At 47.8% G+C, this 288,358-nt stretch overlaps 4 protein-coding genes and 1 long non-coding RNA gene across 8 annotated transcripts in view; 2 read left to right on the forward strand and 3 right to left on the reverse strand.

Annotated features, from left to right (window-relative positions):
- The first annotated feature begins 17,724 nt into the window (after positions 1-17,724).
- On the forward strand, positions 17,725-114,105 carry LOC146059391 (galactosylgalactosylxylosylprotein 3-beta-glucuronosyltransferase 1-like). Its single transcript, XM_083171576.1, has 6 exons — positions 17,725-18,371; positions 95,585-95,732; positions 102,778-103,310; positions 106,028-106,324; positions 110,358-110,463; positions 112,678-114,105. Exons 2-5 carry the CDS (start codon positions 95,603-95,605, stop codon positions 110,442-110,444), a joined length of 1,047 nt encoding a protein of 348 aa, XP_083027702.1. The 5' UTR covers positions 17,725-18,371; positions 95,585-95,602; the 3' UTR covers positions 110,445-110,463; positions 112,678-114,105.
- Positions 104,143-138,293, reverse strand: LOC146059393 (uncharacterized). Its single transcript, XR_014470227.1, has 3 exons — positions 138,062-138,293; positions 106,742-106,873; positions 104,143-104,641 (listed from the first exon to the last, which is right to left on the reverse strand). It is a non-coding gene; the product is annotated as an uncharacterized LOC146059393 (long non-coding RNA).
- Positions 130,408-182,039, forward strand: LOC146059389 (beta-1,4-galactosyltransferase 3-like). Of its 3 annotated transcripts, none has more exons than XM_083171572.1 (7): positions 130,408-130,659; positions 148,227-148,637; positions 154,511-154,746; positions 175,219-175,409; positions 177,505-177,627; positions 177,907-178,011; positions 178,631-182,039. In XM_083171572.1, the coding sequence occupies exons 2-7, from the start codon at positions 148,361-148,363 to the stop codon at positions 178,800-178,802; spliced, it is 1,104 nt and encodes a 367-aa protein (XP_083027698.1). In that variant the 5' UTR covers positions 130,408-130,659; positions 148,227-148,360; the 3' UTR covers positions 178,803-182,039. The 3 variants fall into 3 exon arrangements, with proteins under 3 accessions (XP_083027698.1, XP_083027699.1, XP_083027697.1); XM_083171573.1 differs by lacking the exon at positions 130,408-130,659 and adding an exon at positions 134,689-134,798; XM_083171571.1 differs by lacking the exon at positions 130,408-130,659 and adding an exon at positions 138,247-138,422.
- Positions 182,040-186,870: 4,831 nt separating this feature from the next.
- LOC146059392 (beta-1,4-galactosyltransferase 4-like) lies at positions 186,871-216,811 on the reverse strand. The gene is made up of 6 exons (XM_083171577.1): positions 216,571-216,811; positions 203,733-203,965; positions 197,432-197,619; positions 196,192-196,314; positions 195,928-196,032; positions 186,871-187,035 (listed from the first exon to the last, which is right to left on the reverse strand). Exons 1-6 carry the CDS (start codon positions 216,809-216,811, stop codon positions 186,900-186,902), a joined length of 1,026 nt encoding a protein of 341 aa, XP_083027703.1. The 3' UTR covers positions 186,871-186,899.
- A 42,442-nt stretch (positions 216,812-259,253) lies between these two features.
- Positions 259,254-288,358, reverse strand: part of LOC146059390 (beta-1,4-galactosyltransferase 4-like) — an 80,605-nt gene continuing 51,500 nt past the window's right edge. For both annotated transcript variants that reach the window (XM_083171574.1, XM_083171575.1), the window contains exons 3-7: positions 277,093-277,325; positions 276,120-276,307; positions 275,288-275,410; positions 261,222-261,326; positions 259,254-259,696 (exon numbers count right to left, since the gene is read on the reverse strand). In XM_083171574.1, coding sequence (XP_083027700.1) covers positions 259,561-259,696; positions 261,222-261,326; positions 275,288-275,410; positions 276,120-276,307; positions 277,093-277,325 — 785 coding nt within the window. In that variant the 3' untranslated portion in view covers positions 259,254-259,560. The remainder of the gene's footprint in view (positions 259,697-261,221; positions 261,327-275,287; positions 275,411-276,119; positions 276,308-277,092; positions 277,326-288,358) is intronic.

The following is a 288,358-nucleotide window of genomic DNA, read 5'->3' on the forward strand; positions in this document are numbered from 1 at the left end:
AGAAGATGAAAAGGGTTTATATATGCTGAATAACATGTATCTGCAGTAAATGAGTATAAAAAAAGACTACGTGTACACTGCCCATTATCCCCATACTGAGAATATATATAAGGCAAAAACATTTCTCAGTCTCTCTGTCCTTGACTGTTCGCCTCCTTTCCTTATGGCAATAGAAATAAGCCTTTGATGTCAGTGCCTTTGTGGTGCTGAAACACTGCGCATTGTACTGTGCTTCTATTATAGCCTCGCTGCTAGAACGGGATTGTCATGTATTGCAGGAATTAACTGCATTTACATAAACTCACAGAGATATAAAGACCTTAATGTACTCACCAGGAATTATCTTCTGCACAATACACCGACAATACATCAGTCAGCTTACGTTCTCTACGTTTATTACTAACCTTCGGGTATGGGTGAAAACCGGACCAGGACAAAACCCCCGGACTGCTTGACCGGACATCAAACTCTGCAGGGGGTGTCCTGTCCAGGGGTGTCCTGTCCGGGGGGCTGCCTGTCACACCTGTCACCAGGGAGAGGAGGTCTGGGCATGTAGCAAAAACCGGACGGTCCGGACCACCCGGGGAGGCTGTAATCTCCCCTCCCCCATGTCCCTGGTGATAGCTATCAAAGGGACCCCCCGGACAAGACACCCCCAGACAGGACACCCCCCGATCTGGACCCTACAAGCTCCGGACTGCAGATTTTGATGTCCTGTCCGGCGGTCCGGAGTGTAGTCCAGGTCCGGTTTTTACATAGTCCCCTAACCTTCCTTTATTTATACTAAAGCTGGGTACACAAATATACAATCCCTGTTTTTTGCAACCATTCAGCCAACCGGAAGCTGCTGGACAAGAGACTGGCTACTGAGGCGAGACACCTTCTCTCATATGCCGTTAGTACAGGAGATACGGGAGAAAAACCTCGATGACTTCCGGAATTATCTACGTATGGATGATCCGACCTTCATGGAGCTGCTGGGACTGGTCACCCCTTTAATCGAAAAACAGGACACCTATTTTAGGTGGCCTATTTCAGCGGAGCGGAGACTGGTGGCAACACTACGTTTCCTGGCTACTTGGAGGACCCTTGCGGATCTGAGGTACAGCACCGCTATATCCTCTCAAGCTCTGGGACTAATAATACCTGAGACCTGTGATGCCATCATTCAAGTTCTAAAGGAGCAATACGTGAAGGTAAATATATGCTCAGCAGCGGTAGTCGCTCCGTAGTCGCTCTGCCGGCTGACTAAAGTGTAGTCGCTTCCCACCCGTATCTGGCCGTAGTCGCTCTGCCGGCTGACTAAAGTGTAGTCGCTTACCACCCGTATCTGGCCGTAGTCATTCTGCCGGCTGACTAAAGTGTAGTCGCTTACATCCCGTATCTGGCCATAGTGACTCTGCCGGCTGACTAAAGTGTAGTCACTTACCACCTGTATCTGGCCGTAGTCACTCTGCCGGCTGACTAAAGTGTAGTCGCTTACCACCCGTATCTGGCCGTAGTCATTCTGCCGGCTGACTAAAGTGTAGTCGCTTACATCCCATATCTGGCCATAGTGACTCTGCCGGCTGACTAAAGTGTAGTCGCTTATCACCCGTATTTGGCCGTAGTCATTCTGCCGGCTGACTAAAGTGTAGTTGCTTACATCCCGTATCTGGCCATAGTCACTCTGCCGGCTGACTAAAGTGTAGTCGCTTATCACTCTGCCGGATTGATTTTATTGATTGAACACCAAATATTTTTTTGAAGTAAAATGGTTTATTATAAACTTAGCAAACCTGTAAACTTTTAGAATATAAATATAAAAACTGTATAGTAAATAGAGAAACCAAAACTACACATTTTACATTTGATGGTAGGTGGTGGTATCCTGAGGATACTGCTCCTGGTCCATCGCAGTATGGGAGGGGGATGGGATTTCCCCAAAACCATGAAAGGGACCGCTGGATGAACCTGCTGCCGGTTGCTGAAATGGTTGAGCAGATTTGTGCGCAAACTGGGGATAGTGGGGATAATGACAAGAGTGATAAGTTTGGTGGTGTTGTGGGACTGGGGCAGGGTTGATGGGTTGGAATGACATAGGGGGGTCATCTGTGATCCGGCTTTGTCAGGTTGTGGGTCTAGGCGTAGAGGAGGGGTGAAGGCAGCTGTGGGGGCACATCCAGTGTGGGTGAACACTCCTCTTCCGCTATTTAGAGAAGGCTGTAAAACATAATATAACAGCGAAATCACTGTTTGTTTTGTAAAACCACTTTAATTCTATATTTCAGTTACTTACGACTACTGAGGAGTGGCAAGCTATTGCCCAAGATTTCAAGGATCTTTGGAATTTCCCCAATTGTGGTGGTGCCATTGATGGAAAGCATATCCGCATCATGCCCCCTGCTAATAGTGGCTCTTTTTTCTATAACTATAAGGGCTTTTTTAGCACTGTTTTAATGGCTATTGCCAATGCCAGATATGAATTTATCTTTGTGGACATTGGCAAAAATGGCAGGGTGTCTGTTGGTGGCGCTTTGGAAAAGACCTGTTTCCATGACAAACTGAAAAACAATGAACTTAATTTACCAGAGCGCACACAGAATGTGCATGGGTTGAACTTTGTTTTTGTGGCCGACGAGGCGTTTGCATTGAACTCCAATGTGGTAAAACCCTACCCACAAAGGTCACTGAATAGAGAACGCAGAATTTTCAACTACCGCCTGTCACGAGCTAGCATACCTCCCAACTGTCACGATTACAGCGGGACAGTCCCGATTTTCGGGTACTGTCCCGCTGTCCCACCCGCGGCAGGCATTGTCCCGCTGCGGGGGGTGGCAGTTGGGAGACCCCCCAATCTAATAGAATAGACGCTGTGCGCATGCGCACAGCGTCTATTCTCGTATGAAAATGAGGTTGCTGCTAATTAGCATAAGCCACGCCCTCATTTGCATATGCCCCGCCCCCTTTTCGGGCGCTAGTGTCCCTAATTCTTCTACTGAGACGTTGGGAGGTATGAGCTAGGCGAGTGGTTGAAAATACCTTTGGCATACTTAGCAATAAGTTTAGGATTTTTCATAGTGCCATAAATCTGCGGCTAGATAAGATAGACAAGGTCGTTATGACCTGTGTGCTGCACAACTATCTACGCAGAAAAACACAGTCTGCACATCCCAATGTTTCAACCATGGATGACAGTGAAACAGTTGAGGAGCCAGTAGGATTAACATGTTTGGAGAGCAATCAAAACACAAGAAATCCTACTATGCATGCTAAATTGACAAGAGAAGAGTACTTGCAGTACTTTAATGGTGTAGGCGCAGTGGATTGGCAGGATGACATGATCTGCTAATTGACCATTGGCTCTTTCTTTCTATGTACCTACCTTCCCAACGATTACAATTGCTCGGTGTATCTCCCAACCTCTATTACCAATCTCTTCACCCCCAATGTATTGTTTTATTTTCCTTTTGTTTAGTAACATATCTGCTGTTTATTGTTCTTAATGTGATTATATTGTATTAAAATTCTCAATAAATAAAAACTTAATTATGAAAAAAAAAGAGACCAGAGATTCCCCTACACATTGTTGTGGTACAATGTGGGAGACACAGGGTAAGGAGACTTTACTACATTGCGGGAGCACACGGAGAGGACAGGCTGAGGGTGGGCATGTTGAGAGGCACAGGCTGGGGGGTGGGCACATAAAGAGGCACAAGCTGGGCACGTTTAGAGGCACGGGCTGAGGTGGGGGGGGGGAGTTGAGAGGCACAGGCTGGAGGTGGGCACGTCGAGAGGCACTGGCAGGGTGTGGCCACCATTGGGAGGCACAGGCTGGAGGCAGGGCACCATTGGGAGGAGGGCACATCGAGATCGGTCGCCAGCTCTGGTCCCAGCAGCCGACATGCCACTATATTGGACCGAATGGTCAGCGGCTGGGTCTCCTAGTTTTCAAGCATGTTTAAAAACCAGGTGACACGACAGACGACCATGATCGGGCGTGTGGAATGGGGGGGGGGGGCAGAGGGTACACTGGACATGTCAAGTGTCGGCAAACCGGTTGGTTGAGAGTCGGATTACCCAAGGATTGGACAAGTATATACCAGGTGATCTCTCTCCAGACTTTGATAAATCTCCTCTTATAACACAAGGAGGTAAAACGACTGGTTTAAGGTCAAATAAAGGACGGTGGGATTTGACAAAGATTAATACTGAGCCTCCTTAATACAATTTTCATGGCAATTTCCTCTATTCCTTCCCAGTGTAGTAACAGGTAAATGTCTTCTTCTACTTCTAATACCCCATTCACACCAGAAAATAGAGGGACTTATCCAGGAAAATGGCCCCTGAATCATGCAGGGACATTCCCGGGTTGGCCCCCTTCACACCAGCCTAGTCCCTGCATTTTCTGGTGTCAAAATCAGCAGCTATCCCGGTCCCCGCAGACTGCTGCATATTGGACCTGCGTCAATGGAAGCACCTGGGATACACACCGCCCAGCCTCTGCCTATATATAACGGGGACATCGCGCCGCAGAGACCCCATCAGCGAGGATTCCCGCTGTCCCCTGCGCCGTTCAGGCGTACGTCCATCTCCCGGGAGGCAGAGACCGCGGCTTTCACAGCGGCGGAAAGCGACAGCAAGCTGGGATGCTGGGTAAGTACTTTTTACACCGGCCTGTATTCCGGGCCAGTCCCGGGAGCAACCCTGCTAGCTGGCAGGGTTGAAATCCTGGCACATCGGTGCTGGGATTTGGGCTGGGAGCCTTTCACACCAGCGCTAGTCCTGGATTGTTCCCGAGGCCAACCCGGGAATTTAGGCTGTGTGAAAGGGGTATTATTTATTTAGCACCTTCTAGAAGATAATAGATAGTATCTGATTGGTTGCCTATAGCAACATCCTATTTGAAATAAAACTCGCATCTTAGTCAATTTTCCCCTTAGAGTCTAACCTAATTCCCCTACACTAACCCTCTCTCCATAACTCATCCTTCCCGATAGTCTAGCCCTAACTATTTCCCCTAAACCCTAAACCCTCCTAAGGCCTAAAGCTAACCCCACCCTCCAGCCTAAAGCGAAAAGACCCCGGCCAGCGTACGACAGTGTCAGCATCAGTGATGTTTGGATTCTGGGGCCCGATGGCCGGCATGCTAAACGCATCTCCTCACAGTGCATGACCAGGATATCTTCTGGGTCTCAGGCAGTCAGATAAAATGTTGGTCGTTCTGACAGGCCTGTTATCTGAGCATGTTGGCCCAGCATTAGGGGCACAGTCCTTGCTGCCCAGTGATAACGCAGCAGTAATAATAGTTAGTTTACAGCTCCGCTGGACCATTCTCTGCAGACGCAGCCATAAGACGGGCATCTAGCTTGCAAGCACGCAGTGCGGCTAAAATTACAGATTCAGTTCAGTTCTTACTAAAAAAAAAAAATACATCCAAGGTATGTAGTTATTTAGAAAAAAAGGCTCAAGTCAAATGATTCTTATTTCCATTTTATTGCCTTACTGAGGATAATCATTGTAAAAGTACAGTACCCCAAAGCCAAAACATAGAGTACACAGCAGGGATAGCATTCTTATGGCTGACCCCTTTAGGTAGTTAGGGGCCTATGAATTGATAATCGCAGGACAGCCCATATCACAATGGATATTATTGAAAATATCCCGTAATGTACTGTGGGTAACATGCAGTAGCAATAAGGCGCCTATTAAATTATAATGATTGACATTTAGCACTAACTTAACTCTATATTACCCCTAGAAATAAAGAGGAAGTGGAATCCTCGGACTCCCCCTAATATACCCCTGCAAAAAAACTACCGCCCCTTAGGTACCTAATTGGCTAATCCACCTATCAATCAAATACCTAGTATCTTGGGTAATCTATCCAGCCACAAAACTTTATTAACCAATCACTAAATTCACAGGCTCTTAAATGCACTCATGCCTATGCAGCCCTCGCTTAATCTAATGATGGTTTGTCTTACTTAGATCCTGACCACATCAGAGAGGCCTTTCCCATAGGCCCCTCCAAGGGAATACCTATGGCGTAATGCCCTGGTTAACATTGCTAATGCTATTGCTATACTCTTCTTCTCTGGTGCCTCCACCCAAGCCTCTACTCCTTTGGTCTTGGAAGTGCCCCACAAGGTATATCTATGCTGGTAAACACAGAGCCATATCAAGACTACCCTCACAAATTATCTTCTAATACATGTTGAAACATCCCTGTCCCCCCTTGCAAATTAATACGTTTACGAACCAACAGTCTGCAATGTGAAAATGGGTATGGGTCATTGGTTCAACCAAATTAAGGTGGACATACATTGGGTTGACTGTTGGCCGGCCTTAGGTCATCACATGAAAGAGGTCCACACGGCTAAGGTCAACAGGGTCAAAAGGTCATTATGTAGACAATGGGAAGGTCAACAGTCAAAGGTTTGACATGGGTTTCCCTGGAATAAGGGTGGGTATACATTAGGCCGACGGGTAATTGGAATGAATGTCCGGGCAGTTTTCCTGCACCCTGGACCATCCCTGGTTGACGATACACATTACCCTGATGTAATGAATTATAGAACAATACTTTTTTTACGTCCTTCGTTACTGTGCATTGAGTAGCAATATCTACCGGTTGACCATGCAGCACAAAGTTCCCCAGTGTGGGCTTACGGGACTGAGTTTATCACTGTGACGCCTGCAATGGTGCCTACTGGATCCAGTAAGTAAGATCTGTACCTCGGAACACTCTGCTATGAACCTTCTAATCCTCCACACATTGATTATATCTTGAGGAGTCCAGGATTTGCTCTCCTTCATATAGCTCTTGGCACTGAGATGGCAGAAGGAGGACAACATCCCATCTTCAGTAGAACTCCCATCTTAGTAAATTGGCCCCATAGAATCTAGAATGGCCCAATAAATCTAACAAAATCAAAGTCACTTTCAACCGTAGATCTAGTCAGAATCTCTCTCCCAGATGGAACAAAAGGACTATTCCTTCTTCAGAGAAGAGTTTGTAATGAGACAAGGCCTTCTATAAACTCCTCTTCACCAGTGGAGGAACTTCTGGGTGGTTAGCCCAGGTGCAAAACTATAACCATCCACCCCAAGTTCTTAACATGAAACACGACAGTGAGTGACATCGGGAGGCAGAGGGTGACAGGGTAAAACAGTGGGTGACAGGGGCAGCAGTGGGTCCCTTGCTGAACGTGCTGCACCAATGCTCTTCACCTTATTTCAAGTTCCAACAAAATGTGTCACATATTCATGATCTGCTGGAGAATGGAAGCCATTCTGAATTTAGAAGGGAAAATAGTCTATAGTATCATGGCAAAGGTTATCATCTTGATTGTCTGAGATATACATCATTATACATTTCTCAATGGCTTGGGATGGAGCTTTAGAAAGTTGGTCCACCACTACACAGATTGCATTGAACCCTTCACAGGAGAGTAATTCAGGGATAGGTGTCAATGTGTGTCCTCAGAAACTTCTGCGTATCCAGGGTCTTTTTTACTCTTGCATGACCATTGAAGCAAGACGCATTGGGCTCATTGGAGTCATTTCAGTGAAAATCTGCTGATTTTCTAAGAGGTATTATGATTTTATTGTTCACTGAAAGGAAACAAGACAACGTCGTATCAGCATGGATATTTTAATTTCAAGGAAGATAGTGTTATGAATGCCACCAGGTGGTACTAGGTGGCGCTGTTGAATGTAAGGGCAGTACGGATGGTGTAATGGTTAGCATTACTGCCTCACAGCACTGAGGTCATGGGTTCTATCCCCACCATGTGTTATATATACGGGGCAGTACGGACGGTGTAATGGTTAGCATTACTGCCTCACAGCACTGAGGTCATGGGTTCTATCCCCACCATGTGTTATATATACGGGGCAGTACGGATGGTGTAATGGTTAGTATTACTGCCTCACAGCACTGAGGTCATGGGTCCTATCTCCACCATGTGTTGTATATACGGGGCAGTACGGATGGTGTAATGGTTACATTACTGCCTCACAGCACTGAGGTCATGGGTTCTATCCCCACCATGTGTTATATATACGGGGCAGTACGGATGGTGTAATGGTTAGCATTACTGCCTCACAGCACTGAGGTCATGGGTTCTATCCCCACCATGTGTTATATATACGGGGCAGTACGGATGGTGTAATGGTTAGCATTACTGCCTCACAGCGCTGAGGTCATGGGTTCTATCCCCACCACCATGTGTTATATATACGGGGCAGTACGGATGGTGTAATGGTTAGCATTACTGCCTCACAGCACTGAGGTCATGGGTTCTATCCCCACCATGTGTTATATATACGGGGCAGTACGGACGGTGTAATGGTTACATTACTGCCTCACAGTGCTGAGGTCACGGGTTCTATCCCCACCATGTGTTATATATACGGGGCAGTACGGACGGTGTAATGGTTACATTACTGCCTCACAGCGCTGAGGTCATGGGTTCTATCCCCACCATGTGTTATATATACGGGGCAGTACGGACGGTGTAATGGTTACATTACTGCCTCACAGTGCTGAGGTCACGGGTTCTATCCCCACCATGTGTTATATATACGGGGCAGTACGGATGGTGTAATGGTTACATTACTGCCTCACAGTGCTGAGGTCACGGGTTCTATCCCCACCATGTGTTATATATACGGGGCAGTACGGACGGTGTAATGGTTACATTACTGCCTCACAGCACTGAGGTCATGGGTTCAATTCCCCCCAATGGCCCTAACTGTGTGGAGTTTACATATTCTCCTCATATTCACACTGGGGTAACCAGAACTCTTCCAACTCCTACACTGTGAAAGCCGTAGTAATTTGGGATTATCAGATGGTGCACTAAGTGATGCAGTACTGAATGGAATTTAAGGAAATAGGGTTCACTTTTTTGGGGGGTTCTGGCTACTCAGAAACACCCCTGCATTCATCAGTGGAGGGTTTAGGTGATCTGGAACCATAAAACTTTAGGCACGCTGTTGCAGAAACCCTGAGTCAGCACCCAATGCCCTCCCCCCCCCCCCCCAAAAAAAAAAGAAAATGGTACATTGCGTATACATCAGACACAGTAGGGCTGCATACAAGTGAATAATGGTCCCTCCCCCACACTCCTCCCTCCCCTGCCCCCTATTTCTCCTTTGTCTCTCTACCTCCCACCTATTTCCTCCCTCTCCCTCTCTGACGGTCTCCACCTGGCGCTGCCGCTCTCTCTCTCCTTGACACCCTCTCTCTCACTCCCTGCCCCCCCTTCTCTCTGACACCTTCTCCCTCTTTCACTCCCTGACACCCTCTCACTCTGACACCTTTTCCCCGTCTCTACCTAAAACTATCTCCCACTTGCTCCCCTCTTTCTATCTCCCTCCCTCACATTTTGTCTCTCATTACTGCTACTCCGTCTCTCTTGCTACATTTTCTCTAATTCCCTCTTTTTTCCCATAAAGCCCTCTCTCTCTCTTACTGACCACCACTTTGTATCTTTCCCACACCTCTCTCTTTTTCTCTCTTTCCCCGACCCCCTCTTTGTCTCTCACTCCCCTCATTCTTTTGCTGTCTCCCCTAAAGAGCATTGGTGGGCTCCTTTACAAATTGTGGCATAATATGTAATAATGAGCATTATGGTGTGTGGCATTATGTGTAATGGGCATTGCAGAGTGTGGCATAAGGTGTAATGGGAATTATGGTGTACATTTTCAGGGTGCACTGGCCTTATTTGTAGTGTATGTGTGTGTGTGCGGGGGAGTTCATTCTGAATCCCATATACATAAAAAAGTCACCTTCTATTTAGTTTGAATTGATGCCCTTGGATGGAATACAAAGACACTCTTGCAATATGCATAGGTATAACAATACACAAGATGTAATACAGAGATACTCTTCCAATATGCACAAGTGCAATAGTACACAGATGGAAAACTCCATAAAAGTAGCTGTTGCTAATAGCCAGGGACACAGTACTAGGACACAGACTGGAAAGGCTCGAACTTCCTCAGGAGCACAGGATACCAGTCCAACAGCACAGACCAGGATCAGGTAACAAGACTCTATAACCGGCATTGAGTCCAGGGCAAGCTGGGTGATATAGGAAGCAACCTCCAATAAGAACCACCAGAAATGACAAGCCCCTTAATCACTGCAGGTAGACAGCCGGACACACGGGCAGAGTGCAGATGGCCTAATTATATGACAGGTTTGTACACAGACCAAACACACAGGAGTAATGGAGGTGGAGGGGGGATAATGTGATGTCAGCCCGGCACTTCATCACTGACCCATGAATCGGCAACTGCGGGGAGACGATGACAGGGCACCCTGCGATGCCAGCGCTGATGGCAGGACCTCAGGACCCGGTTCTGCCTGCAGGACACCCCGGTACCTGGCGCTGCCTGCAGGACCCGGCGCTGATGACAGGGGACCCAGCGCTGCCTGCAGGACCCGGCGCTAGTGACAGGGGACCCAGCGCTGCCTGCAGGACCTGGCGCTGGTGACAGGGGACCCAGCGCTGCCTGCAGGACCCGGCGCTCATGACAGGACACCCCGGGACCCAGCGCTGCCTGCAGGACACCCTCTAAAAGGTGACTGCGAGTGACAACAGTAGGCGGACACTGCTGGTCAGTGTCCGCCTACTTATCTGGCAGTTGGAGGACAGTTCCCCCACACATCAGGGCGATCAGCTGGGAAAAATCAAACAGGTTTGATTTTTCCCAGCTAGTTGGAACGACCGTTATGGGCCGTTTATCAGCGTTTTTGCCCGTGTGGGAGCAAACGGTTGATAATCATTTGCTCCCACACACTAGAAAGATTATCATTCCAACCAGCCAAAAGTTGGCTGGTTGGAACGACATCTGTCTGATGTGTGGCCAGCATTTTGGTCTGCAGTAACACAGACCCACCAGAGGCAGCTTGTAACAAATATGGGATGACAAGATTGAAATGACCAAAGAGCAATGACCAACTATCCTGATTATAGTGCAAACTGAGCTTTTTGGAAATACAGTAGATTCTTATGGTCGGTAAAGACCATCAAATTTTTCACTCCTTCTAATAGGTGCTGCCATTCGTGTGAGGCAAATTCTATTGCTAGCAATTCCTTGTCCCCACAAGGTACAGTAGTTCTTCTCAGGAGCTGAGAATTTGCTGGAACAGGAACCACGGGAATCGTGCGATCGGAGCAACAATTGATGAATAAGTTCTGGCGAACTTTCTGCAAATATGGCAGAATCCTAGGATTCCTTCAATCGCTTTTAACACAGTACGACTGGGACAATTTTCATAGGCGAGCAACTACTCAAGATCCATTCGATGCTGGTTCCAGACATAGGGCCTAATTCTGGCTGGCTCCGTAAGCAACAAAAATTGCTGCTTACCAAGCGCTGAAACGCCGCCATGCCGAACACCGACCCGCTCCCGCCACCGAATCCCTTCGGTACCATGCGAGGGGATATGTTCGGTAATGCAGCATGCCTCCACTGCAGGAGAAATCATTCAACTGCCGCCGGCCAATGAATATTTCTCCTGCCTCCTCCTGTGATGCCAGCCACCCGCCCCCGGCAGGTATCACCTCACCTGCATTCGCATGGGGACACTCAGCGTTTTCATTGGGGCACCCATAAAACACTGGTCGTTCCGATGGGCTAGCCCCGATTCTGCCCCCAGCCCTCCCTCCGCGCAATGGACAGCCCGCTGAGTGTGTAACTCATTGAAGCCATACATTGCTGGGGTCTCAACATACGCAAATACGCTTTGCACATAATCAGACCCCCCACCATCGGTATGGGGCCGAATTCGCACCGTTCTGATCCAACATGAATCATCCCCATAATGGGGTGCACTCTCCTCCTGATTGAGGAATCATTTCTCCATCTTACAATAATGTTGGTCCACCCAGAGTTAGCTCAAGATTTCCCTTAAGGTCGATACACACTGATCGGTTTTCACCCATTTTAGTGGTATTCCCAGAGGTGGATGACTTACTGTAGCAGAAGCTATGGAAAGCCGTCCAGTCCGGTAATACCAGCAGATTAGCGGCCAGGCCAGCGATGATGCGGGAGCGCACATCATCGCTCATCCCTGCCCCGTACACACGAAGCGGCTTTCGAGCTTGAAGCAGCGAAGACCAGTAAACGGAGCGACTTACAGCTCAAAGTCACTCAGTGCGTAAGCACCTGCAATAACGGGAACTATCATTGGAAGAGTTCAAAATTCCATCTAAGATGGTTTTATATACAGCAGTCTGCAGATTATAAAACTTTCCCGAATCTTTAAAAGGTGTCTATATAGATGAACATGTCCCACTGACATAAACAGAATAATATGGGATAGTTAATAGTTCAATTAGCGCAGCAAGCACGTTTCATATCTCCACCGTGGGAGACGAAGATGGTGAAATCACACGTTCACTGGACCCGTCTGTCAGAAAATAATATATTTTGTTAATATTAAATGTGTTTAGAATTATTATTACCAGCCTCCTTGTATTAAATTAGTGCTTAGTTCATTAATTAATTGCAACCATGGAGTGGGCGGAGGTGTGCGCATTCCCGAAAGAAGGCGCACCTTATACTCTGTTTAACCCCTCATTGCACATAGACTACTGACACCCTGAATCTCCCCTCATTACAACATAACTCTGATACACTGAATCAGGGCAGCCGAGAGGTATGCTGGGCCCCGGTATAATTTGGGGGCATGGCCTATTTGCGGGAGGTGTGGCCACCTCCCGCGATTAAGCCACGCCGGAAAAAGTTTAGGTGGGTTAAAACACACTTTAGAGTCGAGGGGGGAGTGTTATTGTCGTCGTCCCCTCAGCAGCAGCACATAAAAGTACCTACAGCATGTGCTGTGCTGAAAGCAGGCTCAGCATGAGCTCTCCCGCTGCCAGTAAGATGCTCATGCTGAGCCTGCTGTCAGCACAGCACATGCTGTACATGTGTGCTGCTGCCCGGGAGAGACAGAGGGGGAAGAGGGGGTAGGAACAGCACCCCCGGCGGGCCCCTCCAGCAAGCCTGGGCCCGGGTAATTAGTACCCGTCCCCCCTCCTCTCTCGACAGCCCTGCCCTGAATCTCCCCTCATTACACACATACCTCTCACTGCACACCAACACCTGATATTCTGATTCTCCCCTCACTGCACACAGACCCCTGATACCCTGATTCTCCCCTCATTACACACATACCTCTCACTGCAAACCAACACCTGATATTCTGATTCTCCCCTCATTACGCACAGACCCCTGAAACCCTGATTCTCCCCTCATTGTACACAGACCCCTGATACCCTGATTCTCCTCTAAGTACACACAGACCTCTAATACTCTGATTCTCCCCTCACTGCACACAGATATCTGATACCCTGATTCTCCCCTCATTACGCACAGACCCCTGATACCCTGATTCTCCCCTCATTGTACACAGACCCCTGATACTCTGATTCTCCCCTCATTGCACACAGACCCCTGATACCCTGATTCTCCCCTCATTGTACACAGACCCCAGATACCCTGATTCTCTCCTCTTATTGTACACAGACCCCTGATACCCTGATTCTCCCCTCATTGTACACAGACCCCTGATACCCTGATTCCCCCCTCATTGCACACAGACCCCTGATACCCTGATTCTCCTCTCAGTACACACAGACCCCTGATACCCTGATTCTCCTCTCACTACACACAGACCTCTAATACCCTGATTCTCCTCTCATTGCACACAGACCCCTGATACTCTGATTCTCCTCTCAGTACACACAAACCTCTAATACCCTGATTCTCCCCTCATTGCACACAGACCCCTGATACCCTGATTCTCCCCTCATTGCACACAGACCCCTGATACCCTGATTCTCCCCACATTGCACACAGACCCCTGATACCCTGATTCTCCTCTCATTGCACACAGACCCCTGATACTCTGATTCTCCTCTCAGTACACACAGACCTCTAATACTCTGATTCTCCTCTCACTACACACAGACCTCTAATACCCTGATTCTCCTCTCATTGCACACAGACCCCTGATACTCTGATTCTCCTCTCAGTACACACAGACCTCTAATACCCTGATTCTCCTCTCATTGCAAACAGACCCCTGGTACTGATTCTCCTCTCACTACACACAGACCTAAAATACCCTGATTCTCTCCTCACTACACACAGACCCTTGATTCTCCTCTAATTGAACACAGACCCCTGATACCTTGATTCTCCCCTCATTGCACACAGACCCCCGATACCCTGATTCTCCCCTCATTGTACACAGACCCCTTATACCCTGATTCTCCCCACATTGCACACAGACCCCTGATTCCCTGATTCTCCCCTCATTGCACACAGACCCCTGATACCCTGATTCTCCCCTCATTGCGCACAGACCACTGATACCCTGATTCTCCCCACATTGCGCACAGACCCCTAAAACCCTGATTCTCCTCTCATTGCACACAGACCCGATACCCTGATTCTCCCCTCATTGCACACAGACCCCTGATACCCTGATTCACCCCTCATTGCACACAGACCCCTGATACCCTGATTCTCCCCACATTGCACACAGACCCCTGATACTCTGATTTGCCCCTCATTGCACACAGACCCCTGATACCCCGATTCTCCCCACATTGCACACAGACCCCTGATACCCTGATTCTCCCCACATTGCACACAGACCCCTGATACCTTGATTCCCCCCTCATTGCACACAGACCCCTGATACCCTGATTCTCCCCTCATTGCACACAGACCCCTGATACCCTGATTCTCCCCTCATTGTACACAGACCCCTTATACCCTGATTCTCCCCACATTGCACACAGACCCCTGATTCCCTGATTCTTCCTACATTGCACACAGACCCCAGATACCCTGATTCTCCTCTCACTACACACAGACCCCTGATTCTCCCCTCATTGCACACAGACCCCTGATACCCTGATTCCCCCCTCATTGCACATAGTCCCCTGATACCCTGATTCCCCCCTCATTGCACACAGACCCCTGATACCCTGATTCCCCCCTCATTGCGCACAGTCCCCTGATACCCTGATTCCCCCCTCATTGCGCACAGACCCCTGATACCCTGATTCTCCTCTCATTGCACACAGACCCGATACCCTGATTCTCCCCTCATTGCACACAGACCCCTGATACCCTGATTCACCCCTCATTGCACACAGACCCCTGATACCCTGATTCTCCCCACATTGCACACAGACCCCTGATACTCTGATTTGCCCCTCATTGCACACAGACCCCTGATACCCCGATTCTCCCCACATTGCACACAGACCCCTGATACCCTGATTATCCCCACATTGCACACAGACCCCTTATACCTTGATTCCCCCCTCATTGCACACAGACCCCTGATACCCTGATTCTCCCCTCATTGCACACAGACCCCTGATACCCTGATTCTCCCCTCATTGTACACAGACCCCTGATACCCTGATTCTCCCCTCATTGCACACAGACCCCTGATACCCTGATTCTCCTCACATTGCACACAGACCCCTGATACCCTGATTCTCCTCACATTGCGCACAGACCCGATACCCTGATTCTCCCCTCATTGCACAAAGACCCCTGATACCCTGATTCTCCCCACTTTGCACACAGACCCCTGATACCCTGATTCTTTCCTTACTTCACACAGACCCCTGATAACCTGATTCTCCCCTCATTGCACACAGACCCCTGATACCCTGATTCTCCCCACATTGCACACAGACCCCTGATACTCTGATTCTCCCCTCATTGCACGCAGACCCCTGATACTCTGATTCTCCCCTCATTGCACACAAACCCCTGATACCCTGATTCTCCCCTCATTGCACACAGACCCCTGATACCCTGATTCTCCCCTCATTGCACACAGACCCCTGATACCCTGATTCTCCCCACATTGCACACAGACCCCTGATACCCTGATTCTCCCCTCAATGCACACAGACCCCTGATACCCTGATTCTCCGCTCATTGCACACAGACCCCTGATACCCTGATTCTCTCCTTACTTTACACAGACCCCTGATACCCTGATTCTCCCCACATTGCACACAGACCCCTGATACTCTGATTCTCCCCTCATTGCACGCAGACCCCTGATCTTCTGATTCTCCCCTCATTGCACGCAAACCCCTGATACCCTGATTCTCCCCTCATTGCACACAGAACCCTGATACACTGATTCTCCCCTCATTGCACACAGACCCCTGATACCCTGATTCTCCCCACATTGCACACAGACCCCTGATACCCTGATTCTCCCCTCAATGCACACAGACCCCTGATACCCTGATTCTCCGCTCATTGCACACAGACCCCTGATACTCTTCTTCTCCCCTCATTGCACACAGACCCCTGATACCCTGATTCTCTCCTTACTTCACACAGACCCCTGATACCCTGATTCTCCCCACATTGCACACAGACCCCTGATACTCTGATTCTCCCCTCATTGCACGCAGACCCCTGATCTTCTGATTCTCCCCTCATTGCACGCAAACCCCTGATACCCTGATTCTCCCCTCATTGCACACAGAACCCTGATACACTGATTCTCCCCTCATTGCACACAGACCCCTGATGCCCTGATTCTCCCCACATTGCACACAGACCCCTGATACCCTGATTCTCCCCTCAATGCACACAGACTCCTGATACCCTGATTCTCTACTCATTGCACACAGACCCCTGATACCCTGATTCTCCGCTAATTGCACACAGACCTCTGATTCTCCCCTCATTGCACACAGACCCCTGATACCCTGATTCTCTCCTTACTTCACACAGACCCCTGATACTCCCCATATTGCACACAGACCCCTGATACCTTCATTATCCTCTCATTGCACACAGACCCCTGATACCCTAATTCTCCTCTCATTGCACACAGACCCCTGATACCCTGATTCTCCCCTCATTGCACACAGACCCCTGATACCCTGATTCTCCTCACATTGCACACAGACCCCATATACCCTAATTCACCTCTCATTGCACACAGACCCCTGATACCCTGATTCTCCTCTCATTGCACACAGACCCCTGATACTCTGATTCTCTCCTCATTGTACACAGACCCCTGATACCCTAATTCTCCTCTCACTACACACAGACCCCTGATTCTCCCCTCATTGCACACAGACCCCTGATACCCTGATTCCCCCCTCATTGCACACAGTCCCCTGATACCCTGATTCCCCCCTCATTGCACACAGACCCCTGATACCCTGATTCCCCCCTCATTGCACACAGTCCCCTGATACCCTGATTCTCCTCTCACTACACACAGACCCCTGATTCTCCCCTCATTGCACACAGACCCCTGATATTTTGAATCTCCCCTCATTGCACACAGACCCCTGATACCCTGATTCTCCCCTCATTGCACACACACTCCTGATACCCTGATTCTCCCCTCATTGCAAACAGACCCCTGATACCCTGATTCTCCCCTCATTGCACACAGACACCTGATACCCTGATTCTCCCCTCATTGCTCATAGACCCCTGATACCCTGATTCTCCCCTCATTGCACACAGACCCCTGATACCCTGATTCTCCCCTCCTTCGATTGTTCTCCATGCACCCAGGCTTGAGATGTATGTGACTCTCTTTCCGCTTTGTATGCTCATACATACTGTGGCATTCCTTCACTGCCTCCATCCTGCACAGATGCAGCATTCCGCTGCTTACAGTGAGGCAGGAGACGCTGTGGGAACAGAAGCAGCTGGTGCGAATGCATTTGCTTGGAGGGTGAGTTAGGGATGCAGGCACTATGATGAATGCCTCTCATTCAGACAGACTTTGATCAATGCTCCAATCGGCTGCCTCTCACAGAAATCTCTGACTTTTCTCTTGAGGTGCCTGATATCCACTCTTCCCATTCCTCCCTGTCACTGCACGCTCCCCCCCAGCCAATCACAGCCCGGCTCATCCTAATTTCCTCTAAATACCTCCCCGCCATTCAGATTTAAATGCAAGGATATGCATTGTTCTTGCAGCCTCCATCCCTGTCTCAGACATGAAACCAGCTGAGGAGGAAAAGAAACAGTTACACTCATTTGCTTTTCCTAGTCTTTGCCTGTCTGTTAAGGTGGTGCAGTGATCGGACTCGTGCTGATCACTTACCCATGACCAGAAATCTCAGGATACCTTAAGACGAGGTCTCTTTTCCGCACAGCCTGTCTCAGCTGCATTGCTAGGTCTGGAATAGGGGATGCTGTGGCCAGTGACTTGGGAAGAATCCCCGGCTACCTGCTTGTGGAAGGGACCACTAGAGGACTGATCAGTCTGCACAGCTGCCAGCTATCTCCCCACGTTATCGCCTGTGTCTCGCACTGAAGAAGATGGACCAGCCTCTGTCATCCAGGTACCCAGCACATTGCATCTGTGTTGAGAGAGTGGGTAGAGTGCAAGCTCTGCAGGGAAGGTGGATATTGTGCTGAATACTAACTGCCTAGTATATTGCATACAGGAAAACAATATGTATATTATAATAACAGTAAGCAGAGGTGTCAGAACTGTATAACGGTATATAATGGGAATAATTGGCTGACAATAGATACAGCAGGGATACTGTGTCTCATATATATGGGCAGATTGTTCTACCTGGTCAGATGCAGGTACAGCCAGCACAGACCCCCTATGGTAAGGCCACATACAGAATGTTGCACTTACTGTGCCTGTGCACCTGTCCAACGTCATGTCATGGACCCCCTAATGTCCCCCTCATATTAATATAAATATCACTATCATTTATTTCTAAGGCGCCATAAGGGTTCCGTAGCGCCGTACATGAGAGAATAAAAGCAACTTTCCCTGACTTAAGCTGATATTTAGCTGCTTATTTACCTATTACGACGAGGAGAGATAAAGCGAGGTCACCCTGATCCTGGGTCTGATTTGTAGATCTTTAATTTCTTTGGTTTTTCTGTCCATTGAGTTTTCTCGTTGAGCAATGCACTGGCACCCTTTGAAGTCCAAGGTGGACTCATAGAACCCTGAGAAGGTTCTATTTGCACGCGGAAGAAGCCCAGTTGTTTGTGGTTATCCTGGTTTAATGATCAGACCCAGATCGCACAGATGCCGCATCCCAGCACAATTCTTGGGTAAATGTATTAAGCCTGGAGACTTGATAAAGTGGAAGGTGGTAACGCAGCAGCCAATCAGCCCCTAACTGCCATTACAGTCTGGGTTTAAAATGGCAGTTGGGGGCCAGCTGGCTGAAGCATTATCACCGGTCACCATATCACTTCTCCAGGCTTAGTACATATGTACCTCTGTGCATTCCACTAAACATAAACAGACGCTACAAACTTCACAACCGCGAGATAAAAGTGCGTCCAGTCATACACGGGGATGGGGGAGGTGCAAATGGGTAAACTTCATTCCACAGTCCAACTTGCTAGCACCTTACTACCCAAAGCACCATCTTTTATTATTTTGCCCGTTACAGTTTTTTATCATAAAATATTGCTAGGTTTAGCCTTATTTATGTTTGAAATGAATCATGGGAGTGCGGTGACATTTTTAATGATGGGTGGTGAAACGCGATTCTCCACATTGGTACAAGGTGCAAGCCCATCATGGTTCCCATAACTCTCTCAGAGAATCCAGTAGACTTCCCAGTGATGCAGGCGGCTATGGGATGAGGCGATTCATTGCAAATGGTGCCATCATAGCACCGCCCCTGCTGCTAATCGTAGTATTTTGCAGTGGGGGTGGGACTGGGAGAAGGCAGACACTGGACAAGGGGTGGCAATGCTACCTGCCACCCCTCCTCCACCGCAGCCTTAAGCCACACTTCCTAGTAAAAAGTGGGCATACTCATATAAATTATGGCAACGTGCAATATCCTCTGGCACTTGTCCGACAAGAGGTAAGTAAACTATTCTGCGCCAGTATACCGCCTATACTTTACTGTATTGATAGACCGCAGCGATAAGTAATTTCTATTCTTGAAATAAGTGGGGACAGGAAATTGTTTTATAGAGGCCAATCAGTTCTTCCCATCACAGATATATAGTCCTACAACACAAATCCCCTACAGTAATGACATGTTAAAGAATGAGCTTGTACTGGATGCAGTCCTAAGGTTGACAACACCAATGCTGACATCCATAGTATCGATGCCACATCTGTAATGATTAAGGTGTGATTCCAGATTCCTCTATCTCATGTGATTACATACAGAACCATGTGAAAAGGTCGTATAAGTTTTTCATGGTTTTTTTGCGTCAATGTGTACACCTGAGGACGCGGACCCACCAATTAGCCCATACCGTCGCATGACTTGCTTCTCTCACCAAGCCTCCGGCATGGTGCCTCACTCCGGTACAGCGGTGCTCAATACACTTCATGTTCCCAGTTGGAGTCCAATTTTTTTTTTTTTTTTATTGGGAAAAGCTCATGTCAACTTTTTCATGTGATGGCTATTGGTGCGTCAACTTTTTTTGTCAATGCCGATACTGCGCACATCGTACTTTTGTCAAAAATCAACCTTCTGGTGTGGACCTATTGGCTGTCTACTTTCCAATACTGATGCGTAGAACATTGCCTATCGGCCTCCTGTGCCTCCATATTAGTAAATTGGGATATGGTCACTAGGTCGACAGGAGGAAGGTCGACATGCATTGGGTTGACCACCGAAGGTCAACATGCATCAAGGTCGACAAACCTGAAGGTCTACATGGGGTTAGGTCAACAGGGCAGAGGCAGAACTCTGGGAGGCAATGGAGTCATCTGCCGCCGGGCTCCTGCTCTCAAGGGGGCACCTCTCCACCACTGCCAGTTTAAATCCATTAATTGAAAGCCATCAAAAATCGCTTCTGTGGCTGAGTTCTGAAATATATGTGTGTGTTCTCCCTGTCTTTCTGTATAGAAACATAGAAACATAGAAACATAGAATTTGACGGCAGATAAGAACCATTTGGCCCATCTAGTCTGCCCCTTTTTTACCCTTCAGGTAAACTCAACCCTTTTTAATCCTTATTTCTTTGTAAGGTATACATACAGTATATAATATATATTTCAAAACAGACAATATATATTTTGAATAACGTTGTGTGTGTGTGTGGGGGCACCAATATTCATCTTGCCGCCGGGCAACTGGGAGAAACTTACGCCACTGCAACAGGGTCATTAGTTTGACACTTGCATCAGGTCGATAGTCAGAAGGTCTGAAGGACAAGTCAGAACCAATTTCCTTTGAACTCCCCCAGCAGCTCCCGGGATTTATCATGTGTAGAAAGGGCTCCCAGGGAGCTGCCAGGGGGGTTTCAAGGGAATGCACCTCCAAGACTCCCTATTAATCCTCCACTGCCGCTGGCAGTCGGAGAAAGAGCCCGGCAGGGAGTAGGCGGCGGTAGCGGTAGGCGCGCAGGAGATTTCAAAACTCCTGTACAAATCAATCGGCGGTCCCTGATTGGCTGAGAGAGCCTCTACAGGGGGAGGATTGGGGGGCTCTCGGAGGCGCATAGCGCTGCTGACGCTGCTGCCTGTTATACTGACATGATAGGCACAGCAGCCGCCAGCAGAGGATACAGAGCGGGGAGGGCGCCTCTCCTGCCTGGTGCTTCCCCGCTCTGCAGACTATGAGGTGAATTCAATGCTCTGACGTCGAGTTATCGACGGCAAGAAGTGCTGATAACTCGCCGTCAGTGTATTCAACACTTCCCCTGTGGCGAAGTTCACTCACTGTTTCCACCTCTCCTGTTCCCTGAGGCGGAAACGGCGAGCGCGGCCATTAAATGACAAGGCTCATCACAAAATGCAGCAGACTCGCCGCACTTGCCGCAAACCTCGCTGTTTAAGGGGATCCTTGCCATCACACTCGGCGAGGATTTGGCCCAAACATTGAATAGAGTGAGGGGGTATCCCGGGGGGGCGTGGCTTATTTTCGGTGAGGGAAAGCCATTCTTGCCGGACAAACCCTCTCGCCGGCGGCATTGAATACTGCTCTATAGGTGTGTGCCAGCCCTGATCGGATCCGATACATCACGGGTCACTGCCGCTGAGGATTAAGTGTTAAGAGAGGATAAGTGTATTCACCCAGCTCCTGATGGGATTGTGCTCATTGCGATGCCGGTGTTGGTCTTCTGACATACAGTATATATATATATATATGAGTGCAATGTGTGAGAGGGACGCTCAGCATGCATCCATAACAAGCATATATATATATATATATGATTCAGGGTTTGCACAGACTCTGCTGTGTTAATGCTGTTTCTGTTACACCGCTGGATAAGTGGCATCTACTGAATACAATTGCCAGGCAGGAGCCCATTACTACCAGCAGGTGTGTGCCCCATGCATAAATGTACCGCGCTGTGCGGACGCCGCTGCACTCCAGCATCACACGGCCCCGAACATCATCACATTCTACTCTACTATAATAAATATCATGAATAAAGAACAGAAACCGGGGACGTCTGTGAGAACTGCCGCTGGTGACATAATAACGCACAGGAAGGAAGAAATGCCTGAAATGACATTGATTTAGTGAGTGGTCATATGAAACGTTTCTGCCACAACTGTCAGATAAGGGATCTTATTATCAGATAACATATTGTAGTATCAAGGGAAGGATTATAGTATGAGATAGGGGATTACAGCATCATAGAAGGAGTATGAGATAGGGGATTACAGCATCATATATCATATCATATAGGGGATACTGTAATCCTTTATCTGATACTAAAATATCTCATCTGATAATAAAATCCTATATTTGAAACTCATGGCAGAGGTGATTATATGACCCTGTATACTGTATGTGATTATATGGGTATGGGTAATAACCGGACACAGACAAGACCCTGGACCGCCGGGCCGGACATCAAAATCTGCAGTCCGGAGCTGGTAGTGTCCGGTCAGGGGGTGTCCTGTCCGGGGGGCTGCCTGTGACAGCTGTCACCAGGGAGAGGAGGGGGAGAATAAAGCCTTCCTGCATGGTCCGGGCATGTAGCAAAAACCGGAACGGTCCGGACCACACGGGGAGGCTGTAATCTCCCCTTCCCCGTGTCCTTGCTGAAAGCTGTCACAGGCATCCCCCCGGACTAGACACCCTCCGGATCGGACACTACAAGCTCCGGCCTGAAGATTTTGATGTCCGGTCTGGCGGTCCGGGATCTTGTCCGGGTCTGGTTTTTACAAAGTCCCTGATTATAGTGCCAGATAAGGGATGGGATATGGTCATCAGGGTTTAGGTCGACATCTGAAATAGGTTGACATAGCTAAAGTTGACAGGGTTGGAAGGTCAACACAAGCATTATATCGACAGTCAAAGGTTTACATGAGTTTTTCACTTTTTTTAGCCGACATGTGCCGACAGGCGGTATTTCATGCCCTACTATCCACTAAGGCATGATGGGAGAATAAAATAATGTGCCCGAAGCATGGCGAGCACAGCGCGGCACCGTGCCCGAAGTGCAGGGACGCGGTACACTTTGACAATATCCATGTCGACTATGTCAACATATGGGACAGAAAAATGTGAAAAAACTCATGTCGATATTTTGACTGTGGACCATCCCCTTGTCGACCTTCATCCCTGTCAACCGTAGCCATGTCAACCTATTTCAGATATCGACCTTAGCCCTGTTGACCTTCAGTAGTTGACACAATGCATGTTGACCCATTACTCATACCCATAAGAGATTATGATGTCATACAAGGGATTATAGTTTCTTTAATGTATAATAATGTCAGATAAGGAATTATCAGGCCAGATTCAATGGGGGAAAATGTACAGTCCTAAGATGGGAGTTCTGTTGAAGATGTGACATTGCCCATAGCAACCAATCTGATTCTATCTATGATCTTAAGGTGTCAAATAAACAGAAGTAGAATCTGATTGGTTGCTATTTGCAACATCCCATGTTCAATACAACTCCCATCTTAGTAAATTTACCCCCATGAGAGTTGGTTTTGCAGCTCCATAAAGTCGCTCCAACATCGGATGCTAGAATGTCTGACTTTGATAGGAAACTCGCCCAGTGTAACGGCGTGCGACTTTTACACTTCTAACCTTGAAAATGCAAAACATGCTTTGATGTATTACAATAGCTCATGCAATGTACATGTAATGGTTCAACTTCTCCTGATAATTGCATGTTATGCCACCATGACGCTAACTAGACGCACAAGCAGCTTCTGCTGATTAAACTTATAAATAGCATGCCTATATACTGTATGTAATTGTGATGTTATCTGTTCTGATACAGTTTTGTTACGTTACTTGTTATACAGTTCCAGACGCAAATAGAAACCAGCCACTTATCACTGTACTGTATGTGACGTATGTACATAACAAATTATATTGCACTGTTTGGCTGAAAACACTGTATCAGAACGTATTTTATGCAGCAATTACATACAAATCAATACACTATGGGGGTTATTTTAGTTCACTCTTTCTGACAAAATCCTTCTTAGATGGACAAAACCATGTGCACTGCAGGTGGGGGGGATTTAAAATGTGCAGAGAGAATTAGATTTGGGAGAGTTATTTTGTTTCTGTGCAGGGGAAATACTGGCTGCTTTATTTTTACACTGCAATATAGATCTCACTTTGAAGTAAAACTCCACCCAAATCTAATTCTCTCTGCACATGTTACATCTGCCCCACCTGCAGTTCACATGGTTTTGTCCATCTAAGAAGGATTTTGTCAGAAAGAGTGAACTAGAATAAGGCCCATACTTTATCAACCTGTTTTGTGTCCGAGTTACAAACTTGGCTCCCATTACATTGCGCTATATTTTACCATGGGCAAATTATCTGGATGCGACTTTTAACGGGGTTGAAATCTTCCCAGTTTGATGGAACTCGGACAATATTACATGGGCAGACTTTGAAAATAGTCTGTTTTTTTTTTGTGTGTAAAAATTGGACATTTCACAAATTCGGACCAAAATCATCTCTTATTATACAGTATCCGGCCCATAGTGTCAGATAAGGGATTATATCATATAAGGGATTAAAGTGCCAGATAATGAATTTTAGTGTCAGATAAGGGATTTTATTATCAGACTAGGTGATTCATCGCGCCCTACGGGCGCTCTTCACACCGGCGTAAGGGGCTGCGCCCCCTTAATTTGTGAACATTTGTATATGAGAAAGATGGTTAGAATTGTATGAAGATGCCCTGTATTGCAACTTGTGTTATAGGTGAAATGTGTTAAATAGAGAGCATATGATGTGGAAGGGGGTGTGCAGAGCCGGCGCTACCGGCTCAGCAGCTTCTGCAAAGCAGGTAGGCGCCGGACTGAATAGGCGCTCTGTCAGTTGTAAACAGCCGACCACCCTGTGCCCCGTCCCCTGTACTCTACACCTCGGCTTGCTTCAATCAGTACATAGAAGCTGCAGAGAATCCTGACCTCCGTCCGGCAGTGCTAGCAGCTCCCCCTCATCCAGGCACAGGCAGTGCTAGCAGCTCCCCCTCATCCAGGCACAGGCAGTGCTAGCAGCTCCTCTTCCATCCAGGCAGTGCTAGCAGCTCCCCCTCATCCAGGCACAGGCAGTGCTAGCAGCTCCCCCTCATCCAGGCACAGGCAGTGCTAGCAGCTCCTCTTCCATCCAGGCAGTGCTAGCAGCTCCCCCTCATCCAGGCACAGGCAGTGCTAGCAGCTCCCCCTCATCCAGGCACAGGCAGTGCTAGCAGCTCCTCTTCCATCCAGGCAGTGCTAGCAGCTCCCCCTCATCCAGGCACAGGCAGTGCTAGCAGCTCCCCCTCATCCAGGCACAGGCAGTGCTAGCAGCTCCTCTTCCATCCAGGCAGTGCTAGCAGCTCCCCCTCATCCAGGCACAGGCAGTGCTAGCAGCTCCTCTTCCATCAAGGCAGTGCTAGCAGCTCGTTTATTAAGCACAGGCAGTGCTAGCAGCTCCTCTTCCATCCAGACAGTGATAGCAGCTCCACCTCCGTCCAGGGTAGGCAGGGGCAGTGAGAAGTTATCAGAACTACCCATGTGGCTTTGGCAGCTTGTGTTGCCGATAATGTCACTGCAGCATTTCCCTCCTGATAGGCACAAACTGCAAGTAAGTCAGACACTTGCCTGCACGTTCTACTGTATAAAGTAGTAATGTTTGCCTGCACAGGAGAAAGTCTCTACTGGCATTGTTATTCAGCAATGGACATAATTTAGGAAGTGAAGTACTTTTATCACTATTTTTCTATTCCTTATGTATTTTTTGCAATACAGGTATGTCCCCACCTATGTTTCAAAGATATGGTCTTTACTTTATTGTACTTTTTTAAACTTACTGTAGTATTTTTTTGTCTTTTTTCTCTCTTTTGATCCACCATGTCCCTCTCACCATGTCTCTCTCTCTCTCCCCCCACATCTCTCTCCATATCTCTTTCCATTTATCTCTATTTGGGCCAGATTCTCTAAGCTTCAAAAGTGATAAAATGGAGAGTGATAAACAGCCAGCCAATCAGCACTTGCCTGACATTTTTCAAAACAGTCTGTGACATGGAAGGTAGGAGCTGATTGGCTGGCTGTTTATCACTCTCCATTTTATCACTTTTGAAGCTTAGAGAATCTGGTCCCAGTCTCTCTCTCCATGTCTTTATCTGCCCTATGTCTCGCTCTCTCCTATGTGTCTCTCTCTCCAGACATTCCTCTCTCCACCACAACTCTTCGGTGCACGTCCATTTATGAGTTAAGGTGGGGAGGGCGCAAAATTATAGTTTGCAGGAGGGCGTCGAACACCCTAGCACCGGCCCTGGGGGTGTGTATTGTTTTGTTTAATTAAAAAGCGGTTACAGAGTAAGATGTACATTGATAGTGTGGAGAGTACAGTGACATTTGTGGGTGGGGGGGGGGGGGGGCTGTGTGTGCATGTTGTTTAGGTGTGTGTGTGCAATAGTATAGTAGGGTGTTTTTGAGTCGGCAGCTTCCCACTGGCGGAGGTCACGACACAGGAAAACAGGAGGCTGGGTAGTGAAAGGGGTGTGTGGGCATAAGGGGGACTAAAGAGGAGGGTGGGAGACACAGTGCAGCTTCTGCCAGAGGGTGAGGGTCCAGTGTGGCAGTACAGGAGTACAGGATGGTGGCCCTGAGTCAGTGTCTCCTCCTACTGGGTGGGAGTTCGGGTGCATGAGAGCAGGAGGCTGGGCTATGAGGCATGATAGGGGTATGTGGGCAACACAGCGTCAGCGACTCCCCAGTGGTGGAAGTTACGGTTCAGGAGAGCAGGAAGCTGGGTAGTGATAGGGGTGTGTGAGTATACGGGGGACTAAAGAGGGGCTTAGAGGTGCCGTGAATTGCGGGAGGGGGGTTGGGGTGCCGTGAATCAAGGGAGGGGAGGGGGCGCAGGTGTCCGCAAATCGCGGGAGAGGGCGGGGGGTCCGCAAAGCGCGGGAGGGGGCGTGAATCGCGCTAGGGGGGGTTACGAATTGCGGGAGGGGGGGTGCGCGGGGGTGACGTGAATCGTGGGAGGGGGGCGTGAATCGCGGGAGGGGGGGTGCGCGGGGGGTCCGCGATTTGCGGGAGGGGGGGCACGGGGCGCGATGAATCAACCTAGTCGGTTATATATTCTTGTAGAAGGATGGTAGGATGTTGCGGTCATTCAGAATGCATTTACATAAACAGTAATAGTAGCAGTAAAATATCTGAATTAAAGCACCTACAGTAAAACAGAACAGGTGTTATATATTATACAAAGAATTGGTTGATGATGTGTAGGTTGACGTGCACATAGTTGTCACTGGAAAAAAAATTGCCACAAGAAAAAATCAACACAGAAAGGTAAACACATGTAAATGTTGACATAAGTGTGACACCTCATTGGTGTCCATGTCGACACATGAGAATGAATATGAAAACATTCAAAAAAAGAAAAATAAATTTTCAAAAAACTCATGTCAACCTTTTTCATTGTCGACCATAGCCGTGTCAGTGTTTTGCATGTGCCATTTAATCCTGGGGTTGCCGTGAATCATGCGCGGGGGGGAGGGGAGGAGGTGAGGGGTGTCCGCGAATCACGGGAGGAGCGGTCGTGGGTGGATGCCGTGAATTGCGGGAGGGGGGGTCGCGGGGGGTGTGGGTGCTGCGAATCGTGGGAGGGGGGGGCGCGGGGGGTTGCAGTGAATCGTGGGAGGGTGGGTCGCGGGGGCGGGGGGTTGCCGCAATGACAGGAGGGGGGTCAGGGGGGGGAATCGCGGTAGTGTGGTACCGCGAACCGCGGGAGGGGGGACCCAGGGGGTTGGCACGAATCATGGGAGGGGGGGGTCGCAGGGTGCGGCGAATCGCAGGAGGGGGGGTGTCACGGGGTGGGGCCACGAATCGCGGGAATCGCTGGGGGTGCCGCAAATTGTGGGGGGTGTGCTGCGAATCGTGGGAGGGTGCTGCAAATCGCCACAAGAAAAAATCAACACAGAAAGGTCAACACATGTAAATGTTGACATAAGTGTGGCACTTCATTGTTGTCCATGTCGACACATGAGAATGAATATGAAAACATTCAAAAAGTGAAAAATAAATCTTCAACAGCTCATGTCAACCTTTTTCATTGTCGACCATAGCCATGTCAGTGTTTTGCATGTGCCAATCAATCGTGGGGTTGCCGTGAATGGGGGGGAGGGAGGTGGGGGTCGTCTGCGAATTGCGCGGGGGGGGGGGTCACGGGGGGGTGCCGCGAATTGCGGGAGAGGGGGTCGAGGGGGGTGGGTGACGCGAATCGCGGGAGGGGGGTCGTGTGGGGGGTACCGCGAATCACGGGAGGGAGTCGCTGGGGTGCCGCAAATCGCCACAAGAAAAAATCAACACAGAAAGGTCAACACATGTAAATGTTGACATAAGTGTGGCACTTCATTGGTGTCCATGTCGACACATGAGAATGAATATGAAAACATTGAAAAAGTGAAAAATAAATCTTGTAAACCGTTTTCATTGTCGACCATAGCCATGTCAGTGTTTTGCCTGTGCCATTTAATCGTTGGGATGCCGTGAATGGGGGGGGGGGGGGGGAGGTGCATACCCAACATGACCCTCTCCAGGAGGGACACATTGATCTGTTTCTGGACTTTCTTCTTAATTTATGGATTACCATCACCTGTGCTTAAACACCTTTCTTATCAATTACCCTGTTTGAAATGACAGGTGATGACAATCATAAATTAAGATGGAAGTCCACAAACAGAGCATTCTGTCCCTCCTGGAGAGGGTCATGTTGGGAGGTATGGAGGTGTGGGGCGCTCACCTGGTGTGTAGCTGTGTCTTTGCTGTGTAACATGGAGAGGCAGAGGGTGTCTGGCACTGTCTGTGGGCTCACTGGGCTGGTTCTCTGTCATGTGAGTCAGTCATGTGAGTCAGAGGCTCCACCCAGGGTTACATCTCCAGACACACTTTGAGTGACAGATGTAGCCAAATATATAAGAGATAAGAAATATTGGCATCAGTTTAGGGATTAAAGCATCAGATAAAACATGTTACTATTAGTTACTAATTTACTATTTTAGTTTTTGATAAGCAGTGTAAAGGGGCCTACATCGGGATTACCTACCTTTAAAGTCTCCTCTCTAGGAGAAGCCATGATTTGCATCTTTAACCCCGCCCCTTCCCCCAGAAAGCTACTAAATTAACGCTGCAGCAGGGAAAATGCGTGTGTGTGTGGGGGGGGGGGGGGGGGGGGCACCGATATCCGGGAGGGTTGCCCACCTTTCCGGGGGTTAGTAGGAGGACCCGATTTTCAGTGAGAATATGGATATTAATCGCCAGGTGATAGCGGCGTGCGTGCCGGCGTACCGCTATCGCAATGCCCCTACGCCCCGTGTGTAGGCCCCATAAGTACCCTATAAGATTCACCTATCAGAGAGCGGGCTTGTTATGAATAGATAAGGGATTGTAGTATTAGATAAGGGGATTAGGTACCCGATATAGATTCTCCTACCAGATAACATGTACTTTAGTGTCCGATAATGGAGTTTACTGTCAAACAAGGGCGTTTGGTGACAGACGAAGGCTTGCCAGTATTAGATGAGAGGTTTTAGTAACAGATAAAGGATTATAAAGTCAGAAGAGAGACGTTTAGTATGATACAGGGGATTACAGTGTCAAATAACGGATTTGTATCCAGAGAGAGTTTGGATGTAAGATCTGATGAAGCTTCTCATTACTGCATGTAACGACTCCTGCAAGACCCCCGATTGCTGCACTTTGTATTCTCAGGTGATTCGATGCAAATCGGGTTCGTTACAGGCTGCGAAAACTGCGCAACCGACTTTGTTACCTTTTTTTTTTTTTTTTTATAATAATTGTCTCGTTTCTAGGCTTCATTGCTTTGTAGTCCACATTCTGGATGAGCTGAGAGCAGCCACCTGTCGTTATGTGACAGCAGGCCACACATGTAATATCGCTGGGTGTCCGGGGAAATACACGGCCATATGCTCCAGGTTTTCCTGGCACTGAGACGGCATTGGATTAGAAACCTTACATATGCAGTATCCGTATTACAATATGAAATCACCTGCAGCTTAGATAACAAAGCAGAGCCCCCCCCCCCACCCCACACACACACACATGCGCTCCCCACCCCCCTCTCTCCTACCTATACTAGTCATTAACCTCTGACCACCTCAGGTTCATTTATTGCTCCCTCGTCACTCATCTCCTGATATACTCTGTGCTGCTGAGGATCCTGCTTTTCCCACTATATAACTCTCAGCCTGTGGCTTCCTGCTACCTCCATCCCCTACTCACATCATGTCACTGCCCCTGTCACATGCAGCCCTGTCCTCACTGACACATCACTCATCTCCTGATACACTCTGTGCTGCTGGGGATCCTGCTCCTCCCACTATATAACTCCCAGTCTGTGGCTTCCTGCTGCCTCCATTCCCCTACTCACATCATGGCCCTGCCCCTGTCACATGCAGCCCTGTCCTCACTGACACATCACTCATCTCCTGATACACTCTGTGCTGCTGGGGATCCTGCTCCTCCCACTATATAACTCTCAGTCTGTGGCTTCCTGCTGCCTCCATTCCCCCCCTCACATCATGTCCCTGCCCTTGTCACATGCAGTCCTCACTGACACATCACTCATATCCTGATATACTCTGTGCTGCTGGGGACCCTGCTCCTCCTACTATATAACTCTCAGTCTGTGGCTTCCTGCTGCCTCTATTCCCCTTCTAACATCATGTCCCTGCCCCTGTCACATGCAGCCCTATACAACAAGCACACCAGTGGACAGAATACTGCCTCCCACCAAACGGGCACATTAGTTTGTTATGATCCTTCCAATGATGTGATTGGCTTCTATAAGGATATTTCGCATAAATACCTTGTTGGTTGGACACCAGCGTATACGCGCATGTTAGTCCGGTTAGAGCAACAGTCCTCTGCGACATGTTCCCAATGGATTAGACCATGGGTCTTCAAACGGTGGCCCTCCAGATGTTGTGAAACTACAAATCCCAGCATGCCTTGCCACCGTTTTAACACTCCCTTATAGCAAAACTGTGGCAAGGCATGCTGGGATTTGTAGTTTCACAACATCTGGAGGGCCACAGTTTGAAGACGCATGGATTAGAGACCCTGGGAATAGCACCGGACAGCAGTGCATTTGTCCAGTATTAGAATTCCCCCATCACTGGCCCACGCTGCACGCTCATGCTGCAAACAGGGCATCAATGATTCATTCAAATTAAAAAGTGCTTCTCACGTCTGATGTATTATGCATTAGTATTGATTGTAAAACAGTAGTTAGACTTTTAACTTTCCCCCTAACGGGAGGCCGAGGCTCTAATTCACCACCTCACACCCCCGTTCTCCTAGCAGGACCCCGTCCAGTCTTTCTCACAACACAGGTGCTAAAAGCTTTTCCCATATGAGACCTGGCTTCCAGTCCATAATGGGCTGAGTAACAGCAGCAGAGCAGGGGGAAGACCATATAAATACCGTTCTCGTGTCTCATACTAACCTCATGTTGTGAATATGATTCATGGTTAAAGGGACAGCTGTATTCTATGTCAACACTAATGCGTCAACAGGTTGTAAACATTGACAAACTATTGTCACAAGGTCAACAAGAAAAAATGTCAGGCTTAATAATTCGGACATGTTCCTAATGTTGACATTTAACATGTCGACATTGGAATGCCAAGCAGGGCCGGATTAAGCCTTCGGGGGGCCCGGGGTCACTTTAGACAGGGGGGCCCCCTCCCACTTGTCATTACTGGCCGCAAACTGCACGGGAGAATATTACACTGTCAAAACACAGAGTAAAGGCAGTATAAAATTGGGTAACTGCAGAGGGGGTGAATTAATATAAACATATATAGATATATATATCTATATATCTATATATATATATATATATATATATCTAGAAAGGGATGGAAGGAAGCGCTATATAGTGCAGAATTACTTTGATACAAAATGAATTTATTTCAAGATAATAAAACAGAGCTGGTGATACAATGCTCGTACCATTAATTTCCACTCTGTGGGCTAAAAATACCACATGGTTTTAGATAATAAACCCGGTCTCCCGGTCACCGTCTATCCACGTTGCTGCCTCCTGGCAGGGTCCGCTTTGTCTCGCTCGCGTACTCAGCGCTCCACGATTCAAGCGGTTCCCCTCTCCTTCTCTGCAGCGGGACTAAGACTTGGTGTGATAGTTTGGCGTCAGGTAAGACACACCCAGACGCGTTTCGCCTGTGGCTTCGTCAGTGGGCCCACTGACGAAGCCACAGGCGAAACGCGTCTGGGTGTGTCTTACCTGACGCCAAACTATCACACCAAGTCTTAGTCCCGCTGCAGAGAAGGAGAGGGGAACCGCTTGAATCGTGGAGCGCTGAGTACGCGAGCGAGACAAAGCGGACCCTGCCAGGAGGCAGCAACGTGGATAGACGGTGACCGGGAGACCGGGTTTATTATCTAAAACCATGTGGTATTTTTAGCCCACAGAGTGGAAATTAATGGTACGAGCATTGTATCACCAGCTCTGTTTTATTATCTTGAAATAAATTCATTTTGTATCAAAGTAATTCTGCACTATATAGCGCTTCCTTCCATCCCTTTCTAGATACAAATTGGGGTACTTATGTAGTATCTGGGCTGCCGATTTCTAAATCGGGTACATCGCATCGCATCGCATGCGACCATCGGATGCGATGCGATGCGATGCGATGACCCGATTTTTCCATAGGAATCAATGTTAAAATGGACTGAGTCCATTTTAACATGGAATTCAATGGGAAAAAGGGGTCCTTTTCATACCCCTACTATCCAAGTGGGCATGGAGTTGGATATAAACCTGTGGCGAGCGTAGCGAGCCACCGAGCCCGAAGCGTGGCGAGCGTAGCGAGCCCCGCGAGGGGACACAGAATACCGTCCCCTCGCGGGGCTCGCTTCGCTCGCCACGCTTCGGGCTCGGTGGCTCGCTGCGCTCGCCACAGGTTTATATCCAACTCCATGCCCACTTGGATAGTAGGGGTATGAAAAGGACCCCTTTTTCCCATTGAATTCCATGTTAAGATGGACTCAGTCCATTTTAACATTGATTCCTATGGAAAAATCGGGTCATCGCATCCGATGGTCGCATGCGATGCGATGCGATGCGATGCGATATCGCATCGCATCGCATCTGATTGTATGCCTTAACTTAAGGCATACAATCAAAAAATCGGCAGCCCAGATACTACATAAGTACCCAAATTGGTTCTGTTTGGATCCCAGGACCCCATCCCGGTTGGAAGCTGCGGTCTATTACACTAATGACCTAGTGCCTGCTACATAATTGGGACAATCTGGTCTGGAGAACTGATTGTAGACAAAAGTACTGGTTACTTTGGACTTGGTGTAAGGAAACCCAGGCTAACAAGCTAGCGCTCCCCCAAATACCTTTTGCAAAATATATATATATATATATATATAGATATATAGATAGATATATATATATAGATATATAAAATACCACATGAAAAGCCTGTGTTTGTCTCTCTGTACCTTACACTATAGGAGCCCTGACAGGCTCAGCGCTGCCTCTAATTAAAAACCCTCCCATGACGAGGCTGCTGCTGCTGTCCTCCATGGGCTTGAGAAGCATATGATGAGCTCCACCAAGCAGAGCTCATCAGAAGCCTCTCAGCCTCTGACCTCTTGTGCAAAGTCTCATGGGACTTAGTCAACTCCCATTATTACATTGGATTTGACACTGCTTGTAATAAACAGGTCACCCGCTCATTATGCTGTTTCCATGCTAAGCCCCAGTATTTAGCTACTAGCAGCATATAAGACGTGGCCTATGTTAGATGCCCCGGCCTCTCCAGCTATGAGAGAGAAGGCCACCTAGACTGCAGTACTGTGGTGCGGCTGCTGCAGGGCAACACCCCAGAGACCCTGCAGATTCCATGTGCATACAATAATGCGATAAATCGCATGCCCCATGTGACCTGAAATCGGGTGATGTAATGAGGGCTGGGCCATCCGGGGCTATATTAACTGACAGATCGCATATCGCATTGCGGTAAATCGCACGTGTCTAAAACCACATGCGATGCGATAAATATTATGTGCAGCAGATAATATCCAGCGCGGCCGCACATCGCGTCGTGGGGACACATGTTGGGTGAGATTTAATAGGATGAGAGATTCAGAAAGTGAGAGATTTGGTGAGAAATCTCCAGGTTTTTTTAATGCGGCAATCATATTCACTTCAAAATCAAACTGGTTTTGCAGTGTAAATAAATGATTGCCGCTTTAAAATTACTGGAGATTTCTCACCAAATCTCTCACTTTCTGAATCTCTCATCCTATTAAATCTCACCCTCAATGTTCATACAATAATGCAATTTATCACACCAAATGCTGTTGAAATGAAATGATTGTATGCAATATCGCCCTAGTGTATGGGCACCATAACAAATAAGACCTGGCGAATGCTGTTAATAATGTTAGCACATAGCCTATAAGCGCCTGCAAATAAAAAAATGAACGTCGGTATAATTCAATAAAAAAAAAAAAAACTTAATTAATAAGGATGTAGTCAGTAATTGGAAGTCACACGTATGTGATCTTGTGCATCGGAACGGGCCGTACACATATAAAGTTTTTGACGTTACGCCTTTGAAGAAATCCTTGCAAGAGCGTTCAAAAAGAAATGCGCCAGTTGTTTGCTCCCCGGTGGAATCCGCTAATGACACAATTAACTTATATCGCCGTAAGTTTACTCATTTCAAGAGACTGCATCCCTAATTAATGTGATTGCCGTGACAGCCACTAAGCTGGTCTTAGAGTAACGCTCCAATGAGCATTGATTCCAGGCGGCTGATGGGGACCTGCAGCCTGATGACGGTACACATTTCTGATGACCTTGGAGAGTTACAGGCCGGCCGTGACCTCTAATCGATCGCAGACCACCCGGCAGCAACTTCATTCCATCCACTTGTGATTATTGAACAATCTTTTATGAGGTCGCTCGGTCGCCTTCAGCCACGTCCGCTTGCAGAGGTCACTGTGTGTGTGATGGTTTTATGACACCCGAACGACTGTATCCCCCCCCCCTTTACGTACACTTAATAACCAGATACAGAATAATATATTATATTCACCTAGTCCCCAGTTCTATTCTATATACTACAGCTACAATTGTTTCACTTTTAATGTAGACCTAAATTATTAAAATTTATACCCATCTCTCAACCAGAATAACCCCCTATATACACCAGAATAACCCCCTATATACAGTATACACTAGAGAGATGGGTATAAATCTTAATAACTTAGGTCTACATTAAAAGTTAAAGATTCAGACCTGACCACTAAAGTCTGAATTCACCCCCGATCCTGATGGCGCGGGTTTGCGCATGTGCAAACCCGGGAGCAAACGCCTTCATGAGTTTCATACTCGCCAGGGCGTTTGCTCTATGGTGGATGGGAAGAGGGTAGACGCAGGACGCCAATGACTCTGGGCGTTACACCCCCAGCGATTCTCCAGGCGGAAGAAGTCTCTAGCCATCCAGTGCACATAGAAATACACAATACAGGGTGAGTATCCCTTATCCAAAATGCCTGGGACACATCAAACACATGACATTCGCAGAAACATATATTTTATTTGTGCATAAAACAAGGTTTGTGTACTATCTCAGGTACTGAATTTGAAGTAATCATTTTCTTGCACATATTTAGTGCCCGTTACATACCATGTCCCCAGTAGTGCCAGTTACATATCATGTCCCCATTAGTGCCAGTTACATATCATGTCCCCAGTAGTGCGAGTTACATATTATCTCTTATATATTTAGCCAGATCCGTCACTCAAAAGCAGTGTAGGTAATGGTGGGCGGGGTTCCACGGGTGATTGACAGGCCCATCCACCGTTATCCACAATGCAGAACCTGCATTACAAGTTCTACACATCCTATGTCCTACACAAATCTCCTGCCCCTTACTCTCCCACCACTCCCCATGGGCGAGATGTACTAAAGGGAAAATGCGGTAAAACCCCCGTTTTACCGCATTTTCCTATGTACTATTACCCGACCGCACCGTCACCGCAGTGTAGGGTATCGCCACCTTTGGGGGGCGATACCCTATAGAAGCCTATGGGCTTCTTTTCGCCGCCCGACGCCTCCGCTGAAAAACCCGCCGACCCCCCTCTCCCCCTCCCTCTCTTACCTGGTCCAGGTCCTCCTGGACCCGGAAGGTAACACCTTCCTCCCCCTAGTGACGCAGCCGGACGTCCTTCCGGCTGCAGGGGGGAGGAAGAGGCGCCGGGGACAGCTTGCATAGCTGTCCCCGGCGTGAGGGATGCAGAAGGGGGCAGAGAGGTGACGGAGACACACCACATTCCAGGTATCGCGGGGGGCCTCCGTCACTGCATTGCGATGCCAGCCGCATATGTTAGTACATATGCGGCGGCATCGCGGCGGGGGGGCCGCGATGGGCGGCGATGTATTTTAATACATCCCGCCCCATGTCTGGCCAAATACCACCCAAACCTCGCCCCACGGCTGAACACCACCCCCTCCACCCGAGCACACTGACTGTGACCCAGGATGCCTTTGCTGCAGTGGCTCATCTGTACTCTCTCCTCCTGCCAGCTCCTTCCTCCCTGGCCAGACATCCACAGTGAGCACTTCTGTACTCAGCGTACAGCCCCTGCTGAAGGTGTCATGGCACCCCCCACATGGGGGGGGGGGATGCCCGCGATTTTCGGGAGGGGGGGTCGCGGGTGGGGGGAGGGGGGGGCATGTGTGTCACGGGTGGGGTGCCCGCAAATTTCGGAGTGGGGGGAGGGGTGCCCGTGAATTAGGGGGCGTGTGTCGCGGGTGGGGGGAGGGGTGCCTGCGAATTTCAGGAGGGGGGGTCACGGGTAGGGGGAGGGGTGCCCGCGAATTGGGGGGGTGTGGGGGAGGGGTGCCCGCAAATTTCAGGAGGGGGGGTCACGGGTGGGGGGAGGGGTGCCCGTGAATTGGGGTGTGTGTCGCTGGTGGGGGGAGGGGTGCCTGCGAATTTCGGGAGGGGGGTCTCGGGTGGGGGGAGGGGTGCCCACGAAAGGGATTCTCTCTCTCTGCGATCCCTCTCTCTCTGCGATCCCTCTCTCTCTCTGCGATCCCTCTCTCTCTCTCTGCGATCCCTTTCTCTCTCTCTGCGATCCCTCTCTCTGCGATCCCTCTCTCTCTCTCTCTGCGATCCCTCTCTCTCTCTCTCTCTCTGCGATCCCTCTCTCTCTCTGCGATCCCTCTCTCTCTATCTCTCTGCGATACCACTCTATCTCTCTCTGCGACCCCTCTCTCTCTTTCTGCGATCCCTCTCTCTGCGACCCCTCTCTCTCTCTCTCTCTCTCTCTCTCTCTCTGCGATCCCTTTCTATCTCTCTCTGCGATCTCTATCTCAATTACACTAGATCTCACACTCACATATATTTCTACTTCTAATGGGGCGTAGCCCCTCACGACGGTGTGAAGAGCGCCCGGAGGGCTCGATGAATCACCTAGTGTCCCCATAAGTACCAATTACATATCATGTCCTCGGTAGTGTCAGTTACATATCATGTCCCCAGTAGTGCCAGTTACATATCATGCCCCAGTAGTGTCAGTTACATATCATGTCCCCAGTAGTGCGAGTTACATATCATGTCTCCAGTAGTGCCAGTTACATACCATGTCCCCAGTAGTGCCAGTTACATATCATGCCCCAGTAGTGTCAGTTACATATCATGTCCCCAGTAGTGCGAGTTACATATCATGTCTCCAGTAGTGCCAGTTACATACCATGTCCCCAGTAGTGCCAGTTACATATCACGTCCCCAGTAGTGCCAGTTACATATCATGTCCCCAGTAGTGCCAGTTACATATCATGTCCCCAATAGTGCCAGTTACATATCATGTCCCCAGTAGTGCCAGTTATATATCATGTCCCTATTAGTACCCATTACATATCATGTCCTCAGTAGTGCCAGTTATATATCATGTCTCCAGTAGTCAGAGTTACATATCATGTCCCCAGTAGTGCCAGTTACATATCATGTCCCCAGTGGTGCCAGTTACATACCATGTCCCTAGTAGTGCCAGTTACATATCATGTCCCCAATAGTGCCAGTTACATATCATGTCCCCAGTAGTGCCAGTTACATATCATGTCCCCATTACATATCATGTCCTCAGTAGTGCCAGTTATATATCATGTACCCAGTAGTCAGAGTTCCATATCATGTCCCCAGTAGTGCCAGTTACATATCATGCCCTCAGTAGTGCCAGTTACATATCATGTCCCCAGTAGTGCCAGTTACATATCATGCCCTCAGTAGTGCCAGTTACATATCATGTCCCCAGTAGTGCCAGTTACATATCATGCCCTCAGTAGTGCCAGTTACATATCATGTCCCCAGTAGTGCCAGTTACATATCATGTCCCCAGTAGTGCCAGTTATATATCATGACCCCAGTAGTGCCAGTTACATATCATGTCCCCAGTAGTGCCAGTTACATATCATGACCCCATTCATGCCAGTTAAATACCATGTCTCCAGTAGTGCCAGTTACATACCATGTCCCCAGTAGTGCCAGTTACATATCATGTCCCCAGTAGTGTCAGTTACATATCATGTCCCCAGTAGTGCGAGTTACATATCATGTCTCCAGTAGTGCCAGTTACATACCATGTCCCCAGTAGTGCCAGTTACATATCATGTCCCCAGTAGTGCCAGTTACATACCATGTCCCCAGTAGTGCCAGTTACATATCACGTCCCCAGTAGTGCCAGTTACATATCATGTCCCCAGTAGTGCCAGTTACATATCATGTCCCCAAGAGTGCCAGTTACATATCATGTCCCCAGTAGTGCCAGTTATATATCATGTCCCTATTAGTACCCATTACATATCATGCCCCAGTAGTGTCAGTTACATATCATGTCCCCAGTAGTGCGAGTTACATATCATGTCTCCAGTAGTGCCAGTTACATACCATGTCCCCAGTAGTGCCAGTTACATATCACGTCCCCAGTAGTGCCAGTTACATATCATGTCCCCAGTAGTGCCAGTTACATATCATGTCCCCAATAGTGCCAGTTACATATCATGTCCCCAGTAGTGCCAGTTATATATCATGTTCCTATTAGTACCCATTACATATCATGTCCTCAGTAGTGCCAGTTATATATCATGTCTCCAGTAGTCAGAGTTACATATCATGTCCCCAGTAGTGCCAGTTACATATCATGTCCCCAGTGGTGCCAGTTACATACCATGTCCCTAGTAGTGCCAGTTACATATCATGTCCCCAATAGTGCCAGTTACATATCATGTCCCCAGTAGTGCCAGTTACATATCATGTCCCCATTACATATCATGTCCTCAGTAGTGCCAGTTATATATCATGTACCCAGTAGTCAGAGTTCCATATCATGTCCCCAGTAGTGCCAGTTACATATCATGCCCTCAGTAGTGCCAGTTACATATCATGTCCCCAGTAGTGCCAGTTACATATCATGCCCTCAGTAGTGCCAGTTACATATCATGTCCCCAGTAGTGCCAGTTACATATCATGCCCTCAGTAGTGCCAGTTACATATCATGTCCCCAGTAGTGCCAGTTACATATCATGTCCCCAGTAGTGCCAGTTATATATCATGACCCCAGTAGTGCCAGTTACATATCATGTCCCCAGTAGTGCCAGTTACATATCATGACCCCATTCATGCCAGTTAAATACCATGTCTCCAGTAGTGCCAGTTACATACCATGTCCCCAGTAGTGCCAGTTACATATCATGTCCCCAGTAGTGTCAGTTACATATCATGTCCCCAGTAGTGCGAGTTACATATCATGTCTCCAGTAGTGCCAGTTACATACCATGTCCCCAGTAGTGCCAGTTACATATCATGTCCCCAGTAGTGCCAGTTACATACCATGTCCCCAGTAGTGCCAGTTACATATCACGTCCCCAGTAGTGCCAGTTACATATCATGTCCCCAGTAGTGCCAGTTACATATCATGTCCCCAAGAGTGCCAGTTACATATCATGTCCCCAGTAGTGCCAGTTATATATCATGTCCCTATTAGTAGCCATTACATATCATGTCCTCAGTAGTGCCAGTTATATATCATGTCTCCAGTAGTCAGAGTTACATATCATGTCCCCAGTAGTACCAGTTACATATCATGTCCCCAGTGGTGCCAGTTACATACCATGTCCCTAGTAGTGCCAGTTACATATCATGTCCCTAGTAGTGCCAGTTACATATCATGTCCCCAATAGTGCCAGTTACATATCATGTCCCCAGTAGTGCCAGTTACATATCATGTCCCCATTACATATCATGTCCTCAGTAGTGCCAGTTATATATCATGTACCCAGTAGTCAGAGTTCCATATCATGTCCCCAGTAGTGCCAGTTACATATCATGCCCTCAGTAGTGCCAGTTACATATCATGTCCCCAGTAGTGCCAGTTACATATCATGCCCTCAGTAGTGCCAGTTACATATCATGTCCCCAGTAGTGCCAGTTACATATCATGTCCCCAGTAGTGCCAGTTATATATCATGACCCCAGTAGTGCCAGTTATATATCATGACCCCAGTAGTGCCAGTTACATATCATGTCCCCAGTAGTGCCAATTACATATCATGACCCCATTCATGCCAGTTACATACCATGTCCCAGTAGTGTCAGTTACATATCATGTCCCCAGTAGTGCCAGTATCTGGTTTTTGGAATGATATGGTTTTTTAATAACTGATATTTGGATAAGGGATACTCAACCTGTATAGGATATATGAGGGGTGGCCTTAGACTACCTTACTACACCTCACAACATTAGTTTGGTCGATGGGAATCCAGCACCCTGAAATTTTGGGGCATGACCTAGCAGCCAGGGGGGTGTAGCCTATAAATTGTGTTAGTCTCATGAGGCCACGCCCCCATTTTCACTTCTGAGGGGGTATGGCCAGATGAAAGCTGCTGGCCATGCCCCCTCTGTCTTTGGGAATGGACACTGTGTATCTATACACCGGTGCATTGCTTAGCAGAGCCGTTGGTAGCAGGAGGGACTTTCGGCCCCGGGCAGAATGACAGGTAGGAGCTGATTGGCTGTTGTCTACACTTCATTTCTTTCTGAAGCTTGATACATCTGTGATAGGATAATTGGGAGATCAGAAACCTGAGAGGGAACAGAGCGAAGACAATAGAGAATAAGGTTAAGGAAGAGATTAATATTCTATTTTCCTAGTCAAAGACCAAACGAAGACAAACTGTACATAATATAGAAAACTCATGTATGTGACAATACATTAATATTCTCATTTATGCTCAAGCAGGCGAATTTCTTTTAGTTTATTTAGTTCTCTGATTTACATTTTAGGGGTCGAGAAGGAAATGTTTTCCCCTGTGAGGCTGCATAGTCCACGGTCTCATTATACTCTTGTTTTCCCTTCCTCTGGATCAATATAGTTATACTCTCCGAAAGGATCATTTGATGTATCCTTACCATGTAACTATGGGCCTGATTCAGGGGTGGGCGGAGTTCATACAGCAGCTGCGTCCTTAAATGCAGCTGCTGTATGAAACTGCAAACGCTATAGGAGGAGTCATGTGAAAATAGAGGACGCCTCCTAACGGTTTCTGTGAGTCCCTGCTGCCTGTTGGGGTATTGAATATCTGACACTAGCTCAGTACACTTGCGGCAAATGTTCGCATACAATGTTGTAACTAGTGATTTTGGTGCATTGGTGCCCCGCCCCACATTTTAAAAAGGAGTGGTCCTGTGGGGAAGGGGCATGACCACACAACAGTGCCCTGATTTACAATTATAACACATAGTAGTGTCCCTTATTTACATTATACCCACATTTCAATGCCCTTTGCACATTGAGCCTACATAGCAATGTTCTTTCCACATTATACCCACACAGCCATTCCCTTTACACATTACACCCACACAACACATATAGGGACTCCGAAATGAGCCCGTCCCTGCGATGTGCTGATCCGGTAGCCAGGGGGGGTCTGCAAATGCCCAGTTAGTGCTGACCCCAGCCGTAGCCCTGCTGCCCGATGTTGATATATCAGGCAGCTTTGCATCCCCCATAGAAACGTATGGGGGATGCGGCCGGCGGCGCTGCAGGAGGGATCGCAGCAGGGATCGGAGATTCCTGCTGCGGTCCCTCCTGATACATTTGGGGAATATTTAAGTTTTGCGGACAACCCCCGAAAACTAGTGTTTTTAGCAGCAAATATTGATTAATAACTGCGGCCCCAAGGCTCAAAGGGGGAGATTCTCTAAAACAGAAATCCGGTAAAAACCTCGTTATCGGGGGTTTTACCGCATTTTGAAATGCAGCAAAACACGGCGGATTTTCACTGCGGGGGAATCGCCAGCAAAATACCCCATAGAAGCCTATGGGCTCCTTAATGCGACCCACACCGCCCCGCACCGACCACCGCCGACTCGCACTGACCCCCCCTCACCTGTGTCCAGGCAGCACAGCGCTGTGCTGGCCGGAATTGTGACCTCCTCCTCACTGCACTGAAAATCATCTTCCGGGTGGAGGGAGGAGGAGAGCCCACCCCCCCTGCAGCAGCAGCAAAATTAGCTGGGTAAGGGAGGGAAGGGGGAGCCGCCGGGACCCGCCGCGCATCGCTGGCTCACCGCAAAAGAGCTGTCTTTTGCCATAATTATCGCATATTTTAGAGCAAATGCGATAATTATGTTAGCGGTAGCCGGCGATGTGCGGCGGTAAGGGGGTGCGGATGTTAGAGCATCTCCCCCTGAGTGAGATAGGGAAGCCGGCGTGGTATGACGGCCCCACAGTGGGGCGAGCGTCAAGAAGCCCCCTTGCACTTTGGTGCATAATACGTAGGCAACTGCTCCCACAGTGCATCTGTGGTGCTTTGTGCCAAGCACCACCTGCACCACCCCGGTTATGGCCCTGTTAGTATATGATCCCTGTTGATCTAGTTATGCTATGGCCGTGTTAGTACTGTCCAAACCCATCTTACAGGCAGAACAGCTGCATTAACTGCGCCCTGCTTACTCCCAAAATGCACAAATAAATCACAAGATAATACTTTCTCTTTCAATGGTCCTGGTGACACAGCTCAACACTGGGATGTAGGAGGGTCCGAAGGAGCCAGGCACCTATCCTAAAGTTTTAGAGGGTAGGCTCCTCCCCTACTGCATCCCTGGACTCTTCAGTTCGTGTTAGGTGCCCACTGGAGTGGGTGCTATTCTAAAGGGCTGCAGGAGCAGCCGAAGAATTAGAGTAGTTAGGGGATTTTTATTATTTTATTAACTTTTACCCTAGCTAGGTAGGCACAGTGTGAGGATTCTCATAGTGAATCCTCACACTGCTTGCGCAGCAGGAGCTGACAGAAGCGCGTCCTGTCAGCTCACTGTGCACAGGGGAGACACTGTCTGGTCCCCCTGTGCAGCGCTTATAGCCTTTTCTAAAAGGCTGCCTGGGCTCCGGAGTACCCTGAAACCGGCTCCACGCTTAGGTGGGGATCATGGGGGACAGGCGCTCCGTGATGGCGGCGGCCATTTTATGCGGAGCTTACACGCTGAGCTCCTAGATGAGAGGACAGCAGCGTTGTGACAGGCATGTTCCAAGTGATCCCCATTTGAGGGGGAGACACTGGAACTAGGAAATCCTACCTAAGGAGCGGCTTGCTGGGGGTGGTTGGCGCCAAAAGGTCACGGACCCCGCAGCAGCAGGGACCTGTGGTCTCTTCCTTCACTCTGACTTTGGCGCCTTTCAGAACGCTTGCAGCGGAGCTGAGCTGGCTTACTGATCCTGGCAGAGTGACTTGGATTTCCTGGGCATCGCTTCCCCGCAGTTGAAACCAACAGACAGATAAGTGATTGGGTGCATTGCCTCTGTATAAACACTTGTACATTGTTTGCACTGTGTATACTGATAGATATACATTTATCACTTGCGTCATGTCTGAGCATCAGGCTGTGGTTTTGGGGGAGGGAGCCCTTAATGCACTGAGCGCGTGCAATGTTTGCACACAAAAATTTGTCCCTGAGCAGATGGCCAAGGGGGGCTTATGTATTACTTGCGCTGATGTGAGACCCATGGGCAGTGATCCCCATAGGGCAGAGCATATGGAACCTGCGTGGGCCAGGGCCCTAGGCAGGTCAGTAAACGCTTTGGTGCAGCTTTTGGACAGGCAGAGTGATGGGCTGGTAGAATCACAGAGACCTATGCCATCATCTCAGCAGTCGTCTGGCTCCTTGCCTCTTACCCAGGCAGATCCTGCACTTATCCAGGTGATGCAGGATACTGCAAAAGGGATTAACAGGTTCAGTGAAATGCTGGACAAAATGGATGATGTGGCAGGGACCCCTAGAAGGTCTTATGCCTTAACTACTGTGGTAGATGAAGAGGAAGGAGAGTATACTGACATCCCCTGGGATCAGGGTGATGATTTGGAAGAGAACTCTGCTGCTGGTATAGAGGATCTCATTATAGCTGTGAAGCAGGCTTTAAAGCTGACTGTGGAGGATAAGACTCCTGTTAAAGGTGTTTTTAAGCGACAGCGGAAGGAGGCTGTTACTTTTCCTTCAGATGAGGGGTTACAGGAATTGTTAGAAGGGGCTTGGAAAACTCCTGATAAGAGGCTTCAGATGCCTAAGCGATTCCTTAGTCTGTACCCCATGCCAGAGTCTCATGCGGAGCTCTGGGAAAAGGTCCCAGTTGTGGACGCTTCAGTGGCACGTTTGTCCAAGGCTACTGTATTACCAGTACAGGGCGGTGCAGCTTTTAAAGATTCTGTGGATAAAAAGCTGGAGGGAAACCTCAAGGCTATCTTTGAAGGGGTGGGGTTTACCTTACGACCCCTTATTGCTTCAGCCTGGGTTTCTAAGGCCATGATAGAGTGGGCTGGTGAATTATGCACCATGCTGCAGGCTGACCCGGGTGCATTACTGCTGGCAGAAAAGATTAAGGCAGCAGCAGAATATGCAGTTAAAGCAGAGGAGGAAGCTATTAAAATGGCAACCAGAGTGTCCACAGTCTCCATTAATGCCAGGAGAGTGCTTTGGCTAAAAGCCTGGGAAGCAGACAATGAGTCCAAGAAGGCTCTGGAAACATTAGCCTTCAAAGGAAAGGTACTCTTTGGTACCGAATTAGAGGAGATTATAAAACAGGCCACAGGCGGCAAAAGTACATTCCTGCCGGCCTCCTCAGCAAAGCAGACGTCCAGATTTTCTGCTTTTAAGCCGTCCTTTCGGCCCTCCCCTAGAGGTGGTGCGTCCTTTCGAGGACAGTCTTTCAGGGGAAGGTTTCAGCCCTCTAGAGGCAAGACACAAAAGTCAAAATTTGGCTCTTTTCACAAGAAGCCTGCCAATAAAGGAGAGGATAAACCCTCTGCATGACTGTCAGGGGCTTTGCCCGACAGTGACAGAAGTGGGCGGGCGTCTCACGCTCTTCAGGGACGCTTGGGCTTCTCTAGACCAGGATGCCTGGGTGCTAGACATCATAACACAGGGTTACAAAATCCCTTTCAGAGGGCCACCTCCGAAGAGGTTCATTCCCACATCCTTACCAAAGGAGGCACGGCTGCGTACAGCTCTTGTGAGAGCAGCGCACTCCCTTTTGAAAAAAGGGGTGGTGACACTAGTCCCCAAGACAGAGTGGAAGAAAGGCTTTTACTCCACGCTGTTCCTGGTGCCCAAACCAGACGGGTCTTTCAGACCAATACTAAATTTGAAGTCTCTAAATGTTCATTTATGGGTAGACCATTTCAAAATGGAGTCTCTACGGTCAGTACTCCTGAGTCTGGACCAGGGAGAATTTTTGGCGTCCATGGATGTCCAGGACGCATATTTGCACGTTCCTATACACCCGGAACATCAGACCTTGTTGAGGTTTGCCATAGGAGACCTGCATTTACAATTCCGGGCGTTACCCTTTGGGCTAGCAACCGCGCCAAGGGTATTCACAAAGATAATGTCAGTAATGGCGGCGGTGCTGAGGCTCAGGGGAATCACAGTAATACCCTATTTGGACGATCTCCTGTTCAAAGCAGAGTCAGCAGCCATGCTGCAGAGTCACTTGGCGGAGGCCATCAGTTTTTTGCAGGCTCACGGCTGGATTTTAAATTTGCAAAAATCTCAGTTGGTACCGTCACAAAGGCTCCAATTCTTGGGAGTCATACTGGACACCCATCTTCATCGGGTATTCCTCCCGGAGGTAAAGGCCAGGGATCTGGTCACCCTAGTCCAGGAGATTCTCAGGGCTCAGAGCATTTCAGTATGGAGGTGCCTCAAGCTCCTGGGGAAGATGGTGGCGTCATTCGAGACGCTTCAATTTGCCAGGTTCCACTCTCGGAGGTTCCAATGGAACATTTTGTCAGCTTGGTCAGGAAACACTTTGACCATGAAATCCGAGATGATAGTGCTGTCTTCGGACACCCGAGAATCTTTGAAATGGTGGACAGAAGTAGATTCCCTTCAGTGGGGTCGGTCATTACAGACCTGGGACTGGTTGATAGTAACTACCGACGCCAGTCTCAGGGGCTGGGGGGCAATAGTCCTGGATCTCAGGCTTCAGGGCCTGTGGACGGCAGAGGAATCAGCGTTACCAATCAACATCTTGGAGCTGAGAGCTGTCTGGAAAGTCATTTCCTTGGCGGGAGACAGGTTACAGAACCTCCCTTTGAGGATTCAGACCGACAATGCCACAGCTGTGGCGTATCTGAATCACCAGGGAGGTACACGCAGCAGATTGGCCATGTGGGAGGTATCCAGAATCTTCCTATGGGCGGAACAGAATGTTCCAGCTGTATCGGCTATATTCATCCCAGGAATAGAGAATATAGAAGCCGACTTCCTGAGCAGGGAGGAGCTCAAGGAAGGGGAATGGAGCTTACACCCTCAGGTGTTTCACCAAATCACTTCGATGTGGGGAACTCCGGATGTGGACCTGATGGCATCCAGGATCAACCGTCAAGTGCCCAGGTTCTATGCCAGAACAAGGGATCCACTAGCGGAGGCAGTGGATGCCATGACTATTCACTGGCAGGGAGATCTCCTTTATGCATTCCCACCAGTACCAATGTTACCGAGACTTCTGAAGAAAATACAGGGGCAGAAGGTTCCAGTGATCTTAGTGGCCCCAGATTGGCCAAGGAGATCCTGGTACTCGAGGCTTCAGAGGTTGTCTGTGGACTCATGGCGTCTACCTCTGAGACCAGACCTTCTAAGACAAGGCCCTTTCAATCACCTGGATTCAGATCGATTGATTTTGACGGCCTGGCTATTGAAACCACCATTTTGAAAAGAAAAGGGTTTTCTGAGGCAGTAGTACAGACTATGATAAAAGCCAGAAAAGCTGTATCTTCGGCAAATTATTATAGAGTCTGGAAGACTTACATTCGATGGTGTGAGAGAAGAAAGGCTCATACATCTCATTTTAAGCTATCAAGAATGATGGAATTCTTACAAGATGGTTTTTCATCGGGCCTAAGCCTTCAGTCACTGAAGGTGCAGATTTCGGCCTTGTCCATCTATTTCCAGAAAAAGATAGCCATTTTGCCGGAAATTCAAACCTTTTTACAAGGAGTATCCAGGTTGAAACCTCCATACAAGCAACCAGTAGCACCTTGGGATCTATCACTGGTTTTGGAATGCCTTCAAAAGGCACCTTTTGAACCTTTAAGGTCGGCTGACTTTAAGTTTCTTACGTGGAAGCTAGTGTTTTTGTTAGCAGTAGCATCTGCTAAAAGAGTTTCAGAATTGGGAGCTTTGTCATGTAAATCTCCTTTCTTAATTTTTCATGATGACAGGGCTGTTTTAAGAACAGTGCCTCAGTTTTTACCGAAGGTGGTATCTACCTTCCATTTAAATCAGGAGATAGTTCTACCTGTGTTTCAACCCCCAGAGGGTTCTAAGAAAAGGGACAAGTTGAGAACTTTGGATGTTGTGCGTGCCTTACGCATATATGTGGACAGAGTGAAGAGTGTCAGGAAGACTGACACATTGTTGGTATTGTATGACGTACACAAGATTGGTTGGCCTGCATCTAAGCAGACTATTGCTAGGTGGTTGCGGTCTGTGATAGCCTTTGCATACACCAAAGTGGGTAGACCAGTACCGGCCAAAATAAATGCGCATACCACCAGGTCAGTTGCCACCTCTTGGGCGGTTCGACATGGGGCCACAGCTGAGCAGGTTTGCAGAGCTGCCACTTGGTCATCTGTTCACACATTTGCCAAATTCTATAGATTCCATGAGTTCGCGTCGGAGGACGCATCATTCGGGCGAGCAGTGCTGAGAGCTGCAGACCTGAGCGTACCCTCCCAAAGGACCGGCTCTGGAACGTCCCAGTGTTGAGCTGTGTCACCAGGACCATTGAAAGAGAAAAAGGGATTTTTGTAAGAACTTACCGTTCGAATCCCTTTCTCTGATATGGTCCTGGTGACACAGCGATCCCTCCCTTACGCTCAGTAAGTATGCCAGAAGTTTCATGATGTTCATGTTAAAATGGTTAAAAGTTAACAGTTTTCTGTTATAAAATGTGCATATAATATGTGCAGGCGTTTGTACTGAGTTAATGTATTCCAGTGGCTTTGAAAGATGAACTGAAGAGTCCAGGGATGCAGTAGGGGAGGAGCCTACCCTCTAAAACTTTAGGATAGGTGCCTGGCTCCTTCGGACCCTCCTACATCCCAGTGTTGAGCTGTGTCACCAGGACCATATCAGAGAAAGGGATTCGAACGGTAAGTTCTTACAAAAATCCCTTTATATGGCGTAAAGAATACATTCCCCCCCCCCCGCCTTGTAGTGTGCACAGTCTCCACCTAATTGATAAAGCTGATTGCTCCAGAAGCAGACACTGTTGTAATGAAAGAGACCAGGTTCCCCTTATCCGCTGCGCACCTTTACATTATAATGTATGCCGTGCGCGCAACCACTCAGCCTCCAGCAGCCAGAGTCAATGGGCCATTTGATTGAAAAAGACACTTGAATTAAGAAATGTATAAGGGCTGTGTGACTGTATCTGCGCCAGAGATGGATTTTCTTTCCATCAGTGAGACAGGTCTTAAACAATGCGCTTCTCTCTGATAATAGATCTGCCAGGATATTCTGCAGTATTGAGCTGAACTTCGCTTGGTAAGTCGGAAACGTCATCCGCTGCAAAATTCCTGCCTTCAGGGTCTTTCACAAAACTGCTGCTACAATGAGACCCTTTACTGTTTGTCTTTTTTATGGGTAAGTGCGTGGTTTAGCGCATCAAGACGTCCCATTAAAACCGCCCACTACATTTTGCACTTGTTTGGGTGTTCTGCTTTCAGGGACATATGGTCTGATTCAGAGTCACACATTTACTCCAACGCATTCCTCCCTCTGCAGGTAAAAGCAGTTATTATCTTCATCGGGGGTCATCCGTGCCAGTCATGTCCTTGGTACAAGTGAATGAAAGCGCCTGGATTTCTGCATACCCCTCCCTCTGAATCTCCCACTCTTTCGCCAGCTTGGCCACGACTTACTGATTCCCATTGGTGGCCAGTTTCGCACATGTGGTTCCGTAGGGCTTTAAATGACCCATAATGAGCCTAAGTTGCGTAAGCAGGCTCGAGCGCAGGTACAGTATCTATAATATGGAATCCACATGGCAAGTGGCATAGGTTCATACCAGGTGCCCAGAGGTGAAATAGAAGGTGGCGCCCCCCCCCCAGTGACTCCCCTTGAATATGTGCTGACGTCCCAGTGACTCGCCACTGGTACATCTGGGAGAATAAAGGTTCCTTATTCCAGTGGCGTAACTATACATTTTGCTCCCCCCTGCCAAAAAGTTTGTGGGGGGGAGCGGGTCGAGCGGGTGCCGGTGCCCACACAGACCCTGCTGCTGCTTGCTCCCCCAAGCGGCTGCTGGGGCTGCCTTACAGTAGTTACGCCACTGCCTTATTCCTTTATTTTTGGGTGATGGCTGCAAATGATAATAATAGAGACTGGAGTTTTTTTTTTTTTTACTGATAATACAGCTCGGAGGGAGATGAAATTGTAAGAGATGAAGTAGCAGCCAATCAAGCTTTTGGTAACCCCCCCCCCTAAATTTTTTATTATAACATTTATTTTAGTGCATTTCCTTAAAACAACCTCGGTACTTGTGTATTATCACGGCGTCCGTCGCATCGCATACCACTAATTAAGGTATGCGATGGCCCCGATTTGAGGCTTTTCCTGGGATGAGTGTACAATTTTAATATCGCGTTATAATGGCATACGATGAGATGCGACGCGATTTCAATGTTAAATGCCCACCCAGACCCGATAATTTATTGTATCCCCACCCTGATGGGTAATGACAATGTTAAATGCCCCACCCATTGTTAACGCCACCCCACTATCAAGGCCAACCCGAAGTGTGACGAGCGCAGCGAGCCCGCGAGGGGCGGCGGTACGCGTCCTGCAACCTTTTCATACCCCCACTATCCACGTCGGCGTGGAGTTGATTGTATATAGTGTGGCGAGCGCAGCGAGCCACCGAGCCCGAAGCGTGGCGAGTATTGCGTGTCCCCTCGCGGGGCTCGCTGCACTCGCCACGCTTCGGGTTGGCGTTGATAGTGGGGTGGCATTTGAACATAGTCATTACCCATCAGGGTGGGTGTACAATGTAAAATCGGGTCTGGGGGGGCATTTAACATAGGAATAAGGCATCTGGGTGCCTGTACAATTAAAAATCGGTTATAATCGCGTCTCATCGCATCGCATGCGATCATATGGCATGGCATGCGATGCGATTTTGTGGTTGTACAATAGTAGTAGTAGTAGTACGTTTATTTATAAGGCGCCGCAAAGTGTCCGCAGCGCCGTACATAGCAAACAAAAACAAATGACAAGGTAACGTACAGGGTGCGTTGAAAAATACAGTATAAATAGGGGTATAGCTGGTAGAAATAAAATCAGCATCAGTTCAGAAGTAGGTGTCAAAATTGTCGAGGAGACTGAAGATGAAGTAGAGGAAGGGAAGAACAGGACAGGAGCACAGGTGAGGTAAAGAGGTAGGGTGAGTACGTGAGGCAGGAGGACCCTACTCATAAGAGTTAACATACTAAAAATAGGTGGGTGGACGAACGAAAAACAACAGGATAAGTAGGAAAGGAGGGGAACGGAGGCAGGATAGGAGGATCAAAAGAGGTTAGGAGGAGGTATAGGCTAGTCGAAAAAAGTGGGTTTTGAGGGAGCGCTTGAAGGAGGTAAGGGAATCAGAAAGCCTGATGGGTGGCGGGAGGTTGTTCCAGTGCAGGGGGGCAGCGCGAGAGAAGTCTTGGACACGGGAGTGGGAGGAGGTGATTAGGTGAGAGGTCAGTCGGCGGTCAGCGATGGAGCGAAGAGGACGGGAGGGAGTGTGGATAGAGATTAGTGAAGAGAGGTAGGGAGCTGTGGAGGAGGAGAGAGCCTTTTAGGTGGTGGTGAGGAGTTTAAAGAGAACTCGGAAAGGAATGGGGAGCCAGTGAAGAGATAGACAGAGGGGGGAGGCGGAGGTAGAGCGGCGGGAGAGGAAGATGAGCCTAGCAGCAGCGTTAAGAATGGTTTGGAGAGGTGCGAGGCGGGTGAGAGGTAGCCCAGAGAGAAGGATGTTGCAGTAGTCAAGGCGGGAGATGACAAGAGAGTGAATGAGAATTTTGGTCGCGTCAGTGGAGAGGAATGGTCTGATGCGTGAGATGTTGCGTAGGTGAAAGCGGCAAGACTGTGAGAGAGCACGAATGTGGGGGGTGAAAGAGAGGGAGGAGTCAATGATGACACGAGGCAGCGCGTTTGGTCGGTGGAGGTGATCTCGGTTTCACCAATGCTGATGGAGATAGTGGGAGAAGAGGGGATGTTCGGGGGATGGAAGATTAGAAGTTCAGTTTTAGCCATGTTTAGTTTCAGGAAGCGTTGGGTCATCCAGGCTGAGATGGCCGTGAGGCATTCGGAGACCTTGGACAGGAGTGATGGGGATAGGTCGGGGGAGGAGAGATAGATTAGGGTATCATCAGCATAAAGGTGGCAATGAAAACCATAGGAGCTGATGAGGGTGCCCAGAGAGGTGGTGTAGAGGGAGAAGAGGAGAGGGCCAAGGACTGACCCTTGGGGAACACCGACTGGCTGCGGGGTAGTAGGTAGAGGAGGAGCTCGGAGTGGAGACGGAGAAGGAGCGATCGGAGAGGTATGAGGTGAACCAGGAGAAGACCGTGCCAGTGATGCCAAAGGAGCGGAGGGTGTTGAGCAGGATAGGGTGGTCAACAGTGTCAAAGGCTGCCGACAGATCAAGCTGGATGAGGATAGAGAAGAGGCCTTTGGATTTAGCCGATAGTAAATCGTTAGTGACTTTGGTCAGGGCAGTTTCAGTGGAATGTAAAGGAAGGAACCCGGATTGGAGGGGGTCTAGAATGGAGTTAGCAGTAAGGTGGCTTAGGAGACGATTATTGGTCAGACGTTCTAGGAGCTTGGAGGCAAAAGGGAGGAGGGAGATGGGCCTGTAGTTGGATGGAGAGTTGGGGTCCAGATTTGTTTTTTTGAGAATTGGGGAGACAAGGAGGAGGAAGGGAATATCCCAGAGGATAGGGAAAGATTAAAGAGGTGAGCCAGGTGAGAGCAGACTGACGGACTGAGACGACGGATAATATTGGAGGGGATAGGATCGAGCGGGCAGGTGGAGGGAGAAGCGGATTGAAGGATAGAGTGGACTTCAGCAGCAGTGGTGGGCTAAAATGAGGACAGGGGATGGAAGGAGGGGAGTGGAGATGTAGGAGGGGAGGAGGGAGAGGGTGAGGTCATGGCAGCAGTGATGGCAGTCCTGAGAGAGGAGATTTTGGTTGAAAAGTAGGTAGCAAAATCAGCGGCTACGATGGAGGACGGAAGAGCTGGAGGAGGGGGGGAGAGCAAGGAATTGAAGGTGGCAAAGAGCCTGCGGGGATTGGATGATTGGGAAAGGATGAGGGACTTAAAGTAGGATTCCTTGGCCAGAGCAAGGGCAGAGCTGAAGGAGGAAAGAATGAATTTGAAATGGAGATAATCCGCAAGGGAGCGTGATTTCTTCCAGAAGCGCTCAGCAGTGCGAGAGCACTTTTTAAGGAATCGGGTGATAGGCGAGTGCCACGGTTGGGGGTTGGAGCATCGAAGGGGGATAGAGGAGGGAGGGCAGGCAGAGTCCAATGCCGAAGATAGGGTGTCATTATAGAGGGAGGTGGCGAGGTTCGGGCAGGACATGAGGGCGATTGGGGCGAGAAGAGGACACAGCGTGTTTGAGAAGGCAGCAAGATCAAGTGTGTTGACGTTATGCCGTGAGACAATGCGCTTGGGAGGGGGGTGGGAGAGGGGGAAGCAGTGAGGGAGAAGGAGATGAGGTGATGGTCAGAAAGAGGAAAAGCCGAGATAGTGTAGTCAGTAAGGGAACAAGAGAGAGAGAAGACGAGATTGAGGGAGTGTCCTTGGATGTGGGTGGGAGAGGTAGTCCACTGAGATAGGCCAAGAGAGGAGCAGAGAGAGAGGAGTTTGGAGGTGCCAGGATCAGCGGGGTTATACAAGGGGATGTTAAAGTCACCAAGAATGACAGATGGCAGGTCAGAGGAGAGGAAGTGTGGAAGCCAGGCGGCGAAGTTGTCAAGAAATTGGGAGATAGGGCCAGGGGGGCGGTAGATTGCAGCGACACGGAGGTGGTAGGGGTAGTATAGACGGATAGAGTGAGACTCAAAGGAGGAGAAAAGGAGAGAGGGTTCAGGGTGAATGACACTGTAGGTGCATGAGGCTGAGAGGAGAAAACCCACGCCGCCACCTTGGCGACCGTCAGGCCTGGGAGTGTGAGAGAAAGAGAGGCCACCGTGGGAGAGAGCAGCTGGAGAGACAGAATCAGAGGTGGAGAGCCAGGTCTCGGTGATAGCAAGGAGGTGGAATGCTCTAGAGATGAATAGGTCATGGATGGCAGGGAGTTTGTTGCAGATGGATCTGGCGTTCCATAGTGCACAGGAAAGAGGGGGGGTGGGTTGTGTATTTATGTGGATAAGGTTTTTGGGATTGCAAAAGCGAGGGGGGGTCGTTGGGAGGGTGGGGGTGCGGGGGCGAGTGGTCAGGATAGGTATGGGATGGGAGGGGGGAGGAGCGGTTGGAGAAAGTGAAGTTGAGAGATTAACAGCCATGAGGACCAGAGGTGAGAGGGTAGGTTAGTGAAAGCAGACAGAGGGATTTGGGGGGACAGACGGCGTCTGTAGTAGATTTGCGAGGATGTGGTAGAAAACAGAGTGAGAGAGAAGGTAACAGGCAAGGAACTACTGTCAGAGAGGAGACAAGTGGGTAAAATCAGGTTGATTGAGTAATCCAATTAAGTATGAAACAACAAGTGAGAGGATGAAGGGAACAGAGAAGGTCAGAAGTGAGGCAAATGTGAGCAGGCGTGAAGAGGGAAACAGAGTGCAATAAATGTGTGGCAAAGATCAGAGAAAATAATAGTGAATGAGTAAAATGAAATACAATGTTAGAATAAATATAGATAAAATGAATTAAATGTCAAAATTGAGCAACAGGTTACAATAGGATAGAAAGAAGATGAATATATTACAATAAAATAGAATATGAAGATTTAGACTGTGTTCAAACTCACCTTTTTCAGTATTCTAACTCACCTGCTTCAGTTTCCAACTCACAAGCCACTTAAGTAATCAAGCTTCACTTTAGTCTGCAAGCTTCCCTCTCAATGAGCACGCTCCCAGATGAGTTATGTCCCTCCTTATATAGTAAGTCAGGCCCCTGTTACACTCCGCTCCTCCCCCTAATCTTCCTTGACACCTAGATTTAGCTCCTCCTCCTAGTATCTGTTCACACCTAGTAACAATACACTATACAGATACAGGCACAACCAAAATCACACTCAGATTTCTCCCTCAGAATTACAGTCTCTATATAGAAAGACAGATAAAGAATACAAGACAGACAGAATGCAAGATAACTCACCTGCTTCAGTTTCCAACTCACAAGTCACTTAAGTAATCAAGCTTCACTTTAGTCTGCAAGCTTCCCTCTCAATGAGCACGCGATGGAAATCGGGGGCGCCGTGATAATACACAAGTACCACAACTTCTACTCTCCTTTCTATAACACACAACAGCAGAGCTGTAGCTCACTATATAGAGACTGTGATCTGTTATCTCACATTTTGAGACTGCAAAGGGGGTTTGTGAGTCTGCCATGCTGCAAATCTCTTTAAAATGAGTGGAGAGAGATCTTTCCTAGTTCAGAAGCTCCCTTTCTTGGGGGCCTTTGACAGCTGGAGCCCAGTGCTCACTGCCTCCAATGTTTCTGGCAGTTAAGCCACGGCACTTGGTGATATAATAAAAGTTTGAATAAGGCCAAAATTGACCAAAGTCAATCATTCCTAAAAAGGTTACAATTCGGCATTACTCAAGGTGCGCAGTGTAATGAAATTGTTTATCATAATAAACTGGACATTATAGTTGCAAATCACCAGAACTGAATTTCCCCTTCAGTCAGGTAACGTTAATGAACCACCTTCTAAGTGCAAGATTCATGGTCATTACATTGAGTTATATGTTGCTTTTCGGTTTCAGGCATTAAAGTGTAAGCTCTTGGAACCTAATGAATTTCTGCACGCTGCCGAATCAACACAAAAGTAACGTGTCTTGCCAGTCTGATAAGAGCGTAGGGATATTCTGTGCAGGGAAGTGCTGCCAAGCGCTGGAAAATTGCTGATAAAACACTAATTATCTTGAGTAATTAATTGCATGACTCCTGTCACACGACTTGTTTGTGCGCCGTTAGATAAAGCTGATGTCTTTTTCAATATATCGCACAGCGGGGGGGAAACGTAATATGGCATCTCCTTATCAAATGTTGGGAATCGGAAGACACTGGGATGTAACAGGGATAACGAGGGCTGACGACGGCTTTTCTTACGATGCTGCCGCTGCAAGTGTTATGTGATTTACTCTGTTCAAACACAATTCTCTGCCGCTTTACGTAGTAAATTAAAACGACGTTTCCAGTTTTGTTACTGTGAAGAAAAGAGGTTAAACAGTGACTGACGAAGTGTACATATATAATAAGCGGCTAGGAATGTACGGCCCAGAGCGGGAACGTTCACCGTACAAAATCCTTCCACTAGGCTACTGAATGAGGCCCAAATGGCACTGAAGGCCTTAGATTACTCTAACCTGTCTATGTGTTCTAACTGACCAGTGGAGAGGACAAAGGGGCCCCAACCCAGGATTTGGCATCTCCTTCTACCAGTGGAGGGCCCAGGTTCAGACATATCTTTTGAACGCCCCTCCACCTCCCAACACAAGTTTACTTTGTGCCACATGGAAGTAGGTGACAGGGAGAGGCAGTGGGTGAAAGTTTAAGGCAGAGGGAGGTAAAGATTGACATAGAGAGGCAGAGGGTGACAGTGGGAAGCAGGGGGAGGCAGTGGGTGACAGGGAGAGGGTTACAGAAACTGTGGGTCACAGGGGTACGAGAACTAGGTCCTGTGTTTTGTGGAGAACAGGGGTTAAGTACCATGTTGGGGGCAGGAACACAGCGGAAAAAGGTCTGTGGTTTGGCCAAGGGATAACAGTGCTAATCTCGGCAGCAGCGGGCCCTTAAGGCCCCCATACACTAGACGATTTTGGTCAGATTTCAGCCAGATCAGTCGGATCTGGCCGAAATCGGACCAAAAGCGGCTAGTTTTGATGTCCTCTCAGATCCGATGCGCGGTCCCGTGCACATCGGATCTGCGTCGGGTGGTCGGACCTGCTGCACGTCCGACCACCCGACTTGGGACCTAGTGGGGCGGCGCGGCGGTAGAGGGAGCAGGGGGGGCTGGGGACGCTGCAGGGGATACACAGCGGGATAGAGCCGGGCAGGGGGAGCCGGCGGGAGCTGTCAGTACGGAATTGAAAAAAAAGCCCATACAATGAATGGGCGGCCTGTGATTGGCTGAGCGCTCTCTCAGCCAGTCAGCAATTGGCTGAGAGAGCGCTCAGCCAATCACAGGCTGCCCATTCATTGTATAGGCTTTTTTTTTTCTAGCACTGACAGCTCCCGGCTCTATGCCGCCTGTGTCCCCCGCAGCGTCCCCAGCCCCCCCTGCTCCCACCAGCAGCCCTGCTCTGTAGCCCCCCCCCCCCCCTGCTCCCCGGGTTTTTTACATGTGATAAATCGAGACGATTTATCACATGTAAAAAATGGCACATCAAGTGCCAATCTAATCAAGCTCCCCCGGGGAGCAGCCGGGAAAGCTCAGGGGAAAGTCGGGGGCGACTTGTCCTAAGGACAAGTCGCCCTAGTGTATGGGGGCCTTTAGTCATCAGGGGCCCCAGTGCAATGCACCTGCTGCACCAATGGTAGTTCCACTCTTGTTTGCTTCCTTCAGATATGTAATGTCTGCTATCAGCTATAGTAACTGTGACTACAATTCCCCCAATTAGATAACCAGCGACTGGTGACTTTCTGATGTCTTCACTGCCCCTGTTACATGAGCCCTGCCCTCAATGACACACCCCACATCTCCTGAATACTCTGTGCTGCTGGGGACCCTGCTCCTCCCACTATATAACTCTCAGTCTGTGGCTTCCTGCTGCCCCCATTCCCTCCTCACATTCTGTCCAGTGGCGTGCGGTGGGGTGAGGCACAGCCTTTCCTGTCATACTAGTGTATATGCCGGCATGTTGAATTGATAAAGTATGTCAAAAATACAAATAATTTATAAAAAATGTTTTATTTTTATTATTCTAATCATTTTTATAGTCAAACCTGAGGCAGTGCCTCACCTGGCTACCTTTTCTGTGCATCTCTTATCAAAACTCAGCGAATCTCCAGCAGTATGTACTGCTGCACATGTGTATAATGCCGGCATGTACCCCATGGCTCATATATGTGTTCATATCTGGCTCTGGTACTTGCCAGGGACGCTTGAGCCATTTACCTCACCGCACGTCCCTGATTCTGTCACATACCCTCCAACTGTACCGATTTACCCGGTACAGTACCATTTTTTAACAGCCTGTACCGGATAAATTCCTCAGTACCGACTGTACCGTTTTTTCAGCCTTCAGCCGCAGCACCTCTCAGTCTCAGACGAGGAGGTCGTGGGGACGCTGGGAGGTGTAGTTTCCGACCACCGGCAATTCCCCAGGGAGCTTGAGGGGGACGTGACAAACGAAACAAACACTACCGAGGTGCACCAAGGGGGACACGGCGGGCCCGCCTCCTCCTGCTCGGGGATAGACTCTTGAGAACGTCATGCATGAAGGAGAAGACCAGCGCTGGGCGTGGGGCAGGGCAGGTAAGGTGATTATTTTCCACTCGCACACACAGGTATTGAAAGTATGGGCACGCCCCCGTTCCCATGACCACGCCCCTCTCCGATTTTTTTTCCCAGTTTTTTTTCCACCGATTTCTGACGCTAACATGTTGGAGGGTATGCTGTCACTGCCCCTGTCACATGTCACTGCCCCTGTCACATGTCCTCACTGACACATCCCTCATCTCCTGATATACTCTGTGCTGCTGGGGGACCCTGCTCCTTACACTATATAACTCTCAGTCTGTGGCTTCCTGCTGCCTCCATTCCCCTCCTCACATCATGTCACTGCCCCTGTCACATGCAGCCTTGTCCTCACTGACACATCACTCATCTCCTGATATACTTTGTGCTGCTGGGGACCCTGCTCCTCCCACTATGTAACTCTTAGTCTGTGGCATCCTGCTGCCTCCATTCCCCTCCTCACATCATGTCACTGCCCCTGTCACATGCAGCCCTGTCCTCACTGACACATCACTCATCTGATATACTCTGTGCTGCTGGGGACCCTGCTCCTCCCACTATATAACTCTCAGTCTGTGGCTTCCTGCTGCCTCCATTCCCCTCATGTCATGTCACTGCCCCATGTCACATGTAGCCCTGTCCTCACTGACACATCCCTCATCTCCTGATATACTCTGTGCTGCTGGGGACCCTGCTCCTCCCATTATATAACTCTCAGTCTGTGGCTTCCTGCTGCCTCCATTCCCCTCCTCACATCATGACACTCCCCCTGTCACATGCAGCCCTGTCCTCACTGACACATCACTCATCTGATATACTCTGTGCTGCTGGGGACCCTGCTCCTCCCACTATATAACTCTCAGTCTGTGGCTTCCTGCTGCCTCCATTCCCCTCATGTCATGTCACTGCCCCATGTCACATGTAGCCCTGTCCTCACTGACACATCACTCATCTCCTGATATACTCTGTGCTGCTGGGGACCCTACTCCTCCCACTATATAACTATCAGTCTGTGGCTTCCTGCTGCCCCCATTCCCCTCCTCACATCATGTGACTGCCCCTGTCACATGCAGCCCTGTCCTCACTGACACATCACTCATCTCCTGATATACTCTGTGCTGCTGGGGACCCTGCTCCTCCCACTATATAACTCTCAGTCTGTGGCTTCCTGCTGCCCCCATTCCCCTCCTCACATCATGTCACTGCCCCTGTCACATGCAGCCCTGTCCTCACTGACACATCCCTCATCTCCTGATATACTCTGTGCTGCTGGGGACCCTGCTCCTCCCACTATATAACTCTCAGTCTGTGGCTTCCTGCTGCCTCCATTCCCCTCCTCACATCATGTCACTGCCCCTGTCATATGCAGCCCTGTCCTCACTGACACATCCCCCGTCTCCTGATATACTCTGTGCTGCTGGGGATCCTGCTCCTCCCACTATATAACTCTCAGTCTGTGGCTTCCTGCTGCTTCCATTCCCCTCCTCACATCATGTCACTGCTCCTGTCACATGCAGCCCTGTCCTCACTGACACATCCCTCATCTCCTAATATACTCTGTGCTGCTGGGGACCCTGTTCCTCCCACTATATAACTCTCAGTCTGTGGCTTCCTGCTGCCCCCATTCCCCTCCTCACATCATGTCACTGCCCCTGTCATATGCAGCCCTGTCCTCACTGACACATCCCCCGTCTCCTGATATACTCTGTGCTGCTGGGGATCCTGCTCCTCCCACTATATAACTCTCAGTCTGTGGCTTCCTGCTGCTTCCATTCCCCTCCTCACATCATGTCACTGCTCCTGTCACATGCAGCCCTGTCCTCACTGACACATCCCTCATCTCCTAATATACTCTGTGCTGCTGGGGACCCTGTTCCTCCCACTATATAACTCTCAGTCTGTGGCTTCCTGCTGCTTCCATTCCCCTCCTCACATCATGTCACATGCAGCCCTGTCCTCACTGACACATCACTCCTCTCCTGATATACTCTGTGCTGCTGGTAATTTTGCTCCTTCCTTTTGTCATGTTAAGCTCTTTGCTTTTGTGAGGTGATACAGAAGTTCTCTTTCAGATCAGAGCCCATGATTTAGCCATTAATTCTCGTTTATTAAGACAAACGTCCCCGCAAAGGGGGCTAGTAATGACTCAATAGGCATCTGGGGGAATAAGTCTTTTCTGCTTAGTGTCTAAAGTGCGGCAGACGTGACTCTGATGGAGGTACGGTACCACTCCTGGGTGCAGTACAGTCTGTGCAATTAACTGAAGACATCAAGAACATAGCAATCCCACACATTAGCCTAAAATTCCCTTTCTCCGGGAGCTGAGGGGGCGTTCTGCAGCACATGTAATGTAATTTCTCCCAGCGCTAGTTCTTCAAGCAAAGAAAAATAATCTCTTTCTGAGGATCATTATTTCCCATGTCCCCATCTGAGGAAATGACTGGATTCCTCACTCTTCAATCAGTTCTAATGAATATGTCTCGGAGGACAAGAGGGCAGAAGATAAATGAAATGATAAAGTAGTCCACGTTGTAGGTTGGTACAGGTGTATTCCATTACCCACACAGAGGAAGTGTAGGAGGAAGCTCACAGCAAGTGGCCTGTGTGCCACAGAGTCTTCCTCCTGTGGGGACTATAGAGAGAGAGCTGGTGACAGATTGCAGGAGTCTGGTACAGGGGAGGGGGGTTACTTACCTTTCTTTACCCCTCCTCTACCTCCATGTCAGTCACATGGAGGGACACCTGACCTCTGTGTGTCACATTGATCTTCCGCTTGTGGCCACTATGAGCCTGATTCAGAGGTGGGATGCAGCCGGTTCTCACCGGTTCTGCAGAACCGATACCTAATATACTTTCGGTTCTGCAGAACCATTTGCTAAGGACTGCCGTGGACGCTTTAAGCATCTGTGACAGCCAGACAGAGAGCTGCGTGCTGCCCGGCTGTATACACAAAGCAGGTCCGTGGCTATTTTTGAATGCTACTGCTGGACCACGAGCCAATAGAAGCTCGCGGTCCGGCAGCCAATAAGGAGCAGCAGTGGTGGCTCATTATTGGCTGCCGGGCCATGAGCTCCTATTAGCTTGCGGTCCAGCGGGAGAATTCAATATAGCTGCGGACCTCCTTTCAGTATACAGCCGGGCAGCACGCAGCTCTCTGCCCGGCTGTCACAGCACCTTGTGAACGTCCACGACAGTAAGATGCGGCGGCATTTCACTCCACCTTGACAACGAGCAATTTACTCCCCATCGACAACCAGCGTGTATTTTCCCTTGGCAACGAGCATGAAGCCCCCATGGCATCCAGCATGAAGCCCCTGGCATCCAGCATGAAGCCCCTGGCATCCAGCAAGACACCCCCTAGCAATGAGCCTGTAGGTAAGTGGCACTTATGCTTCAAATATGTAATGGGCATCATGGTGTGCGGCATAATGTGTAGCTGGCATCACAGTGTGTAGCACAATGTGTAATGGGTATACGGTGTGTGGCCTTATGGGTAATTGGCATTATGGCGTGCGGCTTTATGCGCAATGGGCATTAGGACATAGAACCTGTTGTTAATTTATTTGAATCCCACCACTGCCTTACAGTACCCATACTCTACATGCCTGTCAGTCACAGATGCATTCCTAAAATCTGCTATTTTGTCAGTCTTATGAGCTTGCAGTCAGCCCCTGTTTTATACAGGAGCGTCTCCAACGGTCCCTGCAGAGTTCTATGTAATGGTAAGTAGCAGGCGAGGACCTGCGGCTTTAATCTGCAGTCAGATTAGGGTGCAGGAGGGTTCCCACTCCATAAGATAATTGGTATTTTCTTCCCTCTTGAAGAGTGCGGCTGGCTGGCTGCAGCTCACTTACTGGATACAATATTCCCTTTGATGCTGTAACAGTCTGATCAATAAGTGCGGCGAGTGGCAGAGATTTCCACATCCTGTCACAGCGGGAGACCAGCTCAGGAAAGAAGGTTTGTTAGAATCAGTGAGAAGATACATTATCAAAGGATTGTTTAAAGCCCCGAGAACCGAGAACTTGTTTTAACGTTGAGATATAATCTCAGATATAATGTTCGGATATGATTTTGTGTATAACGCTCGGATATTAAGTAAGATACAGTATCCGAAATGCTTGCAGCGTCTTTACCCTGAATGGGGTATCTGCTGCCAGGGCTGCCTTTAGAAATTGGGGGCTCAGGATTTACAAAATAGGCAGGGCCTCCCCTTCTTGTACCTTTGGTGTGCCGGATGAGACCTCCGGTGTCTGCAGCACTGGCTGTACTACTCAGGGCTGGCTCTACCATTAGGCAGCTTTGGGCAGCTGCCTAGGGCGCCGGGATCCGGGGGGGCACCACCAAGTCTGCCTATAATAAGGTTAAGGATGTCTATGGGGATCCTTGTTGTACTTAATGCAGATGGCTGCCGTGGAACATCTAAGACCTCACCTCCATACTTTCCCTTGAGGCAGACTTCCCTACTTTACTGCCCCCTCCTCCTTGCACTCTGTTGTGGGTGGCAAAAGTTGTTGTTTTAGGCCTGATTTGTGTCACTGAAATACAAGATATGTATTACCAGCTTCCTACAGGCGGCCATTGGAGCTGATAGTACTGCACACACCCAAAGAGCACTGGCCACACCCACATGGCATTAGCCACACCCACGCAGTACTAGTCACACCTCCTCCAATAGGCCCTTAGTTATATTTAGTCACAGGCCCATGTGATTCTAGCACTGTAGTAGGGATGGCCATCGGTGGGCTCAACATCAATGGTACCATTCATGGCTGGAAACTATTTGCAAGGGAACCATCGATGGTTTCACTAACCAATGGACATCCCTGCTTTTTTATTGTCTACTCAAGCCAATCAGACCGTAGGGGTGGGGCTTAAAAGGAATTGGGGGTGGGGTGCGCAGAGCTATGCTCCATGTCCCAGCACCTTGTAAAAAATAAAAAAAATACTATTGTGTTGATATTAAAACATTGATGGTCAATGGGCATCGTTACCTTGTGGATGATAGACTCAGCAGTGCCTCCAGCAGGCAGGAATAGGAACTTCTCTTTATCCATAACTATATACAATGGGAGGGCACTGCAGCCCAGCAGGGGCACATTACGGTGTTAGAGAGGGCATTCGCGCAGTGGGTGGGGGGCGGCAGGCGGTGTTTACCTATTCGCTAGGCTGCGAACATTGGGTCTGAATCAGACCCATTATCTCTTTTTAAGGCTTAATGCATCTACCCCATTATGAGGACTAATAACTTCCTTATAATCAACGTATGCCGAGGGGGATTCATGCCGCCATATACTCCGAGGCTGCATGAGTGTCAGTACCAGGGCCCAAAACTAAATATGCCCAAGAAACATGGAAAAGGGTCCTGATTCTGGTTGGATTGCAAAAGCAAACTGCTTCTTTAATGGACAAAACCATGCTGCACTGCAGGTGGGGCAGATGTAACATGTGCAGAGAGAGCTAGTTTTGGGTGGGGTTTGTTGAAACTGAAATCTAAATTGTAGTGTAAGAATAAAGCAGCCAGTATGTACCCTGCACAGAAACAAACCAACCAGAATCCCCCCCCTAATTCTCAAAATTTGCGTCTATATTTTATATTTCCACCACATTCCCTCTCCATGGCATTATGAGGCTGATCCAGTTCCGTTATTAGTCACTTGCTAACGATTGAACTAATATTAGTACCGTATGTAATAAATGGTGACGCCAACTGATATGGATCGTCCCGGTTTAAACTACGATCGTTATTCTATCAGTTTCACCTGAAAATAAAAAATAAATCTATTTTTTTAAATTGCTGCTTGTTTTTATAGAACCACGAACGTTATTGACGCAGCCGGTAATGAGCCTGAATTATGTGCAAGCTCTGCGCTACGCCATTACCAATAACAAATAAAGCAATACCGCGGTTCACGAGGTCACGCTGATGTCTTGTAATTAAATCCTAATGAAATAACGCCGGAGCTGGAAGGGGTTGTAGGAGAGATTACTCAGTAATAATCACCTAATATTCAGGCGGATCGCTGCTTAATAAAGGCGTACTGCTGTTAGGCAATAAACCTGCCTGGACGCATTATTTACACCACAAAACGGCAGAGCAACACTTGTTTACGGCTGGCGGTAAATCTCGGGGAAACTCATTTTTGTGTTACCTCTAAGATCTGCATTAATCATCCTGTCCGCTCCGTGCTCTATCTATGCAGCTATCAATTTAGCCTGCTCGGGCCGAGTCTCTAATCAAGTGGGTGGCAGATGTGTTGTGTCTTGTGTATCAGCCTAGTGACCCTTTATAATCCATATTTCTTACGCACACCTCTTTTTCTCTTTGATCTGTGGGGGATGGTGACTGCCTGGGGCTTAGCGGACACGCCTGCCACCTTCTGTCTGCAAATTCTACCTCTTCTCTGGCAAAGTCCCAGGTCAGACCCGGAGAAGATACTGTTTCGACTACAGCTCCGACCCGGGATTATCACCGCCATTCCCTGCAGTCTCTCCTCCGTTGACATTTGGAGATGGGCACGGTTCAATGCACCCACAGTAAAAAGGGAGTCAATGCATCAATAGGGCCAAAAGGTCGACAGTAAAAAGTTGCATTTGCCTAAGGTCAAAAGGTTCACATTTGTGTGTCGACAATTGTCTTGTTGACCTGTTGATCGTGTCGATCTTGTGTAGCTGTCGGCCTTGGACACAGTTGACTTTTTATCTGTCGACATTTTGACCATGAGGACCTTAGACAGTCAACATCGACAACTTAGACAAAGTCAATATCGACATTTTCTATATTGACCATTTGCATATTGTCCTTTTGAACGTGTCGACCTTCGAAAAAGTCAACCCTTTTACTCAACTTATTGCATGTTCACCTATTGATTCTTTATGTAGACACTGTCTACCCAGTGTCTGGATCCCCTTGGAGATGTCATCATCTCCAAAGGCCAAGAAATCCAGCTCTGCCCGTGCTGTAAACAGGAACTGTAAAGGCGGATGATTTGGATTGCTGTGCCGTGGATTTAGATTGTAGTGGCGTGGATTCGGATTGCAGTGGCGTGGATTTGGATTGCAGTGGCGTGGATTTGGATTGCAGTGGCGTGGATTTGGATGGCAGTGGCGTGGATTTGGATTGCATTGGCGTGGATTTGGATTGCATTGGCGTGCCTGAGCCCATTTGGCAAAAAAAATCCAGCAACTTTTCTGATCGCAAACCGTTACAGCCAATACCGTTTTTGTCTAGGACATTGTGGGGGGCTTGTATATGTCAGCTAAAAATGCTGCCTGATTCCCCGTTAGCCTCTCTCACCGAGAGGATTATACATTTTCAAGGTTAATTCAATTGAAAAAAAAAAAGGTAAAACGAGCAGGACATCGTATCCTGCTGTATATAAGCTCAAGCAGCCCTGGATTCCAAAATTAGCAGTGAAATGCATTGGTATTTTATCATGACCTCAATAATATTTGTCATTTAAACTGTTCTATAGAATTTAAGTGTTAGAATTTAAGTGCCAGCTTCATTGGCCGCAGTGCTAAGCAACAGGCTCTCTGCCTGATGGCTCCGAACAAACTGTGGGCCAAACTGGATGAGATATGGACGCTTGAAATGATTATGGGACCAGCACAGGCAAAGCGTTCATAACTAACAAAAAAAAAGTTCTTGAAGAGTGTACACTGTCACAACAAAGAGAAAAACTACAGTCATAATTTAAAACACAGCGCCACCTATTGTCCCTCCAGTATAGCTTCTAAAGGCATGCTCATCCTACAGCTGCTTGCTTTCTCTCTTCTGTAAGGGGGTTCTGGGTACACAGAAACCCCTCCTGTGTGTGCTATTGTTACCAGGGTCGCTGCAGCACAGGAGAGATGCATCTACTAGGGCTAGGCAATCCTCAGTATAACAACTCGTAGAGTTCTCTCACCTCACAGCTGATATAGACAGCAATTATGATTCTTTATAATAACCATGCAAATTCACTAAAGGTTGTTCAGTTTGATATTTAAAATTATTAGCTGTGAGACAATGAGGGATCTCCAAGGCCAAATAACACGATTCTATTACAAGATCCCCGTTACGTCTAATGACTCAGAATAAAATCAGGACGCAGTATGGCGTGTTAAGTGGAACGGGATCTTCAGCTGCATTACTGCCAGGAAAGTTCATGTTTGGTGAAAAAATTGAGGCAAAATGTTTTAAAATAAATGACATACTGTAGATATTTCAGAATACATTAGGAAGCCAGAGATTGGAAATTTCAGTCACGATGCGCTGCAAACCAATTTCCTCAAACTGGAAGAATTAGATGCATTCAGATCAAGGATTGTTCCATATATAAGGAAATGCTACCGGAATAAGCCTGTTATATCATTATACTCCTGTTCCATGTGATGAGTGGGAAAGTGTACAGTGCTGTTTATTCATTTGTTTGAGCTCATTTTCATTCATCGTCTCCCCTGTAAAATCCCCTTTGTAAGCACGTCAATTTCTATGCTTGTGCATAATATTCCGTTTATCTATTTCATGGTCAGGAGAGGTGTTGGTCCTTGATAATCAGGCTAAATTGAATTTTTAGGAATTTTCGAGTCTTTATAGAAATAGCGTTTTACATTATATCTTCTTTTTATTTCATTATCAGCAGTGATAATAAATGAAAAAGAAATGCTTTTTTTTCCAGTACAATTTATTTTATTTTATTTAAACTTTATTCCTGGTTTCAACCGAGCAAAGATTTGCTGTGCGGAACATTTGACCCCTTTTTACCGCATTAGGGGTCGAATTTCGAAAAATCTCTGCCTAGTGGGTGGCAGCAAATAACTGTCACAGTTTACAGACCGTCTTGCAGATACACATGTTCCAGGTCAGCCAGCAGGTGCATAGAGAAAGTTCACCGTCACAGTTTCCAGAGCACAATGGTGATGCATTGTAAATGGCCGGTGTATGTTTTGCTACAGAACTCTGAAAGGAAGCAACCAATTACAATGCCAATATTTTTCTGCAAATCTAAGGCCCCTAAATTCGGTATATGATGTGCCCTGCTCGGGCAACGGCATCATAATAAGCAATGACACTGAATGTTCAAACCTGTTCTGTACGCACAGGGTGTGGCCTTACCTGCCATGATTTGTCCACACTCCTGAAAAGGCCCAGTCCAGCTCTCTATGGCCTTGCCCAAAATCATATTCTAGCTATCATTTTATAGAGTTTACTTTATACATGATACAGTAATCCAAACATTCTCTCCCAAAATGTCCGTGAGAGTCCTGAACTTTCCAGGGATCCTACAGGCTACAGGAAGAATACTGTGGGTGCCCCCCCCCCCGCATCTCACCCACTTCTTTGTACCACGGGCAGGTTTGAGGCTAGAATGCGGGATGTGTGGGTCTGTGAGTCCAGGACAGGGCCAATATGGTTGGATTCTATGAGAATTCCATCATTTTGGCCCCTGTCCCCTCGTCCTGTACCTGCGATTTGCAGATTACATTAATCACAGGAACATTAGAGAGACAGAAGAAAATGAATAGAAAGCTCCCCAGTAACAGACAGACAGGGACCCCCAGACTGTGTCAGGTCACCTGGAGAACCAGAGGACAGAAGTGGAGCTTGCTCTGCACAGACGAGTGACAACATTACACTGTGCTGCCTCTGTGCTGTCTCCTTCTGTCTTATGAATGGGCCCCGTCGCACTGGAAAACACAGAAGCATTGTCTTTAATGTTGAAATGAAAGGGTCTCGATGCAAATAAAATGGATCAGGGAACTGCTGGCGGCTGGCACGTTGCTGCCACCTCCAGAGCCAAAAGGGAGAAATACAGCAAATATACTGCTCGCTGGAAGGGTTTCAGGAGACGTTTCCTAGAAGCGTTGGCAGTACAGTAATAACTACAGAGGTGAATATCTCAGTCTAAATAGACAGACTCACAGAATTTGGGCAATTGTTCAATTATTATTATAATTAACTGAAATGAGGAGCAAAAATCGACCAATATGTCCCATCACCTACCCTGGTATCCCAATACGGAGAATCTAGTCAGGGGTTCTGCGCCAATGTTCTGATGGCAGTCGGGTGCTGTTCTAATAGTGTTCTCACCATTATACTACAAATTAAAATGTTAAGTTAACATTACTCACCCCATTGTGGCCCAGTCATGGCACCAATTGATAAAAAAAAGAACATTATGGGAATATTAGGCCCGCTGTAGTGTGTCCAGCTTGTAAGGAGACTCATTATGTACCCATATTGGTCTTCAGCTGCCAGCTATTATCACTAGGCAGCCCAGTACCACTCAGTGTGGAATTATCACCAAGGGCCTTATTCGAGTTCACTCTTTCAGACAAAATCCTTCTTAAATGGACAAAACCATGTGCACTGCAGGGGGGCAGATGTAACTTGTGCAGATCTAATTAGATTTGGGTGGGGTTTTACTTCAAAGTGAGATCTATATTGCAGTGTTAAAATAAAGCGGCCAGTATTTACCCTGCAAAGAATCACCAAAAAAATCACCAAATCTATTTCTATCTGCACATGTTACATCTGCCCCCCTGCAGTGCACATGGTTTTGTCCATCTAAGAAGGATTTTGTCAGAAAGAGTGAACTCGAATAAGGCCCCAGTCTTAATAAATAGAGTCATAAATCCTGCATGTAAGTCCCAGTAATAATGTCTATGTCAGGGGTGACCAAACCTGTCCTCGAGATCTACCAACAGTTCATGTATATCAGGCAACCTGTGGATCTAAAGTAGGAATGAATGCAGCATGTGTGACAATGTGACAGCTAGTAATGACTACACCTGTGCACCAGCTAGATTGTCTGGGAAATGTGACAGTAATGACTGCACCTGTGGACCAGCTAGGTGGTCTGGGAAATGTGACAGTTAATAATGACTACAGCTGTGCACCAGCTACGTGGTCTGGGGAATGTGACAGTATTGACTGCACCTGTGCACCAGCTAGGTTGTCTGGGAAATGTGACAGTAATGACTGTACCTGTGGACCAGCTAGGTGGTCTGGGAAATGTGACAGTTAATAATGACTACAACTGTGCACCAGCTAGGTGGTCTGGGAGATGTGACAGTAATGACTGCACCTGTTCACCAGCTAGGTGGTCTGGGAAATGTGACAGTAATGACTGCACCTGTGCACCAGCTAGGTGGTCTGGGAAATGTGAACGTTAGTAATGACTACACCTGTGCACCAGCTAGGTGGTCTGTGAAATGTGACAGTTAGTAATGACTAAACCTGTGCACCAGCTAGGTTGTCTGGGAAATGTGACAGTAATGACTGTACCTGTGGACCAGCTAGGTGGTCTGGGAAATGTGACAGTTAATAATGACTACAACTGTGCACCAGCTAGGTGGTCTGGGAGATGTGACAGTAATGACTGCACCTGTTCACCAGCTAGGTGGTCTGGGAAATGTGACAGTAATGACTGCACCTGTGCACCAGCTAGGTGGTCTGGGAAATGTGAACGTTAGTAATGACTACACCTGTGCACCAGCTAGGTGGTCTGTGAAATGTGACAGTTAGTAATGACTAAACCTGTGCACCAGCTAGGTGGTCTGGGAAATGTGACAGTTAGTAATGACTGCACCTGGGCACCAAGCTAGGTGGTCTGGAAGATGTTACAGTTAGTAATGACTGCACCAGTGCACCAGCTAGGTGGTCTGAGAAATGTGACAGTTAGTAATGACTGCACCTGTGCACCAAGCTAGGTGGTCTGGGAGATGTTACAGTTAGTAATGACTGCACCTGTGCACCAAGCTAGGTGGTCTGGGAGATGTTACAGTTAGTAATGACTGCACCTGTGCACCAAGCTAGGTGGTATGGGAGATGTTACAGTTAGTAATGACTGCACCTGTGCTCCAAGCTAGGTGGTATGGGAGATGTTACAGTTAGTAATGACTGCACCTGTGCACCAGCTAGGTGGTCTGTGAAATGTGACAGTAATGACCTCGCCTGTGGTTTGGAAAACAGGGCCTGTTTCTTAGATCTCGAGGGCAACATCCCATCCCATCAATAGAACTCTCATCTTAGTTGATGTAGCCGTATGTGTGTCCTTTTTCCCCATAATTAAAAAACGAATTTGTTTTTGTTTAAAGTTTTTACCATACATTAGTTGTGTTATGTGCACAATTTGACAAATTGCTTATTTATATTTTTCTAATTAGGAAATTTGGTGCAATATTGAGTTTATGGATGATGAAAGAGAAAAACAACTTTAATTATTATTTAATTATATTATCTTTTCTCACTGGGATTGTTGCCAATGTTCTGACGCTTCTCATGAACTCAGGATTGTTGTTACTTTCCCCGCACTGGCTGCTGAGCTGTGATATTTCCTGATGGGAGATGAGACAGGGTCCTGGAGTGCCACTTGTTGTGTGTGGGGTGAATGCAGCCACGGGTCCTGGAGTGCCACTTGTTGTGTGTGGGGTGAATGCAGCCACGGGTCCTGGAGTGCCACTTGTTGTGTGCATGATGAATGCAGCCACGGGTCCTGGAGTGCCACTTGTTGGGTGTGGGGTGAATGCAGCCACAGGTCCTGGAGTGCCACTTGTTGTGTGTGGGGTGAATGCAGCCATGGGTCCTGGAGTGCCACTTGTTGTGTGTGGGGTGAATGCAGCCACAGATCCTGGAGTGCCACTTGTTGTGTGTGGGGTGAATGCAGCCACGGGTCCTGGAGTGCCACTTGTTGTGTGTGGGGTGAATGCAGCCACAGATCCTGGAGTGCCACTTGTTGTGTGTGGGGTGAATGCAGCCACGGGTCCTGGAGTGCCACTTGTTGTGTGTGGGGTGAATGCAGCCACAGATCCTGGAGTGCCACTTGTTGTGTGTGGGGTGAATGTAGCCACGGGTCCTGGAGTGCCACTTGTTGTGTGTATGATGAATGCAGCCACGGGTCCTGGAGTGCCACTTGTTGTGTGTGGGGTGAATGCAGCCATGGGTCCTGGAGTGCCACTTGATGTGTGTGGGGTGAATGCAGCCATGGGTCCTGGAGTGCCACTTGTTGTGTGTGGGGTGAATGCAGCCACAGGTCCTGGAGTGCCACTTGTTGTGTGTGGGGTGAATGCAGCCACAGGTCCTGGAGTGCCACTTGTTGTGTATATGATGAATGCAGCCACGGGTCCTCGAGTGCCACTTGTTGTGTGTGGGGTGAATGCAGCCACGGGTCCTCGAGTGCCACTTGTTGTGTGAATGATGAATGCAGCCACGGGTCCTGGAGTGCCACTTGTTGTGTGTGGAGTGAATGCAGCCACGGGTCCTGGAGTGCCACTTGTTGTGTGTGATGAATGCAGCCACGGGTCCTGGAGTGCCACTTGTTGTGTGTGGGGTGAATGCAGCCACGGGTCCTGGAGTGCCACTTGTTGTGTGTGATGAATGCAGCCACGGGTCCTGGAGTGCCACTTGTTGTGTGTGATGAATGCAGCCACGGGTCCTGGAGTGCCACTTGTTGTGTGTGTGATGAATGCAGCCACGGGTCCTGGAGTGCCACTTGTGTGTGGGGTGAATGCAGCCACGGGTCCTGGAGTGCCACTTGTTGTGTGTGGGGTGAATGCAGCCACGGGTCCTGGAGTGCCACTTGTGTGTGGGGTGAATGCAGCCACAGGTCCTGGAGTACCACTTGTTGTGTGTGGGGTGAATGCAGCCACGGGTCCTGGAGTGCCACTTGTTGTGTGTGGGGTGAATGCAGCCATGGGTCCTGGAGTGCCACTTGTTGTGTGTGGGGTGAATGCAGCCATGGGTCCTGGAGTGCCACTTGTTGTGTGTGGGGTGAATGCAGCCACGGGTCCTGGAGTACCACTTGTTGTGTGTGGGGTGAATGCAGCCACGGGTCCTGGAGTGCCACTTGTGTGTGGGGTGAATGCAGCCACGGGTCCTGGAGTGCCACTTGTTGTGTGTGATGAATGCAGCCACGGGTCCTGGAGTGCCACTTGTTGTGTGTGATGAATGCAGCCACGGGTCCTGGAGTGCCACTTGTTGTGTGTATAATGAATGCAGCCACGGGTCCTGGAGTGCCACTTGTTGTGTGCATGATGAATGCAGCCACGGGTCCTGGAGTGCCACTTGTGTGTGTGGGGTGAATGCAGCAACGGGTCCTGGAGTGCCACTTGTTGTGTGTGGGGTGAATGCAGCCACGGGTCCTGGAGTGCCACTTGTGTGTGTGTGTGTGTGTGGGGTGAATGCAGCCACGGGTCCTGGAGTGCCACTTGTTATTTGTCAGTTGTTTGTGGGTTAATGCAGCCACGGGTCCTCGAGTGCCACTTGTGTGTGTGGGGGGTCCTCGAGTGAAACTTGTGTGTTTGTGGGGTATAAGCAGCCACGGGTCCTCAAGTGACACTTGTGTGTTGGGTGAATGCAGCCACAGGCTCTCGATTGCCACTTGTGTGTGTGGGGGGGGGGTGAATGCAGCCATGGGTCCTTGAGTGCCACTTGTGTGTGGTATGTGTGTGATGAATGCAGTGTGTGGGGTGAATGCAGCCACAGGCTCTCGAGTGCCACGTGTGTGTGTGTGTGTGTGATGAATACAGCCACGGGTCCTCGAGTGCCACTTTGTGTGTGATGAATGCAGCCACGGGTCCTCGAGTGCCACTTGTTGTGTGTGTGGGGTGAATGCAGCCACGGGATCTAAAGTGCAATTGCGTGTTGGGTTAATACAACTACAGGTCCTCCAGTGTCACTTGTGTGGTGTATATAAGCAGCCATGGTAACAGCAACACTCTATGCTTATTAATCATTTTCCACATCAATAATAACATGAGATCCAATTCAACTATAGCTAATAGCGTCAGTAGAAAATCAGTTATTGCTGCAAAGTATAAATGGAATGTTGTCAGAGCACCTAAGCAACGCGCTCCTGGCTGGTGGTAAAACTGGCCACATGGAGGGTGTGCAAATGGTGATAACGTACAGGGCCTTGGGATGGCGCCAGTTCTGCTCCCCCACATCTGGCTAGAACGGTACCTGGAATGGCAGCCTGCTACCAATAGTGCTGCTCCAGTGCTGCTTGGAGCACCAAGGAACCTCTCCATTTCCACCCCCAGCGGCCCCACCCCTCATGTGACATCACATATTTGGGGGGGTGGCTGGCACAGGGCGACAGTAAGTAGTATTCCTCATTAATATATGCAATTGATACAAAAAAATTGCCATTTTGTATATTTAACCACATTTGTGCCAAGTGAGTGTGAACATGTACCCTCTATGGCCCGCTTCACTCACCGCGCTTCGGTCAAGGTCCTCTCGACCATGTCGACCTTTTGTATATGTCGACCATATATGTTTTGTACATGTCGACCATATTCTTAGTCATAGTCCATGTGGAGGGTAAATGATGAAGAAGTTGAAAAAGATTTTGTGTCCACCATATGCGTGTGTTGACTATTGTCATGTAGACCATTTCTAACCTGTCGACCTTGTGACTAGGGATGGCCATCGGTGCAGTCGCCATCGGTGGTTGCCAAGGATGGCGATTTTGCACCCAGCCATCGATAGTCAGAAACGATGTGATGGATAACCATTGATAGTTTTAGCTATCGATGGTTATACATCACCTTTGACTGAATGGTCCCCCGACCAATCAAAATATAGGGACGGGGCTTGCAGGTATCGGGGGGCGGAGCTATGCTCCATGTCCCGGCTTTTCGAAGAAAAAAAACAAGGTGGTTATACGCAGCAGGCTGCTGCATTAGCAGTGAACCTCGCCATTTGGGGGGGTCCTCACCGTCCTCTGACGAGTGGGTTAAATGGTGAGTATAGCTTGTTTTCACCAATCCTTGCCATAAAATCCCCCTCTCCGGCCGCATTGAATACACCTAAATGTGTAATAAATGCTAAATAAGCCTGACAGCATTTATTACTGTTGCTGTTTTGGCTCCATTGGTGAAGGCAGACAATCATAAAATTTTTGCACCCCCCCCCCCCCCCCCTGCCAAAAAAATTCTGGTGCCCAAAGGCGTTTCTATAATGGGTACAGTGTGCACATGGGCCCTGGGTCCAAAGGGTCCACACCGCACACACTGCACCCCTACAATATACTTAACCCTCACAAGTCGCGCGGCAGCATCTCAGCACCTGAGACTCAAATCACTCAAAAGATGGCCGCCCTTTTCAAGGGATTTTGTGCATGCGCATTGTATATGTCTCCAGGAACAAGGTGCGGGCACCATGTTCCTGGAGACCTGTGCATAATTCTTCCTCGATGTGTAGCATCTTGGACTCCTTTCTGGGCTTCTTCCGGAGAGGCAACCAATAAAAGTAGGCCAGTATATCACCGGCGCAGCGGCATTCCCAGCTCTTTAGGGCAGTGTTATATGCTTGGCGCTTCCCTGAATGATTCTAGAGGTCCAATAGGTCATCTAGCATCAGTCTTCTCCAAGGCAGCGGCCATTGTTGGAGAGATATTTTCAGCAGATTCCATTCACTGCCAGACCACAGGAAATCTGCATAGAACAATACATATATAGCATTTATTTGACTATACAGTGTGTTAATATAACAATTTCTCCAGGATACAGAAACATGTTTAGCGACAAAGCTGTAAACTGAATGAAAATAAGCACAATTTGTTTATCTGGCTCCCTGACAGCTGGCGACCAGTCTGATCAACACACTGGTGCATCCTTCCACAACACTTATGGTTCATGCAAGAATGACAAAAGGAACGGGCTGAGAGGGAGGACGGATACTAGATAGGAAGAGGCTGTTACTGACTCTCTCAGATACGTGCCAGGTACAGCTGGCTCATTCAGGGGATGTGGGGGGATGTATCAAACTTTCTGAAGTGGACATTTAGGGAGAAGTTGCCTAGAGCAAAGTATCACTTTCTAGCATCATCTATCGAGTAAATTCTGTAATATGAGAGGTAGAAGCTGGATGGTTGCTATCGGAAATGTCTTCACTTTAGAAGGTTTGATGCTTCTCCTTGGAGAGTTTGTATGTGCCCCGAGTGAATTTCCCCCAGTACAGAACGTGACGGTATCATAATGTGCGGGTGTCAGTGTCCTGTAAGAACAAAACACGGTACTTGTGTATTATCTGGGCGCCCGATTTTATCATTGCATGCCACTACTTAAGGCATGCGATGCGATTTTTCATTGTAAAGACCAGATTTTTAATTGTATAGTCACCCATGGGTGATTTCATACCCCCACTATCCAACTACGCATTGATTTGATTTTATATAGTGTAGCAAGCGCAGCGAGCCACCGAGCCCGAAGTGTGGCGAGCGGACGCAGAATACATGTAAAGTAATCCGTGTCCGCTCGCCACACTTCAGGCTCGGTGGCTCACTGCGCTCGCCACACTATATAAAATCAAATCCATGCGTAGTTGGATAGTGGGGGTATGAAATCACCCATGGGTGACTATACAATTAAAAATTGGGTCTTTACAATGAAAAATGGCATGGCATGAATTGTATGCGATGCGATGCAATGAAAAATCGGGAGCCCAGATATTACATAAGTACCCAAAACACATTATTTAGTTCACATTTAGTGCAATGCATAACATCCCTGGCTGTTTGCAGGGTGATTGACACCCTGCGACCACTTGGGGGTGGTAACCCAGCGTTTTCTGGGAGTGTCCCAGAAAATGTAGGCATTCCCCGGCGGCAAGGAGGGAGCGATGCTGATGTCAGCAGTGGTCTCTTTCTGCCGCTGGCCATTGTGGCACCAATTAAGTCCTCGCTTATTCACCGATGTGAACACCATTCTATGCAAATGCTTTTCCCTCATGTGCACGGCTGGGAATGAATTTGCAGCTGTGCACAAGGGTGGGAATTCCTGTGTGCAGGATGAGGTTATCATCAAGTCTCTGGTGATTGGCTGAGCAGTTAGTTAAATCAGGGTGCATCCCTAGACTGTCCATTTCATTTTTAAATTTTAAAAAACTGTACACAATTTCTGGGCTCCAAAGATTTGCAGCATAGCGATCTTGTCTGAATCTGGCCGAATATGGTAGGTTCACATTAATTTGCATTGTTATTAAGCTATAATAGGAGTGTAAACTTGACTGTGTTGTGATGTGGGACTAAGTAGATACCTCATTTCTCCGACAACATCATTGTTTCCCCATTACACCTACCCAGCAAACTAAAGTAAAGCATATTTCTACGATTTTTGAAGTCTTTAGGTTTCATAGAAATATAAATTTTCAATTAAAAGAGATAACATATGGTTCGGATCTTTGTTCTCGGTTTGAAGTCTGATTATGCCTTTTGGTAGATGTCTCTGTACCACCTGCTGTGTTTAGTGCTAGTATCACATGTCCAAGTAATCAAACGCTATTGCTTACCTGTCACTGTTCTGTTAATTGCTTTACCTGGTCACGGGATTCCAGAATTGAATGCACATTTTAAGAAAACTACACAGGATCATCTCAGGGCTTCCGGAGGGTCATTTATTTATTTTTTTCTAATAATTTTTTATTTTATTGAAGCATCATAAGTCAAGACAATACAAACAGAATGTGTACATAGTCTGATAAAAATTCTGCATAACAAGTTTTGTCAAATAAAAGGGTGTATCATAACAAAAGTATGTTGTGAGAGCAGTCTTATGCAAAAAAGAATCATAGGAAGGGTCTGAGTCCGCCGCACCACAACACCACTACAACCAGTATCATCACATATGGATGAAATGAGTGCCAAATCAACTGATAGTCAATGAGATCCTGTGCACAGATTTGTGTTTCATACCAGTGTTTTGAAAACATTTCCCAACCTGTTCCTTCAGTGACAGAGGACGGGATATTGTAACATCCGCAGCCCATTATCGCGCCCCTTCGCCTGGCCACCGCATTTTTAATAACGGCATATGCTGTAACATATGCGGTTATTAACGCAAGGGAAAGCTCTTGCGATAAGAGCTGTCCCTTGCGATACGGTGCGGGCACTGGACTTCCGGGTCTGTGACGGATCCCTCAAACAGCGCTGCGGTAAGAAGCCCATAGGCTTCTGAAGGGAATCGTCAGCTTATGCTGGCGATTCCCTCCGCAGCGCTGCCACTACCATACAGCTTACAGAAATGCGGTAAAAACCCCGATAACGGGATTTTTACCACATCGAAAACATTTTCAGTAAACTTTTCTTTTTGTAAGGATGCTTCAAGCCATTCCATCCTAAAGATATGAAATATCCGGAGGGTAATTTAAACTTCCTATTTAACGATGTCAACAGAATAATAACACAACCTCAAAAGAACATAACTTGCAATAAGCCATAATACAACCATATTCTTCACTTCCAAAATCTTCCGTCCTCCTTCAGAAAGATCTGCTGTACAGCTGGTATACGGACTGATTCAGAGATGGAAAAGGAGCGACAACAAAAAAAGCAAGCACTGAAACTTTGCACCTTGGCAAAGCCATAATGCATAATGGGGCAGATGTATTAAGCCTTAACAAGAGATAAATGCAAGGGTGATAAGGAGAGATAAACGTCCAGCCAATCAGCTCCTTACTGACTTTTTTCAAATACAGCATGTAACAAGGCAGTTAGCAGGTGATTGGCTGGACGTTTATCTCTCCTGATCGCCCTTGGATTTATCTCTTGTTAAAGCTTAATACATCTGCCCCACTGAGTGGGTAGAAGGGGGGGGGGGTATTTATACAGAAGGGTGGGTCCAAATGAAACTATAAATAAAGTTGTTTAAGCAATAGCAGCCAGCAATTACCCTGCTACATATTTGCCTACTTTTGAAAAATAGTTTCAGGGAGATTATAGTTGGAAATAGAATTATGCAAAGCGCCCCAATGAGGGGGGCGTGTCATGCTCCACCCAAAGGGCATGTCTTGTTCCATATATGGAGAGATTGTGAAAAGAGATTGTGAACATGGCACCTAGAAGCATGGGTGTGTACTGCTACATCTGAGAGGAATCTTTTATAATGACTTATATCCAAATGTAGATGAGCCCCAAAGCAGTTAGTAAGAGCTACTATACTTGGTAAAGTGCTGGGAAATGGCGCTGATGATTTATCTCTCATTCCTTTTTTCCACAAAAATGTAACAGTGTAATGTGGGCTAGGTGACATGAGGGAGATTGCTAGACTAATGAGGGAGAGAGGGAGATTGCTGCTATGTCAGGGAGTCTCCTGCAGAATGCAGGAGGGGAGGTAACTATGATGTAACAGTGTAATGTGGGCTAGGTGACATGAGGGAGATTGCTAGACTAATGAGGGAAAGAGGGAGATTGCTGCTATTTCAGGGAGTCTCCTGTAGAATACAGGAGGGCAGGTAACTATGATGTAACAGTGTAATGTGGGCTAGGTGACATGAGGGAGATTGCTAGACTAATGAGGGAGAGAGGGAGATTGCTGCTATGGGAGTCTCCTGTAGAATACAGGAGGGTAGGTAACTATCCCCTGCTACAGTAGCCAAGCAATAACAGTAAATGCACCTCTTTCATTGCAACACTGCCAATATTTGCTTTATACAGGTGCACTCCGTATAAATGGGCAATTTTTCCACAGTACGATATTTAGGAGACTATATGTTGTTTTCTAGAGCAGGGTTGGAACAAGAGGTGGCTCGGTAATTGGGAAATGAAATAAGCAAGTGGGAGAGACAGATGGAGCTGTTCCTTTATCTGGATAGAAATTGGAGGAGAGTTGTGTCTGGCGGGTGGGTATAAGCGCAGAGAACAAACAAGCATGAATAATACATGGGGTGTAGATGCAGAGGTCATGCTCATGAATAATTGAGACGTTGTCTCAAATCCTTCACGGCCCTCGCTGGGCTCCTCATTGGTCTCCGGGAATCTGCATGACTTAAGTCATTTGGTTCCTGGTGATTGCAGCACAGCAGGGAGCCTGAGAGCGGCACCAGAACCAAATCAGAAGCGAATGAATAAAAACACGCCGGTCCATCGCCTCGCGTATTCTCCCCGCAAACTCATCCGCTGTTCCCTATTGTTTCTTTATTATTTGTCGGAATACCTGAGGCCAAGTGTAATGCAGAAGTGATTAGGAATGTATGGTGTGGACAAAGGAGGGTGCGGACTGTTAGTAATGGGACTCAGCCAAGGTCAGGACTGCTGCTTAAGGACAGTGATTATTCATTTGCAGGTGCACAAAAGAGAGAGAGAAGGAAAGGCTGGAAGGGAAACAAAGTAAGAAATGAAATAATAGAAGGACAGGAAGCAAAGAAAACAAAGGAAAGAATGGAAGGGAAGGGAGGGGAAGGGAAGATAGGAAGGAAAGGAATGAAGAACGGGAGGGGAAGGAAAGGAAAGACTGTAGAAGCCAGCTTGTCTGGCTGAAAACAGCATAAACTCACCTGGCTATTGGCAGGAATCCTTAGCTCACACACTGGATCTGGGCCCGGGGGTTCGGCTTATCTTGATTGACGGGCCGGCTGATTTGAATGACGGTCCAGGATAGGCTGCTTGAGGTCAGAGGTGGAGATTGATGGGGTGATGTTCTTGCTTCCAGAAGATTCTGCCTCTTGCTTCAGGAAACGTTGGACTGTTGAGTACAGAGATTCTTTTGATTAGCTAGACACTGACTTTATTGCTGTATTTTCATTTAATAAACTCCTTTTTCACCCATCTATATCTCTCTAGATAATAAACCTCTTATTTCTGTCACCTTTTCTTTCTTTTCTAACTGTTTCTATCCCACTCTATTTTCTAATGTCTGCCAGACCCAAGCGTTCTGTGGGGGCTCCCACCAGATAAGTCAGCCTTGATGAGGCTGATGTTAGGGCCAGGGCCAGGCCTCCTGTGCGCGGCGATGTAAGGGGCTTGTCCCCTTCGCCGCGCAGGAGAAATGTGTGCAACAAAGAATCTCCCCCCCTCCCAAGTTTTTGCCCAAAATTTCTGGCGCTGTTGCAGGAGATCAATCTGGATGATGAGACGCCTGCCACGGGGGTTAGAGCCAGGGCTAGGCCTCCCAGCGGAGGTGGTGAGCGGGGACTTTCCCCCTCAACAAGGCGGCGGATTGCTGCTCCTCCCGCGGGTTCGCCTAAACAAGCGCCCGCTTCAGGTATCCCTGTCAGGCCTATCCCTGGGCGTCGCGGGGTTAATGGGCCTCAAGCATACCTCGGTACAGGGCTGCTGGAGGGTGGACCCCGCGATTAGAGTGGCCGGGTCGGAGCTCTGGAGCACAGTCAGGGGAGCCGGAGCGGACGGTCGGGTCTCCTGTTCCCGTCCGCGTCATGAGCGGGCACCGCAGGCATCACGCGGCGGCGCCCGGCATTACTAGTTGTATTGATCGCGTGCAGGAGGAGGATATCGGGACTTGCGCCGGGGCGCCTCCTGCACGCGCGCCAAGGAGAGCTGCAGTCCCGTGCTGCCCGCCAATATCAAAACTTGGGGGGTTTCAGTGCCAATGAGCACCGTAGGCAATGCTGCGGCGGCGACCGTTTGAAGGGGCCGCCGTAGGGGTCCTGGTAGTACTAGGAATGGTGCCACAGGCATTGATAAGCCTGTGGCGCCATCTGGTGGTGTTAAGGGTGCTGCAGGCTGTAGTCAGCCTGTGACACCAGGCTATGGGGAAAAGGGGTGCTGCTGGTGAAAATCAGTCTGCAGCGCCACCTAGCGATAGAGGAGACATTTTACTTAGAAATACAAGATGATTGACAGCATTAGGAGTAAGCTGTCTCTGGAGGAAAGGGAATTACTGGGCCTTGAAACCATTATGTGGAGTGACCAATTTAGTGGTGACTCCACTGGGGGAATCACAGTCCAGGGATTGCAGTGTATCAGGCGATAAGTCACCCAGTTATGGACGACGGGCCGAGGATCAAGTGTCGCTCATTAGTCAGGTGAGGGGCTCAACACCAATCGTGCGGGGCACCGAGCTTTAAAATAGCACAACTGAAGGCAATTCGGCCGTTGCTAGCGTCATTGCGGGTCCGGCCGTGGATAACGCAAAAAGCAGGTGCAGGGATAGAAGGAGATTGGCCAGAGTCAGGGCCCAGTCAGGCGTTTCCGCTGCAACTCAGTCCGTGGTTCGGCCTGGTAGATGTAACCACTGGTCCAGGTGGGCAGGGAGGTTTCAGTGTCATCAACCACCGTAGCTTCATTATCCGAAATTATAGCCAGGGTCATTGCGCCGGCTTTAAATGTGACAGAAACAGGGCATTCGGTTCATTCAACGGATGCGGCATCACATAGTGATTCCAATGGGCCTGTGCATGTTACTAACCATTTACCATCAGGTCGGGGATCGTCTCAGAGAAACATGAAAAGAGCATCAGGAATCCGTCAAGGGGGCAACAATGGTTCGACTTTGGGTGAGTCTTCTAACGATCTCGATTGGGCCAGCGATAGTTTGATGGGTCAAATAATGACAGATCAGGGGGTTCGACGTCGTCAGCTTTAGGGAACCGAGCTTAGTCCTGCAAATCCGGGTAAAGAAGGCGCAGGCATAGGAATTATGATTCCTCACTGGCGTCCACTTCATCGGAAGATATGTCATCTTCCGATGGGGGCGTGCGCCATTCAAAGAGGAAATAGGCGTATGACTTATCGGTCACATAGCTCGGGCTCCTCTAATGTATCGGTGGAATCCGATACAGTACATTGCGCAAACACCGCTGTGGAGTAGGGTTTGCGGCCTAGGGCTCGGGATAGGATTCGAAAAGGCCGTTATGTGGATATTTATTTATTTATTTTTCTTTAATAAGCAAGGATAGGCATGCCCTCCTGGCGGCTAGGAAGTGCTGCTCATTTAATAATGGGCAGTGCAGCCTGGGAAACCGGTGTCGTTTTCGGCACCTTTGTCTCAGATGCGGAGGTCCACACGCAATCAAGGTTTGCACAAAACCGCCAACTAGGGGGGGAGGTGGGACTCAGTCCACGACAAAACAAAGCCACGGTCCAGCGGCACCTGTCGTTGGATAGAGCCCCAACTCCAATAGTATTGGTCAGGATGTTACCATGGCTGGAACGGTATCCGGACAGAGATCGAGCAAAATTTTTGCAGTCCGGATTTTCAGAAGGTTTCCAATTACCTGTTTCCGCTTCGATTAATGCGAGAACTAGGGGAAACTTACGCTCCGACATGGAATATCCTGACATAATATCACAAAAAAAAAGTTAAAGCCGAGGTAAAACTAGGTTGCATGGCAGGCCCATTTTCAACACCACCAGTGGAGGGACTAATCTTGTCCCCTATTGGGGTGGTTCCCAAGAAGGTTAAAGGGAAATTCGGGCTGATTCAACATCTTTCTTGTCCTAGAGGGTCGTCTGTCAATGACGCCATCGATGTCGATTTGTGCACTGTTAATTATTTTTTATTTGAGGACGCTATAGACATTATTCGAAAGATGAGTCCTGGTGCCCTCATGTGCAAATTGGATGTTGAATCAGCTTTTAGATTATTACCTTTAAATAAGAACGCATTTCAATACATGGGATTTAAATCGAATGGGGGTTTTTACATAGATTAATGTTTGCCCATGGGTTGCTCTATTTCATGCGCTTATTTTGAGAGCTTTAGCACATTTTTGCAGTGGTGCCTACAGGAAGTGACGGGAGCTGACAGCATTACTCATTATTTGGATGACTTTCTTCTAGTGGGTCCTCCAAGTTCTGACCTGTGCTTTAAGTTACTAGAAACAGCGCTGGATTTATTTAGGGATTTCGGGGTTCCCGTGGCAGGGGAAATAACCGAGGGACCTACTACGAATTTGGTGTACCTTGGAATTGAAATTGATTCCGAGCTGGGTCTGTGTAAACTTCCTCTGGATAAGGTACGCCGCCTACATGACGAAATACTTTATGCCATCGCGGCTGATAAGTTAACACTTAGACAGGCCCAATCTCTATTGGGCCTGTTTAATTTCGCATGTAGAGTTATACTCATGGGCAAAATATTTTGTTGAAAACTTCAGCGAGCGTTCGTCGGGATTCGCAAACCCCACCATTTTCTACATCTATCTTCAGAAATAAAGAGGGATTTGAAAGTGTGGGAAATGTTTCTGGATAATTTTAACGGCACATGCATATGGCAAGCTTCAGCCGTTGCAAATGCGGAGTTGGAATTATATACAGATGCTGCAGGATCTTTCAGATTCGGCGAATTCTATGCGGGACGTTGGTGTGCAGATGCCTGGCCCGAATCTTGGGCACGAGACGGCATGACTAGGAATATGCTATTATTGGAAATATTTCCAATAATGGTCGCCTTAGAGCTTTGGGGCGCAGAATTGGGAGACAGGGAGGTTGTCTTTTGGTAGGATAACCTAGGGGTAGTACAATCCATTACGCAACTGAAGTCAACCTCTCTCCCAGTTTTGGGTATTTTAGCATGGATAGTGATGATGTGTTTGGCAAACAACATTACGTTGCGAGGCAAGCACGTCCCAGGCGTGCTTAACGAAGTAGCGGATGAATTGTCCCGTTTCGAATGGGTAAGATTCAGGCAACTTGCGCCTTTAGCACAGAAGCATGGTGAACAGTGTCCATCTTTTTTATGGCAGGTGCCTCTGGAGGGGTAGAGGAGCTGGCCCTGCGGTCGTTAACGCAGGCGACTTTCATAGCTTATCTGGCCTCATGGGAGCGCTGGAGCGAGTTCATGCTTGAACAGGGTGGCACAGGTAAGAGCTCTAAGCGTCTTATTATTGCCTTCGTATGGAGCCTGTACTTGGAGGGTAAGTCCAGAAGTTTTACGGGACGATCTCTGGCAGGCATATCATTCTTTTGCGTCTTGGTGGGAAGAGAGACATCACCAAGTCTTTTATCCTTTCCAGGATACTAAAAGGATGGGCCAGAACCAGGCCGGTTTTGCCCGACAGGCGACGGCCGATTGATGCCGGCCTGTTGCGTCGAATTTCGAGGTCCCTAAGAGTAATTTGCTCTAACGATTACGGGGTTCGACTTTTCAGGCTGGCCTTTGCCATGGCTTTCCATGGGGCGTTCAGAGTAGGCGAACTGGTGTCCGCAACCAGGGCATCTCCCTCGCCTATGCTGTTCTGCCATGTCGACGTGCACCACGACGGTTTGTGGTGCAAGATACAGCGCTCAAAGACCGATGTAGCAGGCAGGGGTCAGTGGGTCCATTTGGGTCGGAGTGGCGACCGCCGGATCTGTCCGGTGGCGGCGGCTCTGGCTTACGTGGAGTTGCGACCCCAATTGCCCGGGGCCTGGCTGATGCACATCGACGGGTCCCCCCTTACTAACTCCCAGTTTAGGTCGGTTTTTCAGGCGCTGTATATTGCATCAGGGTCTTTCTCCAGCCGACTTTGGGACACACTCTTTCCGTATCGGCGCCGCTTCGGCAGCCGCTGTGGCGGGTTGGTCTCAGGTCGACATACGAGCACTCGGAAGATGGCGGTCTGGTGCATTTAAGCGATACATCAGGCAGACATAGTCCAGTGAGCCCATTTGAGGAGTAGCCGCTCGCCCAAACGCGCTTTAGTGTTTGGGGGGCCTTGAGGAATTTTTTGTGTTATCACCAGTCTTAACTTAGGCTCTAGCCAACTGGTGGAAGATTTGTGTTTTTTGCCTCAAGTCAAATCGGGTGACCCACCCCCCCCCCCCCCTTTTCCCATAGAACGTGAAACAACAGATATGATTATACTTAATTCAAGTGGGTCAAATAATCAATTAGTCTTAAATAGATCACCCAAATCACAGTACTATTAGTTATCAACAGTTTAATATAGAACTCCAAAATCACCTTTAAGGGAATCTCCCGGGCCCCCCTTTAAAATGTTGCCAGATGTTGGCCTTCATTTCAATTTTCTAACAGTATCTATCATTTCGACTTACAGGTCAACGCTTGGACACCTATATGATTTGGATGGTGGGGCATTCACTTATGGGTACTTATGTAGTATCTGGGCTGCCGATTTTTTGATTGTATGCCTTAAGTTAAGGCATACAATCAGATGCGATGCGATGCGATATCGCATCGCATCGCATCGCATACGATGCGATGCGATGCGATGACCCGATTTTTCCATAGGATTCAATGTTAAAATGGACTGAGTCCATTTTAACATGAAATTCAATGGGAAAAAGGGGTCCTTTTCATACCCCTACTATCCAAGTGGGCATGGAGTTGGATATAAACCTGTGGCGAGCGTAGCGAGCCACCGAGCCCGAAGCGTGGCGAGCGAAGCGAGCCCCGCGAGGGGCCGGTATTCTGTGTCCCCTCGCGGGGCTCGCTACGCTCGCCACGCTTCGGGCTCGGTGGCTCGCTACGCTCGCCACAGGTTTATATCCAACTCCATGCCCACTTGGATAGTAGGGGTATGAAAAGGACCCCTTTTTCCCATTGAATTCCATGTTAAAATGGACTCAGTCCATTTTAACATTGAATCCTATGGAAAAATCGGGTCCATCGCATCGCATCGCATCGCATCGCATGCGATTTGGTCGGGTGCGATGCGATGCGATGGACCCGATTTCAAAATCGGCAGCCCAGTTACTACATAAGTACCCACTTATGTATTGGTTGTCCCTGTCCCAGGTAACCACGGATACGGAACGTTTCCCGGAAACGCGATTTATCCGTTGGCTGGGGCGTAGAGGTATGAGGTGGTCCGCGTTGAGGGGTCTTTTGGATGAGTCGGTTGGGTCATTTGGTTACCCACTTCTTGTCATCATTCTCCTGGGGGGCAACGACCTAACGCATAAGTCCGGTCTCAATATATGAATTGAGATTAGGAATTTATTGCTGGATCTGATCAGAGAATGGCGTTTTTGCCTTTTCTTTTGGTCAGAGATTATACCTAGAAGGGTTTGGAGAGATGCACTCAATCCGGGTGCCATCGATTTGGTACGGAGGCGGATAAATTCTGTAGTCGGCAGGGCGATAGTATCGGAGGGCGGAGTGGTCGTCAGGCACGAGGCCATATCCTTTAGAAACGAGACCCTGTACAGGCCGGATGGGGTGCATCTCTCTATAGTCGGCATGGACTTGTTTTCTCAGAATTTGATAGACGCATTGAGAAGTTTAGAGGTTTAGTTGAGGGAATTTTTGTCACTAGGTTGGTGGTGGGTCAGTTCAAGTTTGAACTGATATGGCGGAAAGAACGGTAGTTTAAATGAGAGCTGTATCTACACTTAGCTGGTGGTTGATGTCGAGATGTGGGCATCACCGATCCAGGTGGGCCCACATCTGGACCTTAACGATCATCTACTTCGGATAGGGTAAATTGTTGCGGACATTTGTAAGTTAGGGCAGGTGGCCCAATTTTTTGAGGACTCGGGCAGAGTGGTGAGCTCTGCCTTAGTGATATTGCGAGGTCAGGGGCAGAAGCAGAAGGTCAACCCCCTGACCTTAAGGGCAATTGGCCCCCTTGTTGAAAAGTCCGCTTACAAATTGTGCCGTTGTCTTGGACGCTGGCAGGTGGCCGGTCCTTGGCAATTAAGGGCAGGAGACCCTTAGATCCGGAGTTTGTTATTTTTATTACTTTGTTATTTTCCAGCAATGTTATTTATCTTGCATGCCGTTCTTTGCCCGCCACCTTAGTTAGAGCAGGGACATAAATTTGAGTTAGATTCAAATAGGCCGCCCCTGCTCAAAATAAATAAGCCGTCCCCTTTAAGCCCATTCAGTTGTACGCGTCTTTATTTCTTAGATAAGTAGCGTGAGTGTGGATGAATGCCTATGTCTGTGTGGAGTTTAAGACTGTAGAAGCCAGCTTGTCTGGCTGAAAACAGCATAAACTCACCTGGCTATTGGCAGGAATCCTTAGCTCACACACTGGATCTGGGCCCGGGGGTTCGGCTTATCTTGATTGACGGGCCGGCTGATTTGAATGACGGTCCAGGATAGGCTGCTTGAGGTCAGAGGTGGAGATTGATGGGGTGATGTTCTTGCTTCCAGAAGATTCTGCCTCTTGCTTCAGGAAACGTTGCCCTCCCTCCCGCCCCAATTGTTGGTTAGAATTAGTTTTGAGAAGTCGAGCGCATTTATTCGTTTAGTTGTTGTCGGCTTATTTTTGTCTTGGCGGAAAGAACGGTAGTTTAAATGAGAGCTGTATCTACACTTAGCTGGTGGTTGATGTCGAGATGTGGGCATCACCGATCCAGGTGGGCCCACATCTGGACCTTAACGATCATCTACTTCGGATAGGGTAAATTGTTGCGGACATTTGTAAGTTAGGGCAGGTGGCCCAATTTTTTGAGGACTCGGGCAGAGTGGTGAGCTCTGCCTTAGTGATATTGCGAGGTCAGGGGCAGAAGGTCAACCCCCTGACCTTAAGGGCAATTGGCCCCCTTGTTGAAAAGTCCGCTTACAAATTGTGCCGTTGTCTTGGACGCTGGCAGGTGGCCGGTCCTTGGCAATTAAGGGCAGGAGACCCTTAGATCCGGAGTTTGTTATTTTTATTACTTTGTTATTTTCCAGCAATGTTATTTATCTTGCATGCCGTTCTTTGCCCGCCACCTTAGTTAGAGCAGGGACATAAATTTGAGTTAGATTCAAATAGGCCGCCCCTGCTCAAAATAAATAAGCCGTCCCCTTTAAGCCCATTCAGTTGTACGCGTCTTTATTTCTTAGATAAGTAGCGTGAGTGTGGATGAATGCCTATGTCTGTGTGGAGTTTATGAAATGATGGAAGGAAGTGAGGGAAGGGAATGAAAGGAATAAAAGAAAGGAAGTGAGGGAGAGGAAGGAATTGAGGGGAAAGAAATGAAGAAAGGGAGGTGAAGCAAAGGAATGAAAGTGAGGGAGGGAGGGGAAGGAAAGGAAGACAGGAAGTGAGGGGAGGGGAGGGGAGGGATGGAGGGAGGGGAAGGAAAGGAAGACAGGAAGTGAGGGGAGGGGAGGGATGGAGGGAGGGGAAGGAAGACAGGAAGTGAGGGGAGGGATGGAGGGAGGGGAAGGAAATGTAGGAAGGGATGGGAAGGAAAGGAATGAATGGAGGGGAATGAAAGGAATGGAGGTATTGGTAGGGGAAGGAAGGAAGATAGTGGAATGAAGGAATGAAAGGAAGAACAGGAAACCACAAGCGCAGAATATTACAATTCTGCCCTAGTACCGAAAAGCAGATCGATAAAGAGATAGATAGATAAAGTGTGTAACTGTACAAGGAAGGGCAGGAAATCCAGAGTATAGCTGTCAGTGTACAATGGGCGGTATTCAATGAGGCTGATTCGCCAGGTTTTTATGGCGATTTTGTGCTGTAAGGCGAATTTCTGACTAAAACGGTGAATCACCCTATTCAATGACCAGATGGCAAATACATTTCAAGGGTTTTTTCGCCATGATTCACCGAGTAGCAATCGCTATCTTTTTATGGTGAAGTGGAATGTGAACTTTTAAAATAAAGGGGCAGATTTATTAAGCTTGGAGAAGAGATAAACTGGAGATAAATCGGAGAAAAGGTAAAAGAAGATAAAGCACCAGCCAATCAGCTGTGTTTGAAAAAGACAGCTGGCAGCTGATTGGCTGGTGCTTTATCTCCTTTTAGCTTTTCTCCGATTTATCTCCAGTTTATCTCTTCTCCAAGCTTAATAAATCTGCCCCAAAGTGTTTTGTTTTTTACATTTGGTGTCAAAAAATCAGGAATTTTATTCTGAGGAGGGGCATGCTATTTTTATGCATGTGCTGTAAGCACATGAATATATATTTAATTAAAAATATATATATATATATATATTTTTTTTTTTACACTGACCAGCCAGCAGGGGGCGCCGGAGCCGAGCCGCTCATTAGATATTCATATATTCACTGCACCCGATCGTTACATATGCATGATCGGGTGTAGTGAATATACCCGGCCCCCTGCTGGCACCCCTGGGGGGCAGCCTGTGCTGCCTGGCTCCCGGGGAGCCCACCTCCCCCCACAAACGTTCTGGGGCAGGCAGGGAGACTTCCATCTCCCTGCCTGCCACCGTCCTCAGGCTCCCTGCGGTGTACGCCGCAGGAGCTCAAATTCGCCGGTCAGGGGCAGCGAGCCCCTGACTCGTTGAATACCGGAGCCGGCGAGGCTCCGGAACTCAGCAAGCAGTGGCGAATGTGCAGCGAATCCTAAACAGGATTCGCTGCACGTCGCCGGTATTCACATTGAATACCGCCCAATGACAAGATAAAATAGGGATCCTGCAGCACAACATTGTAGGAGATCATTTTACAGAGCAACTCCCATACTTTCTGGGGGAGGGGGGTGGGATGGGGGGTTGTCAAGATGATATTATTCAGATCTGCAGTTATATATTGATGAACGCAATGCACTATTGTGGATGGAATGTGGTCAGAGGATTATTTTTAGCAAGTTGATAATAGAAACTGCAATGAGGTTCTGACAACTTTACACTTTAAGGGGTTGATTCAGGAACGCTGGCGGCGTTCCGAATTCGGACCCTGCCCCGATGGTCAGGGTTGGACATTTCTGCGCATGTGCAAACCACGGCAGCAAACGGCTTTTGTGAGTTACACACTCGCCCAGCACCTGTAATATAAAAAAATTGTGGCACTACATGTGCCTCCGCCTGGTACAGCTGCAGATATCGGCGGTAGGAGCCAGAGGAGGGGCCCAGGACTGTGTAATGTCTCTGTGTTTGACATTACAAATATTGGGATGGCTACTTGCACCCAGCGGAGTTATTCGGAAGGCTTTGCCTCTGGTCACATTCTCCTCTATATGGCAACTGAAACCGCGCTGAAAACTTTCCAGAAAACTACCCAGAATTGATAAATTGCAGGATATTACTGTACATTCGCTCAGAGGTCTTTCCTGGCTTTTACACTGAAGCAGACGCCCCCACAGCTTCTGTCGTACAGCCGGGGACTGGCTCTGCTGCGCTGACACAAGCTCACCCACCAGCACAGTGTGATTATTATATAATATACACCGTATAAAGATGTCCTATACCCCTTCTCCACCGACTTACAAATCCCAGGTTTTTGCACGTGAAGGCGGGGTTTTTGGGTGACATCACTGAATGATGCCATTAGTTTGTATGCACTATGGGGGTTATTAAGTGACTCTCAAGTCACTTTGATTTGCATACACTCTCGGTGATGCCAGCTGTCCACTCCGGCATCGACGTCAATGCACGATCACCATGGGAGTGCCCATGAAACGCTGGGCGTTCCCAAGGGCGCGACTATCCGCCGCAGCATTGGGTGCGTGCACCCAGCGAACAATCTGCTTGCAGTTCCCGCACACACCCGGCATATGCACTTGCGCAAAAATGTGGCTGCGCATGCGCATTTGGCAAACATCGGTCCCCGTTCGAAGGAATGCTGGCTGTGAGCTGACCAGAATAAGGTCCTATATCGTTTCCCCGGGAGCTCCGGCGATATCGTTAACAATTTCGCCTCATTGAGCGTATCATATAATGGGCCTAATTCAGCATTATCGTTCATCGGAGAAGTTGCAGTTGACTGAGAGCCCCGTGCAATTCTGCAAATCCTGGTACATCAAAGAGACTTTCCAGTCTGTGCAAATGTGAGTCGGTCTAAAGCTGCCACTAATCTGTGAATGAGACGGCCTGGAAGGTGTACGGTCAGAGACGCACCTTAAAATTTCCTGGGGATGCATATGGTTTTTTCTGACACACCCAGAAAACTCCAAACGCCGGCTTCCTGTCACTCAAAGTGCGGCTGCATTGCATTTACCATTCATTCGCATTTACAGGCGTTAATTCCCCTTGTGCATGTGCAATGTGAACAGTACAAATACGCAGCCGTTCCGAATTCCCTCATTAATGATCCATGCTGAAATAGACCTGCTGGGTATCCAGCCATAGCACCGTCACAAAGCACAGACTGACGTGGTCGCTGTTTGGGTCATGATATCAGTGAAGGGGAATCTGTCTAACAGCTGAAATAATAATGATCAGAACTGAAAATAAAGGGGGTGATTCAGGTTGGCTTGCTTACAAGCGGATTCGGTCCGGGGACCGATGTTGCGGGTCTGCGCATGCATTTGGGCAGAAAATAGGCATGTTCAGACCCGATGTGCGGACGCCTTCAGTGAGTAGTACACTCGCCAGGCCTTTGCACGGGCAGGTAGAGGTGCGGAGAGTGGCCTGGGGTAGAACAACCAGCTTTTTATGGGTGTCGGGGCGGGCGGCTGACATCATGGCCATCTCCGGGCCAGATTCAAGTCAGATGAGACCGACTATTATCTGCGAGCAGGCGAAAAATCATTCAATGTTCGACGACCATGGAATTATTTTTGTTCCCCAAATAAGAATGGATGTGTCACGTGCCGTGGCGGACATTCGTACGGCGGCGGGGGGCGGGCAGCGTTTCAGCACTCGGTAAGCAGCTAATTCCGCTGGTTACCGAGCCAACCTGAATCACCTCCAAAATACACATCTGTGAGTTACTGTATTAGACATAACGACTTAATTGCCATTTAGAATGTTATTGACTGTGGGGGACAATAAGTATATAACAGGTGAGTCAGGCCTTGCAGGGAAGACGCTGATTCCGGCACATAACGACTGGACTAATTATACGGCTGAGGCTGAACTAATCAGATTACAATCATGCGGAAACATTTGTGGAAACGACATTGAAAGACCTGAGGAACGAGATCTGCGGTGATGGGATTAGCGGTACAGCTGTGCGCTGGTTCACACATTACGTTTACAGATGGCGGCGGGTTCCATGCCAGTGACCAAGGGCGAGGCGGCACTGCAAATGCAGATTGTTAATCAGTTGTACAGTCTGTGTGTAATGGAATAAGCATGCATCACTGACACTAGCATTGTGTGCAATTACTGCAGATTAATGACCTGGGGTACCAGGCTCACAAACCCCCGACCTCACCCATATCGCTCTGCCATCACCATTCTGTTTTAGCTCATTGGCTGGTACTTTGGGGTCTATGAGTAAGTCTTGGAGAGAGATATAGTGGGTAGAGATAGAGTACCAGCCAACTAGCACCCATGACCAACTGTCATTTTTAAACACAGTCTGTAACATGGCAGTTAGGAGCTGATTGGCTGGTAATGTATCTCCATCCACTTTTATTAATATATACCCAATTTTAATAAACGTAGAAAATAAATGTCATTGAAAAACACCTACATGTACATCTGTCCAACACTAAGATTCATAACTAGACATGTTATTTACTGTATAGCTCCTGTATCTGGAAAAGTTGAGGTAGAGAGATCGGGAGAGAGCGAGACAGACAGAAAGGGTGAGGTAGAGCGATGGGGAGAGAGTGGAGATAGAAGAGAAAGGGAGAGGTAGAAGCAGAAAGGGAGAGGTCGAGAGAAGTGGAGAGAGAGGGAGATCAGGAGAGAGAGGCAGAAAGGGAAAGGTAGAGAGAAGGGGAGAGTGAGGTAGAAGGAGAAAGGAAGAGGTAGAGAGATAGGGAGAGAGACAGAAAAGGAGAGGTAGAGAGAGAGGGGAGGCAGAAACGGAGGGGTATTGAGATAGAGAGGGAGAGGCAGAAAGGGAGAGGAAGAGAGAACAAAGAAGGGGAGAGTGAGGGAGAGAGAAGATAGAGGGGAAGAGGCAGAAAGGGGAGGTAGAGAGAAGAGAGATCAGGAGGGAGGAGGAGACAGATATGGGCAGAAAGACAAAAGGGGAGAGAGGAGAGAGAGAAGTAGGGAGAGGGAGAGAGAAGTAAAAGGGGTTTAGAGAGTGGAGGGAGAGAGAGAGAAGAGAGAGGGTAAGGGAGAGAGAGAGAAGGAGGGATGGAGAGGGAGAACAAGAGAGAGAGCTAAAGAAAAGGATAGGGAGGGAGAGAGAACATTAAGAATTTAAGCTCTCACAAGCAGGGCCCTCTTTCCTTCTCTTACTTAAACCATCTTTGATGGCACCAAATCCTGCAGGTTTCTGCCAGTGTCCTCTGCTAATGCAGCTGTGGTTATGTCCCCTGTAGGTGTCCTCTATTGTACTCAGCTGTGATAGGGCCTACACGTGTAGCTATGTGTGCAGATGAGCGTTCTGAGCAGTCCTAGATCGCATATAATGCTAAGATCGCTCAGCACACAGCGCTGCACAGCAATGTGCCAGCGCTGTGTGCTGAGCGCTCTGTCAGGGCCAGTGTTCTCCAGTAAGAACACTGGCCCTGACCGTTTAATATCCAATGTGCTGGTTAATAATCGCTGGGAAATAGCGACACGCACGGCCCCCCCATACACACAGCGATGTGAGGCCATTTTCTGAGCAATGCCATTAAATTAAGTAACAGGGGGAGATGTAGCAAGGGGTGTTGCCCATAGCAACCACTGAGAACCTAGTTTCATTTTACAGACTGATAAGGGAGATATCACTTCTCTTTACTAACAATTATCTGTAAAACCTGAGACCCCCAAACGGTACCCAACACATTACGGTATAATGAAAAATATTATATCAAATGTTCTGCGTTCCCTGAATAGAACTTGGCCTGGTTTATAATATACGAGTCAAAAAGTGTAATATCAAAAAAGTATTTTTTTTTTTTGTTTTTTTTTAAATGCCCATATTCTGCTGATATGACAATTCTATATCCCACCCTATACACCACACTCATATATTAAAGTCAAGTACAGAAATGAGCTGAGACCAAATCTAATTACTACCAAGCAGAGTGTAACTGCATTTCCCAGAAGCGATTCCCAGGACTGACCAGAAATGTTATAGAGAGATGCAAACTTTTAATGAAAAATGAACCCAGTACAAGGATTTGTATCACAGTCCCCTTACTACTAAGCAAAATGATATACAGTACCTGAGACTACCAAATGTCTGCATTCTACAGTGACAGCCTAGTATACGGAATACACGATATCCCGGCAGCCAGCATGCCGGCAGTCATAAGACTGACCCCGGGATCTCCATACGTATGGAGATCGCCCCCCCCCCCTAACAGGGGCTCCAACATACCGTAAACCCTCTCCTTAGGGATGGCCATCGGTGAAGATGGTTTCCATCGATGGCAATTCTGCACCCAGCCATCGATAGTAGTAAACTATTTGATGGAAAACCATCAATAGTTTTAGCTATCGATGGCCATCCATTATATATGACTGAATTGCCTGTAGGCCAATCAGAACTCGGGGGCGGTGCTTCCAGGTGTCGGGGGTGGAGCTATGCTCCATGTCCCGACACCTTGGGAAAAAAAAGACACATCGGTTCACCTTTGACATCGGTTTAGGGAAACCATCTGGTTCTCCCACATCGATGGCAAAAGTATTCAACATTGGCCATAATCCATTGATGATTTCAAATCATCAATGGTCGATGGCCATCCCTACATCTCCCTTGCAGCAGTTTCCCTCACTGCAGCCTTACCCTAACCCCGTAGCCAGGGCCGGTGCCACCACTAGGCAGCTTTCGGCATTTGCCTGGGGCGCTGGCCACTGGAGGGTGCAGATGGAAGCAGGTATTCTGGTGCTGATATCCTGATGTTCCGGTACCAGTAATCTGACGGTGTTGGTATACTGAACATTAGCATCCTGGCCGCATCCCTAGCATACATTGTAAAGTCTCTTGAATACCCATTGGAATGTGAGAAAAAAAAATAATTTAAAAAAATCTAAACCTTTAGGCCAGGCATGTCCAAACTATGGCCTTCCAGCTGTTGTGAAACTACAAGTCCCATCATGCCTTGCCACAGTTTTGCTATTAGGGAATGCTGAAAGTATGGCACGGCATGCTGGGATATGTAGTTTTCCAACAGCTGGAGGGCCATAGTTTGGACATGCCTGCTTTAGACATCTCAGATGATTGACTTGCAGCCTTCTAGTTAACACAATGGGTCTTTACTGATTATCCTGGTACTCTTCAACTCTGACTTTTTTTAAAGGGACAACCGTTTACAAGACATGGTTTTGCCTTGCATATGATTGCTCCTTTAAAAAAACTCCTCATGTCGACCTATTCAAGTCAATAGAGGAGTTTTTTATATATCAAATATTGTTACCTCAAGTCAAGAGGATATCTCTGGAGATCCCAGTTAGGGGAGGTAAGTGGATAATCACATAACAGAAAGATTCAATCAATGCCATGAATAACATCCCATTTCCCCCCCACCCAGGTAAAGAAATGAACTGGAATGGACCATCGCAACAGCATGCCGAGGAGACGGAACCTTCTCACGACGCTGCTCATTGTCCTTCCATGGGCACTACTCCTAACACTGTGGCATCAGCACCCAACCAGCCGCTACCTCACCCTTTTGAGAAGTAAGCCGCCAGCGACACAATGCTGTAACCTAATGAGATTTATTGCAGGAGACAGTCATCGGTCCTGGTGCGCGCTATGGGCCAGATTCGGAGCCCAGCGAGCAGGTAAACGCTGCCTCACACCACCCCGCCCGAGTGTAGTTATGCCCATGCGCGTTGTGCGATAATCGGCAGTGCTGCGGATTGTGAATTGGACCCTATGTACAGCCACCCATACAAACACATCTTTGCCTGGCGACTTGTATATCATTTGCGGAGCTGGTTATAAGACGTTGCTGGTTTCCTACTTTTTATGTGCGCTGCGTATTAGATAACGAGATAAATTACTTCTAACCTGAGTATGAACCATAGACTCCGGCACGGGACGTCTGTCAGCGTTTGCCGCACTAATGAGACAGCCGCTGTGTCAATAATGAGACGTTCTTCAAAAAAGTAAAGCCCACACTCTGCAAATCAAGGTAACGGGGTTTTGTTTTAACCCCTACAGATATTCTGAGGTAAATTTACTAAAGCTTCTAAAAAAAAAAAAGGATGTTGCCCATAGCAACCAGGTGCGATCTATTTTCTAGGATGCAATAGAGAAATGATAGACAGAATCTGTTTGGTCGATCAATATACTGAACATGCGTATGCCGCAATGGGGGTGCGCGACACCCGCTCGTGGAGAAATACTAATACTTTTTTCCTTCGCTGGCTGCTCACAAGATGATTGACAGGAAGTAGGCACCTGGGGGTGGTATACCGGCCGTTTAGTGGGAGTGTACAGAAAAATGCGGAAAGTGCCTAAACGTTTTAGGGGAGGATGTGTGACGTCAGCTTTAGGTTGGATATGCCTGTATTCATTGCAGCTGCCTGGTAAGTCCAGGGCTACTCTGTGCCGGCGATGACTGGTGCCCGGTGGGAAATATCATTCAATAATGAGCCTGTTACGATGGGTTATAGACATTTTCACTCAGCTGCGCGGTCTACGCTAGGCGTACAATTGCATTCACATAGCATACACATTAATTCACAAGCCAGATTGGGGGATGGCTGGAGCTATCTACCAATCAGAGTGCAGCATTCTCTACCTGCCCCCAGTCTGCAGCCAGACAGTGAAAGGGTATCAGCATTCTCATTGGTGGATAGCTGGAGCCAATCAGAGAACAGACCGTCATTAGTTGCATGGAAGCAATTAGTTAAATACAGCCTTATTAATGTCACGATGACCTCGTCCACCCCAGAGAATGCTTCAGTAAAGTTAGTAAGCGTGATACAGGGATCAGCTAAAAGTGCCGACTGCAGACTTAAATATATATATTATATATAAATGACCGTCTGTAATATCAACTTTTTACTAATACCTTTTGTCAGATCAAAGGATAATATGGGCTGTTTCCATGTGGTTTCTCCGATACCTGCTGTAGGAACAGTTGTGGACTCGGAGTCCATCATTGGTCCGGCTTGCAACCTTAATGACCAACTCCGACACTTGGCAATTAATGAGTCGATTAAAAATCCAATTACCTTTAACTCCTCTCCACCCACTAATCTTCTAATCAATGAAAAGGTCACTTAAAGGACATTCGCAGGTATAAATAAGTGTCTTCCATTAAATCTGTTAGATGAAGATGATCTATAATTAGTTGGAAAACGGACAGTATGGGTGACATTTAATGGGATGCGATTTTTAGTAAGGTTCTGAAATCGCACATTATCTCATTTCCCGAAATCGCAATTAAAAAAAAAAAAAAATCGACTATTTAATGGAATTCTGATTTGCGGGTGAAAAGTGTGATATGATGAGACCTGAAAGTATGCGGTATTTAGTAAAAAAAAAAGGGGGGTCCCCCCTTCCTGATCATAACCAGCCCTGGGCTCATTGAGCCGGACCTGGTTCCAAAAATAGTGCAATTCTTATCCTATTAAATTGGCGATTTGGAAAAACTTGCGAATTCGGACATTTTTTGCCAAAAAATTGCAAAAGTGGAGGGGTGACATTTAATGAGATGCAATTTTTTGTAAGGTTCTAAAATCACACATTATCGCATTTTCCGAAATCGGGAATTTAAAAAAAATCAACTATTTAATGAGATGCGGCAACAAAAAGTGCGATATGGTGCAATTTTCAGTCATGAAAATGTGCAAATTTTAGTCATGAAAATGTGCAAATTTGAGGACATGTTCAATTTTTAGGACAAATGTAATGTGCATTTTATTTATTTTAAATGGTGTGGGGTCCCCCCTCCTGAGAATAACCAGCCCCAGGTTCAAAGAGCCGGTCCTGTTTTCAAAAAATCATGGGGCAAACCGACTAGTGGTCCCCTGGATTTTTTTAAACCAGCACCAGGCTCAAGGGCTGGTCCCGGTTCCCAAAATAAAGGGGACAAAACGAGTAGGGGTCCCCCGTATTTCAAGAACAAGCACCGAGCCCAACCAGCCAGCAGGGTCATACCACAACCGGGGGAAGACGTTTTATAATGCCAAAGCATTTACCCCCTGACCCGCCAGCCTAGGCATTGATCCGGGGGAAGTGGGGACCCCCCAAAGAAGGGTCCCCCCTCCTTCAGAATTTTCCTGCCCTGCCCAGACTGAACCCTGGGGCTGTCCCCGATGCCCCTGGGGCGGTGGACTTTGGGCTGATGAATGTGAAAAAATAGAATAGTTCCACACCATTACAAATAGTGAAATAAAAACACACACAATAAAAGTATAACTTTATTACTGTCAAAGGCCATCCATACAGATATGTACCTAGTTTGTCACGGAGGTAGGTATCCTCAATCCACCATTCCTGAAGAAACTCCATATGGGGTACCTGTGGAAGGAAACCATACTCACAGGGGTCCTCCAGTGTAGGTCACGTCTTCATCAGTCCAAGTAGGCATCCAGGGGACTTGCCCCAACTCCCCTATTTCTAAAGTTGATAGATATGTATTAGAGCTAGGAATCGCACTTCCCAAATCTATATATCTCCATACCTTTTGCATCTCCCCCACCTGCAGCGCAACATGGTTTGATCCAGGTGCAATGATACATGCTGTTTTTTCTTTGAATCAGCCCCTTTCTTGTATATATATATGGAAGGAAGCCCATGGGGGCCAGTAGCCACCTGTCAGTTTCTCAGATCTGTGCTGAATTGAAGCTTCTCCCAGAATGCCTAGCAATAAGATTGCAGATTCCATCTATCTCGGCAGTAATTTGGCCTTCACAATCACTATACGGAAACCTTGAATAATTGTTTCCGGAAACTTTCCATATATTGCAGAATTGTTTGATTGCACTAATCTCTGCCAGCGGTGCGCCATCACTAACCAGCCAATGATATTAGCCAGATGGATGTTCTCAGCTTTCCTGATTAAATATAAAAGCGGGTGACCTTTCTATGTACCAGAAAAAAACGAAGCTCGCCCATCAGTCAGTAATTCCTATATAATCATTATCCCTCACCTCTGAGTTACTAACCTTTATCAGCAGAATTATTCTGTGCCTAAAGTATGTTCTTTGTATCAAAACTTTTCCTTTTTATGAAATACTTGTGGCTTATTAACTGTTCACTGTCCTTTTAAAAAATGCTATTGCGCAGCTTATGCGCAGCGTCCCTCCCTGTGGTGCGTTCCTTTGCCATGTTTAATACAATAGATTGGTGAATGTTCAATTCGTTGGCGGACAGTGATCCCCAGGAAAGTCCATTAAGTGGCTGCAGAGAATGCCTTAGTTCCCAAGATGCATCTGTGCAAGCAGCACGCAAATCAGCAATGCGAACGGCATGGAATCTGCAAAAACCGCCAACCAAAAAATGTCTGCTGCCTTCTAGGAGACCGAGGATAGAAGGATTAATAGACCGCTAGCATCTGTCAGGGGAAGGGAGAGCGCCCATCGCTATCCAGTAGTGCAGATTCCGGGAGCAATGGTGTGCTCTGAGCAGTAACCCCCTGTCAAAAACAAGCATCTAACCCATTCTGGCAACGAGCATGTAACCCCCTAGCAATGAAAATGTAACCCCCTGACTACAAGAAAGAAACCCCTTGCCAACAAGCAAGTAACCCCTGGCAAAGAGCATGTAACCCCTCCTGTCAAAGAGCATGTAACCCCCCTAGCAACGAGCATGTAACCTCCTGGCAACAAGCAAGTAACCCCTGGCAATGAGCATGTAAGCCCTCCTGGCAACAAGCATATAACCTCCTGACCATGAGCAAGAAAACTCCAGGCAACAAGCAAGAAACCTCTGGCAATAAGCAATTACCCTCTGGCAACGAACACATAACCCCTTGCAACAAGCGTGTAACCCCTGGCAATGAGCAAGTAAACACCCCCCCCCCCCAGCAACAAGCATGTAACCCCTAGCAAATGAGCATGTAACCCACTGGCAATGAGCATGTAACCCCCTGACAATGAGCAAGAAACTCCCTTGCAACAAGCAAGACACCCCTAGCAATAAGCAAGAAACCCCTGGCAACAAGTGTGTAAAGCCGTGGCAATGAGCATGTAGAAAAAAAATATGTATTTAATGTATGGGGTGCACTTCTGTATTAGCCTAGGGCAGCTGGAACCCTTAATCAGGCCCCAGCTTGGCCCAGACTCCACCCACCGAACATCTTACACTCCAAATTTTGAGTTTAACCATGGCAACATTCCCACAAAACTTTCCAATAAGCTAAATTCCTATTGGAGGGAACATTGGAATGAATATTACAGATCAGTTGAGTTTACAGTCAACTACTGACTGCACTGAGGCACAGAGCACTAGGCATAGTTGCAAATCCCCAGCAATTTGATTGGATAAATGCTAGTTCGCTTTTCTGGCTGAGCACTGGGCATCCTTCACAGGACAAGATCTTTTCTTCTGAATTATTTTTCATTTTAAGTAGGTTTTATCAGCGCTGTGAATAATGACAGCTCACAGGTGACAGCTGCAGATATTCCAAGGAAATCTTCCAGTTACAGGGGAAACGGGTTTAAAGAATCTGACAAAAAAAAAGAAAAGAAAAAATACTAATTCATCTCATACTGAACTGTAGCCTCTTTGCTAAGAGAATAACTGAAAAGGTATTGGTATTATATGTACCAAATGAAGTGTAGGCGAAGAGAGAAAAAAGTGCTCATTATTTGGGTACTTCTTTACTTTCACGGCGCCGCGCGTCAGAGTCCCCTTGCGGGGCTCGCTTCGCTCGCCCACGCTGCGTGCTCGGTGGCTCGCTACGCTCGCCACTCTAATTAAAATCAACTCCATGCCAACATGGATAGTGGAGGTATGAACTATCCATGTTGGCATGGCGTTAACTTCGTTTATTTTACTTAGTTTGTGGCGAGCGTAACCCGGAAGTACGCGTGGCGCCGTGAAAGTAAAGAAGTACTATTATTTGTCTATATTCTAAGTTATTACTTATACCGGTTATATAAAATCACCTTTTGCCACATTCTCTTTGTGTGCAAAGGATGGGATTCTGGAGAGCTGCAGAAGTGGTTGTTCACTAGCTGCAGTCATGCTGAACAATGGCTGCAGAGGCACTTCCTGTATAACAAACACATACCTCCCAACTTTGAAACAGTCGTGGCCTAATTCGGGGGGCGTGGCCTATACTCGCGGCTCTCCCGCAAGGCCACGCCCCCATTTTGCCGCTATGGGGGCATGACCCAGAGGCTCTGTGAGCCTCTAGCCATGCCCCCAGCCCCCTGGCTACGGGAATAGACGCTGTGCGCATGCGCACAGCGTTTATTCCCCGCTGCTTAGCAGCCTACAGGGGGGACTCCCAACAGCCCCCCCTCACCGCGGGACACTGCCGGCCGCGGGAGGGACAGCGGGACAGGCCCTGATAATCGGGACTGTCCCGCTGTAATCGGGACTGTTGGGAGGTATGTAAACACTTCCTGTATAGCAAACACTTCCTGTATAGCAAACACTTCCTGTATAGCAAACACTTCCTTTCTAATAAACTCTCTTAGTGTGTCTGGTTTTCCATACATCCTGCTTGCTACCCAATGTTCTTTACCAACACCTTTCCCAAACATTTTCCATCCACATCTTCCCACTGTGTGTTCCACAAGCCGCACTATAGTGACTGAGTGATCTGAAATTTGCGACAGTGCACAAATTTGTTCAAATGTGATTCTCTGTGTAACTATCAACAAACATTACTGTGTCTTTAGGACATTGTACAGATAAAAGAGCAAAGAAGACAATGGCTGAATTCGACTCACAGTTCTTAATAAGCGGATAGAACAACCCAATTGTGTCACAATATTCTAATAGATAAAGGGCGCCCCATGGTAGGAGCCAATCATATCCCAGAAATTTCTTATCCTGGGATGTCAGGAACTACTCCCCTGCTTGAGATAGATAAATATCACAATGTAGTCAGGGGCATCCAGTGGCGCCAAGAGGGGGAGAGGATTTTTTACCCCAGCCCAGGTCACATGGAGGGGCCCGATTGCCGCTCCCCCATTGCAGGGAAATGGGCAGTACCGGAGGGAGAGGACAGGCTGGTGTGCGATCACACCCCCACCCGCACTAGTTGGGTAATTTTTCTCATGAGGCGTGGCCACGCCCCTACATTTTGTCATCATCCGGCCAAACTGTCGGCACCCCTGGGGCCGTCTATCTACTTTTAAGAGCACTTTCTGACATTTACTGTACAATTATTTGCTATAAACCCATTGGGTATGGTATATTAGTTGTCTAGGTCAACAACAACACAAGTCAACACAAACAAAAACACTTTTTTGAGTCAGTGTCGACACTTAAGAATGTGGACCCCCAATTAGTGCACTGCGTCCCACTGAATAATAAACTGAGAAGGCTCCAAAAATAAAAAAAAAAATGAAATCCCCAAAAACTTACATCGACCTTTCCTTTTGCCGATCATAGCCATATCAGCATTTTGCTTGTGTCTGCATTTTAACCATGTCGGCCATATTTCTGTTGACTATATGGTATCAACAACCCAGATACCGAAGCCATTGCCCTCTGCTAATACAGTCATTCTAGTTATCTGACTGACCAGGATTGTTACACCTTAATGAGTTGATGTAAACTTACTGAATCTGTCTCTTTCCTTTGTTATAGAGGAGACAGGTGACAACTCTACTGTGAAACCAATTCTCAGCAACGTGACACAGAGTAAAGAGGATTCCCTCCAGTGTGTCCCCCACCACGCCACCCGTGAAACCCCAGTGGTTGTCAGGACGTATGTTTACTCTCGGCCCCCACCTTGGAATGACGACATTCCCGTTATCTATGTGATTACACCTACCTACACCCGGCCGGTCCAGAAGGCAGAGCTCGTCCGGTTGGCCAACACTTTTCTCCACGTGGTAAATTTGCACTGGATCGTGGTGGAAGACTGTCCCAGAAAAACCAAACTGGTGGCAAATCTCCTGGAGACAGCAGGGCTCAACTTCACTCACCTGAATGTAGAGAGCCCCCACAACCTAAAAGGGGGAACATCGAGAGTTCCCACTAACAACCCACGGGGAACCATGCAGAGAAATCTTGGCCTTCGGTGGTTACGGGACAACATCAATGCTTCCAGCCCTCCGGAAGGAGTGGTGTACTTTGCTGATGATGATAACACATACAGCCTGGAGCTGTTTGAGGAGGTAAGCAGGGACTTAACTGGGGCAGTGCACAAGAAGGGACATAACTGGAGGGGGTGCATGGAAATTTGGGGGAGATGGACCAAGCAGTGAAAAGAGTGGAGAAGTGGGTCAGTGGAGAAGTTGCCCATTGCAACTAATACCGCTTTCAGACCGCACTCCGAGCACGGCTTATTGCCGTGTTCGCGGGGCCTAAACACGGGTCATGGTGCGGTCTGAAAAGGCCACCACGGGTCGAGCAACACGGGTGTTCAACCCTGGTAATGACCAGGGTTGAACACGGCTATGACCCGTGTCAAGTGCAGTGTGAACGGGTGCCTGTGTCGAGCGACCCGTGTCCCGTTCACAGTATGGAGGAGGCAGCACTGTCAGCTCCAAGTACTGCCTCCTCCCGAGCCCCCGATGACGCGCCGCCACCCAGCACCGCCCCATGTGACGTCACCGACTCGGCAATATGCCGTGTCGGTGTCAGAATTTTCAGACCGCATTGCCGTGTTGCTCTGGGGATGGGACCCGTGTCCTAATCCCGTGTGCGACACGGCATTTGCGGTCTGAAAGTAGTATAATAGGGTTCTACCTCTTACAGAATGCACTTGATAAACGCTACTGATTGGTTGCTATGAGCTACTACTCCTCTGGTCCCCTTCGCCAATTTCTCCACTGCCTGATACATCCCTCTTTTGCTTAAAGTTGAGAGCGAGAAGATCGTTTTTTATTTCTTATTACTTTATTTTTGCCGTAGGCGTCAACATTTTTGGATTACTGCTCTGGCGTTGTCTTTTACCAAGGACTAAAATATATTCCAATCTCTTCAGAGCTGATTGTCTTTCAGATTTTATAAATATCTTAATTTACCCCTGTAATTGGCTTTCCAAAACATGCTTAATCACCTTTAATGGCGAAATCTCTATTTTACGTCCAATGCAAAAATCAATGTGTTTTTCTCGTTACTTAAATTGTGATTTAATCATGAGTTTTAATAGGCAATAGACCTCATTTTGTAGCAGTACAGTCATTGCGGTGGTGGATAACCTGCCACTGACTCGTTATTCACATGGATGGCCTTCCGAGCGCACCCAAGGCTTTGGGGGGGGGCTCAATGGAAATATTTAGCTTTGTGTTCGGATTAGCTGAACAAAAAGTGTTTAAGGGCAAAGTTTAGATTTAGAGCGTGGAAGAAAAGGTGACTGTTATTAATAGGATTTTCCATCCACCAAGAGACTGCTATAACGATGCAGTGTAATCTCGTAACCCAAATAACTTAGATCCTGCATACGGCTTGATTCATTAGCAGCAGCTTCTTAAGAGGGTTCATTATAGCTGTAAGGAGGAACCTGGTGGAGATACAGAGACACAATGATTAATATCTCTCATTAACATATCAAGCATCTTGTGCATTAACTCTATGTAATCTACCTCGTCACAATGACTTGTATCTAGGGCACTTCACCACCGCTATCCACCAAAGGATGCAGCATTTTCCTGCCGATGATTAAATGAGTTCCGCACAAAATAAATTAACTTTCAGAACAGAGTGTCTTAGGAGATTAGTTTGGTGATCTTGAGGTAGGTAGCGACTGGATCACTTTATTTCTCTCTATGGTTTGAGACAACTACCACCCCACTACCACCACCCCCACATCCGCACCACCACCTCTTCAGAGTGCAATGTAAGATTATTATTTTTTACAAAAACTTGGGCTCCCCAATATCTTTAGAGTGGGCATAAGCCATGAATATTTCCAGATAGTGCCATTCCCGGAAAATGGAAGGAACAAGGATCTTATATGGATCCTCCATAACTGCTTATAGATGTAGGGGTGGCTCCAGAGCGGGGGCTGCAGCACAGTTGAAAAATTAAATAGGGGAGGCACAGCAACTTCCACCAACTGCCATTCCAGACTGAACAGCCCCGGTTCTTGAGCCACCATGGGACAGATGTCTTTTCATGACGATTGGCCACTCTTTTAGATAAGTAGACCACTTTTACAGATGAGGCCTACATGGTTAGGATGGCAGTTGTAAAAGTACTAGAGATATGTATGCTTTTAAGTAACATCTCATCTTAAATTGTCCATTTGACCAACTGCAGTGGTAAAGGCTGGACCATGTTTTGTAATGGTGGTAAGGAACAATGGTTAGCAAACATGAACAAGAAAAGGTGAAGTGACCACGTGGGAAGGCCTCTGGTGGTTGCCTGTACATGTAAAGGATATATATATATATATATATATATAAAAATAAAAAAGGTGCGGGCTTGGTAGGTGTCCTCTTATGCAAGCTTTAGGGATAACAGGATCAGCATTTGAAGTAGGGAAAGTTTCTATAAAGCAGTCACCTATTCACTGGTCATACAGTAACATGCATCTACATGTATGAGAAATCGAGAATAAAAATATACAATGTCCTTTAAACACTAAAATTATTTTAAAGGTTTGGTTGAAATCTAAACCCAAAAAGATTCATTACTGTTTGGATCTCCCCAAGAAATAAGTTTTTATTTCAGCTCGTAGAGGTGCAGAATGGGGTCAATTCACCTTAGAGAGCTCTATGTCCTGGCTCCAAGGTTCAGAGGCTTTGGCCACCTCGGCATCTCAACCAACGCTCCCATTGTCTGGCAGCGGACCTATACAATACATTAATTAGTACTCATTTAAGTTTATTATGCACTAATAAGATGTTGAGGGTTTTTCGGTAATGCTCCATTATTTCATTCACAGATGAGATACACAAGAACGGTTTCAGTGTGGCCGGTGGCTTTTGTGGGTGGTTTGAGGTATGAATCTCCTAGAGTCAGCCCGATGGGCAAAGTGGTCGGCTGGAAGACTGTGTTTGACCCCAACAGGCCTTTTGCCATTGATATGGCAGGTTTCGCCATCAGCCTTCGGTTAATCCTTGAAAGACCGTATGCCAACTTCAAGCTGGAAGGAGTGAAGGGGGGATACCAAGAGACAAGCCTGCTGAAAGATCTCGCCACTATGGATGGGCTGGAAGCCAAAGCCGCCAACTGCACTAAGGTTAGCTTGGAACTTATCACTTACACCTCAGATGTATCACAGGGATATTCATAGAGGAGATGGTGTGTTGTGAGGGTATCAGTACTTATTTTAGCTAGTCACTGAAAGCATGTGACATCATCTGTGACATTTCCTATCTCAATCTACAGAAATGTCATCATATGACATCACCAACACACGTACTGTAATTCTGGCTGTAGTCACAATGTTGAATCACAATGTAGACAGTAGTGATGTCAACATCACAATGTTGACAGTTGTGATGTCATCATTGTTTAAATGTACATATAGTAAGATTTATTTTATTTTGGTATTTTGTGCTAATCCATACAACAGGCTTTATCTAAGCTATAGTACAGTACATTGAGCACTGAATAAAATGTGTCACTAAGGATTTGGTTAATAAAAAAAAATCACCTTGTATACTCAGCCTGACCAGAGGCATCACTACTGGGGGGTTGTCATCCTTCTAGGGGGTGACACAAAAATACTGTCTCCTCTGCAGTGACTGGGAGAAACCCAGTATCTTCGGGAATGCTGGGACCACCCCTGTAGTAGTAATTGGTATGGTATTAGCCATTGTTCCATAATAACATTATTGGTGGGGTGCATTCCATGATAGCTTAATTCAAGTAACACATTGCATTTCAATCTAAACCCTAAAAACTATGAAGTGAGTTTTATGACAAATTATACTTGATAGACTCCAGTCCTAGGCCCCCTTTCTGCCTGGGCCTGGAGTCCGGGGACCGAATTTTAGGGTCTGTGAATGGGTATCATTGAATATTCGCATGCGCAGACCCAATGTGCGTACACCTTCGGTGACTATTATAGTCGCACACAGCGGGGCAGGTAGTGGGCGGCCAGGGGGCTGTCGCGTTGGGGACGCGCAGCACTTCCTGGGCGTGCCCACAAAAAAGGTGGGTGCGCCCAGAAAAATGCTGGGCGTCCCCATGCATACACAGGCGTGGCGAAGCCTGTATGGGGCTGGTGGTTGGCATCACATGATGTCAGTGCCCGCCCCATTTTTTGGCCATTTTCGGCCCAGAGAAAAGTTTAAGAAGTTCAGGCTGACTTTTATCTGCGAGTGTGCCTAAAATCATTCGATGGTCAGTGACCATTGAATGATTTTTCGCCCATACACAGGTATGCAAATAGTTGTGTAAAGGTACACATCCAATTGCATGCCAACAGGGATATTCATGCAGTGGCAGGGGGTGGGCATTCCATCGTCCGGTGGGCGGGGTTTACCCATTCGTTAACCTTAGCAAGCAGACCTGAATCAGGCCCATTGTAGAGATGCAACTGAAACTTGCACAATTTATTTGCTCACCTAACTCCTCTGTCATTTCTAATATCCATATAATTTAAAGAATGTGCCGCACGGGTCTATATATACTGCAAATACTTCTGCAGCTGAAGCATAACTTAGTGATGAGTTTTTATTATATAAGTTTTTAAATGTCTTTTTTTTTTCTCACGTTGAATATAATAATAGCACCAATATCTGAAGGAACGCACTTTGCTAAACATTCCGTTTGTCATTTCCTCCCACACCAGTTCTCAGGGATGGAGAGTGAGAGCGGGTCCTGGCTTCTAGAGCCATCTGGACAGTAACAGTAGGGATTGCATCTGGTCGGTAACAGAACAGTTGGGAACGCACTCGGCCGGTCTGCTTGTTAAATGGTATAATGACAAGAAATGAAGACACATGAAATTCAAAACAATTCCAATAAATGCACAGAAACTAGAGACGTTTTCAAATAATGTCTGAAGTATTCCTTCATGGTTATAGTCCTTTATATTGGCGGTATCTTCGTATTCTCTTCATGGCCTCTTGTTGTAGCTACAGAGGCCATCTTCCGCAGCTTGATAAGTCATACAGCCACAGGGGTTACACCGTCCAATGGGGTTGGAGATGATCCGATATATCGCCCTGGTATGCAGCTCGGATCAGTAATGCAGCAGGAGGCGTGACACCCCCTCCCGCTGTATTACCATATTAGAACTATCGCTGATGCTTCCATGTAAAGTGCTGCAATAGCACATATCCGTCCACATCTGAATCAGGCCCATTGTCCATGTAGTGCTGTAACAAAGCGGATAAAGTTCTGTATATGCTAAGTTTAGAAACGTAATTGTTAAACTGAATTTTGCATTCCACTATCCACTTAGTATTTCCTTTTCTAGAGCGATTACTGCTGTCACAGTAAAGAATCCTTACAACTCTGATGGACCTTCCATTGGGTATGGCCTTATAACATGGGATTTATTCAGGCCATTGTAACTCTGCTCCCTATCATTGTGTGGGCTCCGGCCCCGAGGTTGATGTTGTTCCCCCTCAGTACAATAAAAAATGTGATCATTTGACATTCACATGGGCATTCAAAGAGTGGTGCCATCATTCAGAAGATACTTGACATGTAGTCACGACATATAATGATTGTACATAGTAGAGTAGGGACCTACATCCGTTATTTAGCGATACGTGTAACCTATGCGTTTAAGCCATTAGAGTTTCCCTTGGCCTCATATCCTTCCCTCTGCTTAACAATTGCAACAAATGCCAAATTGAGGTACACCTTTACCCCCACCTTCATCATCACCATCGTCGTCACTGTAATTTGCCAGGATTCTCAGAAAGCTACATTTCATTAGTTACAGAGACAGGAGAGCGGAGGTGGCGGAACCAATGATTTCACAGCTGGGGAGGCAAAGTTTTTTTTTAAGATAAAAGATATCCCCTCACAGATAAGGATGACCCAAGGGATCTTCTCCATGACCCATCAACGATGATGACATTATAAAAAATCCTTCAAACCTAGACTATCAATGAAAGCAAAATCCTACATTGTATAAATCTATGAACTCCTTTGCTCACCCTGTCATGTGAACCTGTCAACTAGATCTGAAGCTCTCTCACTAGCTGAGGAGATTACAGTGATGGGGATTTTCCCAGCTAGAGGAAGCCATGACTGTTCGGGAAAGCTCCAGGCCCAGGTGGTGTCAATGATGCTTGCTGCCAAAGTTCCACATTTTCTGATTCCTCGTCTGCAAACTGCGTTCAATGCAAATCTCATTGTTACACATAGCTAGGACCCTCACCCCTGTATCACCCTATTTCATGGGCACATAATGATGTCAAGCTATTCTCCAATATTTTGGTGGCTTCATTGAGCCAGGCACCGCTTCACAATGAGAAGATTGCTCCATCCCGGGATAGTAGTTGGTTGCAAATGGAAACATTAGTGGAGTAAATGACTCATCTTCTATTTCTGACTCTGTTATCTGGTTCTAGAACTTTTTTAAATTTCATATTTCTAATCATCATGGTACAGGTCTTGCTCATAAAATGTCAGCCCATGCGTGCGCATGCCATCTATTCACTGATCACCGGCAGCTCTGTTGAGACCTTTCCAATTGCTGTGATCTGGACAGTTGGGATGTATGCAGCTATGGGCCCCATAGCAGCTGCACTCCCTAGTGGCCCCTCTGTCAGGGTGCCGTCGGCTGGGATTCCTATGTCGATATATTGACCGTAGAGATCACGACCATTGGTCAGTCATACCACACCTACTGTAGATTTTATGTACTGTATATAATTTGTTTACACCTTTTAAATGGACCAGGTGTATGAGATTCCCCTAAATTCCCCTATTTACCAAGTTTGAGTGGCTTTCAGCTCAAAGCAGCCCAGTGTGTACGGCCCGGCGATGGGCGGTGATGCGCACTCCCGCATCATCGCCGGGAAAGCCGTTCATCTGCTGGTATTACCGCAGATGAGCGGCTTTGTGGACGGCTTTGCATAGAGCTGCGCTACGCAATGCCGTCTGCCCCCCACTGACAGCGCCGGGCAGAGGGAAAGCCGCTCAGTGTGTATGGACCTTTAGTCTCAACCCCATGCATCTCTCCACCCATCTCTGGAAACCCCCTTTCAAATCCTGTGTTTTCCCCTGGCACTCCCTACACCTATGGAAGTTGTGCCATTGTATACTGTGTATACTATATACTGATGAATTTTTGCTTGTTACAGGTTTTGGTCTGGCACACGAGGACTGAGAGACCGACACTAGTGAATGAGGGTAAACGCGGATTCACAGACATGAACACAGAAGTGTAGGATCGGAGCCATTTGTCGTGTAAGTGCTATGACTTTTGTGTGAGCTATTATTATAAGTTATCAGTCCAGCCATGAATAGCTGCCCCCAAATCCCTATTCTTCACAACACAGCCTGTAACATGACAGCTAGGATCTGATTGGATGGTGCTTTCTCGCTCTCTCTTAGCAATGCTGCTATATTTACAACGTTACGCTTATCTGCATAATAGTTTGTTGTTTCACAACTCTTGGCATTATGCCACACGGGGGCAGAGCCTAATGATATGAAGGTTGGCCCCGCCTTCACAGTATACAGCGGCACCATGCCCCTGGGAACTCTCCCAGTAAGCACAGGGATGTCTTCTGCTTCAGCCAAATGCACTTTGTACAGAAAGAGACTTTTTTTTTCAACTTTCTTATTGGCATGTTGGCCAACTATCCTGCCAGAAGCAGGGCCGCCAACAGGGGGGTGCTGTGGGTACAGGATGGGCCTCGGCCTCTGGAAGGGCCCAGACAGCTCATTTTGCCCACCGCAACCCCCCACAACTGCTTCCGCTGTGCTACTTGCTTCTTCAATGCAGGACGCCGGCGGCCAATTAAAATGCTGCACCCACTTTTGAGCAATCAGAGTTTGTGTACAGTTAGCCAATCAGAGCGGCTTCCGGTACATAAGCTTTGATTGGCACACCAGCTGGTGCTGCATTTTAATTGGCCGCCGGTGTCTTGCATTAAAGAAGCTTGTGCTTTGGGACTTGTAGCAGGAGTCAGGCGGTAAGTGAAGGGGGGGACCCAGACTGAAAATCAGTCCCTGGCCCCAAAATTCCTAGTGGCAGCCCTGGCCAGAAGACATGCAAAAGTGGGTACAGAGCCGGATTGCCCATTAGGCAAATGGAGTAGGTAATACACTATAAAATAGTACTTTATCTAGTTCCTTAATCTGGTTCTAAGGGACTGTTATTAATAGGAAGGAGAGATGGAAAGGCCGACATGTTTTACAGGGTCACTGTACATCAGTGGCGTAGCTACATTTTGGGCGCCCCCCCCCCCCCCCCCTGTCGCCACCCCGCCAAGCACCCCTACCCCGCCGCCCATGCAAACCCCCCCTCAATCCCCCACAGCCTTACCTATCGCGCTGGTCCCGGCGGCTCCGTTATTCTGCTGAGGACCACCAGAAAATGGCCGCCCCCATACAGCAGACAGTTTCAGAGAACTGTGTGCTATATGGGGGCGGCCATTTTGTGGTGGTCCTCAGCAGAAGAACGGAGCCGCCGGGACCAGCGCGATAGGTAAGTCTGCGGGTGATTGAGGGGGGGTTTAACTATAGCACCGCAGCCCCCTTCGCCCCCACATGCATAGCGCCCCCCCCCCCCCCCCCACGGTGGCGGGGGCTGCGGTGCTATAGTTACGCCGCTGCTGTACATAGCCATAGCTCCCAACTGTCCTAATAATTACGAGATAGCTAAATCAAAGATCTCTGTGACACAGAGGGCCAGATGTATCAAGTTTTAAAAAGTGATAAACTGTAGAGAGATAAACAACCAGCCAATCAGCTCCTAAATGTTATTTTTCAAACCCAGCCTGCTACATGACAGGTGTGAGCTGATTGGCTGGCTGTTTATCACTCTACATTTTAGCATTTTTTTTTAAGACGGATACATCTGGCCCAGAGTCTGTGTCAGCTATCTGGTTGATAGATGTGTCTAGGTCAACAGTCAAAATGTTGACCACTATTGGTTGATAGGCAGAAGTTCGATACACGAAAAAGGTTGACATGCATTAGATTGACATGGTCAAAGGTCGAAACAAGCAAAAGGTTGACATGGAATTAAGTCGACTTATAAAATGGCAAGCAAAGTGAGCTATGTGAGGGTACGAGTCACACTAATTGGGGGTCATCACATGTCGGCCTTTACACTTTGATTATGTTGACCAAATTCGGGGACAATTATTGACTCCACATAGAGACACTGTAAACCTTTGAACCCACACCCATCTCAGCAGCGGGGTACAGGAATTAGCGCCATCTGAAGATGACGATGGTTCCTGCTGAATTTAGGTATTTTTACTACATCATCGCTCAATTTGCAAATTCACTAATTAGCGATCAACTCTGAATCAGGCCCAGTGTCCAATTAGCGGGATTGATTAGATAAATAGATAGATAGATAGATAGATAGATAGATAGATATGTTCTTCTTGGACCATCTATGTTCTTTATGTAGATAAATAAAGTGCGATTTTGTCACTTTTGCAGATAGAGACGACGCAACGTGACTTGTACAGGAAAAAGGACACACTGTGAAGACGCCACTTACAGCGTTTCCCTGACAAACGGAACATTCCGGAATGAACACACAGCTGCCCACTCTTCTATAAAGGAACAGAGACCGTCCCACTGCTGCTAATCAGAATAAGACGCATTAAACATTATGAGCCGGCTGACAGGAGCGGAATATCAGATAGATCCTCTGTTCCCGCTTCCACCCTGGCAAAACATATGTTGATTCATCTTCCGCCATATGGGTCTGTGTACCAAAGCTAATTAAAATGTTCTCACCAGTTGACGTGCCATCAAATCTGAGACAGTCGCGACTCCAGCTTCCGTGTGACTGACAGGATCCTCATTTATTTCTTCTCTCTCGTTTAAATAAGGGCTTATGCCACATCTGACATAACAGATTCCGCTGACTGTAATTAAGAACACAAAAGGGGCACACAGGTAATAAAGCTTCTGTTGTTATTTATGCGGAGTGCTGACTTCATTCCCGCTATGCCTCCCAGTAACCGCTCAATGGGAAGATTCGGATTTTACTCGCGGTTTTCAAACTGACTGAATTACGAAAGGCCGAACCGCACATTTTGGGACCGCTCCACTTGATGAGAGTAAATGGTTTCTTTACATAATGCGTAATTTATTATATATTGCTATAATGGAGGAAATTTACTGTATATTATATCTGTACCTATTCGGGGGGGGGTTTTGTATCTATTTATTTAACTAAAGGTCGCCTACACTTGTACAGTAGCGGTTACTTTTCTGACGCTACAAGTGCGAGAATGCACTGCTGCACCATTGCATGCTGGCATTGTTAAGGCAATATGGGCCTAATCCAGACCTGATCACAGGACAAATTTGTTCTCAAAATTGGCAAAACCATGCTGTTCTGCAGGTGGGGCAGATGCAACATGTGCAAAGAGAGTTAGATTTGGGTGAGTTATTCTGGTTCTGGCTGCTTTATTTTTACACTGGATTTTAGATTTCCGTTTGAACACACCCCACCCAAAACTGTCTCTGCACCTTTTACATCTGCCCCCCTGCAGTGCAGCACAGTTTTGCTGATTTTGAGAACAAATTTGTCCTGCGAGCAAGTCTGAAATTGTCCCAATATTTCAGAATCATGACCAATCACTGTACCTTGGCCCAGAGGTACCTAGATCAGTGAGCGTCTGCACAGGGTGGAGAGTACAATAACGGACCCTGGTACTGTGGGGGCATGGCTGTGCCCCATGGCGAATATATAGCACATGAGCGTGGTTTGAAGGGGGCGGGGGGGCTGTGAGTTTCTGGAAGGCCCCTGCTTACACATTGATAAGTCAAACTTTGGTTCAGCCAACAAACTGGCTGCCTGCACATTGTTGGTACACTTTTGAAGTTTCAACATTAAAATGGATTTAAATCACATTTTGAAACATGTTTTGGTATTTTTAAACTTTATCTAAGTGGAATTTGCTCATATGTCAGTGTGATGAGTGGGTGACATTACATATATACTAGTCTTAAGTTTATGCTTATGCAATTCTTGTTTCACATTCCATTTCCAACCACAGCAGGGCAGGAGCTGCTGCAGCAGCCAGAGCAAGTCTCCAACTACCCACCTTCCCTTCCCAACCACAGCAGGGCAGGAGCTGCTGCAGCAGCCAGAGCAGGTCTCCAACTATCCACCTTCCCTTCCCAACCACAGCAGGGCAGAAGCTGCTGCAGCAGCCAGAGCAGGTCTCCAACTATCCACCTCCCCTTCCCAATCACAGCAGGGCAGAAGCTGCTGCAGCAGCCAGAGCAAGTCTCCAACTATCCACCTTCCCAACCCCAGCAGGGCATAAGCTGCTGCAGCAGCTAGAGCAAGTCTCCAATTATTTACCTACCCTTCCCAACCCCAGCAGGGCAGAAGCTGCTGCAGCAACCAGAGCAAGTCTCCAACTATCCACCTACCTGTCCCAACCACAGCAGGGCAGAAGCTGCTGCAGCAGGTACAGAAGATCCCAAAAACCGCCAATGACTAAGCAATCAATGAAAAGAAAACATAACTCACATGGATTTCACAACGATATCTACAGTGTTCGATTCACAGCCCACTCTGCCGATGAGTCGCTTATTAATTTCAGTATGTCAAAATTTTTGTAAAGGGAAAATGTTTTTGTCTAATGGCCCCTTATCGGCCTTTAAGGGTCCACTTAAGGGAGTCTGTTAATTGTGTATTATTCAGAAAGTCATAAGCTTTCCAATTATATATCACAATGCATGAAAACAACAGAAATAGCATGGACCCTTATGACATAGTTTGATTAAAGTTAAACCCATCTTCAAACTTAGAACGTCCCGATGATAAGGTAGTGCATACCCTCTAACATTTTGCAAATAAAACCTGGTATAGGGGTGTGGCCAACATTACCCAGATCCAGCAGCGGCTCCTACACTGAGTGAAGGCAGCACTCAGGTCTGTGATGATAAACCCGGATGTGGGGAGTGTAATGAACGCACGACCCCCGGCAGCAGATAAATGCGAGGCACATATGCGGCTCCTTCCCTCACCTCCTTATAGCTCCGCCTCCAGCCGCACGCCATGGCCATTGTACAGAAAATTAATGTGCAGACAGGGTGGGTCCGTGGTGCGGCCGCGTGATGTCATGACAGCTGCTAAATAATGAAGGGGAGTTGCCCGCAAAGCCCTCCATCTCCTGTGAACCGCCCCTCGACGGGGGGACGGGGGGGGGGGGGGGTCTGAGGGTCAAATGATGCGACCAAGTCATTTTAAGTAAAATTACGCTGTCACTTTAGCCATGCCCACAAACAGGTCAGACATTCCGTGGTTTCGCCCCCGAACCAGCCTTTTTCGCTCCCGGCAATGGTCCAGCCCCCCTGCCTCACTGAGCTGGCTCTCCTGGAAAGGGCAGCCAAAAAGTCGGCAAGTATGAATTGTATGATTAAATAAATATTGGGTAAAACAAACAACGTGTGCTTTAATAATTATTGCAATTAATGGAGAGGAGAGAGGGGGAGGATACGGCAGCGGGGAGCAGCTGAGGGATGGGGGTGGCAATGGGTGCAGATGAAACAAGTAGAAGTACAGGCGGCCGCCGCCCTCAGCAGCACTGGCAGCAGCCACCTTTAGCCAGCAGCACTGACAGCGGCCGGACTGTGGCTGCTGGGACAACTCGGTCACCTGACACCCGGCAGCCAAGAGATCCCGCTGCTGCCGCTCTCCGCCTGTAAAGTTCCGCAGCCCGGGCACCGGGAGATCAAAGGGCGCCGGAGCGGGCGAGCAGGGCAGGGGTGCCGGCGGCACAGTTTGTGGTGCACGGCTCCGGCGCCCTTTGATCTCCCGGTGCCCGGAGCTTGTGCTCCGCCCTCCCTACGCCCCTGACAGTCAGTATCCCCACATCAGCTGCCGGTGCTCTGACAGGGGGGCGAGTGCAAAGAAGATCCTTGCAGGCTTGCTGCGCCGGCCACGCTCACAGGCTTGCCACAGGTTCTATTCTCCCTTTAGGGAGAATAGCCCCTGTGTGTCGGAATCCCCCCCATCGGAGCACCGGCAGTCAGGATTCCGACACTGGGATACTGACTGTCGGGATCCCCACTATCGGAGCGTCATCCAGCACCCATCGCAGTACCTCAGTCATTACTTGCTGCCTGAGCAAATGGGGACATCACGGCCTGTTTTTGCATGTTGACCATAAATATTACACAGCTTTATTTATACATTGCAATTCTAATTTCCGTTTCAAAATACACCACCCAAATCTAACTCTCTCTGCCCGTTACATCTGCCCCACCTGCAGCGCAGCATGATGTTGCCTAGTTGCATTAGGCACAAACATGTGTTTCGCAGGTCCCGTTGTTTGCGGCGCTGTAATTTCCATAGGACTGCACTATGTATGAGACACAGGTTTTGTATATAATATAGAGGTTGTGAGAGATTTACTCATAGCTGTCTACCCTCCTGCATTCTGCAGGAGACTCCCTGACATATCAGCAATCTCCCTCTCTCCCTCATTAGTCTAGCAATCTCCCCCATGTCACCTAGCCCACATTACACTGTTACATCATAGTTACATCCCCCTCCTGCATTCTGCAGGAGACTCCCTGACATAGCAGCAATCTCCCTCTCTCCCTCATTAGTCTAGCAATCTCCCTCATGTCACCTAGCCCACATTACAGTGTTACATCATAGTTACCTCCCCTCCTGCATTCTGCAGGAGACTCCCTGATATAGCAGCAATCTCACTATCTCCCTCATTAGTCTAGCAATCTCCCTCATTTCACCTAGCCCACATTACACTGTTACATCATAGTTACCTCCCCTCCTGTATTCTGCAGGAAACTCCCTGACATAGCAGCAATCTCCCTCTCTCCCTCATTAGTCTAGCAATCTCCCCCATGTCACCTAGCCCACATTACACTGTTACATCATAGTTACATCCCCTCCTGCATTCTGCAGGAGACTCCCTGACATAGCAGCAATCTCCCTCTCTCCCTCATTAGTCTAGCAATCTCCCTCATGTCACCTAGCCCACATTACATTGTTACATCATAGTTACCTACCCTCCTGTATTCTGCAGGAGACTCCCTGACATAGCAGCAATCTCACTATCTCCCTCATTAGTCTAGCAATCTCCCTCATGTCACCTAGCGCACATTACACTGTTACATCATAGTTACCTCCCCTCCTGCATTCTGCAGGAGACTCCCTGACATAGCAGCAATCTCCCTCTCTCCCTCATTAGTCTAGCAATCTCCCCCATGTCACCTAGCCCACATTACACTGTTACATCATAGTTACCTCCCCTCCTACATTCTGCAGGAGACTCCCTGATATAGCAGCAATCTCCCTCTCTCCCTCATTAGTCTAGCAATCTCCCCCATGTCATTTAGTCCACATTACACTGTTACATCATAGTTACCTCCCCTCCTGCATGAGACTCCCTGACATAGCAGCAATCTTCCTCTCTCCCTCATCAGTCTAGCAAACTCCCTCATTTCACCTAGCGCACATTACACTGTTACATTTGTGTGTGAAAAAAGGAATAAGAGACAGATACAGTTACATTGAATCATCAGCACCATTCCCAGCACTTTACCAAGTATAGTAGCTCTTACTAACTGCTTTGGGGATCATCTACATTTGGATGTAGTAGTAGTAGTAGTAGTAGTAGTACAACGTTTATTTATAAGGCGCCGCAAAGTGTCCGCAGCGCCGTACATAGCAAACAAAAAAATTACGAGGTAACGTACAGGGTGTGTTGAAAAATACAGTATAAATAGGGTTATAGCTGGTAGAACTAAAATCAGCATCAGTTCAGAAGTAGGTGTCAAAATTGTCGAGGAGACTGAAGATGAAGTAGAGGAAGGAAAGAACAGGACAGGAGCACAGGTGAGGTAATGAGGTAGGGTGAGTACGTGAGGAAGGAGGGCCCTACTCATAAGAGTTAACATACTAAAAATAGGTGGGTGGACGAACGAAAAACAATAGGATAAGTAGGAACGGAGGGGAACGGAGGCAGGATAGGAGGATAAAAAGAGGTTAGGAGGAGGGATAGGCTAGTCGAAAAAAGTGGGTTTTGAGGGAGCGCTTGAAGGAGGTAAGGGAATCAGAAAGCCTGATGGGTGGCGGGGTCTAAGTCATTTAAAAAGATTCCTCTCAGTTGTAGCAGTACACACCCACGCTTCTAGGTGCCATGTTCACAATCTCTTTTCACAATCTCTCCATATATGGAACTAGACACGCCCTTTGGGAGGAGCATGACACGCCCCCTTAATTGGGCACCTTGCAAAATTCTATTACCAACTATAATCTCCCTGAAACTAGTTTTCAAAAGCAGGCAAGTATGGATTTACTACCAGGGTACCTGAGTCAGATCTCATTATCTTTGTTATTACACTTTCGCAAGTTTTCCAGGCAGATCATCATGCCAGACCTTTTTTTGGCAGGGAGCTTGTTGAGTAATAAAATAAGGAAAACAGTGAATCATACGGCACAGAACATTTCCCCGGTTTTAAAAAGACAGAAATGTGCTTGCATTGGGTTATGTAATTGTGCTGGGTAATTCTCTATAGAACACGGCCACTTACCACAATGTACAACTCCTGGCTTAGTGCCACCTTAGTGCCACCTTAGTGCCTCCAAAGCAATTATCTCTGTCCATTGGAAATCAAGTGTGATCCCCTGTATGATAGAATGGTGTGCCCGGCTTGGTCATTATAGGACAATGAACGACCTTCTTTCATCAAGGAAAAAGTCAATCCTTCACGGCCACCTGGTATCCATGGATGTCCTATAAGGAATCAGATCACTATAGATTCTCTTACTACCTCCTTATTTGTAGTCCCAGTTTGACCCTCTTACAGAATTAACCGAGCCCATGGTTGTTCAGGAGAGTTCCTTTTCGCCTTTTCTAATATTCCTATTACCGAGGAGATGCGGTGCACTGGAAACTGTGTCTATGTCGACTGTGTCGACATTCGGGTAAAAAAACTGTGAAAATCCCCATGTCAACCTTTTAACTGTCGACCTATTGCTTGTGTCGACCTATTGACCTGTCAAACTAAACCCATGTTGACCTAGACCCATGTCGACCTAGACCTATGTCGAACTTTTTACTGTCGACCTAGTCCCTGTCGACCTATTGACCTGTCGAACTAAACCCATGTCGACCTAACGGTGTCGACCTAACGCGACCAACTTGCTGTAGACCCATCGATCCTAACTCATCTAGTTGTACCCGGTTTACCTACTCTGTTGTACTCATATCTGATTGTATCACAAATATTCTACGATTTTTGGATTTGAACATTTTTCAATAAAAATCTATTTGCAAAATATATGAACATTTAAAAATGTTGTTGAAGGACAACAGGCACACAAAGGGCTGGTGAGAGAGGGCGGGTGTGAGGATAAGGAATCATGGAGAGAGGGGGGCATGGAGAGAGATGGGGTACAGAAAGGGGCTCATTTACCAAGATCGCATATACAATGCGATCTGGGCGGAATATTACCGCCCAGGATTACATTGTAAAATACGATCACAACAGTGGGATGTATGAAGTGTAAGGGTGCAGGGACCGGGCTCCGAAAGCTGGGGGGTCATGCGTGGTTATGCGCTGACCCCCGCTGACCACACTGCCCTGCTCGGCAGTGCAATCCTGTAGCCATAGGCCACAATGGGCTATCGCCATCCCAGAATGGCGATAGCCCAGGGATGCAAAGCCAGGCTGCCCGATGTTGATACATCAGGCAGCTTCGCATCCCCCATAGAAACCTATGGGGGATGCGTCCGGCGGTGCTGCAGGGGGGGGATCAGGTGCTGGTAGAGGGCGGACAGAGGCGGCGTTATGTAGCGCAAGAAGCGCTAGCGCTAACAGGCAGCGGGTGTCAGTCAGCGGTGGCGGCAGAATTGTTTAAACACTTTTGCCGCCACAGCTGACTGACCCCCGCCACCCGCTAGTGCTACTTCTTGCGCTACATAATGCCGCCCTCTGCCCTCCGTCTCTCACGCCGCCAGCGGTCCCTGCGGCCCCCTCTCCCCATCCCCACGCTGATGAAAAAGCGTTCCCTCCACCCCCCACCTGCGGATTGCAAACCACATGCGATTGCTCCTACAATTCCATAAATATTATGTGCAACACATAACATCATGAGACCCGACATTCGACCGTCGTGCCCGCGCATCGCGTCGAATGTCCCCTTAAAGATGCATACAATCAATCGATTGATCGGCCAGATGTGGTCGAAAATGGAATGAGTGCATGCAATATCTCACAAGGTCAGCATTAGTCTGTTGCTTGGCAGGATCTCATCTCTGCTACACAATCCCTCTGCTGTAGACAGCTCTGATCAGAGGCGGGCAGGGCCTCCCACCTGACTACCAGGAGCAGGTACATGTAGGTTACCAACTCATCCCTTTAATCCGGGACACATATCAATTACACAGGTTCTGTGGCAGTTTAAAACCAGGTGAAAGCCAGCCACAGAACCTGTGTAATTAATATGTGTCCCGGATTAAAGGGATGAGTTGGTCACCCTAGGTACATGTCATGATGCTCCGTCCTGTCTCCTGCTGCTCCCCATGTCACGGCCAATGCTCCACTTTGTAGTAGCATGGGGCTAACAGATAATGGCGGCCCCCATAGCTGGCTACAAAAAGATGGCTGCCTTTGACCAATGGAGAGCCAGGTTTCCTCTCCCAGCCAAATAGTGAAAAGGGGGCGGAGCTTATCGGGGTTTGCTGCTGCTAACTGTAATGGAAAGAGGAGCAGAAACCTCAGAGTCCACACTGCAGAAGAGAGAGGGCAGAGGTGAGGAAGATAGTACTACTGCACTCCTTTAGAAACCAATGGGAGGGGGCTGGCTGGGTTTACATAATAAATTATATATCTATATACTTTTTTTGTGTGTTTGTATACAAGTTATATGTGTTGGTAACTTTGTTTTTTTTTTCCTTTACCCAGGGGTTCCCAAACTTTTTATAATTAAGAAAAATTAGTGGCATGATTTTTTTTGCAGACATAGGGCCAGAAGCACTAAGCTTCCAAAGTGATAAACAAGTGAGTGCTAAACAGCCAGCCAATCAGCTCCTTTCTGCCATGTCACAGACTGTGTTGGGAAAATGTCAGACAGGAGCCGATTGGTTGATTATCACTCTCCATTTTATCACTTTTGAAGCTTAGTGCATCTGGTCCATAAATCCTATGGGCGAGGGATTTTTTTTTTTTATAGTCAGCCAGCAGCATGACTGCCAATGGTATGTGCGGGTGTAGGGTGGTAGTGTGGTAGTGTGATGTACGAGGGAAGCAAAGACAGGGGAGTGGCGGTGGTGTAGTTTGTAGTTAGGGGTAGTGTTTCTGCGAGTGCAGGGTTAGGGGTGGTGTAATGTCTGCGGGGAGTGGGTGCAGGGTAGGGGTAGTGTAGTGCGTGAACGGAGCAGGAACATGGTTAGGGGTGGTGTTGTGCATACTTGCCGACTATTCAGCTGCCCTCTCCGGGAGAGGGCAGCCAGCTCTGGTAGGCAGGGGGGGCGGGGCCACATCTGGGAGTGGAAAAGAGGCGGTTTGGGGGCGTGGCCACATGGATGCTGCCCTGTTGGGAGGCGTGCCTACAGTGTCGCATCATGTCCGGTATTTCAGGCATTGCACAGCGGGGGGCGGAGCTAAAATGCCGCGATCGCGGCATTTTACCCGAGGACCCCCCGCCGAGGGACACATTGCGGGAGCTGGGGGGGATATGCGGGAGGATTGCCACCCTTTCCGGGAGGGGGACCCGATTTCCGGGACCCTCCCGGCCATTCCGGGAGGGTAGGCAACCCTGGTGTTGTGTGTGCAGGGAGCAGGTGTAGGGTTAGGGGTGGTGTATGTGCGAGGAGCAGGTGCAGGGATGGTGTAGTGTAAGTAGGTGCATGATTAGGGGTAGTGTGTAAATGGAGCAGGTGCAGGGAGCAGGGGGGGGGTAGTGCGTGCAGGGAGCAGATGCAGGGTTAGGGGTGGTATAGTGTGAGCAGGTGATGGATTAGGGGTAGTGTAGTGTATGCGGGAAGCAGGGTTAGGGCTAGTGTGTGTGTGTGTGTGTGTGTGTGTGTGTGGAAAGCAGGGTTAGGGCTAGTGTGTGTGTGTGTGTGTGTGTGTGTGTGTGTGTGTGTGTGGAAAGCAGGTGCGGGTCAGGGGTAGTTTAGGTAGTGTGTAAGAGGGATGTGGGGTTAGTGGTAGTATAGTTTGTGTAGGGAGCGGGTGCATTGTTAGGGGTAGTACCTGTCCTGTGCTCTGGACATGGAAGCTGTCTGCAATGCATGGGAAGAGACTAATTAAGCTAAGTGGAAACTTTTAATTGCATAATTGCGTGGCCAGAGCAAGTGCTGACCATTGTTTTTTTGAAATATGAATTTTAATTTTTATTGGGCTTAAAAAAAACGGAATATCAAACTTTTTGCACATGCTGGTAAACCCCTCATGTGCCTATTTAAACCACACCCACACAAGCCACTCCCTCAACATTATTGTCATGGCTATTCCCCTTGAAAAGCTGGGCCACTTGCTTCTGTCTGTCCCCCAGGCTGACAGTTGCCAGCCAGCCCCGGCCTCTGACCTACAACTTGACAAACCTGTTCTGGGACAACTGGTAATATTGGCCTCTCCTTTATTTGACAATTTGCTATAAACCTAATTGTTCTATGGGGCCTGAATCATGGGTGGAAGCAATGCCAAAGTTTATTGGGATCTGCCGAAAGTGAATTTGTGTCCTTGGACATAACGTCAGCAATGGGAATTCCTGGGCAACCTGAGTAACGTGATGGTCACGCTGTTCATGCAGATGATCCGATGCTGCATCCTCGATACCAGCAGCGGATCAGCCGGCAGAGAGGGCTACTTACCAACGCCTCTCCTGTTGCACTAGCATGATATCGCAGCAGCCGTGTGAGCTTAATAACTCTGCTGCTCAGGGACACGCACAGAAAAGTCGGGCAAACCCTATGGTGCGTGTAACAGAAAGGAGGCAGAAAAGAGATGCGCATTCCTGAGCAGCAACTCGCTAGGGTAGGCAGTGTAGCGTTGCTGACATCACTACAGGGGTGGAGCTGAAAAAGTTCAATGAGAAGTGGAAGTATTACTATCGGGTCCCAAATAACCGATAATATTACCATCGGTTCCCAGACCAATAATTCTGTCATTGGTTCCCACACCACTAACATCATCACCGGCTCCCAGACCGAAGAACCTCTCCATCGGTTCACAGACTGATAGTCACTACCATCGGTTCCCTAACCGATAGTTGTCTCCCTTGGCTCCCAGGCCAATATATCTTTCCCGGCTTCCAGGCTTAAAACATTCTTCTCAGTTCTCAGACCAACAGTGGTTCCAGCTCCCAAGCCACCTCTGACCATCGGATCCCAGACAGATAACACACCATCGTTCATCAGTGCATCGAAGACCTCCAGTATTTAAAGACATCAAACACAGACAGTTAGATTTTGGAGGACTAGAGCAAGGGGCCAAGAACTGCTCATCAGGCACAGCAAAGTCCCTTGTTGGACTCCCTGGCACAAACCACCGTGGGTTAGACTTCACACCCCTGTTGCTAATATTAGTCAAATCCCAGTCCCGGCTGCTCCCTTGTGTGCCATCTCCCCTCTCCCTGCTGTATGTACTCTTGTTTCATCAAAGCCCCAATATTCTAGTTTCCAGTTCCCCCACTGACCCATTAAGGTCATAGCCAGGAACACAGCATACCCCTGCACTGAGAGTTTGTTCAAGGCCATGATCAAAGTGTGGGGCAAATGGCTCTCCAAGATGTTACCTCCTATGTGGAGACTCAGGAGGCAACTCAGCAGTGAGTGATAAAATATCTCCAGGAAGTGTCCAATCAATTAGATAGCCTACAGTAGTCATTGGCTCCACCCGCTCCTGCACCGCTACCCGCTGCTTCTGGCTCTTGGCTTCAAATCCCAGTACCCAGTGAGGATGATGGCAATTCCCAAGCAATGTGTTCCTGCGCTTGTAGAGGATCGATCAACCAATGTGAGATCTAGTTTGAGATCCTACCGCATCATTTTCCAACGGTTAGAATCAAGACGGCCTATATAATATCTTTGCTCACAGGTGCTGCTCTCGGTTGGGTGTCCTGTCTTTGGGAGTAATCTGCTGGCAGATTACAATAAATTCATACAGACTTTCCGCCACATATTTGATGAACCCGGTTGTGCAGCTTCCGCCACCAAAGACCTACTCCGGATGAAGCATGGGTCTGGGCCCATGGGCCATTACGTTGTCCAATTCCAAGCTCCATCCAAGTTGCTGTGGAACAATGACTCCCTGACGGCTGCTTTTTTGTCTTATTGTTTTGGTGTCTATGTGGACAATGGATACTGTATAAGCGTACCGCTCACCACGCTTCGGGCACGGTGCCTCACTGCTCTATACTATTATATTCCCACTCTATGCCCACTTGGATAGTTAAGTATGGAAAAACCACCTTTTAAAAAAAAAAAGTGAGATACTCAGGTCGACCATGTCTGTCAACCATAAGTGTGTGTCGACATATTGTCAAAGTTGACCTTTAGTATGTTGACCATTTCAAGGTTTCACTGTTGACCATTAGTGGTCCGCCTAGTGACTCTCGACCTAGACTTTGTTTGCCCAGTAACCACATACCACTCCAAATTCTCCTCCTGGGAGGCTGGATTAATGCTTCTCAGAACCCTAGGCAAAACCTCAAAAAACTGCCACCACCCCCCTACCCTCCACCGGTGCCCCACTGCCAATACCCTATTTCCAGCTCTTCAAGTGAAAGTGTGGAGGAAGAAGTTTCCCAACTACCATGTGCCTTAAGGCCAGTGGCGGCTTTTACCTTTGTGGAGGAGGACTGCTGCAATGCTGCTGCCCCCCCCTCCCTGCTGCTGGACCCCACCGCTGGTCCCCACTGCTGTTGCCTGCTGGTCCCCACCTGCCAGTCCTGACCCCCATTGCAGTCACGTGACCAGCAAATGCGCACTAGCTTCTTCGGTACTGTGCATGCGCTGGCCCCAGCCTCTATGGGCTGCTTTGGCCAGCAGTCCATAGAAGCATATTTACGGTCCCGGGTTCAGTGCATATGCAGTATTGTCCTTGGTACTGTGTATGCGCAGAACCCTTCTTTATGGGCTTAAATACTTCCTGGCAATTTATTAGGTAGCTACATCTGTTCTATTGCTCAGGCATATAATGTGTTACGTCCCAACAGCTGCACCCCACCGCCGGTGCCCGCTGGTCCCCACCGCTACCGCCAGTACCTGTTGTTCCCTGCTGCCGATCCTGACCCCCATCGCGGTCGCGTGACCAGCACATGCACAGTAGCTTCTTCGGTACTGTGCATGCTCTGGCCCCAGCCTCTATGGGCTATTTCAGCAGCAGTCCATAGAAGCATATTCACGGTCCCCAGTCTGGAGCAAGCGCTGTATCATCCTCAGTACTGCGCATGCGCAGCAGAACCCATTTTTTTTTAATGTGCTGTCGCCGCAGCAGCCCATAGAGGCATCCCAGAGGGAGGGAACACCTCCCAATGGGACAGCCATGGTGACTGGCAGGTCGAACGTCTAATAAGAAGCCACTGCCAGCCACAGTAAAGCCAATAGCCACTGCCAGCCACAGTAAAGCCAATAGCCACTGCCAGCCACAGTATTGCCCTGCAGCCCATAGGTAAAACCCACCACTGGTTAAAGGCCTTTCAGATGCAAGTAAGCATCAACCACTGCCATGATGCACGTGCACCCCCCCCCCCCCCCCCCCACGTCCACACCCCCTCAGTAACATGGAATCAAATGATTTCTCTCCCCTTCAGAAATGTGATGTCAGCTGCATGTCCCAAGCAGACATCGACCTGAATGTGTTTCATGAGGACACCCATCAAACGCTGGCTGTTCCCCTACTCCGGCCCAGTATCCCTCTTCCCTGGAGCAAATGTAAGCTTGTCCCATTAGGGAGGATTCTGGGTACTCAGAACCCCCCCCCCTTCCTACATGCACCACAACATAAGTGGTTGTCCTAAAAATAGAAAAAAGACCAAACGTATACAGGGAGGGTTACTAATGTCCTCTTTTATATGTTTTTGTATCTAACAGTTCCAGTTTTACGTAAGTGGAGGGTCAGGCCTCATTTGTATTCTTTCACCGGTCCTACAATAGAACAAAACTAAGGGTCACAATCTCTCCTCCTGTTCATGAATCAGGGAACCTTTTTATCTTTTTCACACCCTATTGAACCAGCCATAATCTGTCGCACATTGGTATAGGTATACAGATTTGCAAATTTGTCTTTGAAATGAAAGCCATCCGTCCTCCCACAAATGACCGCTCGTTAAGTAATGTAAAGCTCTAGAGCAATTTTCTCCACAGTACGTACACAACCTAATAGACAATGTTACCATACAGGAATCCGCGCCTCTAAACAGAGAGGACACAACAGTCCCATAAACTTCCAATTTCACAGTCCGCAGCACAAATGTCCTGTGTTTTTAGTAAAGCAATTTAACAAACGCCGGCGTGAACTTAGATGTAGGAAGCTTTCACCCTCTGCGGAGCTGTTATTATGCATTTACCAGATTGCACTCACCGTGCTAGCGTACGCTGGGATTAAGTGATTCCGACGCCTCTGCTCTTTAAGCGAATATAAAGGGGCATAAATAATGCACCAAACAGGATGTTATGCGCGGAAATATAAATTTACTTTCTACAGCCCGGAGGGTGGAGCATTTATGGGTAGCGATAAAATTAAAGTTGCCTCATCATGAAAAATGCAATGTAGAGAAGCAGGTTAATCCCTTTGGTATTAGTCTAATGGGACTGTTTTTTTCCCTTATCATTAAAAATGCATGAAGTGTATTACAGATTGCTGGAGTGTGACAGATACACAGAGAGGTGTTCTACGTGACTGCGGTCTGATCACAGAGCCAGGGGTCTGCAGGCTGCACCTTGGGGCAGTCTTGGAGTTGTCACTTATAGAACACAAATAAAGGGCCCAATTCAGGCCTGTTCGCTAGGAGGAGAAAAGAGTCCTAGACTGACTTTTCTATTGCCCGCTGTCCTCCGAATTCTGGGCGGGTGGTGAATTCATGTGATGTCAACTGCCCACCCCAAGCAGGTATCGCCACGCATGTGTCTAAAGATAAATGCTCAGCGTTTTTATGGGAATGCGCCTGCTCCAGCCCCTGCCCAGCCCGGCCCCCCCTTCCTGGAACTAATGGCCCAGCGAGTGCAAAACCGTTCACACACATGCGCAATCCCCAAACATTGGGACGGAGACTAATTCCCCCAAATCACATCCCGGTTTGGTGACAGAAACTCTTATCATACATAGGAATTGTATTCATTTTATCCATTTATGAACACGTATACAGTATACACATACAGTACAGCAGGGTCGCCTACCCTCCCGGAATGGTCGGGAGGCTGCCGAAAATCCAAAGGTGGGCAACCCTCCCGGATAACGGCACCCCCCCCCCCCCCCCCCTGCGCATCTCCTCTGCGGCAGTGTTTATTTCCTGTGATTCACGGCTCTTTGGGGGGGGGGGGCTAAAGATGCAAATTGTGCCATTAAGCCCTGCCCCCTCCCCAAAGACCCATGAATTGCGGGATTTGCGGTACTGTGGGTGGGGCTTGATGACATCTACATCAAGCCATGCCCCCTAAAGAGCTGCAGACAGTCTCCTCTCCGGGCTTCTCCCACTTTAAAAGTAGGCAACCCTGTGTAGATACAGCAGCCTTACCATACTATGGGGGGGATGCTCTAACATTCGCATCCCCTTACCGCAAGACATTGCCCCCCATCGCCTACATAATTATTGCATATGCTCTAACATATGCGATAAATATGGCAAAGGACAGCTATTGCGTTAAGAGCTGTCCTTTGCGGTGAGAGACAGCGGGTCCCATCGGGACTCGGCGGCTCACCCCTCCCTCCCTTACCTGGTGCTGCTGCTGCTGCGCCGGGCTCTCCTCCTCCCTGCACCTGGAAGAGGATCATAGTGCAGGGAGGAGCAGGTCACAGGTCCGGGCAGCACAGCTCTGTGCTGCCCGGACACAGGTGAGGTGAGGTCAATGCGGGGAGGCGGGGGTCGATGCGGGGCGCGGTTTAGAAGCCCATAGGCTTCTATGGGGCATCGCCAGATTTTTCTGGCGATGCCCCCCGTCGCAATAACCCGGCGGGGGATGCTTACAGCATCCCAAAATGCGATAAAAACCCGATAACTGGGTTTTTACCGCATTTTTAGATTACAAAATCTCCTCCTATAGCTTTAACCTGGGACATTAATGAATTATGCAGGTTCCGTGGCCAGCTGACTTCAAGGCTGCACTACACCTGGTGTTAATCAGCCACAGAACCTGTGTAATGCAGCAGTGTCCCAGTTGGAAAAACCAGCCTGCAAACAGACAGGAGCTGATTGGCTGGTACTTTGGGGCTGATTCAGACCCATTTGTTCAAGTCTGAATTCAGACCCTTCCCCAATGTTTGGGGTCTGCGCATGTGCATGCACAATTATGCGCATGCACAAACGCCATGCGGACACGATTTTTGGGAGCCTCCTGGCCACTATGGGAGGGTAAGCAAGCCTGCATTACAGGTAGGGCAGGGGAAGGAGAGGTGATGCTCAGGAGGGTTAATCCCAGAAAATCTCAATTATCCTGGTAGGAGCGTACATCACCCCACAAAAGTAGCCCAACAACAGCTTCCCTGATAACAGACACCGAACTCAAGCACCCGGACTCACTGCTCATAATATTAGGTGACTTCAACAGGGCCAACCTGTCCCAGGAGTTACCAAAGTACAAGCAGCAGCTCAAATGTCACACCAGGGAGGGGCGGATACTGGACCAATGATACACTCAGAAGCTAAAGTCAGCAAAGGCCACTGCCAGGTCTGTTAAAAGCTGGTCAGGTGAGACAAAACTAAAGCTTCAGGCTTGTTTCGATTGCAGGGACTGGAGGGTTTTTGAAGCCTCTGCGAATGACCTGAACAAACTAGCAGACGTTGTGACATCCTACGTCAGTTTCTGCGAGGATCTGTGTGTACAACCAAAACAGTTTGATCCTTTAATAACAATGAGCCGTGGTTCGGCAGTCAGCTAAGGAAGCTCCACCGGGCCAAGGAGGAGACCTACAGTGGTGGGGATAGGGCACAGTACAAAGAGGCCAGGAACACCAGTGGTGGGATTCAAATAAATTAACAACAGGTTCTATGTCCTAATGCCCATTGCACATAAAGCCGCATGCCATAATGCCAATAACACATAAGGCCACACACCGTAATGCCCATTACACATTGTGCTACACACCGTGATGCCAGTTACACATTTTGCAGCACACCATGATGCCCATTACATATTTGAAACATGTGCCACTTACCTACATGCTCATTGCTAGGGGGGTGTTGCTCGATGCCAGGGGCTTCATGCTGGATACCGAGGGGCTTCATGCTGGATACCGAGGGGCTTCATGCTGGATACCGAGGGGCTTCCCGTGGTCCTTAACTCAGGGGGCTTAACTAGGCCAGGTGACTTGGTCTCTGTGAGCCCTGAAGGAAGGGGGTTATAAGTCCCTTAGGGTAGAAGGGGTGGAACTCAGTGGCAGGGTGCCCACAGTGCGGGTGCAGCGGGTACGTGCGGGCATCTGGTCGGCCGGTAGTTGATGGCTGCTCGTGGTGAGCAGGAGACGGGGTGCCACATAAGCAGCTGTGACAGCCGGGCAGAGAGCTGCGTGCTGCCCGGCTGTATACTGAAAGCAGGTCTGCGCGGCTATTTTGAATTCTCCCGCTGGACTGAGAGACAGTAGGAGCTTGCGGCCGGCAGCCAATAAGAAGCCCCCATTGCCGCTCCTTATTGGCTGCCGGACTGCGAGCTCCTATTGGCTCATGGTCCAGCAGTAGCATTAAGAATAGCCGCGGACGGTGGCGCGTACCTGCTTCCAGTATATAGCAGGGAAGCATGCAGCTCTCTGCCCGGCTGTCACAGCTGCTTCAAGTAACTTGTGAGCCTCCGCAGCGCTTCTTAGCCACCAGTTCTGCAGAACCGATCATATATTAGGAAACGGTTCTGCAGAACCGGTGCGAACCGGCTGAATCCCACCACTGAGAAACACCCTGGCACGTGAAATCAGGCTGGCAAAAAAACGCTACATCAGCAAGCTGACAAACAACCTCTCAGCCAACGACCCTGCAGCAGTCTGGAAAAGCATGCAAGCTATTACCAGCTACGAGAAAGCCCCAAGCCCAACTCCAATGCTCCAGGAACTGGCTGAGGAGCTGAACGAGTTTTACTGCAGATTCAAAATAGGAGCCCAGTGCCTCAAACACTCCCTCCCCTCCCCTCCTCTCGACCATAGTAAGGTGGCTCCACCGCCACACCACCCTGACAGACACTCCGAGGTCTTGCAGGTGGACCAGGGGAGCCCACCCACTGACTGCATGCTGTGACTGGCTCACTGACACTCTCCTTGTTATTTAAGGTAAGCACACCACTATGTTTGTTTGATTTCCACTTGCACCTTGACAAAGGGGTGATTAAGACCCCGAAACGTTGGTCCTATCTTTTGCCACAATACACTTTTGAAAAATCCCATTTGAGTGCCGCCTCTTCCATTCCTCTATATATATATATATATATATATATATAATATAATATATATATATATATATATATATATAATATATATATATATATATATATAATATATATATATATATATACTGTATAAATTAGTTCTATGACAAAATAATAATTATAATGGGTTAAATTACAACTCAGGGCTGCTCCCAGTAGCAATCTGGAGGTTGCTAAGGTGAAAGTAACTCTGCCCATACACTTGTGAGATATTGTATACAATCCTTCGATTTCGACCTCATCTGGCCGAGAAATCGAATGATTGTATGCACAAAATGTGTACCATTCGACGCGATGCGCGGGCACGCCGCTCAAAAGTCGCGTCCCACGGTCTTATGTGCTGCACATAATATTTCTCGAATTGTACGTGCGGTCGAATGCTGTTTTGTGCGCATGCGATTTTTCTAAACGGCGACGTGCGATTCTTGAAGAGTTCTGGTAACTTCCTGGCCCCTCCTCTTCCACCTACCCTTTTTTATCGAACGGTGCATTCGATAAATCGCATGATCGAATGAAAAATTGGAGGGGCCAATAAATCTGACAAACAAAGCCTGCAAAGAGTGGTGAGGACAGCAGAGAACATTATTGGGACGGACCCATGGCCGGATTATAATGGGGGCACAGAGGTCAGTACCCCTCCTCTATCTAGGGGCCCCCTGTGGCGGCATGTATTTTTTTTTTTTTTTTTTTATGTTTTATTTTTTTTAGCTAATGATTTTGTGCATGGCAGTGGGGTAGTGCTGCAGCTTCACCTATCTGCCAATGTGACAATGGGCCTTATTCTAGTTCGCTCTTTCTGACAAATTCCTTATTAGATGGACAAAACCATGTGCACTGCAGGGGGGCAGATGTTACTTGTGCAGAGAGAATTAGATTTGGGTGGGGTTTTACTTCAAAGTGAGATCTATATTGCAGTGTAAAAATAAAGCAGCCAGTATTTACCTCGCACAGAAACAAAATAACTCACCCAAATCTAATTCTCTCTGCACAAGTATCATCTACCCCCCTGCAATGCACATGGTTTTGTCCATCTAAGAAGGATTTTGTCAGAAAGAGTGAACTAGAATAAGGCCCAATGAGTAATGGTGCTGAGCATCAGGAGTCAAAGCACACTGACTGCACAAGTGTGCAGTGCATTGCTGGCAGTTGACTTAGGGCCTTATTCTGATCTGAGCTCAGTACAAATTTGTTCTTAAAATGGGCAAAACCATGTGCACTACAGGTGGGGCAGATGTAACATGTATAGAGAGAGTTAAGTTTGTGTGAGTTATTTTGTTTCTGTGCAGGGTAAATACTGGCTGCATTATTTTTACACTGCAATTTAGATTTCAGTTTCAGCACACCCCACCCAAATTTAATTCTCTTTGCACAGGTTACATCTGCTCCACCTGCAGTGCACATGGTTTTGCCCATTTTAAGAACAAATTTGTACTGAGCTCAGATCAGAATAAGGCCCTAAGTCCTATTTGACTTTGCACAAGAGGTCAGAGGCTGAGATGCTTGTGCTGAGCTCTGCTTGGTGGAGCTCATCATATGCTTCTCAGGCCCATGTAGGATAGCAGCAGCAGCTGCCTTGTCATGGGAGGGTTCTTAATCAGAGGCAGCGCGCCTCATGGCTCCTACAGAGTAAGACAGAGGGACAAACACAGGCTTTTCATGCAGTGTATATATATGTTTATATTAATTATTAATCCCCCCCCCCAGCAGTTGACCATTGACCAAGTTTATACTGCTTTTGACAGTGTAATATTCTCCTGTGCAGTTTGCGGCCAGTAATGACAAGTAGGAGGGGGCCCCCCTTTCTAAAGTGCCCCAGGCCCCCCGAAGGCTTAATACAGCTATGGACGGACCTCCCCCCCTGTAATGGAACAATACTTAAGCAGGGTCAAGAAGTGCGCTGGAAACTCCACCCTGGCCATAACTTGTTTGATATTCTCCCATCAGGTAGACGCGTTCAGGTCCATCCCTGCCAAGTCGTCAAGAACCGCAAAAAGCTTCTTCCCGACAGCTATTCAGCTACTGAACAATGTACTGTAATATACTAATCTAAACACCTATCTGCTCTGTCTGACCTTACAAATCATTTGTATGCGCAACTGATGCAATGTATGTATGTCCTGTCATCCCTCTTGTACCATGCTTATAGCTGCACTGTAGCCACAAAAAATTCCTAGTATACATGGCCAATAAAGTGCATTTGATTCTAAAGCATGGCGAGCGAAGCAAGGGTACGTGTGCTCAGGTGTCAACATTGACATAAAAAAAACTTTTTTTTAAATCATGTCGGCCTTTTCATGTGTCAACCTTGTGCATGTTGACCGTCTGCTGTCGACCTAGACATTGTCTGTGAGCTGTACCTCACCCTCAAGAAGGAAAAAAAGCATAAAATAAATAAATCATGGTTGTCTTTAATGTTAATCACTGAGACTTGGGCACATATAGGTCCTGATTCTGGTTGAATCGGTAAGTGCGAAGATCGCAGCTTAACAAGTCCCAGAGTGCCAGAACCGTCGCCTCGCCAAAAAAATGGATTGCCACAAGTAGCAGGGGACAGTCCATGCAGGCTGACCACCGGTGAGTAAGAGACACCAAATGCCGGAGGTACTGGGCAGAGTAACCGGGTTGTGCTGCATTTACCGAGCAGCCACAACAGAAGGACGCACATCTGCACCCAAATATAGGCGAACACATAGAAGGGAACACTTCCAACCTTCCGCGGCAATGGACCCAGGGACCGGGTGCACCGCCTCCTATTCTGACCGTACCGAGCCCTCACAATAGGTACAGCACAGCATAGAATATTCGGATGGCATGCTGGAGAGACCACGAACCAACATGTCATTGCCCTACTGGAAGAAAAGTACTATATAAAGAACAGTTCATAAGCTGCCCATACACGCTGCGATCCCGGCGTGCATTGTGGGCTTAAATAGCATCCATCACATCGCATTGCATGCCTTGTGCATGCAATGTGATGCAATGTGATGAAAAGCAAGTACAAAAAGTATGTGCAGCACATACTTTTTGAACTGTGCTGTGAGGTGCCGCGGGAGTGCGCACCTCACAGCACACATCGCACCGCCGGGATCGGTGCGTGTATGGGCGGCATTAGTATTATTATAAATGAGACTGGGCACCCAGGAGGATGCACGTAGCAGTCAGATTCCCCTCTACCGGATACGCCGCAATCAACAATCATCATATATATTATTTCTAGAAGGTGATTTTTCCCTTTTTCTCCCTAACCAAAATCTATAAATGAGGTACTATTTTAAAGATGAAGTTCTCCACTTCTGCCGAATGGTTACTTTAGAATTGCACATTGTATTGTTTGTTCAAAAATCAAAGTAAAAAATTTAATTTGCATGTGAAAACAGGTTTCCCTGGGTATGGGTCATATGCATTATGTCGACACGTGGAATATAACGACATGACTAAGGTCGACAGGATCCGTATGTCGACACAAGCATTATTTTGACAATAGGAACTACATCAGATGACATCAGTTTTTTTCATGTTTTTTTTTCTCCCTCCATGCCTTATTGGATGGTAGGGTTTGAAATACCGCCTGTCGGCTCCTCAAAAAATGGGAAAAACTTATGTCAACCTTTTGACTTTCAACCTGTCCATTGTCGACCTAATGCTGGTGGCGACCGATTCTACCCTGTAAAGCCATCACTTAGAGATATTTATCTACATATTTACCATCGGGCAGAAGCTTAGCACGGAGATAATCTTGTGTTTACCTTTCAACTAGAGAGCAAGGAACATGTACAAAAGCTGTGATGTGGGTTTATCGAAACAATGCCTCATGTATAGTCAGCAGCGGTGGCTGACAAAGTGACAGCCTACAGACACACAAGTAATGCGCCAGCGACTGGCTGTCTGGAGGCAGCAGTATGCTTGTGTCTGTCACCATGGTTCTGTGTTGGGACAGGAGGGACAAACACTGCACGCAGACAGTCCGGTGCCAGCGGCTCACAGGTAAGCAGCACTTCAGTAGAGGACGTACAGCCTCAGGTTTTTGTGGCACGGATTTTGCCTGCGAAAACATTTGCAGACTGATTTTAGTTGTGCCCAATTCCAACCAAGCGAAGTTTTGCTGTGTGCAACATTTTACCCCTTTACATTTAATCCCTGCTTATTGGGTGGCAGCAAATAAAGGTCACCAGACCACCCAGCAGGTCACATATTGCAGGTCACCCAGCAGGTTCACAGGGATAAGGCCCCCATACACTAGCCGATTTTGGTCAGATTTCAGCCAGATCAGTTGGATCTGGCCGAAATCGGATCAAAATCGGCTAGTTTTGATGTCCCCTCAGATCCGATGCGCGGTCCCGTGCGCATCGGATCTGCGTCGGGTGGTCGGACCTGCTGCACGTCCGACCACCCGACTTGGGACCTAGTGGGGCGGCGAGGCGGTAGAGGGAGCAGGGGGGGCTGGGGACGCTGCAGGGGACACAGGCGGCATAGAGCCGGGCAGGGGGAGCCGGCGGGAGCTGTCAGTACGGAATAAAAAAAAAAAAGCCCATACAATGCATGGGCGGCCTGTGATTGGCTGAGTGCTCTCTCAGCCAGTCAGCAATTGGCTGAGAGAGCGCTCAGCCAATCACAGGCTTCCCATTCATTGTATAGGCTTTTTTTTTCTAGCACTGACAGCTCCCGCCGGCTCCCCCTGCCCAGCTCTATGCCGCTTGTGTCCCCCGCAGCGTCCCCAGCCCCCCCTGCTCCCTCTACCGCCTCGCCGCACAGACGTGTCCCCCGCAGTGTCCCCAGCCCCCCTGCTCCCACCTCTGTAGCACCCCCCCCCCCCTTCTCCCCGGGTTTTTTACATGTGATAAATCGATACGATTTATCACATGTAAAAAATGGCACATCAAGTGCAAATTTAATCAAGCTCCCCCGGGGAGCAGCCGGGGAAGCTCAGGGGGCCTATAGTTCACTAACTGTCCCATTTTCCAGAGCACAATGGTGGTGCATAGTAATAGTAAATGGCAGGGTCAAAAGATTGACATGAAAAAGGTTGACATGAGTTGTTTTTTTTTACAAAATTATGAGCCGACATGTGCCGGCAGGCGGTATTTCATACCCTACCATCCACTATGGCGTGGAAGGAGAATATAATATTGTGCCAAGTGCAGCGAGGCACCGTGCCCGAAGTGTAGCGAGTACACTTAGATGGTGTCCATACCGACAAAGAAACCCCCAAAAAACATGAAAAACTCATGTTGACCTTTTCCATGTCAACCTTTTGACCATGTTGACCTTTTAACCCTGTCTACCTTTTGACTGTCGACCAATAGTGGTCGACCATATGACTGTAGATCATATGACTGTATATTATCACCGTTGGGTCGACATGCAACTAGGTCGACAGGGTTCTAGGTCGACATGGTTGAATGTCGACAGGTGTTTAGGTCGACATAGCGTTAGGTCGATATGGGTTAGGTCGTAAGGTCCCCATGGGTTTTTTCAGTTTGAGCCGACATGTGCCGACAGACGGTATTTCATGCCCTAACATCCACTATGGTGTAGTGGGAAAATAAAATAGTGTGCCGATCGCAGCGAGGCACCTTGTCTGAAGCGAGGGGCTGCGGTTGACTTCCAACTGTGTCCATGTCAACTGTGTCGACATTCGGGTCGAAAAACAGTGAAAACCCTATGTCGACCTTGCGACCTAACGCTATGTCGACCTAAACCCATGTTGACCTAGAACCCTGTCGCATGTCGACCCAACGGTGTCGACCTAATGACTATTGACCTGTGTGATCGATAAAACGATCCACACCCGATCTGATACACCATCCGATCTGATATACCAGCGGTTCTCAAACTGTGGGTCCTGACCTGGTGGAGCCTACGACTAGGGATGGCCATCGATGTTTAGAAAACATCAATGGTTTATGGCCAATGTTGAATGGTTTTGACATTGATGGGGGAGAACCAGATGGAAAACCATTGATGTCAAGCTTACACAAATAGTTTAGTTTTGCTTTTTCCTGGGACACAGAGCATAGCTCCGCCCAGGACACCCGTGAAGCCCTGCCCCCATAGTCTGATTGGCCCACAGGCCAATCAAAGACAAAGGATGACCATGGATATGTAAAATAATCGATGGTCATCTATTTCATAGTTATGCACCATTGATGTCCAGGTGCATCTTTGACATCTATAGCAAAGGCAACAATGGCCATCCCTACCTATGACCAGCTCAAGAACTGCATGTGATCGCGACCTGTACCCACTGGAATGTGCTTTTTTGAGATCTGAGAAACGGCCTAACGGGGCCGTACATCGGTCAGCACTGCGGGCGGCGGGCAGGGTCTTGTCCACACACAAGGCGAATTTCGCAGCTTTGCGTGTGGGCCGGGGTTAGAGATGGGTCGTTCGCGAACGAAGCGGGTCTTTTGAACGGATCCCATAAAAGACTGAGGGCCGCATTTATCAAGCGATATTTGCGGTTAAGGATGTTTTCGGGGGTTCACCGCAAATATTTAGTATCCCCCAAATGTATTAAAGGGGGACCGCAGCAGGGATCTCCGATCCTCCCTGCAGCGCCGCCGGCCGCATCCCCCATAGGTTTTTATGGGGGATGCAAAGCTGCCCGATGTGTCAACATCGGGCAGCCCGGCATCGCACCCGTGGGCTATCGCCATTGTAATGTGGCGATAGCCCATTGTAGCCTATAGCTACACTTCGCACTGCCCGAGTAGGGCAGTGCGGTAAGAGGGGTCGGCGGGGGTCAGCGCATAACCGCGCATGCGCTGACCTCCCGGCTTCCGGGTTAGGGCTTCGCAGGGACGGGCTCCTACCGGAGCCCTGTCCCTGCGCCCTTAATATTGATAAATTGCACCGATATGATCGCATTTTACAATGCAATCCTGGGCGGTAATATTCCGCCCAGATCGCATTGTAAATGCGATCATGATAAATGGGCCCCTGAGTGAGCCGCCGATCCCAAAAAGGTGACCCGTCGTTCTTTTACTTTCAGTTTAGTTTTTCATTACAATGCATTTGCCTATGCTCAGCACTGCCACCTGTGGCAGCTGAGATGTACTGACTCTGGAGACTGAGTACAGTGCTGTGACAACTGTGAAACAAAGAATAACAAGGCTGGTGATTCTGCACCCAGCCATCGATCAGTTTTACTCCGTCATGTATGTTCTTATTTGTTCAGATCACTGTTTAAAAAAAAAAAAATGGCAAATAATGATTGTAAAACAAATTATGCTTCATTATCAAATTACCCCTTCTCAAAGTGAACCGGGTGCCGTGTTAAAGATCCGGATCTTTTAACTGTCTGATCTACTGGATCCCAGCTCTCGTTAGTGACCCGTTTTGCCAATTTCTAGCCGGGTTGGATCAGATTAAGATTCTATATATAGAGAGCGTTCCCGATGACGTCACGAAGGGGCGGGGCCCAGTACCAGGGGGGCCTCCCTCACCTCCGTGTCCCGTTTGAGATCGGCGGAGCGGGGTTTGGGAGCGCGCACGTCGCTGGTGGCGGCCGGGAGCGCGCCATGTAACAGGTGACTGTGTCCTGCTGCTGCCCGTCCCGCAGCCTGCTCTCCTGTGAGTGCGAGTACAGCTCGGGAGCACCACAAGCAGGTACCCGCCTCTCTGCCGCCCCCCTATCCTTCAGTGACCTCTCCCCTGTCTCACGCACTGAGTATATCTCATGTATGCATGCCTGCATGTGACCTATATACTGTTCTGTACCTGCACTGTGTATACAGCAGCTCCTGACTGCAGCACACACCGTGCATCTGCCCCGTGCCTCCTGCAGCGCTGCGTTACTAGCCCCTGGCTCCCATTAGCCCCCCAGGCCATCACCTAGGACTCCTGCATGTGACATATATCGCCTGCTGGCACCTTGCAGAACTTTTGTGTTTGTGTTACATTGTGTCCTGTCCTGCAGCTGTAAACTTTGTATCTTGTGTGTAAAATGTGTGCATACATGTCCATGTACCCATGTAGCGCCAGCATACTCTGTAGCGCTGCATAGTTGGTAATTGAAGCAAAATGAACATTAAGGGGGGTATTTATCAAAGCTTGGAGAGAGAGAGAGATAAAGTACCGGCCAATCAGCACCTTTCATGTTACAGGCTGCGTGAGACACATAACAAGAGCTGATTGGCCCCTGATTGTACCACTTTATCTCTGTCCATTTTGTCAGGTGTGCTGTAGCTCGAGCTTCTAGGTCGACACGTACAAAAGTTTGGCTTGTTAAAATGCCCACGAGAGTTTTTCACGCGTCTACATCTGAGCACGTGGACACCCAATTATGGTACCACTGCGCTCGGCATGCTTTGGGGCCAGGTGTCTCGCTGCACTTAGCACATTTTACGGTTCCTGGATGGACTCAACGTGGACGGTAAAGTACCGAAGTACAAAATATAAAAAAAAAATCCCCATAAAATGATGTTGACCATTTTGCGTTGTCGACATTTTGGTGTTAAGGGATTTTAAATATGCTTAACTATCCAGATTCCCTGATCACTGCCTGCCTAAAGGCGCATCAGGTAATTGAAACGGCGGATGTTGGGGGTAGAGAGGATCGCCAGCACAGGTGTATGGGACCCTTTAAATACATCGGGTCTGATTCAGACCTGTTTGCTATGCTGCGTACACTCGCAGCCTAGCGAACAGTTCAGCGCCACCCTGCCAAACGCATCCGCACATCCCCTCGCATGTGGCCGAAGGGGAGAGAAATGATTCCATGGTCGACAACTGTGAATAGTCGGCCTTAACTGACTTATGTTTCTGTGGCTCGTGGCCGAAGACAGTGCAACACTGACGTCAGCTGCTTGCCGTGCCATGCCTGTGTTCCCACGGTGTTCCCTTGTTGCGGCCCCCTTCCCTACCCTACCTGTGCAAAAGCCTCGGCGAGTGTGCGTATATTAGCTCAGCTAAAAGTGTTTGGAGCAAGGAGCTAACACTCAGAATAGTCAGTGTTTTATTGCAATTCTAGAAAACATGGCAGGCTCTTCTGTCTGGTATGTTGCAGGCGGCAGATCTGGTTTCTGGGAGGGTGCTTCATGCTAAAAATAATCCTTTAATTACATGGCACAATTACCTGAAGGAGGATGCAGACCGTTAGATAGATAGATAGATATAGACAAGGTGTTGCGGCTTGGCACTCCTGCTCACACAGGCAGATTCCCAGGTGCCCTCAGGTTCCAGTAAGTAGTGTAGGTGTATCAAGGTGTGATCCAGGTACAAACAAACAGCGGCACTCAATGGGTTTTCAAAAAGTCGTTTAGTGGTACTCCAACGTTTCGGGGACTAGCCCCTTTGTCAAGGTGTAAGAACCTAGTCCCCGAAACGTTGGAGTACCACTAAACGACTTTTTGAAAACCCATTGAGTGCCGCTGTTTGTTTGTACCTGGATCACACCTTGATACACCTACTAGATAGATAGATAGATCATGGAACAGAGACAGAAGTTCTCAGTGTTATGGCTGTTGATGTTCCTCTTGTTAGCTCTTCCCTCATACGAGGAAGGGCCATGAATTAAATATGGCAGAGCTGTGCCTGTCAACTCCTGAACGAATCAAGTAACTGTATAGGCAGCAACTTGGGTCTGTACTTACTTGGTGGGCATGTGGTATGCCGTGAATGAATACAGTAACAAGCTAGGTGGCACCTTGTACCTGGCGTGCATGTGGTGTGCTGTGAACGAATACAGTAACTATATAGGTGGCACCTTGTATCTGTGCGTACCTGGTGGGCATGTGTTGTGTTGTGAATGAATACAGTAACTCAGGGTTGCCTACTTTTGAAAAATAATTTCAGGGAGAAATATAAAATCCAAGGGGCGGGCCTTGCGTCGGTAGGGGCGGGCCTTGCATCGCTAGGGGCGGGCCTTGCATCGCTAGGGGTTCCAAAAGTATTTTGATAAGCATGTAGCCAGATTGCTAGTGGGGCTGGGAGACCAGGCAGAGGGGAGTCAGTGAAGGAGTAGTGGGGGCAGTGCTGGGAGAACAAGCAGAGGGGGAGGGCAAGGAATGAGTAGTGTAGTGGGGACAGTGCTGGGAGACCAGTCAGAGGGGAGTCATGGGGAGGGTAAGGACAGTCTAGTGCTGGGAGATCAGGCAGGGGCATGAGCTTGCTAGTAACTTTCAGTGCAGGTGGCAGCACAAAGAATCAGCCCACCGCCACCATTAACCCCCCCCCCCCTCCCACACAAACCCCTTTAATAATTTGTAAAAGCAATGTTCAAGGCTGTTCACCCTTTTCCTTGCACCACTGGAAGTTGCCCTCTGGCTGTCCCCTTCTACCTGTTATAGCTGCAGGGGTCCAAAAAGCACAGTAATCAGCCCGGCTGCATAGATCTGCCTCCTAGCAGCAAGGTGCAGAAGAAGTCAGCCCTAGTGACATCGTAGCGACCCCCCACCCTGCCCAGCCCTGAGAGGAGAGTCAGGGGAGAGAGGCCGAGGAGTGCAGTAGTCGCAGGTACAGTACCGGCAGAGGGCTTGTTGTGAGTACAGAGCGCGCGTGAGCGCGAAGAGCAGTGAATACACTTACCCCGCCGCCCCTTACACACGCTGTTCTTCTCTCCTCAGATGAAGATGTAGCATCATCGCATCGGCGGCGTCGGCATCTATGATCTAGCGCAGGCATGTCCAACGTTGGCCCTCCAGATGTTTTGAAACTACACATCCCAGCATGCTTTGCAATAGTTTTAGCATTCTCTAATAGCAAAACTGTGGCAAAGCATGCTGGGATGTGTAGTTTCACAACATCTGGAGGGCCAACGTTGGACATGCCTGATCTAGCGCATGCGCAGTTCATATCGCGCAAGCGAGGTGGCAGCTGCGGGGTTAAGGGGCCCTCTTCCGGGAGTCCGTGAGATGTCCCAGGATTCCGGGAGTCTCATGGACATTCCGGGAGAGTCGGCAACCCTGCAGTAACTAGATAGGCGCCACCTTGTGTCTGTACGTACCTGGCGGGCATGTGGTGTGCCGTGAGTGAATACAGTTACTAGATAGGTGCCACCTTGTGTCTGTGCGTACCTGGCGGGCATGTGGTGTGCCGTGAGCAAATACAGTAACTATGTAGACGACACCTTGGGTCTGTACGTACCTGGCGGGCATGTGGTGTGCCGTGAGCAAATACAGTAACTATGTAGGCGACACCTTGTGTCTGTGCGTACCTGGCGGGCATGTGGTGTGCCGTGAGCAAATACAGTAACTATGTAGACGGCACCTTGTGTCTGTGTGTACCTGGCGGGCATGTGGTGTGCCGTGAGCAAATACAGTAACTATGTAGACGGCACCTTGGGTCTGTGCGTACCTGGTGGGCATGTGGTGTGCCATGAGCAAATACAGTAACTAGATAGGCGACACCTGTGTACGTACCTGGCGGGCATGTGGTGTGCCGTGAATGAATACAGTAACTAGATAGGCACACCTTGTGTCTGTGTGGGCATGTAGTGTGCCGTGAATGAATACAGTAACCGGATAGGCAGCACCTTGGGTCTGTACGTACCTGGCGGGCATGTGGTGTGCCGTGAGCAAATACAGTAACTATGTAGGCGACACCTTGTGTCTGTGCGTACCTGGCGGGCATGTGGTGTGCCATGAGCAAATACAGTAACTATGTAGGCGACACCTTGTGTCTGTACGTACCTGGCGGGCATGTGGTGTGCCGTGAGCAAATACAGTAACTATGTAGACGGCACCTTGGGTCTGTGCGTACCTGGTGGGCATGTGGTGTGCCATGAGCAAATACAGTAACTAGATAGGCGACACCTGTGTACGTACCTGGCGGGCATGTGGTGTGCCGTGAATGAATACAGTAACTAGATAGTTGGCACCTTGTATCTGTGCGTACCTGGTGGGCATGTGGTGTGCCGTGAGCAAATACAGTAACTATGTAGACGGCACCTTGGGTCTGTACGTACCTGGTGGGCATGTGGTGTGCCATGAGCAAATACAGTAACTAGATAGGCGACACCTGTGTACGTACCTGGCGGGCATGTGGTGTGCCGTGAATGAATACAGTAACTAGATAGGCACACCTTGTGTCTGTGTGGGCATGTAGTGTGCCGTGAATGAATACAGTAACCGGATAGGCAGCACCTTGGGTCTGTACGTACCTGGCGGGCATGTGATGTGTCGTGAGCAAATACAGTAACTAGATAGGCGACACCTGTGTACGCACCTGGCGGGCATGTGGTGTGCCGTGAATGAATACAGTAACTAGATAGGTGGCACCTTGTATCTGTACGTACCTGGCGGGCATGTGGTGTGCCGTGAACGAATACAGTAACTATGTAGGCGACACCTTGTGTCTGTGCGTACCTGGCGGGCATGTGGTGTGCCGTGAGCAAATACAGTAACTATGTAGATGGCACCTTGGGTCTGTGCGTACCTGGTGGGCATGTGGTGTGCCATGAGCAAATACAGTAACTAGATAGGCGACACCTGTGTACGTACCTGGCGGGCATGTAGTGTGCCGTGAATGAATACAGTAACTAGATAGGTGGCACCTTGTATCTGTACGTACCTGGCGGGCATGTGGTGTGCCGTGAACGAATACAGTAACTATGTAGGCGACACCTTGTGTCTGTGTGGGCATGTAGTGTGCCGTGAGCAAATACAGTAACTATGTAGACGGCACCTTGGGTCTGTGCGTACCTGGTGGGCATGTGGTGTGCCATGAGCAAATACAGTAACTAGATAGGTGACACCTGTGTACGTACCTGGCGGGCATGTGGTGTGCCGTGAATGAATACAGTAACTAGATAGGCACACCTTGTGTCTGTGTGGGCATGTAGTGTGCCGTGAATGAATACAGTAACCGGATAGGCAGCACCTTGGGTCTGTACGTACCTGGCGGGCATGTGATGTGTCGTGAGCAAATACAGTAACTAGATAGGCGACACCTGTGTACGCACCTGGCGGGCATGTGGTGTGCCGTGAATGAATACAGTAACTAGATAGGCGGCACCTTGTGTCTGTACGTACCTGGCGGGCATGTGGTGTGCTGTGAACGAATACAGTAACTAGATAGGCGGCACCTTGTGTCTGTGCGTACCTGGTGGGCATGTGGTGTGCCAAGTCATACACTCGCAATTTGGGGTGATTTCACCCCAATTTTTTGCCCCGATCCACCATAACCGGGTGAAATCGGGCCCAAGTCGCATAGTGTATGTGGGCCTTTACAATGTAATGTATGACCTATGGCCGCCCGGTACCTTCCTGGTTGACAGGATCACATGCAACCCCTTTCCCTGCCGCCAGGAGGGGGGGGGGGCAGAGTCCGAGGTTTGACAGGCAGCAGGTCCGACCTCCGGCTTTGGTCCGATGCGCACGGGACCACGCATCGGACCCGTGGGGGATGTCAAACACATCCGTTTTGGCCCGATTTCTCGGGACCGGTTGATATCGGACTAGTGTATGGGCTCCTTAAGGTGTTATATAATGTAGGGTATGCGAAAGTAAAAAAAAATCGGTGAAACTTTGTAATGGTGCGTACACACGGTGAGATTTCACCTTCTATTCGATCTGGGTTGGTTACAGTGTTCACAATCGATGTGACTATGTAGTACAGATATGTGCTACTGTATATATAGTCCTGCCTGCCAAGACTATCTTTTAAATCAATTTACACTACACAGGAGCGCGCATCGGGATCAAATTTGCATCAATTTTAGAAAAACCATTGGTACTTGTGTGTTATCTGGGCTCCCGATTTTTTGATTGTATGCCTTAACTTAAGGCATACAATCAGATGCGATGGACCCGATTTTTACATTGGATCTAATGTTAAACGGTCCCTGAGACCCGATTTTACATTGGGTCCAATGTTAAATGCCCCCCAGACCCCATTTTCTATTGTATACCCACCCTGTTCATACCCCCATTATCCACGTCGGCGTGGAGTTGATTTTATATAGTGTGGCGAGCGGACGTGGATTACTTAACATGTATTCCGTGTCCCCTTGCGGTGCTCACCACACTTCGGGCTCGCTGCGCTCGCCACACTATATAAATTCAACTCCATGCCCACATGGATAGTGGGGGTATGAACAGGTTGGGTATACAATAAAAAATGGAGTCTGGGGGGCATTTAACATTGGACCCAATGTAAAAATCGGGTCCATCGCATGCGTTTTGGTTGCATGCGATGCGATCGACCCGATTTTTTCCGACCCGTTAAAAAAAAAAAAATGGCGCCCAGATATTACACAAGTACCAAACCATTTGATGACTGTTCGATTTTTCTATTCAAATTCGATTTTGCTTCTATAAGCAAAATTGAATAGAAAAATAATGGAAATCTCACTGTGTGTACCCTCATTGACTATATATAATCCATTGTGTATGCAGCTTAACCTCTTCAGTGGCAATCCCGAGAATTTTCCGGGCTGTGCCTCAGTGCCCAGTCTGGCAAGCCCGGAAAATTCTCGGGATTGCCACTGTTTGGAGTCGGGCAGCGCTGCTGAGTTCACTCTGATCTCAGGCAGCGTCGCGCTGCCCAGCTCCCTCCCCTCTGCGGCGTCGCCTCCTCCTCCCTCCTCCTCCCTCCTCCCCTCCGGGTTTTCAATAGAAGTCCCCAGCGCCGGCTTATGAAAAGCCGGCTGCCGGGGACAGCGATGCGGTGGGGGGGGGCGCAGGTCCGGGCAGCCGCTGATTGACAGTTCAGCGGCGCTGCCCGGACCCAGGGGGTAGTGGTGTTTTTTTTTAAAAGGGAGCGCTCCCCATAAAAAACTCGCCCAGTGGGGAGCGCTCCCAAAAAAAACCCCACCACTGAAGGGGTTAAGTAACAGAAGGTAAAACACGTCGGTCCTACTTGTGAGAAATGGTCAGGGTAGTATAGATGGGGACTTTGGGTATGGGGATACGGTCGGGAGGTTGACATACTGAAAGGTCAACATGGGTCTAGGTTAACATGGGACAAGGTCGTTAGGTCGACATGGGCAAGGTCGACAGTCAAAAGGTTGACATGGGGTATTTCACCATTTTTGAGCCAACATGTGCCGACAGGCGGTATTTCACGCAGTACCATCCACTAGGGCGGAATTGCCATCGATGGCCATCCCTACAATAGTCCCTGTCTGTCTGTTTAACCTGCATTTTAGCTATTTCTCCTTGGCTCAATCATTAAGTGTATTTATTTGTAATCACAGGAGGTAATCGTCTGTAAGTGATTGACCTTGTGACATACTGCAACCGATGTCTCGGTACTTTAATACTACTTTCAGACCGCAAATACCGTGTCGCACACGGGATTAGGACACGGGTCCCATCCCCAGAGCAACACGGCAATGCAGTCTGAAAGTTCCGACACGGCATATTGCCGAGTCGGTGACGTCACATGGGGCGGTGCTGGGCTGCGGCGCGTCATCGGGGGCTCGGGAGGAGGCAGTACTTGGAGCTGACAGTGCTGCCTCCTCCATACTGTGAACGGGACACGGGTCGCTCGACCCAGGCACCCGTTCACACCTCAGTTGACACGGGTCATAGCCGTGTTCAACCCTGGTCAATACCAGGGTTGAATAGCCGTGTTGCTCGACCCGTGGTGCCCTTTTCAGACCGCACCGTGACCCGTGTTTAGGCCCCGCGAACACGGCAATATGCCGTGTTCGGAGTGCGGTCTGAAAGCGGTAGAGTTGCATTTTTATAGCCCTTATAAACTGCAGTATGTTTTTATTTCCCCCCCACTGACTTTTGATGCTAAAATGTTATTTCAGTGATCAGAACGAGGTTTACAATTAAGCACTTAATTTGCGTTTGTGTGTAGTCTGCTGTATTAGTTGTTAGTTACTTTTATGAGTTGTTCTGATGTTGCTTTTTAAGTAACTTTATCCCAGGGCAAAATAAGTGAATTAAATCACAGTAGGTTTGGAGAAGTCATGTGAGGGGGACATGTGCACTCCAATTATAATTTGAGGACGTATCTGTACTAGTCATGCTATGTTAAGGATCTCTCTCTATAATCTATCACAAATTACAGTAGGACCGGACTTCTGACAAGCCGGAGAGAGAACGGCGATATAATCTCCTATGTAAAGTAATATTGATATAGGACCATAATACCCCCTTACACTGAGTTCATTAATGGTTTAAATGATCAATCAGTTCATGTGGGTTCAAGATTTTGGTGTAGGTGAATAGTTATTGTTTACTGTTTTATGAATCCTACTAGTTACCAGTCCATCACAATGACAGAACAACATAACGCAGCTGTGCCCTCCTGAACTGAGCAACACTTGGATTGCATGTCAGGCACCACCTAGTGGCTACTGGCTCACATAACGCTTGTATTCCCCTCAAAGAGGTGATGAGCAGCGTTAGCCTTTTTATTACATAGGATTTCCCAGAAGGGAAGTCCTGTATAAGTAGGCTTCGTTGTCGCAGGTTTCCAACCATTTACTCGGCAATACAATCCCCACCATGACCTGGGCATTTAAATTAATGTAGTAAAATTAGTATTTTAATCATTTTATTTCCAGTTAGTTTAATAACTTTAAGAGGATTACTGTGTATAATTTTAAGACCCGCACTGTACAATTTTAATATTGCGTCGCATCGCATGCCAGTACAATGGCATGCGATGCGATCAGACCCGATTTTTAATTGTACAGGCACCGATGGGTGATTACTATGTTAAATGCACCCCCATTGTAAACGCCACCCCCACTATCAACGGCAACCTGAAGCGCGTCGAGCGCAGTGAGCCCACGAGTGGCGGCGGTACGTGTCCTCCGACCTTTTCATACCCCCACTATCCACGTCGGCGTTGATTCTATATAGTGTGGCGAGCCACCGAGCCCGAAGCGTTGCGAGCGGACGCGGAATACATGTGAAGTAATCCACGTCCCCTCGCGGGGCACGCTTTGGGCTCGGTGGCTCGCTGCGCTCATCACACTATATAAAATCAACTCAACGCCGACGTGGATAGTGGGGGTATGAAAAGGTCGGAGGACGCGTACCACCGCCCCTCACGGGCTCGACACGCTTCGGGTTGCCATTGATGGTGGGGGTGGCGTTTACAATGGGGGTGCATTTAACATAGTAATCACCCATCAGGGTGCCTGTACAATTAAAAATCGGGTCTGATTGCATCTCATGTGATCGGGTCACATGCGATCGATACGATGGCATAAGATGAAAATCGTGGGGGCGCCGTGCTAGGAAACAAGTACCTGTATTTCTTTATACTAAAAAAACCATTGCTTTGGGCGGCGCTGGCAATTTTAGTGGATATTTTGAGGATCTCTTACAGCAATGTTGTCACTCAAAGGGTTCATGCTAAATTATTCAGGGTATGCATTATGTTAGTGCTACCTCCTAATGTGACCGGACTGATTCCTGTAAACTGGGCACCTGGTACATTTTACTGTGTTTGTATGCTGTGTATTTTGTGCATTCTACATTGTGAGTTTGTCTCTTACATTTGCAGAGTATGCCGCAGAAAAGCCTCCTCGCCAGTGACCTATAAATCCCCCCCCCCCCCCCAGGATACAACATTAGAATGTCTGATCCCAGCTTCTTTTCCGACACCGAACCATTCCAAGTGCACCGGACCCTAAACACATGAAGTTGCGGCATTTGTTTGGGACTGCGGACTGCGCCATGTTCCTGGCACGGATAGAGAAGCCGTATTTTCTCATTAGTTTGGTGTTCTCTCAGTTACTGTTTCTGTTTTTTCTGTATCGCCGGGGAACCTATAACGGGTTCTTTGGCTTGTACGGATATAATCCCACGTGGGACTACTCGAAGACGCAGGATGTGTACACCAACCTGAGCTATTTCACTCCAGACCCAGAGGCTACAAAGACTCAGTACTGCTCCATGAGGTCTCCAATACTTGGTATGTACTGTATGTTGCACTGTGCGTGGGGAGGAGGGGATTTAAGTTCTGTAAATTTGATGCATGGAACAAGGGGCAACTTGATCATCTTTCTTGGTGTAAAGTGTGGGAAATGCTCTCTGTCCTAGTGTAACATGTATAATTGTTGTCCTAGCACAGTGTGACCTGTATTTCAGTGCTTATTTACAGATCAGACCTGTGCCAGAAGCACCACAGCAGAGAGCGCCACCCTAGGTAGAAAAGGGGAACTGTAGCGGTTTTAAAAGATGCAGGGTGCTATAATGAACTCTATATATCAGTATGGTTTTTCGGAAAGTTAGCAGAGATGTCTATAATGCATCTTTAATAAACGATTTTAACCTAATTTGCCACCAACGTACATATAAAAATATATATATATAATTTACACGTGAATAGCGTTCTAAACACTAAATGTATCACTTCTATCTCGCTCCCTCAGCTCTGCACAAGATCTGTGTCTGTTTTCTGAACGGATCACTAGCCCCCATTCACTATTACAGGACTTTCATTGGGCTGCTCCCACCCTATGGAATGCCCTTCCACGCACAATAAGAGTCTCCACTAGCCTCCAAACTTTCAAGTGTTCCCTGAAAACTCACCTCTTCAGGCAAGCCTATCATATTTAAGTTCTCTGAGGCACTTATGTATTATATAGCTTCCCTTCTGGACTTGCACCTTGGTGGGACTGCTATGCTATTACTGGTGCCTGTCCTTGTGTTTCCCTCCTATGTCCCTATAGATTGTAAGCTTGCAGCAGGGCCCTCCTACCTCCAAGTCTGTCTGTTACCAAGTTTATTCTTTCAGTGTTATCAGTTGTAAAGCACAACGGAATCTGCTGCGCTATATAAGACACTGTAACGGAATCTGCTGCGCTATATAAGACACTGTAACAGAATCTGCTACGCTATATAAGACACTGTAACAGAATCTGCTGTACTATATAAGACACTGTAACGGAATCTGCTGCGCTGTATAAGACACTGTAACGGAATCTGCTGCGCTATATAAGACACTGTAACAGAATCTGCTGTGCTATATAAGACACTGTAACGGAATCTGCTGCGCTATATAAGACACTGTAACGGAATCTGCTGCGCTATATAAGACACTGTAATGGAATCTGCTGCGCTATATAAGACGCTGTAACGGAATCTGCTGCGCTATATAGGACACTAACGGAATCTGCTGCGCTATATAAGACACTGTAACGGAATCTGCTGCGCTATATAAGACACTGTAACGGAATCTGCTGCGCTATATAAGACACTGTAACGGAATCTGCTGCGCTATATAAGACACTGTTACGGAATCTGCTGCGCTATATAAGACACTGTTACGGAATCTGCTGCGCTATATAAGACACTGTAACGGAATCTGCTGCGCTATATAAGACGCTGTAACGGAATCTGCTGCGCTATATAAGACACTGTAACGGAATCTGCTGCGCTATATAAGACGCTGTAACGGAATCTGCTGCGCTATATAAGACACTGTGACGGAATCTGCTGCGCTATATAAGACACTGTAACAGAATCTGCTGCGCTATATAAGACACTGTGACGGAATCTGCTGCGCTATATAAGACACTGTAATGGAATCTGCTGCACTATATAAGACACTGTAACGGAATCTGCTGCGCTATATAAGACACTGTAACAGAATCTGCTGCGCTATATAAGACGCTGTAACAGAATCTGCTGCGCTATATAAGACACTGTGACGGAATCTGCTGCGCTATATAAGACACTGTAATGGAATCTGCTGCACTATATAAGACACTGTAACGGAATCTGCTGCGCTATATAAGACACTGTAACAGAATCTGCTGCGCTATATAAGACACTGTAACGGAATCTGCTGCGCTATATAAGACACTGTGATGGAATCTGCTGCGCTATATAAGACACTGTAATGGAATCTGCTGCACTATATAAGACACTGTAACGGAATCTGCTGCGCTATATAAGACACTGTAACAGAATCTGCTGCGCTATATAAGACACTGTAACGGAATCTGCTGCGCTATATAAGACACTGTGATGGAATCTGCTGCGCTATATAAGACACTGTGATGGAATCTGCTGCGCTATATAAGACACTGTAACGGAATCTGCTGCGCTATAAGACACTGTAAATAATTATACAGGTATTTTATAGCTGGAAAGTGAGTTCATGGCTGCTTTGATGTTTAGTTAATGGGTATTGGAACGGTTTGGTAGCTCAGCCATAAGTAAATACAGTAGACTGGAACGAGTATAATCCTGGGCACGCTGTAACATATTGTGTAAGGGGCTATGACACTTCCCCCCTCGCTACATCTGGAATCTGCAGAGCGTCCGGATGAAAGGTCAGACCTGACGATCTCTCCTGCTCCGAGATGGAAGATGTTGTGGTCTGAAAGGTCAAAGTGAAGATGGAGTGGTCCGGAGAGACTTGTCCTTCGCCCCCGCTTGTAACTGATCAGGATACAAGGATATTTTGGTTTGTGTTTTTGCACATGAACATGTCAGACTGCAAAAGGGCAAAGGTGTGGTCAGTTGCGCAATGCGGTCGATTCTATTCAGCACCCTGTGACTAGACGAGCGCTATTCTACTCAGAACACTGCTTAGTCGGTACTCGCTTGTGTTTATTTGTGAGAACCGGCATTTTTGAAGTTAAGTTCAGTGCAGCAGCAGAAAGGGACTGAACCCTAAAGTTGCACCATTTATCCTTAACCTAGAAGACGGCGACACCTGTAAATAATTTGACATGTGTTCCGGCCACTTTTCATGTATTGGATCTGGATCTCCCTTCGCGGTTTGCCAAAACCAACCTTTCGTGTTTTGGATCTGTTTTTATTTCTTTTTTTTTTTTTTACATAAAAACCGCTAAAATCACTCAGTTTTTTTTTTCCCTCTTTAGTATTATTAACCTCAATAACAATCTGCACTCATTTGCATTCGAATCTGAACATCTACACTAAGCTAAGCGACACAAGCGGCTGGCACATCTAGCAGTGGCAGACAGGATGGCAGTTTTAAAAACGAGTCCCCAAAGACAAAGAGCACGTAACACAAAGAAAAAGTTTAATAAGCCTATCATTTCATTTTCAAAAATGGCCAAGTTCTCTGAATCATGCAACCTTCATTTTTGAGGACTCCTCACATTGGCCCTTATTCTGGTTGGTGCGGTAATATCCGCGTGCGTTCGTGCCGCCGATGTTTTGTGTCTGCGCATGTGCGAGCGGGACGCACGGCCACATTCCGCATGAAATGTGTACACTACGAACAGGGGGTGGAGAGGGGTGTGAAGGGCTGTTTGGGCTCATTACCATATGTTTACACCCCGCGTTTCATGGGCGTTATGGTAATGCGGCCATGACGCACGTGTAGGGGGCGGACATATGACATTGCCGGATGTCAGCTGCCCGCCCAGATCCCTGCTTTTGCACGGAGAAATGCCCGTGTGGTCTGAGGTTGTGGGAGCTGCCTGGCCACTCGGTCCTGCATTCGACCATCGAATGATGAGGGAGGTTCCCTGAGATGGAGGAGGTGTACTCATGAGAAATACACGTGCGGTCCGTTCGGACAGCTTCTTACCGCGTTCGGACGGAGTTGGCGATCCGTATGGAAGGCGGGGTTTAGGACGCACGGTGCTGGCCGCTTATTCGGATCCGGCCGCACCGATCAGAATAAGGGCCATTCTGAGAAGCGGCAAGAGGAAGGTGATTATTGAAAATTCTATAACCTCCATGCACACATTGGACAGCCCCCACTGTCCCTTTTGTCTTGCTCTAGAACTGATAACTGAACATTTGGTACATGTTTTACAGACTACTTCTGCCAAACGCCTATCAGCCGGCCACAATGTATCGCCAGCCGTCACCCTCGTAGAAATCTGAGCAGTGAACCAGTTCACCAAACAGCAGAATGTGTTACCCTCCTTTACAATGATTCAATGCCTTATTTTCTTTGTGTTTAATTCAAATATAAAGAAGTTCCCATGAGACTATTTGGTCATTTCTTGACAATTTCCCCAGAAAGATGTAAAGGATGACTTGGCGATGGGTAGTATTGTCACCCCATATACAGTTAGGACGCCAGGTGCCTGGTGCACTACAGTTTCCATAGGAATTTACTCTGCGAGAACAGAGAATCCGAGCCAAAACCTACTCTGGGACACCAGCGATTCCCACAGCTAATTATCTTGATCGTAACTGGGGGAAGTGTGAGGCAATTAGGATGAGAAAATAGGCGATATTCCGTTTTCAGAATCCGCAAAGAATAGATTAATTTAAATCTGATTTAAATAATGTAGGTCTGTGGATGAGCTCCTTAGAGGCTCGTCCCGGGTGTGTGGGTAACTCTTACCCCGCCGTGCGGAAAATGCATCTGCTTTTCTCTCGCCTGGAATGGGGCCCATCCTCTGATGCGACAACCCGTTCGTTATATTTTAATTGCAAATTGGATTCTTTTCTTGTAGTAAATAAACTGCAACTGAAATGGGCTTGGATAATGCAGTCGGCACTGACAAAAGGGTCTACATGAGATTTTTCTTTGTGTGTCAATGTAGACACCTGAGCGCGTGGAACAACAAATAGTGGGGCAGATGTATTAAGCCTGGAGAAGAGATAAACTGGAGATAAAGTGGAGATAACTTGGAAGAGTTAACGCACCAGCCAATCAGCTGTGTTTGAAATATGACAGTTGGGATCTGATTGGCTGGTGCGTTATCTCCTCCCACTTTATCTCCAGTTTATCTCTTCACCAGGCTTAATACATCTGCCCCATTGTACCGCGTAACATCGTGAGGCACCCCATGCTACCGGCCGGGTACTTTATCCCAATAAAGTCCATATGAATGGTAAAATATGAAAAACTAAAAAAAAGGAAAAATTGTGAAAAACTCACGTTGATCTTTTTATGTGTCAAATTATTGGCTGTTGACCTGTCATCCGGATCCTGATGATGTGTAGGCCATGCTGAATTGTATCCTATTACGCTATGTTTAGTAGTGAGTACGAGTTTTGTGTTAGAGGCATCTGATTGTTGTATTATTTATTAGTAATATGTATTGCGCTACCTAGAACCCCATAAAATGACGGCGCTTGCAGTGTGAGCTTAGAGAATTTTTCACTTTGAGCTGTGACTGTTTTTTCTTTCACTTTGAGCTGTGATCGTTTTTAGCCCATAAACTCTCCACCCCATCCCAGTCCCTATCCGCTTCTACCTCAAGCCTATGGGCAGTATTAAATGATGGGGGCGAGCTGTGACGGCGAGCAGGGTCAGTATTCAACTGACCCCACTGCATACACCATTTCTCCCTTGCTTTGTTTTTGGATCGAGGGGGAAACGGTGTATGCGGCCGCTAAAATAGCGAGACTTGCGGCTGAATGCAGTGGGCTGTTTGGGGGAATACATACTATCCTCTGACAGCGAGGATTCCCCCAGAACATTGTGTAGGGTGAGCGGTCGGTGCGGCGGTTAAACAGCGAGGATCGATTGTTTTCGGTGGTCCCCACCGTTTATCTCCCTCGCCGGCCGCATTGAATACACACCTCTGTCTTCACAGCTCCTTCTCTCTATATCCAGCTAGTTTGAAACAGATCAGTGTCCGTGCAAAAATTGCTTTCATTCTCTGTTATGACCTCTTTTAGCACACAAAGGAGTAATTTGGTGTGTCGAGTGGCCTCTGGCGGTGCTCATAAAGGTGAGGAGTAGTTAGACTTGTGCGTTCTGGAATGCCTTCCTCATCCTCTGATTGTTGTGTTGTATATTAGGGGCCTTTGTCTATCCTGTTATTGCACACAGCTGTCCTGTTGGTATTATACATTACATTGTATGTGTGTCATTTTCCTGCACTTCTCTTTCAGTTGGTCCCATAACTGTAACTTTCACCAAACCCCCAAGTCTGAAGAAGATCCAACTGAAGAACAGACATGTGAAACCAGGGGGTTACTTCAGTCCCAAGCACTGCTTTGGGCGATACAGAACCGCCGTGATTATACCGCACCGGAACAGAGAACCTCACCTTCGAACCCTATTGTACTACCTTCACCCGTTCCTGCAGCGCCAACAGCTACATTACGCAATTTTCGTCATCCATCAGGTAACATTCATTGTTTATTGAGTGGCTCTCAACCTCGGTCCTCAAGTAACCCCCAAAAGTGCACGTTTTCCAGGTCACCCGGCAGGTGCACTCATTACTCACTGACACATTTGAGAAGATCCACAGGTGGAGCTAATTTAATTTGTGATTCTGTGTGGAGACCTGGAAAATGTGCACTGTTGGGGGTCCTTGAGGACCGACGTTGAGAACCACTGGTTTATATGAGGTGGTCCTTGTTAAACGAAGCGCCTGTCTGCTTCATAGAGAGTCTTCGTATAACTCCCGGCTGGACTTTTACCCAGCTTGCACCCTTTGAGTGTCATGTGAGGTGTGAAAATTGCCAAGCAAACCTTTTTAGTAATCATCATGACCTGTAACGTTACCTTCATATAGGAAATATAATATTTTGTGTTAATTAAATGTTTTGAATTTATATAACAAATATGAGCACTCAAATAGTTAAAGCAGGCATGGCCAGCTGTTGTGAAACTACACATCCCAGCATGCCTTACCGTAGTTTTAGCATTCCCTAGTAGCAAAACTGTGGCAAGGCATGATGGGACTTGTAGTTTCACAACAGCTGGAGGGCCATAGATTGGCCATGCCTGGGTTAAGGCATTAATTCTTAATCTACCTACACTTGTTAAGAATAAACATATCAAAGGCTTGTACCTAGAAGCTTAATATCAGTTCATATCTTGGTACATAGACGTGTTTAATTTCACGTTCGTTGTCCGTTATTAATTAAATCGCATCTGTCATCCAAATTAGTTGAAAACCCTCGTTCTGTTGAGTGCGTCACCTGAATACTTGTCTCGGGCGCACTTGGTTTTCCAGCCGGCTAGATCAATTAGAACAAGTGCTTTTGGGAGTATGTTAATTCAGGCTGGTGATGACAGCGTATATGTGTTCCATTATCTACAAGAGGGGAAATATAGGATTTTATTCTAATTAATTTTATCATGAGTTCTATAATTGGACGCAAAGTCCCGGTACAAAAAGTAACTTTATGACGCGTGATTTGTTCTCCATATATTAGATAAGCCTGAGAACTTTAAAATAATTAGGAGAAAGCGCTCATTGGTAAAGAGGCTCCGTATTGGTGCTATTATTAGCACACTGCGTATGAAGCTTTAGTCCGACATTTGTTATTAGTGTGCGATAGAGGCTGCAATATTAACGAGAAGTTGCCTTTAATAAAACACAGCGGATGGGAACATTTGAAACGAATGTCAGAACGAACGTTTATGAAAAACTCTTCGATCATCAGATACGTTGGCGATCAATCAAATATAATTGAATATATTATTAGTTTCTTTTGTAGCGTTTTTTGGGGGGAATACAAAGAAGAGATTCCTAGAGTACCTTTTTCTTAAACATAATTATACGGAAGGAATGGGTGATTTGGGTGCATAAAATAGTTTGAATACCACAATATTGCCAGGTTCCTCTATCCAAAGTCGGCTTATTGCATCAGAGCTGTAATTCAGCAAAAATGGGGGACTGGTCTGTGACTTTCCAAAACTCAATATTCAAGGCGGGCAGCCCTGTACCAGCGGTTTTAAATTGCTAAGCGAATATAATCGCAGACTGAGAAATATACACAACCACTAAAATAATTGTTTCCATGGCTGCAATTTATACAGTACGGGTCACTGAGCCAATAAAAAAAACTCATTACATAAACAGCGCGTCCAGGCGGCAGGATTATCGCGCGGTAGACCCCTCGTAACCAAACATAGAGGATGTTCTTGCAGAATGCAGGGGACCACACTTGGTAAGGGGAACGTAGATTTTCGGTAATTACGTGTGAAAGCTTTAATAAGACCTCGCAGTGTAAGTGACATTCACAGCTGACTCTACTGTTGTGTGTACATCAACTTAGGAGCCTAATGTTTAATCCAGAACCCTGCACTATTCAAAATCCGTGCAGTTACTCTTTCCTGCCTGGGGTGTCGCTGTCTGCTGTGGTGTTTCTGGCACAGCCTGGTCTGTATCTCCATAAAGACCAGACTGTACTAGAAGCATTAAAGTAGAAAAGGACACCCCAGGCAAGAAAGGGGAACTGCACTCATTTTGATAGTTGCAGGGTGCTAGAATGAACACCAGGTGCCTAGATTTTTAGTGTGCACACAATGCACTGAAATGGGGTCATAACTGCAGTGTTCTTTAGGCTGTTGGTGCTCTATATTGCAAAGTTGTACTAGTGATCAATAAAGCACCAAACAGTGTCAGCCGTGTATCCACACGCAGCCAGTCATAATCAGTGTTTATATTTTTTACTTATTTCGACTTAAAGACCTCAAAGCACTTTTATACTTTCAATTACTGTAGCTGCTGTAATCTGAAACTGCTCTGGGTCACCCGGACCCTAGTACAAAAAGCTGACACGGGGCAGATGCGCTCAGTGGCTACTCTCAGTAAATGGTAACACACTGAGGTTAGTCTTAGTAGGCAGAGATCAGTCCTACACCTGAGGCTGCTGTTGTTGAATGCAAAGTTCCTCCCTTCCCTCCTCATTCATCAATTCAAAGGGGAAGTGCAGATAAGAATCTGACATTCTATTTATGTTGCAGTATTTAGAGAGAGCGTTTTTTTTTTTTTTTTTTACCTTTAGAACAATATGTCGGAAAGGGAAACTATGTCAAAGTTAAGCTAGAAAGGGGAAATTCAGTGTACATTCGGTTGTAAGACTAGGCTGAATTTGGTTAGCTGCTTTGAATTATCAGGGAATTTGTTTAACCTGCTCAGAGGCAAGGGAAACAAAATCCATAACCAGCACTGTTTTTTTTTTTTGCCTGTGGGGGTGTGTGCACAATAGAGGGTAACATTTATGGCAAAAAGGGGCTTTAATTAAACTGCCCATAAAAAAAAGGGTCAGACGCTGGGTACACATTAGCCAGTAATCGTAAATGATCTGCAAGATAACGATATTGTTAACGATATTTTGTGCCTATCGGCTAATCTATAAGCATTCTATCATTAAAAGTGTGTGTTCCCGCAGGTCATTAACAACCCCCTCTGTCGTCTGTAAATGCAGTCAAATCCTGACTATGGGGCTTATTGGGACCTGATTGCTGTTGTGCACATTTGCGTACTCATACGCGACACCAAACGCAATTTTTTTAAGTTTCAAGCTGGCCGCTGTTTGATGGGAGTCGCCTATTGGGGGGTGGTATCCGGACGTTATCTGAGTGTGTCAGGGAAAATGAGGGCGTGCCCAGGTGTTTTCAGGGAGGGCGCGTGACGTCCGTTCCGGCAGCGATCAGCCTGATTCTATCGCACCGGCTGAGGTCGGTTCTGGGTCACGCACAGACTGTGCACACTGTAAGTAGTCATTGTATGGCAAAAAAATCACGTAGACCTATTTCATGTGACGAGCTTTTGGCCATGTCGACTTAAGGTATGTCTACCTTTTTCATGTGTCGACCAATATCGTTCAGTATGTATGCATAATATTATTTTTTCAGGAGTACCAGGAAAATCGCGTCGAATGGTCCCTTTAAAAAAATGCATCCAATCATTCAATTTATTGGCCAGATGTGGTCGAAATCGAATGATTGCATGCAATATCTCACAAGTGTGTGGGCAGCATAAGTCTGAGGTTTTTCATCTTTGGCAAATTTTACCACAATTAAGTAAATTTCCCTAAAGTGTTCTGTTTGTGATGAAATAAAGTAGCAGTTGACCAATTGAAGAAGCTAGCCGGGGTTAGATTTGGTCCAGAATGGCTGATTTATACTGTTTTGGTGGATAAGAAGTAACCAGCCAGGGCTAATCTGCGGTACGTTCAGGTGTGTCCGTGTTCTGAAGGCGTATCTAGCCAGTATTATTTAGATTCTGAGTCAGGGACCGTTTTCTATTAAGACACGGCTGCCAAGCCTTGCAGAATTTGTCACACAATAGCGGTTTAAGTTCACTCCTCCTGGGTCACGCTGCTCAGGTGAGCGCAGGTATTTTTACACAAGGGGCCTTATTCAGGTCGGTTCGCAGCTAGCCTGCTTTCGATCAGTTACCGATGTTTTGTTAGTGTGCATAAGCAGGGTGCGTGCACCCACGGCAAACATTCGGTTCGCGGGGGGCACGTACCCAACACGGCAGGCGGAGAGGGGCAGGGAGTCCCGGGCAGCCCCATTAGCATATGAGAGGGCCCAGCTTTTCATAGGTGTGCATCACGGGATGTAACCTGCCCGCCCATTTCCTCCCCAGCATGCACTCATGTAAAGTTGTTGGGGGGCCTCCTACCCGCCCTTATGTTGGATATTAAATATGACACGCTTACTTGTTTTTGCATCTACAAAACAATATACCAGTGGGCTTAAGGCAGGGCAGCTGACATCATCCTTCGTATGCTCATCAGTGTGTACACAATCCTTACACAATAGCAATTAATACATGCTGGAATCTGGCATTACATTCTCTGTACTTTTATTTTACTTTTTTTTTTTTTTTTTTGCTGAATCTTCCCTGTGGAATTTCCAGTTAATTTTGATGAATAGCATCTTTATTTACATTTTGAAGACCTAGTCTCCTACGCCGATCTCTGACCAGGTTCTTAACTGTGATAAAAACATACTGGAGGGTGGGGGCAGCTCAAGTACTGCAGAGCGAGTTTGTACAAGAGCCTCCAAACTGCCTTTTTTTCCCCTTTCTATTACTCAAAGGCACTGTGTGACATGCCTATTTGTAGGCTGTAATTTAAATAATCCTTCACCGTTGTTTGGATGTTGATTGTATCATATGGTGTGACAATACAGAGGTCACTCATTTTGGGCAAATCTTTTAGACCAGAGCAGATGTAAAAATGTATTGACTCCTCTGCACCACAACAGGGTCTCTTAGGTAAGCTAAGGTGTTTTTTTTTCCTACTGGAGAAACTGAAAGAGAATACCTAATGTACCACTTGAGCTGACAACTTGCATCTTTAAAGATGTTGGGAGCAGTCCAATCCCTTGTACAGGTACACATCTGTTTGCAAGAACCCGCACAGAGGGGAGAAATCATTTGAATGATCTCTCCTCCTCTGCCAAGAGTCACTCTGCAGCTGCTTCAGACCTGCTTCTGGATAGGGGAGGAGCCACCTGCTGCAAGAAGGTCTAAATTGGCACCAGTATTTTATGATCATATTTCAAGATATAGACAACCTTTTGACCCTGGAAAGTCCAAGATACTTATTGGAATCTCTTTAATCTCATCCTCCAATTTCACAAGCTGATTTTCCAGAAGTCTTGTCTGGGGAATTACCAGACTGAAGATAGCAGCTTCTGAACTCTCTTCATAGGTGGCTGCTTCAAAGAGTTGGAGAAGGGGGGTTTTTGGGAACCGCACAAGGTCCTACTCACCAAGTGTGAATTGCGTCAAAGGAGACCCCTTTCACCACTCTGGTGGGGTTCGGCCTGAGTTGTAATAAAATAATTCGAAACTAATCTCCACAGCCAACACCTCATCAACGTTAAGGTACAGGGCAATCTTTATCCAAAATACTGGCCTGAATTTCTTCCCACTGCATAGAGAATTAGTTTCCTAAATTGAGCCTACATAGTGTAATGAAAGCGCTATTAAGTTACATTTATCCCGGGGCGCACTGGCTGCCCAGAGCTCTTTTTTCCACGGAGATGGTAGAAACTGACAATAATGACAACCAGCCTATTAAAACGCCCCATACCTACAGGGGAGTGTTCTGCGACGCAGGACTTCCCCGCACGGAGATAGTAGCACTCCGTATCAATGACGCTGACGTCAACAGTGATGATCAGCCAATCACAGCCACACACCTCACGGGGCAATCCTCCCCAAGGGGTTACTTGAGGAGATCCCACCTTCCTTACGGCACTTGATGTGAATAAGCCGTAGGAAGGCGAAACGCGCGTCATCTCCTGCACTGCCCGTCGGCGTGACAGTGCCACTTAGACTGCAGAGCAACTACAGCCGCAAGCCAGCCGCACACTCTGGGGACCCTGCTAACGGAAGGAGCAACACCCTATTGGAGAATGCACAGAGACGGGACTTGGAACCCCCTCACTCTCTCCCTGCACACCGGGCATCCTCCTCCTCCATACAGGTATCCCACAAACTTCCCAAATAGCTGATTTACATAGTCTGCCATGCTCTGTTGTGTAAACAACATGGCAGCATTTATCTAACAGCAAGAGTAGGAACGGGGTTCCCTTTACTTATTCTACCCACATTAAGAACCAGTGCCTGTCCTCTCTCATTACTCAAGTCTGCTGCAGGAGCAAGACTTATTTAAAAGCAGAAGGTGGCACTGTTTCCATGTGGACTACTTTATTTTTCCTGACCTCTTTCACACACTAACACTGTAAATGGGAATCTATACCCTTTTATTTCTGACACTCACATTGGAAATACTGCGTGGTGGTTTGCATTGCAATGTCAGTGTAAACAACAAAGCAATTTTACCCGCAGTTTATCCAACAGCAGAAGTGTAACTACTGTATCTCTCTCTGACCCTATAGCACAGAGAAGGACTCTCTCATCCAATGCACGTATGCAAGACTCAGTGACAGTAGCAGGTCCAATCTGACTTGCTAGAAGGCCAACTCTGGGAGATTTGAATTTGCTGCACCAATCTCTCTCAAACACAATTCATGGCTATACAGGTTGAGTATCCCTTATCCAAAATGCTCGGGACCAGGAGAATTTTGGATAACGGATTATTCCGTATTTCGGAATATTTTAATATTTCAATGATGTATTTTGAAGTATCTTGCATTTATGCTGTATAAACACATAATATACACACAAATATATTTTATTACCACATAAAATACACACAAATATATTTTATTTGTTCAAAAAACAAGGTTTCAAAACGTGAAACAAAATGTGTGTACTATCTCAGCACTGAATTTGAATGCCAAGCAATCATTGTCTTGCACATATATAGTGCCAGTTACATATCATGTCCCCAGTGATGCTACTACAAATGTCCCCAGTGAGTTTTTAGCAAAAAAAAAAAATTGCACTTTCTGGAATGTTTGGTTTTCGGAATAATTCGGATAACGGATATTCGGATACGGGATACTCGACCTGTACTAGCTATACAAAAATTGATCTGGAGATGAGTTAAATGTCAAATCTGACCCAACATAAAGCCAACATTGAAAGACCAAATCTGTTGTACTAACTTTTGGGATACTTACCGCTGTCACAACGCCCGACACGGAACTTAGTGGGTATGCATGCAATTTATTGCAACAATTTATTGTACGGATATATGCAATTCATTGCAACAACTTATCGTACGGACTGTAGGTAACTACATCCCCATTGCTTGAAAACTTGATACTTGATTGCAACAAATTTACCTTACGGATTGGGGTAAACCTGACTTATATATCATTTGAATCTATGCTTGATACTTGAATCTATGCTTGATACTTGCCGACGGCTTGGCAAAACAATCTATCCCTCTCCCTGATACAGGAATGTGGGAAATGTTGAATTAGCGATATATATTTCAAAGGTTGATTGTGCGCAAAATTTCTGTTCTGAGGAGACGTTTATGTCATGTTGTGAATCGGAAATCTGAAAACAGTGCGCGAACACCAGCTGGCAATCCATGTGTTTTTCTTTGATGGTTTTTTTGGGGGGGTCTGTGGACCATTTACAGTCGACAGTAACATAGGGATCAGTCAGCAAATCTTGCTAGACAAACCTGTCACAGATAACTGATTCCATTAACGTGTCGACATAACGCCAATCCCGCACCAAGTGCACAAACTAAGATTAGCTGTGAACTTGCTTGTGTCTGATAATCAATCTATGTTTTCCTGTCAGCAATCTTAACAACAGTGTCAAACTGTTGACCGACAATCTGTCAGGGTCAGTGGACCACCTCCAACTGACCAGGACCTACAACACATGGTGCATTCCAATTGCACAACTCAAGGAGGGGCATTCACCTGACTATCAGGACTCTTCAACCTAACAGTGTTTAAAATTGTGTGTGAAAGGTGATCAATAGTAAGAATGAAAGAATGATGATGTTTCTTGGATGACAGCAGTGGAATAGAAACTGTCTAGCAACCTCTCTTTTCCTTGAAGAACTGACACAGGCTGCTGAATCCATAAACACATAAGCTTAACACTACCTTTCCACCTAGTGTGCAAACACCAGTCTAAGCAGGGAATTTTCCCCATACAAATCATTATAAATACCCTTCAGACGATACCTAGCAAATACAGCGACAAGCTTTCACTAACGTCCTTGATGGGATACTGGGAATGGTCTTAAGACATTGGGTATTAGAGGGTATCCGCAGGAGACAGGCACATCTATAACTTTGAAGCTGGGTGTGCTGGCTCCTCCCCTCTGATTCCCCACCCAGGAACCAGTTTAGAAAAATGTGCCCTCAGGAGAGGATGCACACTGCTGGAGCTCCAGAGAGTTTGTCTTCAGTTTATTTTCTTTTATTATTTTGGGGTTACTGTGTTGGACTTCACAGTATCCCTGCTTCGAGGGAGTCAGTTGAGGAGGGTTCAGCTGCAGGCCTCTTAAGGTACCGAGCTGTCCCTGCTGCAGGACCACTGTCCTGAGAGGGTGTTTGTACTCACGGACATTGCGCTGCAGTGATACTCACCCCCAGCATGCCGCACACTCCTGACACAGTCCGAAGACGTCTGTGGTGAGTAGAAACCGGGGTCCCCACAGTGGGGTACCCCGGCTCATTGTGCGGCAAGATGGCGGCGGCGGCAGACGCGGTACCCTGCACAGGGGCTGCGCAGACCCCCTGTCACAAACTGGCTGCGGGTGACAGTCCCTGGGCTACCAGGGCAGATCCCACTATAAAACGCTGTTCAGTGTGAGGGCGCCATTAAAACTGACAGCCAGCGCCAGTATAAAGATCAGTGAAGCCCCTGCGCCATCACAGGGGGGCGGGGCTTCAGCGGAGCGAGGCCAGAGCTCTGAGCGCGCATACACTACTTCCTGCTTCTCCCTGGGCGCCATTACTGTCTCCAGATACACTCCTCAGCGGTGAGGTGTTGGACAGAGGAAATCTGCAGAAAACAGCAAGTGTATTTAGCGCTAAGATCGCTTAATTGATCACACTGTTCTGTGTTTATGCGTGTTACCAACTCCTAAATAGGAGTTAAGGTTGTACAGGGTGTGCTGGTCTCCTCAGTGTAATCTGAACGCTCCCCCACGTGCTTGTTAAGCTACACACTTCCAGTGATAGAGCTCACACATATATAGCTGCTATACACTGCACACTGAATATATATATATATATATTTATTTCATTGTGATTGTGGTGTGTTTGTGGAAAGAAAGGTTACTTATTCCTTCAACATGGTGAGGAAGTTAACCTGTCTCATTTGCAGCAGCAAGTTTGTGCCTAAATCCACCTCACAGATTACTTGTGAGGAATGCATGTCCACTCAAACGAGTGGGACAGGGGGTTCATCCCAGATTACTCCTCAATCAGACTCACAGGAGCCTGAATGGGCGGCAGGCATTAAAACCATGCTGCAGGCAGTGTCAACACAATTGGCTGCAAATACAATGCAGACCAAACAGGTGCAGCAGGACTTAACAGTTTTAGCCGCACGGGTGGATAATATAAGCACCACCACGGGCCAGTCACGGAAGCGTGCTGCGACCGCCATGTTGCCTGATTCAGATGATGATCTGCAGGCGGGTGACGACACAGATGATAATGTGGACGACGGGGCTCTGATCCCTGATTCACAGTCATCTCTTAGAGGCCCAGAACCTCTTATTACAGCAATAAGAGAAGTGTTAGACCTTCCTTTAGCAGACATGCAGGAAGGTGACCCGTTCTTTGGGTCCCAAAGGAAACAGCAAATTGTTTATCCTGAACAAGTTGACCTTGATGAGACGTTTAAGGAGGCTTGGAAACAACCTGAAAAGCGTTTCCAACTGTCTAAAAGGTTTAAGTCCAATTTTCCCTTTGATCCCGCCACTAGAGCGGTGTGGGAAGAGCCTCCGGTTGTGGATGCATCAGTGTCCAGACTGTCCAAGAAGGTGGTTCTCCCCGTCCCAGGGGCAGCAACACTAAAGGATAGTACAGACAAAAAACTGGATACTACCCTTAAGTCCATGTACACTGCGAGTGGGGCGTCTCAGAGACCTGTCCTCGCCAGTTGTTGGATGGCTAAGTCCATTTATACATGGGCTTCTCAAATCCAGGAAGGCATGCTGGCCGATATGTCAATGGCGCAGGTCGGAGAGAGACTTCGCCATATCCAGGATACTGCAAAGATCCTGTGTGACACGCAGAAGGAGCTTGGAGCTATAAATGCTCGCTCTTCCGCAATGGCGGTTTCAGGCCGCAGGGCCCTCTGGTTAAGACAGTGGGTAGCTGATCCAGAGTCCAAACGTAGCGTGGAAAGTTTGCCTTTTAAGGGAGAAAAGTTATTTGGTAGCGAGCTTGACGACCTTATATCCAAGGCTACAGCCGGCAAGTCGACTTTTCTGCCGACGGCTTCCACTCACGCTAAACGTCCCTTTCAGGGCCATACGTCCCAGTCCTTTCAGGCTTCTCAGTCCTTTCGGCCTTCCAGGCCCAGGCAGAGGGCGAGAGGCTCCAGCTCGGCCACCAGAGGGGGCCGTGGCAGGTTCAGGAAGCCCGCCAGCACAGGATCTCAGGATCGTGCCGCTAATGCCTCCGCCTCTAAGCCGGCAGCATGACTCGGGTTCCGACCCTGGAGTCACTTGCGAGGTGGGGGGTCGCCTGTCAGCTTTCAGCCAAGTATGGTCAGTCTCTCACCTGGATTCCTGGGTGAGAGATCTTATTACCAACGGCTACAGGTTGGAATTCGAAAAACCTCCCCCTCACAGGTTCTTCAAATCAGGTCTGCCGGCTCTACAAGCAGACCGAGTGAACCTGCAGCAGGCAATACAACGCCTGCTGACATCACAGGTTATCACACCTGTCCCATTGCAGGAACAAGGAAGGGGTTACTATTCCAATCTGTTCCTTGTGCCGAAGCCGGACGGCTCGGTGCGCCCCATTTTAAATTTAAAGTCACTAAACCCTTTTTTAAGGGTTTACAAATTCAAGATGGAGTCCCTCCGGGCAGTAATAGCAACCCTGGAGGAGGGAGAGTTCTTAGCATCGCTGGATGTAAAGGACGCCTACCTCCACATACCAATTTGGGGTCCACATCAGGCTTTCCTGAGGTTTGCGCTGAAAGATCTGCACTTTCAATTCAGAGCGCTGCCATTCGGCCTGTCATCAGCGCCGCGTGTGTTCACGAAGGTGATGGCAGAAATGATGGTACTGCTCAGGAGGTCGGGTGTCAACATTATCCCTTACCTGGACGACTTGCTGATCAAAGCAAGGTCGGAACAGGTCCTGCTGCAGGATATAGCAAAGACCAGGCAGATTTTATCCGAGCATGGGTGGATCCTAAATATCCCCAAGTCCTCCCTGACGCCGTCGCGTCGTATCCTCTTTCTAGGAATGTTCCTGGATACAGAGTTGAAAAGGATTTTCCTCCCTCGGGAGAAGATGGAAGCCATACAATCCCTGGTGATGGTGATTTTGGCAAAGCCTCAGGTGTCGGTTCACCAATGCATCCAGCTATTGGGCAGGATGGTGGCCACATTCGAGGCCATTCAGTTCGGACGCTTTCATACCAGGGTGTTCCAACTGGATCTGTTGGCAAAATGGTCGGGCTCTCATCTCCTGATGTACAAGAGGATTTCTCTGTCGCATCAGTCCCGGCAGTCCCTTCTATGGTGGACTCAGGAGTCGAACCTGCTTGCAGGTCGGAGATTTGGCATCCAGGATTGGGTGCGACTCACGACAGATGCGAGTCTGCAGGGATGGGGTGCTGTGACCTTGGACAGAACCTTTCAAGGTCAGTGGACTCGGTGGGAAGCGAGACTCCACATCAATATCCTGGAGCTGAGAGCTGTATACTATGCAGTGTTACAAGCCCAGGATCTCCTCCAAGGTCGGGCGCTCCAGATACAGTCCGACAATGCCACAACTGTGGCCTACATAAATCGCCAGGGAGGCACAAAAAGCAGGACTTGCATGAAGGAAGCTTCCAAGATCCTGACCTGGGCGGAAACGTACGTGGTGGCTCTGTCGGCCATCTTTATCCCGGGTGTGGACAATTGGGAGGCGGACTTCCTAAGTCGTCACGCCCTCCACCCCGGGGAATGGAGCCTGAATTCACAGGTGTTTGCAGCAATTGTGGACCGTTGGGGCCAGCCATCGATAGATCTGATGGCATCCCGGTTAAACCACAAAGTCCCCATATACTGCACAAGGACCAGGGATCCCAGCGCAGTGGCAATAGACGCCCTGACAATTCCATGGGTGTTTCCCTTGGTGTATCTGTTTCCACCCATACCGCTTCTGACAAGAGTTCTAAAAAGGGTTCGAAGTCAGGGAGTGGAAGCCATTCTGGTGGCTCCGGACTGGCCAAGAAGGGCTTGGTTCTCGGATCTACAGAGCCTGCTGATCGAGGATCCTTGGCCCCTGCCTCTAAGGAGAGATCTACTCACACAAGGCCCTTGCGTCTTCCAAGATTTAGGGCGGCTACGTTTGTCGGCGTGGAGGCTGAGCGGAATATCTTAGCTCAGAAGGGTCTGCATTCATCAGTTATCACCACGATGATTCAGGCCAGAAAGCCGGTAACAAACACCCACTACTACAAGATCTGGAGGAAGTACGTGGGTTGGTGCGAGGAGCAGAAGGTCCCCCCGGCGAAGTTTAACCTGAACAGGTTATTGTGCTTCTTACAAGCGGGATTGGATTTGGGTCTCCGTCTGGGCTCACTAAAAGTCCAGATCTCGGCCCTGTCCATATTCTTCCAAAAGAAATTGGCTACCATCCCGGAAGTACAAACATTCCTTCAGGGAGTGCTTCACATCCAGCCTCCCTTTGTACCTCCTACACCTCCTTGGAGTTTGGATGTTGTTCTTAATTTTCTTCAATCCTCCTGGTTTGAACCGTTGGAGTCGATAGAATTGCGGTATATCACCTGGAAGGCGGTGGTCCTTTTGGCCCTAGCCTCGGCTAGAAGAGTGTCCGAATTGGGAGCTCTCTCCTGTAAGAGCCCCTATCTAATTTTTCACTCAGACAGAGCGGAGTTGAGAACTAACCCGCGATTTCTTCCTAAGGTGATCTCTTCCTTTCACCTTAATCAGCCAATTGTAGTCCCGTCTGCATCTAGTTCACCGGATATTCCGGTATCCCTGGATGTTGTGCGTGTCTTGCGTGTGTATGTCCAGAGGACGTCAAGAATCAGGAAGACAGATTGTCTATTCATTCTGTATGACGCACAAAAGAAAGGACACCCTGCATCAAAGCAATCCATTGCTAGATGGATTAGGACCACAATCCAACAAGCCTATGTGACGGCAGGCATGCCGACGCCTCCGGTTTTAAAGGCTCATTCCACCAGGTCGGTGGGCGCATCCTGGGCGGCTGCTCGGGGTGTGTCAGCTCTGCAGCTCTGTAGAGCTGCTACATGGTCAGGGCAACACACCTTTGTAAAATTTTACAAGTTTGATGCCTTAGCCAAAGAAGATACCCAGTTTGGGCAGGCAGTACTGCAGCAGTCTCCGCACGTACCCTCCCGTTCTGGAAGCTTTGGGACATCCCCAATGTCTTAAGACCATTCCCAGTATCCCATCAAGGACGTTAGTGAAAATAGGAATTTAATACCTACCGGTAATTCCTTTTCACGTAGTCCTTATGGGATACTGGGCGCCCGCCCTGTGCGGGGGTCTGGCTGCAGCTTTCTTCTGCTTATAAAGTTCAGAAGTTAACCTATGGTCTTCTGGTTCTAAGGTCTAGTTCAGTGACCTTGTTAAAGAAAATCCATCCAGTTGGTGGTATTATAGTTGTTTTTTATTTTGTATGAATGCGGGTGTGCTGGCATAAATCTCACCACACTATTCACACTTATGTTTACATAGGTGACATACAAGTTATTCCTCTCATATGTACATTCTCCTTCGGGCACAGTTTTTCATTAACTGGTTCCTGGGTGGGGAATCAGAGGGGAGGAGCCAGCACACCCAGCTTCAAAGTTATAGATGTGCCTGTCTCCTGCGGATACCCTCTAATACCCAATGTCTTAAGACCATTCCCAAGACCATTCCCAGTATCCCATAAGGACTACGTGAAAAGGAATTACCGGTAGGTATTAAATTCCTATTTTTCTAGGCACATCCAAGATATAATTGTGGTTCTGGTATAGAACATAAATTTGCACAGCATATAACTTAAAAGCTCACTGCAAAATTAATTTGTCTGTCTGTAATTGCCTTATGTTAATTGTTGGACAAAGTATGTCCGCCCTATATAAAAAATAAAAGTTAAGTTTTAAATCAAACCAGATAACTAAGAGTGCCCCACAAAAAGAGTCCACTTTCCCCCCTCTCCAATTGTGCTTCAAAGAGTTCCAAGACCTTGCACCGCATGGAAAGCATTCTCTATTGTGCTGGACTAAGGTACCTTCCCTCTCCTCTCCCCACCTTGTTACTACCTCTTGCTTCAGTTAGAATTCACCCAGTTCTAATGCTCTCCTATAATAGCTGCATTAATAGCAGATATTGAACGCAGATATGTTACTTGCATGACCGTCCTATCATTATCGATAATGTGTTCTATTGGATGACAGCTGTCCTTCTTCTGCTTGCAAAGGATTGTATCAAAGTCCATTATTTTTGTTTACAATACTGCTAGTAGTTGGTCTTCTGAGATGCTGATCTGCCCCCAGCAGCAGCAGCCATCCCGGGGCTGTTCTTCTAAAGAATGTTGGATAGGGGAGGAGTCAGCTAGCCCTACTATCATTAGTGAGGATATTGATGGTGAAGGTAGTGTTGCAGGTGCAAGGATCTAGTTGAGAGAAGGGAGCTTACCTATGTTGTGTGCGCGGCTGTATCTGTATATGAAATGTTAGTGTTTTCCAGCAAAGCATTGTAATGCAGTACAGCCATAGTCGCACAAAGAACATAGGCATGCTGCCTATCATTGTAATCAACAGAAGCTGCTTGTGTGTCCTATTTGCATAGCAATGTGTATAAGACACATTTTAAAGGAGTAGCTACATGAAAAGATGCTCAGCGCTACCCAGTCGCACCACAACATGGTGTTCCTAGAAGGGCTGTTTAACGTGCCAGCATCAAAGATGTAAGATATAAAAAACTTTTCATGAAATCTGTGAAGGTTCTTTAGATGTTGGCCTCTACTTCAGGCATGTCCAAACTATAGCTGTTGTGAAACTACAAGTCCCATCATGCCTTGCCACAGTTTGCTATTAGGAAATGCTAAAACTGTGGCAAGCCATGCTGGGATGTGTAGTTTTACAACAGCTGGAGGGCCACAATTTGGACATGCCTTCTCTACTTTCTATGTCTACAAACCCTACAGTTGACAATTTTGGGCAGTATTTGTGTAATAATAATTTGACACAGGAGATTTTTTTGGGTCCTGTGCTCAGGCATAACAATGGCTGCCAGTTCTGAATGACTTTTATTACGTTGATGCGTTCTCGGACACGTTACCGAGCTGCTTAGGTCTGAATCAGGTCCTTAGACTCTCCTCGGGGATTTGTGACTTTTTTTTTTTTTTTTTATACCTGAGGCTTGGTGAATGGAATGTTGGTATTTTTTTTCTGCACTAAACTTAACTGTAAAATATATATTTTCCCTGACTTAAACTCTCTATACCATTGGGCATCGGCTTTAGTAGGTGACGTTGAAGGCATGACTTGTTGCAGCGCTAGTATTTGGTTGCTGTTTCTGCTCTTCTGTTGACGAACACAATGAAGTAGTACAAAAATCAAAACGCAGTGGGGTATATTTACAGGTGTGTCCACATCTATACATCTACCTATTATGCCAATTATCCATGGCATTTGGTACATAGCCATGTCAAACCACTATTCCAAAGTTTTTCATCCATTATAAGCAAGTGAAAAGTCAAAGTTATGGAAAAAGCACCACAATTAAGGAAAAATAGCTTCGGACATGCGCTGTACGGCATAAAATGACAGTTGTTTGAGAACATATCTGAAGAACATACAATAAAAATTAAATTTTTGTTTTTCCTAACACTGTCAAGTATCACAGCTTTTATATGTGTGAGAGTGGATCAATAAGTACCTGTTTTAAGACTGAAGATGACAAATTTTCACAAAAATGTTTATTTTTCAACATAATCTCCTTTCACAGCAATACACTTTTCCCTGCCGTTTCTTTAAACACTCTAAAAAAAAAAAAAAAACAATATGTCAAACTCACGTAGGCTTCTGTCTCGCCGATGACCGTCTCGTTTGAGCTGAATTTTTTTTTCCCACGAGCCACGTTTTGCAGGTTAGGGAACAGAAAGAAGTCGCAGGAAGCCAAGTCGGGTGAGTACGGTGGATGCGACAACAATTCATAGCACATTTCATGCAATTTGGCTGCAACAATCCCATATGAGGGAGCCGGTGCATTGTCGTGGTGGGAAAAAAAACGAACCTATGAATCAATCTGAAGTTTGGTATGGCGTTGTTTGATAGATGATAGTACATGGTATTAATACCAACTTTCCTCAGCGACGCCACCTGTCTTCAAACATAGGTACTTATTGATCCACCCTCGTATGTGAAAAAATGCAGTGGGGTAGAGCGCACACAACAATTTGTATATACAAAAAAAAACACAACTTTTTAAGACCTTTTTTTTTTCTTTAACTGACAGCTTATATTTATATGAACACAGTGGGGTACAGCCTGCAGAGTTACAGTGCATCACCAACCCGCTCACCTCTAGTTGGTAGTTTATCTCTCTCCATGTTCTTCCAAGGCTTGCTAAAGAAATATTATTCTGTGGAATCATGTCCAATAGACATATTGCAATTAATTCATTTTTAATGTGACAATCCGGTGTTGTAAGATAAAGGACATATTTTGGGGATCTGATCAGTGGCGTACAGCTGCCAGTTTGCAGCCATCTTCCTGTTTTGTACATGAATTAGACGTGTTTCCGAGCTGACAGAGCTTCGCAGAAAGTAAAGGCTATAAATAATTGTTCTCAGAACACAAATGAATGGGAACAAATACAGATAAATTGCATTTCTCGCCTATGCTGATCTGTGTGTTGAAGCAAAGCCTCAGACCCTGAAACTTGGTAAATTAGTCATTTATGTTTGTCTTCTTGCAAGAAGTCATTTTCATGTTGTCACACTAGGGGGAACGTTTACACTGTCACACTAGGGGGAACGTTTACACTGTCACACTAGGGGGAACGTTTACACTGTCACACTAGGGGGAACGTTTACACTGTCACACTAGGGGGAACGTTTACACTGTCACACTAGGGGGAACGTTTACACTGTCACACTAGGGGGAACGTTTACACTGTCACACTAGGGGGAACGTTTACACTGTCACACTAGGGGGAACGTTTACACTGTCACACTAGGGGGAACGTTTACACTGTCACACTAGGGGGAACGTTTACACTGTCACACTAGGGGAATGTTTTAGTTATTTTACTTTAAATGTAAAAAAGATTCTTTCACTGGTGCCCAAACATTTTACTATCCACTGGTGGGAGTGGCAGGTGTATGTTGGGCCCCAGGCCGGTGCTGGCCTTAATTGACTCGGGCTGCCTCCTGCAGCTGCGCTCATGCTTAGAAGGGAGCCAGAGGGCTGCAGATATCGGCAGCTGCGTCCCTCATAATGTTTAATTAGGGCTCAGCCTGTGTTGGTTATATTGGTAATCATGTAGTTGGGGGAATATTACATGTTGTATTTAATAATGTGACCTAGTGGTACTACACATGTGCTGGGATATGGTCACTAGGTCGACAAGCATTGTGTCAACATGCTGGAAGGTCGACATGGGTTAGGTCAACAGGGTCATTAGGTAGACACAAGCATTAGGTCGACATGGGGAAAGTCAACAGTCAAAACGGCAACATGGAGTTTTTGACTGTTAACAGTGCTCGAAGTGGGCCGGCATACAACGGTATGGTATACCGGTGCTTCAGCAGTGCTCCTGCAGGGGTCCCCACCCGGCTGCTACAAAGAAGTAACGCCGCCGGGTTTCTAGCCCTGCAGGGTGCATCTGCACCATTGTCCCCCTGTCCCATGTCCTCCCTGCTAGTCAGAGCCGGCGGCACCTGGATGGTGGGCGGCGCTGGCTGCCTTGATCGGAGCTAACCTGACAATCTGCGCGGCAATTCAGCGGCCACTGGGCGTGATACAGGGGGCATCATGTATTCCATGCTTAGGACCGGCTCAGCTTAAGGTCGCACTGACTCCCTCTGAAGGCATGAGAGAGCGCAGTGCTGCACCGCGCTCGCAGCGATTACTCCTGGCTTCTGCACATGCACTGCATGCAAGCCACTGTGCAAGGCCAAGCTCAGTTCTGTGTGCCTGGAGCCTCTGCCGGCACTCTACTCTCAAGGATCCCCTGGAGTTCCGCCAACAGACTGTTCCCCTCGATGACCACGTGTGCCGTGCCGGACCACCAACAGAGGTTGTCAGCCACCCAGCAGCTCAGCAACACACAGCCCAGGCACCACGAGCAGGAGACCCACGGCTGGACGAACTGCAAGAGCCTTCCACCAACAGCATCTGGCAACCCAGAGGTAAGGACAGTGCAGCTTTGCCCCATCTCCTTTCACAAACGAGCTGTATAGATTATCCTGCTTTCTCACAGGTGCTATTTTCCAATTTTTATTTTCTTCTCATTTTGCTTCCTGCTCCTACTATTTACAATATTTAGTGCTCATATTTCTATCACTTCATTTTCCCTATAATGAAGCTGCTATCAGTATTTCAAGCACAGTAAAAATTCCTTTTATTTGCATGCCTCCCGCCCCCTTATATGGGATTGATGACAGGTGCCTGCAGTCAGTGTGGCGCTCCCATCCCAGCTGCTCTTTCACTCTTCCTGCTGCACCTGAAGGAACCTGCTACCCTGGAGAAACCTCCCAACAACAGCCAGTAATAAAGCATAAAATATACAAGCAGGGATAGGCAGAAATTATATAAACTGTGAAGTGTGATGGGCATAAGATATACAGTAGATGGTGTTGATGGGCACGAATTATGGGGGGTGATGAATGTAAAAGGCATACCGCATCTATCCCTCCGGTATACATACATTATGCCGGGGTCAGAATGCCAACAGTAAAAAAAAACGATCTCAATATGGCAAATCCCGACAGGAGCCCCATAAGGGATCTAGCCTTCTCCCCCTACCCTGTTAATACTCGGAAATTAAGTGGATGTGTGTGTGTGTGTGGAGGGGGTTAAATAGGTTCTTCCCCTCCTCCTTGTTTCCCCCACCCCACTTTTCCCCTACATACCCCCTCTCCTCTATTTCTCACTCCCCCTGCCTCTTTATTTCTCTCCTCACCCCCAGTCTCTCTCCTCTTTTTTTCTTCATCCTGTGCTTCCTCACCTAATCCCGTTCTCTCCTCTTCCTCTCTCCCTGGACCCTTTTTTTCTCAACCCTCTCTCACCACTTTATCTATCTCTCTGCTCCATGTCTCTTATTTTTTCCTCTCTGGTTCCCACCTCTTGTGCTCTTCACTTATGTGTATTGGACACACCCCCTTTTATGTGACCACGCCCCCTTTTCTGGAGCGCGCAGATTGTGAATCGCTGGGGATTACCACAGATCGACCCGATGGGGTCCAGGATCAACAAAAAGGTGGACAAGTATTGGTCCAGGTCCAGGGACCCTCAGGCAGTGGCAGTTGAGGCACGAACGACGATTTGGTCGTTCAACCTGGTTCACCTGTTTCCTCCCATTCCCTTGATAAGTCGCGTGCTAAAAATAATTAGAAGCCAAGCAGTGGATGCAATTCTGGTGCCCTCCGTTTACCACGACTCAGGGTGGCTTCGTGTGACGGCCTGGAGGTTGAGGCGCAGATTTTAGCCAGAAAAGTCTTCATGCTTCTGTCATTTCCAGCATGACCCAGGCTAGGAAACCTGTGACAGCTTCCCATTACCATAAGATCTGGAGAAAGTACGTACCCTGGTGTGAAACTAATTTGTTTCCACCTGTGGATTTTAAACTGGATCGTATTCTACGATTTCTGCAGTCAGGCTTGGACCTATTTTTTGTAAGCATTGTGTTTGTCAGCACACATCTTACCTAAGATGTGAAATATATGTGGTGTCTAAACAGTTGTCTCTTTATACCGTTGTGTACAGCTATTCTGTAACAGTGTGCTAGATTGTGCCCTCTAGTGGTGGAAGCAAGCAATGCATGCTTTTTCATATTGGAATGAGAAGTGAGAAGTTTTTTTCCTAAAATTATTAACAAATGAATAAATCTACCTTACGCTGCTCTTCTCGGAGAATAATAAACCATTATTTCCCCTGTTACAATGCTGAATGCGCCCCCTCACGCACTGATCATCGTACAGTAATGATGCATGAAATAGTCACCGCTGTTATTACACCAGAAGACCGATCCCCCAGCACTTACTGACTGGCTGCTATTTCTCTTCCCAGGCTGGCGCTTCTACGTTTAATCGGGCGAAGCTCATGAACGTCGGTGTGAGGGAAGCACTGCGGTACGATGACTGGGATTGTCTGATCTTCCACGACGTTGACCTGGTTCCTGAGAATGACTACAACTTGTATATGTGTGATGAGCAGTACCCCAAACACATGTCCAGTGCAATGGACAAATTCCAGTACAGGTAAGGGGCTGCTAGGGAGCCGCTGCCGCTGGTCCTGTGCTGTTCCCAGGTGACCAGTGCTACAGTATGGCTCTTCTCAGTTACCATCATCAGCCAATCTACTCCTAACTGTCATTTTACACCAGCCTGTAACATGGCAGTGGGGAGCTGATTGGCTGGTTGTTTATTACTCAAAACTGTATACATTTTTGAAGCTTGATCTATATCTGTCTCTAAACCCCTTTGGGCCAGATGTACTAAACTTGAGAAGTGATATAATAGTGATTAAGCACCAGCCAATAAGATCCTAACTGGCATATTACAGGCTGTGTTTTAAAAATGACAGTTATGAGCTGATTGGTGGTTTATCGCTATTTTAACACTTTTTTCGAGGCTTAGTTCATCTCAACCTTTGGCTCTTTAATACATCCCCATAGTCTGTAGGGAACTAATAGTAGGAGTAATAATAGGAGTAACAGGTTTGTCTGTGGGCTTGCTCGTCTGCTCGGTAGAAGACCTCCCCAAGTTAACAGCAAACTGAAACTATATCCCCCCATGAACTACACACCAGTGTGTACTAGAAGCATGACAGCAGAGAGTGACACCCTAGGCAGGAAAGAGGAACTGCATGGGTTATATAACACTGTTATATCAATAAACCACCCGTTATCTCCCAAATACCTACTACTTGTATTTACATTTGTCCAATTATCTGGTGTGCTGCGTGTGCCTCCACCTGGCAAGCATACCTCACTCTAGTCGTCTACTCCCCTCCTGCATCGCCCCCTTCATCCATCCGTAACCGCACCCCGTTTTCCTCACTTGTTGCCCCTCTTGCTCTCGATCCTTTATTTGACTCTGAATCAAGTTCAAACCTCTCAACTGTAAAGCCCTCACCCTACATCTCCAGCCTCTGCTGCACACATGCATGCTCTCTGTTGTCTGATGACAGGTGTCCCCTCCCTTACCCCATCCTCTACTTCCCTTTTTAGGACTTCTGCATTGCTCCCAATCTCTGCAATACCCTCCACTGATCCCTCAGACTTATACTTCGCCTTCCCAGTTTTACAAATGGCTATAAACTGACCTTCTCATGCCTTGTAAGTCCCCCTCTGGATTTTTATTGCTATTTTAGAATATCCGCTCGTTCATAAAAGGCAGTGCCACTTCATGCAGCCTAGGCAGGAGATCGTTGGAACCTGTTTATTTCCCATTTACATAAGGATAGCTGGGAGGCACCTTATTTATATTATTAGCTGAAATTACATATAGGCTGCAGTACTGCATACAGGACACTAGATGTCACTGTTGTTTGTCAATGGGACACTAGCTATACAGAGAGACTTCACTTAACCACCAGGGGTAGGATATGCACATCAAAGCCCCACAGTGTGATATTTATATGATATCACATTCTTTATAACACTAATTTCACTATAACATTAATCACCTTTAGTAAAGTTAATCTGCAGTCAGCAGAATCTTGTTCTGAGTCTACTAGGGACATGAAGCACGGCTGGAAGATCTGATATATCGTTCTGTTTCCGTTACTTAATATGCACAAAGGTCTTTTGTTCTTACAAAGCCTATCTCCTGCCTATTGGCTATTGTGAAATAATGTACTGTAGTTTCTTCCCTTGGCTTACCTGGCTTTCATATCGTGTGTCTATACAATGCATGGACAATAAGGCTGGAATCTTTTTCACCATGAAAGACGTCATATGAATTATGTCAGATAAGTTTTATCTTTTAATTAACTTCAATGGAAAGGATTTTCTTATTACCCCATGGGTTATTAGGTCTTTTTGGGATAGATTGTTTCCTGGCGAGGTTAGAGGTTTTCCTGGGGGAGGTCGGATTAGGATTAATAGATACTCTCTTATTTCCGTTCCCACAAATCGCTTCTGCAAGGACAGGTTTGTCTTTAAATGAACACATGTAAATGTAGAGGCAAGACTGGTAATCCAGCACCGTGCCGGATTACTGGTGGTGCTCAATCACTATACCTGACGTTCAGGTGCGTGCCACTAAACCAAATAACTATAAGAGAAGCGCTAAGAATCTATGTAGCCAGCGAGTGTAATGATGTGTGCTCACCAGCTTTGCTTTCCCACAGCCTGCCTTATTGGAGGTACTTCGGAGGAGTTTCTGCACTGACACCGGACCAGTTCATGAAGATTAATGGTTTCCCCAACACATACTGGGGCTGGGGCGGAGAGGATGACGACATCGCTTCCAGGTAAAAGATCACTTCCCGTCGGGCCAACGGATCGGATTTGAGAGTTTGTACTGAACTATACAAGTGTAGATCAGGGAGGGAAGGACAACCGAAACCCCCATGGGACCCCAAAGCTATGTCAATCCATTTAGACAAATTGTCCATTGATGACGCCTGCTGAGTAATGTATTTATCCCCACGCCGCTCGGCAGAACACCATCGTACTGTAAGTGCAAGCTTATATAGGAATGCTTGCAGTGTACTATAACTAATCAGCATGTTGTCCCATTTCTCTTTAAGGGTTCATATGGCAGGACTGAGTATTGTACGGACGCCGGTCACTCTTGGCCACTATAAAATGATCCCGCACGGGCGCGACACTGGCAATGAGGAGAACAAGAACAGGTAAAGAAAGCTGGTTCTATACTTAAGGTCTATCACCCAACCTCTGCCCAGGCGCCATTGTATATTCACATCTTGGGATCCGTATAAGGCGGAGCTCCCCAACCAAAGCTGTTAAAGTCCAGGTTTTAAGGATATCTGTGCTGGAGCACAGGTGACTTAATTACCACCTCAGTCCATGTGATTTATCCATTTGGACTCAAGCATGCATATCCTGAAAACCTGGACTGTAAGAGAGTTTTGGAAACTTTGGCATAATGTGAAAAACACAGTTTGAGGATCGAACCCAGAGTTTTGCTTCTAATTTGCTGGACGCCACTATCCGTATTCTGTTTTGTTTCACGTTAATCTTTTATTACACACACCTGTCTCTATAACTGTATCCATGGGAACCTGTGTCTAGAGTAACGAGATCTCGGTTTCCATTGCCTCTATGTTGATTTGATATCTGCACAACATTGTACTGAGGCTGTTTGGAAAATGAGCCTGTATCCGTTGCTGCAGGGAGTTCCGGCATGTTCCACACTCTGCAGCCACCAAAGGGCTCAGGGCATCCTAATAATCTGTACTGCAGCATGTCGCACTGTGTGACCCCATAATAATTTCTCTCTGCCTCTCTCAGGGACAACCTCCTGAAAAACACAGGAAGAACCTGGAGAGAAGATGGGATGAACTCACTGGAGTTTCGTCTCCTTTCCAGAGAGAAACCCGCTCTTTATACCAACATTACCGTGGACATTGGTGATGCTCCGTCCCTTGTGACTAAAGTAAAGAGCTGGAAGATTTTCTCTTAGGTGATGCTCAGACTCCGACATTTCCGGACGTTACAAACTGACCGGGCCTTCAGACATGAGTCTAACGCCTCTCCAGGCCTGTGCATCTCCGCAAAGCCTGCTGCTAAGAGTACGTGTTCGCCTAGACCCAACCCGAGGCAGCCATTCTGTGAGGTGACCCAGTATTCTACAAACCTCTTAGGAGACCTCACTAGTGCCAGAAGAAAGTCAACCATACACCCACTAGTATCTATTACCTCAGAGCAAGGCCAGTCTACGTTCTCATGTGCAATGGTGCAAAACACAAGATGGCTGCCTCCGCTCTGTGGGAAAAAAACAAAAGGCCCTCTAGTCCCCATGGATTATTGGTTGCTGCTTCTCAGGACGTCCGGCTGGAGAATTCTTTTCTCTCCAAGATTTGACCTTCATGTTCTCTTTGTAGGTCTTCCAAAAATGAAAATCTGAAGTGTTTAAAGCGGCCACCTCATGGTCAGATAACGGGGCCGTCCAACGCAGGACCTACACAACGTATTAAACAGCAGATAAAGTGTTTTTAAAACTGATGTGCCTTCAAAGGGTGGGAGTTCTCTAATCAAGGAGTAATAGGAATCACTTGTTCTTGGGTTGTCCTCCTTTTATAATTACCTCCGCTCCTGACTACTTATAGCAATGATTAACAACAGCAGGTTCAGGGAGCATCTCAGAACCTCATTTTGTTTATAGAATCCTTGTTATATAGCAGCGTGTTTATGTAGCATTGCGTTCTAGGTAATTTTGGTTCTGGTTCAGTAGAAAATGATCCTGTCTATGCAGAAAATGGAACACTGATGGTGTCTGCAATTTCTTGAGAAAAGCAGCAATAACACAACTTTGTAGGTGTAAAGGTTTTTTTTTGTTTGTTTTTTTTACCAAAATATGTCGGCCATACATGAGATATTTATAAGCTTGTACCGATTCCTCCATGTTTTATAGGCTCACCACCCCGTTTCTTTGTGGAGTTCTAGAGTGACATAAAATAGCAATGCTGAGACATTATTACAGTGTGATCATATAAATGACTGACCAAATCCACCACTGTGAGCGGAGTTTGAATAGCACAGGTTGAGTATCAATTATCCAAAATGCTCAGAATATTTCAGGTACAAATGCCGCCACCATTTCATGCTCACCTGGTTGTGCGTCCCCAGCATCTGGCTTTAGGTGCACTCCTAACTTCAGAGGCATCCACGGTCCCAATGATGCATTGCATTTGTTACGACATCGGCATACCCGTGCAATGCTTCATTGGGACCGGGAATGCTGAACACACGGGCGGGCAGCGGAACATGGTATCCTTTATGTGTAGGTAGACGCATTGAGTGATGTTCGTGCCGGGTGCGCAGCAGCACAGGGGGCAGGAAGAAAAAAGTACATTTCTGGAAACTACGGTTTTCAGAATAATTCAGAAAAGATATCCGAATATGGGATACTCAACCTGTAGTATAATAATGTAGCAGGGAGGATACAAGCCAGCGATTGGACGATCGTTTGAATGCTTCTCCGTTCGTCTTTTTTTTTTAGATGAAACTTGAAAAAAAATCTTGTCAAACGGAAATACTCAACAATTTGTGGTTCTTCTAAAGTCCCATCTCACAGAGTACAGTATGGAGTATGGACCTAATGGGTCCTATAAAGGGGGCAAACTCAGCTCATTCTACATTGCTCTGTGTGTAGGGGTCATAGCGATGCGTTGTCTCCTGCGTCGATAACGCTGGGTGATTTAAGATCCTGCATGCAGGATAATTCTAGTCCGATCGCCAGTCAGGACCAATGTTCTCACCGGAGAACACTGGCCCTGACAGATCGGAAGTGAGAGTCTGAATGAACCATCCTGAGAGGCTCTTGTGATTTATGCTGTGTGCTGCAGTCACGTATCCAACAAGGGACACTTACAGATGCCGCGGCTCAGTGCAAGACAGCACAGTAGCATAATGGGCCAATGGAAACTCACTCTGTAAGAACTGCAGGCTTTTCATGTTCGTGGGAACGATGTGTAGAGTGTATGATATTGCTGAACAATTTCCCCTGAACTCTCCAGTGTTCTGGACAGACAATGATGTGCATACGCACTGACCGATATGCAAAGTGACCTAGCTAGAGTCTAGTAATATGCAGCTTTCTGTGAACGACATAGCCAGAATTGAGCTGCATGTGCAGACAGCAGATGCCCTCGTTAGCGCGTATCGTTCATTCCATACACATTGACCGATATTTTGAAGGATATCATTCAGAAGGGCCAAAATGAGCGATATTACTCAAAATATCACCCAGTGCGTATGCACCATAAAGACTATTACTTAAGTATTTTAATTATAATCTGTGAAAAAAAGTATATATTTATAGCTACAGAAAATTACATTCAACATTATACTTGATTGAAAAAACATAATTGCTATGTTGTATTGTTTTACACATTTATTTGGGAAGAGTTCTCTAGCCACAGGTTGAACCTGTTCGTAAACAGTGATTGCAACACTAACACCTCTAGGAAACAAAACTTCAAACTACTGAAGGAGACAGGGTACATGTTTCAGTATATTTAATTCATAGTTTAAATACATATTTGCCAACATTCCACAATTAACAAATTTTGTTTTATAAAACGATCCACTTGCTAACCTGCCTTGGCCACGCCTCATCCATCCACCTACGTCCGTTTTTTGTCTGCATTAAACGGAGAAGGTCATGGACTGGTTGTAGTGTTCATTCTAGCACCCTGCATCTTTCAAAATGTGTAGTTCCTCTTCCTTGTCTGGGGATTGCTCTCTGCTGTGGGGCTTCTAGCACAGTCTGGTCTGTATTTCAGCACTGATATGCAGACCAGACCTCTGCTAGATGCACCACAGCAGAGTGTGACACCCCAGGCATTGAAGAAGAACTGCACAGCTTTTGAAAGATGCAGGGTGCTAGAATGACCAACATGGTTGTGTTCTGTAATTGCAAATTTGAAATCGATTTAGGTTATCAATGTGCCTTTGGGTAGATTTTTATTTTTATTTGTGTTGCGTGTTCTGTGATGGGTCCCAATTCTGGTTTGTTCAAATCATAAAATGTTAAAATGGTATTGAATGATAGTTGAATGATAGTTTTATAGCAGTTTAGAGAGTTCTATCTGTATATTGCAGGCAAATGTCATTTGGTGCATTGGAATATGACAATCAGCTATCAATGCAAAAGTGGGCTTATTTATTTTGTGATTATAAAGAGTTGTATTTTCTACTGTGGTGTCCTGTTATTACCGAGGGAGTTCCGGTGCATATAGGAAGCTTTTGGGTGGAATGATCATAAAAGAACAAGTCTTACTGTATTTGGTGGTTCGCTGCTACTTACCAGAGGTGCAAAATTTGCTTCTTTCTCCACTGGAATGACCTATGATTTTAGTTATTGGATCTCTCCCTGCTCTTGTTACACGTTTACAAAGTTATGTTATGTCTGTTTTCTAATATGTTCGCTACATTTCTAATTTTTTTTTGGAAACTAGACTTTGACTGGAAATAGTCCCTTCTAATGTTAAGGTGACATAGTCTATATACACCTATATAGCGTGCAAACTAAGTTTATTTTCATTAATCATTACATTCAGATTCTGCTGTAGGAGGAGCATTGCATTATTTTATTATTTTTCGCAAAAGATTTATTTTAAAGCACAACTTTGCACATTTTACCCACAAACACAGGGTACTGCCATGGGGACCAGATTTGCCCTAAGTTTTGCCATTCTACACTTGGGTCTTTTTGAAGAGACATAGTTGGGCGCAGCAATTTTGGGGAAAATCTGTTTTTCTGTGGCCGATATATTGATGATTTAGTCTTTATTTGGAATGGGGGATGCATCTTCACTTACTAATTTGACTAGTAATCTTAACTACAATAAATTTGGTTCATGAACACTTATATCAAAACCACTATTTTCTTGTTATAGTTCTATCCAAGATATACATTAAAGCTGGCCATACACTAGTCCAATTTGACCACTTTTCACCAGATTCCAACGGATTGGGTCGAGCAATCTGTTAAGTGGTCAAATCGGATCTATTTGATATATCATCCAATGTGCAGTCCTGTGCGGATCCGTGGTCGGACCTGCTGCACATCTGACCACTAACTTTGACCCTCTCCCGGCAGCAAGGAATGTGGTTGCATGCGATACATATACCATGTCAAAGGACCGCATGCGATGTATCACATGGGATCCACTTTCCGAGGCAGCTCAAGTTGGATCAGCTGGCCATACACTGCTGTGAGAAGTCGCAGTAGTGTATGGCCACTTTTAAAGATGTTGGCATACATAATTAGTTTCTCAAGTCATCTTCTCCAAACCATCTCCACAACCCTCTAAATCTAAAGGTGCCAAGAAGATGCCCTCGCGGAATGACTTCTCTGCTGCCTCCTCAGCTGATGAAACCTCATCTCTACCTTCAGGTGTAGCCGTCACAGGAGCAGAATGGTGATGGTCTGACATTTGGCACCATGAAATGTTTACTAGCACAAATTAAATATGAGGTTGCAGCTGACTTTCAGACCACACTTTAAATGTGCCAAAAATCAATAGATGATCGTAGCGATCATTCCAAGAACAAAATGGTTGTAAGCTCATAATGACCAGATTGCGTCTATAGTGTCTCCATCTCTAATCTGGAGGAAGGCATGAAAATTATATATATATGGAATATTGCAGGGTCTTCAGCAAGATGATCCTTGATAGTCAACTACAGCAGGTCTGGTTGACAAAAGGCGGTTATATAGATCTCAGGGCTCTTATTGTTAAGTATACACATTAAAAACTAACGTGTAATGGCTACACCTATGATTTCCTTTTTCTCACAAAAAACTACTTTTCCACCTAAATCCCAGGTCACACACAGGATTTTTGACCCAGGATTCTCACGGGAGGTGAGATAATAAGTGGACATGGGGAGGTAGGAGTCAGAGTAACTCACGTTGAGGGGGATTGGAGGCACTCATGGGGAAAAGGGTCAAATGCACTCTTGGGAACTTGCTAATATTACTGATGAATTAAGGAAGCAGGTGAAAGAAGAGTATTAAGGGAGCACAGCAACTGCAGTACTACTCTTGGCCACTGTGTGCAGTGTAGAGCACTTCCGTTCTTCTCTGACTGAAATTGCCATTCTTACTAAAAACATCACTGCTTGGCTCCCTTTTGTCATAGATTAATGTTTCAAATGGTGAAAAAACGCATAAAAATCCTTCCTACTCCCAAGATTTGTCCGAACTCACATACCGTTAGACATGCTTACTAGGACTTTATTTTACATACTGTGTCCTCTTCTCGCCCCAATCGCCCTCATGTCCTGCCCGAACCTCGCCGCCTCCCTCTATAATGACACCCTATATTCGGCATTGGACTCTGCCTGCCCTCCCTCCTCTATCCCCCTTCGATGCTCCAACCCCCAACCGTGGCACTCGCCTATCACCTGATTCCTTAAAAAGTGCTCTCGCACTGCTGAGCGCTTCTGGAAGAAATCACACTCCCTTGCGGATTATCTCCATTTCAAATTCATTCTTTCCTCCTTCAGCTCTGCCCTTATTCTGGTCAAGGAATCCTACTTTAAGTCCCTCATCCTTTCCCAATCATCCAATCCCCGCAGGCTCTTCGCCACCTTCAACTCCTTGCTCTCCCCCCTCCTCCAGCTCTTCCGTCCTCCATCGTAGCCGCTGATTTTGCTACCTACTTTTCAACCAAAATCTCCTCTCTCAGAACTGCCATCACTGCTGCCATGACCTCACCCTCTCCCTCCTACATCTCCACTCCCCTCCTTCCAACCCCTGTCCTCATTTTACCCCACCACTGCTGCTGAAGTCCACTCTATCCTTCAATCCGCTTCTCCCTCCACCTGCCCGCTCGATCCTATCCCCTCCAATATTATCCGTCGTCTCAGTCCGTCAGTCTGCTCTCACCTGGCTCACCTCTTTAATCTTTCCCTATCCTCTGGGATCTTCCCTTCCTCCTTCAAACACGCTCTTGTCTCCACAATTCTCAAAAAAACAAATCTGGACCCCAACTCTCCATCCAATTACAGGCCCATCTCCCTCCTCCCATTTGCCTCCAAGCTCCTAGAACGTCTGACCTATAATCGTCTCCTAAGCCACCTTACTGCTAACTCCATTCTAGACCCCCTCCAATCCGGGTTCCGCCCTTTACAGTCCACTGAAACTGCCCTGACCAAAGTCACTCATCCAGCTTGATCTGTCGGCTGCCTTTGACACTGTTGACCACCCTTTCCTGCTCAACACCCTCCGCTCCTTTGGCATCACTGGCACGGTCTTCTCCTGGTTCACCTCATACCTCTCCGATCGCTCCTTCTCCGTCTCCACTTTGAGCTCCTCCTCTCCTACTACCCCGCAGCCAGTCGGTGTTCCCCAAGGGTCAGTCCTTGGTCCTCTTCTCCCTCTACACCACCTCTCTGGGGACCCTCATCAGCTCCTATGGTTTTCATTACCACCTTTATGCTGATGATACCCTAATCTATCTCTCCTCCCCCGACTTATCCCCATCACTCCTGTCCAAGGTCTCCGAATGCCTCACGGCCATCTCAGCCTGGATGACCCAACGCTTCCTGAAACTAAACATGGCTAAAACTGATCTTCTAATCTTACATCCCCTCTTCTCCCACTATCTCCATCAGCATTGGTGAAACCGAGATCACGTCCACCGACCAAACGCGCTGCCTCAGTGTCATCATTGACTCCTCCCTCTCTTTCACCCCCCACATTCGTGCTCTCACAGTCTTGCCGCTTTCACCTACGCAACATCTCACGCATCAGACCATTCCTCTCCACTGACGCGACCAAAATTCTCATTCACTCTCTTATCATCTCCCGCCTTGACTACTGCAACATCCTTCTCTCTGGGCTACCTCTCACCCGCCTCGCACCTCTCCAATCCACTCTTAACGCTGCTGCTAGGCTCATCTTTCTCTCCCGCCGCTCTACCTCCGCCTCCCCCCTCTGTCTATCTCTTCACTGGCTCCCCATTCCTTTCCAAGTTCTCTTTAAACTCCTCACCACCACCTACAAGGCTCTCTCTTCCTCCACCGCTCCTTACCTCTCTTCACTGATCTCTATCCACACTCCCTCCCGTCCTCTTCGCTCTATCGCTGACCGCCGACTGACCTCTCACCTAATCACCTCCTCCCACTCCCGTGTCCAAGACTTCTCTCGGGCTGCCCCCCTGCACTGGAACAACCTCCCGTCACCCATCAGGATTTCTGATTCCCTTACCTCCTTCAAGCGCTCCCTCAAAACCCACTTTTTTCGACTAGCCTATCCCTCCTCTAACCTCTTTTGATCCTCCTATCCTGCCTCCGTTCCCCTCCGTTCCTACTTATCCTATTGTTTTTCGTTCGTCCACCCACCTATTTTTAGTATGTTAACTCTTATGAGTAGGGTCCTCCTTCCTCACGTACTCACCCTTCCTCATTACCTCACCTGTGCTCCTGTCCTGTTCTTCCCTTCCTCTACTTCATCTTCAGTCTCCTCAACAATTTTGACACCTACTTCTGAACTGATGCTGATTTTAGTTCTACCAGCTATACCCCTATTTATACTGTATTTTTCAACACACCCTGTATGTTACTTTGTAATTAGTTTTTTGTTTGCTATGTACGGCGCTGCGGACACTTTGCAGCGCCTTATAAATAAACGTACTACTACTACATACTGTATATACAAAACTGTGCAGAAGTTTTAGACAGGTGTGTAAAAAAAATCTGAAAAGCAAGAATGCATTTTTAAAAAGTGTTAATTTACTTTTAAGAATTGACTAATTGCAAAGTGAATAGACCTAGATCAAATCAATATTTGGTGTGACTGCCTTTTGTCTTACAAAACAGCATCAGTCCTTCTAGGTGCTTGCACACAGTTTGTCAAGAAACTTGGCAGGAAGATTGTTCTAAACACCTCAAAGAACTAACCACAGATCTTCTGTGTAAGTAGGCTTGTTCTATTCTTTCTGTCTCGTCATGTACGTAATTCCAGACAGACCCCATGCTCTGTGCAGTCCATATCATTACTTCCAGAACATCCAGCCGTAGCATCTGGTATGGGCTGGGGCTCCTGTTAGTAATTGGGTTTTCCTATATCAACTGTTATGTTGATGTACAAGGGCTCCTGCTGGACAGACAGCAGCTTGTAGGTGCAGGAATTAAGCCCGTCCGTCTTCCACACTTTTGAGGCGTTCTTCAACAGCTGCGTCCTGTGCAAAAGGAAAGCAAATTATACATTTAATTTGTGTATTGCTAAATTGGACCCAACGCCTATTAAAATGAGAGTTTTTAAATGGCAGGGATTATGATTTAGGTGGATTTTAATCCTAATATAAAATAATCCATGCAAATTATTTCTATCCCCAGAAAATACTCTGAGAGGTGCAGGGTTCTGTCTTCCCAATTTTGCATGGTATTCTCATTGCAGACACAGTCAAAATTTGCTCATAGTGGTTGCGATGTATATACAGCATTTCCCATATGTCGTAGCCACCGTAACACCGACTATTGCTAGTGTTTCCTACAGAAGTCTTTGGGCTCTTGGTGCTATAGAGCAGTGGTTCCCAACCCTGGCCCCTCAAGTACCCCCAACAGTGCACGTTTTCCAGGTCTCCACACAGAATCAGTGAAATAATGAGCTCCACCTGTGGATCTTTTAAAATGTGCCTGAATAATCTGCACCTGCCGGGTGACCTGGAAAACGTGCACGGTTAGGGGTAATTGAGGACCAGGGTTGGGAACCACTGTTAGAGGGATGTTATCGAATCCCTCATGGCCAGGACTGCCAAGAGAAATCCTGGGCCTTGATACAACATCTTCATGGGGCCCCCTGGAGGGGATGTGATCACAGGGTGGCAAAGCAAGCTTTATGAAACTAGGAGAGACGGAATTTGCACCATATATTACAGTATATTGTATTTTATAGCATTTCTCTACATGAAAGTAATATGGAGGATCCAGACCAGGTTTTGGAGCAGTTTCAGAAGCCAGGTGTGTAATCAGCAGCACTTGGGATTTCCTGATATAAGAGTTTCCAGGGCAGAGTCAGCTTGCTCTTGATGGAGGATTAGCCGCCCATGTTTCTATGTTTAACCAGGTACCTGGAGGGAGGGGCGTAACTAGAAGTCTGTGGGCCCCATAGCAAAATATTGAAAGGGCCCCCACCACCACTTTGCTGGCACTACAATGCCACTTAGGGGAGGGGAAGAAAAGAGTAAGAGAGACAAAGGGAGTGAGAGACAAAGAGGGTGTCCGGGAAAGAGAGAGAAAAATTGGTGTAAGAAAGAGCGGGGAAGAGGTCAGAGAGAAAAAGGCTTCATGGAAAAAAGGGAATGAAAGAAAGAGGAGAGAGATAGAGAGAGGGGGTGTGGGGGGGAACGAGAGGTAGGCTTTCGGGAATGAGAGAGAGAATGTCAAGGAGGGAGAGAGAAAGAGGAGCACGATAGATGAGAGTTTCAAGAAGAGGAAGAGAGAAAAGCTGTTTGGGAATGATCGATAGATAATGTCAGAAAGGGAGAGAGAGAGGATCAGAGAGAAAGACACAGACCGCCAAGTAGAGATAGAGGAAGCGACTGTCCAAGGGAGAGTGTCAGTGAGAGAGAGACCATTTCAGGAGATAGCGTGGGAGGGAGAGAGTGTCAGAGATAGGGAAATAGGTTGAGAGTGAATGGGGGCTTAGACTGGCAAATGGATGGGGGGCTGGGGGGGAGATGGACAGGGGAAAAGAACAACATATGGGGCAAAGACTGACAAGGGGCTGGGGGGGGGCAAAGACGGATAGAACACCTTATGGGGGCATATATGGATGGGTGGTGGGCATAGACAGATGGCCTGATGGGGGCTTAGGATATGGAGACGGAGACAGAGCACCATACTGGGCACAAACTGACAAGACAAATGAGGGGATAGACTCATGGACAGAGCAGCATATAGGGGTATAGAATGGCAGGTGGACAGCATAGTTAGATAGAAAGGTGGATGGAGAGACGAACAGGCACAGCACCATATGGGGGGACAGAATGACAGATGCATATGTGGGGTGCAGCATAAACAGACAAAAGGGAGGGGTGGGGCAACATAGACAGATGACTGGACATAGCATCATATGGTGGTACAGACTGACAGGATGGAGGGTGGGTGCTTACCTTCCCTGAGTCTGCCAACAACAGTCTAGACCAGGGCTGGGCAACACCAGCCCTCCAGATGTTGATGAACTACACATCCCAGCATGCCTTGCATCAGTTTCAGCATGGCCACATAGCAAAACTAATGCAAAGCATCCTGGGATGTGTAGTTCATTAACATCTGGAGGGCCGGTGTTGCCCAGCCCTGGTCTAGACCTTCCTCTCCTTGATGGTGTGGCTCGGGGCAGCAGCTCCTCCTCCATCCTGGGAGCGGCTCCTCTTTCGGATTTCCATGGGGTCCTATCTCCCTCCTCCACCAAGCAACTTGGGCGGCAGCAGCAGGACCGGAACAGAGCTGCTCCAATAGTTGGGTCCTCCCCAGGAGCACGGAGCTCCTCCATGCAGAAACGTCTGGTTTCCCCCCCCCCCCCCCCCCACATGTCGTCATCACTGAGTGCCTCTGGCTCCATACAGTGGCAGCGCCAGCGGCCCTTCTGTCCCTCTCCCACCCTCCCTCCAGCATCGCCTTCTGTGCAGCAGCCCTGCATGATCCATACCTTTATCCAAGGAACACTGGCCCCAGCCCAATTCTAAAGGGTGCAGGAGATGCCTGATGGGCCCCCGCAAGCCCCGGGCTCCATAGCAGTTGCCCCCCCCCCCCCGCACCCTCCATAGTTCAAGTCAAGTTTATTGTCATCAGCAGAAGGAGAAACTCTCTCTGCAGACGAAATTGTATCATACATAAAATACCAATATGCCACTGCCTGGAGGCTATACCCCTGCGTACTATGAAAACCATTTCCAGAGAGTTACTTATCATGTACTCACTTAGGAATACCAAAAGCGGTCTTAATGGACCATGGTACACCTTTTGCTTCTAAACTCATGACGGATTTATGCTGCTTGCTTAAAGTAGACAGGATTACCACCTCAGTGTTCCACCCAGAAACAGATGCCCTGGTATAAAGGTTTGATCTAACCCTTAAACAAATGATAAAGAGGGCAGTGGGACAAGAAAAATTGGTACTTGTTTCCTAGCAGGGCGCCCACTACTCTATTTACGTAGTGGGCTATTCAGGGTAAGGAAATTGGATCGCATCGCATCGTATGCCATTAATGTCATCCAATCAGATGAGATCCAATTTTTTATCTTATCCTATCTTTTTAATGGGCTAAGTCAGAGAATACATTAAAAAGATAGGATAAGATAAAAAAATCGTATGGCATACAATGAGATGGGATCCAATTTTTTTTATCTTATCCTATCTTTTTAATGGTGAAAGCGCCTAAATACATGTGAAAGATAGGATGCCCCCCACTATCCACGCCACCCCGTAGCGTGGCGAGCACGGTTGACGCCACCCCGCCATGAACGTGAACCCGAAGCGTGGCGAGCGCAGCGAGCCCGCGAGGGGCGGCGGTACGCGTCCTCCGACCTTTTCATGCCCTACTATCCACTAGGGCGTGGAGTGAGAATAGAATAGTGTGGCGAGCGCAGCGAGCCACCGAGCCCGAAGCGTGGCGAGCGCAGCCGGATACCTTCACAGGTAAACGCGTCCCTTCGCGGGCTTCCCAGGTGTCCGCGTCGCCATGGACACCTGGGAAGCCCGCGAGGGGACGCGTATAACTGTGAAGGTATCCGCGTGCGCTCGCCACGCTTCGGGCTCGGGGGCTCGCTGCGCTCGCCACACTATTCTATTCTCACTCCACACCCTAGTGGATAGTAGGGCATGAAAAGGTCGGAGGACGCGTACCGACGCCCCTCGCGGGCTCGCTGCGCTCGCCACGCTTCGGGTTCACGTTGATGGCGGGGTGGCGTGCTCGCCACGCTACGGGGTGGCGTGGATAGTGGGGGGCATCCTATCTTTCACATGTATTTAGGCGCTTTCACCATTAAAAAGATAGGATAAGATAAAAAAAATTGGATCCCATCTCATTGTATGCCATACGATTTTTTTATCTTATCCTATCTTTTTAATGTATTCTCTGACTTAGCCCATTAAAAAGATAGGATAAGATAAAAAATTGGATCTCATCTGATTGGATGACATTAATGGCAGGGGTTAAAGTGGGCCGGAACGGGGCGGAACTGAGTTCCGGCAGTTGTAATTGAAGCCGGAACTCAGTTCCGCCTCCTTCCACCCACCGTGCATGGCCACAATTATATTTAAATTTCCTCCAGGAGGCTGGCTCATATTAGACCTCAGCCTCCGGAGCACGCCTATTGTGGCACCCCAACCTGGACTTCAAGGGGTTAATACCCCGTTCAGTGGAGGGCGCGAAAGAGAACCCCCAGACTGATTGACAGCCAAAGGGGAACCAATGGAGCAGGAGGGGAGGTACCAGCCTCTGGGGGGTCAGAGGTCCGGGAAGCCTGAAGAGCGGGCGGGATCGGGAAAAAGGGCTGCGGAGGAAGGGAGAAGAAGCGTGGTGTGACGGAAGGGGAGGAGGAAGAAGGGGCCGCTGAGCGCACTGCTGCAGGAGGAAACGGGGGACCCGACATCTCGTTGCCGGAGAGCGGTGATTGACAGCGGGCGCCCGGCCAGACAGAGCGGAGCGGGCGCTGTGAAAACCCCCACCGCATGACGGAGGCTGAGCACGTAGGGAGAGGAGCAGCCGGTCACCAGTGTTGAGGGACGGCGGGCTCCCCGAGAAGAGGAAGTGGAGCAGTCCCGGAAGAAGCAGCGTGGGGAGACTGAGCCCAGCAGCCAGCGGGGAGAGAAGCCAGCGCAGAGTACAGCGGGGCAGGAGTAGCGCGGCTGAGTGCGGCAACGCTGCAGTAGCAGCGCCCCCACTAGACCGCTCTCCTGCAGAAGAGTGACCAGAGCCAGCCTTCCAGACGGCCGGAGACCTGATCGTGACGGGCAGGAGCCTGCACCTTGTTGCAGCCACCAGGTATCCTCTGTACCGATGCCCCCAGACCTGCCTCCCAGTACTCACTCCCTGCCACCAACGCAGACTACTCTTTGTGGGAAAAACCCCCCTGTGCGTTTCCCCGGAATGCCCCTATCCTCCTCTAACCCGCCCGTTTACTGTATCAGCTGATGCCACCCCCAACACCTCACTAAGGAGCACCAAGTGTAGACAATCATTCCTTTACTTCAGAGGATCTCAGTTAGGAAGTTCCACAAGTTGTAAAAGCACTGCTGCCACCTGTTGTTACATATCTGACACTGTGGAGGCATATCTGGCACTGTGGGTGCAGATCTGTTTCTGGCACTGTGGGGGCATAAATGTGTCTGGCACTCTGGGGGCATGTATGTGTCTGGCACTGTGGGGGCATATCTGGCACTGTGGAGGCATATCTGGCACTGTGGGGGTATGACTGGCACTGTGGGGGCATGCCTGCCACTGTGGGGACATATGTATCTGGCACTGTGGGGTCATATGTGTAATGGGCATCATGTTGTGCGGCATAATGGGCATCATGGTGTTTGTAGTAATGTGGAATGGGCATTACGGTGTGGGGTGTAATGTGTAATTGGCATCACAATGTGCGGCATAATTTGTAATTGGCATTACAGATAGATAGTATATAATGATTTCAGTATCCTGTCATTGTTTGGGCTTGATTTGTGAGGCGTACTAGGTAACTGTGTGGGCCTTTATGTTTTTATGATTCCCCCTGCTGAATACCTGCCCCCCGCCCACCACTGAATACCCTTGCTACCATGTAAGGGTGGCATTAGGGGCGTGGCTTATTCCAGGTGGGAGGTGCTATGGGTGTGGCCCGAAAGGGTGGGTGTAGAGGGTTGAGTTCCACCACCTCCCTTGGACCACTTTAAGCACTGATTAATGGCATACGATGCGATGCGATCCGATTTCACTACGGTGCCGTACGTACAAAATCTGGGCGCCCTGCTAGGAAACAAGTACCGAAAAATTAAATTGGGATCTGCTCAAACCTTATTTGATGTTTGCGGTACCCCAATCCTGTACAGGGTTTAGTCCCTTTGAGCTCCTTTATCGGAAACAGCCCAGAGGGATGCTGGATCACTTAAAAGAAGGGTGGGAAGAACATCCATGCCAGGACCCTAATGTTATTCTGTCAACCGGTCCTTTAACCCAGGAGACAAAGTGCTAGTGCTGGCAGCCACCACCGAAAGCAAGATGTATGCACAATGGCAGGGCCCTTATGAGATCATAGAGGTGGTAGGACTGGTCAATTACAAGGTCCGACAGAAGGGGTAGAAGGAGGGAGGTACAAATCTACCATGTAAACCTGTTAAAACCTTGGAAGGAAAGTGCCAGTCAGCCCTCTTTGTTAGCTAAAAAGAATGCCCGGTGCCCATTGAAGACCTGCTTACTCCTGGACAGAAACAGGAAGTGTTGAACTTGGTAAAGTGCTACCAAGATGTGTTTTCTGCCATTCCGGGAAAGACACAGATCATCCAACATGATGTTGTGTCTCCTCCCAGGGTGGCCATTAAACAAAGGCCATATTGCATACCCAAAGCAAAGTGGGCAGCAGTAAAGCAAGAGGTGGAAGAGATTTTATCCCTGGGGGTTATAGAGGAATCCACCAGTGAGTGGAGTAATGCAATTGATCTTGGTACTGTACCTAAGCCTTCGGGTGCTTAAGGTTCTGCAATGACTTCCGTAAACTAAATCAAGTATCCCGGTTTGATTCTTACCCCATGCCCCAGGTTGATGAGTAGGTAGAAAATGTAGCCAATAGTCAGTATCACACTACACTTGATTTGACAGAAGGTTAGTGACAGATTCCATTTACAGAAGCTGCTAAGGCAAAAACAGCCTTCTCTACCCCAGGGGGCTTATTCCAGTATAAAGTGCTCCCATTTGGTTTACATGGTGCCCCAGGAACAATCCAGAGAGCTACTGTATGAATAAGTTGCTGCGGCCCCACAGGGAATATACAGCTGCATATTTAGACGACATGACTGGGAGTCACACCTGCCAAAGGTTGAAGCTGTTTTAAAATCAATTCGAGCACACGGGTTTACCATCAACCCTGTGCCAGTGGTATGGTGGAAGCCAAGTATTTGGGGTACATTTTGGGCAGAGGACAGGTTAAACCTGGTAAGGTAGAAGCAGTTCTCACCTGGTCTAAACCTAAATGTAAGTCACAACTTAGGACATTTCTCGTTCTGGTGGGATATTATCGCAGGTTCATTCAAGATTTCACCACTCGAGCGGCTCCACTAACCAAATGTCTTAAAAAAAACAGTCCCCAGACAAGATAACGTGGTCTAGACCAGTGGAAACTGCTTGGCAGGATTTAAGACAAAACAGTAGGTGGTGTGTGGTGCGCAGTTATGAGCAGCTGGCAGGGGGTGGTCAATCAATCCCCAAAAACAATGCAAGATAAAGATAGATATGCCAGCACTGGCTGTACAGCACAATAATTAGACGGTTCTCAATGATCAATTATATTTATTAACTCGAATAATATAAAAGGTAAAAAGTAATTAAATATAACCAATAAAAAATGGTAAACATAATATACAGAAATAAGACAAAATATTGGAAGTGTCACATGGGTGAAATCATATGTGGTATTTCACTAAAATGGAGTACCTGCGCTGCTTTGATCCCTCGGGGTCGGGGAGGAGAGCATCCTGCTCTCTACAAGTGAGGATGGGGGAGCGGCGGCCACAGTGTAAGGGAGGGCGGCGGGCAGGGTGGAAGGGGGAGAGGCAGCCAAGGTGGAAGGGGGAGCGGTGGCCATGGTGGAAGGGGGAGTGGCAGGCAGCGTGGAAGGGGGAGCTCTCAGGCTGTCATCTGTGTGAGGATGCTCAGTGACCCGCCCTATAAGCGGTTCATGGGGCGGGTCACTGAGCGTCCTCACACAGACAGCCGGAGAGTGACATCTGCTAATCCTTACTTACTGTATGCTGCTGCAGAGCTCACACAGGGCTCCTGGCAGCCTCTGTGAGCGCCATGACCCTGCGCCCCAGTGGCGCCTGCTCCCTCTGCCACCGCTAGGGCTGCTGAGCCCTAGTTACGCCATTGGTCAGGTCTGCAAATCAGGGAAGACCTGCCCACTACCCAGCTGTGATGTTTCCTTCCTGGCCCAGAATAGGCCATTTGTTTACGAAAAAAATCCCAGGGCCCAAGATAGGGTTGAAACAATCCTAAAGATGGGGCTGAGGTAGAGTGCAGTCACATATGATTGGATCGGTGGGATATTTCCCTATTAAATTGACATTGTCAGTACTTGTGTGACTATCTAAACGATTATATTCTTGTAACCTTTCTTCTTCTGTAAAAATGAGCTTTGAATTTTTGACTTGGATTAAAAATCTTAATTTTAGTTCTGCTTTTCTGTGTTTTCCAACCCAAGCCTGGGAGATATGTTCTCGTTTTCTTTTTGTATTAATAATTTTGTGTGGGTAAAACTCGGTCCTTTAGCTGGGGACAGTAACCGCATTGATTTACCACACACACACACACACACACACACACACACACACACACTGAGGTAATCAGTAAGGTGTCACGGTTTTCAGATTTGCGTATTTGGTGAATCCGCGTGCCTGGAATCGTGACAGGGAGTTTTGCTTTTTACATTGCTAATGGCATATGTAAGTCACATGTGATTAGCATTGGTGTGATAACTGGCAGGATGGCAAGCAAGGTTGTTACATCCCGCCTGCAGTGCTGGCTCATACACTTTGAACAGAGCTGCATGCTGCACCTATTGTTAGAATGCAGCACCAGGCTTCTGTCACAGAGGAGGAGCCAAAATTTTGATGTCACCTTTTGGTGATGTCACTGCATTAGGAATATGCCACTCCTAACTTCCATACCGTGACTTGTCCTTAGCATGGTGTAACCTGGAAATTCCACTGACTGATAACAACCCTTTACCGGATGGTCACAGTTGATTGTCTTCCAAATAGATGGTATGGAAAATATAGCAGCTACTATGAGCCATATTGACCTCATAACAGCCCTAATTACCTTCAAAATCTCTTCGGTAAGGACCTGGACAGCGTAATAAGGGCAGAATCTCACCTCTTATCATTGACCTCATTGCCTACATCTCTGGTGTGAAAAATCATGCTATATCTGGTTATTTCTATAGGAGGCCGCACCACCACCATCTTCTCGAATCCCACCCTGCAAACAAACAAGACAAGGCTGCAAAACGTTCTGGATATTAAAGGGCCGCTTACAAGGGTACGAGATTACAGAGAATCTGATGAATGATATAAAAATTCCACAAGAACCATGGACACTAATTATTCTACCGAACACACGCAGGCCCCGGTTCTTTACCTCATCCACAGATCGTCGTCCTCTGACCCCCAGCCCCAGTAATTGTTTGAGAAACCATTCACTCTGGTAAACTGGTCGCGGCTCATAGCTGTCACGCCTCCAAAATAGCCGTCATACCGCAACCTGGTGGGAGAAGGTTACAGCCTATGAGACTGAAGCATTTTGCCTGCATATTTTATGGCGGTGCATAAGGCAGACAGAGGTCGAGTCAACTAGCCTAAGATTCCATAACTTAGCGATGTTTTACAAACTGCAATACTTGAAGGCTTTAAGGCATCTCTGAAACTCCTATTCCGCTAGGATACCATAAAAAAAAAGAAAAAAACCCACATTCTTACAATAAAAATAATGCTGAAAATATGTGAAATTTGGCATCTATGGAGGTGTATCCAATTGCCCCCCCCCCCCCCCTGACAAAACATCGGGGATGAGAGATTCAAAAAGTGAGAAGTTTGGGTAAGAAATCTCCAGTTTTTTAAAAGCGGCAATCATTTACACTTCAAAATCAAACTGGTTTTGCAGTGTAAATGGTTGCCTCTTTAAAAAAACTGGAGATTGCTTACCCAAATCTCTCACTTTCTGAATCTCTCATCCTATTACATTTCCCCCTAGGTGAGAAAAGCTTCGGTTTTCTGCCTTTTTTCCCAATGTTTCATCAAGAATTTTTTTTGGGCAAACTAATTAGATTTCCCAATTAAAAGACACATTCCTCCTGGAAAACACACATGTTTAGTGAAGCTGTGTGCTTTCAGCTGCTGTAAGCTGTAACATGACAGTTAGGAGCTGGTTGGCGGATACTTTGGGGGTATTCAATCTGTTGATACAGGGAAAATATCAACACTATCCTATTCAATGGTGCCATTACCGACAGCATTGAAGGCAGTCAGATCCAACTTTTTGTAAAGTCGGATCTGTTATGTTGGAAACGGACACGGATTGATGAATTTGCGGGTGTTTTCCGATGGATAGTCAAAATATTGAATTCCGACTGTCAAGTTCGTGTCAGATCTGACGAAAACAGACTGGATTCCGACTGTTGGATTCCCCCCTTTATCTATGTCCACTTTATCTCTCTCCAAGGCTCAGTAAATAGACCCCTTAATTCCAACATCCAACAAGTCACTTATGGAAAATGCTATTTACAGTACATTACTACTATGAATATGTAGAAAATAATGGTGGAATTCTGGAAGATAACTTTCACAATGTCGCCCACACTAGAGACACAACTCTTCCTTACTTGTAACCGGTGGTATTACGACCTGCAGCCAGGTGCTTGGGTTGACTGTCACATAGGTAACTGTTAAAATCGTTCTCCGGTACCATGTCAACATCATGGAGGACAAAACAGTCCCACTTCTTCTCTTTCAACGCCTCCAAGTATCCAACATTGAGTAACTTGGCTCGATTGAATTTGCCATCACCAGCCTGCGAGAGACATGATATTCGTTTATTTATAGGGGGTCAACCTTTTTCTCACTCACTGACTATAAATTTAGCTCCCCACAGCCAAAAAAGTTTCTGGTGCTCCATCAAACACACACACACCACTATGTAATTATGTAATTATGTAAAACAAACTGGGACATTTCTAGGCAATTTGGCTCCCAGTGTGAACAGTTAAAAATATGCCCCCAACCCCCATAGACATTTTAAAAACAAAGAATGGGTGTGTGCCCTAGGCATGTGTTCCAAAGAGGAGCCTTGCAATGGGCGTGGTATTGAAAAAAAAAATACCTTACACTCAAACATTGGCCACCACAGCAAAATAAAAATCCTGACTCATGCCACTTAAATTATTCCAGTCACTGTAATGCCTATTACAGGATTCGGTATGGAATCCCGGCGGTCGGAATCCCGGCGTTCAAAATCCCGACGCTGGAATCCCGACCGCCGAAATCCTGACAAGGGGGGGTCGCTACGCAGCGGGCCCGGTGCCTCGCTACGCTCGGCACGCTAATTTATTCTCCCTTTATGGGTGTCATGGACACCCACGGAGGGAGAAAGTTTCGGGATTTCGGCGATCGGGATTCGAGCGTCGGGATTTTGAAAGCCGGGATTCCGACCAATGGAAAATTAACCGCATCCCCTAGTACACATTATGCCACACACAGCAATGCCTATTACACATTATGCCAAACATGTAATGCCCATTACACATTTTGCCACGCACCGTAATGCCCATTACACATTATGCCACACACCCTAATAACCATTACATATTACACCACACACCGTAATGCACATTACACATTATGGCACACAAGTTATACCCGCACTACTCCTGCTTATACAAACAATGCCCCAGTAGTGCCAATAACACATAATGTCTACAAAAGTCCCACTTACTATAGGTCTCAAGTGCTGCTCACTGTCCAGTCCAGCTTGCCGATTTGCTTAAGCTGCTATGGCGGTCTGCAAGCACTGATTGGCTGGCGACCAAAACACATTTTAAATGTTCGTCGGCCTTGCTACACCAGTGATCCATGTGATTTCTCTGCTGCTTAAGCACCTGCCCACCTGTCAGCGCAGCACATACTTGTTGCCTACCTGACCCCCTCCATGAGGGAGAAAATGCTCTGTTCCTGGGCTTTCCTGGTATTGTAGGATTGCCATCACCTGTGGAGAAAGACCTTTCTTATCAATTACCCAGCTCCCCACAGGTGATGGCAATCATACATTACCAGGGAAGTCCAGGAACAGAGCATTACATCCCTGAAGGAGAGGGTCAGGTAGGCAAGTATGGTGGAGCAGCATCCTGGTGCTCCCCGCAGACTCTGCTGGCGCTGGCTCACCCAAGCCACGGGGTCTGCGAGACCAAAGCTACACCACTGTCAGTAGCAACTGTGCTAAACTGAATTAGGCCATCAGCTCCTCATTACCTGGTGGGGGCAGAGCTTATGGCATGAGTCATGTGACTGGACTAAAGCTGGGTACACATATGTACAATCGTCGGGCCGTTCTTCCAATCTGGGGGCAAACGGTCGTTCGATTGTATAGGTGTGTACGCTGTCCCAATTGCTGCTGTGCGATCGATAAACGGCCAAAAACGCTCTTGGCCGTCCACGGTCGGTCGGTCGAAGGTTCTTTGCTGCTTAATATTTCATCCTGGAATCCCGACCGCCGAAATCCTGACAAGGGGGGGTCGCTACGCAGCGGGCCCGGTGCCTCGCTACGCTCGGCACGCTAATTTATTCTCCCTTTATGGGTGTCATGGACACCCACGGAGGGAGAAAGTTTCGGGATTTCGGCGATCGGGATTCGAGCGTCGGGATTTTGAAAGCCGGGATTCCGACCAATGGAAAATTAACCGCATCCCCTAGTACACATTATGCCACACACAGCAATGCCTATTACACATTATGCCAAACATGTAATGCCCATTACACATTTTGCCACGCACCGTAATGCCCATTACACATTATGCCACACACCCTAATAACCATTACATATTACACCACACACCGTAATGCACATTACACATTATGGCACACAAGTTATACCCGCACTACTCCTGCTTATACAAACAATGCCCCAGTAGTGCCAATAACACATAATGTCTACAAAAGTCCCACTTACTATAGGTCTCAAGTGCTGCTCACTGTCCAGTCCAGCTTGCCGATTTGCTTAAGCTGCTATGGCGGTCTGCAAGCACTGATTGGCTGGCGACCAAAACACATTTTAAATGTTCGTCGGCCTTGCTACACCAGTGATCCATGTGATTTCTCTGCTGCTTAAGCACCTGCCCACCTGTCAGCGCAGCACATACTTGTTGCCTACCTGACCCCCTCCATGAGGGAGAAAATGCTCTGTTCCTGGGCTTTCCTGGTATTGTAGGATTGCCATCACCTGTGGAGAAAGACCTTTCTTATCAATTACCCAGCTCCCCACAGGTGATGGCAATCATACATTACCAGGGAAGTCCAGGAACAGAGCATTACATCCCTGAAGGAGAGGGTCAGGTAGGCAAGTATGGTGGAGCAGCATCCTGGTGCTCCCCGCAGACTCTGCTGGCGCTGGCTCACCCAAGCCACGGGGTCTGCGAGACCAAAGCTACACCACTGTCAGTAGCAACTGTGCTAAACTGAATTAGGCCATCAGCTCCTCATTACCTGGTGGGGGCAGAGCTTATGGCATGAGTCATGTGACTGGACTAAAGCTGGGTACACATATGTACAATCGTCGGGCCGTTCTTCCAATCTGGGGGCAAACGGTCGTTCGATTGTATAGGTGTGTACGCTGTCCCAATTGCTGCTGTGCGATCGATAAACGGCCAAAAACGCTCTTGGCCGTCCACGGTCGGTCGGTCGAAGGTTCTTTGCTGCTTAATATTTCATCCGACAGGACGGCTCCATATCGGAACAAAAGTGAAGTGTGTACGCACGTTCGATCGATATGCTTGACAGTTTGACAAAGCACGGTGGTATGCTGCATTATGAGAGACCCTGTAACCCTTTGCCTGCTGTTTTAACTAATGTGTGTTTAATGCCTCACTGCCCAACACTTTAGAGGCATCACTTTAAGACATTAATCAATGTTGAAGTTTTAATAGAGTGTGCTGGAAGCTCTTTGCAGAGCACCATAACACACTATTAAAACTTCAACATTGATTAATGTCTTAAAGTGATGCCTCTAAAGTGTTGGGCAGTGAGGCATTAAAAACACATTAGTTAAAACAGCAGGCAAAGGGTTACAGGGTCTCTCATATACTTCTTCTTGCGATTGTTTGGACGGGAGTACATCGGACGTCGCAAGTAAAATTGTACATATGTGTACGCGCAGAACGGTCGTATGTTTTGGACGGCCGAACGTGTATTCGGTCGATCGAACGGTCGCAAGAAAAATGAAATTGTACATATGTGTACCCAGCTTAAGGGAGGGAAGGAAAGGAGAGGGGATCTGCAGATAGGCTGATGCCTGCACCCAGCAGCCAGACAGAATGGCAGCCCCTCCCCCAGCTTGTGTGCCACTAAGACCCACCCCCTCAAGGGCCCAGCTAAGCCCCACCCCCTCAAGGGCCCAGCTAAGCCCCATCCCCTCACATAGCTTCACAAAGCCCCAACATCCACTCTGAGCCCCGGCTGGTCACAGCAGTGAAAACAGAATTAGTTGCTGCCTGACTCTGGCAGCCAGGGAGGTATTCTCATTGCTTCTTGCAGACCCCGCAGGCACTGGCTCCCTCAAGCCACCGCAGGGTCTGTAACGCCATTGTTACACTACTGGGTGCCCCTCAGATTCTGGAACCACTAGGCAGCTGCCTAATGGTAGAGCTAGCCCTGATTCCAAGCTAAGCATTTCCAGTGAGAGTCCTTCATTACACTGCAGGAAGTGTTAGCCACAACCACTATCACTGTATAATACTGTAAATAGGAGTGTATCACTCTGATTCAGTACTATAGGAAGATTGCTGTCATTCTAATAATATTGCTCTTAATTTTCTTGTAGGGGGGGGGATCTGTCTCATAATCAAGTGTATTTAAACCCTCCACTTATTTATGGCCCTCAAATTTGCTATGCATTTTAATGGGTTCATATCCTTGATTCCACACCTTAAGAGTTCCAAAATGAAATACTATCACCTGCTTTAGGGCCAAATGTATCAAGCTTCAAAAGGGATAAAATAGAGAGTGATAAACAGCCAGCCAATCAGCTCCTACCTCACATGTCACAGACTGGGTTTGAAAAATAACAAGTAGGAGCTGATTGGCTAGTTGTATATCACTCTCCACTTTATCACTTTTTGAAGCTTGATACATCTGGCCCTTAGGCTGAGACAGATGGGGATCTCAGTGTAGAATACTGGCTACGGTATAAAGGTGTCAGCCAACACTGTGTATTGCAGCATGTTGTGTCTTTAACAGTCCTCTGAATGCACCTACAATGGGAATGTGAACTGGTCCATGAATCAATGGAAGAAAGGGGCCTGGTCTGATGAATTACATTTTATTTTGCATCATGTGGATGGCTGGGTGCATATGCGTTGCTTACCTGGGGAAGCGATGGCACCAAGATGCACTATGGGAACAAAGCAAGCTAGGGAAGCAGTGTGCTGATCTGGGTAATTTTATAGCAGGAAACCTTGGGTCCTGAAGTTACTTTGTCACTTACCTACCTGAACATTGTTGCAGACCAATCATGACAATGGTATTCCCTGCTTGGCAGTGGCCTCTCACAGTAGAATAAAGCACCCTGCCATACTCCTGAATGCTCAGGAACAGTTTGAGGAACAAGACGAAGAGTTTAAGGTGTTGACTTGACCAGATCTCAGACCAGCTGAGCATCTGTGCTGTAAAAACAAGTCCGAGCCATGAAGACCCCACATCACACCTTACAGGACTTAAAGGGAATACTGATAACATCTTGGGGTCGGGTGCTACATGACACCTTCAGAGGTCTTGTGGAGTACTGCTATGGGGTCCAACATGGTACCAATATTTGAGAATAGAGATTTATGTACCATATTTATGAACAATATCTACAGTATGCCAAATGTGAGATTCTCCATAGTCAGTAGACCTCTTTGTGATTTTGAAGGGTCATGAACAGTCTTTAAATCGATTTGTATAATAAAAATTGATTTCCCATAAGTAGTAACTGAAAATGACTTTGTTTCCAAGGTGCTTTGTATCAGTAAAAGGCAGTAAGAGGATTGTTCTATCTGCATTTTTTCTGTCCATCATCTTCATCTCCACTTCGTAGAACTGACTTCTCATGTCTCCATCTTTGTCTACACAAGTGCACTGAGGTCGTGTTCCACTAAGCATGATCTTACTATTCATTTTCATTAAAACAGATGTGTGGCATAAAATGAACTGAGCTTTAAACCAAATGTCCATGTGCCAATTACAGGAAAGAGAAAAAAAATGCTTAAACAATGATATAGAAAGGTACTTTATAGTGCAAATGAAAACTCTACGGTATAATGGTACTATAGGCATTCTCCTGACGGATGAAATGTCATGCCCCCATTCCCAACATGCTGGAGCCTTGCCACCCCTAGTCACTCCTGGCACTTGGTTACAGTGTGAATGATGTGCACATGTGATACATTATCGCTGCGGAGCAACACCATCGGACGGGAAGACACCAGAATAACAACAGCTCAGTCCTCATGACCCTAACCAGTTAAGGTGCACTCATTACTCACAGACACATTTTTAAGATCCACATTGTAAGTATTTAACTTGTGCTTTTGTGAGTAAACCTGGAAAATGAGCTTTTTTGGGATCCTTAGGACCAAGTGAGAGAACCTATGTATTAAACCTAAAGATTGGAGAAGTTCAGAAGTTTCCCATAGGAACCAACAACCAGTTTATAAAAAATGGTTTGTAGAATCTGATTGGGGTCTTGTCTTTAAAAGGTTTATTATATTGCCCCTAAATACAGTTAGAGTATTTGAAAAATAACATATGAAAACGCTTCATGTTTGCACCAATGGGAGGAGCTGCTGGAGGGCACCTACTATGCACAGTATGATTCCATTCATGAAAGTCAGTGGGAGGAAATACACAATACAGGTAAGTTCAGACTCTTCTTCTCACCTGGTGAATAATATAGATGCCATATTCCAGCTGCTGTCTCTGGAGGAACGGGTGTAAGTGATACAGTAGGTAGACAAGGTGTTTCTCCCGGTTCCGATATGGGATCAGGATAGCTACTTTTTGCTGGGACTTGCAGTTCTCCGGGTGGTAATGCCCATTCTCCACCTTTGGGTTCTTCTTGCTCACGTTTTGGAAGTTTAGAGAGGGGGGAAAGGTGAGTGGTACAAGCCCTCCTGCAATGAGAAAACAGATGGTGACAATGACAGAACCGGCACATTTACATGATCTCATTGGCAGAAGGGGTGTGGTAAAGGGGTCCGATAGTCGGGATCCCGACAGTCATTATCCCGACTGGCCGGACCCAGACAACATGGTGAGCGCAACTAAGCCCGTTGCGGGCACGGTGGCTCGCTACGTGAGCTACCTATTCTATTCTCCCTCTATGGGGGTCGTGGACCCCCAAGAGGGAGAATAGCCGACGGACGTCGGGAACCCGGCTGTCGGCGTTTTGACAGTCGGGATCCCGACGTCGGGTGAATGCCTGTCGGGATCCCGACTGTCGGGACCCCGTCCGGCACCCGGCAGAAGTGGATACAGGATAACACTATACACCTGTACTGCGTTATCTGTTATGATTCTGTGCCCCAGTGGCATCAATAAGGAGAGCTGGCCTCATCCAGGTGTTAAACGCCATGGGCTGACCCCAGATGGATCACAGATGTTCCAACATAAGCAGAAAGTGGCCAAGCAGATGGTGGCTGTTTTGTAACCAAGACTGGACATATATGTATATCTACGATACCACTCATGCAGCAGCACACAGTTATTGGGGACTGCTACACCAACCGATGCCAGCCTTTTCTAGTTGCCACCTCAACTCATGATTGTGGTGGTATTCTCCATCACAACAATGCACCTACTCATGAGTCCAGGAAACTGAGGATTGTGGACACCAGCATGGTTTGCCAATGGGATGGACCAATAACCACTCGGCCGGCCAGTTCCATAGTCCGACGGACCAACAGATATTTTCGTTGCTTTTCTACAGCCGCACATGGGAAATGGTAGCTTACGGCTACTCCGGCTAGTGGGCACTTCCTGGTGCTGCTAGCTAGGGACGTGCAGGCAGGGGAGGCAGTGCCTCCCCTGTCAATAATGATTACCATAACAAGATAATACAAAGAAAATACTTATTACACCTATTGGGCAAAATTTACTAAAATACGAATGGCCGTAGTCGTAGCCGTTGCCATTTGTACCCATACACGCCCGCAAATTTGTAAATTCATATGTAAAATACGGCCGGTAATTGAAACGAAAATACACCTCTTCTTTTTCTGTGCTGGCTTCACTGTGTGAATTTTTTTTTAAAGCTGCATGGGGTCCCCCCCCTTACCCGTGGCTATGATCAGCCCCGGGCTCAAAGTACCGGTCCTGGTTTTTGAAATTCAGGGGCCAAAGAAGTTGGGGGTCCCCAGGATTTCTAAAACCAGCACAAAACCAGGCAGGTCCTAGTTTCCAAAATACAGGGGGAAAAAATAACTAAAGGTCCCCCGTATTTTGACAACAGCACCAGGCCCAAACAGCCAGCAGGGTAATGCTCCGGTGGAGCTCTGCTGCCGATTGGCTTGGGGGCGGCCAATCCCTCATTTTGGGGGAGGAGCCTCAAAAGTAAACAGACATTTGCGGTTTGTCCATTACAAGGTCCAGGTGTGCACTTTCTTATTGTAAACCCCATGGGTATGAATGTTTGTAGTGTGAATTAAAGTTTTGGTACTTGTGTATTATCACGGCGCCCGTACCACTAGTATGCGATGGCATGCGATGGACCCGATTTGAGGCTTTTCCTGGGATGAGTGTACAATTTTAACATCGCATTGCATCACATGCCATTATAATGGCATGCGATGCGACGCAATTTCAATGTTAAATGCCCACCCAGACCCGATTTTTAATTGTATCCCCACCCTGATGGGTAATGACAATGTTAAATGCCCCCCCATTGTTAACGCCACCCCACTATCAATGCCAACCCGAAGCGTGGTGAGCGCAGCGAGCCCATGAGGGGCGGCGGTACACGTCCTCTGACCTTTTCATACCCCCACTATCCACGTCGGCGTGGAGTTGATTTTATACTAGGTGATTCATCGCGCCCTACGGGCGCTCTTCACACCGTCGTAAGGGGCTGCGCCCCCTTCATTTGTGAATGTTTGTATTGTGAGAAAGATGGTTAGAATTGTATGAAAGATGCCTGTATTGCAACTTGAGTTATAGGTGAAATGTGTTAAATAGAGAGCATATGATTTGGAAGGGGGTGTGTATTGTTTTGTTTAATTAAAAAGCGGTTACAGAGTAAGATGTACATTGAGAGGGTACAGTGACATTTGTGGGTGTGGGGGGTGTGTGCGTGTTGTTTAGGTGTGTGGGTGTGTGCAATAGTATAGTAGGGTGTTTCTGAGTCAGCGGCTCCCCACTGGCGGAGGTCACGACACAGGAAAACAGGAGGCTGGGTAGTGATAGGGGTGTGTGGGCATAAGGGGGACTAAAGAGGAGGGTGGGGGACACTGTGCAGCTTCTGTCCCGGCACCTTAAAAAAATTTGAAACTTGATTGGTTCTCCTTTGCCATTGATGTAGGGAAACCATCTGGTCCTCCCACATCGATGGCAAAAGTATTCAACATCGGCCATAAACCATCGATGATTTGAAATCCTTGATGGTCGATGGGCATCCCTAGAACTGGAGGAGGGTGGGGGACAGTATGCAGCTCACGGCAGTGGGTGAGCGTCTTCTCACACTGGGAGGGAGTAAGGGGATGTATGAGAGCACGAGGCTGTATAATAGTGGTATGTGGGCAAGATATTGATAAAAGTTGTGGCACTGGTGCAGAGGACCGTGGGGACACTTCTGGCAGTGGGGGCCTTGAATCGCTGGAATGGGGGGTCCGCAAATTGCGGGAGGGGGGTTGTGGGAGTCAGTGAATTGCGGGAGGGGGGGTTGTGGGGGTCCGTGAATCGCAGGAGGGGCGCGCGGGGTGCCGTGAATGAAGGGAGGGGGGGCACAGGGGTATGCAAATCGCGGGAGGGGGCGCGGGGGGTCATGAATCGCGGGAGGGGGAGGTCGTGGGGGGCCGCGAATCGCTTGCTGTGAATCGTGGGAGGGGTGTGTGAATTGCGGGGTGTGTGTCACGGGGGTTTGCGAATCGCGGGAGGGGGCGCCGGAGGTGCTGTCGGGTTCCGTGAATCGCGGGAGGGGGTCCGCAAATCGCAGGAGGGGGGGGTGCCGTGAATCTTGGGAGGGGTGGGGATTTGCAAATCGCGGGAGGGAGGTGCAGTGAAGAAGGGGGGCGCGGAGGTGCCGTGAATCGCGGGGGTGCCACAAATCACGGGAGGGGGGGTCGCGTGGTGCTGCAAATTGCGGTAGGGGGGTCGCCGTGAATCGTGGGAGGGGTGTGTGAATCACGGGGGGGTATCACGGGGGGTCGCGAATCGCAGGAGGGGGTGCCGGAGATGCTGTGGGGTTCCGTGAATCGCAGCAGGAGTTGCGAGGAGTGCCGTGAATCGCGGGAGGGGGGTCCGCAAATTCCGGGGGGGGGGGGGCGCGAATCGCGGAAAAGGGGGGGCTAGAATCGCATGGGGGGGGCGCAAATTGCAGTAGGGGGGTGCCGAGAATCGCGGGAGGGGGCGCAGCGAATCGCGGGAGGGGGCACAGTGATGCCACGAATCGCGGGAGGTGGGGTCGCGTGGGGTTGCAAATCGCAGGAGGGGGATCGCGAATTGCGGGAGGGGGTGGCTCGTGGGGGTCCTGCGTATCGCCGGAGGGGGGGTCGCGGGGGTCCCGCAAATTGGGGGAGGGGGGATCGTGGGGGGTTCCTCAAATGGGGGGAGGGGGGGTCGCGGGGTCCCACGAATTGGGGGAGGGCGGGAGGGGGGGCGCAGTGAATCGTGGGAGGGGTGTGTGAATCACGGGGGGGTGTCATGGGGGGTCGCGAATCTCGGGAGGGGGCGCCGGAGATGCTGTGGGGGTCCTCAAATCACAGGAGGGGTTGCGAGGAGTGCCGTGAATCACGGGAGGGGGGTCCGCAAATTCCGGGGGGGGCGCGAATCACGGGAGGGGGGGCGGGGGGGCTAGAATCGCGCGGGGGGCGCAAATCGCAGGAGGGGGGTGCCGTGAATCGCGGGAGGGGACGCAGCGAAGCACGGGAGGGGGGCGCAGTGAATTGCGGGAGGGGGCGCAGGTAATTGCGGGAGGGGGCGCAGTGGTGCCATGAATCGCGGGGGTGCCACGAATCACTCGAGGTGGGGTTGCAAATCACAGGAGGGGGTCCGCGAATTGCGGGAGGGGGTAGGTCGCGGGGGTCCTGTGAATCGCGGGAGGGGCGGTCGCGGGGGTCGCGCGAATGGGGGGAGGGGGGATCGTGGGGGGTCCCTCGAATGGGGGAGGGTTGCGCCGTGAATCGTGGGAGGGGTGTGTGAATCACGGTCGGGGGGGTGTCACGGGGGGTCGCGAATCGTGGGAGGGGGCGCCGGAGATGCTGTGCGGTTCCGTGAATCGAGGGAGGGGGTCCTCAAATCGCAGGAGGGATTGCGAGGAGTGCCGTGAATCGCGGGAGGGGGGTCCGCAAATTCCGGGGGGGGGGGGGGGGGCTAGAATCACGCGGGGGGGCAAATCGCAGGAGGGGGGTGCCATGAATTGCGGGAGGGGATGCAGCGAAGCACGGGAGTGGGGGCGCAGCGAATCGCAGGAGGGGGCGCAGTGGTGCCGTGAATCGCGGGGGTGCCACGAATCGTGGGAGGTGGGGTCGCGTGGGGCCACAAATCGCAGGAGGGGGTCCGCGAATTGCGGGAGGGGGTGGGTCGCGGGGGTCCTGCGAATCGCGGGAGGGGGGTTGCGGGGGTCCCGCGAATGGGGGGAGGGGGGATCGCAGGGGTCCCGCAAATGGGAGGAGGGAGGGGTCCGCGGGGATCCCATGAATTGGCGGAAGGGGGGTCGCGGGGGTGCCGCGAATCGCGGGAGGGGGTCCTCGGGGGTCCCGCGAATCGCGGGAGGGGGGGGCACGGGGGTCCGCGAATTGCGGGAGGGGGTGGGTCGCGGGGGTCCTGCGAATCGCGGGAGGGGGGTCGCGGGGGTCCCGCGAATGGGGGGAGGGGGGATCGTGGGGGGTCCCGCAAATGGGGGGAGGGGGGGTCGCGGGGGTCCCGCGAATGGGGAGAGGGGGGGTCGCGGGTGCCGCGAATCGCGGGAGGGGGGGCCTCTGAGGTCCCGCGAATCGCGGGAGGGGGGGGCCATGGGGGTCCCGCGAATCGCGGGAGGGGGTCGTGGGGGGCCCGCGAATGGGTGAGGGGGGGTCGCGGGTGGTCCCGCGAATGGGGAGGGTCGCGGCCCTCGAATTCCTCTCCGGGCTTCTCCCGGAGAGGATTTTGTGCAAGTCGACAACCCTGTACCTCCTGCTGGCAATATTAAAATATCAGAAATAGGGGGTGGACAGTGGGCGGGGTCATCAGCAGGCTGTAAAATTAAAAAAAAGATCTATTGGCGGCACATATAGAAGTGCCTCAGTGACAGGGTTGTGCCTTCTGCCTATATGAAAGCACGGCCCTGTCACTGAGGCAGATGTGATTTGGACCCTCCTCTTCTCCTCCCTGCACCTCATAGCTGCTGCTGCTGCTGGGTGGCTCCTCCTCACACACAGATCGACTGCTTCTCCAGCTCCTGCCTGCCACATGTACAGGTGTACACAAAAGAAGGGAGGGGACAGTAGAGATTGGGTGGGTGCACTCTGCAGATCGTTATGTAAGGCGTCCAACTGATTATGTACACTTTAAAATTTAACTTTTATTTGGTATGCTTTAAAAGAGAAGGAGTATGCTAATTACTGATTCTCATTAGAACCGATATATAGAAGTGCATAAAGTTTAGAAAGGTGATTAAAAATGATCGTGATGTAGACGCTCAATTAATTTATATGTGTTTCTGTCTCATATTATTTCCTAATCCGCTTAGGAGAAGGAACTTTTGTTTATTGATTGTATGTTTTTTCTGACCGTATTATTTTTTACTTTTACTTTAACCAAGTGTTTTGCTTCCTTTAACTTTAAGAGCCCTTGGGCTCCTTGAATCTTCGTACACTTGGGTTTTATGTGGATATAGATAGTATATACTTTTTCCACTATATAGATATGTGACGATTGGATTGTATCGGTAGTACACACTGACCAGTCTGTCTTTCAGTTGTCACTTCAAACGCTGGATAATAATCTCACATTATACACACTTTCTCATATTATGGTGCCCAATTTTATAGTAGGTGCTTGATGGTGTATTAATCAAGTCTACACCCTTGTAGATGGTCACTGAATGGCCTTTTCAGATATCTGTAACGCTTCAGTATAAACTTCTCATGTGGGTGCTTCCAAATATGTGTGTGTTTAAGTGAACATTAAGACGGGCATACATTAACCACTCCTGGTTCATCCAATCATGTTATTGTGTCACAATATATTTATATGTGTTCTCCAATATTTTTTAGATGAGTGTATTATTTAGAATGCTTTCTAAGTCATCCAATCACTTATACTTGGTAATAGTTCATTGCATTTGCTGTTCGGCAAGTTCAATCATGCGTACAGTGCCAGATTAAGCCTTCGGGGGGCCCGGGGTACTTTAGCCAGGGGGGCCCCCTTGCACTTGTCATTACTGGCCGCACACTGCATGGGAGAATATTACACTGTCAAAACACAGAGTAAAGGCAGTATAAACTTGGTCAATGGGTAACTGCATATATATATATATATATATATATATATATATATATATATATATATATACACATATATATACACACACACACACATACACATAAATACATACCATATGAAAAGTCTGTGTTTGTCCCTCTGCACCTTACTCTGTAGGAGACCTCACAGTCCTAGTGCTGCCTTTGATTAAAAACCCTCCCATGACTAAGCTGCTGCTGCTGTTCTCCATGGGCATGTAATGAGCTCCACCAATTAGAGCTCAGCACAATCCTCTCAGCCTCTGCCCTCTGGTTTAAAGTGTCATGGGACTTAGACAACTCCCAGGAATGCACTGCACACTTGTGCAATCAGTGTGCCTTGGCTCCTGATGCTCAGCACCATTAATCATTGGCACATAGGTGAAGCTGCAGCACTACCCCACTCCCATGCACAAAACCTTTAGCTAAAAAAAAAATATATATATATTTTTGAAAAATACATGCCAACCACAGGGGGCCCCTAGCTAGTGGGGGGCCCAGGGGCACTGACCCCTTGTGCCTCCATTATAATCCGGCCCTGTTCAATTTCACTAATGAAATTTTTTATAAAATTCCAGCAATTTTTCATCAATGTGCTTGACCCCTCGTGCATGTAAGATCAGTGGTCATAGCACGGTCACTAATGTAACAAACAGGTGCTGAGAGAAGTACCTTTAGAACACTATAGGCACTGTATACAGTTATGCTCTGACCGTTGAAATTACATGCATATGTGATTTAGCATATTAACAATAAAGCCAAAAAACGGCAGAAATATAAAGGGTTTTACTGACAAAATTGGATGATGTGTACACACTATTGAACTTGTTTAAAAATCCACTGAATATACAGGGGCCTGATACATACGCTGGTGCCGCAGCGCTCACATTAAAGGAAGCGGCCAGCGTCTGCCCAGCGCACATAGCACGCGGCTCATGGCTATTCTGCCTGACGTGCATGCATGAACGCTGTTTCCTATCCCCATAAAGTGTTTAAGTGCAAATGATCTGCACTATAGGGGATAAAGGATCCACATATCAACCGATAAAAATGACCGCTAAATAGAGTAGCATACGTAGCGGTAACTAACTGCACGGGTCACAAATAACAAATAAGGTGTTGTGGAATGTATTTTTAGGAATATTGCAGGCACTGTATATAATTATTAATGCTATGACCACTGATCTTACATGCACGAGGGGTCAAGCACAGTGATGAAAAATTGCTGGAATTTTATAAAAAATGTCATTAGTGAAATTGGTTAGTGTGTACGCATGATTGAACTTGCCGAACAGCAAATGCAATGAACTATTACCAAGTATAAGTGATTGGATGACTTAGAAAGCATTCTAAATAATACACTCATCTAAAAAATATTGGAGAACACATATAAATATATTGTGACACAATAACATGATTGGATGAACCAGGAGTGGTTAATGTATGCCCGTCTTAATGTTCACTTAAACACACACATATTTGGAAGCACCCACATGAGAAGTTTATACTGAAGCGTTACAGATATCTGAAAAGGCCATTCAGTGACCATCTACAAGGGTGTAGACTTGATTAATACACCATCAAGCACCTACTATAAAATTGGGCACCATAATATGAGAAAGTGTGTATAATGTGAGATTATTATCCAGCGTTTGAAGTGACAACTGAAAGACAGACTGGTCAGTGTGTACTACCGATACAATCCAATCGTCACATATCTATATAGTGGAAAAAGTATATACTATCTATATCCACATAAAACCCGAGTGTACGAAGATTCAAGGAGCCCAAGGGCTCTTAAAGTTAAAGGAAGCAAAACACTTGGTTAAAGTAAAAGTAAAAATAATACGGTCAGAAAAAACATACAATCAATAAACAAAAGTTCCTTCTCCTAAGCGGATTAGGAAATAATATGAGACAGAAACACATATAAATTAATTGAGCGTCTACATCACGATCATTTTTAATCACCTTTCTAAACTTTATGCACTTCTATATATCGGTTCTAATGAGAATCAGTAATTAGCATACTCCTTCTCTTTTAAAGCATACCAAATAAAAGTTAAATTTTAAAGTGTACATAATCAGTTCGACGCCTTACATAACGATCTGCAGAGTGCACCCACCCAATCTCTACTGTCCCCTCCCTTCTTTTGTGTATATCTAAAATTTAGAGAAGGGTAGCACCACTTTCTATTCTCTCCTTGCTGAATAAAAAGGTCAATCCAAGACAAATATAAATGAGAGAACGCAGATACAGCCTATAAAAGGCGAACAAAAGGACGTATCAGTGCGGAACATATTCCCCTCCCCCTTTTCCCTCATATTATCGACATGTACAGGTGTGTTAGGGAGCTGGGTGTTTGCAGCACTGGGTAAATGTGTGTTATGAAGGGTGCAGGCAGGGCCGGCTCTACCATTAGGCAGCTTTAGGCATCTGCCTAGGGCGCCGGGATCTGGGGGGGGCGCCACCAAGTATGCAAATCAAAAAATGAAGGATGTCTATGAGGATCCTTGTTGTGCTTACTGCAGATGGCGACTGTGGAACTTCTAAGACTTCACCTCCATACTTTCCCTTGAGACATACTTCCCTACTTTGCTTCCCCCCCCTTCTTGTACTCAGTTGTGGGTGACAAAAGGGAGGGTGCAGACTGCCTCCATGGAAAGCAGGGGTCTTTCCCACCTTCCCGGGGGGCTGTGGGGACCACATGATTTTTTTTGGGGGGGGGGAGGAAGGGGGGGGGGGGAGGAGTAGGTTGAAGTTCTGCCTAGGGTGCTGAGAAACCTCACACCGGCCCTGGGTGCAGGGCTGCTGGGGTACAGCAGCCATGCAGCCCTGAGAGCTAAGTGTGTGCAGTGCTGGAATTCAGGTGTGTTACTGAGATGGCTGGGGTACAGGTGTGTTACTGAGGTGGCTGGAGTACAGGTGTGTTACTGAGGTGGCTGGGGTACAGGTGTGTTACTGAGGTGGCTGGGGTACAGGTGTGTTACTGAGGTGGCTGGGGTACAGGTGTGTTACTGAGGTGGCTGGGGTACAGGTGTGTTACTGAGGTGGCTGGGGTACAGGTGTGTTACTGAGGTGGCTGGGGTACAGGTGTGTTACTGAGGTGGCTGGGGTACAGGTGTGTTACTGAGGTGGCTGGGTTCAGGGCTGGGATATAGGTGTGTAAGGGAAATGGCTGGGCGCAAGGCCAGGGCACAGGTGTGTGAGGGAGGTGGCTGGGCACAATGCCAGGGCACAGGTGTGTGAGGGAGGTGGCTGGGCACAATGCCGGGGTACAGGTGTGTGAGGGAGGTGGCTGGGCACAAGGCTGGGGTACAGGTGTGTGAGGGATGTGGCTGGGCGCAAGGCCGGGGTACAGGTGTGTGAGGGATGTGGCTGGGCACAAGGCCGGGGTACAGGTGTGTGAGGGAGGTGGCTGGGCGCAAGGCCGGGGTACAGGTGTGTCAGGGAGGTGGCGGGGTAAAAGACCAGGGTACAGGTGGTCAGGGAGGTGGCTGGGCACAAGTACAGGTGTGTGAGGGAGGGGGCTGGGCACAAGGCCGGGGTACAGGGGTGTCAGGGAGGTGGCTGGGTAAAAGGCCAGGGTACAGGTGTGTGAGGGAGGTGGCTGGGCAAAAGGCCGGGGTACAGGGGTGTCAGGGAGGTGGCTGGGCACAGGGCTGAGGTACAGGTGTGTGAGGGAGGTGGCTGGGGTACAGGTGTGTGAGGGAGGTGGCTGGGCACAAGGCCGGGATACAGGTGTGTGAGGGAGGTGGCTGGGCACAAGGCCGGGGTACAGGTGTGTGAGGGAGGTGGCTGGGCGCAAGGCCGGGGTACAGGTGTGTGAGGGAGGGGGCTGGGAACAAGGCCAGGGTACAGGTGTGTGAGGGAGGTGGCTGGGCACAAGGCCGGGGTACAGGCGTGTGAGGGAGGTGGCTGGGCACAAGGCCGTGGTACAGGTGTGTGAGGGAGGTGGCTGGGCGCAAGGCCGGGGTACAGGTGTGTGAGGGAGGGGGCTGGGCACAAGGCCGGGGTACAGGTGTGTGAGGGAGGTGGCTGGGCACAAGGCCGGGGTATAGATGTGTGAGGGAGGTGGCTGGGCACAAGGCCGGGGTACAGGTGTGTGAGGGAGGTGGCTGAGTGCAAGGCCGGGGTACAGGTGTGTGAGGGATGTGGCTGGGCACAAGGCCGGGGTACAGGTGTGTGAGGGAGGTGGCTGGGCACAAGGCCAGGTTCAGGTGTGTGAGGGAGGTGGCTGGGCACAGGGCTGGTGTACAGGTGTGTGAGGGAGGTGGCTGGGCGCAAGGCTGGGGTACAGATGTGTGAGGGAGGTGGCTGCGCACAGGGCTGAGGTACAGGTGTGTGAGGAAGGTGGCTGGGCACAAGGCCGGGGTACAGGTGTGTGAGGGAGGTGGCTGGGCACAAGGCCGGGCTACAGGTGTGTGAGGGAGGTGGCTGGGCACAAGGCCGGGGTACAGGTGTATGAGGGAGGTGGCTGGGCACAAGGCCGGGGTACAGGTGTATGAGGGAGGTGGCTGGGCGCAAGGCCGGGGTACAGGTGTGTGAGGGAGGTGGCTGGGCACAAGGCTGGGGTACAAGTGTGTGAGGGAGGTGGCTGGGCACAAGGCCGGGGTACAGGTGTATGAGGGAGGTGGCTGGGCACAAGGCCGGGGTACAGGTGTGTGAGGGAGGTGGCTGGGCACAAGGCCGGGGTACAGGTGTGTGAGGGGGGTGGCCTAGGTGCAAGGCTGGGGTACAGGTGTGGGATGGATGTGGCAGGGTGCTGGCCAATGCTACTGTGCTATGGAAGTGGATGGACAGTCTACCTTTGATGCTGACTGGAGGAGGTGAGGAGGGGCACAAGGAGCAGCTCCCTCTAGCCAGTGCCTCACCAACCACTGACCTCACCGCATACCACTGCTGCTAGCCAGGATCAGCACTGCAGCAGCCAAGTAGAATAATGACTCTAAAGGGCAGGCAGATGGAGGGGCAGTGGTGGAAGGCAAAGGTGACTTCTGACCTTGCAGAATAACTAGCTAATGAGTGCGGCCACAGTCACTTGGATTGGCACCAGCCAGTGCTGGTTACAAAAATATGGGGGACTCCTACTCTTTTGGTCCCCTGTATTTTTGGAACCAAGACCGGTCCAAGAGCCGGTGCTGGTTTTTGAACTATAGGAAACCCCTATTTCATTCCTAGTTAATTGTTAGCCTGCACTCTCAGTGATGTCACTGGTTCCTGGTGAATGGATAGGCTGCACTCTCAGTGATGTCACTGGTTCCTAGTGAATGGATAGGCTGCACTCTCAGTGATGTCACTGGTTCCTCGTGACTGGATAGGCTGCACTCTCAGTGTTGTCAATGGTTCCTCGTGACTGGATAGGCTGCACTCTCAGTGATGTCACTGGTTCCTCGTGACTGGATAGTCTGCACTCTCAGTGATGTCACTGGTTCCTCTGGACTGGATAGGCTGCACTCTCAGTGATGTCACTGGTTCCTAGTGAATGGATAGGCTGCACTCTCAGTGATGTCACTGGTTCCTAGTGAATGGATAGGCTGCACTCTCAGTGATGTCACTGGTTCCTCGTGACTGGATAGGCTGCACTCTCAGTGATGTCACTGGTTTCTCGTGACTGGATAGGCTGCACTCTCAGTGATGTCACTGGTTCCTAGTGAATGGATAGGCTGCACTCTCAGTGATGTCACTGGTTCCTCGTGACTGGATAGGCTGCACTCTCAGTGATGTCACTGGTTTCTCGTGACTGGATAGGCTGCACTCTCAGTGATGTCACTGGTTCCTAGTGAATGGATAGGCTGCACTCTCAGTGATGTCACTGGTTCCTCGTGACTGGATAGGCTGCACTCTCAGTGATGTCACTGGTTTCTCGTGACTGGATAGGCTGCACTCTCAGTGATGTCACTGGTTCCTAGTGAATGGATAGGCTGCACTCTCAGTGATGTCACTGGTTCCTCGTGACTGGATAGGCTGCACTCTCAGTGATGTCACTGGTTCCTAGTGAATGGATAGGCACTTGTAGATTTCTGCAATCTCAACCATATACAACAAAGCAGCTATAACTCACTCATATAAGGCGACAGGTAAGGACACATTTTTACATCCATTTTGGTGGTCTCTTCCCCAACAGTTGGGTTGGATGACTGATTTCCACAAATATTATCAATTGTAGACTGGAGCTTTGGGGAACTGTGTTTTCTCACCCTTAGGTAGAAGCTGGCACTGCTTATCAGCATTAACCACAAGGAAATTAAAAGGCAGAACTGAATCTTGGAGTAGAGTTTGCCTAGAACATTATTTATTCCCATCGCTGGTTCCTGCCTGATAGGAAGACGTCACACGTCCAAGCACTGCACAGAGTAATGTTGTGTAGGTCAGGTCCTCTCCTCCTCCTCCCGCATAGGCAATCCCTCAGCAAGCCTTCAGTGTGCGGGATGATTCACCGCTCACAGCCATCAGACCAGGAAATGGACCTGGGGGGAGAGAGATGCATCGATCAGTGCTGTGGTGGCTTCTTCTCTCTAACACCCATATAATAAATGGCTATAAAGACTCAAACCGCATTGGTAATGTATTTCTCCATTCACACAGTCAGTCAGTGACACATGCAATCCCCGAGAGTGAATGGCTTTGGTGAGTTTCATATCAGCTGGGCCTGTTCGCTCAAGTGGGGGGCGGGCTGGGGCGGACAAGGGGCAGGAATAGGGTGCAGGAGAAGGTGCAGCATTTTATAAGCATCCCCTGGGAATGCAGGCATGGCATAGACTGCTCGGGGTGGGTGGCTGAAGTCACGTGACAACAGCACCCGCCTCATATTTAGCGATCAGCTGCGGATATAAACGTCAGTTTTAACTGACATTTATTACCAAAGGGGACAAAAATCTGTAGCGACCATCATTTAATTTCTCTCCCCGAATCTCCTTGGTACCATGCAAGGGGATGTGTACAAGAACACACCTCTGCGCATGCATCCGCTAGCCGGAGAAACATTTGATGATCGCCAAATGATTTCTCCGGCTGTCGCTAATAAAAGTCATAGTATACAAGAAGAAGAAAAGGGACAGTTATTGGGAGCGCACAGACAACACATAAAACTTAACTTTTAATTTTTTATTTCATAAGACTCCCTAATAATATATTCTCTGGGAGATAACGGTGACATTTACAAGAATTAAAATCACATACATAGCTACACAGAGTGTGTTTCATTGTGAAATAAAGAGAAAAGAAATGGTGTATTAAAATAATACAAATGTCACCCTGAAAAATGTCTTCATTTATTCAGCATAGATTAGTGTCAGTAGGGGATTATGATTTTGGTTACTCTATTGTAGTTATATGTCCTTCTACTGATTGTGTCAGTCCAATATATAGGAGATATTCAGTAGACGTTATCAGTTCAATATCGGTAAGTATTGAGTAGGTCTGGGCTACTATCATACCTAGCGGAAAGAACCACAGTATTCAGATATTTATCAGGTGTATGGGGCTTTGTTGCCCTCTACTGGACAAATAATCAAATGTGGCTCTCACACCGTATATAATATTGTATTTTATTCACCAATGATAGCTGTCCTCTACTATTCGTAGCACTGTGACTCACTGTAATAGTTGAAATTCCTCATCCATCATAATGTATGAATTGAGGCTTTATTGCCCTTTATTGCCCTCTGCTGGTGTATTGTAGAGCTAGGTTAGCTATTATTATCATTATCTAGCTGATAGACATTTCAGTTGACATTAGCCGACACGTGTTTTACTGTTGACACCGCTTTCTCAGTGTTCTGACTAGCGAATAATTGTTGGTGTCGAGTCACCAATCAAAATCTTATTTTGCAGTCACATGTCATTCTCATGATGTCAGACACTATTGCCCTGTGATTGACATCAAGTCCACCCTATGAGGGACTCCTGGTACTCTAGGGTGAATCATTCAGCCTATCATTGAGCTGTTATGTTCCGGCGTCATATGCAATATCCAATAGGCAGCTAACATCCTGTGATGTCCCCTTGTACTTCTGTTATACACAGTGTATGGTCACTCAGGGACCCGCCAGTCATACTGCCCATGTGCATGTAATGCTGCTATACACAGTGTATGGGCGCTCAGGAACCTGCCAGTCATACTGCCCATGTGCATGTAATGCTGCTATACACACGTGTATGGGCGCTCAGGGACCTGCCAGTCATACTGCCCATGTGCATGTAATGCTGCTATACACACGTGTATGGGCGCTCAGAGACTCACCAGTCATACTGCCCATGTGCATGTAATGCTGCTATACACACGTGTATGGGTGCTCAGGGACCTGCCAGTCATACTGCCCATGTGCATGTAATGCTGCTATACACACGTGTATGGGCGCTCAGGGACTCACCAGCCATACTGCCCATGTGCATATAATGCTGCTATACACAGTGTATGGGCGCTCAGGGACTCGCCAGTCATACTGCCCATGTGCATGTAATGCTGCTATACACAGTGTATGGGCGCTCAGGGACCTGCCAGTCATACTACCCATGTGCATGTAATGCTGCTATACACACGTGTATGGGTGCTCAGGGACCTGCCAGTCATACTGCCCATGTGCATGTAATGCTGCTATACACACGTGTATGGGCGCTCAGGGACTCACCAGTCATACTGCCCATGTGCATGTAATGCTGCTATACACACGTGTATGGGCGCTCAGGGACTCACCAGTCATACTGCCCATGTGCATGTAATGCTGCTATACACACGTGTATGGGCGCTCAGGGACTCGCCAGTCATATACTGCCCATGTGCATGTAATGCTGCTATACACAGTGTATGGGCGCTCAGGGACTCGCCAGTCATATACTGCCCATGTGCATATAATGCTGCTATACACAGTGTATGGGCGCTCAGGGACTCGCCAGTCATACTGCCCATGTGCATGTAATGCTGCTATACACACGTGTATGGGCGCTCAGGGACTCACCAGTCATACTGCCCATGTGCATGTAATGCTGCTATACACACTTGTATGGGCGCTCAGGGACTCACCAGTCATACTGCCCATGTGCAGTAATGCTGTTATACACACGTGTATGGGCACTCATACTGCCCATGTGCATGTAACGCTGCTATACACATGTGTATGGGTGCTCAAGGACTCCCCAGTCATACTGCCCATGTGCAGTAATGCTGGTATACACACGTGTATGGGCACCCAGGGACTCGCCAGTCATACTGCCCACGTGCATGTAACGCTGCTATACACACGTGTATGGGCGCTCAGGGACTCGCCAGTCATACTGCCCACGTGCATGTAATGCTGCTATACACACGTGTATGGGCGCTCAGGGACTCACCAGTCATACTGACCATGTGCAGTAATGCTGTTATACACACGTGTATGGGCACTCATACTGCCCATGTGCATGTAACGCTGCTATACACATGTGTATGGGTGCTCAAGGACTCCCCAGTCATACTGCCCATGTGCAGTAATGCTGGTATACACACGTGTATGGGCACTCAGGGACTCGCCAGTCATACTGCCCACGTGCATATAACGCTGCTATACACACGTGTATGGGCGCTCAGGGACTCGCCAGTCATACTGCACATGTGCATGTAATGCTGTTATACACACGTGTATGGGCGCTCAGGGACTCACCAGTCATACTGCCCACGTGCATGTAACGCTGCTATACACATGTGTATGCTCTCACAGATGACACCCGCATCGCGGGTGTCATAGATCAGGGGAAGCGCAATAACGCATGGGGATAGCGCATATTCCCCTGATCGACCTTTAATAAATCTACCCCTGAGGGCCAAACCCCATGAGTTTCATTACCTGCCACAGATAAGTCCATTCAACGGAATCGAAGGCCTTATTGGCATCGAATGAGACAATAGCTGAGTATGTCTCTTCCGAATGTGTAGCCTGAATATGTGTATATAGATTGGTAGATTGGCATGTACTTGTTATCTTGAAATGGATTCAGTATGAAATCCCGGCGGTCGGGATCCCGGCGTTTAAAATCCCGACGTTGGAATCCCGACCGCCGAAATCCCGACAAGGGGGGGACGTGGATCGCCCCGCCCTTGCGGGCTCGCTGCGCTCGCCACGCAGCGGGCCCGGTGCCTCGCTACGCTCGGCACGCTAATTTATTCTACCTCCAGGGGTGTCGTGGACACCCACGGAGGGAGAAAGTGTCGGGATTTCGGCGGTCGGGATTCCACCGCCGGGATTTAAACTGCATCCCCTTGAAATATATACTGGCATCTATGTAGGTGTAAACACCCCAAAGGGGAAGGAGTTACCTTATAGATGCGGTGGGGGCCGTGCCTCCCCAAACTCACGGATCTCAGTCTGGAGTCTTCTCTTGATACAGGAATGGACACAGAACACTCGACCACTGGGTTAGGTTGACCTTTTATTTTCAAAGCAGTCACTATGGACGTCAACCTCTTTCAGTTAACAACTTAACAATATTATCACAAGAAGTGAACAAAGTGCAATATCAATCAAGTAAACGGACATGTTTTACAGTGCAGTAAACATTCAAGAAAAAGTAAATGTTTTACCATAATGTCAGGCAATACAGAGAAGGAAACGTTTTACCAGCATACTAACAGTGCAGACAAGGAAATGCTTTACCATAATACTAGGCATTACTCATTACTCCTATAATCAATCAGTACCTCTGACCTCTATTTACCATAGATTCTTTGCATGCATATAACCTAGGGTTACCAGTAACCATTACCCTAACTAAAGTCTCGGACTGCAGGTCCTAGTAACCTGACCCGTGCACAGGGGTTTGGCTGGGGCCCGTGGTGGTGCACGTATCCAGGTGTGGGACAGGGGTAGGGTCCGTATGATGCCTTGGGCCTTTACTGGCACTTTACCAAGGGTATCCTGAATTGGAATGGAGAGTACTCAAAATAGTCCTCAGGGGGAGGGGGTAGGTCAGTCTTCACCGCAGTGAGGAGGCCTTCTGGCCCTTATAGTGACCGAGTTTCTTCACTGGGCAGATGGCACCAAAGGGGGGTATAGGTCCGAGCAACTCCTTCCTTCTCCTTTGTCGCATAGGCGGTCTGGTCTCTGAAAGGGGGCAGCAACCACGGAGTGCAGGGGTCAACTCAGGGGAGTAATGGCCACTGGCCTAGCAATTGCGGGCAGGCAGCTAACGGTGGAGTGCTTAACTCCAAAAGTACAGGGGCTACCTCTGCGCTGGGTATGGCTCGGGTGGGGCTACGGCAGGTGTGGCGCCGGATCCCTAAATGCCTCAAAGGCAACACTCACAGTTAGATGCTCCTGCCTAGGAGGGGTGACAAGGTGGCGGCTGTTCCTTCTCTCCTCTAGAACTTCCTTCCTGATGATGGCGTCGGCGTGTGCGCGGATGCAGGGTCTGGTGCCTTCAGGCTGTTCCTTCCGTGTCTCTGGGGTCAGGGGGGTCGCGCGCTCTGTAGCGCCGCATCGCCGGTAACCGGCGTGTGTGTGGAGGTCGGCGGGGGTCACAGCCTCCCGCGCTGTCACTGGCTGCCCGGCTGCGGCAGTTCCGATGCGCTGCGTCTCCACTCTGCTCCCGGAGGTCGGCGGGGGTCACCAGACGTCAGCCGCTCTGACGTCAGCGGCTTCTTTGGCGCCCGGTCAGCTCCCGACGCGCTCTCTCCCGCGTTGCTGGCCTGACGCTGCTCCGGGCTCCCCTCTCGTCCTCCCTTTCTGCCCACACCCAGCGTCTCTTCCTCCCCACTCTCCCGCCTCTTCCTGTCTCCTCTACCTATCCCAGGCCACGCAGGCCTGTCAGTCACTGGCTCCGGAGGCGGGCTGGGGCAGTGGTTAACCCCCGACGTGCTGGGGCTTACATCCGCCCATACCTTTTTGTGGTCGTGTCCTCACACCACACTACCGGAGACACAAGTCCGAACCATCCACAAAGTTCTGAATAATTAGAGTCTCTTTCACAGTGTCACTTCTTCCGTTAGGAAGGGCAACCTATTAACCGTTATCACAGCAAAATTATAAGCGAACAACCTACACATACATATTTGGCATAACATTAGAACGGCATTATACATAACGGTAGGACACATTTAGATACAATGCTGATAGTGCCCTAGGGCGTGGGACTTAAATATTGAGACCATGCTGGTAGTGTACCCACAACACAGTTGGGCCTCGTCTGGTATTCTGCTTCCGTGGACTTCGACCACTGCCCTCGGTTTCTTGGTGACCATGTAGGGCTCGGCCTCCCAGGTATGGCGGACTCTACGCCGTGGACGCCTGTTAACCATAGGGGTGCGGTAATTCCACTCCTCTTCAGCGACCGGCTTCTGTCCTCCATTGGCGGGGACGAGGTTCACTTCTGAGAATGAATGCCGCGAGACTGGCCTGAGGGAAATCGACGCTGCCATCTGCCCACTTTGACACCGATGGGCACGCCTGCGGAAAGGACACCTGTCGAGGTCCGGCCGGTTTCTTCTCGCTGTCAGCCCACCTGGACCAGTCACGTCCACCGCTTTGGCACCCTTTTCCTCCTCTACCACGTCGAACTCCACCGTCTTGCCTTCTCTGAGACTGTACGAAGATCTCAGCGAGTGGCTCCTCCTAAGGGCTGTCCGGTGGACAAAAATGTCATCCCTCGTGTCGTTCCGGTTGATGAAGCCATACCCCCTTCGGACGTTAAACCACTTGACCGTCCCTCGGGTACGCGGGGCCAGCACTCTCTCGCCCACTTGGCTCCCCTGGACACAGATGATATGCTGTTGGGTGAACTCTCCAGCCTGGTCTTGGTTAACTGGTTCTTGCTTTAACGCTGCAATCAGCTCCTCAGGGCAATTCCTTAATATGTTCATGCCCAGGATGATGGGGGCGACTCTTCCTTCCCCACAGGTGATCACTAAATACCCCTGCCTGGGTAAACATGTGCGTCCAATCTGTAAATCGGCTTCCCAGTACCCGTTGCAGATGACCTCGCGGCCATTGGCAGCAACCACCTTCACCTGAGTGGGGGGCTGTCTGAGCGGTACTTCTTTTCCCCAATACTTTTGGAGAGTGGGTAACTGTATCATGGATACCTGTGACCCAGTGTCGATCGTGGCCACTGCCTCTATCCCATCGATCACCACTGGGATCCTCGGGCATTGTCCTACATATTGGGCCCACCATTCCTCCGGGTCTGAGTCTACTCCCGGCGTTCTCCCCGAGGTTCGGCCCTCTCCCTCGGGGCATTGGAGTTTAAATGGTCGGGGGAGGGGCAGCTTTTCTCGACGTGCCCGGCCTCCTGACAGTGGCGACAGATGGGTCGACCTTGATGGTCAAATTGGTCCGAGGCTCGCCTCCCATATTCCCGAGGCGGGTCCCATCGCCTCCGGTTTGACGGCTGCCTTTCCGCCCTCCATCTGGCTTCCTCGTGGTCCGACGTGGTCTGTTGCACCAGCTGGCGTATGTCCCGCTGCATAGCTGCCATCCCGAGGGCCAGGTCTTCTACCTGACGTTGGAGGGCCTGCTCTGAATCATCCGCTGGTGGTTGGCCACCCCGGCTGGCTGGGCCCTTCAGTCGGCCGACTTGTTCCGAACTCGAGGCTACGGCTCCTCGGGCCCCCACCATCTCCGGGTATTCCACCTCGGGGTCCACGTGGTTCCCGACAGTCAAGATGGCGGCGTTCTTAAAATCAGCAAAGGACTTCCCCGACATCTGCATCCTTAGGAGTCGCAGTTGGGTCTTAATGTTGGAGTTCGACACCCCTTCCACGAATTGGAGTGTGAGCGCCTCATCACTGTTACGCACCTCATCCTTGTCGGCCGCTTGGATGAGCCTCAGGGTCTTTTGTAGACTTATGGCGAAATCCCGGAGGGTTTCGCCTGGTCGCTGTTTCCGACCGTAGAGTTGCATCTTCAACTCCGGAAGGGTGGCGGTCTCGAAGATCGTGGCTAGCCGAGTCAAGATCTGGTCGGCGTTCTTCTTTTGGTCATCCTCCCACGATTCGACCTCGCTAAGGGCAGAGCCCGTGAGTTGGCCAACTAATATCTGCACTCTCTGCTCTTCACTTGGGGTATAGAGCTGACCCATGGACTTCATCTGATTCCTGAATGCCGTGAACGTGGCGCCTTTCTTGGGATCCCCACTGTAGGTCAGCATCCATGGGGCCCCAAAGTAATAGGGTAGCGTGATGGGGGCGTGAGGAGCTGCTGCTGGAGCAGGAACTGCCACTGGCGGGGCAGCCTGTTGGTCGCCGTTGGGGGGCACACCGGGCGGTTGCCCACCCCCGGCCTGTGGTGCGTCCATCCTGTGATCAGATTATACTCCACGTCGACTAGATCCTGTTCGTGACGCCACAGAATTGTAATCACCCCAAAGGGGAAGGAGTTACCTTATAGATGCGGTGGGGGCCGTGCCTCCCCAAACTCACGGATCTCAGTCTGGAGTCTTCTCTTGATACAGGAATGGACACAGAACACTCGACCACTGGGTTAGGTTGACCTTTTATTTTCAAAGCAGTCACTATGGACGTCAACCTCTTTCAGTTAACAACTTAACAATATTATCACAAGAAGTGAACAAAGTGCAATATCAATCAAGTAAACGGACATGTTTTACAGTGCAGTAAACATTCAAGAAAAAGTAAATGTTTTACCATAATGTCAGGCAATACAGAGAAGGAAACGTTTTACCAGCATACTAACAGTGCAGACAAGGAAATGCTTTACCATAATACTAGGCATTACTCATTACTCCTATAATCAATCAGTACCTCTGACCTCTATTTACCATAGATTCTTTGCATGCATATAACCTAGGGTTACCGGTAACCATTACCCTAACTAAAGTCTCGGACTGCAGGTCCTAGTAACCTGACCCGTGCACAGGGGTTTGGCTGGGGCCCGTGGTGGTGCACGTATCCAGGTGTGGGACAGGGGTAGGGTCCGTATGATGCCTTGGGCCTTTACTGGCACTTTACCAAGGGTATCCTGAATTGGAATGGAGAGTACTCAAAATAGTCCTCAGGGGGAGGGGGTAGGTCAGTCTTCACCGCAGTGAGGAGGCCTTCTGGCCCTTATAGTGACCGAGTTTCCTCACTGGGCAGATGGCACCAAAGGGGGGTATAGGTCCGAGCAACTCCTTCCTTCTCCTTTGTCGCATAGGCGGTCTGGCCTCTGAAAGGGGGCAGCAACCACGGAGTGCAGGGGTCAACTCAGGGGAGTAATGGCCGCTGGCCTAGCAATTGCGGGCAGGCGGCTAACGGCGGAGTGCTTAACTCCAAAAGTACAGGGGCTACCTCTGCGCTGGGTATGGCTCGGGTGGGGCTACGGCAGGTGTGGCGCCGGATCCCTAAATGCCTCAAAGGCAACACTCACAGTTAGATGCTCCTGCCTAGGAGGGGTGACAAGGTGGCGGCTTTTCCTTCTCTCCTCTAGAACTTACTTCCTGATGATGGCGTCGGCGTGTGCGCGGGTGCAGGGTCTGGCGCCTTCAGGCTGTTCCTTCCGTGTCTCTGGGGTCAGGGGGGTCGCGCGCTCTGTAGCGCCGCATCGCCGGTAACCGGCGCGTGTGTGGAGGTCGGCGGGGGTCACAGCCTCCCGCGCTGTCACTGGCTGCCCGGCTGCGGCAGTTCTGATGCGCTGCGTCTCCACTCTGCTCCCGGAGGTCGGCGGGGTCACCAGACGTCAGCCGCTCTGACGTCAGCGGCTTCTTCGGCGCCCGGTCAGCTCCCGGCGCGCTCTCTCCCGCGTTGCTGGCCTGACGCTGCTCCGGGCTCCCCTCTCGTCCTCCCTTTCTGCCCACACCCAGCGTCTCTTCCTCCCCACTCTCCCGCCTCTTCCTGTCTCCTCTACCTATCCCAGGCCACGCAGGCCTGTCAGTCACTGGCTCCGGAGGCGGGCTGGGGCAGTGGTTAACCCCCGACGTGCTGGGGCTTACATAGGCATAGAACACATGGCACTGCAGGGTTGTTTTTTTGTTTTTTTTTAATGATACAAAGTCCAAGCAATATAAAAGGGACAAATGGATAACAGAATGAATATAAATCTCATATATATTTAGCCAGATCTGTCACTCATCCCCTTTCCTCATCTCTCACACAACCCTCCCCCCCCCAGGGAAAAGACCAGTGTTCTATGTGTATAACATTCCCGCCCAGCGGGATACACAAACCCGCCCCCCCCTAGGGAAAAGACCAGTGTTCTACACACCACCACCCCCTTGACATCACTTCCCCCCGCCCAGCCAGGGCTACAGTACATGCCCACCATCCACCATGGTGTAGGTGAGCAGCAAACACACACACACACACACCCCCAGACCCCTGCACCCCCCCTCCCGCGATTCGCAGACCCCCACGACCCCCCCTCCCACGATTCACGGGCCCCCCCTCCGGCGATTCACGGCACACACACCCCACACCCCCCTCCCGCGATCCCCCCCCTCCCGCAATTCTTGCCCCCCCTCCCGCGATTTGCGGACCTACGCCCCCTATTGCAATTCGCTGACCCCCGCGCCCCCTCCCGCGATTCGCGGACCCCCGTGCTCCCTCCTCCCGCAATTTGCAGACCCCCCTGGTCCCCTTCCGGCAATCCCCCCCCAGCGGACCCCCGCGACCCCGCTCCCGGCTTTCACGTACCCCATGAGAATGGGGGATCCTGTACCGCCACAAGCAGGTGCCACCCCTAGGTGGGAAATCCAGCCCTGGCTGCCGCGCTGCAGGTTCCCCCACTGCCAGAAGTGTCCCCACGGTCCTCTGCACCAGCCCCACAACTTTTATCAATATCTTGCCCACATACCACTATTATACAGCGTCCTGCTCTCATGGACGCTCACTCCCTCCCAGTGGGAGGAGACGCTTACCCACTGCCGGGAGCTGCATACTGTCCCCCACCTTCCTCCAGTTCTAGGGATACCCATCGACCATCAATGATTTCAAATCATCGATGGTTTATGGCCGATGTTGAATACTTTTGCCATCGATGTGGGAGGACCAGATGGTTTCCCTACATCGATGGCAAAAGAGAACCGATAAAGTTTCAAATTTTTTTATGGTGCCGGGACACGGAGCATAGCTCCGCCCCCCACACCCGGAAGTCCTGCCACTGAGTTCTGATTGACCCACGGCTATTCAGTCAGATGACAACAATCGATGGTTATCCAAGTAATATGTTACTACTATCAATGGCAGGCTGCAAAATCGCCATCAATGCCAACCATCTATGGTGTCTGCACCAATGCCTATCCCTACTCTGCAACAGCCAAAAACCTTTACTACCCCTCATGCCCACACACCTCTATCACTGCCCTGCCTCCTGTTCTCCTGCTCCGTAACTTCCGCCAGTGGGGACCCGCTCACCCTGTGTTGCCCACATTCCCCTATCATGCTTTTCCACCCAGCCTCCTGCTCTCATGCACCCTAACTCCCACCCAGTAGGAGGAGACGCTGACTCAGGGCCACTGTCCTGTACTCCTTTCCTGCCATGCTGGACCCTCACCCACTGGCAGAAGCTGCACAGTGTCCCCCACCCTCCTCTTTAGTCCCCCTTATGCCCACACACCCCTATCACTACCCAGCATCCTGTTTTCCTGTGTTGTGACCTCCGCCAGTGGGGAGCCGCTGACTCAAAAACACCCTACTATACTATTGCACACACACACCTCAACAACACGCACACACACACACACCCCCACACCCACAAAAGTCACTGTACCCTCCACACTATCAATGTACATCTTACTCTGTAACCAAGAAAAAGCTAGACAATTGTGACAATAGTCACCCAAAAGCGCTGGCAATAAATGCACTCTACTATGATATTCAGAAATTAGACTTCAATGTGTAATAACACAGTCACTTAAATGATTGGGCAGTGCTGCAGCCCCTACTGAGATGGTGTGTACCTCTAGGATGCAAAAATGGGAATGTGACAGTCTAGGTGGCAATCAACCACAAAGTCTGCTAAGGGGCGCAGCTGTGCTCAATCATGCAAATACCAGTACAACTATATAAGTTCATATAAACTTTTTTTATTATTTAAAACATGATAGACAGAATATAATTTCATGAAAGTGCACTTTACAAGAAATAAACATATAGGACAAACAAGACTCACAACATGTAACACTAAAAAGTCATTGATTAAATGGCTGAGGCTATGAGGCTAGAAATGGCTCTTTATCACTTTTGGGCATAGGTAAGTAGATACAATGAGGTGAATGCCACCTTATATTTACCAGTCCCGCTCTTGGTGGATAGACTTGGTATTGATTTGTAATCCTGTATAGAGTAGTAGACAACAGGTTTGCAGTTTCCCTAATTTTACCAGAGTTGCGCTCCGGACAATGGAATTGTAGGAGGTACTCCTGCATCTATAGGACTCCAGCAAGCCACAATGGGAACTTTTAGCAAGCGTTTTTTTAGCAGCAGTATTCTGGAAATGTGACACAGTTCAAAACGCGTTTCTCCGCCTATGTAGAACACATGGCTGATGTGTTCTACATAGGCAGCTATTGACCGACGGTCAAAATCCCAACATGGTCAAAATCTCGACATTTAAAATCCAGACAAGGTCAAAATCCCGATAAGGTCAAAATAAGGACATTTAAAATCCCGACAAGGTCAAAATACCGACATATAAAATGTAGACAGGTGAAAAAGTCAACATGACGTTCGGTCGACAGGTCGCAAGGTCGACATGGGTTTTTTCAGTTTTTTTGTAGGCAGCTATGGGTTGACCACTAAAGGTCAACAGGGCTTAAGTCAACAACTGAACTGAAATAGGTCGATATGGCTAAAGTCGACAGCGTTGGAAGGTCGACACAAGCATTTGGTCAAAATTGGCACGGTTGAAAGTCAAAAGGTCGACATGAGTTTTTTTCACATTTTCACCGTAGTGAATGGTAGGGCATGAAAAACCGCCTGTCTGGACATGTTGGCTCAAAAAAATTATGAAAAACGCATGTCGACTTATTTCAACCCCTTCAGTGGTTGACACAATGCATGTTGACTAAAATGGGGTTGACCTAGTGACCATATCCCAATCATTCACAGCTTCCACCATAGTGAAGTTCCGGTGTGGGCCGGGGATGGTCACATCCCTTGGATCTCTGATCTCCGATCCACAGAGCTCCACCATCCCCGGCTTCTGGAGCAGCGTGGCGGCGGCGAGCAGACCGAAGGAGGAGAGTGGAGGGGAGGCGGTGGAAGAAAGCGAGTGGTCCAACTGACTCTCCCCCTTCAACCTCACTGACTCTCCCCCACGCCATCTCTTCCTCCAGCTGCAGCTCCAGCCAGGGCCCCTGACACGCTGGCCCACCCCCGCAGCCCCACAGAAGACAGCCTCTGGACCCATCCATGCTGGACTATTTGAGACGTTTTAATGCGACCTTTGAGTGGCAAAGTCAAGATGGTGCCGCTGATGGCTGCCTAGGATCTGTGCCCAGGGCCGGTGTAAGCTGTTTCAGTGCCCCAGGCGACACCCCCTGCCCGCCGCCCTGACCCAGCACTGGCCAGCTTCTCCTTACACCCCCTCCTCCTCCCCGCAGCACGGCAGCTTCTCGCGCCTCTGACCCGGAGAGAGACACAGGGGGAACGCTCACCTGCCCATGGCACGGCGGGGGGATCCCGCCTATCTGCTCCCTGGCACTGGCCAGCTTCTCCCCACCCTCCTCCCTACAGCATGGCAGTGGAAGCACTGGGCAGCTTCTCGTGCCTCTGACCCGGTCTGGACAGGGGAGGGGGGGGGGGGGGGTTGGAGAGAGACACAGGGGAACGCTCACCTGGCTGCTCCACGGAGGTGCAGGGGCCACAGCTTCCATACGGCACTACAAAGTGCCGCCCTCCAGAGGCTGTCTAGTGGTGTCTGTCTGTGCCACCCTATGTACCCTGTGTCTCCCCTTTAGTGTTCCATATCTGTAGTTTACCTATCTGGCTGTTGCAACGATTTAGTGGTGCCACTGAATGGCTGCCTGGGTGCTGTGCCGCTCAGCAATCACATGTTCCCCATATCCGTATCCCCCATCAGGATATGCATATCTGTACATGTAATATTTATCTGTACTGTCACTGTTTTACTTGTTCCTATCCTGGCTGTCGCCCAGGAATCCAGATCTAATTCCTAGTATACGCACGTATACCTGGCCAAATAAAGCTGGTTCTGATTCCGATAAATGCAACAAAATGCAGTTAATGCGATATGAACACTAAAGTGTCTACTTGCCGTTCTTGTGGTGACCGCAGAGCTCCCGGGCAGTGCCACACGTACGGACCATGTGCATGGGAAATAGCCCAGCCTTGGTTGTGGGAGCGACTGAAATAACTGCTGATCCTCACGTCAGGGACAAAGATGTGGTGAGCGGTCACAGATCTCACAAGGAAAGACATCGGTTATACGAGTGCAGGAAACAATAACACTATGATGCGTGTTATCTCTCCAGTGACTTAATACTGGTACAACAGATAATAAAACACTCTACAGACAATATAACACGTAATGGGCGTGAGCTGAGCATGACTCTATTATCCACAGAACCAAGAGGAAATGTGACAATCACGAGGAAACACAAAATAAAGGGGCCGATTCATACCGGTTCGCACATGTCTGAATTCGGCCCCATTCCCGATGGTGGGGGACTGCACATGGGCATAGGCGATAATTTGGCATGTTAAACCCCGCAGCGAGCGTCTTTAGCAAATATTTCTGTCACTGGGGCGCTCGCTGACTGATTGACAGGCAGGTGGCACTCCGGAGTGGGCAACCGGCGTTTCATGGGCGTGCGGATGTATAAGTCTACACCTCCGCTCGCAGCATAGCGAGGAAATATAGGAAGGCAGGGAGGGGGTGTTCGGTGGAGCGGCATTAACCTCAGGGGCGGAGATATCGTGAGGCAGCCCCCGCTGCTGCTTGGGGGAGCGGGGGCTGCGTGGGCGCTGTGTGCTGGTCCTGGATGGAGTCTGGACAGAGTCCAGAATACTTATGGGGCAGCGCATGCAGCGGTAGCATAGTGGGGGCGCCGCCGCCGGACAAGTCAGTGTCTGGCTGCGGCACACTGACCACAGTTTGCCGGCTTCTGTGTGCTGACTTGTGCCACCTGCCCGGCCCCAGGCCGCCTGCCACTGCCCGCCGCTGCCTGTGCGCTCGCTCAGTCGGCACGGGCGCGGCCATGATGGTGAATCCGGATGTCATTTAAAAAAAAATAAAAAAAAATGACTGTGGGCAAGAGAGCCAATGGGAGGGGGGTGGGCGGCAGGGGGCGTGGCCTAGTCGTGTCAGACTGAGGCAGGGGAAGCAGCAGTGTCTGCTGGTCCCTGCCTCAGCTTCAATTGCTCCTATGCGTGTGACGTCATCACGTCACACGCTGGAGCCTGGAGAGCCAGAGGAGCTGGGAAAACAGCAGAGGGAAGAACAGGGGAACAAGTCGCCCGTCCCACCCAGTCAGTGACAAACTTCTGAATAAAAGAGGTTTGTTTTTTTAAACCAGTGCTATTAAAAAAAAGTATTTTTTTCCATGTGTTTGCCTTACCGAAATGCCATGGGGGAAGTGTTCGAATTAGGCCCAAATTCTGCAGATAAATAAAAACTGGAAAAGAGAAAGTATAGTATATGTAATCATACAGGGACCATAGAGGCTAATGACAGGTCTTACTTCTAGAAAACATCACTGGATGAGTATTTAGATCGGACCCCCTGGTCTCACACACCCGAGTTTGTAAATATTCATTGTGTTTCAAACTGTAGCAGTAAGTTACTCCGCCCTCCCCTCTGGTTGGAGGAGGAACATGGCCAATCACGATGCGGGAGAGTCTGTAGGACGGTTCCTCCTTACCATGTGCTCTGCCACCAGCCACCATGTGGTCAGTTTTCCCCACATAGTATTACAGGGGAAAATAAATGACTACTATATACCATCTCTGGTCGCAGATGAAAACGGGACACGGGGCAATATGATTGCTGAGCAATATATTGCTAGCAATATATTGCCAGCGATCATATTGCCCCGTGTGTACACACCTTAACTGTCACATTTACAAACCTGCTGCATTCATTCCTACTATAGATCCACAGGTTGCCTGGAAAACATGCACCGTTGGTAGATCTTGAGGACAGGTTTGGCCACCCCTGCACTAGAACAACACCGACAAAAGGTCTATATACCATAAGTTAACAAAGTTCAAGGGTGGTCACATGAAAAGGTGGACATGATTTTTTTCATATTTTTTGGGTGTGGATGTCGACTGTAGTCCACGTGGAAAAAGTCCAAAGTGTCTTCTGATTTCTGATGGATTTCGTTCATTTAAGGGGCTTTATTGAAGGAGTGAATTGCGCCAATGGACACTTTGGACTCAAATTTCTACCAAATAATTGTAATTGGGATACAGCAGGGAAATATCATGCAAAATGAGCAGGGTCCCCATAGGTCGAAAGGTGGAGGTGTAGGTGGAGCTACAGCGGGAGCATAGTATGTTTGTGCTGTATGAGTTCCGTCGCTAAATTGTGCTTGCTTTATAATATGTTCCATATATATATATATATATATATATATATATATATATATATATATATATATATATTCAAGCGAAGAAAAGCGGCACTCTGCAGACTGTTTAGGTGAAGTAAAATGCCTTTAATCCGACGGCGTTTCGGGTGTTACCCCGTTCTCAAGGACATTGGTATGTCCTTGAGAACGGGGTAACACCCGAAACGCCGTCGGATTAAAGGCATTTTACTTCACCTAAACAGTCTGCAGAGTGCCGCTTTTCTTCGCTTGAATATATTGGAGCAACTGGCTTGTTTCCTGTGAAGGCACCTCAGCACCAAGTCTGAATTTCTTGCATGAGTGCTGGGCTCACCACCTATTGCTATATATATATATATATATATATATATATATATATATATATATATATATATATATATGTGTAGAAAGAAATTGGAGAAAAAGCGCAGATATGAGCAAATTGTGTAAAAAAGATTTTACTAAAAAGTGCAGGCTCACATCTCTTATATATTTGGCTACATCTGTCACTCAAAGTGTGTCTGGAGATATAACCCTGGGTGGAGCCTCTGACTCACATGACTGACTCACATGACAGAGAACCAGCCCAGTGAGCCCACAGACAGTGCCAGACACCCTCTGCCTCTCCATGTTACACAGCAAAGACACAGCAACACACCAGACACACCAGGTGAGCGCCCCGCACCTCCATACCTCCCAACATGACCCTCTCCAGGAGGGACAGAATGCTATGTTTGTGGACTTCCATCTTAATTTATGATTGTCATCACCTGTCATTTCAAACAGGGTAATTGATAAGAAAGGTGTTTAAGCACAGGTGATGGTAATCCATAAATTAAGAAGAAAGTCCAGAAACAGAGCACTGTGTCCCTCCTGGAGAGGGTCATGTTGGGTATGCACCTCCCTCCCCCCCCCCCCCCCCCCCCCATTCACGGCATCCCCACAGGCAAAACACTGACATGGCTATGGTTGACAATGAAAACGGTTGACAAGATTTATTTTTCACTTTTTCAATGTTTTCATATTCATTCTCATGTGTCGACATGGACACCAATGAAGTGCCACACTTATGTCAACATTTACATGTGTTGACCTTTCTGTGTTGATTTTTTCTTGTGGCGATTTGCGGCACCCCAGCGACCCCCTCCCGTGATTCGCGGTACCCCCCACGCGACCCCCCTCCCGCGATTCGCGTCACCCACCCCCCACGACCCCCTCTCCCGCAATTCGCGGCACCCCCCCGCGACCCCCCGCGCAATTCGCAAACAACCCCCACCTCCCCCCCCCCCATTCACAGCAACCCCATGATTAATTGGCACATGCAAAACACTGACATGGCTATGGTTGACAATGAAAAAGGTTGACATGAGCTTTTGAAGATTTATTTTTCACTTTTTGAATGTTTTCATATTCATTCTCATGTGTCGACATGGACACCAATGAAGTGCCACACTTATGTCAACATTTACATGTGTTGACCTTTCTGTGTTGATTTTTTCTTGTGGCGATTTGCGGCACCCTCCCGCGATTCGCAGCACACCCCCCACAATTTGCGGCACCCCCAGTGACTCCCGCGATTCGCGGCCCCACCCCGTGACACCCCCCCTCCTGCGATTCGCCGCACCCTGCGACCCCCCCTCCCATGATTCGTGCCAACCCCCCGGGTCCCCCCTCCCGCGGTTCGCGGTACCACCCTACCACGATTTCCCCCCCCTGACCCCCCTCCTGTCATTGCGGCAACCCCCCGCCCCCCCGACCCACCCTCCCACGATTCACTGCAACCCCCCGCGCCCCCCCCCCCACGATTGGCGGCACCCACACCCCCCCCGCGACCCCCCCTCCCGCAATTCACGGCATCCACCCACGACCCCTCCTCCCGTGATTCGCGGACACCCCTCACCTCCTCCCCCCCCCCCCCCGCGCGTGATTCAAAACAACCCCAGGATTAAATGGCACATGCAAAACACTGACACGGCTATGGTCGACAATGAAAAAGGTTGACATGAGTTTTTGAAAATGTATTTTTCTTTTTTTGAATGTTTTCATATTCATTCTTATGTGTCGACATGTACACCAATGAGGTGTCACACTTATGTCAACATTTACTTGTGTTGACCTCTTTCTGTGTTGATTTTTTCTTGTGGCAATTTTTTTCCAGTGACAACTATGTGCACGTCAACCTAGACATCATCAACCAATTCTTCGTATAATATATAACACCTGTTCTGTTTTACTGTAGGTGCTTTAATTCAGATCTTTTACTGCTACTATTACTGTTTATGTAAACGCATTCTGAATGACCGCAACATCCTACCATCCTTCTACAAGAATATATAACCAACTAGGTTGATTCATCGCGCCCCGCCCGTGCCCTCCCTCCCGCAAATCACGGACCCCCCGCGCACCCCCCCTCCCGCGATTCACGCCCCCCTCCCACGATTCACGTCACCCCCGCGCACCCCCCCTCCCGCAATTCGTAAACCCCCCTAGCGCGATTCACGCCCCCTCCCGCGCTTTGTGGACCCTCTCCCGCGATTTGCGGACACCTGTTCCCCCTCCCTCCCTTGATTCACGGCACACCCCCGCCCCTCCCGCAATTCACGGCACCTCTAAGCCCCTCTTTAGTCCCCCGTATACTCACACACCCCTATCACTACCCAGCTTCCTGCTCTCCTGAACAGTAACTTCCACCACTGGGGAGTCGCTGACGCTGTGTTGCCCACATACCCCTATCATGCCTCATAGCCCAGCCTCCTGCTCTCATGCACCCGAACTCCCACCCAGTAGGAGGAGACACTGACTCAGGGCCACCATCCTGTACTCCTGTACTGCCACACTGGACCCTCACCCTCTGGCAGAAGCTACACTGTGTCTCCCACCCTCCTCTTTAGTCCCCCTTATGCCCACACACCCCTATCACTACCCAGCCTCCTGTTTTCCTGTGTCGTGACCTCCGCCAGTGGGGAGCTGCTGACTCAAAAACACCCTACTATACTATTGCACACACACACCTAAACAACATGCACACACAGCCCCCCCCCCCCCACCCACAAATGTCACTGTACCCTCCACACTATCAATGTACATCTTACTCTGTAACCGCTTTTTAATTAAACAAAACAATACACACCCCCTTCCACATCATATGCTCTCTATTTAACACATTTCACCTATAACACAAGTTGCAATACAGGCCATCTTTCATACAATTCTAACCATCTTTCTCATATACAAATGTTCACAAATTAAGGGGGCGCAGCCCCTTACGACGGTGTGAAGAGCGCCCGTAGGGCGCGATGAATCACCTAGTACATCATAAATAACAGCAATCAGCTTGCCACAGTGCCCAGGGCGTGGCCTAAACTGACAACGCTGTTCTTTTGAAGTTCCTGATCACGGAGGCGAAAAAGCTGGTCCCGGCTATTCAAGTCGTTGGTGCACCGTGCTGGATATCACTGTGGCAAGCTGATTGCTGTTATCTATGATGTATGTGAGCCTGCACTTTTTAGTAAAATCTGTTTTACACTTTGCTCATATCTGTGCTTTTTCTCCAATTTCGTTCTACATGTGATTGGGACATTTAAAGCTAAGGTCTGGCTTTATTTGGAGGAAGCTGCACTACATCCTGACTAAAGGACACACTTGTATTCCTTGAAGCTTGTGGCTGTGCGCAGTCTGGATCTACATTTTGTGTATATATATATATATATATATATATATATATATATATATATATATATATATATATATATATATATTACAACTACCACAAAGCTGCCAGTTATAAGTATAGCGCCTATAACGCAGCCATTCCTGTTGGAACCCAGGGACTCGTGTACCACCAGACCCCCCCTAATGGCAGCCCTGAGCGTGAGCATACTAAAGGGTCCATTTATGAAGCTAGGCGGAATATTACCGCCCAGGATCACGTTATAAAATGCGATCCTATAACATGATTGTATTGTCCCCGTGCGCAGGGGGATTTAGCCGTAAATATGGACTACACCCTGTCACTGAGGGCCATAGTAAAGGAGCTGTGCATGTGTGGGCGCCGGGGGGCTGTGGTGCTATAGTTAGCCCCCTCCAGTCCGCCCATCTGCCGCCCACCAATCCGCCGCCCGCAGCCTTACCTGACTTCACTGGTCCCGTCCCGGCTCCCTTGCTGGCTTCATTCTTCTGCTAGTGAGACGGACCACAATAAAATGTCCGCCCCATATAGCAGACAGTTACATAGTTACATAGTAGGTAAGGCTGAAAAAAGACTTGCGTCCATCTAGTTCAACCTGGTATAGATATCCATTGCTGATTTGGTAGGTTCTGGTATTTTACAGACAAATTATATTTCTTATTTGTACCCATGGATGTTTTTCTCCAGTAAATGTTTGTCCAACTTTGCCTTGAACGCATTTAATGAGCCAGCCATTACCACCTCTCTGGGAAGAGAGTTCCAGAGTTTGACTGTTCTGACCGTAAAGAAATTCTTTCTACTAGCTGAATGAAATATTTTTTCTTCTAATCTATACTCATGCCCTCGCGTCCTAGATTCCTTTCTAGTAGAAAATAGGGTGTGTGACAGTTCCTTATATTGGCCCTTGATATACTTGTACATGTTGAGCATGTCCCCCCTTAAACGTCTCTTTTCTAATGTAAATAGTCCCAAATTGCTTAATCTCTCCCCGTAGCTTAAATTCTCCATTCCCCTAATAAGCTTTGTTGCTCGCCTTTGGACTTTTTCTAATTCTATGATGTCCTTTTTATAGTGTTCTCTGAAACTGTCTGCTGTATGGGGGTGGACATTTTGTGTTGGTCCGTCTCACTAGCAGAAGAATGAAGCCAGCAAGGGAGCCGGGAAGGGACCAACAAGACAGGTAAGGCTGCGGGCGGGGGACACCCCCCATTAACGGCGGGGGGGCGCCCAATTCATAGTTACGCCACTGCTGTGGGTAACTGTGGGCGTTATATATATAAGCAGCGCTACTACTGTCGGCAACTGGTGTGTGCGTTATGTATAAGCACCACCACTACTACTGTCGGTTACTGTGGCCATTATATATATATGTGTGTGTGTGTGTGTGTGTGTGGCATAATGTATTATGGGCATTACAGTGGTATTGGTACTTTTATATGCCACGAACCTTCCTCATGAAGCCACGCTCCTACATTTTTGCTGTGCACCTCCAGTGCGCACTTCCCTGTTTTGACTGTGGTGGTCAGCCAGTCACCAATTCCCTTTGTGGCACAGGGCACCAACATGGCTAGTTAAGGCACTGGTGCTGTGTAATGTGAATAAGATTGTGCTACTGTGTGGTGTAATATGGAATGGGAGTACTATTGTGTGGCCATGCTCCTTCCTTGACACATCTTTCTTTCGGTGTGCGGTGTCCAGCGGTGTAGCTAGGTGACATGGTGCCAGGAACAAGGGTACGTTCCCCAGCCCCACCTGATTTTTAGCAGGCCTCCCCACTTTCCTGTAATCAATTATTACATTATTGCCCAATGTTTATTATTTGTTTTGCCTGCCAGCCTGAGCCAGCCTGGAGGGAGTGTGTCCGTGGCTCACAGCAGAGCCAGATTAAGGCACCATGGGGCCCGGGATACTTAAGACAAGGGGGGCTAGCAAAAGACTATGGGTCAGTCAGACTTTTTTTCAAGGGCCAATCATTTAAAAGGCATGGTTTTGCCTATGATTACCCTGTTTAACTAAGACGTTATTACATCCGTCCCATAGGGGGGTGTTAGTGGTGCCAGTGTGCACGCTCAAAGAGGCGGAGCAAGAGAGAGAAGACGAGCATAGAGAGGGCGGGAATGGGATAAAATTAGGCCCTGTACACAGGCCCACTTTGGCATCGATAGTGAAGGATGTAGCTGTGCGCGTGCCGGAAAAGGGGTGTGGCCACTCAAAAGGGGGTGTGGCCTTGAGTGTAGTGTACCACACCATGGCCCTTATTCTGCTCTGTGCGGATTTTTCCGCATGCGGTCGGACCGCCGATGGTTTCCGACTGCGCATGTGCAGAGGTCACTCTGCGCATGTGCAGGCGATTTTGCCGCACGGATTATTTATACGCCGCACAGGGGGCGTAGAGGGGCGTGAGGGGCTACTTAGCCTCATTACCCTATGCATACGCCCCCCGTTTCATGGGCGTACCCATGCAAACGCGGGGCGTATGCATGGTAATGAGGCCGTGACGCGTGGGTACGGGGCGGGCATCTGACATCGCCGGATGTCAGCTGCCCGCCCCCATACATGTTTTTACACGGACAAGTGTCCGTGTGGTCTTGTGTTGCGGGACCTGGTGGAGCGTGCGGCCCTGCATTCGATGTTCGGCGACCATCGAATGCAGGGGCAGCTCCCAAGACGGAGGAGGCGTATCCCCGTCCAATTTCATGCGGATCGCCACATATCCGCGTACGGACGGCAGGTGGCGATCCGTATGGAAGGCGGGGATTCGCCTGCACGGTCGCGGCCGCATATTCTGATCGGGCCGCACCGATCAGAATAAGGCCCCATATACCACTTCTACACATTATGCAACAAAATACTAGACCCCATTATACTTGCCCCTTACACATGATGCCAAACGAATTGAGCCAAAATTCACATAATGCCACTCGGATTGAGCCAAAATTCACATAATGCCACATGGATTGTGCCAAAATTCACATAATGCCACACAGATTGGGCCAACATTCACATAATGCTACACAGGTTACGCCAAAATTCACAACATGCTCCATAAATAGGGACAGTGCATCAAAATTTGCTACAATTACACATTACACCACACACCGTAATGCCCGTTACATATTATTCTGCATGCCTTAACCCCTTCAGTGGTGGGGTTTTTTTTGGGGAGCGCTCCCCACTGGTTGAGTTTTTTATAGGGAGTGCTCCCTTAAAAAAAAAACCACCACTGCCTCCCTGGGTCCGGGCAGTGCCGTTGAGCTGTCAATCAGCGGCTGCCCAGACCTGCGCACCCGCACCCCATCCCCGGCAGCCTGCTTGGCATAAGCTGGCGCCAGGGACTTCAATAGAAAACCCAGAGGGGAGGGGGGATGAGGAGGCGCGGCGGAGGGGAAGGTGTCGGGCAGCGCCAAAGCTGCCTGAGTTCAGTGATTGAACTCAGCAGCGCTGCCCGGCTCTAAGCAGTGTCAATCCCGAGAATTTTCCGGGCTTGCCAGACTGGACACTGAGGCACAGCCCGGAAAATTCTCGGGATTGCCACTGAATGGGTTAATGCCCATTACACAGTATTCCGCAAGCTCTAATGCCTTTACATAACACCATAATGCCCATTACACATAAATCCACACACCGTGATGCCCATTACACATTATGGCACACACTGTGATGCCCATTAAATACTATAAAACAAACCGTGATGCCCATTACATATTTTACACATAAGTGCCGCTTACCTACATACTCATTGCTAGGGGGTTCATGCTTCATACCAGGGGCTTTATACTCTATGCCAAGGGGGCTTAATGCTCATTGCAAAGGGAGTAAATTGCTTGTAGCCAAGGGGGAGTGAAATGCTGCCGCTCCTTGTAAGTAAGACAGCCGCACACAATTTAAAGCCGTGACAGCCAGGCAAAGAAAGCAGTGGGCTGCCCAGCTGTATACTCAGAGCTGGTCCGCGGCTGTATACTCAAAGCCGGTCCGTGGCTATTTTGAATTCTCCCACTGGACCGCGAGCCAATCGCAGCTTGTGCGATTGGCTCCTGATTGGCTGCCGCACTGTGAGCTCCGATTGGCTTGCGGCCCAGCAAAAGAGTTCAAAATAGCTGTGGACCTGCTTTGAGTATACAGCCAGACAGCACACCGCTCTCTGCCTGGCTGTCACGGCTTTAAATTGCGTAATGGTCAGGACAGCCCTTTGTAGATAGGCGGTCTAATAGGAGGTCTGATGCACCCCTGGATCACCCCTTAAATTTGCCTATGCTAGCTAACCATTATTATCTAACCACCCCTAGGTGTCCATTATCATTCCCCCCTACCCCTAGCTGACCATTACTATGCACCCATCCCCTAGCTGTCCATTATCATGCCCCGTTCCCCCTAGTTTTGCATTACTATGTCCATTATTATTGCCCTTGCATATTTATTGTTTTTCCACTTTGAAGTTCCCTTACCTTCTCTCTTCTCTGTTCCTCTGATTTGGCTCCTCCTCCTGGCTTTCTCTTTTCATGGGTCAGCACCGTGGTACAACGTCAACCAGGAACCTGCAACAGCCACAGGCAGCCAGCAATCCAGCAGTACTAGGGAGGATCCAGGGGCGCCTCCCATCTATATGACAGTCATCCGCAGCAACAGCACCCACGCAATGAGCCATGCGTGGTGGCGCTTATGTGCATGGCGGCATGAAGTCACATAACGTAGGGACCTAAGGTGCGCTATGCGGTGCAGGGAGGGCTTGTGTCATGCTTTCCACCGCTCCTCACTGAAAGGGTGTCCAGACACTGGGCTGAGGCAGGGCTCTGGGGCATCACCTCGGGAGGGGTTTGTATGGTCGGCCATTTGTGCTGACAGGCCTGATTATTAATTCAGCGCTGTGTCCAAGGGGTGCTCCAGTGCACCCCAGGACCACCCCTAGGTACTGGCTGTATTGAGTGTCAGGAGGACACTGCAGCAGCACAGCCTTATGTTCCGTGTCCTGGCTATTTTAAATATTGCGCTGCCGTGGCCGTGAGCCAATCGGAGCTCGCTCGCGGTCCAGCAGCCAATCAGGAGTGGTGGCTGTCGGACCGTCACCGCAAGCGAGTTCCGATCGGCAAGCGGCCGCGGCAGTGCAAGATTTAAAATAGGCAGGGACATAGGGCTGTGCTGCTGCTGTGTCCTGACAATACAGCCAGGCAGCTCGATGCTCTCTGCCCGGCTGTGAATCCTTTCCAGCGGTAGCGGGTGGCAGCTAAACTTAAAAAAAATGTCAGAAATGACAGGGGGGGGGCACGTGGATATATATATATATATATATATATATATATACACACAGCATGCATACATACATACATACATACACACACACACACACACACACACACACACACACACACACAGCATAACGGCATACACACAGCATGCGTATATACACCATACCTCCCAACTTTTTTAATTGAAGAATAGGGACACGCGCACCCGAAAAGGGGTGTGGCATATGCAAATGAGGGCGTGACTTATGCAAATTAGGCTGTGCCCCCGTTCTCGGCCGATGAAAAGATGCTGTGCGCATGCTCACAGCATCTATTCTGTCAGATTGGGGGGGGGGAGGGGGGGGGGGAACGTCCCCGAAAACCGTGATGTTCCCGCGTTTAGCGGGACAGTTGGGAGGTATGATACACAGACACACAACATACATACATAAATACAGCATACATACACATGCAGCATACCTACAAACATACAAATAGCATGCATACACACAAAACCCACACGCAGCATATCATACACACACATACAACATGCATAAAACACAACACACACACAGCATATAATACACAGACACACAGCATATACACTCATGCAGCATACCTACAAACATGCAGTTACTGTAGCACACACTGACAGTGCCTCCTCCCCCCACACCCACGGAGCACTAACCAAAACCTTTGAGGAGGAGAAGAGGAGAACAGTGCCCGGGAGAGGAGCTGCTGCTGCTGCTTCTGTGCAGTGGCGGTTTTTACCTTTGAGCTGCAACCCGCACAGCCATTGAACACAGGCTAGTACATTTGGCCCAAATACTTCTTTAATTTAAAAACACACAGATACAGTGCACACCTCTATTACTTTACACACACACACACACCTCTGTCACTAACACAAACACACACAAACACCTGTCACTTAACACAAACACAGCCCCCACCCTCCACAATTGCCACACACACACAGCACCGTTTTTCACAGATACTGCTTACCTAAGCAGCAGTGAGACAGTATCAGACCGCCATGCGAGGTGCAGGAGACCCCGGACAGGAGAGGGTGCGGGGTGAGAGACCGAATGGAGCACAGTGTGTGCCGGTGCCCAGATAACAGTGGGAGCTGTCGGCCTGGCTCCGTGCATCCCTTCCCCCCCTAATTACATTACAAGTCGGCGGACAAGCCATGCAACGGCACCCCGTGCGGCTCGTCCGCTTATATAAGCGGCACTTGCTGTATAGATAGAGCCTCGGTGACAGTAAGGAACGTGCTGTTTGCCTATATGAAAGCACGCCCCTGTCACTTGCCCCCCACAGTGCCAGATATGCCCCCACAATGCCACACATATGCCCCCACAGTGCTAGTTATGCCCCCAGTGCCAGATATGCCCCCACAGTGCCACACATAAGCCCCCACAGTGCTAAGTATGCCCCCAGTGCCAAATATGCCCCAGAATGCCACACATATGCCCCCACAGTGCTAAGTATGCCCCAATGCCAGATATGCCCCCACAATGCCACACATGCCCGCCACAGTGCTAGTTATGCCCCCAGTGCCAGATATGCCCCATAATGCCACACATATGCCCAACAGTGCTAGTTATGTCCCGAGTGCCAGATATGCCCCACATATGCCCCCAGTGCCAGACATGCCCCTATAATGCCACACATGCCCCCACAGTTCCACACATATGCCCCCACAGCCCACAGTGCCAGAAGCCCGCCGCCGCTGCTGCCGCTTCTTCCGGGGACAGGGGAGCGCATCGTGCTTCTCTCCTTCCCCGGGTTCACTGTGTCCGGGCCGCCAGCCAATCATACCTTGCGGGCTGGCTCATGATTGGCTGCTGGCCCGCAAGCTATGATTTGCTGAGAGCCCAGTCACAGTGACACAGGGAGGTGAAGTAGAGATGCGCAATGCGCTCCCCTCCCCTCGGCTCCCTTCCCCTCGGATCCAGACAGTGGCGGCGAGGAATCAGCTGTGGCTAAGCAGCGGAGGCCACGCCCCCCACCACTTAGATATGCGTGCATGCACATTAAGGACTTTGCAGGGCATTTGTTATGGCGGCACGTGGTACCTTCACAATGTTTTACTGGTACGCCGTACCACCCCGTACCGCCATACTTACAGCCCTGCTATGTGCCCAATCACATCTGCCCTCAGTGACAGGGGCGTGCTTTCATGTAGGCAGAAAGCACGTCCCTGTCACTGAGGAATTTCTATAGGTGCCGTATATACACCTTTTTTAAATGGGCTTTTGCAGCCCGGTGCTTGGCCCCTCCCACTGCCCGCCCCGTTTCTAATACTATACTATAGGCAGTGGGAGGCACCGCACTTGGTGCCTCCTAAACTATTAAAAATTGAAAAAAAGTATTATAATAATACAAAGCATATACTTATGACACATAATATGTGTCATAAGTATTTTCTTTCTATTATTTTATTATATTAAATAGCCAGGGACTGCTTGTCCCTGGCTATACCGGCCTGAACCTCCTCTGGACGCTCATCTCGCTAGTAGCGTCTCTATCGCTTTGGTAACTCTGGACGGAGGTCCAAGCGGGTCCTGTTGCTGCGTGCTGTCATTCTAGCGGTCTCTGTGTACGCACCATTGACGAGCATACCTGTCGCACTCCTGTGCTGGTAGGTCACATATTTAAAAGCTGATTTCGTGGCTTAAGGTGTGTAACTAGACGATGCGAGCGAGATGAGCCATCCAGGCTCCCGTAGAAACGGACACAACACTTTGCTGGATAGGAACCATTATAGAACGGAAAGATCCTATATAGATCTAGTTACACACCTTAAGCCATGGGATCAGCTTTTAAATATGTGACCTACCAGTACAGGAATGCGACAGCTACGCTCGTCAATGGTGCGTACACAGAGACCGCTACAGTGACAGCGCGCAGCAACAGGACCCGCTTGGACCTCCGCCCAGAGTTACCATAGCGATAGAGACGCTATTAGCGAAATGAGCCTCCTGGGCTCCCATACAGACGGAGACGTCTGAATACACTCCATGATTGGACGCATGAACTCCCGGGCTGAGTCCCGGAGGTGCGTCGCGATTCCAACGCTGGGATTGGACCAATCCTTATTGCACTAGGTATTTAAACCCTCACAGGGGCACAGTCAGGTTGGCCCTGAGGAAGCTGTACTGCGAAGCGCGTGCCGGCTAGCGGTGCACAGGCAGTCTGTTGCTATTTTGTTATTTTTCATATACTGCATTTTGATTATGTGTGCTGACAGTGTGATGTCCTTGAAGCCCTTCTAAGGGCTCGAACTCACCAACGAATCTCAGAGCTACCACCAGTGACATAGACCTTATATCTGGCACTGAGATACCTTTTTAAGGCGTCTATGTAGGGTTGAGGTCTCTCTGAGATTTACACAGAGAGACACCTTGCCATCCCGATAAATTGGGACAGCCAGATTATACTGCACTGATACAAATTCATATCAGTGACCATAATTAGTGAAATATCATTGCATCCTCCTTCTGAGGCTCTATGTTATTCTAGTTAGTGAGCTCCACAGGACCACAAGAGACACTATGGGCCAAATGTAATAGGGTGAGAGTTTCAGAAAGTGAGAGATTATGGGAGAGTTTTCCCATGTCTTTTAAAGCAGCAATCAATTAAATGGCAAAATCCACCTGGTTTTGCAGTGTAATTGATTGCTGCTTTAAAAAAAAAAGGGGAAAACTCTCCCAAAATCTCTCACTTTCTGAAACTCTCACCCTATTACATTTGGCCCTAGAGGTTATATCAACCCAGCTTCTCTTTCCTGGCACCTCTTTATAAGCTCTGCTAGTGGAGATTGGTTAGATCAATTCCAGATCACAATCCACTGAGCAGTTCGGGGTAGCCACACACTGTGCAATTAATCACTACACTTCATATATGTAACATATAGCAACGGATGCCTGCCACCCTTGTTTTAAAGTGTTGAACCCCACCTTTGTATGTTCGATTCATGTTTTTTAAATATTTTCGCAGCCTTTTAGAGAAATATTTAATAAAGGTTATGTTTTATTATTTTCTGAGGTGCACCAACAATTAAGGACACTCCCCTCTTTTCTTCTTTCATGGGAATACAAACTGCCCCCTTACCCATCGCAGGACACAGCTGGCCCTGGGTGTGATGCTGGACAGTCCCCCAAAAATGGGACTTTTCCTCGAAAATCGGGACAGTTGGGAGGTGTGCATGCGTGCAGCAGGTGCTGTGATCTGATACAATTATTTACAAGCATTGTACTTCTGAGGGCACACCTTATGTAAGATATTAAATAAATGCAGTGTTTCCTATGTAATGTTGCCTCATACAATTGTATGGGATACAGTCACTAGGTCGATAAGCATTAGGTCGACACCACTGGGTCGACATGCATGAAGGTCAACATGACTGAAGGTCGACATGGGTTAGGTCGACTGGTCCATTAGGTCAACATGGGGAAGGTTGACATCCATAAGGTCGACATGGGGTTTTTCACTTTTATTTTTGAGCCAACTTGTGCCGACAGGCGGTATTTCATGCCCTACCATCCACTAGGGAGTGATGGGAGAATAAAATAGTGTGCCGAGCGCAGCGAGCCATGTGAGGGGATGCAGTACTACGTTTCAGTGTCCATGTCGACTGTGTTGACATTCTGGACAAAAAAGGTGAAAAACCCCATGTCGACCGAATGACCCTGTCGGCCTTCAGTCATGTCACTCTTCCTGCATGTCGACCTATCTATCCACTGAATCATACCAAATTGTACACAGCTATTATGATACAACGGTGATAGATTGTTACATGGAATGTGCTATATTGTGCCCTCTAGTGGCGGAAGTAAGCAGCACATGTTTTTGCATATCGGAATGAGAAGTGTTGTAGTATTTGATCTTCAAAAAACAAAAGTATAAAATGTAACGGGCGCTCAGAAATACTTCCAAAAGTCCAATCACTTACACTTTTCAGTGCAGTAAACAAATTTTCAAGTCCTTTTGTTCCAGACTAGATCTTTTAGTCCTTGGGTAGATCTTTTTGGTCTCAAGCATCCACATACAACGCTCATAGAATTATCTAGAACGAAAGATAGCCAGTAGTGCAAGACCTCTTAAACATTGGAAAAGGGGTTTATTTATACATTGCACTCACATGACATACCGTAATTAAAAACAAGCATATCATCACAATCTTGGGATTAAAAACAGGATTTGCACGGCTGTACTTGGGATCTCACCGCCCTCCTTCTGAATAGCTGCCTCCTTGGAGCTATCCGGATCCTCCAAGTGGGAGTATAAACAGCGGGTTAGGGTACTGGCTTGTTCCTCGTTAAAGTGCTCAGTGCGTGCGGGTCATCCAAATAGATTACTCCTTCTGCCGGGGATGTGTATGCTTAATGCATTTTGGAACTAGCGTTCCTTCATCAGCAGCATACCACATCTCCCGGCTGAAGGCTTTTTATAGGCAGAGATTTCATACAACATTGGCGCCTATGCATTAAGCATACACATTCCAGAAGGAGTAGTCTATTTGGATGACCCGCACGCACTGAGCACTTTAACGAGGAACAAGCCATCCCTAACCCGCTGTTTATACTCCCACTTGGAGGATCCGGATAACTCCAAGGAGGCAGCTATTCAGAAGGAGGGCGGTGAGATCCCAAGTACAGCCGTGCAAATCCTGTTTTTAATCACAAGATTGTGATGATATGCTTGTTTTTAATTATGTCATGTGAGTGCAATGTATAAATAAACCCCTTTTCCAATGTTTAAGAGGTCTTGCACTACTGGCTATCTTTCGTTCTAGATAATTCTATGAGCGTTGTATGTGGATGCTTGAGACCAAAAAGACCCACCTTAGGACTAAGAGATCTAGGGCCTTATTTTGGTTCATTCTTTCTGACAAAATCCTTCTTAGATGGCCAAAACCATGTGCACTGCAGGTGGGGCAGATGTAACATGTGCAGATAGAATTAGATTTGATACTAGTCTGGAGTAAAAGAACTTGAAAATTTGTTTACTGCACTGAAAAGTGTAAGTGATTGGACTTTTGGAAGTATTTCTGAGCGTCCGTTACATTTTATACTTTTGTTTTTTTGTGTATCTCTGTGGGAAGGGTAGTCAAACCAGCCCAGATAAAGTGTGGTGCAGCTCAGATCATTCAGTGCAATTGGTATAATAACTTTGTTACTCTAGTATTTGATCTTATTAACAAATGAATAAATCTACCTTACGCTGCTCTTTTCAGAGAATAATAAACCATTATTTCCCCAGTTACAATGCTGAATGCGCCCCGACATCGCATAATAATGATGCATGAAATAGTCACCGCTGTTATTACACCAGGAGACAGATCACCCAGCACTAATAACTGACTGACTGCTATTTCTCTTCCCAGGCTGGCACTGCTACATTTAATCGGGCGAAGCTCATGAACGTCGGTGTGAGGGAAGCACTGCGGTACGATGACTGGGATTGTCTGATCTTCCACGACGTTGACCTGGTTCCTGAGAATGACTACAACCTGTATATGTGCGATCAGCAGTACCCCAAACACATGTCCAGTGCAATGGACAAATTCCAGTACAGGTAAGGGGCTGCTAGGATGCTGTGAGAACACATCAGCAGACTCTGGGGGTCATTCAGACCTGTTCTCTAGGCTGCGTGTACTTATGGGTAAACGCTGCCCGTCGTCCTGCCGAACGTCCAGATCCCCCCAAATCCGCTCCCTAGCTCATCCGCTCCCATGTGCCAAAACAGTAGAGAAGTCATTCATTGGTCGCTCACAATACAATGATTTATCCGCTATTCGCATAGAAATGTCAGCCTGGACTTGCTTTTCTAGTGGACGCTTCCTGATGAATTTGGGGTGGGCACTGGGGTCATGTGAGGTCAGACGCCACCCCCAAGCAGGCATGGGTGTGCTTGTGTTTGCCCACCATTTCTATGGATGCACCCATAAAACGCTGGGACTCCCCCCCCCCCTCCCATCCCATGTCCGCCCATCGTGGAGCGAATGCCTCAGCGAAGTGTTTGCACATGCGTATATTCACGCATTGTTCAAACCCCCACCATCGGCCAGGGCACTGAATTTGGCCCACAACGAGTCCGAATCACCCCTTTCCTCTGGATATTGGTGTCTATGTGAGTACTGGAAGTGACGGCATAAACTCTGCTTCCCAAACGTCAGCTGTAGTGGGGTGAAAAACTGACGTACCGTTGGGAGTCTAAAATACCTGATAGGGGCCTGGACATGGGCTGATTCAGCCAGTAGCAGGGTTAGAGGTGCCATACACGGTGCAATATGTGCAGCATGTGCTTTGTACTAGATTGCATTGCACGTGACACGCTAAAACCGCGTGTGATTTGAACTAGATGTGAGGTAGTACGATCTAGTTAAGCATGCGTATACTTTTTGGACTTGTGATATGAACTCCGCAGCAGCGTGCAACAAAAGCCAAAAGAAAGGCGGCGTAATGTAAACTGCATTCAAGTTCAAAACGCATCGGACCATCGCATCGTGTATTAGAATACTAGGGATATTAGGCCTGATTCTGGTTCACTTGGAAAAGCAAATTCTCTCTCTAATGGACAAAACCATGCTGCACTGCAGGTGGGGCAGATGTAACATGTGCAGAGAGAATTACATTTGGGTGGGGTTTGTACTTCAAGCTGATGTCTATATTGCAGTGTAATAATAAAGCAGCCAGTATTTACTCTGCACAGAAACAAAATAGCTCACCCAAATCTAACTCTATCTGCTCTGCCCCGTCTGCAACATGGTTTTGTGAATTAGAGAGAGAATTTGCTTTTGCAAGTGAACCAGAATATTACTAATTCTATTACTATTATTCTGGTTCACTCGCAAAGGCAAATTCCTTCTCAAACGGGCAAAACCATGTGCACTGCAGGTGGGGCAGATGTAACGTGCAGAGAGAGTTAGATTTGGGTGGGGTTTTACTTCAAAGTAAGATCTATATTGCAGTGTAAAAATAAAGCAGTCAGTATTTTTCCTGCACAGAAACAAAATAAATCACCAAAATCTAAAATCTCTCTGCACATGTTACATCTGCCCCCCTGCAGTGCACTCGGTTTTGTCCATTTGAGAAGGAATTTGTCTTTGCGAGTGAACTAGAATAACTCATCTGCGCCCACTAGTGGACATTTCCTGTAAGTTAATAATCTATTTTCCTTTATGAATTTGGAGATGTTAATTTTGGCAGGGTTCAGTTCAGTTTTAGTGTTATGCTGTGTACACACAGTGAGATTTCTTTGTTATTTGACTAATGGTGTGTACACACGGGTACAATGAGCATGAGATTTTCACTATATAGTCAAAATCGCATCAGGATCACATGCAGATTGCACAGGTTTTTTACCTTGCTATCCCGATGCGCACTCCCGTGACAGCACAAATCGAAACCTAGATAGACAGGGCAGCACTGACTATATAGTGCAAATCTAATGTAGAAAGTATGAATTGTATGGGGATAGTACATAGTTAGCAAAGATTGCATAGCACTCGAATGTTAAGTGGAATAGCAAGGGAATCTCACCGTGTGTAAACAGCATAAAGGCCCCCATTCACTTTGCGATTTGGGCACGATTTTGCCTGATTTGGGTGAATCGGGCCGTGAAATCGTCCCAAATTGCATATGGAGACATCCCCTCCCGATCGGATTTGCTAAATCTTATGTGCTGCCTGGAGCCGTGAGGGGGACTGCAGCTAACGGGACCTACCAGAGCCGGGCTGAGGGATCAGGCGCAGGGAGCCGGGCAGAGTAGGAAGCCGCTGTCATCAGCGAGAGAGGGGGGGGGGGGCGCGGCGCAGAGTACCAGGGAGCCGGGCAGGAGGAGACGCTGCAGCGCGAGTGGCGGGAGCAGAGCACTTCAAACAAACAAATGCAGCCCATACAAACGTATAGGAAGCCATTGATTGGCTGAGACCTCCCTCAGCCAATCAATGGCTTCCTATGCGTTTATATGTTTATATGGGCTTTTTTTAATTTTAAGTGTTCTGCTCCCGCCGCTGCCTGGCTGCGTCTTCTCCTGCCCGGCTCCCTGCACTGGCCCGCGTGAGATTTATCACATGCAAAACTTGGCACATGAAGTGCCATCACATATGATCCCTCCCGGGGAGGGGTGTGGTATGAATCACCAACAGTCGGGATCCTGACAGTCATTATCCCGACGTCGGGATCCCGACTGCCTGGTCTCAGACAGCGTGGCCAGTGCAACAAAGCCCCTTGCGGGCTCGCCACGCTGCGGGCACGGTGGCGAGCGTGGCTACGCCCTCTATGGGGGTCATGGACCCCCACAAGGGAAAATGGCCGTCGGGAACCCGGCCGTCGGTGTTTTGACAGTCGGGATCCCGACCGGCACCCCCCGGGAGCTGCCGGGACAATCAGGTCCGACTTGTCCTATGGTTGCTGTGCAATCCTTGCTAACTCTGTACTATCTACATTCAATCTGCACTATATAGTCATTGCTGCCCTGTCTATTTGGCTTTTAGATTTCAGCTGAACAGGAGCATGCACCGGCATCGAATCGGGATAGAAAACTTAAAAACATGTTCTATCTGCATTCGATGTCTATGCGATCCCGATTCGATTCTGACTTTATAGTCAAAATCTAATGACAATTGTACCGTGTGTACACAGCATACATACTTTCCTATATTTTGATGAAATTAAATGTCACATTTTAGTCAAATTTTTTAATTTTGTCTTAGTCTAGTTTTAGTCAGTGGATCTATTCTAGACGAATATTTTCGTCATTGATTTAGTCCGAGATTTGCAGCTGATCGATACTGTAAGGATGCATATTAGAATATATAGCTATTTAGTTAAAGGGAACTAATTAGCTATCTACATAAAGGGGGTTATTCTAGTTCATTCTTTCTGACAAAATCCTTCTTAGATGGACAAAACCATGTGCACTGCGGGTGGGGCAGATGTAACTTGTGCAGAGAGAATTAGATTTAGGTGGGGTTTTTCTTCAAAGTGATGGATAAAACTGTATAAAATACGGTATTATTAAGAATCCAAAAAAATCAATCACTCGAAAAATGTGGTGTCCTAAAGAAAATGATATAGCATTTCTATGTAGTCAATTTTAGTCACGATAATATTGCCGAATATTCAGTCAACATTGTCGCTATTAAAAATTTTTTTGTTATCGCCACATATTAGTCACCGAAAAAACCTTTGTGAGGAAAAGTTTTAGTCTAAATTTTCATTGACGACATTAATACTGTGTACAATTTATACTCCATAAATTGATTGTCTGAACCCTTTTGGACATTGGTGCCTTAAAATAAATACTTCCCAGTATTTTATGTCCTTTCCTCTAATACAGGGGTGTCAAACTCAAATTCATCGGGGGCCGCATCAGCAGTTTGGTCACCCTCAAAGGGCCGGTTGAATCTGTAGGTCCCCCTGTATAATTATAATGCCATGACACCACAGGCTGCTCCCCCTGTATAATATAAAATTAATGCCATGACACCACAGGCTGCTCCCCTTGTATAATATAATAAAAGTAATGCCATGACACATAAATGATTATACAGAAGGAGCAGCCTGTGGTGTCATGGCATTATTATTATACACGGGGACACCTCAGGAAACAGCAGATATATATTTTTTTTTATTGTGAGTGTGATCCTCATCCTCACTTACTGTTTCTCCGTCTGTCCTGCAGCTGCTGCGGCTTCCAGTTTTTCTTCACTGCTTGCTGCGGCCACACTGTCCCCGACTCCCGGTCCAGTTTCCCTGCCTGATCCTACTTCTCTACAGACGCATGGGCGGGCGGCGTCATCATCATGACATCCCCACCCAGTGTCTGTCACTGCCGGGCATCAGAGGGAACAGGCGGCCGGGCCCTCCTCCGCGGTGGAGGCCGGCGGCCATGTTTCTGTAGCCGCATACATATGTGCCTACAGGAACATGGCCGCCGACAGTGGAGGAACAGGTAAGGCGGCCGCGGACGTGGACACGGCCCGCAGCACTTCTGTTTTAGACACACTGCCCCTGCGTGCTATCTCCTCGCGCGGGCCACATGACGAGGTCTGGCGGGCCGGATTTGGCCCGCGGGCCTTGTGTTTGACACCCGTGCTCTAATACATCCCCAAACGCACCAAGCCTGGTGAGATTCCTTGTGTGCTTCTGTGTGTGAAAGTTAAGAAAGAGTTAAAAATATAAAAACTAATGACATCACCCCCCCCCCCACCTCTCCATGCCACCCTCTGCTTCCGCCTGCCTCTCCTTGTCACCCTCTGCCTCTCCCTGTCACCTACTGCTGTGTTGCATATTGTGGACTTGGGTTGGGGTGGAGGAAGTAGCCCCAAAATTATATTTTTACACCTGGACCTACAACCCACAAGTTCCACCACTGCCAGGCCAGCATGCGAAACATTAAAGGGCCTGATGTAAAATAAATATTAAATGGAAGACAAGACACACATGCCGTCAAAGTAAATCCCCATACACACTATACGATATGTTGTTTCCAATAACAATATTGTAAATAATATTTTGTTCACATCGTCCGGGAGTTCCACTGATATCATTGGCAATATCCTCTAGTGTGTATGGTGCTTATTAAACATTGGACCTTATGCTGGTCCATTCGCTGTGTGTGTGACCGCGCATAAACCGTTATGCACATGTGCAGCCACTTGGTGTGTGCGGAGTATGTGTGCAGAGCAGTACGGATGGTGTAATGATTAGCATTACTGCCTCACAGCACTGAGCTCATGGGTTCTATCCCCACCATGTGTTATATATACGGGGCAGTACGGACGGTGTAATGATTAGCATTACTGCCTCACAGCACTGAGCTCATGGGTTCTATCCCCACCATGTGTTATATATACGGGGCAGTATGGATGGTGTAATGGTTAGCATTACTGCCTCACAGCGCTGAGGTCATGGGTTCTATCCCCACCATGTGTTATATATACGGGGCAGTACGGATGGTGTAATGGTTACATTACTGCCTCACAGCACTGAGGTCATGGGTTCTATCCCCACCATGTGTTATATATACGGGGCAGTACGGACGGTGTAATGATTAGCATTACTGCCTCACAGCACTGAGGTCATGGGTTCTATCCCCACCATGTGTTATATATACTGGGCAGTACGGATGGTGTAATGGTTACATTACTGCCTCACAGCACTGAGCTCATGGGTTCTATCCCCACCATGTGTTATATATATGGGGCAGTACGGATGGTGTAATGGTTAGCATTACTGCCTCACAGCGCTGAGGTCATGGGTTCTATCCCCACCATGTGTTATATATACGGGGCAGTACGGATGGTGTAATGGTTACATTACTGCCTCACATCGCTGAGGTCATGGGTTCTATCCCCACCATGTGTTATATATATGGGGCAGTACGGATGGTGTAATGATTAGCATTACTGCCTCACAGCACTGAGCTCATGGGTTCTATTCCCACCATGTGTTATATATATACGGGGCAGTACGGACGGTGTAATGGTTACATTACTGCCTCACAGCACTGAGGTCATGGGTTCTATCCCCACCATGTGTTATATATACAGGGCAGTACGGATGGTGTAATGTTAGCATTACTGCCTCACAGCACTGAGGTCATGGGTTCTATCCCCACCATGTGTTATATATATGGGGCAGTACGGATGGTGTAATGATTAGCATTACTGCCTCACAGCACTGAGCTCATGGGTTCTATTCCCACCATGTGTTATATATATACGGGGCAGTACGGACGGTGTAATGGTTACATTACTGCCTCACAGCACTGAGGTCATGGGTTCTATCCCCACCATGTGTTATATATACAGGGCAGTACGGATGGTGTAATGTTAGCATTACTGCCTCACAGCACTGAGGTCATGGGTTCTATCCCCACCATGTGTTATATATACAGGCAGCAAGGACGGTGTAATGGTTAGCATTACTGCCTCACAGCACTGAGGTCATGGGTTCTATCCCCACCATATGTTATATATATACGGGGCAGTACGGACGGTGTAATGGTTACATTACTGCCTCACAGCACTGAGGTCATGGGTTCTATTTCCACCATGTGTTATATATACTGGGCAGTACGGATGGTGTAATGGTTACATTACTGCCTCACAGCACTGAGGTCATGGGTTCTATCCCCACCATGTGTTATATATACGGGGCAGTACGGACGGTGTAATGGTTACATTACTGCCTCACAGCGCTGAGGTCATGGGTTCTATCCCCACCATGTGTTATATATACGGGGCAGTACGGATGGTGTAATGGTTACATTACTGCCTCACAGTGCTGAGGTCATGGGTTCTATTCCCACCATGTGTTATATATACGGGGCAGTACGGACGGTGTAATGGTTAGCATTTCTGCCTCACAGCACTGAGGTCATGGGTTCTATCCCCACCATGTGTTATATATACGGGGCAGTACGGATGGAGTAATGGTTAGCATTACTGCCTCACAGCACTGAGGTCATGGGTTCTATCCCCACCATATGTTATATATATACGGGGCAGTACGGACGGTGTAATGGTTACATTACTGCCTCACAGCACTGAGGTCATGGGTTCTATTTCCACCATGTGTTATATATACTGGGCAGTACGGATGGTGTAATGGTTACATTACTGCCTCACAGCACTGAGGTCATGGGTTCTATCCCCACCATGTGTTATATATACGGGGCAGTACGGACGGTGTAATGGTTACATTACTGCCTCACAGCGCTGAGGTCATGGGTTCTATCCCCACCATGTGTTATATATACGGGGCAGTACGGATGGTGTAATGGTTACATTACTGCCTCACAGTGCTGAGGTCATGGGTTCTATTCCCACCATGTGTTATATATACGGGGCAGTACGGACGGTGTAATGGTTAGCATTTCTGCCTCACAGCACTGAGGTCATGGGTTCTATCCCCACCATGTGTTATATATACAGGGCAGTACGGACGGTGTAATGGTTAGCATTACTGCCTCACAGCACTGAGCTCATGGGTTCTATCCCCACCATGTGTTATATATACAGGGCAGTACGGACGGTGTAATGGTTAGCATTACTGCCTCACAGCACTGAGCTCATGGGTTCTATCCCCACCATGTGTTATATATACAGGGCAGTACGGACGGTGTAATGGTTAGCATTACTGCCTCACAGCACTGAGGTCATGGGTTCTATCCCCACCATGTGTTATATATACAGGGCAGTACGGACGGTGTAATGGTTAGCATTACTGCCTCACAGCGCTGAGGTCATGGGTTCTATCCCCTCCATGTGTTATATATACGGGGCAGTACGGATGGTGTAATGGTTAGCATTACTGCCTCACAGCGCTGAGGTCATGGGTTCTATCCCCTCCATGTGTTATATATACGGGGCAGTACGGATGGTGTAATGGTTAGCATTACTGCCTCACAGCACTGAGCTCATGGGTTCTATCCCCACCATGTGTTATATATACAGGGCAGTACGGACGGTGTAATGGTTACATTACTGCCTCACAGCACTGAGCTCATGGGTTCTATTCCCACCATGTGTTATATATACGGGGCAGTACGGACGGTGTGATGGTTACATTACTGCCTCACAGCACTGAGGTCATGGGTTCTATTCCCACCATGTGTTATATATACGGGGCAGTACGGACGGTGTAATGGTTAGCATTACTGCCTCACAGCACTGAGGTCATGGGTTCTATCCCCACCATGTGTTATATATACAGGGCAGTACGGATGGTGAAATGGTTACATTACTGCCTCACAGCACTGAGCTCATGGGTTCTATCCCCACCATGTGTTATATATACGGGGCAGTACGGATGGTGTAATTGTTATAGCATTACTGCCTCACAGCACTGAGCATGGGTTCTATCCCCACCATGTGTTATATATACGGAGCAGTACGGATGGTGTAATGGTTAGCATTACTGCCTCACAGCACTGAGGTCATGGGTTCTATCCCCACCATGTGTTATATATACGGGGCAGTACGGACGGTGTAATTGTTATAGCATTACTGCCTCACAGCACTGAGCATGGGTTCTATCCCCACCATGTGTTATATATACGGGGCAGTACGGATGGTGTAATGGTTACATTACTGCCTCACAGCACTGAGCTCATGGGTTCTATCCCCACCATGTGTTATATATACAGGGCAGTACGGACGGTGTAATGGTTATAGCATTACTGCCTCACAGCACTGAGGTCATGGGTTCTATACCCACCATGTGTTATATATACGGGGCAGTACGGATGGTGTAATTGTTATAGCATTACTGCCTCACAGCACTGAGCATGGGTTCTATCCCCACCATGTGTTATATATACGGAGCAGTACGGATGGTGTAATGGTTAGCATTACTGCCTCACAGCACTGAGGTCATGGGTTCTATCCCCACCATGTGTTATATATACGGGGCAGTACGGACGGTGTAATTGTTATAGCATTACTGCCTCACAGCACTGAGCATGGGTTCTATCCCCACCATGTGTTATATATACAGGGCAGCACGGAAGGTGTTATGGTTAGCATTACTGCCTCACAGAACTGAGCATGGGTTCTATCCCCACCATGTGTTATATATACGGGGCAGCATGAAAGGTGTTATGGTTAGCTTTACTGCCTCACAGCACTGAGGTCATGGGTTCAATTCCCACCATGGCCCTAACTGTGCGGAGTTTGTATATTCTCCCCGTACTTGGGTGGGTTTCCTCCAGGTACTCCGGTTTCCTCGCACAGACCTGAAATATACTGGTAGGTATATTGTCTCCCAACAAAATTAACCCTAGAATGTCTGTGTGCACGTGTGCATGTGGTAGGGAATATAGATTGTAAGCTCCACTGGGGCAGGGACTGATGTGAATGTTCAAATATCCTCTGTAAAGCGCTGCGGTATATGTGTGCGCTATATAAGAAACTGCTAATAAATAAATAGGGACAAGTTCCTAGAACAAGGCATCTGAGATGGAAACTTTCCAGGTCACAAACTGAGTTATCGAACCACAACCTGATCTTAGTTCTCTCATTTCTCAGTTATCTTGTGATATCCTCTACAGTGTACTGTACTGTAATGCAGACGGGTCACTGGCTCCCTATCGCTCTCAGCATCCAGTCCCCCCCCCCCCCCACTACATCTCTCTCCAAGCTCCTTACTGCCATCTCCGCTCCTCCACCGCCCTGGTCACTTACTCTCACCTCCAGAACTGGTTTTCTGGTCCAACCACCAGACCCCACTGAATGAGCTGCGCTCCATCTGTACCATAACCCCCCATCTGCACATCCCAGGCAGAACCTCTACCAGTCTCCCCATCTTCAAACATGCCCCTAAACCTACCTGATTACTGAAGAGTACCAGTGGTCGGGCCTGATTCAGACCTGTGCGCTATATTTGCTGCTTAGCGAGCAAGTAAACGCCACCCCGCCTAACACCCCCCCACCAATCGAGTCCCTGCACCAGCATGCGAGTGACTGTATATGCTTACACATCCACTCGCACCCGGACGGACGGAGGAAAAATCATCGAATGTTTTGTGGATTAAAGTCAGACTGACATTTATACTGGGCGGAGGTGGCTGAACACGGGGGCGGGCGCTGAGATCATGTGACGTCAGCCGCACATCCCAAGCAGGCTTCTATGGGCGTGCCCATAAAACACTGGCCGTTCCCCTGCTTATTCCCCCTTCCTGGAGTGTACGCTATGGCGAGTGTGAAACTCACCCCGGAGGTTTGCACATGTGCGTATTCATGCATCCGCAGACCCCAAACACCGGACAGGGGAGCAAATTTGTCCCACAGCGAGCGGGTCTGAATCGCCCCACAAATACATTTCTCCTCCAGCCGTCTGTGCTGTGATGTCTCTTTGGTGTTGACACCGGAGCATGTAGACCCCCGATTAGTATAGTGCGTCCCCTCGCATGGCTCATGCTACAGGACAATCTGAGTCCATGCTGATGTTAACAGTATGAAAAAGTGTCAACCTCTGCCATGTCGACACTTTGCTTGTGTGGACCTTTTGTCAAGGTCAGCATCGTAAACGTTGACCTTTTGATGTCGACCCATCGGGTCCCCAGCCCTGTGTACACCTTGTGGCACCTAATAAATAAAATGTTAACAATCACCACTCCTAAAAGTTCAGGAACCTGTTTTGTGGAACTGTAAGTCCCAGCAAGCCTATTAATATTCTAGTTCATCAACAACCAAGAGTGTCGGGATTCAGAAAAAGACTGACAATGCAATCGTCATGGCTGGCCTGTTATATGAATCAGATCCGGAAGTCTGAAGCGCAGATTACACCAGTACGATCCCCCAATGACGCAAGCAATGGAAAACATTTCCATTCCAAAATACTGAAACAGCTTATTTTATTTTCCATATAAAATAATAAAATGATTGGCTCATAATTATAACAAATACCTGGAATGTAATCATGTATTCCGCATGAACGTAATTATGTACCATGTGTTCTAGAAAAGTATAGTGTAGCGCTGGAGCTCGTCCAGCAGACATCCAGCTAGAAAGCAAATCCCAGAGTCTATACTGCTGGTGGGACAGCAGACACTTAGCCTGTCCGTATAATCCTGAGCAGCAGATAGGGGGCGCTCCGCCACACCGGTGTCTGCCAGCCGCTGTGCCTGGTATGGGCTGGGGCTCCTGTTAGTAATTGGGTTTTCCTATATCAACTGTCATGTTGATGTACAAGGGCTCATGCTGGACAGACAGCAGCTTGTAGGTGCAGGAATTAAGCCCGTCCGTCTTCCACACTTTGGAGGCTTTCTTCAGCAGCTGCATCCTGTGGGAGAGGAAAGCATGTTATACATTCATTTCTCTATCGTTAAGTAGTAGTAAAAGTAAAAAAAAAAACACAAAATACAGAATAAGCTTAACAAAAAGGAAAACTAAACATTTGGGTTAAAAAAATGTTTTTAGTAAGAAAAGGGACATCGGTGAAACGCGTCAGAAAGAAGTGCAACAGAGTATATAGGATTTCCCTGTTTAGCACACTATAGCAGTTAAACATGGATCCAGTCCAGGTTTTGATTGCGGCTCAGGAATCAGAGTTGATTGGTGGCACCTGTGAGCTTCCTTTAAAAATGGTTTCTGTGAACAAGTCCAATGCTCCTTATGGTGGACTAGGTGACAGGTTGGGGTATGGTAGGGGTCATTGGAGTTTTGTACCAACTTGTTAGAAGAGTAATTCATTTAGGCTGCTACTTTTGCTGATAATTAACTTCAATTATGTTTGAAATTGTCCTCTAATTAACGTCAGATTGATATGCACAGATAAGTGATACTTAAGATATTTTAGGAGTACAAAGTGTTAAGGCTCCGTGTCTCTAATTCTGATTCGGCTATGTGTCATAATGAATATGAAACACAAATGTTCCATCTCATGACTGTTTAATCTGCTACTGTTGCTGTGTTTATTGCTGGGCGACACCATTGTTACATTAAATAACTGCGTCATTCCTGAATATATCTCTGCACCTTCCTGCTAAGAATTTGGGTCATGATGTTGAACGTACCGGCTACTATACTTGACTAACCAAAGCTCGGCGTCCAAGCCTATATAAACTTTCCCCTTTTTTCAAACGGTTGATATTGATATCATGTGAATAAGGAATGATGTACAATGATGTACATACATTTCGTGTGAAAGTGTACATCTGGTCACAGATGCGACTATCCTTTGCAGTGCAGTCCTATTTATATATTTTTTATTATTGTATATTATATACCTTTTTTTATTTTTGTGTGATTATTAAAAGTTAAGTTTTATATTAATACCACCTTCTTCCAACATATTTGCCTTGACACTCTGGATATATTACAGGTGTACATATATATATATATTGTAAGAGTGCCCCCACACATGAGTCTTCTCTCTCTCTCCAGTTGAAATATACTTACATCTGACTCTGGGGAGAACCTCCAACCTATAAACTGCTGAATTGTGTTTCATATTTAAGAATTAATAGAGGATTTGGATTTAATCAAAATTATTCTAATTCTCTGTGTTATTTCTGGGAATAGGATTTCCGCTGCCTGTGCAGAGAATCCGCTTCTCCCTGTCTGAGGAGATCTCCTCTCAGGAAATACCAGGAGAATCTGCAAATTGGCTATAAAGCGGTTCCAGATTCTCCAGATGGGGAGAATGTGATGAGACATATGCAGCTGCTGTCCTGTGTAGGTCACTTTACTCCTATCCTGTGCAGACACGGTGACTTGTCATGAGCACTGAGTGACAACGCTTCCATCATCTGTATTAAAGGGAAAATGCAGCCTACAAGGACAGCGGAAAAAGAGCAAAATCTCACCTCTCGCGGTTCACCTCATTGCCTGTATCTCTGGTGTGAAAAGTCATGGTGTATCTGGCTATTTCTGGGGGAGGCCGGACCACCACCATCTTCTCGAAGCCCACCCTGCAAACAAATGAGAGACTTATCTGAGACACATTCCTTATTACAGAACCCGGGGGCAGGCTGCAGATTTGCAGGATACAAAGGGTCCTGCACAAGATTATGAGATGAGGGAGAACCTGTCGCATCCTATAAACACTGGTGGACGCCATGAGTCACCATTCCCACCTCACCTACCTCACTGCAGAAGCTTTGTGCTACCCTACTTGGAAATAGCAGTATATACTACAATGTAATACAGCATCATACATACATGCTGCCTGCTGGGTATCAACGTACTGGAATGAGCGCACAGTTGCAGAATGGGCTGGAGGGTTGGTGCGTGGATGCTGGCAGGACACCGCTGGGAACTGGAGACCTCTGCATCGCTCTCAGGCTAATGGATGATTGGCCAGATAGGAGTCCACTTCATGAAAGGATTTCCTTTCATCCAAGCACAATCCAGCCTTCATGTGTATCACTCTCACATACTAATGACTCCCTGCGTCCCTCTGCCATCTCACATTGCTGATAGAAGCTTTATACTGCACCCATTACACCGCTCATTACACTGCTGGACTTCCAGTGACCTGGATTGAGATGGACGAGACAATCAGGGATTTCTTCCTAATGACAGAACAGGATCACTAGAGGGGAAACTGCTCCCAATGGGGCGGATTCTGTAGTTGTGAGCAGGCCACAGTTATTGGAGCTAAAGCACATCCTGGCATATTACTGTAGGTAATATATTATACTGCACCAGGCCACAGTTATTGGAGCTAAGGCACATCCTGGCATATTACTGTAGGTAACCTATTATACTGCACCAGGCCACAGTTATTGGAGCTAAGGCACATCCTGCCGTATTACTGTAGGTAACCTATTACACTGCACCAGGCCACAGTTATTGGAGCTAAGGCACATCCTGGCATATTACTGTAGGTAACCTATTATACTGCACCAGGCCACAGTTATTGGAGCTAAGGCACATCCTGCCGTATTACTGTAGGTAATATATTACACTGCACCAGGCCACAGTTATTGGAGCTAAAGCACATCCTGGCGTATTACTGTAGGTAACCTATTATACTGCACCAGGCCACAGTTATTGGAGCTACAGCACATCCTGCCGTATTACTGTAGGTAACCTATTATACTGCACCAGGCCACAGTTATTGGAGCTAAGGCACATCCTGCCGTATTACTGTAGGTAATATATTACACTGCACCAGGCCACAGTTATTGGAGCTAAAGCACATCCTGGCATATTACTGTAGGTAACCTATTATACTGCACCAGGCCACAGTTATTGGATCTAAGGCACATCCTGCCGTATTACTGTAGGTAACCTATTACACTGCACCAGGCCACAGTTATTGGAGCTAAGGCACATCCTGGCATATTACTGTAGGTAACCTATTATACTGCACCAGGCCACAGTTATTGGAGCTAAGGCACATCCTGCCGTATTACTGTAGGTAATATATTACACTGCACCAGGCCACAGTTATTGGAGCTAAAGCACATCCTGGCGTATTACTGTAGGTAACCTATTATACTGCACCAGGCCACAGTTATTGGAGCTACAGCACATCCTGCCGTATTACTGTAGGTAACCTATTACACTGCACCAGGCCACAGTTATTGGAGCTAAAGCACATCCTGGCATATTACTGTAGGTAACCTATTATACTGCACCAGGCCACAGTTATTGGAGATACAGTGCATTCTGGCGTATTACTGTAGGTAATATATTATACTGCACCAGGCCACAGTTATTGGAGCTAAAGCACATCCTGCCGTATTACTGTAGGTAACCTATTACACTGCACCAGGCCACAGTTATTGGAGATACAGTGCATTCTGGCGTATTACTGTAGGTAATATATTATACTGCACCAGGCCACAGTTATTGGAGCTAAAGCACATCCTGGCATATTACTGTAGGTAACCTATTATACTGCACCAGGCCACAGTTATTGGAGCTACAGCGCATTCTGGCGTATTACTGTAGGTAACCTATTACATTGCACCAAGCCACAGTTATTGGAGCTAAAGCACATCCTGCTGTATTACTGTAGGTAACCTATTACACTGCACCAGGCCACAGTTATTGGAGCTAAAGCACATCCTGCCGTATTACTGTAGGTAATATATTATACTGCACCAGGACACAGTTATTGGAGCTAAGGCACATCCTGCCGTATTACTGTAGGTAATATATTATACTGCACCAGGCCACAGTTACTGGAGCTAAAGCACATCCTGGCGTATTACTGTAGGTAATATATTATACTGCACCAGGCCACAGGTATTGGAGCTAAAGCACATCCTGGCGTATTACTGTAGGTAATATATTATACTGCACCAGGCCACAGTTACTGGAGCTAAAGCACATCCTGGCGTATTACTGTAGGTAATATATTATACTGCACCAGGCCACAGTTACTGGAGCTAAAGCACATCCTGCCGTATTACTGTAGGTAATATATTATACTGCACCAGGCCACAGTTACTGGAGCTAAAGCACATCCTGCCATATTACTGTAGGTAACCTATTATACTGCACCAGGCCACAGTTATTGGAGCTACAGCGCATTCTGGCGTATTACTGTAGGTAACCTATTACATTGCACCAGGCCACAGTTATTGGAGCTAAAGCACATCCTGCTGTATTACTGTAGGTAACCTATTACACTGCACCAGGCCACAGTTACTGGAGCTAAAGCACATCCTGCCGTATTACTGTAGGTAACCTATTATACTGCACCAGGCCACAGTTATTGGAGCTAAAGCACATCCTGGCATATTACTGTAGGTAATATATTATACTGCACCAGGCCACAGTTATTGGAGCTAAGGCACATCCTGCCGTATTACTGTAGGTAATATATTATACTGCACCAGGCCACAGTTACTGGAGCTAAAGCACATCCTGGCGTATTACTGTAGGTAATATATTATACTGCACCGGGCCACAGGTATTGGAGCTAAAGCACATCCTGCCGTATTACTGTAGGTAATAAATTATACTGCACCAGGCCACAGTTACTGGAGCTAAAGCACATCCTGCCGTATTACTGTAGGTAATATATTATACTGCACCAGGCCACAGTTACTGGAGCTAAAGCACATCCTGGCATATTACTGTAGGTAATATATTATACTGCACCAGGCCACAGTTATTGGAGCTAAGGCACATCCTGCCGTATTACTGTAGGTAATATATTATACTGCACCAGGCCACAGTTACTGGAGCTAAAGCACATCCTGGCGTATTACTGTAGGTAATATATTACACTGCACCAGGCCACAGGTATTGGAGCTAAAGCACATCCTGCCGTATTACTGTAGGTAATAAATTATACTGCACCAGGCCACAGTTACTGGAGCTAAAGCACATCCTGCCGTATTACTGTAGGTAACCTATTACACTGCACCAGGCCACAGTTACTGGAGCTAAAGCACATTCTGCCGTATTACTGTAGGTAATATATTACACTGCACCAGGCCACAGTTACTGGAGCTAAAGCACATTCTGCCATATTACTGTAGGTAACCTATTACACTGCACCAGGCCACAGTTACTGGAGCTAAAGCACATCCTGGCATATTACTGTAGGTAACCTATTACACTGCACCAGGCCACAGTTATTGGAGCTAAAGCACATTCTGCCGTATTACTGTTGGTAACCTATTACACTGCACCAGGCCACAGGTATTGGAGCTAAAGCACATTCTGCCGTATTACTGTAGGTAACCTATTATACTGCACCAGGCCACAGTTACTGGAGCTAAAGCACATCCTGGCGTATTACTGTAGGTAACCTATTACACTGCACCAGGCCACAGTTATTGGAGCTAAAGCACATTCTGATATTTTATGTTAGGTAACATAATATACTGCACCAGGCACATTCTCGCATATTACTGTAGGTAATATATTATACTGCACCAGGCGGGTGTGGTATATGGTCCCGACGTCGGGTAAATGACTGTTTGGGACCCTGTCCGGCAATTGGCTCCTAACGGCCATGTTGTTTTTGAGAAAACGTCATCTTTAATATTTGGCTAAATAAAGTATACATATATATACTTATATTTTGTGGTCCCGCATGAGAATGAAACAGTCCTTGTAGGTAGGGGCAGACTAGATGGGCCAAGTGGTTCTTATCTGCCGTCAAATTCTATGTTTCTATGTATCCATTCAGAAGAACCATTTTAAACCAGAGGCAGAAATAAGGGAGGCAATGGAGTCACCTGCCGCCGGGCTCCTGCTCTGAAGGGGGCACCTCTCCTCACTCTCAATGAAGTGTTTCAATCAGTTAATGGACAGCAGTTGTGATAGCTCTCCATCTAGCCAATGCAAACTAGATTTCACACTCCCTTCATAATTGACAAAAATTTAGCAAGGGTCATACCCATGATTAGAACACATAACCAATCGCACTCGAAGCTGACACCTTACTGATGGAGCTTTTTACTCCTGACAAAAAATCTTGAGAATTTTCATTATATAATATTACTAGACCAGATAGATCTGCCTAGTAGCACTGGTAGCTTCATATAATCAGAATCTGCAGGAACAAATAGCTATTTCTGTAAGGTGTCTGCCCTCAGTGTGATAGGTCATGGGTTCTATTCCTGGGTACAATTGCTAAGAAACAGGTTATTTAACAGAAAGGAAAATGTAACTAAATGTGGTGCAAAAGTAATAACGATACGTGACCTGAGATATTTTTGTAGTGATTTAAGAGAGAGAGAGAGAGGGGTGGCGGCACTCAGGAGAGACGATGTGGTGGCGGCACTCAGGACTTCAAATGGGTGCCGGACGGGGTCCCGACAGTTGGGATCCCGACAGGCATTATCTCGACTGTGAAAACACCGACAGCCGGGTTCCCGATGGCCACCTATTCTATTTTCCCTCATGGGGGTCTACGACCCCCATAGAGGGAGAATAGAATAGGTGGCTCGTGTAGCGAGCCACCGTGCCCGCAGCGTGGCGAGCGCAGTGAGCCCGCAAGGGGCTTTGTTGCGCTCGCCATGCTGTCTGGGTCTGGCCAGTCGGGATCCGGACTGTCGGACCCCTATACCACACCCCTTCAAATAAGCAAGTCTTACAATTGTAAAGCGCAACGGAATCTGCTGCACTATATAAGAAACTGTAAATAAATAAGGCAGGAGGCGTTTTTGAGTATAACGTTTCAACGCGTAACACGTTTTTATCAAGAACATAAAAACGCGTTAAGCGTTGAAACATTGAACTCAAAAACATCTCCTGCCTTACTTATTTGAAGTCGCCGCCGCCACATCGTCTCTATACATTGCCGCTGTCACATCAGCGTGCACCACGGTATACATACACTACTGTTCAATAGTTTGAGTTCACCCAGACAATTTTGTATTTTACATGAAAACCAACTTTTCCTCGAATAGAAGTTTCAACACTCAAAAGTAACTGTAATGGAGATCTACCAGATGCAGTATGTTGTATACAGGCCAATGATAAAGGATCTGGAGATTCAACCTGCAACCATTGTCGTACATGTGTCATTTGAGAGGCAAAGTAATAAAACTTAAAGTGAGGTAAAGCTAGTCCCCCATCTATCCTCGTTCTAGTGAGATTTTCAAGCTTAATTCTTGGGCGTTTGTTTCTCCAAATTATCGACGAAATCAAACTATTTAGTTTGCGAAAAAAACTATTTGGGATATACACGGGGGACTGCTGCACCACATATAAAACCTTCGGCCAGTGGTGCAAGTAGAAAAAAATTCTTAGTGGTAATGTGTCGCGCACCGTAGGCGCGCGCCAAAAAATGGGCGTGGTCATGGGCGTGGTCATATAACACGAGGGGGAGTGGCTACATGACAAAACTTTAAAACACAATGACATTTCTTTTTGGGCTTGTGCACATATATGCCCCCACAATGCCAGATATCATTTACCCCCACAGTGCCACACATATATGCCCCCACAGTGCCAAGTATGCCCCCAGTGCCAGATATGCCCCCACAGTGCCACACATATGCCCCCACAGTGCCACACATATGCCCCCCAGTGCTAGATATGCCCCCAGTGCCACACATATGCCCCCACAGTGCCATACATATGCCCCCAAAGTGCCAGATATGCGCCAGCAATGCCAGATATGCCCCTAGTGCCAGATATTCCCCCACAGTGCTTAGTATGCCCTCAGTGCCACACATGCCCCCACAGTGGCACACATATGCCACTAGTCCCAGATATGCCCCCACAGTGCTAAGTATGCCCCCACAGTGCCACACATATGCCCTCACAGTGCTAGGTATGCCCACAGTGCCGCACATAAATGCCCCCACAGTGTCACACATATGCCCCTAGTGCCAAATATCATATTCCCCACAGTGCCACACATATGCCCCCACAGTGCTAGATATGCCCACACAGTGCTAAGTATGCCCCCAGTGTCACACATACGCCCCCACAGTGCCATACATATGCCAGCAAAGTGCCACTTATGCCCCAGCAGTGCCAGATCTGCCCCTAGTGCCAGATCTGCCCCCACAGTGCCACACATGCCCCCAGTGCCAGATATCATATGCCCCACAGTGCCATACATATGCCCCCAGTACCAGATCTGCCCCCACAGGGCCGCACATATGCCCCCAGTGCCAGATCTGCCCCCACAGTGCCACACATGAATGCCCCCACAGTATTCAGCAGCAACTCACCGTCAGGTGCGTGTTCTCCCCCTCCTCTAGTTCCCCGCCGCCGCTGCCTGCATCTTCCCTGGGGACTGGAGGGGAGCGCATCTTCCGTGTCTCCACTCTCCAGCCCTGCAGTCTCTCTCGCAGGCTGGCTCCTGATTGGCTGCCAGCCCGCGAGCTCTGATTGGAGAGCAGGCGTCTGTGTCAAAGTGACACAGGGAGGGGAAAGGAGATACGAGCGATGCGCTCCCCTCCCCTCCGAACGCTATCAGCTGTGGCGGGGCGGCGGAGGCCACGCCCCCCGCCACTTCCATATGCGCGCATGCGCATTGAGCATTTTTGGGGGCATTTGTTATGGCGGTACGGGGTACCGGCAGTATATCTTTTACCGGTACGCCGTACCACCCCGTACCGCCATACTTGCACCACTGCCTTCGGCTGAACAACCATTTTAACTAGCTTCTCTTTTATGCAAAGCCTGAAGGTGCATATACAGTTTCCTAATATTGACACTTGTCGATCTGCCTGGCATAAAGCCAGATTGATCCGGATGCACAACAGATGTAATTACTGCATTCAGCCTTGTTGCCAGAACCTTAGCAAGAATTTCCGCATCAGTTGGTATAAGAGAAATTGGCCTGTAGGAGTCTGGGAACACCGGATCCTTTCCTGGTTTAGGTATTACGATAATAATTGCTTCTGACATTGAGGCAGGGAATATTCCTTTAGCAAATATATCATTGAACAGCTTTAACAATCGCGGAGCATTTAATTCTATTGGGATGCCATCAGAGCCAGGAGCCTTACCCCCAGGAAAGGACCCAATTGCCGCCTCAACTTCATCAACCGTAAACGCAGCATCCACACTATCTCTAGCCTCCTCTGACAATACAGCCATGTTTATTCCATTTAAATATAATTTCAGATCCTCCTGAGAGTAGGTCAAATGTGAACTGTAAATTTCTTTATAAAAAGACACAAAGATATTTACTATATCCGAAGTTGTTGTGGCTTCCAACCCTGATTGGTCTATCAACCGAGATATTGTAAATGCAGGGCGATCTGAGCGTACTAAATGCGGTAAGTAGCTGCCCATTCATTATTATGTGACCTAAATGCCATACTACGTAAGTTACGATCTTTCAAGTGTTCTAACCACACTGCCTGAGCAGTCTCCCATAAGAGTTTGGATTCAGCCAGACCATCTTTCACATATTGAGCCTCAAGTCTACAACATTCTGATTCGAGTTCAGATTCCTTTGATCTATGTGCCGCCTTAAGGGCAGCTATCCGTTGAATAAGAGTACCCCTTAAAAATGCCTTATAGGAGTCCCAAACAATAGCATGCGAAGCCGATCCCTCATTATAGACAAAGTACTCATCCCATCTTTTCTCTAGTTCAGCAAGAGACCCTAATTGTGTAAGGAAAAAAGGATGGAGTTTCCAATATGAATGACCTCTCTGACACTCCACGTCGACAGTCAAAGACAAGGGGGAATGATCGGACACCCCTCTGGACTCTGGATATTTAACTGCTATGATGCTAGGGAGACGTGCAGGTGACACTAGGGCCAAATCTATGTGTGAAAAAGACTGATAGGTTTTAGAAAAACAAGAGTATTCTTGAACTTTTGGATGTTTGTATCTCCACACATCCAGGGCCGGCGCCACCACTAGGCAAATCTAGGCATTTGCCTAGGGCGCCGGCAACTGGAGGGCATTTTGTGCCGCCCGGGTACCTGTCCTACGGCGCTGTGTATTTAAATCTGGCGGCGGAGGCAGCGGGGGTCCCTGCAGTCCATTAGAAATCACGAGCGCTATCCGCCGGGCTATGCGGAAGCGCTTCTAGTGTGAAAACTCTGGCAGCACGGCGCACGCTGATCTCAGCCAATCAGCGTGCTGCCAGTGTTTTCACACTAGAAGCGCTTCCGCATAGCCCGGCGGATAGCGCTCGTGATTTCTAATGGACTGCAGGGACCCCCGCTGCCTCCGCCGCCAGATTTAAATACACAGCGCCGCAGCAGGACAGGTACCCCCCCGAACCGGGGCGCCCCCACCCCGACTCGCCTGGGGCGCTCCGGTGCCTTGCGCCGGCCCTGCACACATCCACCCATCCTAGGGCTTCCACATATTTCGCAAATGCAGATCGATCACTTTTGGAGCCCATTGCAGGAGATTTACTACATTTATCCATAGTCGGGTCCAATAAATTATTAAAATCGCCCAAGCATATAACTGGTGTGCATTGGTTTAGTGCAATAAAGGCGGCTGCCTGTTTAAGGACATCGTAGTTGAATGGTGGCGGGATATAAATGGCCGATATGTAAAAGGACTGAGAATACATTTTACAATCTATAAAAACATATCTACCCAATGCATCTGTTTTTTACAGAATTAAGGACAAATTCTACCGACCTTTTGACTAGTACCGATACACCTCTAGAGTGTGAAGTATGAGAAGCATGAAAGGCCCATCCCACCCAGGACTTACGCAATGCTTGTAGTTTATTACCCTCTAGATGAGTCTCAGTAAGGCATACCACATCAGATCCATACTGTTTAAGTCATTTAATAATAAGTGACCTTTTTATCTTATTGTTTGCACCTCTGACATTCCATGTCAAGAAATTTATACGAGTCATTTATAAGATGCTATTTACAACACTGTGAAAAGCCACTCATAATACAAGATCCTAATGAGCTTCGGACTGGCAGGACTGATATATAGATAATTCAAATTAACTAAATTAAATTCATGAAAATTATCTTCAAAAATAATAAAACCAAAACCCCCCACCCCGTATACCTTCCCCAACCTCGGCATACCTAGATCCCGAACTGTGAACCTATTACAACTACTAAATGATTAGTAAAGACTAAATCCTATATAGCCCAATGGTGAAAGCAAGCAGCGTCAGGAGCGAAAATACACCCCAATTTACACCATAGCCCACCACCACAGAGCCATAGAGAGCAATGAATAATTAAAACCACCAAAAACAAGGGGAACCCAATTTTAAATGACATTTGTCCTGCATGCACATCTGAATTTTAGACTGTTTATAATAGACCTCTCAGAGTATTCATATATAAGCTACTACATTAATATCTTATTTATACCATATTAATTATTTTAATTGTTAACATATCAATATGCATACTTAAAAGAAAATTACAGAACTGCTTGTCTTATCAAGTAGGGACAGTCTGTCTATCATCAGGAGCATAACAGTCTAACCAGGCCCCCGCTTCTTTCGGAGTGATAAAAAACTTTGTTTCTCCTGCGGCCACTATTCGGAGCCTGGATGGAGAGATCATAGAATACACTAAATTTAGCTCCCTAAGCCGGCGTTTGATAGGAATAAATTGCGCTTGATCCTTCTGAACATCAGCCGCGAAGTCTGGAAAAGCAGAAATCTGTATTCCGTTCCTAACCAATGGGCCTTTGGTGCGCGCCAAACGCAGAACCGCATCTCGATCCTTATAATGTAAAAAGTTTGCAATGAAAGTACGTGGCGGTGCTCCCGGAGGCAGTGGTCGGATCGGGATGCGATGAGCCTTTTCAACTGCAAAATGTGACGTGAAGGAGTCTCTCCCGAATGAGTCAATGAGCCAGGACTCTAGAAATGACTCTGGAGATGATCCCTCCTCCTTCTCTGGTAAACCAACAAAACGAATATTGTTTCGCCTGAGGCGTCCCTCCATATCTAGAAGTTTACTTTGCACTGAAACCATTTGCTGATTTAGCGTAGAGACCTTGCTTTTTAATGGGTTGTAAGAATCCTCAATGGTTGAAATATGAATCTCAACCTCCCCCACTCTCTCTCTTATCCTTTGAATATCCTGGCGTATCTGAGATATATCACATTGTACCTTCTCAATCTTATCTGAGAGCCGTTTCTCACTGCTCGCAATAGCCTCTAGAATCTGTTCTAAGCTTGCTGGGGTGGAAGATATATTCGAACCCTGAGAGGTACCCAAGATGGCTTGATCAGAGAGTCCCCCTGAAGCAGAGGGTTCTGAAGGGGTGTTCTTGGAACATTTATCCTGTTTGGCCGCACCCGAGATTTGTTGATGCTTCCCCATTATAATTATTATTTGATCACTTAAGAGCAGGGAGATTTATATACAAGTTTTGAATATGGCAGTTCCAGCTCAGGAAGTACTAGCATTAAATTTTAAGTATCCTTGTTAAGGGAGTAAGGACCTCCTAATTGTAGCAACAGAATCTGTAGTATTAGAGTTACCTCAGTAATATGGCAGTTCCAGCTCAGGGAGCAACAGCTTCATATATATATATATATATATATATATATATATATATATATATATATATATATATATATATATATATATATATATATATATATTATCTTTAGAACATTTGTAAGTAATTTAGATAAGGAACCAAGGTCTCCTTTACTGCAGTAGCTGTATCAGTAACAGCAATGACACCTCAGTAATATGGCAGATTCAACCTGTAAGTTTTATTACAGTAATATGGCATTGCCAGCATAAGGAGCATTGAATTACAAGTATCCTAACTCCTAACTGCAGCAGCAGTATCTGTGGCTGTATTGAATTGCAACATTATAGTATTTGTAATCCACAATGTAAAGTCTATGAAACAAAGTAACTTGACTGGCCAAGAATATTGGAAGCTTTATGTTCTGAACTTGTATTCCTTGCTAAGTGCTTTTGTACTTTAATAACGGAGTTGAATAACCCCTTTACAGAGAATAATCCGTTACGCTGTACTGTAGGTTAACGTAGAAAAAGCAGACAGTTCGCCACTAAAATACGTATGTTCTCCCTCTTCAGGGGGGCTAACTTTCTTTTATATTTTAACTTTGTTAATTACGGCTGGCTCAAACCTTGACTATTTTACTGAATGGCGAAGAGAAAATGTATATACAGTCACTAGTATATATATATATATATATATATATATATATACATAAATATTTTCCAGTACAATTTATAGCTTTACTGACGTATACTGGGGCAACTGCAGAGTTAATGTAACTAAGACATATACTGGAGCTGCAGTTGTCCAATTTTCCAGTAGTGGTGTAGCCTTAGGGTGCCCCCTCTTTTACACTGTCAAATTTTCTCTTTCTTCAAAAATGCTGACTGCTCTGTGTTAGTGGTAATGCTGGCTGCACTGGGTTATCTCTCCGCTATCTCCTTTCTCTCTCTGGACTACCTTGCAGGATTCAACACACCTCCAGAGTTAGCAGAGTCACCTCCATAGTTACCAGTGGATCGAGACCGTTCCCCCAACTACCACAGTGACGGTTCCTGAAATGGCCGCTAATTATTAGGCCACGCCCCCTCACGGCAATGGAGGCTATCAGCACCAGGTGAAATAAATTGCAAGTGCTTAGTTACAGGATCTTAGCTAGCGGTTCAGCAGCTTTACCTCCATTACCACACATCCTTCTCCCGAACTCGGATGGCAGCTGTAGGGAGCACACTTCAGCCCGACGTCATTCCTCAGGTGCGCCCCTGACAGGAGGGTCAGGAAGCCGGAGCTCAGCACCGCATATCTTCGGCTCAGCAGTCCAACCCGACAGATGGGCACAGCAGATGCTCCGACACCTCCACGAGGGGGTAAGATGAATTAGGGTACAGGATCATGATCTTTTTAAGGATAGGGAACCGGGGAGCTCACTCGTCCCGCGTCCTACCTCCTTGCCGCCGTGGCCACGCCCCTCCTCACTACTTATTTTTCAGCTGTAATGTGTATTGAACTGTGGTGCTTAGAAGGAAAAAAAGGAGGTTTAGGTGGAGCGCTGTATCAATGAAAGAGTCAAATCCTGATCAATTATATGTAAATGTATAAAACAATTTATTACATAAATAAAAATAAAAATACATACATCACACAACAAAAAAATATATTAGGCTAAAACATCTACTGATGGTATATTGCACTTTGTATAAAGCAACCCCTATGTGTTGGGGCCTGGATATTTGGGAAGAAATACAGTCACACTTGTTCCTATAAGTACTCCCTTTAAAGACAGTTTTGCCAAAGGTAATATACGTTAACTGGTTTTAGTGGGTGTCCATAGACCTGTTGGATAGCCTGGTGTTGTATGTCACCTCGTGAGCATAGATGTTGTTTACTCACGGAAAGACCGGCTCCAGAATGAACAGGTGGTGGTGTCCCTTGAATGTCCAGTGGGCAAAAGATTGTTGTGGAGGGAGTTGGTCCAAGTGGTTGGTGGAAAATATTTTGTAATCCAATTAGTGTCCACAAAAATATCCAGGGGTGAACCTGACGCGTTTCGTCATCCACGGATGACTTTATCAAAGGTATTACCTTTGATAAAGTCATCCGTGGATGACGAAACGCGTCAGGTTCACCCCTGGATATTTTTGTGGACACTAATTGGATTACAAAATATTTTCCACCAACCACTTGGACCAACTCCCTCCACAACAATCTTTTGCCCACTGGACATTCAAGGGACACCACCACCTGTTCATTCTGGAGCCGGTCTTTCCGTGAGTAAACAACATCTATGCTCACGAGGTGACATACAACACCAGGCTATCCAACAGGTCTATGGACACCCACTAAAACCAGTTAACGTATATTACCTTTGGCAAAACTGTCTTTAAAGGGAGTACTTATAGGAACAAGTGTGACTGTATTTCTTCCCAAATATCCAGGCCCCAACACATAGGGGTTGCTTTATACAAAGTGCAATATACCATCAGTAGATGTTTTAGCCTAATATATTTTTTTGTTGTGTGATGTATGTATTTTTATTTTTATTTATGTAATAAATTGTTTTATACATTTACATATAATTGATCAGGATTTGACTCTTTCATTGATACAGCGCTCCACCTAAACCTCCTTTTTTTCCTTCTAATCTTCCTTGGGGGAATGACCACCCCCACTGGTGTGAGCAGCTACACGTGATAGCCCATCCTCCCAGCGCCCTTTTTTGCGTTTACAGGGGCACGTTCTCTCCCCCTATTTTTTCCATCTGGGTCAGAGAGACGGCCTCTGTGCGCAAAAATTATTTCTCTGAACTGTGGTGCTCTTTATTTGTAATCTACTTTTGTTATTTATTCAATGTTATGCCAAGTTTTATCTCCCTGTACTGTTCCTTTGTACGGCGCTGCGAAACACTTGTGGCGCCTTATAAATAAAATTATAATAATAATAAGGGTGTGGGGTGCGCCAACAATCTTCCCTCCGGGCAACTGGGATGAACGAACACCACTGACTTAAACACAGTAATTACTCTAGAGAACACACGCAGGCCCCGATTCTTTACCTTGACCGCAGATCATCGTCTTCTCCTCCCCAGCCCCAGTAATTGTTCGAGTAACCATTCACTCTGGCAAACTGGTCGCGGCTCATTGCCGTCACGCCTCCGAAGTAGTTTTTATACCACAACCTGAAAGTAGAAAGGATCCAGCCTATGAGAATGAAGGATTTTGCAAATACAACTATCCCGAGCTTCTATACTTTAGCAATGTTTCACCCAGGAGCACACGCTAATGGCAGCTTGCAGCCAATTGAATTTACTTTAGCGGATCCTTGTAACTTCTATTCAACTATAATAGCTTAATAAAAAATAAAAAAACTGGAAACTGCGCTAATTAAACAAGAGATAATAACAACCGGGTGTTCTTAATTCAACTATTACATTAACAAATATAATACAAAAAATTATTATATAGCATGATCTAATATATGGTATATAATAAATCCTTAGAAGAGGTGGATTATAAAATTCTACATAATAAAAGGTGAACGCTGCCCCTCACCTCTAGGGGGGGGGGATTTAAGTGTTTATGCACCTTTGGCCACCAGATGGCGCCCGACTAAACAATTTATGTGTTGCTCTTTTTGGTGCGGACATAAATGTTCTGTTGTTCCGTCATTTTGGCAGGCTGGTAACTGGTAATTACTATGTATCCAGACGTCTCAGCAGTGCAAAGTGCATTGTGCTAGGCTGCACCTGTGCATTGTAACAGGGAGCTAGAAGGATACCAACAAATTTGTTATAATTAATATTGCTATTAATAAAATGTTGAAACGGGCTGAATATAACTATCCATAATGCCACCCACATCCCAGATGGCAAATCAACTCATCCTTACTTGTAACCAGTGGCATTACGACCTACAACCAGGTGCTTGGGTTCACTATCACATAGGTAAGTGTTAAAATCATTCTCCGGCACCAAGTCCACATCATGGAGGATAAAACAGTCCCACTTCTCCTCTTTCAATGCCTCTAAGTATCCAACATTGAGTAACTTGGCTCGATTGAATTTTGCATCACCAGCCTGCAAAAGACACCATATTTGTGATTTATCATTTCCATCACTCATATCATTCATGCATGGTGAGAAAGAGAGATCTACTCAGGATTGTAGTTTTAGTATGATGCAATTATTTATATGTATTGCAAGAAAGTGAGTTCCTTTTAAACCTGAAAAGTTCCCAAATGTTCTTCCATCACCTTGCTATAGGTAGCCTGTCCTTGTTGTATATTACTGGAAGGGCTCTGTGCGGTAGTTGTGTCTTAGAAATGTTGAAGTGAATAATCCATTTTATACAGGTGCCCTGATTGTGTGCCTAAAATATTTATCAATATTTATATATCAAACTTGCCTTGATTAAACTAAATCAAAGTTTGTTTACAGTATGCAGTGGTATGGTACTGCAATGGGGTCCAACATGATGCCAGCCTTTGCAAACATGTTTATGGTGGAAGGCAAGGGCAAAATTAGCCATTCGTTTATAGAAACCAATGGTGTAAGTACTGAAGAGTAGACAAATGCAGATGTTGCTCATAGCAACTAGCTTCTAGCTAGCATTTATCAAAGTATCTTATCAAAGTATTTTATAAAATTATAGGTATAATCTAATTGAATTAGCTCCTCTTTTGACAACTCTCCACTTTTCACAAAGTGTGATATATCTCTCTGAATACTGTAAGAGTATTTTGTAAAATAACACATGAAAACACTTCCTATTACGACCAAAGGGAGGGGGACAGAAATGACATCACAGCTGCATGCCTGGAGAGGAATTACAATTGATTCTGTCTTTCAAGCCAGCCTCTCACCTGGTGAATAACATAGATGCCGTATTCCAGCTGCTGTCTCTGGAGAAAAGGGTGTAAGTGATACAGCAGGTAGAGGAGGTGTTTCTCCCGGTTCCGATGTGGGATCAGGATGGCTACTTTTTGCTGGGATTTACAGTTCTCTGGTTGGTAATGCCCATTCTCCACCATTGAGTACTTTTTGCTCACTTCTTCAAAACTTAGGGAGGGCGGAAAGGTGAGTGGTACAACCCCTTCTACAATGAGAAAACAGATGGTGAGAATGACAGACCCAGCATTTTGCATTGTACTAACAAGTTATAATAATACCCTAACATTCTCATTGAGACAGTACTAAAAGTTTGGGATTAATGACAGCATGTGGGATGTAACATTTGAGGAAGGTATATATGCAGAAGATACTTTTTAAATTTTAAATATATTAGCTTTGCTGAATGATGCATTAGTAAGCATTATTTTTTTGTCACACAGTCCGTTCTTAAAATACATCACTTGGTTTCTGCTTATTACTCTGTATCACCAATACCAATATTCCACCAAAAACCCAGGTCATACCCTTGTTCCAGCCTGGGTCAGGCCCCATTTGCACAGCATCTTTTACCCATGTTGTTCCCGGGCTAGCCTGGTTTAAAATGAACCCATGTATGCCCTGCATGTCACTTACATACACTCCCTTAAGGCGGCCCTCTGAATGCAGAGCAAATGATTCGTTTTGAAGCATAACCCAGGTGGCGTCATTTGCACTGCACCATTATCCTTTTTTGAAGGGCCCTTTTACTCTGAGCCACGACCCCGGGTAAACCCAGCAATAACTCAGGTTATACAGTGTAAAAGGGGAATAATTGGAGTATGGACGGGTGTCGGGGGGGGGGGGGGGGGGGGCAAAATTTCTGACGGCAGCCTTGGTAACATGAAATCATTGACAAACATGGATACAGGATGACACTAAGGGGTAAATTTAATAAGATGGCAGTTATATTGAAGATGGGATGGCAACCAATCAAATCTATTACCTTCTAGGAGGTGCTAAATAAATAAGAAGTAGAATCTGATTGGTTGCTATGGGCAACATTCCATCTTCAAAAGAACTCTATACATCTGTACTGCTCTATCTGTGATGTTCCCATGCCCGAATACTAATGGGGCCTACACTTGGGGCAATTTCAGGGCCTTTTCTAAGCAATCTCACTAGATCGCTTATAAAAAGCCCCTGCATCACTCCGTGTGTATGAGCGGTAGCGATCGGTGGCCCCGTGCGTCACTATTGGCCGGCGATTAATATCTAGCATGCACGATACATCTAGTCAGGACCAGTGCTCTCACCGGAGAACAATGGCCCTGACACAGCGCTGTGTGCTGAGTGTTCTAGCTCAGCAAATCTCCGCGTGTGTAGGCCCCTTCACTATTGCACATGTTATATTGTTCCCCAGCCCTCCATTAGCCCAAGACTCATCATGTTTTGAGAATTTGCCTCGGTGGGACCAGGCTGGATAATTACTTGTAGCGTTCATTCTAGCACCCACCATCTTTAAAAACCCATGCAGTTGGTGGCTTGGCCGAGAAAGAAGCAGGACGCTTCTCAGTGCAGCTCCTGCAGAGTGCCCATCAAAATCATCCTCAGGCAGCCCAAACAGCCACCAGCACCCCCATATCTGTTCCTGCCCACCGCGGGGAACCCTCCGCACCCGCTACATAGCGCCTGTGAGGCCGGGGGACCGAGGGACGCCTTCCCGAACATTGCGGCCTACACTGACCTGGAAGCCGGGGCCTCGATTTTGGCGTGTACCCGGCGGCTGAGCTCCAGGGCCGGATCGCGGCAGCGCCTGAGCGCCGGAGCCACTGGAGACTGTCAGAGGGGTCCTGGAGGTAGGCTGACCCGCCCCACACCCACCGCAGCCCTCCGCCCGCTGTTTACAGCTGCCCTGGAGCCCCCAGGAGTCAGGGACTCCCAGCAACTCCTCTCCCCACTACTCGCGGCGGCCATCTTGGATCCTGGCACCTGCCCTGACTGCTAACTCAGCAAGGGGAAATCGCACACTGTTCCCTGTGCAGGCTGTGCTGCTATCACCTAACACTGCTTCCCCAGTAAAGTTCCAGGGATAACTGTGGTCAGTGCTGGCACGACCACAGTATTATCACACAAGCTGCATGGCTGATAATTCAGTTATAAGGCTCTCAATGTCCAGCTGTACCTGAACATGACACCTTCAATGCCATAGGGGTTGCTGGCACACTTTCTCACTCCGACATGATTTGAACCTACACTTATAACCGAATTTACGTTAACGACCCAGCCTCAGCCTGCCTGCGGATCAATAACATCCCGTACTTGACCCTGCATCGATCTGTGACTTCCTCCTTCTGCTAGTTCTTCAGCTATAGACATGGCTCCTAAAAAAGCAAAGGAACCCACTGGAGTTCCCCCAATCAGCTTTTTCAAATCCTCATCTCAGTCCCCTAACCCAAAGACTGGTTCAAAAAAAGACACTGGTTCGCCTACTCTGTCAGCCCTCAGCACACCATTTGACCCCACCACGGCGGGCAATAGTATGCAACCCCCAACAGGGGATGATGCCCCACTTACATTGGGGATAATGAAGCAATTATTGGCCTCCTTTAAAATGGACATGTCAGCAGAATTCAAGTCCGCACTTCAATCCTGCCAACAAGATATAGAGGTTATCGGACACCGCACTGACCACCTTGAAAACAAGATGGATGAAGTGGTCAAATCACATAATGACCTTCTTGTCCTACACGAAGGGGTTCAGGACGAAGTAAGGGCTCTGCAAGCTAAGATTTGCGAATTGGAAGACAGGTCGAGACGCAATAACATTAAAATAAGAGGCATTCCGGAAACTGTCTCTAACTCGGCCCTGACGGAATATGTGACTGACGTCTTCACAAAACTGATGCCGACCACTCAGATCACAGACTTCCTTCTAGACCGCATCCATAGATTGCCAAAAGCCCGAAATGCCCCTCAAGACGCCCCTCGGGACACATTGATGCGTCTCCATTATTATCACATCAAAGACTCGATACTTAGGGCCGCTAGACCATCCAATCACTCCGCCCCTATCTTGGGAGACCTCCAGATCTTTGGCGATCTATCTGCAGCCACCCTAGCACTTCGCAGGTCGTTCTATCCAGTCACAAAGGCCCTCCGAGAAGCTGATATTCCCTACAGATGGGGATTCCCTACAAAGCTACTTATCCGGAAAAATGGATCTACACTTGCGGCATCTACACCATCCGAGGGCTCGCGACTCCTGGCCTCCTGGAAGCTGGATGAGGCCCCTCTGAAGAACCCTGCTGACTTGCATCTCACCCAGGACTGGTCGGTGACAGGCAGGCCCACCTGATGTCAAGCCTCTCTCTGAACTCCGGACGGAGTTCCTCAACCTCCACACTGAACTATATCAGGTCATACCCATACCTTATCCCTTACCCTGATTCATGTTATGAAGACATAATAATATAAATTGGTAATGGGCCGTTCCAAGCTAATTCTCATATATGCTATTGGCCTACTTGGGAATGCCCTACAATGCTTTTTCTTGCTGTTTCCATATATTATGTTTTGATTCCCGTTTAATGTAGCGCAGGCTGCATTCACTATAGATCCTGAATACGGTTACCTTTTTTATCCTATTAATGGTTGGATTTTCCTTATCTCATAGAGATAGAGAGGATTTCAATACAGGTTTATTTCTTATGCATATGTTTATTATCTTCCTCCTAGTTCTCATAGGAGTGAGGAAGGTGTCAGTTGTCCCCACACCCCCCATTGTGTCGCCTATGGTGGTGGCCTACAGTAGCCCCTTTACGGAGCTTCTTTGTTTCTTTCAGCCCCTTATGCTCCCTCCTATTCTAATCTCTGTTTTTTGTTTTACTCCCTTGTCTGTTTTACTCCCCCCTAGGTTTATTTTATTTATTTTTGGAATGCACACATTTGGAATATTTTACCTGATGCGACCTAGCAATGAACAACAATACCTACCTTACTGTTTAAATGGTTAAAGTGTTATCACTGAATGTCAAAGGCCTCAACTCACCTAACAAGAGGCGCTTAGCCCTGAGGTATTTTAGTAAGCTGAAAGCCCATGTAGTTGCTTTACAGGAGACCCACTTCCTACAGTCCTCCCCTCCTCAATTTTCTAACCCCTCTTACCCTCATTGCTTCCAATCCAATGGCCCCAGCAAGAGGGCGGGTGTAGCCCTGCTATTTTCCAGGTCCTGCGACTTTGTCCTAGAACAACAGCTCTCCGACCGGGAGGGCAGGTATCTAATCGTAACTGGGAAATTAGAAGGTAAACTAGTAACGCTGGCAGTTATATATGCCCCTAATTCTAAGCAGATCCCATTTATAAGGAAATTCTGTAACACTCTTAATGCATGCCGGAAGGGATTAGTTATGGTGCTGGGAGATTTCAACTTAGTACTTGACCCTTCCTTAGATAAATCAGTGAAACTTAATAGACGTAGTAATAGTTTTGCGCCTACTCAATCCTCTGCATTCCGGAAGATTATACATGAATATGATATTTATGATGTCTGGAGGGCTAAAAATCCGAATGTAAGAGACTATACATTTTATTCCCCAGTTCATGGTACATATTCCCGCATTGATCTAGCTTTTTCCGATAAATGGGCCTTGCAGCAAATCACCAAGGCCTCTATCTTACCAGTCACGTGGTCCGATCACGCCACGTTATGTATACACTGGAACTTATCTTCTGTCCAGACCCCCCCAAGCCCCTGGCGCCTGGGCGAGTATCTCTTATTAGATTTGGAGGCACGGCAGACTATCTCTAAAACTCTCTCCCTATACCTAGAAACTAACTCACCGGAGGATACATCCCCTTTCACCTTTTGGTGTGCACTAAAAGCAGTCATCCGGGGCTCTGCGATTCAGGCGGCTGCCCGCATACGTAGAAAAGCAGCTGTTCATCAAGCGGATGTCGAAGCCCGTATGACAGACTTAGAAGCTAGACATAAACGGTCCCCTTCAGATGGTAAAATATATCAAGACCTTCTTCGGGTCCGGGAGGAATGGAATGTCCTGGCATTACGGGATGTACATAGATCTCTATCTAAACTTAAACAAAAATACTACATACAAGGCGACAGGGCGGGTAGGCTTCTTGCCAGAAAACTGAGGGGAAAAACGGCAAAGGATCGTATACGATCAATTACGGACAATCGCGGCATTAAGGTGACTAACCCGTTAGATATAGCAAATGCCTTTGCCGCATATTATTCAAACCTTTACAATCTAGCGACAGACCCAGCCACACCGCAGCCCTCAGATTATGCTATAGACCAATTTCTGGCCAGGATTAATCTTCCATCTCTTAATGCGGATGCTCTCCATACGCTGGCACAGCCCTGGTCTATAGAAGAGATCACTTCAGTTATAGATTCTCTCCCAGCCGACAAAGCCCCCGGACCAGACGGCTACATTAACAAGTTTTATTCATGTTTTAAAGACGTTCTTTCCCCTATCTTAGCTCAGATATTCAATGAAGCATCTGCTCTAGGTAGTTTCCCAAAAGAAATGCTAGAAGCTAGGATAGTTGCTTTTCCTAAACCAGGGAAGAACCCCACTATTATAACTAACTACCGCCCCATAGCTTTACTTAATTCGGATGTTAAAATATTTGCCAAACTGATAGCTAACAGACTCAACCCACTGCTCCCCACCATTATTCATCAAGACCAAGTGGGCTTTGTACAGGGCAGACAGTCACCTGACAACACTAGGAGAATAATTGACCTGGTTGAGGCCTTCTCTGGGTCCGGAGAGCCGCTATTGCTTTTGTCTTTGGATGCGGAGAAGGCCTTTGACCGACTCCACTGGGGCTATTTATACGCAGTTCTCCGCAAGTTTGGGATAACGGGACGTGCTCTGACATCCATATCTGCCCTTTACTCATCTCCATCAGCTAGAGTATTTGTGAGTGGTCTGCTTTCTGCCTCCTTTACGATCTCTAATGGAACTCGCCAGGGCTGCCCTCTATCCCCCCTGATCTTCGCATTGGCTATTGAACCATTGGCTGAGACTATTAGAGAATCGGATGCCATTTCAGGCCCGATGTTGTCGGGCATGACATATAAAATATGTTTATTCGCAGATGACGTCTTGCTCTCTCTCACGGATCCAGAAATTTCCCTAACAAATCTACATAGGATTTTAGATGAATACTCAACCATATCATACTATAAATTAAATGGGTCCAAAACAGAAGCGCTCCCCATTAACTGCCACCCGGACCTTCTCCAATCGTTACAAACAAAATTTCAATATTCCTGGCAAACTAGCAGCCTTAAATATTTGGGAATTCACATTACCCCCACAGTTGAGAAATTAATTGAAGCCAATTATGTCCCGCTCCTGCACAGAATCTCGCTGATGTCCACTGACTGGATGATGCTGCATATCTCATGGCTCGGTAGAATTGCGGCTCTGAAGATGATGATATTACCTAAGATACTATACCTATTTAGAACCATCCCCATTCTAATACCCACCCCCTTATTAAATAAATTCCTTTCAGCGTTTAGTAAGTATGTATGGAGAGGGGCTAAACCCAGATTGGCCCGGAAGACTCTATCACTATCAAAACGGGAGGGGGGAGTAGCATACCCAGACTTACACAAATACCAAGTTGCGAGTCTTCTCTCCCAAGTTGGAGCGTGGGCCGTGACAGATGATCCTAAAATTTGGGTAACCCTGGAACGTAATTTAATGGCCCCCTTCCCTTTATCGGACTGTCTGTGGCTCCCCGCATCAGTCGATATTCGTTCACTGGTACGGGTCTCCTCTGTCCTACACACCCGTAGGGCATGGCTTGAGGTGGTAAAGTCAAACACAGAAATCTCATTACCTTGCACCCAGCTGACACTTCCGGCCATTGCCTCCCAGATACCAGACCTCTCCTTCGCCTCATGGGTTCCCCAGGGGGTTGCATCTCTCGCAGAGGTAACATCCTCTGGAACATTGATAACTTACGCTCAACTACAAGCCCAATTCTCCCTCCCCCATAGAGACTTCTTTAAGTACCTTCAACTTAGGCATTGGCTGTTCGATAAAATCCCGTCCCCTCATATTGTCCCCACACTCCCCCTGTACATTCGGAACAAATTGACAAGCGCGAATAGTAGAGAAGGTATCACCTGGTGGTACAATCTACTGCTAGAACCATCGGGATTTGTAAAATTTCCCTCTTTATTGAAATGGGAGCAGGACTTGGCAGAAACAATTAGTGAAGAAGAGTGGCACCAAATATTCCAAATTTGTTTCAAAGTATCTAAATGTATTTCCCATACCGAACAATATTATAAATTACTCCACCGTTTATATATGACTCCAGTATTGCTGCATAAATTCAGCCCAGCTAACTCAAATCTTTGTTGGCGGGGTTGTGGATATGTGGGCTCTCTATTCCACATATTCTGGGAATGCCCATATGTATCCAGTTTCTGGACAGCAGTGTTTCTACTAATTTCAACCGTTTTAAAAATCCCTATTTCCCCGACACCAAAATTGGCTATTTTTCACCTATTTAACAGCCTATCTAGTAATGACAGATATATAGTAGGCCACATTTTGATCGCATCTAAAACTTTGATCGCACAGTATTGGCGTTCCACCCAAATCCCAACCATCCCCCAAATTGAACAAGCTGTCCAAAGCCACTGCGAATATGAAACTGCCGGGGTGCGCTACTCTCCCTCGACCTCCAACCCATTAATCAAGTGGTTTGGGTGGTCTGAGTACTGGACCACTAGAACATAACTCATACACAAAGGTTACGGCAATGGCCACTGTTTAAGTGTTGTCGGAGTGCCTTCTGATTGTCCCTTACAGTAATGTTGAACTATAAATGTATATATACATATGCACGTGAAGGTATCAATGTGTGCCCTTCCTTTCCTTCATTTGTCCCCCCCCCCCTATATTTTTTTTATTATTATTATTTCTGTACCCTTTTATTTGTTCAATAATGTAATGTTAAAAAACCAATAAAAACGAATGTTTAAAAAAAAAAAAAAAACCCATGCAGTTCCTCTTCCCTGCCTGGGGTGTCGCTGTCTGCTGTGGTGTTTCTAGCACAAGTCTGGTTTGTATATCAGTGCTGATATACAGACCACACTGTGCTAGAATGACTACAGCAGACAGCGACACCCCAGGCAGGGAAGAGGAACTGCCTGGGTTTTCAAAGATGGCGGGTGCTAGAATGACAATATAAGTAGGGATGAGAGGGGAAGCACAATTTGTGGATATATACCCCTGTGGTCTCTCCACAGTCCCAATATATACATATAAACCCCAAATACCAAGTGCACAGTATTTACACTGGGGATGTGAGAACACAATTGTTCACGCTTGTACACTGGGAGAAAGGATAAGTTGCTTCTCAGCTATTACAGTAATACTCTGGTATGTAATGCTAAACCTACAAATACAACAGATAAGGTGACCACTGTTAAATCCGAGAACATGTTTATATGGTGATTTCACAAAACAAGTACTGGCGTCTGGCCTACACGGAAGCTGCAGGACCTGTAATTGAATATGTACACACACAAGCAATCTTACAGTAATATATCAGAATGCTTATTTGATCATCCCACGCAGGGAGGGAGAAATCAATAGCCATCAAACACTGCGAATTGCAGATGCCACAGTGTTTAAACACCGGCAGCAGCACCTGGTTGCCTTGCCGATAAGCGCAAAAGGAAAGAAAAACACTTTTGTGCGAGACCCCTCTGCCCAAAGGGACAAATGCATTTGTCCCTTTGGGATATTTTCCTGTAACCTTTGAATATGGTGAAGATGTTTTTTTGTACTTTTCTTGAGAAAGGTCTTTTGAAAGTTTTGCCCGAAACGTTGATGGAAACTATATATGGAAAATTATAAATATGAGTGATAAAGTGGAGAGAGATAAATTAACAATCAGCTCCTAACTGACATTTTTCAAAAACAGACTGTAACAAAGCCATTAGGAGCGGATTGGCTGGTACTTTAGGTCTCCCTACTTAGGCTTAGTACATAGACCGGTAAGTGTTCAGTGGTGTACCAGTGCTTTCTGGCAGTTCTAGTGCTGCAAGATATATATATATTTTGACTCCTGGATTACCACCTCTAAAGGGGCACCAGGAGGAGCCTAGTGCTACTTCTGATTGGGCTGGCATCTAGAGGGCCTTTATCCACTTCAGGGGGGAAATTTACTAAAACGGGAGTTCTTCAGGGTGGGGGGGGGGGGGGGGGTAGGGGGGTTTATTATGATTGAACTGTATGAAATGTAAATGTAATGTGAGAATTTTTTATGATAAACCCCCATATAGGGGGTCGCTTTGTTTAAATATGCAAAATGCAAATAAAGAAAAAAAAAATATATATATATATATATATATATATATATATATATATATATATATATATAAAAACGGGAGTTCTATTTCAGATGGTATGTTGCTATGGGCAACCAATCAGATACTAGATATTTTTTTCTAGAAGGTGTTAAATAAGTAAGAAGTAGATTCTGATTGGTTGCAACAAAACTCCCATCTTAGTAAATTTCCCACTGAAGCCCTGTACACACGGGCGATATATTGCTCATGCTGAGCGATATATTGCTCGGTGTCTCGTTTGCATCAGCGACCAGAGATGGTCGCTGATGAAAAAGAAACTGCCGGGGAAGCCCAGCAGTGGTAATCAGCTGGTCGCAGGAGCAAGCGCCTGTGACCAGCAATCACTACAGGCAGAAAACGGGAGCGCACGGTGCACACTCCTATCGCTGGCAATATGATCACTCAGCGACCATATTTCCAGCGATATTTGCTAGAATCGCCCCCGTGTGTGCGCACCATCAGTCTCTACAAAGCGTAGTACATACAACGTTACTATGTAATCCTTTAAGCAATACACGTACTCGATCAGTGACAAATATCTGCGATCACCTTGTCATCAGGTCATAATCGGCTGGATGGTCCAGTCACACAGGAACGGCCAGCTGTCAGCAGGATGGGAAAGTGAGGAAAGAGAAAAATAGAAAGTTGTGTGGTCTGTACAGAGGTGATGTGAGAAGGAGAAGACAGAGGTTATGGGCTGGTTCTGGAACGTGAGAAGCCGCCTGAAGAGATGACTTTTCTGGGAATGCTGGAAGATGTGGAGACTAGAGGAAAGTCTTATGGGGGTAATTGTATTTGGGGCAAAGTTTAGCATAAATAAAGACTGTAAGTTTGGATTACTGCAGGTATGCTCACTCCCGACACCCACAATATCCAATGTAGACTAATAGCCTCAGTGTTTCAGGGCTGAAAACACTGCAGCACGTAAAAAAAAAAAAAAAGATACTCAACTATCCGGGGGTCTCTCCAATTTCGGAGAGGGCTGCTGGGAGTTGTAGTTCTCCCACTAGCCGGCTCAAACACACAACGGGAAGTTATACATACAAGCCCTTATTCTGATTCACTCGCAAAGGCAAATTCCTTCTCAAATTTACAAAACCATGTGCACAGAGAGTTAGATTTGGGTGAGTTATTTTGTTTCTGTGCAGGGAACGGGTTGGGATCATTTGGTCAAAAGTCATTAGGTCGACACCATTAGGTCTACAAGGTTCTAGGGCAAAAGGTCATTAGTTCGACAATGTCTAGGTCGACAGTCAAAAGGTCGAAATGGGGTTTTTGACTGTTTTTTGACCCAAATGTGAACACAGTCAACATGGACACAGTTTAAAGTGCACCGCATCCCCAAGCTGCGCTCGCAATTCTTCGGGCACACTATTTTATTCTCCCATCATGCCCTAGTGGATGGAAGGGCATGAAATACCGCCTGTCGGCACATGTTGGCTCAAAAAACAGTGAAAAACCCCATGTCGACCGAGACATTGTCGAACTAATGACCTGTCGAATAATGACCTTTCGCCCTAGAACCATGTCGACCTTTTCCCATGTCGACCTAATGACTGCCGACCATCATGCTGTAGACCAAATGACCGCATCCCCAGGGAAAATACTGACTGCTTTATTTTTACACTGCAATATAGATCTCACATTGAAGTAAAACCCCACCCAAATCTAACTCTCTCTGCACAAGTTACATCTGCCCCACCTGCAGTGCACATGGTTTTGTCCATTTCAGAATGAATTTGCTTTTGCCAGTGAACCAGAATAAGGTTCACACTACAGACATTCCACACACACCTTACATACTCACTGCTGCTGCTGCAGAGGACGGAATTCTGACGCTGGATGTAGG

Source organism: Crinia signifera, chromosome 2, assembly GCF_055691185.1.
Source record: "Crinia signifera chromosome 2, ASM5569118v1, whole genome shotgun sequence".
Classification (NCBI taxonomy): Eukaryota; Metazoa; Chordata; class Amphibia; order Anura; family Myobatrachidae; genus Crinia; species Crinia signifera.

Coding starts and splice junctions, on each gene's coding strand:
- LOC146059391 (XM_083171576.1), top strand. CDS start 95,603: ATGGACCATCGCAACAGCATGCCGAGGAGACGGAACCTTCTCACGACG. Junction 95,733..102,777: donor CTACCTCACCCTTTTGAGAA/GTAAGCCGCCAG, acceptor CCTTTGTTATAG/AGGAGACAGGTGACAACTCT. Junction 106,325..110,357: donor AAGCCGCCAACTGCACTAAG/GTTAGCTTGGAA, acceptor TGCTTGTTACAG/GTTTTGGTCTGGCACACGAG.
- LOC146059389 (XM_083171572.1), top strand. CDS start 148,361: ATGAAGTTGCGGCATTTGTTTGGGACTGCGGACTGCGCCATGTTCCTG. Junction 148,638..154,510: donor CATGAGGTCTCCAATACTTG/GTATGTACTGTA, acceptor CTTCTCTTTCAG/TTGGTCCCATAACTGTAACT. Junction 177,628..177,906: donor GATGACGACATCGCTTCCAG/GTAAAAGATCAC, acceptor TTTCTCTTTAAG/GGTTCATATGGCAGGACTGA.
- LOC146059392 (XM_083171577.1), bottom strand. CDS start 216,811: ATGGGAATAAATAATGTTCTAGGCAAACTCTACTCCAAGATTCAGTTC. Junction 203,966..216,570: donor TTACCTGTCGCCTTATATGA/GTGAGTTATAGC, acceptor TTCTCATTGCAG/GAGGGCTTGTACCACTCACC. Junction 196,315..197,431: donor CGTAATACCACCGGTTACAA/GTAAGGAAGAGT, acceptor TTCTCCCACCAG/GTTGCGGTATGACGGCTATT.